This window comes from Anthonomus grandis, chromosome 8 (genome assembly GCF_022605725.1).
Source record: "Anthonomus grandis grandis chromosome 8, icAntGran1.3, whole genome shotgun sequence".
Classification (NCBI taxonomy): Eukaryota; Metazoa; Arthropoda; class Insecta; order Coleoptera; family Curculionidae; genus Anthonomus; species Anthonomus grandis.
In genome coordinates, this window is record NC_065553.1 from 11,662,053 (window position 1) to 11,903,755 (window position 241,703).

The 241,703-nt window shown below is 30.9% G+C and overlaps 6 protein-coding genes and 1 long non-coding RNA gene across 8 annotated transcripts; 4 read left to right on the forward strand and 3 right to left on the reverse strand.

Annotated features, from left to right (window-relative positions):
* Positions 1-43,067: 43,067 nt before the first annotated feature.
* Positions 43,068-180,847, forward strand: LOC126739828 (protein-L-histidine N-pros-methyltransferase). The gene is made up of 6 exons (XM_050445648.1): positions 43,068-43,230; positions 46,248-46,460; positions 80,374-80,564; positions 179,893-180,102; positions 180,151-180,329; positions 180,391-180,847. The coding sequence occupies exons 2-6, from the start codon at positions 46,254-46,256 to the stop codon at positions 180,603-180,605; spliced, it is 1,002 nt and encodes a 333-aa protein (XP_050301605.1). The 5' UTR covers positions 43,068-43,230; positions 46,248-46,253; the 3' UTR covers positions 180,606-180,847.
* Positions 94,809-147,363, forward strand: LOC126739829 (uncharacterized). The gene is made up of 2 exons (XR_007661706.1): positions 94,809-95,156; positions 147,159-147,363. It is a non-coding gene; the product is annotated as an uncharacterized LOC126739829 (long non-coding RNA).
* Positions 180,848-183,619: 2,772 nt separating the features above from the next.
* Positions 183,620-220,310, forward strand: LOC126739296 (uncharacterized). Its single transcript, XM_050444918.1, has 4 exons — positions 183,620-184,578; positions 189,143-189,211; positions 191,034-191,123; positions 220,025-220,310. The coding sequence occupies exons 1-4, from the start codon at positions 183,625-183,627 to the stop codon at positions 220,112-220,114; spliced, it is 1,203 nt and encodes a 400-aa protein (XP_050300875.1). The 5' UTR covers positions 183,620-183,624; the 3' UTR covers positions 220,115-220,310.
* Positions 191,313-217,414, reverse strand: LOC126739295 (membrane-bound transcription factor site-1 protease). 2 transcript variants are annotated; one of them, XM_050444915.1, is made up of 15 exons: positions 216,880-217,414; positions 213,869-214,105; positions 213,594-213,808; positions 213,396-213,536; positions 213,179-213,338; positions 211,800-211,916; positions 211,563-211,747; positions 209,368-209,548; positions 209,113-209,311; positions 206,792-206,977; positions 206,496-206,731; positions 206,244-206,431; positions 201,539-201,748; positions 201,201-201,471; positions 191,313-195,337 (listed from the first exon to the last, which is right to left on the reverse strand). In XM_050444915.1, the coding sequence occupies exons 1-15, from the start codon at positions 217,244-217,246 to the stop codon at positions 195,105-195,107; spliced, it is 3,126 nt and encodes a 1,041-aa protein (XP_050300872.1). In that variant the 5' UTR covers positions 217,247-217,414; the 3' UTR covers positions 191,313-195,104. The 2 variants fall into 2 exon arrangements, with proteins under 2 accessions (XP_050300872.1, XP_050300873.1); XM_050444916.1 differs by having other exon boundaries at positions 195,196-195,352.
* Positions 220,311-221,650: 1,340 nt separating the features above from the next.
* LOC126739783 (piggyBac transposable element-derived protein 4-like) lies at positions 221,651-222,987 on the reverse strand. The gene is made up of 3 exons (XM_050445596.1): positions 222,813-222,987; positions 222,196-222,747; positions 221,651-221,886 (listed from the first exon to the last, which is right to left on the reverse strand). Exons 1-3 carry the CDS (start codon positions 222,985-222,987, stop codon positions 221,651-221,653), a joined length of 963 nt encoding a protein of 320 aa, XP_050301553.1.
* A 566-nt stretch (positions 222,988-223,553) lies between these two features.
* On the forward strand, positions 223,554-236,541 carry LOC126739274 (neurofilament heavy polypeptide-like). Its single transcript, XM_050444877.1, has 4 exons — positions 223,554-223,862; positions 228,537-228,725; positions 228,789-229,236; positions 229,981-236,541. The coding sequence occupies exons 1-4, from the start codon at positions 223,680-223,682 to the stop codon at positions 230,040-230,042; spliced, it is 882 nt and encodes a 293-aa protein (XP_050300834.1). The 5' UTR covers positions 223,554-223,679; the 3' UTR covers positions 230,043-236,541.
* LOC126739784 (piggyBac transposable element-derived protein 2-like) lies at positions 231,899-233,885 on the reverse strand. Its single transcript, XM_050445597.1, has 3 exons — positions 233,859-233,885; positions 233,473-233,665; positions 231,899-232,641 (listed from the first exon to the last, which is right to left on the reverse strand). The coding sequence occupies exons 1-3, from the start codon at positions 233,883-233,885 to the stop codon at positions 231,899-231,901; spliced, it is 963 nt and encodes a 320-aa protein (XP_050301554.1).
* Positions 236,542-241,703: the final 5,162 nt, after the last annotated feature.

The following is a 241,703-nucleotide window of genomic DNA, read 5'->3' on the forward strand; positions in this document are numbered from 1 at the left end:
CGCGTGGTGGCTTTCGCCTTGTCGCAAATATCTTTTTCGCTGCAGTATTTTATTTTCCCGATATTAATAAAACCCGCTAAACCTCCTGCAAGACGCGATAGATCCTGGCTTTCCCGATTTGCTCGCTTTTGCGATTTTCCTGCCTTTTGCCCCATATGTGTATTTTCTATAATCGAGGTCCCAAATATACACATATAAGTTAGGTGAGCCTCACGGGAATGTAGACCTGAGAGTTAATGGATTTAAAAGTTGTCTGGAAGGTACAAAGTTTTATTTGGGTTACTGTGGAAATTTAATACGCTGTTGATGAAAATTAAAGATGGCAATCATGTTTATTGAAAATATTTTACAATCAGCATTCGCCAAATTCTTAACAAGATTTAGTGAAAAAGAGATTTTTTTTTCTTTTTACCCTTTAACGTAGGTAATAGATAATAATATTTGCTATTATATGTCCTTGACGCGTCATATTTCAAAGGATCTATTTGTGCAACCGATCTTGACCCTTAAGCATCTACGAAGATGTAATTAAACTTCACCTAACCAACATGTTCCTTCTTTATCTTCTTTATTCTTTCCTTTTCTTCCAAACCCGATCCCAGATCCCTTGCTGCCCCTCTGGCTATATATAAATTTCCACTTACGTATTTCCAGATAGTAACTTGTAGCTTACCAATCTCCAGGTTCACATTTTAAAAAGAGATTATTCGTTTTAGCATATTAACAAAAAACCTGTGAAGTCACTTGTGAAGGTACATTTTTAAATTCTTTAAATCGCCAAAGTGCACTAAAAGGTTAATTTCTCTGATATAATATCGACCATTTTATTAAATCTAAGGCCTTTTAAACCATTCCTATAAATCAATTGATGGTACATTTTAAAACGAGTAATATTTTTTGCAGTAATCAGTTTGAAATTCTACCTAAAAGATCAACCTTTGATGTTCTGTAAAACTTTATAGTATCTTGTTTTGAAAATAAAAATTTATTATTCTTTTTAGCGATCTTAGTAAAGTCTTCAAATAAAAAGTGCTATTTTTTACAAAACGTTAAATATTTTCCAGATTGATCCAGAATTTTTTTTATTTTAACGTTTTGTATAGGAGACATAACTCTCAATGAAAGCGATGTAGAAAATAGAAAATGCTTTATTGTAGTATTAGAACCTACAATTTATTGGACTTGATGCCTAAGAATAATATTTCAGAAACTTGAAAAATTCATAAATAGATATTGGGTCATAAAGTTAAAATAAGTGCGATTTAGGTTCTTTTAAATAGATAGATAAGATTAACTGAAAAAATAATATAAATCATAAATATTTGTAAGTTAAAATGTTTATATTTAAGCTCTTGATTTTGAGGTTACAATTTGTATATGTGAAGTCTAGTTTAAGTTTTTGTCTATTTTTATATCAAAGTAATTAGTACTTTTAACCATTAACATAATAAAATTTTATTCTTTATCAATCAATTTTTAAATTTGGTCATATATTTATGGTGCTGACAAGGTTCTTTGTATTACCCTTATACTCAAAGACTGATATCTGTCATCTGCATAAGGTGAATCAGTTTAGTAAATGTTTAAAGAAAAAAAAGTAGAAGTTTATGTATAAAATAAAAAGTAAGGGTTCTTGAAGAACACCATTTTGTACTATTGATTGAGAATACTCAAGAAATTTAGTTATCACTATTTGTTTTCTTTTTTGCAAATATTGTTCAAAATAATAAAGTAATTCTTAATGGGGGACAGAGTCAAATGCTCTTTCTAGATCCGTAAATATGGAGACACATTTCCTTCTCCTTTAAATTTATATTTATTGTTTTATATTAGATTAGTTATCTTTTTTGACGAGTTTTTAGCATCATATTTTGTGTCCTATAATTTATTTATATAGTACTTCTTTTTAGCACTAGTTATTATAATCTGCTAGTAATTTCCATCAAAGTTTTAAATGCAAGTGTTTAGTGTCTCATATGCTTATGTCTTAATAATCTTTCCATTACTTGATTACTATTTTTAAGTAAAGTGATCATTCAGTCAGTTATGCATCATATACTAAAAATTGTTTATGGAAATAAAAGTGTTTAAAAATATTTGACAGACTAAAGTTGCCTTAATATTGCATTGGCCATTTAGTTATTTTATATTACTTATTCTGATGTTGTAAGTAATATAAAAGCAGTTTCAAGATGGCTCTTTGCAATTCTGTACAGCACTAAGTTGCTTTTAATATATTTCTAATTATCATTTTCTTCTATCAAGATATTTAAAATGAGTTTAATTTTTTGTGTCCGAAACGTCAATATTTATTAATGTGTGTCTCCTTTAAACGAATTCTATTACAGAATATTTTTTTTTTTTTTAAATTTCTGATATGCTGTTGTACCCTAAGGCAAAAGTGAAGATCAACATTGTTGTTACATATCCTCTATATAACTTTGGTTTTCCACAGAGAGCTTTTGATTGTATTGTTATTAAACGAACCTGATTTTACACATAAAAGCAACATTTTGCATCTTTTTTTTTACAATGTTTTAAAAAAAAATTAATTATCACTAAAAATCAATTACTTGGAAACAATTATTGTGTTATTTCAAAATTTCCATATAAACATTTCACTTTCCATAAATATTAGAAAACTATTGTTTCATTATGTCAGAATTACACATAATGTGTATCAGCTAAATGGAATGGATTCTATAATAAATAAAAAGGGATATTTTCAGAAAAAAGGTCAGACACATCTACTGGTATTTTTACTTCCATATTTCACTATATAAATACAGGATATGCCGTGTAAGAGTGGTCAGTATCAACCTTTTTAATTTAAATACGACACTCTGTGTATTAAAAATTAAAGTACAATGTCCTATACCAATTTTCAACTGCTTCGGAGACATTAAGTGTTTGGCTATTTATTGCGAAAATTATAATTAGAAACAAAGAAAATAATTTTCTTACATAGATTCGTTTCAAAAACTAATAAGTAATATTGTATATTTCCTAACTAAAAAAAGATATTAATTTTAATGTAGATTTTAATGTATATGCTCGCCACAAACGTCCTGGCAACATCCTAATTTTAAATAAAAATTACTTTACTTAGCATCTCAGGCGTGACCGAACTAATCGCAACCGTTATTTTTTTTTTCAAGTCAGCTAAATCAAAGGGTTTAATTTTCTAAATAATATTTTTAACGTATCCCTGTAAAAAAAAATTAATTATGTCACATCAGGGAATCGTGCTGGCCATTCCATCAGTCCTCGTCTTCCTATCCACCTATTTGGAAATATTTGGTTGAGGTACTGCCGGACATTGAGTTGGTAATAAAGTGATACTCTATTTTGCTGAAACCGTATAATATTATCCATATGGAACATGATAAATATCACCATTCAAATTGCCATCGATAAACAAGGGATCTATGATATGATCTTCAAGAGTTCCTGCTCAAATATTGACCTTTTCAGGGTGTTGTTTTCGTTATCCTCTCACCAAGGAAGGATCTTCTTTAGACCAATAGTGGCAATTCTATCGGTTAGCATGACCATAAAATGTGAAGGTGCACTCATCAGAAAATAAAAGATGCTCTGACTGGATCTCATTGTTATCTAAGTTTGTCATCATTTGTTCACAAGAATCCGTTGTTCTATTTTACTAATTATCTCTAGGGATATAGAAAGAAAATTCAAGTTTTTTTCATGGAATAACGAAGCGACTTGCATTTGTGTCCGTATATTATTACCATAACCAAATATCTATAGAACGAATATTTTTTGTATATCTGTTAAATGAACCACTCTTATGGTAAGCAGTTAACGAAATTTAAATGACTATGACACGAATTATTGCTGACAGACAATAATTTTTAAGGTCAGTAGAACACAACAGTCTCCGATGCAAATGACATTAAACAAAGCAAATATAGAATAAGTAGAAGTGTACATAAACCTTGGAACTACCCTCAACACACAACGGGATTAACAGAAATAAGAACACAAATTCAAGCAGCGTGAATTACGTTCAACAATATAAAAAATTGGTTCTCCAGCAAAATCACAATGAAACTAAAGCCACCTTGAAGAAATTAGAATTCTTTGAGCTGTGGATATATCGCCGTATTCTTCGTATATCCTGAACTGACCGTATCACCAACGCGGAAGTGATGAAGAGAAAAGAAAACGGAAGCTTGAATCCGTACAAATCATATACACATATATACGAACATATCATGAGGCATACTAAGTACCGCCTGCTAGAGTTAATAGTTTAAGGAAGAGTCGACAGCAGGAGAGGTCCGTAAAGAAGACGACATTCACGGATACATAACCTACGACAATGTTTCGGACTAATATCGACCGAATTGTTAGCCAACGGAAGAAGAAGATGTTATGTTATATGCAATATTAAATGTTATAGAATACGATGCCAATAAAATAGTAAATTAATACTGGCAGCATTTTCTTTTATCACCTTTCAACAAAAATTAAAAAAATTGGTAACATTAAATTTTACTTTCGTGTATACACATAGCACATGCTCATTATATCACCCGGTATAAAAATCACAGCTTAAACAAGGCCTCATAAGCTTCAATAGCAGACAAATCTGTTTCGGCGATCCGTTTTAAACTCACCAATTAGTACTCATCAAGCCCAACCCCGAATCACTCTTAATTAGGGACATCCTGTTCGGTCTTCTTTTATCGAGTTTACTTTTTTCGTTCCTATATTTATTGTTTGGTTCCGTCTGGCCCTGGGGAGCCGATTCTTAAGTTTTTAACTACCTAATTGTAACCTACACTTAATTATTCTGATCTAATAGGGCGAGATTTGTATGCTTAGGATGAGCGGAGCTATTATTAATCGGAGCCAGCGAAAAGGAAATAAGTGTGCGATGTCTAGATATGATTTTCAAGATATCTTGATGCAAAATAAAAAAAATTGACCAGCTTTATTATGAGAGAAAAAATAAACGAAAATTAAAAGAAAAAAATTAAAATAAATTATAGCTTAAGTGCCAGAGATTTAGATTCTTGTGGTTCTCAATTTTAAATTGTTCAAACAAAATTTAAAGTAAAAACTTAATTTATTAAAAACAAAAAAAGAAACTACTTTTAAAATTAAAATGTTTTAGAAGCAAAGTAGAAATATTGTTTGTTAAATGTTAAAAAAAAATTATTTTATGCTTAAAACATCTTAAAAAATTTTAATTGCCTAAATATTATATTATCTCCCTGGCAAAATCTGTGTGCCAAAAAAAATAAATAAGGATTTCCTTTTTGGTGAAAAATACCCCAAATTTAAAGTATTCTGATATCAAATCAGTATAATACCTCAAAAATGTATTAAATTTCACGTCTAAATTAATTATGGCTAGTACACAAATCCCTAAATCTTCAGTCTTTTTATCTCAAATCGATATCACTATCCCAAAAATATTTTTTTCAATTTTTGAAGCCTTTGTTTTATTGATTTCTGAATTTCTTGTTTTAAATCAAAGATCCAAAATCAATAGTGAAAAACTAAAAAAGCCTAAATTTTGAGCATTACATTATCTGCACATAATTTTCTTTAGTTTCGAGCCTATTAAGATAAAGTAAATACTATTATTAGCCTACATCATCTTAAATGTCGAGTATACAGGGTGTTATAGAATAAGATGCTGATCCTTAAGAGCGCTAATCCTTAGGTGGTTTTAAATCCCTTAACTTTTGACCTACAGGGTGTGAAAATCTTAAGAAGAAAATCGTTTATTCATCATAACTTTAATAACTTCCTAAATATGTTTCTGATATTTAGCAAACTATTTTAGTAGACTTTTTTTTAATGTAGGAATTTTTTTAAAACTTTGGCCAGTGTCGTCCGTACAGGAACGTAGACTAAATATTTTTGAAATATATTATGTACGTCACTACTTTTTCGTAAAATAATTTTTTTTTATAATCCGCATCTATTTCAGGGCAAATTTGATTTCTCTCTGTTTTTTCATCCGACATGCGATTACTGCGAAAAAAAAATTAAATTTATTTATTTTATAAACATATTTTATATACATATATTTTTTTACTAATAAATTAAAAGAACAATACATGGAGAAAAATAAAAATAGTTTAGATTAACTGTTGAAAGTCGCTACCACCATGATGCATGCTTCATCTCTTTTCTTTATTGAGTTTCATACTCGCTGAAAATGTCTGGAGTATTTCTGATAGTGTCAATGAACTAATATGCGGTTGCTCAACTCATCTTCGGTTTGTACAGGAGTGCTATAAACCAGCGTTTTAAGATGACTGTTTGGATCTGGAGATCTAGGTGGCTACTATTGTGATCCTCTATCGATTCGATATTGCTGATTTAAAAAGTACCTGAAGACTGAAGTGAGCAGGTGTAGCATCATGCATAAATTACATACGATGTCGTGTGAAATAGGGACATATATTATCTAGAAAATTTGGTAAATCCTGTTCAAGAAACTGGAGATAATTATTTAATTTTAATCTACTTGGCAAAAAAATTAGGTCCAAATAAATAGTTGGAATTCTCTCCAATAATTCCAGCCTATACATTTACAGAAAATTGTTCTTTGTGGTGGGATTCCGTGATGCCATGCGGGCTTTTATACTGTCATCAGTGTAAAGGTGTACGGCGCAAAAGCGAATCTTTGGTGGCAAATGTCTAAAAGCGAGTTTGATTTTCATTCACATCAAATCATATGTAAATCTGAGCCGAGAAATCAAAGTAATGGAATTAAGCTAACAATATTTAATAGTTAATAAGATCAAATGCCTTACTTAATTCTAACAGTATAAAGCAGGACACAAATATACACTAACATAGTAATAATCCAGTTTCAGAATTTTTCAATGTTTCAGTAACTTTGTAGCCTGTTATTTTAAGTCAAGAAGATGAAGATGATTAACTATTATCTTGGATAAGTGCGGAGAATTTTGATAGAGTTCTTGAAAATTGTCATTGCTCCAGTATCTCAAGTTTTGCTTATTAACATTGCCGGAGAGATGGGAATCTGCCTTGTCACTCATCCAGAGCAAGGTGACAAATTCATTGTTTTTTTCCATCATTTTTAAGAACGGTTCAACAAGTGCCGTTGAACACAAAAATTCTCCTGATTTAGAGCCTGAACTACTTAATTTTTTAGAGGTGAGAGTACAAATCTAACTCTAAGTTCCCTTGGAGAAATTAACTTTAAAAAGTAAAGAAACATTGTCGGCATAAAGTCTTCTAAATTTTAAAGCTAAGTCAGCATTCAATATAAAAATACTTAATTAAGAATACTAACACAAGAATCCGTAGGACTGTTAAATTAAAAGTGCCAATATAAGAAGTCAAAAAATGTGTCTCTTTAACTGGCTAGAAAGACCATCATGTAACGTATGAAAATTCTTCCGTACGATTCTGAGGACCCTTAATATTATCCTAATGCTACTCAACTGACGATTGTAAAATAATATGATGTTTGTATATGAATAACGTTAGAAAACCACATTAATAGACTAGGAATCTGTGTTCTCTTGCAAAATTGAAGTTAGAATTGAATTTCCAACTTCTATGAGAATTCAAACCTTGAGAATACAATCCTAAAAGTAAAGCTGCCCAAGACGATAAGCAATTGAAAAACGAAAGTTATTCAGTACATCACGATTGCCTTTATACAAGCTGTCATTTTCTAGTATAAAAAACAGAATTCAGAATGTTTTAGAGTTTTATTCAGAGGTCCAAAGTTAATTGTAGATATTAGATTTAAATATCAATTAAGATAAGTAATTTATTCATGATCAGAGCTATTCATCAGTCCGTCAAATCCCAGATACTATAATTTCGCAGTATATTCATCAGTTTAGGTGCGAAGTCTATGTATTTTTTCATATTTAATTTAATTCTAGCAATTTAATATCTTTTCATGAATTCATCAGCAGAAATAGGATAAGAAACATTATGTAGAATCTCGAAGACTTAAATTCAAAAGCTTTTTAAGTTTTTTCTTTCCTATTGTAACCATATAATAAGGTATCATCTGCATGGTATTTAGGGTCATTGTGAGTAAGACATTAAGGATCTTATGACGTAATTATTTTCTGCAATTGAGATACTCTTTATTATGAAACAGTTTATTTATTAACATTTTTATTACCAGAATTGAGCTCTATTAGACTTACTCTGAATTTTGCTTTTATTTTGAAATTGGAGCTTTACGTTTAGTTTGTTTTAGCTCCAAAGGCATTTGTAACATTTTTAAGCTCCACACCATATTGCCACACGTTTGTATTTTTTAGATTAGGGTATTAACAAATTTATATTCTCATAGTTCACATAAAAACCGTTTTAAAATATGTAAAGAAAATACTATTTGGTATATCTGACACGTAAGCTTGTCAGAAAAAAGAAAACAAAAGAAAATTAATGAGAACAGTAAATACTAATGTGTTGATAAGCCAACACGCCTTAGAACTATCATGAAAGGAATATTTATTTTTTTAAAGCGAAGAAATAATTAATATTATTAACAATAAAAATTCCTTCGAGCCCGACTGGTCGCTCGAGATCGCATATCTAAAGAGAATTTACTTGTCGAGCTTTAAAACACCATTAATTAAAACTATTAATGCTGTATAGAGTGGTCTTCTCAGTAAGAAGGAGTTCAGTTAATTCATGACTATTTTACATAAATTGCTCCTTATTACTAATATTGAAACATTACTTGAAAAAAATCACTTTTTCACCTAATGATAAAATGCCTACATTTCCAACCGGAGAACATATACAAAACTTTTTGAATAATAGTCACACATCATGCATATAATTTAATTTTAAAGAGTTAAAAAATGTACCTCATCCTGTAACACATTTTAATACATATACAATCCTTATCATTTGTCATTCGAACGTTCGTATAGAACGTGTGGGCCTAATGGCATTCGTAATTAATTAAAGGCAAAAGTATTTAATTATTGAACCGGCCAGGCCCATAAACAAAATAAAAGACATTTGTTGTATTGTGTTTTATTCGAGTTAAGTTTTGGGTTACACCGTTAGGATCCTTTTAATCGATTGAATTATGAAATGGTGCCACAGCATCTAATGACATCAATTCTTCGAAACGCCCACGCCTTTTTTTAATTATTTTCAAATTAATGATGTAAATTGAATTTATATTGGGTGTTTTGTTATTATTCAAAATAACTTGTAGATAAAAGTTGAAAAAATTCAAAATGATTTTAATGATGTAAAACAAATAGGTCCAAACATTTAAATAAAATAAAATTAAATTAAAATAATCAGTGGATGATTCCAGAAGCTCAACAATCTTGTTTTAGGGTTTAAAAGGGAGATGAAAATTGCAGCAAAAAGAGTCCAATCTTCTTTTTTGCTATGATTTATGAAGAAGTATTAGAAAAGCATACCTTTTTAGGTTAAAATATCCTAAAAGTTTATGTACAATAAACTAGATATAATCAAATGCCTTAAGCATATCTTTTTACGCAAATTTAAAGGCGGTCAAAATACGAAAGTTAGGATTAGGTAGCGGAGGGAGGTGGCATCAGTAAACAATGAAACATTCATTTACTATTTCTTTTTTACATTAATGATTTGCCAATGTCAGAACCTACAGAAAAGTCTAAATTGTTTGCTGAAGACAGTATTACCTCACTTATAATTAACAACTGTGAACAAAGCAACGTAGAAGACAAGGGTCTAGTACTGAGACATTTATAGACTACTTCATCCATTAATTTCAGCTAAAGAAAACTTCTACTTCCTTTACTTTTAGACTTTGCACAGTTTAATAACATCCATGTAAATTCTAGTTTTCTAACTTTGAAATTGTTTTCTTGATTCCTTAATTTTCTTTACTAAACCCAAATAATTTAAATTCTACCGAGAATACTCAAGAGAATCTACAAAAAAGGGATGCCAATAATATCAAAATGCGTTGGAGAAAGATGGTTGGCTTGAAAAAGAAAACAATGAAAACGTTGTTAATAATTTCAATAATTGATATCTCCACTAATATAAGTTTGAAAATCATCTCATTCTTTAGATATAAAATCTTAGAGGTGTGTCAGTTGTCAGAATTTGACAAACTCATTACTTATTACTCTATTTATTTATATGTTCTTTGTTTGTTATCTGTTTTAAAGTATAAAAGCTTAAACAAATCATAGACGTTAGTTATTCCACATGTGTTTAACACTCGGGCGTAAAAGGTGTAATTACTAAAATTACGGAGTGAATTATGCGGCGACAGTACTCTTTGGCCATACATATCCCTCGATATATTGTATATTCACTCACCATTCTCTTCTCTTCGGGTTTTTTAATTGGTTTATAATTTTTCAGACCGGTGTATAATTTCGAGTGATTTCAGATTAAATTCGATCGGGCCCGACGCCATTATAACTATTATAAGTATTGTGTTGGGGGCAATTATAGACACTAATTTTATAGCAATTATGGCGATTTCAACAAAACAAAAACGATTTGGAACCCAGTGGTGTCTCCTTTTGAAATAGTTGCACTTATAGACCCTAAGGCACAATAATATATTTTATATGGTAACTGGTAAATTAGAACCTACAATTATTTTAGAAATGAGTCATTTATCAGAAAATAAGAATAATATTTAATATTGCGGAGGGTTGTTGGGTGGGGTCATAAATGAAACAGAAACCTGTTTACCTATATTAAGTCATCCCCAGGACACTGAAATGAATTTAAGTAATCACAGAGATAAAACAAAGTAATTTCAAGTACATAAAAAACACTATTAAAATAAATGTTTTTTACATGTATAAAAATTAAAACAACAAAAAAAAAACAAAAACCACGATACATTAAAAATTACATTCAGCTACAATCTGTTAAAGAAAAATTTTTTAATAAAAAAATATATAAAATTTATATTTGTATACATTACACCTCTTACCTAAGTCTAGGTTTCTTTAGTTATAGTTAAACCAAATTTATAATGGGAATTATTTTTAATATGGGTTAAATTGTAGGTGTTATTGTGGGCAAACTAGAATTAACAATAAGCCAAGAAACAAATGTTTTTATTCTTCCGAGCCTTTATTTATTTAATTTTTATGATTCAATGTTATGTTGATAAGTTAAGGATTAGTAGATAAGGAAGATTTATGTACCTATACGTTCAAAACCAGGAACTTAAATTTTTAATACACTGTGAGATCTGAATTTGGGACATACACTCTTTGACAAAAATAAAATTGTGTTTCAGTTTTATCTTTTTGGTAATAAATTAATTAAATTTTAGTAACTTGCACTCAGATCATTTGTGATTACTTAAATCCATTTCAGTGTCCTGAGGATGACTTTATATAACTCGAAACGTCGACATTTAAGTAAACAGGCTTCTGTTTTATTTCTGACCCCACCCAACAACCCTCCGCAATATTGAAGATATTGGGTCACAAACACGAAACTGAAAATAATATTTAATTTGAACGTTTTCAGAAAAAAAAACACATTAAAAATAACCAAAAAAACTTAAATTTACTTTTAGCTGATTAAATTATTGAAGATGACATGGAGCAATATTAGGAAAACCTATATTTGAGAGGTTGATAATTACTTTGATAAAATGCCATAAATTAATTAGCTAAATAATAACTCTAATATTAAAAAAAGTAAAGTATAAGTAATTTACAAACTTTTATATGAACATACTTTTTTCATACTAATCTATTTCTGCATATACAGTCATATATATTCTTTAAAAGTATTAAACATCTTACAATATATAGTTATTATAGCCATAATATTTTCTATATAATTTGCCACTGTTATCAGATATGAATGAACTACTTTCATAGATTTTATATTCTTTTAAAAAATTTTATTATGAGACCAATGTACCCTTGTTCACAGAAAACTTATCCTTAATAAATCCATATTGTTATTGATGTGATAATTTTTTTTTTGATAAGCATAAAACAGAAACAATGCATATCTCACATAAGCCCGGCGATCTCATACAACCTATTCAGAGCCACACTAACATGCACGAACTCTCCAATTATCCTCTTGTTTCAATAGTGTCTAGCTTTTAGACATGGCCAATAATGCTGATACTGTTCTTCACTGACCTCTTAGAGTTTTCTTATACCACCTCTATTAATAACACTACAATAAAACTTTTAAGTCGATTTAGCTTAGTGAAAATACTCAATCTTAAGATATGGTTTTAAAATCTATTCTTAATGGATTTTCCAACCATCACATATATTTTGGTCTTATATAAATTAATTGGGCCAAGTTATACATTTAGTCACAAAATCTGAAGTTGAAGTGTTAACGTCAGCCACAACAAACGTGGATATGGTAATTAACGTAATAAACATTTTCACAAAAGCCGATAAGGGATCGTTCTTACTTGCCTTAAAAGGGGACGACTACATAAATAAACTAATGGATTTTCTAGACACAGATGACTTTGAAAGGGTCGGCAAAGATCCCACAGGTCTAGTTTTTAATAAATTGAAAAAAGTCTCAGACATGACCTTGGTAACCTTAGAATACTTTAATTTAACAAAACAAAAATTATATCCCATGAACCCTAAAACACCTCTATTATATGGGTTGTCAAAAGTCTATAAAACTAGCATGCCAATTAGACCTGTGGTTTCCTTTCTTGACTCCCCTTTTTATCAGTTATCATCTTGGCTTAATAACGTTCTTAAAAATGTCTTAAACTTCAATGCGCCATATTCTGTAACAAATTCAGTGAATTTTGCCAATAGCATTCAGAATGTTAACGTTCCAGATATAGCCCAGCTTATATCGCTAGACGTGAAAAACTTATTTCCAAGCATTTCACCGGCTGATTGTCTGGTCTTAGTCAAAGAGCTTTTCAGGGGGAAACTTGATTCACTCTTAATCAACTCTTAAAAATAGAAAATCTACTTTTACTTTTTTCTACTGTGTTAGATCAAAATGTTTTCCAATTTACCAACCGTTTCTTTAAACAAAAAGAAGGACTAGCAATGGGCTCTTTTTTACTGCCATTTCTTAGTGAAGTATTTCTTAGTACTTTAGAAACAATAATAATGAGCAGTAATTTCAAAAATAACATCATCTTTTATAAACGGTATGTGGATGATATTTGTATGATTTGGAATGGAAGTGAAGTAGAGCTTACAAATTTATATAATTATGTCAACTCTCTTCACTTTAAAACTGAGTTCACAATCGAACGGGAACAGATCAACACCTTACCATTTTTAGATTTATTACTTAAGAAGGAAAAAATAAGATATCCTTTGAAATATTCTGTAAACAAGCTACAACAGATAATATTATACAATATAATTTAACATCACCGTCCTCACATAAATTTGCTGCTTTCCATTCCTTGTTTGATAGATTTTCTCGTGAAGCTTTTAAAAAAGAATTCCTTACCATTAAATAATTAGTAGTCAGTAACTTTTTCCCTCTTAAACCTTTATATAAAATGTATTTTCAGTATGTAAACAAGTATAAATTATCATTTAATTTAATCTAATAACAAATAAACTATTATAATACTTTTAGGTCGTTTACTTATTTTGGACCAATCTCGTCCCAACTATCCCGCTTTTTTTCTACATTTGGCATAACTCCAGCTTTTAAAACCAATAATACATTAAAAAGACATCTAACTAAAACTAAAGATAAACTACCCCCGCTATCTTGTCCGGGAGTTTATGAGATTAGGTGTAAAGAGTGTCCTGCAGTTTACGTCGGCCAGTCTGGTAGGAAGATTTCTACTAGGATTATTGATTGTTTGTTTAAAGCATTAAAGATTATGAGCATATAATATCAGTTGTTTAAGTTGATTTGAAGTAGGAAATATGATGAATGACCTTTAGTTTACAATAGAATTTGCAAGTGCAGGAGCTCAGATGCAACACTTACTAGCTTGCATACTCATGGTTTTCGCAGCTTCGTAAAGTAGAAGTTGTATTTTAGCGATTTATGATATGATGTACCGCCAAATTTATTTTATCTTCAAGTGTTATCTCCTTATTTAGGTTCAGTTCTATCACAAGAATTTTAGCATTAAAATGTCTCGGGGCGCCACTGAAGAATGAACCTTCAGTAATTAGGCCCCGTGGTTATATATAAATAATTTTACATATGAAATTAAAGAGGCAAATGTATGGAGGGTTATTAGTATTGATTAGTTTTCTTCTATACCTTATTTTGAGTCGGTAAACGATTTTTTGCCTATGTATTAGTTTTTGTGCATGTATATATTAATTTTAAGACAATATTAAGATATTTTATATAAACCTGATTAATGTGTTAATATAATACTCTTATATGACATTCTTAGACTTTTATAATAATTTGAATATACGGAATCTACTTTAGTGCCACCTTTTTTCAGTTAAATAGCTCTCATGAAAAAAAAAACAGTCAAATCATCGTTACTTGAAATCAGTTGATTAACAAACTAGACGTAATAGATTCGTTAACTATTGATAGCGACCCAAAATGTGTTTTTTTTTTAACTTTTGTTCCTTCTTTCCCACAACAATCGGTTAATTGTTTCCTTTTCCGCTTCATTGCCCGTAAAGGTCTCCTATATCCATCTTAAAATTTCTTGGTCAATAAATTTTGACGGCAGTTTGTCATACTCATTATTTTTACAACCGCAGAGTTAAAGTATTAAGTATAAAGTGGAATCTTTAAGATATTTGTTTATCATTAACGCTTTTGAACTAGGTGCACGTGGAGGTAGTTGACCTCCTCCTTACTTTACTTTACCTGTAATGACTTAGGTCTTTTTTTTAACTGTTAGTTACCAAGAGATATCATTGTCTCATAATAAGTAATATTAAGGTCGCTTAAAATATTATCTATATCACCAGAACTTTGGAGCTTTGAGATTCCACTGGCCAGTAAATGCTGTTAGTTTAAAGTATAATATTGTAATTGCTTATTCTAATGCAAAATTAAATTAGCAACATCAAAGTCTTTTGAAGAAGTTCATATAGACAAGTTGGGTAGGACCTATTTAAATGATAAAAAAATGTCAGCATACTTTATATACATACTGCATCTTGTTGGCTTTTATATCTTTGATTTCGTCTAAATGAAGACAGTCTTTTGCATGCCATTAAGCATGATTACTGTATAAAACTAATAATATGTAATACTGAGTCGTCTGCTTTAAATTGCATATAAGAACAATTCTTGTTTTTTTTTTAGGTGAATTTTTATATGTATTTCAGGCATCCTTAACACAATTACAATTCTTACGGGATTGTAAAGAAAATTGGATTGGTTTTAGGTATTTGTTGGAATCTTTTACGCCTTCCAGGGATTGTAATTCACACAACAATTCTTGTACCTTAAAAACGTTTTGAGAAGTTGAAAGTTCCTAGTCTTATAGGAAAAGGAGTTAAAGGCAATTGTATTAAGCAAAGTCCAAAAGCCACCAAATTTAAAATTTTAAAACTGGTTTCAACACCAACATTTTTTCTCCTTATCTTGAATAGAATTTAATTGGACAATTCTTTTTCTTCTTCCTCTCTATCTTTCTCTTCTCTAACTACTGGACCTTTGCCCAGGCCCCATCTACATTTTATTTATCATATATAAAAGGTACATATAATAACTTTTATAAAAGGTAAAAACACAAAATCTACAGCATCACAAATACATTTTATAAAATGACAAGGTTACATGTTTCGCTCGACTATGTGGCCTAACGGTTAGGTGTTTTGTGTATGTTATGGTCTGATGATGCTCTAGTTGAGCGAAACATGTAACTTTTGTCATTTTATTAAATGTATTTGTGATGCTGTAGATTTTGTGTTTTTACCTTTTATAAAAGTGTATGACCACCTTTTTTTTTGATAATGAATGAATTTTTTGAGTTAATTACCTTTAATATATAAGGTTAAAAAATTATGAGCAAGTTTCTACTCCAATAGGTAAAAATAATTTGCTTAGTAGTTCGGTAATAAATAGTAAATTCCTACAACATTGAAAAGCTAGAAGTAGCATACTATGGAACCATTTTGTTTACTTGCAACATCTCTGATAGAACGATGCCAAACGCATAAGCATTTGGCTAGAAATGGAAAAAATTCAAAGCACTCATCATCGACTTTCAATTTTCTAATATCAAATTTTATTTTTGGAAAAACTCTTAATCGGTGTGTTCTATCTGAGAATTTATGTTAAGAACTACGCATAGCCTTTTAAAATTAAAAATAACATTTTTGTCTTTCTTCTTCTTCTATTTAGTAAGATACAGATTCATCAACTTAACAAAATATTCAAATATTTGCCCATTTTTTATTTATTTTTGGGCATTTATTATTCATGATTGTCCTGTTTGATATGAAGTACTGGGAAACTTTTTGTTGAATTTGGTCTTAGGTTGTGCTTTAAAGTTAACAATCTTTAATTTTCTTTGGCACAGATTTTTGTATTTAGATTTTAAGGAAGTTTCCACCAGTTTTCTGTTGTTTTCTACTCTTCTTCTATTTTTATTTCTAATTCTCCTTTTTTTTTTCTTTTTATAGATGACTTATCTGTTTCATTGCTTGAAATATTATTACTATGAATTATAATTTAAAGAAAATTTTAATGATTGGAATGCAACTTTTTTTGATGTTATCTGAGTCTACTTGTTCGTCTTTCTCTTGTCTTAATAATGTTATCTTTTTACTTTTATTATAAATCTTCTATTGTTACTATTACTAGTGTCTTTACCTTAAATCTAGTTGTCTAAATAAAAATAAAGATTTAAGTTAAAAGTTTACATTATATATAGTATTTGTTGTACATTTTAACAGCAAAGAACAAATGAAAATTGCTTTCAGAAATCCTACACCCAATAACCAAGATACTAATAAAGCAACATGATAGGTTTCAAATTATTAATATTTCTTATATATTCGTCACAAAATCATTTTAGTTTATAATTTATTTTTCTTTGTTCACTTTCCTCATATTACTTCTGTCCCATATTTTTCTTTTTTATCAACAAGTTGTTTTTAAAACTATCAAATTAATATGTCATTATCATGATGTTTTTTTCGATTAAAAAATATCGGATAACTTGGTTTTCAGATCTCCCAGTTTTTTCAAAGCTAGTGTTTCAAACAGGAAATATTGTAAGGAATATTTTAATTAAATAGGCAAAGCGAAATAGGAGGATACCAAGGAGATGGCAGGAAAGTGCAAAGTTAATATGCGTCAAAAGCCTAAACTTTCTGAATAGGCGCAATTGCTATGGTTCATTGGATGCTTATTTTTAACTAATTTTATCGGTAAAGAGTACTTTGCAGTTAATTTTTTTATTATAAATCACGTTATGCGTCAAAAAAAAAACCATTAAGATATCTGCATATTCTTTATTTTAATGTGATCTAATATTCTTATCACAAACACACACACACACACACACGTACCGCAGCAAAAAAAGGGGGACCCAAGTGCAAATGACATCATTATAACCTTAAAAAGCTTTCTCTTTCTCGCTCGCGTATCCCATGGAAACGAACGGGAACGTCTCGCCCCGCTAATGGCATACATGACAAGGGACTTGATCGATTTTTTTTAAATTTACGAAGAAAGAATAAACAGCAGCGTCCGGGGTTCCCGATACTCCCCCCTTCGGCCCCCAAGAATCAGCCTCCACCCGATTTTCTTACCCCTCCTTTTTTCATACATTGAATTTTCACTCGATCTAACGAGCTTTCGAACACCTTTTTAAAAGAACGTTAGTCAATTGGTCTGAGGGTTGAGTTTAAGGTTGATTTATTCGATTTAAGAGTCTTTAGAAAGCCAGACATGTATAATTCGCTGGATTTTCGCCATAAGTATTTTGTATTTTATTCTACGTTGATCCATATTCTGACATTTTTTAATTAAAAGATAAAAATTTAAAATAATCCTACAAACCTGAAGTGTAGCTATTTGCGTTTAAACATGCCTTAACAACAGGTACAGCACTGAGGATAATCTTGTTTTTATTATGTCGCCATTTCATTTCTAAACTACTATCTCAGGATCTTCTTGAAACTGTGTCTTTCTAGAATTTTATTTATATTTTGAATCACAAATAATCGAAGAGTAAAGCATTGACTTTAAATAAAGTGTCGGTTTAATTAAACAAAATGTTAGTACTTTTACTTCTTTGCATTCTCTCTAAAGCAGAATTGCCATAAAAAATTATACATTTAGGTTAGTTAATAATATGCTTTAGAAAAAATTTCAAAAAAAATCGGACACTAAATGTTAGTTATCACAGGTAGTTTAAAAATATAATTGTGATATAGAAGAGAAGGAGAAAAAGTTCAATTTTTATTTATATTAATAATAATAATAACAAGTATAGCAGATGACAGGTGTAGGCTGTGTCAAGAAGCTGCTGAAACTATTCAACACATTTCATCTGCTTGTACTTACCTGATTCCAAGAAAAAATTAAGAAAAACTGTTAGAGGTAATACAACCATTTTATAAATACTTACCAGAAAAAAATTTAAAATAATAAAATCTATTGGAAAACAGGTATCCTCATGGACAGGATGGTTAAACAGACCTATTAAAACTAAACAAATAATAGAAGCATGCACATATAATAGACAAACAGTACCATTAAACGAGAATATAATACGAGAATAAACGCTTGAACAGACTAACTAACAAAACACACAAAATTTTCACAAAAGCGGACTTGTAGACAGACAGATCACGCAAACTCACAAACCAAAAGAATTAATTCTTCTGTAAGTAATAAGTTCTACTTATGCTATTGTGGGCTCAGTTTTAGCCATGATTAAGTTTTCATTGATTCAATGAATCCTGGCTTAATTGTAACAATAGACATTTTAAATAAAATAATAATATTGACACATTTATTAGTCATCAATCACAGAGTATAAAAATGAATCATATATCAACTGTTATAGCTAATTAATAATTAATAATTCCAGGTACAACAATTGCAGTTAATATCTAAGAAGATACTTAAAGAAAAGAGGGAATATGCTAATAAGAGAGAAGATAATGGAACTTATATTTATGATAGTGTTTAAAACCCTTTAGAAAGAATAAAAAAATTAGCTATATAGGTCATTGTACTTTTATACATATTTCATATATATTTAAAATGTATGAAAACACAATATTTACTACGCAGAAGCCGTTTAATTTTTATTTTAAAAATGTTTTCTGTTAATATCAAATCGTGTGTGTCAGGGGTTATTTTTTTTGTATATGAATAGTTGTTAAGCCAGAGTTTCCAATTTTAAGTATAGGTGTAACTTGCTTTTCGAGCTTTTACTTATAATTCATAAAGAGTCCAAGATTTGTTAAAACGGTTACCTGATCTTTATCCAAAGCTCAAAACGCATCGTCCGTTACATGAGATAAAGTAGTGACATAGATACAGCCCTTGCGAAACCCAGACTAATATTCTAGAATTAGATGTTGGTAAAGGTAGCCCAATGAAAAGGTCATATCCCTATTTGTGACTCTCCTAGTATATTTTAAGAAAACTGCGTCATTTTTGATTTCTAGAAGGACGTTTTTTTATCTATATTATAATTTGCTATAAAGATGTATGTCAATATAGTAATAAGTGATGAACGTAGTGTCCAATAGTCTCAAGGCAATAATAAAAATTGTGTTCGAATCTATTCCTCACATTTTCAAGCATATCTTAAATAAGTCCAGTTTTCAGGAATAAAAAAAAGTTGAATAATATATCTTTCGTATTCTTCAGCTTAGACTTATTTTTCACGACAATTATTTATTTATAGAATCATATGAATAGAGCGTACACTCATCTAAGAAACAAATATTAAGCGACAGACTTGCAATGTTGATTAAACATTGGAACACTAACTCGCAAACCTTCTGTCCACGAGTGCTTTGAGTATTGTCAAATGCTACTACGTGTCCCAAAACTGCTATTTCTGCGGATTCATTTCTAACTAGTCGATTTTCTCATATTATATTGATTTTAGTCACCTACTTAATAATAATTAATATTTTTGTCTGGATGTAGCACATTAAACAACCGCCTACAGCTCTTGCAAAGAGCTTAATTTGGGTAATATAGTTTTTTCTATCTTTTCTTGAATTAAACAAATTTATGTTCATTATTTATTTTTTCTCATAACTAGGTGGATAACTTAAGATTTTGAAGTCAAAGAGTTTTTCTATGACCCACCATGACACTAACTGATGCTTAATATTCTGCTGGTATCGATGACTATTATATTTTGGATCCATTTTTATCAGTATTAGGTTAGTCGAATTTTATTAACCCAAATAGCTTTACAATGACAATAAACTTTATTATACAAAATTTCAAAAACTTCATGGAGAATTTCTAAGAAATGAGGGTTCGCAATTCTATTTTCCATTTTTTCTAATTTCCAATCTTATGTCGGCGATATTATCAGATATTCAGTCTTATTATTATAAAAAAATGTTTTTTCATTATAAATTGTATGTACAAAGGGTGTTTCTAAAAGAGCACAAGATTTTAGTGTTCATTAAAACATGGTTTCCTGTGGCAAAGTATTGAAATATTTATTGATTTAGAAAAGATATATTTAAGAATTATGTGTGAAACACCAGTATCCTTTTGCCAAAACGTTCAATAACGATATTTTATACATGTAGTAGTATTTCCTTGATACAGTGTTTAATTTAGGCTTTGAATTCTTTGATGGTCGCAGGCTTATTGGCATAAATCTGTGACTTCAGATAACCCCACAGCCAGAAGTCTATAGGCATTAAATCACAAGAAAAAAAACGGTCTTATTATTCCTCCAGACCATAATATACACCATACAGTGTGGCTAATCTGAATCAGCAGGTTGCTTAAGGATCCAATTAGAGAATTCTTTTTGCTGTTCGTGGTCTGTTGGCAGAAGTCGTTGAGTCAGTTTGATTGTATAGGCATGCAGCGGTGAATCTTTAGTAAAAATTTGCTAAAAAGTGCCTGTTAAAATGTTCAATTCTTGTACCCAATGACGAATTCTGTCGTCTCTAGTTTTTCTGTCACACCCCTTGGGAACTAGGAATAATACCATATTTTGTTCTGAACGAAGTCTACGAGCTCCTATCATGTGTTTTGATAATAATTTTTGATAATCAAGACGTGTTGTTCTCCGCGTAATGCTCCATGTTTACCAAATCCCACCTGTCAACTTTCGATCTGTTATGTCATAATCATGTGATATTATGACTGTCAAACATGTCGCTGAATTCAAATTTATCGTTCTTATTGAAACACCCTTTAATAAAGATGTTACTACTACCTAACAGGAGAATAGAATATATCCCCTAGGGATCTTTTTTTTATATAGGTCAATTATTTATGGACAGATTGTTATAGGTTTATCACATAGCACCATTGAAGATATCAAAGGTTTTTCTGTAGACCAATTTTCACAATTAGCTTTGTGTGACGGATGAAGTAAATCGACGTTATTGAGTCAGTTACCATACAATCTTAAGAAAGTTGAATTAGAAATGTTGAAATAAAGATTATTGTGGTAGTGGTCAAATGTCAACATTCATCGGGTAAGTCAACCAAGCAAAATAAGAAAAATCAAGCAAATGTTGCAAAGAAAAAATTGTAGAAAAATAAACAACCGTTGCACTCTATGACTATAGCTATAGCAATAGCATGATGGGCGCTCAGGGCGACGAGCTCGGACCGCGATCGCGTTGTATTTTCATAATTCATAATTTCATTAATTTGTTACTTGGGGCTTTGTCACGATTTTGCGGGATATTATCGGGTTACCGGAGGAAAATTATCTCCTGGTAATTATTGGTGAGCCGAGCGGGAATTTATTAAATGCATAATTAATGGTTAATTATTGGGGGGAATGCTCGGTCGACTTGATTTTTAATGCCCGGTGCATGGGGCTACACTACAGAGCGATTGCGGAATTTACTTTTTTTTTCGAGGATCATTTTTACCCGTCTGGTAATTCTGGGCGAATTATAGCCGTTACTTGTTTTCCTGTGAGAAGCGGTTCGATTTAATTATGGGTGTATATATACTGAAACGCATTTATTTAAGGACAAGAATTATTTTAGTGCGCAGTTTAATTTTGACAGTTTATACTTTACAGCCCCACTCCAACCACATCAATTAATTATGAGGTAATTGTGTGTACCCAAAATTTGAATTGGCACCACATTTAACGCCATCTGGTAACATATATGATTTCAATATTTTGGCAGTTCTGATCTCCAGTTTTACTGGTTTGTAGAGTTCAGCTTGCCAATTCTAAATAAGATATTTTGCATAATAAAAAATTACTAAATTGGACTGATTTTTAACTCTTTTAAACATATAAAAAACTCCCTTAGTTCAACATTCTCTTCATAAAAGTATTGCACTGTTTCTCGCACAATGCCTAAATGTGGGTTCCAGGGTTATTATTTTTAGCTTTTATTAGGACGTTATCGGTAAACCCAGCTTTAGTATCGAAGAATAAATCGATGTCATAATTGACAACTAATTTAACCTATAACCTCAATTTAAAAAAAATACAGTAATACTTAATCTGTGACCATTTCGACATATTAATTTAAAAAAAAAAAATCTATAAATTACAGCGACCCGATAAATCAGTACCTGAAGAAACCAAGCCAAAAAGGGGTACCTAAAATTCTGAGTCTTTCCGACTGGCAGCAGGACCCACCTGATCTGAATGGGGCTCCGTTGTTGGCAGTTATACGTTTGGGCCAAAAAGAAGCAGCAGCAGATCAACCAGTTGGGAGGTCTCCAGAATGTCTAGCAGGTAATAAAGGGCAATAGGTATTAGGTGTAGCCGATTGGAAGGAATGCAGGTTCTGGAGGTGATGATCCAAGCGACTTGATGTGGCGACACGTGGAATAGCAAGTGAGGTGGAAGCAGTAATAATAAAAAGTGCAGCAAAAGCAGAAGCACAGGATAAGCAGAAGGTGATGGCATTTTTGTGGGTAAGTAAGTTACATTTTATAAAATTGCTCTCTGAAAAGTTGGATGCATTGATGTTCTTTTAAATTAAACCGAAAAGCATGCAAATAAGAAATTAATTAAATGAAAAAAATAGGAAAATGACTTAGGAATGTGATATGTGTTAACTTACCGAAGATGGAATATGAGGTTTATTTAACACAAAAAAAACAGGGAGCCCTGTAAACTCTTAGGCCTACTTAGTGAATCAGCAATTAAGCTATCCTAGCACATACTAGTAACTACAAAAAAATTAGGTCAAGATAGGGTCTACCTTTTCACATCCGCATTAAGCGAAACCATCTGTCATACTTTATGACCAGAGAAAGAAGGAATCTATTAAAAATAGGATTGTCAGTTTTCCCCAGATTTTAAGGTATGCACTTATCTGTCAAGTACCTAGGTGTTGACATGCTGGGTTTAACTACTTGGTACTATCTGGTACCAACATTAATTTAAGTGATTTGCAAATATGGAGCAACTTATAACTTGAGGCAATGGTTTAGCAATAATGATTTACAAAAAAAACTGACAGACCATTGACATTAACACATGACATTAACATTGTTATCACTTTTGATTCTTATGACTTGAACAAAATAAGCAAATAATTAATATATGCTTAGTACTCATAAAAAAGGTAAAATCAATGGCAGTTCTTAATGCTATTCAACTAACAAAAATATGAAACAATATCCCATATTATTATTTACTTTCCTCATCCAATAATCGTTTTCCTTCTGTTTCAGATCGGGTATGTTAGGAGGGACCATCTTAACGGTGTATCATATCTGTGTAGTATATATATATATTTATATATGATTTTTAAATAAATTATTTAATGAAACTTTGGTTGAAAATTACTTTATCCTGGCAAAAAAAAAATTATTCAGTTAATTCATTCAAGTTAAATCATTTGCATGACATTAGCATAGTCGGAGTAAACTATTTAAAAAAAAATGTACATATGTCAATAAAACGTAAGAAACACTGAGAATGTCACTTGAGCCAGTGAAATATCTTGGATACTTATAGAATTTGAGTTTAGATTTTCATTATAAATCTTGTAAATTATTTTTCGAATAAAAATAAAGCAGGAGACATTCAATCCTAACCTACCTTGATGCAGGAAAAACCACGTGGTTGTTGACTCCAAAATTGCGAGTTGGGTCTATTAAAAATTCCCTTTCTAACTAGTGAAATGTCCTCGTTACCTTTGTTGTCAACTCGGGATCGAGATTTATCAAACAACATGGTCTTTTTTCGGGATATCTATATGACAAAATAAGTATTTAAAAAAAAAATTCCCAAATATTAATTGACCTGTTCAAATAGAGTTCTAAGGCCTGGCCTGTGTTTTCATTAGATAATATAAAGCAGGTATTCATATCACATTTCTCAAAAGTTTTCAAATTTTTGATTTTGAGACACGAATAACAATAAATATTAGAAATAAAATTTGGAAAATGTAATCAGGAATAATTTTAGAGAAGTTGAAACTTTAAAGATGAAATATCTATGTAAGTGTTGACACAATGATAATCATTTTGTTTTTTTTTGCGTTACCATGGATAGGTACCATGGATATATGGCTATCCACTATTATCAATGGAAATTATTTAAAAAAAAATATTTTGGCACGTTATTTATAAAAATAAATATAGATTATGTTATAATTTTAAAAAGTTCTTGGCAAGCCGAAGTAGATTTTTAAAAAATATATAGTGTCTCATTAAAAAATTGTTATAAAAAAATATATCTCAAAAACTGAAACTTCTAAAGAAAATTTGACTACGCCACTGGATTCTACGGCAAAAAGTCATAATTAACAGTTTTACATTTTTAATACGTCTAACGATAATAGTTACAGGGGATGACTGAAAATGCTATTTTTTTAAAATCACTCTGTAGCACAAGAACTAAGATAGCTATGACAAATTTGATTATTGTATCCAGAATCCATGTTCGAAGAATCCACGTTCCATTAAAAAAGAATCCAATATCGCGAAAACCGCATCTCTTTATTTTTTTTCATAAGAGAGAAATGCCATAAAACATACGAAAATAGGACTCCGTGTACATTAATAACGCCATACGTATGTACTTGCCTATAAGATATATAAACTAATTTAGGCCGTAGTAGAATTTATTAAGCAACCATCTTTAAAATGGGTTAGCAAATTTATGTCTATTAAAAATTTAAATATTTTATATTATGCAAGAAAAAAGGGAAGACTATTCGTAGTCCTATGTATCAAGAATCGTTAGGGCTGTAGAAAAGAATATTAAATTTTTGGGTAAGAGTAATAATGCTCTGACTGTAAAAGGCTGGTACAATAATCCATATTTGGCCATATTTTACGCAAACATTACTCTACTAAACTAGAAGAAGCTCTAAAGGAATCTACAAAGTTATCTCTTCTCTTTATTCTATCTTGTTAAGCCATTATTAAAGAAAATGAAAAGAAGAGGTACCAAAATTTTGCCCTAAGTTGCTCCTACATTGATGTCAAATAAGTCTGAATTATTATATACTCTCCGGTAATTACTAAAAACTTAATTTAGTTTAAAAATTATATGAGAGTTTATTTCTTCAACTGGTATAGTTCTGAATCAACTCCAGATTTAAAGTATCAAAAGCATATGACGAGTCAGAAAAGATCACAGCTACTTTTTTGCCCAAGTCTCTTTTTATCTGCCTGTTATAAGTCCAATGCTGTTGTTATCTAGTCATTTATGCCCATTTAAAAATTCCATAAGCCTTGGGTATAGTATACGGCCATATATTTTAAGACTCATATTGGGCGCTAACTAATAGTTTTCAATAATGAATATTACCTTTAAGTTTAAGGGATATAGTTCAGTGCTCATAAAGATATTAATTAATGTTGTAAAAGATGTCTCAGTTTCTTCAATAAAACCATCTCAGAAAGTTTAGCTATTCCGTCAATCCTAAGCACTGTATTTTGGTTGGAAAATAACTACCTTCAAGTTTTAATTTCTTCTAAATTTTCACCTACTCGACATACAACATACCACTTTTATCTCCCTACTGCAACATGCTTTTAATCATTCCATAAATGACGTGAGTCTCGAACTTATAATTAGACTATAGAGATAAACATATCAAATAAATTCAGAAATCTATCCTTCGGAGCAAGAGTTTATTTCAAGAGCGTTTAAAAGTAGGTTAAGCAATGCTTTTTTTTACTAAAACGAAGTAATTTATACTTCTTAACTCATGCTTTTCTTTTGATTGTTTTGAATTTTAATGGAAGAGAGAAACCAAGAACTCAGATAGCGGTTCCATTTCCTAATATCAATTGATAAGCTAGAAGCTTCATATATGCTGGAGCAATATCAACGACACTTTCTTCCTTGAGAGTTTTACAGGCTAAAAAGTCAATTTTTCAAAGAACTAGAATATTAGGAAAAACTTTAGTGACTAAAAAATTATAAACAACCGTTTTACTACTTTGGTAAAAGAATAATTTTCAATAAAGGTATTTAATTGTTAAATCACTATTCTACTCTAGGTGTTATTCTGATATAATGTCAGAAATTATTTCTATAGCAAGGTAAACCAACCATTATTTCTACTAGAAATAACTTCGAACTACTTCGATAGTAACTACCCTAGATCAACTCTAAGTAACTAGGTAAATTTATGTAAGTAACTATAGTAACTAGGAAAATTCACAGAGTTTCTTGAAAAATTAAAAGTTTTTAGAGTATTTCTGGATTATTTCCTGGTTCAATATAAGTAGAACCTACAGTACTTGCTGCTCATGCATATTAACCGGTAATAGTCCTTTTCTGGCAACCGCCAAAATTTTATAGTCTTTTTGCTGCAGTGGTAGTATTTTTAGTTATTCTTACACACTAAAATAGTTGCTTTCTTCTTTCTTGTCTTATCTATATTGCCGCAGCTCCTTTATACTGTAATTTTCAGAAGAATGTTTGTCATATATAGGAATAGGTTTTATGTAAGTATTGAAAACTAAAATCTCTTTTTACCGTTTTGTTGTTTTCATATTTTTTCCTTCTCTTCTACTTCTTTTTAGTCTTACTCACTTGAAATACTAATTGTTTTCTTAAAAAACCGGATATTTATAATCTGGATAAGATTCATAAAATCCTTCTACGTTACCTCTATATGTAGCTCTCACGATTAAAAAAAACTCAGAGAAAGCCCCCATATAAGATACAACCAAAATGGATTTTAACAAGGAACGCAAACATGGCCCCGGCTCGCCTCGTTCTCCATACATCAAAAACAAAACTCATAACAATATCAATTTTCAGCGAAAATATTTCAATATTAAGACGGCAGCCAACGCAAGAAACTCTCCCCATTTTCCACGATTTTTCGCGTTTTCCAAACCAGTGACTTGTCTGGACCGCTGTGGAGTTTCTAATGGTAATATACTACGGGCTTAGTATAGATACATATGTGTGCTCGGCGGACCAGACGTACCCTGGATATGCGGCATATTAGGGCGGAAAGTCAGGGACGAGCTGGTCGATTGTTGGAGCTGGTGTGAGACGTAATTAGAAATAATGCAGAGCAAGTAAAGGTATAATGTTTGGTAAATGGATTAATGGGCCTTTTTCCATTCTAAAGGGCCTTACTATATATGTATTCATAGAGGCTTTTATCAAATTAGATTATATGGTGGAATATAAATATAGCTAATAGAAAAATGGCTCTAAAAGCAAGATTATTATTTTTTTACAATCTATATATATTATATATACCACAGCAATATATTCTATTGGCTTAACTAAGTTTGTTAGGTTGTTATAAATGAAGTATAATAAAGTAGCTTGTGTTCGTCTATTAGAGCCTTTTATATCACTGAATCTAAACTAAATAAATTCCTTTTTTAGGCTTACTTGAATCAATATGCAACCTTTTTATAAATTCAGAAGATAAAGTGGTTCTTTTTTATGTTAATTTAAAGATTTTGATAAAAGAAAAACTAAAAACTATTCGAAACGATAAATTTAGTCACTGTTAATAATTAATACTCTTATTTTAAAATAAATTGGAAGGGATGATAGATTTATGAACTACTCTTATGCTGTTCATATGCAGTTTCAAGTAGATTTTATTAAAGACTAAAAAGCCTTTAAACTGCTTATCCTGGGAGTTTTGGGTTAATGAAGGGGATAGATTGACAAATTCAAATTCAAATTCAAAATTCAAATATATTACGTAAAGTTATATACAAAAGTGTTATTGTTACATAGGTAAATAGGTACAAATAAAAATAGATAACAACCCTATTACATGAGAGAAGAAAAATAACGTTAAATACCTACACACCTAATGTAAAAATCCAAGAAGAGGAATCGGCCTAAGGCCATCTAATGACGTACCTTGTGTGCAGATTTCCTCTTCCAAAAATGGCACAGATATTAAGAGGTTAAGAACGGCAACAGCCCGGCCGCTATGCAGGCGGAAAACAGGCGAGAGAACAAAAAGGTAGTAAAAATTACGACTAACATGCACTAAAATAACCCAATATCCACAAACTCAGAACAACGTTTCAAAAAATGTTTGATTTTTCAATAAAAATTGTTTGGTTTTGGCTTTGAAAATTTTTGGATAATTATAATATTTTTTCAATTCAGCAGGCAGTGTGTTAAAAAGAACTGGCCCATAATAGGTTAGAAATCTTTGGGTCACATTTGTACGTTTAAATGGAATAAACATATTTATCTCTTTTGTTGCTCTTGTGAGATAGTTGATAGAATCACTATTAATTGGTGATAATGTAGTATGGACATAGTTTAAAGTGGAATGGATATAAATATTTCTGACACTTAGTAAATTTAGATTATTATATAGTTCACCAGTTGAAAATCTATATGGTCTTTTAAATATTATTTTTAGTGCAGAATTCTGAGTGATTAACAACTTCTTTATAGTATTGTTATACGCGCAACCCCATATAATAATACAGTACCTTAAATTGGATTCTATTAGTGCGTTATATAAAGTTTTTAACATTTTTACATTTAGGATTTCACGTACCTGATACAATTTATAGAAAATATTTCTAATTTTTTTATTAACGAATGCAATATGTTCCTCCCATTTAAGATACTGATCCAGTATAACCCCCAGATATTTGATTTTTTCAACTTTTTTTATTTTGATACAATTACATGCATCATTATGCGATAAGCAGTCATTATTATGAATAACAATCTCTGTGGGCGGTGGTTGATCTACTGACGTTGCGGAAAAACTCATATAATAAGTTTTATTAAAGTTTAAACTTAAAAGACTATTGTTGAGCCACTCATACATTTTACTAAGGCCAATTTCGGCTTTTTTAAAGACTCTCTTCCAAGAATTATCAGAAAACAATAATGCAGTATCATCTGCGTACGAAATAACTTCGCAGTCGTCCAATAAGCTTCCTATACTATTAATATACACAAGGAAGAGTACTGGTCCCAGCACTGTCCCTTGTGGAACTCCGGTTTTAATGTATTTAGGAGAGCTCATTGTGTTATTAATCTTAACAAATTGTTTTCTATCTGATAAATAATTTTTTAATAAGTTAAGAGGCCCGTTTCGAATACCAATTTTTTCTAAACGGTTAAAGAGAATTTCATGTGAAACGGTATCGAAGGCTTTCGAAAGATCCATAAAAACTGCTAAACTTTTTTTTCTGTTTTGTAGATTAATGTTAATATTATTAACTAAATCAAATACGGCTTTCTCCGTATTTTTTTTATCTCGAAAACCATATTGCTTTTGATATAAAAGATTATTCTTTTCCAGGAAATTCATTATTCTTGACTTTAAACATTTTTCAAATATCTTAGCAAAGTTATTTATGAGAGAAATGGGTCTATAATTAGTAGTTTCATCACGATTATCTGATTTAAATATAGGAGATACCAGAGAGACTTTCCAATCAGAGGGTAAGTTAAACGTTGAAAATGACAAATTTATTAAGTAAGCTAAAGGTTTTAAAATATGAACATGTATTCTTTTAATTAAATTAGTTGAAATTTTATCTTCCTCTGGTGCTGAGTTATTTTTTAATGTTTTAATGTGCATTATAAGTTCATTTGTATTAACTGGAAAAAGAAACATGGAGTTAGGATTAATTTTAATTTTTTCTTTAAAACTCGATGAATTTTTATTGATATCTTTTTGAATTTTTGAACCTACATTTGTAAAAAACTCATTAAAGGTATTACTAATTGTTACTTCATCTGTTATTATGTCATTATTTACTTTTATTTTAAAATTATTTTGAGGCGCTTTTTTTTGATGGTTGGTAATCTCATTAATAAATTTCCATGTTTTTTTGTGGTCATTTTTGGATTCATCTATTTTTAGCTTATAATAATTATTTTTTGCCAATTTCATTACCTTAGTTAAATTATTCCTAAATTTTTTATATTTTATTTCATCGGCAATATTATGGTTCATGTTTAAAGATTTTTTCATGCTATCTCTCTGTTTTATAGAATTAATAATACCGTGGGTTACCCAAGGCTTACGTTTTCTTGTTTTGCTATTTAGTGTTATAATATACGTGTGTTTCCTTAGAAAATATAAAATTTTATTTTGACAAATATAGACAAATTAAATTATTTGGTTACAAAAAAAATACGACAAGAAATAGTGCAAAACATAAATAAAACTTAATGGTCCAGGAATATTTAAGATGTGATAATTATGAATATTAGGATATAGGCTTAAGGACAAGGTGAAATAGGTCGAGAAAAATCATCAGCCTTAAAGGACTCTCTAAGTAATAAACTAACCTAAAAATCAAAAGTAAATACCTATTCAATATATAGAATAGACGGATTAGGTTTAATAAAGACCCAGAGTAATCCTTTTGAGCCATGGCCTTTAAGCTTAAATATAATAATCAATAAGGGTATATGGATAAATGAGCAATTATTTACATCCAAGTCCTCAATTTTCTGAATTAAGCTCCAAAAGAACGAGACTTGTATAAACACGATGAACAGCCATTGTGAATATACTATGCACAGTACGAAGTTTTTTTTGTTGATGGTATTCGAATCCATCCTTGGAGGACATCTTGGAGACAATCAAGACAAAGTCATATTTGACACCAAACTTAAGGAATGGTATTACTACGTAGAAAATCTTTTTAACGATAACCGATCTGAACACCCAGAAAAATTTTCTGATGGAGATATAGATCTAACAATAGAAGAGGTACATCCCCTGGATACTTTGATTATGCTTTTTAGCCTGATTTATAAAAGCCGTATAATTCAGACCGACTGACTGAAATCAACGTTTATTAGTTTGCCTAAAAAGTACTCATTAAGGAAATGTGACGATTACCAACTAATCAGCTTAATGAGGCATATGCTAAAAATTATTCATAAAAGAATTTACAGAAAATATGAATCATTCATAGTATAGCACAATTTCGATTTCGAGGAGACTTTGGTACGAGAGAAGCCTTATTTAGCATCCAGGGTTTGGTTCTCAGTCTAAAGACGTATCAGTGCCAGTATATGCATGTTTTAATGATTATGAAAAACCTTTTGATCGTATTCATCACGAAAAGCTCATAGATTCTCTTAAAGAAGTTGTTCTAGAAGATGGACCGAGATATAAAGAAAATTGCTAACCTATACTGGAATCAAAGGGCTCAATTGAAGAGATTCGGATAAAAAGAGGTGTTTCCAGGGCTGCATCTTATCTCCGCTATTATTACAGTAATAAAATAATAAAAACTGCGAACCTGCGACGAGAGTCTCACTATTAACGATATACAAATCAACAATGTATATATACTGACAATCTAGATATACTGACGACACTGTAATAATTGCAGACTCGCTGGAAGGTGTTCGAGAGCTAGTAAATCAAGTTACACTAAGAAGTTTGGAATTCGGGCTTAATCTCAATAATAGCAAAATAAAATTTATGATTAAAACCAAAAAGAAAAACATTAGAGGAGTGAAAACAATAAATAGACAATAAGTCGAATGCGTCAATTCATTCAAATATTTGGGCTGCCGGCTCAATGAGAATTGGGACTATATACAACAAGTCCATGCAAGAATCCATTTTCTTCATAATTCTCTCTTCAATCGATCTTTATAATTCTATCCAAATTCGAGTTCTTCATTGCTATGTGTCTAGTATTTGGTATTACGGTATAGAGGCATAGACGCTAACTGACGCTATGTGCAACGAGTTTGAAGCTTTTGAAATGTGCTGCTTTCGGAGAATGCTCGGGATATCTTGGAGAGACAGAATACGCAATACAGACGTTTTACTCAGAATTGAGAAAGAACTTGAAATTTTATTCAATATTATAAAATGTAAACTTGAGTATTTTGGCCACTTTTTGAGAAAAGAAAAATATGAACTTTTAATATTACAATAAATGACGAAATCGAAAGCAAAAGAGATTAAGGTGGTAAACGTACTTCATGGCTCAAAAATCTCAGCCAATGGTTTAATGTTAGTAAAACGTCGCTCTTCAGAAGCGTTATAAGATGCAAATAGCGCTGATGATAGCCAACGTTCGAAAGGAACATGGTACTTGAAACAGAAAATGCTTGTACTGGTTATTTACTTTTTGTTGATTGATCAAATTATAACCTAAATATATTTTTTCACAGTAATAATAAACAAAAGATATTTATTTTATTGAAAATTTGAAATTATTTTTTTTCCAATATTTGAACTACATCGAGATCCGGATAGTGAAATTTAAAATATATTTCAGTCTATATACTCTACTGAGAGGATTAATTGCTTGACAGAACTATTATTTTAAGTCAGGATTTATAGCAGCTGGAAGATTAGCCTTTTAACTTTATAACTCGCGCTTAGTGTAAAGAAAAAAGGAAATTCATATTGCGATGTGGGTAATATTACTTCGGTGTTGGTGTTCTCTGCCACATACAGGCCGGTATCGGAACATAGTGATTAAAATCGTACCACTGAAGCCCAATAATTATCCATCTGCCAATTACTTCAGCTCTTTCTCTTCTCTGTACCTAATTAACCTCTGTGGCAAAAATGGGTAATAATCGAGTCCCTCCTAATATCGCACCCGATGTGTATCGAGAGAGGTGCGGTGCTCCTTCGTCCGATGATCGTCCGATAAGGAATAACCTGACGCGAAATTCTTCTTCTTCTTTTCTTCTTGTCCACTCTTCTTCGTTTTTCCTATGGCCTCGGCCTCGTCTAATTGCTATTAATCAGCGGTTGGGCCCCGTTCATGGCACGACCGATTAAATTATAACTCGCCCGGCCGCGCAAAACAACTATAAGTACGGTAAACAGTGCGTTTACACTTCCATAATTATTTATGGTCATGTGGAAAATAATACAATGAGAGTGGGAGTTAGAAATCATAAACTTTGTTATGCCTTTTAAGTAATTCTTCATGGTGCATCATTTTTTATAATTATGCATACGGATGGAAACTATATACTATATATAAACGTAGATTTGGCCATCAATAGTATCTTTAAAAATTATTTTAAAATAAACTTGTAGGGACAAGTTTATTCAAGAAATGTAAGACAAAGTCAAGCAATACAGCTCATATAAAGATGTCAAATTTAAAGCACGGTCCTGTCGTATCTCAGCGCGTGAAGATACGCACGCCCAATTTGAAAAGGTACAGTCACCATTCGTAACAAACCACATTGAATTATTCTCTGTAAAACGAAACGGCAGGACCGTAGTAGGATTTTTGTGTGTAACATTTTTGTTAACTAAGTCTGTTAAATATTATGGTCTGTTAAGGATGTCAGTATAGGTCAAGCAAAAGATGTTTTTTAATGAGGATTTTAATTATTTAAGACTTGGTAAATGTGTCAAATGATTAAGAAGAACTTGAATGGTAATATATTCATGTGCTTTAATCGAGCATTTCCGGCAACCGAAAATAAATCTCCGACCATGCCGCAAATAAATAACCCAAAACGAAAAGCCATACAACAGATCCGCCCTGGGCCCGAATTATATTTTTAATAGAAACTACACCAGCTCGTCCAGGCCCGGCGAGCTGAGAAATATTAAAATTGACACTGATTGTCGTGATTTATGTGCCGTTGCCGTCGCGTCCGCCATTTTGGGCCCCCGGGGCACGACCGGTACGATCGTTTAAGGTAATTGACTTAATGTATGTGTTGGATTCCAGTATGATCTCTCCACGTAATTGCACCATGGTTTTTATTGATCACTGATTGATCTATGGTCGACTCGATGGTCGTACCGTACGGCATCATTCGCCTCTCTCGCATAGAGCACGCTCGAAGGCATTCGGCGGTGAGATGGTACTAACTAGAGAGGCTGGACGGGCTTTTTCGCAGCTTTTTTTACACCAGTTCCAATTGCATCTGATATAAATTAGTTGGTTGTAATGCCTTACTTCAGGCTTGTTAAAATGAGATAAACCTTTGTATATCGATCCACTATGGAGAATAAATCAATAAGAAGATATAAAATATTCGTTTTACTTTTATTTATGTATTATCCTGATTGCGCAGATATTCCCTGAACGGGAACATTTCGTCGTAATTCTACTAATCAAGTGCAGTACAGAATAAATTTGTTGGGATTGCCACTAGAAGGTCAAATGTTAATTCTGTTAATGTTTCCACCTGTATTGAGCTTATCTCCAGGAATAGGAGATATATCACTCATTTTATGGTAGAATATATTCCAAGTAATTACTGAACACAATATTATGCTCTGGTAATCGGGATAAATGACCTAAAGTTACTAATGACCTAAATATCTGTTCACATTCCATTTCAGGTAATGATACAGAAGCTGTTAATAAAATATCTAGGCAAACTTTAACCATCGAATATTTGGTTAATTTAAAAATGAAATGTTTATATAAACGTAAGTCACTAAATAATTGCAATTAACGTTCTAAAGACGTACCAGATTCCAGGTAAATGGCTAACACACTAAATACCATAAACACCGACCGTCACATAATCAAAACTTCGGTAAAGTACACACACATGCAAACACAAAATGGGTATAGGATGTAAATTCCTCATAAGAGGTAATAGTAGACTCCGAGTCGTTGCCTTCAGATAAATCGGATTCTGAACTTCGAACTACTGCTCTAAGTTCTTCGGCTTATTAAACGAGTATCAGCCCTGATGTCTTGCAAGTTCTCTGACTTGTCTAATTATCTGTTATAAGCAAATGGACTTGTTGGAGTTATTATTTTTTCTCAAATAGGAAAAAATATAGAAGAAGAATAAGGAAAATTAACAGATTCGCTAAATGTTGACTTTTCAGTAATGAAATGCTAAAAAATTTCATTTAACCTTTGAAATAAGCTGAGATAAAAAACCTAGAAAAGTAAAATATGAAGCTCCAAAGGGCTCCATTACATCATATTTACTATTTTACTGCTACATCTTAATGGAAATGCCAAACTTGAGTTTCATGGTATTAAACTCATTCACTGGACTTTCCAAAGTTTGGATGGTAGTAGGATAAATAATATTTTCTGAAACAGATATAGTTGGTAATTATTTTTTTCCCAAAAATAATGACATACTATACTTTGGAATATTAGATCTAATTTATATCCAAAACAATTAACAGTTTTTCCAGTCTGCATTAGCACACAAAATTTAACGTTCAACGAGTGAGGTCTAACTCGACAATTTTCTTTAATATCTGTAATACTTTATCAATTTGCAACTTTGTTATCTTGAGCAATTTTTGACAACACATGATGGCAACTTTCCACGAATTAACGAGACATTATCAGGACGACCTCTACTACATGAAAAGCGTGCTGAAATATGTTTACATCCCACAAAAACTGAAAAGTCACGCCTTTTTTACTTGTTTTCGCTTGGATTCTTTCTTATGCTACTTTCTGTTACCTTTCATACCTTCTACCTTCTGTTGCCCTAATTTACACTTAAGCTTCATCAATTTCCTCCATGACAAACAATCTTAATATTCACACTTTTATTTATTTAAATACATTACAAAAACGTACTAATATATCGACTACTGTTTTAAAAAAATTATCGTGCATAAAACCATCAAACGAACTCTAAAAAACTCTCTCTCGTCACCTGATCAACTTTTCCAGACTCTACGTGGCTGGTAAAAGATGTTTGCTTTTGATCGGGCACTATTTGAATATTTGCTGGTTTTTGCTCAGGACAGCAATATTTAACATATGAAATGGTCCGGACTTATTTGCTTTTCCTCAGGTTACTTTTAAGTTTGTCAATATTGCTCTAAGGCTATCCCATATCAAACTCTTTTTTTTTTGTTAGTTAATCATATGTTTACTTTTGCTTAGGTGCTCTTCTAATGATGAATTTCAACATTGCCAAACTATTGATAAAGCTATTAAGTCACTGGTAGCAGTTTGGTTTGTTTTGTATGAATATTTTAAGTGGCTTAGATGGTTCGAAGACAGTGATCACCCGGGGTTGTCCTAAAAATCAGAAACAGATAAAACATTGACAAAATTAGTAAATTAATACATACTGATTTTCGTCTAATAATCGGTGGGCTTTCAAATGACGCGAATCAACAAAAAAGCGCTTAATACTTTTACAAATTTGTGCGAAAATGATGTCGAAATTAAGACTCAATTCGTGGAAGACCATATTGATCAAGACACATCCCTTGATCCTAATATACCTTATTGTAATATATAATAATAAAAAAAATCTTCATCTAAAAATTGTCTTTATTTAACTAAAAACCAACAAACTTACCACTAAATCATTCGAAAGCTCTCTAATCCATCCTAAAAAAACTATTGATAAAAAATTATACACTGCCAAAGGGAAGGAAATCATAAGTGAGCTTTGGTAACTCCTTTTATCGGCTCAAACTTCAAAGTCTTTAGAAAGTTCTAATGAGCCTAAAAAAACCGTTAAGAAACTTTCTAAAAAAAAAATATTTTCAACACCTAACTTCCTTTAATGTCAAGTGACAATTAAATCTCGTTTTATTTTCCAAGGATTTCATTTCCTTTTTCTCCCCTATTTATTAGCGCCCAGTCGAGGTTTAATTAATTATAATTAAAGTCAAGTGTTTGCCCTCTGTCTGACGGGATTCCTTTTGACAGAAGATTTTTTTTCCGGATACCGTATGCCCTTGTTGACTTAATTTTATCACTTGAATAACAGTAAATAAGTAAAAATAGAAACGAAAAGATATAAATCTGTATAAATCTGAACCCATTCCGCATAGCGGGTGCTTGCACGTCATTAGTGTAAAAAAGATAATTCAAATATGTCAATCACATTGTCTCCGACACCATCGGTAATTGTTTTCGTGCGCCATTTCATTATGTTTTCTTTTCGTTACGGGGTAAATAATGGACAAAATAATAGAATGTATGGAAAAACGCACAACCCTCTATAAAGTGTTATTTGTGGTTGGATTTAATTGACGTTTTATTTATAGACGATAAGTGAATTGTTCAGTGGAACATATTAAGAAAAGGTGTTTTAAATAAGATTTTGGTTTCGTAAAATCATATTTTTACGTAATATTTTTTAATTATAAAGACCCATAAGACTCAATTATTATCGTACGTATTTTGTTTGTATTAAGTTGGCTTCCATCTGCTGTTTTAAATTTTGCTACACCTCGTTTTTTTCGTGACTCTCATATTTAAGAAACTTTCATTAGTCTAAAACTTATTTTGAAGATGGCGTTTGTCTGACAATGTTAATTTTTATTGATAGCAAAAAATTAAAAACTGTCACAGAGGATTTTCTGTTATCTAAAAATGTAACAACTATAAAAAATGATTTTATATAAAAATAGCTTTGACTTTAGTATGAAAATCATTTTTATATTAAGAACTATAAAAATACTAAGCCTGATATTGAATTATTCTAATACGAAACACTAGACGTGTTTCCATAGAAGCTCAAAACAATGATTGATTACTTTTATATGCTTTGCAGCTTAAGATATGCTGAAATCACAAGGAAAACTCGTTTTATTTAATAATCAACTCAGCGTCAAATTTTTGTGCAAAGTCTTTTTATAGAAAACAAGCGACTTAAAATATAATTTACTATGTATGGTTGCAATTAAAGCATAGATCAATAGTAATGTTACGATAGTTTTAAAACTGCGAAGTGGAGCCGGAAAAACTTAATAGGTCTGCAATACATCTGCAACCTGATTATACTTACTAAGGGAAGAAGGCAGCAGGAGTATTAAAGACCTAAAAGATGCATACAATAACAACTGTCAAAAACTATTCATTAAAATGTAAAAACTTACAGTATTGGAATAAACGCTAAAAGAGCAGTAAAGGCCATGGGCGCTTCGTTTCTTACCTCACCAGGGGCACTCTCATGTAAAAACGAAGGGATTTCTTCAGGCAATTTTATATGTAATAGGTTTGTATAAGAAACTATGAAAAAAAATTGAAATATGTGACATATTTTAGTAGATCTAGCTCCACAAGACCATAAAAACAGACATGATGATGTTGAAACATGAAGACATGTTTCCAAAATCAATTCGTTAAAAAAAATACCTAGGAGCTGAGGTTTATAAAAAGAATCTATTGTACCTCAAGTAAAGTATTTAAAAATTATTGAACTTAAATTAAATTAAATATAACAAAAGTTATATTTTATTTTCTTTTTCTTTTTGATTTGTAAGCGGGTGAGATAGTATCTTCTAAATTGATTTTTACTCTTACTTAAGTGACGCAATAGCCAATAAAATAAATAACTCATTATGAATTTGTCGCAATAATGCAGACTTTATTTTAATTATTTTTTATGTCATTTGAAACTCCCAAAAAATAGTTAACGTTTCTAGATGTTGAAAATGTTTCAGCTTTTTTAGAAATTAATGCTAACATTTCCCTGTATTATCAGAGTCACCCCTTTCAAAATTACGCTGGAACGGTAATTCTTGTTTGGTTAAATAACATTTGGCACCTATAAATCTGCTAACGACATATATATTTTTGTACACTCTTATTATACTTAGCAATATTTTCCTTAAAAGCTTGATCAAGACAACTTTCGATTCCTGTTTTGCCAAACTGAATCGAATTGGCTACGCATCACGCATGTAACGGTATCTTATCTCCTCTTTCAACCTCTAAAACTATTTAAATCGTCGACTCCGCTGTTGGTCCACCCATTTTTTTCTGAAGAAAACAGAATACATGGCCAACAATACCGTAATTTTCCTTGTAAAATTCCTTGACTGCCTGGAAATTCTTTGGAAATTTTTTGATAGAAAAAGTAACTTCAATTGCCTGAAAGAAATTTAAAGGAATTAGTTAGCTACCTGGAAAAACTAAATGATGCCTGGTACTGAGTTAGTGAACTGCCTTTGGTGCCTGGAATAAGTTAAAAATAAGTTTTAACTAAATGAAAGATTTAAAAAAATACTGTAAGTCCCTTTGAAGCATGGAAAATACGATTGCAACTGCCTGACAGATTTTTTTTTTAATTCCTTAAATGCCTGGAAATTCCTAATTTTTGTTTAATTACTGTAACTGCTCGGAGAAGTTTATAAATGACTTGAGTCTTTAAAAAATAGCTATATCTGCCTGGAAGTAATAAAAAAAAATCCTTGCGTACCTAAAAGTAAAAAAACTGCTTAAAAAAAAGTAATCAATTGCCACTAGTCCCTGGAAGGCAACAAAAGAAAATCTTTGACTGTCTGGAAGAAATTTAAAAAAATGCTTGAGTGCCTAAAAATTTGTTGAAAAGTTATTTTTTTAATTACTACAAGGGCTTGCTAAAAATTAACGAATTACTACTAGTGCCTGAAAGAAGCCGAAAAATACTGTAACTGCCTCGAAAAGTTAACAAATAACTTAACCTTTTAAAATAATAGCCTCAACTGCCTGAAAGAATTTTTAAAAACTCCTTGAGTGCCTAGAAAGATATGACAGTATATAAATATATTTTTTTTTATTTCTTCTATATATTTAGACCATAGGTAAACAAGGTTTCGTTGCATAACCTAATCTGATCATAACTTAATCTTTTGTAAAATTCAAACAAAAAAATGTAAAACCATTATATAGTTTTAAATTTAGACGTCTTAACCTAATTAATAAAGAACTTTTTCAATGCGACCTTAAAAACATTTCCTAACTTTAAGTTTATTAAGATTGTTTGACAAACATGCCCTTCTCGTCAGTGTCAATGGCAAAACAAAACCATACTCACCATAGATTACAGATAATATTCGTCTCATGATAAAACTTCGCAATAAACCACCCGAGCCACTAAAAACCCCAATCACTGGGTTTACTATAAAGAACTTCATAATTGTACAACATCGGCCATAAGAGCTGAAACAAAAACTTATCTGAATACCGTCTTTAAGCAAGGTACCACTACGTAGAAATGGCAAGAACTTAAAAATAAACATAATAAAAAATAGCCACATTCCAGAACATCTGTCCAACGTTCATGAATTAAATAATTATTTTTCGTCGATGAATACCAATAATCAAAACGTACATAATGAAACGTTAATATTTTATCTAAATAACAAGCCCAATATTATAAAATCATTTTCTTTTATTTCTGTGGCAGATAGCGATATATTAAAAGTTGTTTTTAACCTAAAATCAAATGCAATTGGCCAAGATAAATTTAATTTAAATCTTATTTTATACTGTTGTCCATTTTTAATTCCTCATATTAGACATCTTGTAAACTTTTACTTGATATCACGTACATTTCCTGATTCATGGAAGCAAGCCAAAGTCAGTCCATTGTGCAAATGTGACAACCCTAAGGAATTTAGCGACTTTCGATCAATCCCTATTCTTCCTTGCTTATCCCATATAAATATTTTACCCGTTAAACAATCCGGTTTTAGACAGGGGCATAGTTGTGAGACAACTCTTGCTGAAGTCACTGATTCAATAATTAAATCATTAGATTTGAAAAATGCATCTGTTCTTATTATGCTAGTTTACTCAACATTTGACACTTTAAACCATGAACTGTCCTTGGCAGTACTACAGTATATTGGGGTGTCTCACATGGCATTAAGGCTAATTAAATCATATTTAACAGATAGGTTTCAAAGAGTTTGCATCGGTGACTCTGTTTCAAGTAATGTAGAAATAACAGCTGGTGTTCCTCAAGGAAGCATTCTGGGCCCTCTCTTATATTCTATTTACACTTGTGACATCTACAAATGTCTTCAATACTGTGACCACCATATGTATGCTGATGATACCCAATTAATTTACAGCTTCACTGTTCCTGGTACTGAGGAAGCCAATTTAAAAATAAATAGTGACCTTCAGAATTTATACGAAAAATCGACAAATATGCAACTTAAACTTAATCCAGCCAAATCCGTAGCAATTGTCTTTGCCAGTGACATTCACCGAACGAATATAGTTTATGATCTACACTTAAAAATAGGAAATGAAAAGATAACAATTAAAGATAGTGCAAAAAACTTGGGTCTAAATATAGATTATAAATTGCGATTTAAAGAACACATCACTACAAAACTTAAAATAGCTTATTCAACCCTAAAAATGCTTTATCCACACAGACATTATTTAAATTAAACAACAAAAAAAAAAAACATTATGCAAATCCTTAGTCTTATCTCACTTTAACTTTTGTGACTCAATTTATGGCCCAAGGCCTGATAATGAAACAAAACGTCGAATTCAAGTTGTTCAAAATTCCTGTCTAAGATTTATTTTTGGTGTATATAGATAAGCTTAAAGATGTAACACGTAGAGAGCTACATTCAGTTTCTTTTTATTATAAAATTTAAAAAAATCGCACTACTACCTCTTTAATAAAATCAAACTAAGAACTTCAGAACATTATCTAAACCTAAGAGAAAGATATCTTGTTGATATTCCAAGACATCATAAGGAAATTTTTAAATCATCTTTTTCCTATAATGCTGCCAAGCTGATAAATTAGTATAAAATTAGTGATTTAACATTGTCAGTCCACTGATTTAGAAATTCAATTTGGAAAAAAATGTTTGTTTAATATGTAACCTATTTAATTATACAATATGTGACGTAGCGCTGCATTTATAGTGTCATCTCTTCTTTACGCCTTCTTTTCTTTCGATCTCTCTTACTGTTCTCTCTCTCTTTCTCCCTCTTTATTTTGTAATTATATTCTTATATATATAATTATAAATAAAAAAATAAATAAACAGTTTACTTCGTGGCTTCAACAGCCCCTAAGTAATTGTTAGGATGCTGAAAATTAGGCCATTAATTTAATCCCGCACAATTATATTATTATTACTTCTTTTACAGCAATGTAAATATTGAATTGTTAATTGTATTGGAAATTAATAGACGTTATTATTCTTAATATTATAAAATCCGGAAATAAATATTTGTTTATTCAATTTCAATAATCTTCTTTTTTTCTTTAAAATTATACAAAGAAGTTACTTTTCAAGTAGTTGATCGATTACGCAGCGACATTCATTCTTTAAATGCACACACACTGCAGTGGTTAGCCTAAAATTGCTCAAAAACGTCTACTAAAGAATGAGTAACCAAAACAAAAAATTGTAAACAGAAGTATTAATCTATAGTGAGGCAAGAAAACTTCATCACGTTCGCCCTTGTACTAGCCATACAAATGTTTACTCTACAAATATTAATTGGTGTCCTTATAAAAAAGGAAAAAAAAAATGTGGCAAGAACACTGCCAGATCGTTTCTTATACAAGAATTTATAAAATTTTCTGTAAGAACGTTCAAGACAATATTTGTCAAATTGCGAATGAAATCTCCTCCACTACATTCATTCTATTCAGGCTATGCCGTAACTTTCACTATCGACCGCTTCCCTATTGAAACATCTGATTGCGTGTACTCCACGCTGCCAACTCATTCGCTATATCTGGTTTCCGCTACTCACCTAAAATCCATTGTAAACTTTAAAATATAAAATAAATTAACAATAGAGCTTCCTTTCATATTTGTACATTATAAATCCGGATATTATATTCTCAAGTGCTAAATAACTTTATTGAACTTATTAACTACAACTATCTATGTTGAATTGAATTTAATTACAAGCCGGCCGTACACGTCTGGCAACTACGTCCTTGCTTCAACCGGTGACTGTATCCCGTGTGTTTATTTGTTTTTGTTTACAAATTTCGTGTTTTTACTGTTAAGTTAGTTATTTTATGTGTTCCTGGTAGCATCGGTAAGTTATTTTTACAATTGTGAGCTAACAGATAGGGTGTTTAGACACGTATTTGCCAAAATCGTTGAGGATTTAATGAAAAACTTTTTAACTTTCCACTCTAACCTTCCACGGAATAGTAGGAGTGGATACTGAAAATGAAGCGCGGTTGTGGCTCTGTGTCCGGAGTTTTTGAAATAAAAGATGTGTATTTCACGTTAGTAGATGGTTGCAAATTACTCTTGTAAAGGCGCTATTCTTGATTATTAATTGCTCTTATTTTGATTTTGGTAGTACAGCCGTTAATAGCTTCATACATTTCATTGACTGGTTGTTCTACTAGAACTTAATATACCTTTCAATAGGATTCTGAAATATTTAATATTTCTGGATCATTTCACTCGACCACCGTTGCATGTTTTATGTAACTCTGGATTGGAGATTGATGGATATCGAAATTGTTAAATTGCTGATAGTTATTATCTGAAACAAATATATATTTGACTTCAACTTAAGATGCTTTTTTCTCATATAGACCACGTTTTTTAATTGATATTAATGTGAATATATTTATTCCTAGAGATATGAAAACAAGAAATAAATTCTATTCTGATGTTATCATTCAGGATTTTTAAAAAAATTTTACTATTACTATTACTAAAATTGGAATATATTTAAAAGAGTTTTAGTCAAGGAACGGCATTTCTTCAACATATAAAATTCGAAAGACTTTTGATGGAATTGGTCTTTTTCACTAGTTGTTGTAAGTTATTATTTGCTCTATAACTCGAAACTGAACAAAAATAAATCTCTTAAATTTTTTATTGCAATTCATTCTATTTTTTTATTTATATTTAAAAATTACATTGTAATCAAATTAAAAAAAATATATATATAAAAGAGAATAACGGACTTGCGAGAACCACGGAAATAAATATGCACTAAACCAAACCTTTTTTCTTAAATAAGACCAAGTTTTTAAAATTTTTCCAACAATTTCTTCTAGCTAGTGAATTCTTCAATAAAATGTTCCAGGAATATTTAAATAAATAAGAAAGGATATTTAAATAAATATTTCTGGAAATCTACACAGATATTTACAAGCATTTCTAGAATGAAAAAGTGATTATTACATTTTGTATGACTGTTCTAGGCAAAATTGAATTTTTATTGTATATTAATGATATGGTGAAGTTTTTACCTACAATAGACATCATGGTATGATCTGCGAATAAGATAACTTTACACTTATGAAATACGTTTATTTTATCTAATTATATAGATATTAATAAACATTTACATTTTGTAATGCAATTCATGTTTTTGGATTTTTATGTGATAATTATAACATTCTAATCAACTCTCCAGAGAAAAATTGAAAAAAGATTATTTGAATAACTTACCACGTTAATAGGAAATAATCAATATGATGTATTGATTAAAAATTGCTACAAGTAGAGACAAACCTTAAATATGAACTTAAAAATTTATTTAATTGGCGTTGTGGTAATAAATTAAATTTAAATGCAACTAAATCTAAATTTTGTATATGTGATCAAGAATCAATGATTACTCAAGGCGCAATGTTATATATGGAGAAATTAAATATCTGTATCCATTGTAAAGGCTACCTTAAACTTTATGCACACGCAGAATATATGATTTCATGAAAAGTTGGATTTATGTTGAGTTCTTAAAATTGCTTCTTTTTTAACAAAATGGCACTTTCTTATTTAGAGTATCAACTTTCTTGCTTAATTTGACCTAATACAAGATAAACTAAATTGGATTAATAGAGCTATGACACCGATTCTGAAGTGTCATTGTCATTATATAGTTAGGTGTTATGTATTGTTATACTCTTGTCAGATCTATGTTCTAGGTATAATGTCTGCAAGCCAACGTGTTTTTTCATTGAATATTTAAATTAAAGCGTCATCTGTTACTAAATTATATCTCTGATAGGTCAAGATCATTTGAAGACCGTGCAGACTTTATCACATTAAATAGATGCAACATTAGTTCAATGTTCAATTCGATTGAAGGTTTAATTGGCTTTAAAAGCTTACTGGTGTTAATATAAAACATGTCATGTAGCCATTGAAAAAGTTCGGTTTATTAAAAAACAGGAAGTTGCTTAACTTTACTTTTAATTGTTGTTTTACTTTTTATAAATTTAACCTTTAGTTTGTAAGTTTTATTCATACAGTTGTAACAATACTTTAGGTTTTATTCATTTTGGTCTTTGTATCCATATGCTGTTTTATTTTTTTTCTAAGTTTCTTTTGAATCATATAATTTTTGCAAATTTTCCATTTATTGTCTTTCTGTTTAACTGTAATTTGGGTAGAGCTTTAATTAAGATATTGTACTATAAGTGAAATGTCAAGAACGTATAACTTTTTACTCTATGAAACTAATATGTACATAGTTCACTGTTAAATTTAATTCAAACTTATGCTGTCCATAGAATATCGATACCAATGTGGCCAATTTTAAAAATTTTCATTTTTTAAATTTTAAGAATAATTCTACATAAAATAAATTTATCATTTAGTGTTTAATTAAATTCAGTATTTTTGTAATGAATTTAAATAGAAACTAAAATTTTATAAGGCTGATACATATGTCACGGTAATTTTGATCAATAAACTTCCGTTGCTTATCTGTTTGTCTCTAGATCTAACGTTGCCAAGTTTAATATTTTTCTTCCAATAGTATAAACCTCTAAACTACGATATTAATATTCAATGTGAAATGTATTATTTCGTTGAGGAAATTAAATGAAAAAATACAATTTTTGCTTAATATAGTCCCATGAATTCATCGTAACTATTAGCATGTATAGTTATCATTTACATAGATAACTAAATACATAATATAAATTAACATCGAAGAAAAAAAAAACTTACAGGAAATATACTTATTTTACTAAAATTAAAAAGACCTGAACACAGTAAATATGGATAAAAGGTTTCATTTTAAAACTCAGTTGCCTTCAATCACATAATCGATGCCAATAGGCTCTTAATTCCTAGGTCACAATGTCTTCAAGTGTGTGGCATACCGTAACAGAACCTTCAAATGATCTGCAGCCCTCGTGTTCCACCCCAGATAACCACGCTCCAATAAGTCCAACTTTACCACCATCGAGCACTTGTACTAGATATCGACCTAGAGGTTCTCTAGCTCGTGCCCTACACGAGAAGGTTCTTCAAGATCAATATTTGAATAGACTTGACAAAAATGAGGTAAGTCGTTTTCTTTGCAAAAATTTTAAAAGCAAGTATTAGTTGTACCTAAAATTGATAAGTAAATACACCATAATAAAAATTTTAGGTATATAGATTTATTTAAATAAAGGTGCTGTACCCAAAAACATAATTTTGATGTCTTCTGCAGTCTTAAATGCACCTGGAAAATTTAACATGAATTTTTCAAGGCAATATTTTTTTTCGTCAGTCACCTAAAAATAGGTCTGGAAAACATGATGATACAGATAAAAACTTTAAACTATTATTGACTTACGTATACGACACTATAATTTTTATGTAGTGACCTTAGTTAACTACTATGTATCTAAAAATTAAGTCTTTATTATAGATTAAGCTGACTTATGCACCCTGAGCTTTGAGCGACGCTTTGCAGCAGCAACTTTAAATTGATTTTTATTTAAAACCGCTAGGAGGAAACCTACAACTATATTAACTCACTCATTATTTAACAATCTGTCAATATACGTATAGAAGCTCAGATGCTCATTTATTTCCAGACGTAGTGAAGTTAGTAGATGATAATTATTCTAAGAATATCAAAAGTGGGATGGAAATTATTAGACTACATTTTCTTTAATAAATCAAGCTAGGTGTGAATTTTATCCACATTTTTAACGAAATTTTTAACGTCAGAATCTTTAGGGGCTAAAAATATGAAAAGTTAGAACCACTGGTCTATATACAATCATTGAAGTACTGATGAATGTGGTTAGCGTTGCGTTATAATAATTTCCCAGTTAACTATCATAGTCAGCAAGCTGGATAACTTATGACATCTTCCAGTAATAGTGCTATTTAAAGTTTATTAGAAAAATTTCCACAAAAGGCACTTGTTCTTCTGGATAATACGCGTTCTCATCTCAATGAAGCAGTTTTAGGATCTAATAATGAAAACTTCCTTGTTCTTTTTTTTTCACCCAATGTTACATTAATTGCTCAACCAATGGATACCGAGGATAAATAGAGAGTAAAAGAGATAACTTTCAAAAAAGCCTTTTGCAAAATAATGATTTTAGAGGAAGATGAAAGCGTCATGGAATCTGATAATGAAGAAATTACCAAAGCTGAACTTACTATAGTAGTGCACAACGCTGATGCGTTTAAAGACATTGATGAAATCGAGGTTGAAAGAAAGAGGTGGATACAGGGTGACCAACAAGAGCCAGGTTATCTGCTCCTTAGGAGGATGATTTTGTGGTACAAGTTTTAAGAGTCAAGAAGAAGAAAACAATGTGACGGTATAAACCAGGAAGCCGAGGAAGCTGCTAGACTATTTAGAGTAACGAGAAATTTCGCTCAGAAGTTTTTGAGCACAGGTTAAGGTGACTGACTTTTTTCAAGAGCATAGCTACCTAAAATAAATATGTAATGCAAGGTTTCTGTTTTTCTGTATTTATGCAATAAAAAACTAACTTGTGAGATTAATTTTTTTCATCTTAGAAATTTAAGAAATAAATGTTCGGATTATCCGTGCTTCTCAATGATCCGTTTCATGTTCGGTCCTCTTAAGTACCGGTTTAGTTAAATTGGGTTTCTACTGTACTTTAATTTTTTTTTTTAAATAAAATAGTCCAATAATTTATGACCAAAAATACCCGCCCCAACAGAATAGAACATAGTGGCTAGATATGTTCATCATATCTAGCCACTAGTTTCTTAAGTGAGATACTCTTTGTATTACATATAAAGGGCATTTAAAAGCAATTTTCTACATGTAAAATCTTCCACATCTCCAATTTCATTTAAATGATCATTGATTTTTCCTGATATGTAAAGAGGGTATTACGAGATAATTTGGTTATGCAGATTATTTACCATGATGCCTTGTATAACGCTGTACCCTTTATCTTTTTAATAGTTGGTTTATTCTGCAAATATAATCTATTTTTGTATGTTTAGTGTATGTGTACAACCTTTAACCAAAGCACCTTTTGTTTCTACTTTATTTCGTCGTTGCAATATTCCTTTGCTACCTGTTTTGTTCAATTTGTAAGTCCGACTTTCCGACATCACATCCCACTTATTCATCGTTTTTTTTTACAAAAATAATACCTAAATATTTTATACGGGGTACAGCATAACGAAAAGACCTAATGGTAATTCAGGAATGTAGTTAATATTAGGCTTAACCCCTACACTTATTATATTCATTTGTAACTCAATCATAAGTTGGCACGAACAAGAGGTGGAATTATTGCTCGCCATTTTCACAATTTTGCAGCCTCTTCTTGAGCCTGGAATTGGTTTGCAAAGAGAGGAAATTAACGCTAATATTGGAAATAGTTTTGTTATTGCGTTCACACGGCAGCCATTATGGTCGCAATTTTTTGTCAGTTAATTACAGCTTTATTCATAAACGATTGCGGCTTTAGCAGATCAATGTTTTTTAGCTTTTATTACCTAAGTAGCTTAAAAGTAGCTTAATTAACTTTGATTAGCTTAATAGGTTCGTTATAAGACTTGTAGGTGTTGTCAGGCTAGAGACTGAGTTAGCTATACAAAGTAATTAACTCCAAGAGTCATGTGCATTTCTACAAAGAAATGTCTAGGACAACAACATGCTACAATTTAAGATTGATTTCTAATATCAACTTCTTCATAGCTCCTCAGTCTAGTCAGTAAAATGACTGATTGCAAAATAATAACCTGCATAATTCGTTCAAGACGTAATGAAGTTTCAAGATTAGCGAATTGAGAAAATTATTAGGCCTCAGTTAATATTAAAATTAACAAAGCCAGTTTGAATTATATATAGAAATCTTTCAAGTAGAAATGGGCAGAGATAGAAAAATTTAGAACCTTGGATAAATCCAGTCAATTAATAATCTGGAACAGGCGCTATTCACCTTAAAGTTAGATCATCTGCATGTTAATAGCTCACATATGTCAAACGTCTTCACCAAAAAATCTTCAAATCTCAACTCTAACGAGTACGCATAGAATATATTTCAAAAAATAGTTTCTTCATATTAACAATATTTGTTTTTCTGGGTTTTTTTTAATAGAAAACTGAAATTTACCTTAAAAGGAAATTGAATATAAATAATGCCTATGTAAGTGCAAATTTTTTTTAAAAGAACATGAAGTAAAAATACCGAACTTTTTAAATTCCTTTTAGTCGCAACACACCTCTAATCCAATATAACTTTGTTCGCGAATTGCTCGGTGCTAAAGCGGTGATTTACGAGCCACAAAATGGAATTTGTTATATTGATTCCACTGTAAATTAACTATGGGTCATTGAAGGCAAGATCCATATGGTTATTTATTCATAAGATTCGGACGTAGGCCGAGCTCCATAAGAGGGGGTGACAGTAAATTATGGGCCGGTTTAAAATCCTTCGACTCTTGTTTCGCAATATTTTAATTATTTTTAGGTGTCGCTTATTGGCTAAAACCTATTATGGGTATACGTACTAACGCATTAAGCTTTTAATATCTTTCTTTAATACGAAGTCGTTTATAATCCAGTAACGTAGACAGAATTCGCAATTCAAACCGTAAAAAGCACCGCTTCACTCGTAATTACGCTGCTAAAAAAACCTTCTTTTCGCCGAAAAATCACCTAATTTGCAAGAAATCCCCCGGGATAAGACCCTAAGGCATTAAATTCTGAATATAAGGGCCTTGATAAAAAAGAAAGAAAAACGATCCCTGGCGAACACCAAAAAGTAATCAGCCGTTGCCGAAACCGAGCTGATCTCAACTCGGCAGAGATGAAAACTTGCAAAAAGTCGAAAGTGCCGAATTTTTAGAATTGCCTAAGATTTCCGAAGATGCTAAAAAGAAGTCGCTTTATATTAGATAGTGATAAAAATATATTTAGGTCCTTTAGAAACTTGATAGTTACTATAGTCAGATGGCTTCCCAAATCAATAGTCGTAAATATGCAAAATAAATATCCATATTTCAGATTTATAAAAAAAAGATTATCCACAGTATAAAAATAATTACACAGTATTAAAGACTGTAATTATAATTATCTACCCTCTAGTTGATTCTTATGTAAATAGTAACTTACAAAATATAATACATCGTTATAGTTTCAATTTCAAGTTTTCAGTTATTACCAAATACCATAGTGTAGATTTAGGGGGGGGTTAAGTACAGCTATAGCGCATACAAATCATGTGCTGCTGGATTAGACAAAGACTGCTTTGATTACAAGAGTCAGACTCTTTGCGTAATCATACTTCTGGATCAGAAGATTTGCTACGAGGATAAATTTACCGAAAAACTCGATATTTTACCGATATTTCAATTACTTTAAAAAAATGCCCTGCTATGGATTTTGCGATGAAACTCAACTGGATATCTCTTTTCAAACATGTTTCAGTTGCATCGTTCTCTGATTAAATTAAAAAAGTCGAATTCAGTGCTATTAAAACGGAATAAACATTAACCTCAACATACATAACACTAAAAGACGGGAACTGGATATTTTTAGACGCATCTAGATGCATACAGCTTGGAACGATTGAAGTGAGGCAAGTGCGAAGTTACTATCTCTGTAGTGATGTGCCATTTCACTAAAGATGGAGCATAGAACATCGCATATTTGCATACGATACGTTTATCCGAAATGAAGAATCAGTTATCACTACGCAGCGGCTTTTTCGCATTCACTTTAGTATTGCTTGGATTTGTTCCATCTGGCAATATAATCCTAAGATGCAATACAATCCTAAGAGTGTCATTAAAAAAAGCAACAAGGTCTAAGAAGAACGGTAAGAACTGAAAACGTAGAGTGAGTGAGAGGTCGTCAGAACCCTACACGGTCCGCCCTAATCGGGAATCGGTTAGAAAAATTTTGCATAAGGACCTAATATTACAGATTAACCAGCTTTTAAAGAAAAGAGATTTTGAACATCGTGAGGATTTCGCTATAAGAATACAAGATATTTTGGAGGATAACTTAAGTTAGCAACTTCTAATAAGAGACCATGATCATTTCCACTTATCCATTTAATTGTTATGGCTATTCAGTAAAAATGGCTTGGTTTATCCAAAAAATTCAGTACTTAAGCAGCAGCATGCAGTAATAAAGCCTACATGAACATAATGATGAAATTGAATATATAAATTTAAATTGTGTATTGAAATATGGATTTTTATTGTCACTTGGTTAATAATTGTACCACGTCCAAAATTTAAGTTAAGATAGCCCATAGGTTTTATTTCGGATTATGTTTTATGACTACAAACTTTAAGTCCGCTTAATATGGTCAGGTGCTATTTAAAACGGACAGACAAATGATGAGTACAAGTCCAGCATTGTTGTTGGTTTTAATCGTAATGCAGTTTATGCACGTATATAAATACGACACAGAAATCTTATACTTTTCTTTTGGCAAGGCTTTTATTTTCAACTAATTTTTTCATTCTGCTTTTAAGATAAAAATGTTTTCTTACCTTAAGTTTAGCAAATAAATGTCTGTGTTTACTGTAATTTTTCAGTTTAGTGAAAAAACAATACAAGTCAATGCATTTTTTTTCTTGAATGAAATATACAAATATCCTGCAATCAATCTGTTTATATGAAAACTCTATTTGCGATACTTCTGATCTAAATTTTTTTTGTTGCTTTCTCAAAACCATGTTCTTGGGTTAACATATTCTCACCGATTTAATTATCATCCAAACCAAATACTTTTTTAATAGGCAATGCAAAACAAATGCTACGGACAATTTACAATTCTCAATAGCATCATATATCATCCACCTGGGTCTCATGTGTGTCCTAGGAGGCCCAAATGGGACTCTCACTTGCTACGAGGCAGCTCCGTCCCGGTAAAGCACTTTGCAAGCAAATTATAAAAGTTCATGCATACATCGAGGGTAATGTATGTAGTATGCAGTTTTATTAGACTAAAGGCGAGGGACAAGTCGCCCGATAATTTTTATGGCTGGTATAAAGAAGATTTATGGGGCACGCCGAGGCACGTTTGGTGTCTGAGTTACGGTATTTGAGGTACTTAATGGATTTTCATCTCAATTAATATTGAACGTTATATTTTGCCTATACGCTGATATAGGTTCAGTTGGAAAACCTCGTCTATATCTACTAGCCTATAGTATGTTGATGATTTATTTGTTTAAAAATCGAATTTTCTTTGGCAGACGTTTATTCCTGATAAGCTATTTTCAATACAGTAGTGATATTAATTAGAATACCTAAAATTATTTTAAAAAAATCAGTGTATAGGCTTAAAAAAGTACCGATGGTGCCTGGAAGGGTTGATGTTAAACTGATGACATAAAAACGCCAGTTGGTAAGAATTTATCGTATTTATATCTATTCGTATTTTACTATTTTTTTAGACTTTTCTGAAGGTTTTGGCACAAGAACTATGAGCTTCTGTTAGTAAAGATGAAATATTGTGCATTCTTTGAATAAGTCCATAATACTTAAGGCAGATATCTAAAGATGTTTTGTAATTATAATTTTTCTAACGAAGTGATAATATTATTTATTAGAATTGAAGCCTCTGTTCTTGAATATTTGTTATTTATTATCTACAGTTCTGATGTATCCTAAAATCATTAAAGTAATGTAAATTGAAAGCATTTGCAGATGATACTCAAGCTTATGTACAGTACCACCAGATTATTTAAATGTGTCTTTGCTAATAAATCACGACATAAATTTACTGAAAGAATTCTCTTTGAAACACAACTCTCTTGATTACTATTTTTAAATAATTAATTTTTAGGGGTCTAAAGTGCTTTGTAAATCTCCCATTTATGATCCGTAGTTAGATGTAATGGAGAAAGAGAACCAATTGAAAAAAAATACCTATTCACGCTTATTGTTTTATTTCCGATAATATAACTACATGGCACATACATTTAAAAAAATTAATTGAGTTTTTTTTAACTTATAAAAATAAATGTATACCTAGCGTAAGCATTGATACTAAAGTTCCAATTTCTAGATAATATGACACCTTCTCATCTTCAGACTGGTATATTTTAGAGCTACTTTACATACAATACCATTATGCTCTACAACAGTTTACCAATTTAATTAACAAAATGTAATACGTGCTTATTAAATGTAACTTGATTGAACTTTCCACCTGTAGTATCTTGATCTTTAATTATTTTAAAAAAATGCGCTTTTTTAGTTTATATACGTTTATAAAAAAATTATTAGATCTATTTCGATTTTTGTAACCATATATATTTACATAAGCCAAATTCAATAGAGTAGCTATTACGTAGATATTAATTAAGTATTCTTATATTATTTTCGACATCAACATCTTTTTAAGCGACTCTTTTCTTTCAAGTTACGAATGTGCTTTGGTAATTTATTAAAAAATATAAGTCCATAATAGTCACTCGCTTCTAGATCTATTGACTCTATCAAAAATTGGTATCAGATTGTTGCTACTTCTACGTCATTCAATATTCATTGAAAAGAGACAGTTTCCTCTTGCCATAGATTTTTATAATGAGAAAAGTTTTACCAGAGAGTTTACTTATTTTATTGACTAACGTGATTATCCCACATCATCCCAGGGCCTAAGTACATACCAAAGAATTTCATCCTGTCTATATTCGGGAGGACTGAAACAAAATATCTTATTGAGAAATTTAAGGACTGAGTCTTAGTGTTTTGCGTTAGCATGACTTATTTTAATTTTGCTGTAGGTTAGCAAGCATTGCCTGGAGAAGAAAAGAATTGGCTTCTTCCTGGGGTTGTAACAGTGACCTCATTGGGCCATATCTGCTTTACGGATATGAACTTTTACATATCTGGGAACTCCCAATTTAAAAGGTTTTGCTTTTAGTGCTCATTTTTTGTCAGATTATGCCCCGGTCTAGAAACTTGGCCCTAAGATAGCTAATGAAATTCGCAGCTAGAGTAATAGCTGCCAAGCCAGTGACAAAAACCCAGTAATATTTCTTGGAAATTTCCAGTTTAATGGCTAGATCCTTTATTTGGAGTAGGTCTTGTAGGGTCTTGTTTGAAGATCCTTTTGTAAATCGTAAACGACTGGTGACCTGTGCCTATCTACCTTTGTCTTCTACAGCGTCTTCATTTTTATTTTCACTGTTTGTTTCTGTTTTATTACAAAATATAAATGTAATATTTTATAATCTGCACTTCCGTTAAATAGTTTGCATTTAGAATTTTTCAGGTTATTGTTGAAGTTGACAATCTTGTTGAGATTTGGTGCATTTGAACTAACTAAAGAATTGTTCACATTTGACGTTGGTGATCGTTATCCGATTCATTTTTTGCGATAGATCCATGTTGCCAGAGCTATGGGACAATCCAAATCCAAAAATTCGCTGACTTTATTTCTGCATCGGCGTCGAGGCTGTTTTGTATGACGCTTGCGACGATGCCATGTTTCCTTAGAAAATCTTACTTTAGATTTTACATTTTCGTTTTATTTTTTAGGGAATTTTACCTTTTTTTCAAGAGGTCAATTTTTTTTGTAACATTTTCTTCAGTTAATTCCATTTGCTGTATTTTTGTGCTGCAAATTAAAGACGTAAAGGGTGCATAGTCGGGGTCCGTAATTTTGGAGATTATTGCATTCAGTATCTTCAATATGGGCACGGAAAGTCTTTTTAGTGTTGTGCAGATTGTCGAAAACACTCTGGATGAAACAGACTTATACTTGCACTTTTTTAGCATTTAGAACATATTTTTTAGAGAAGTAAACTCATACTTTTTTGTCTTTTTTTTTATATTAGCATTACCGCTGTTGCCGATTATATATAATATGGTTTGCATCATCGAATCATTGAAAGTAACTGAAAATCAAACAGATCCTTTATAACATCATTTATTTTGACTGTTGATTTTTGCATTCTACTTTTTTATTCCTGTGAAGTGGCACGAAAAATATGAAAAAAAATATCAAAATTTTGTTGATGGCCGAAATATATCTTTTATATCTCCTATAAATTTTTACCTAAAATCCATAAAACAACTCATATTTTGTCTTAATTTTTTTGCATTAAAAGTCCACCTTTCTGTGAATTTTAATATTCCTCATTTTATTTTAATAACACGGATCCAATTTAGCAACAAATATATTCATAAACATTGAACAAACAAAATCTAATTTGATTTCCACCCTTTCAATTTCTTTCTTCCCCAACTGGGTTTGCAGGGGGGCCACAAGTTTGGGACCGTATCTCAATTTCGTCAAAGGAACAATGAAACGGCGAGCGCGAATTCGAGAAACATCGTTTTCACATATCTGAAAATTTATACTTTTTCGAGAAAAAGGAGAATTTAAAGCGTTCTACCTACTATTTTATCCCGCGTAACCAATCAAAATGTGATCGCAAACGCCTGAAGGTATTCGAAAACACATAAATTCTTATGTGGAGTCCGGGAGTAAAAGAGAGGCGTAAGTCCGGGAGGCCCTTAAGTAAAAAGATATGTATTTCGATTGAGTTTCTACGCTTCGCTTTTTTTTGTATTTTTTAAAATCACTTTGAGTTTTTTTCCATATAAAACTGACAACGAAATAGAAAATGCGCAATATATGAGCTTAGTTAATACTAGATTTAGTATTTTTATTCACAAATGTAGAGTTTTATGGGCACTAAAGTATTACTAATTAGACTTCTTTATTTAAGCGAAGTAATATAGATTATGTAAGTATTATTATCACATAAGAAATTAAAAGGTAACATATTGGAACAAATTATACAAAGTTGTATTTTATTTTTAATTATATTATATATGTACTTGCTGTTACGTTGTTAGAGGCCTTAGAGCTCCTAAAATCATTTCAACAAATTGCTTGTTCGCTCTAGACTTTTCTTTCTCATTTCTTTGGTTTTCTGGTAGGTCCTTCCCTGAAGAAGCCCAGATGCACAGAAACACTTGTCGGAAGGTACTGCTTTTTTCGTAGTAAAAATCCCGATAAATCACTATGATCTATTGGTTGGAAATCGATAATAATATTCCGCAGATAACCTCCTATATACGTAACACTTACAAATTAAGGTATGATTCGTGTTTTAGAAATTAATACATTAATGCAGAAAAGAATAAAGGAAAAAATGGTTATTCTTCTGATAATCAGAAAAAAATTGTTTACACTGTTGGCGAATGTTATGTCCCAAAGCTCTTTATCCTTGACCTGAAAACGTCTAGCGTTACTAAATTTTAGAGATGCTAAGTTTTTTAGGTAATATTATATGCTTTAAAGGTTGATTAGTTAATATTGTAAAAATTATAAAAGTAAATGAGGAAAATAGTTATATATAAGGTGTAAAATATTTGTTTTTACAAAAAACACTTTTCTTTTAAGTCTGTCTGGAAAATTGCATAAAAAATATTCCTCAATTAAGTTGCAAATTTTTGTGATATTAATTTATTATTGTACTGTAGTGGTACATTCCCGAAAATCTTCTTGGGTGGTCGGAATATTGAAATATAACCACAAGGATCTACACCTAAATGTTTTCAGACCTTTGAATAAGGATTTGCAATTTAAACTCAATTTTTTCGAAATGGCTGACAGAAAATGGTTGTTGGTGTAGGCGAAGAATGTTGCAACTGTTCACAATATTTTTTGTGTTGTTGCACAAATCTACATATCCTCAATGGTAGAAAAAATTTTCAAAGACTTATTTTTGTCCATTTTAATACGTATTAAAATTTGTATTGTTGTTTGTAACTAGTCTCGTATTTTATATTGTATGTTACAATAGTGTATAATAAGGAAAGTTTATGAACTTAGCTTGTAGTGTTTTTCCAGTGATGGTGTTTTACGCTTGGATATTTTGTGTGACACTCAAATCGAGAGATAATAACATATACATTCAAGAACGTATGCTACTCTGTATTGAAACAACCCTATATTGTACTTGTATTTTCGCATCCCGTAATAATATGAGTAATGTAAAGAATGATATGAGGGCAACATAGTTGAATCAAAACAGAGTTAATTTAATCACTACCAACTGCCTTACTTTTAATTTTAAACACTATTTTAGTAACCTCAGCCTCGGCCACTGGTTCAAAGGTGAGATTACCCGTGATACCTTCCGTAACATGGGTATTGTAGAACTAAATCAAGGTATTGTCTAATGGGCATGTAGAGTTTGATTGATTAATAAAAAATGAATTTATTTTATTGAAATATTTAGATAAAGCCGATTGAATGTTATTATTATTATTAGACTTAAGATTAAGTTTTTGCAGTTCAGCCCACAGTACAGCTCTTATAGCACAAGTAGTGTAATTTCTTAAATCTTTATAATATTATTATGAATAATGCTCTGGCTGTTTAGATTTTCTGTACCGTCTCAGGGCATTATTACGAAAATTCTGCAAAAACTTAATATTATCTGTTATCCATGGCGTATGTTTTTAATTATTATTTATAGGGAACGTTTTTATTGGAGCATGAATGTCAAATAGGTTTAGGACAAGAGAATTTAAAATATTTTAACTTATCGTCGATGTTTGTTATGAAAAAATTTCATCCCAAGGGCATATTAAAAGATCATGATTAAAAGCATTAAAATTTAAATTTTTTAATGGTCTGTATTTAATTATCCTAGGTTCAGATAGCGCATTTGGACTGGTAATTTATAGATAAATAGAAAAATGGTCAGCTATTAGAGTGTTATCAACTTTAGAACATTTTACATTTGTTTCATTGCAGAAAATTATATCAATTAGAGATGTAGAGTAGTCATTTATTCTGGTGGGTTCGTTGATCAACTGTTTTAGTTCAAATACTTTAGCAATATTTTCCAGTTTTTTAGCACTATTGCTATCCTGCAACAAGTTTGTATTAAAATCCCCCAGGCAGATAATATTTTCATACTGCGAGTATACACCAGAAATACTATTTTTAAAAAATTCCAATTACTCCTACTACACACAACACACCACAATAATTCAATTCCACCTACATAAATTCAACAAATGAAAGATCCCCACGATCAAGAATTTTATATTTTATGCCATCTCTAATGTATAGCGCGACACCTCCGCCCCGGCGATTTGATCGATATTGAGAGATAAACGTAAACTTATTGATATTAATGACACCTGCATCAAAATCCGTAAGCCAGATTTCTGATAATCCTACAATGTGAAAATTCTACAATGTGAAAAAAAATTATTTGTAGTGAATATCGAATCCAACTTTTAAAGCTCAAAAAGCTTCTGTATATCAATTTTTAATTTCATCTATATAGACGTAACCCAAAAATATATTGTAAATGTGTAATAGCAATTTTTGTAAAGTAACTCCGAAATTGCAAATAGTTTTTTGCAATTTTGAGGTTAAATTCATGAGTATACAACTTAAAAGTATGAGTATACAACTTTTTAAATATAATATTTAAATATAATAGTTTTATTTACATTTTCATTTTTGGCCGACTTTTTTGCTGTTTTGACTTTTTCACTCGTATATCGCTGCTAAATATTGTATTATAATTAATAATTTATTTTAGAGATGTAAAGCTAATGCTGGATCTAAATTCACCATGGCAAAAAATTATATTTTTAAGATTTATATTGCCAAAAGAGTTAAAATATACTTTTTAAACTAATTTCTGCAAGAGGGCCCACATCTAAGTATCTAACGCTCTTTTTTGCATTCGAAAAATTCTATTGATATTGGAATATGAAATCAGTCCATTTTTTTATTCATGCTACCAATTGAGCAAAATGATGATAAACTATATTCCATCTGGTTCGAGATATCCCTTAAACGATAAATAGCAAAATAAATTAGCGCATAAGTTAGTTTACTGTCTATATGATACTTTCAGTTCAGATTATGGAATTAATTTATTGCAATAACCATAAAAACTGAATTTCTGTCGTTTGAGCAATAGTTTTCTTTTAGTGAAGTTTTTTTTATTTAAACGCAATTGGTGTTTAGGAAACCAATATTCAAATATACGAAGCATGTTGTTTAACCTTAATATTATCTCTTTAAAATTTCTATGATCAAAGTAAGTAATTTACAAAAATTAAATGAAATTACAGAATAAAATACTGAAAAAAGTTACATGATTACCCTTCTTTAACCAATTTAGGAGGATTCCTGTATTTTATATAAATTCTTTGCATTAGACTCGATTTTGGATTTTGTAGAAGATCCTAAATTCTACAATCTTGGTAAATCGTCTGTGGGATAAGAATATTCATCGATCTACCAGTTACGTGGTTGAATTTTTGGAAAATCCAACAAGTTTTAACTGAATTTCCAGAATGAAAAACTCATATTTCACAAGAAAATAATTAAAATATCATCGTCTATATGACTGAGTGAAAAAATTGAATTAGAGCAATTAAAATCATTGGACAAAACTCCAAGTTTTACGAATCCATTTTATAAATCATAATCTACTCCATTTTAAATTGAATGTAAAAACTTGTATGCATAAGTTAAAGCACAAAAGCCCAGAAAAACTTTTTTACGAATTTTTATGGCGTCTCTGACATTAGATCCGAGGCGGCTACGGCCATACCGGGCATTCCATTGGTCCGCCGAAAAACGCCATTCGATTGTTTTGTCTCTCGTGATGTCACTTGCTGATGCTTGTCAATGGTTTTTGCCGGATGCCGGCGAACCGTATATATATTGATGTGGTGTCCTTATGTCTCTCGATGTCTTCTTAAGCCCACAATCTTGTATTATTGGATTTGAATGCATTATATATTAAAAAAAAAAACCACGCAGTCATCAATTTTAATTCCCTTGGACCCTTATAAAATACGATTAATCAATCGATATTGTGAGAGAAGATTAAAACTCCCCAATGCATCGCAGTAATAATTTAGGTAATTCATAGGCGCTGCCCACCTCACCCCTCTCGTTATAGTTGCGAATACACCAGAAGGGCCTAAAAGGGAATGCGCGTCGAAAAAAGGTTAGCACACCTTAGGGACAGGTCGTAAAAAACGTCTTGCACCAGGACAAACTGCCGAAGAGGGCGAGGTCCGACGCGGTTTTGATAATGGACGGATAGTCAGGGTATCATACTCAGAATTAGAATTCGTTTGTGTTCAGTTCGTTATGGATTTTTATCACAGCTGTTATATGGAAATATTCCAGTAATACAGTTAATAGTAAATATAAATGAGGGAGATCCCATAAGGGTTTAAATCCTTACAAAACCCAATATATTCCAAACTAAGTCCCAGATCTGGTCCCAAATCCAGTAATGATTCTTGTATTTATTGAAACCGAAAGATAATTACAGATAAACCAATCCCAAATAAAGGATATTATTTCATCATTTATATACATGGTCTTGAACCTAAAAGCTAAAAAGACAGATTTCTATTATAAATATAGCAGCCCCTTTAAGACAACACATATAAAACGTATGCTGAAAAAAATTTGCCCTTGACTAAAGATATTAAGAGAATATAAAAAGCAGAGCGTTTGTTGTCCCGATATTTGTTGGTGCTACTGGTGAAATGTATATAAAACTAAAGATTAATATTAAACTTCTGGATTTAAGCATCATTCTGTACTTACATATGCAGAAAGCCGTACTTTTAAAAACATGTTCCATCCTATGAAGGGCGATGGAACGGAGTAAACAAAATTACCCCACCAGTGTGAGCTGAGAAAAAAAATTATAATACCTTCATTAAAAATAAACAGTGAGATATTTTTGGCAAATAGTCTCAGTGCTCTTTATAACCCATTAAGCGTATTACTAAATGAAAGCAAATATGGTTTTAACATGAAAACAGGCAATAATCAGTTTGAAATATTCCATCTTCTATATATGAACGATCTAAAAACATATCCTTCTTCCAAAGATCAGCTAAACAAAATATTGGAAATAGTAAAATTTATTCAGCAACGACATAAAGATGGAGTTTGTACTTGAGAAATTCAGAACTATCCACCTAAACAGAGAAAAAGTAACTATCAAACTAACATACAAATACTTGGGTATCGAACAAGCACAAAATGGATCATACAAGAATTAAATGGCACCTTAAAAAAATATATAAATAAATTAAAGACATACATATAATAAAAGCAATTAACACCTATGCAATACCAGTTCTAACATATTCATTTGAAATTATTAAATGGTCCAGTACAGACATTCAGGAGATACAAAAATTGGAACAATAATGACAAAATATGGACACCACTACCCCAAAGAATGAACTGAAAGGTGGACACTACCAAAACGAGAAGGTGGCAGAGTACTGCTGCACATCCAAACATACATACTAACCAAGTTATGAAATTAAGGCAGTACGTTTACGATAAAAATGCGCCACTACACCATGCAGTCATCGCTGCAGCTAAAAACTATACTCCATTTAATCTTAGCAATGAACAATTATCACTTGACATCGACGCAAACGAAAACACAAATGAGAATTGGTCTTGAAAGCCTTTTTATAAGTCATTTTGCTGATTTTTAGCTTGACTATGTTGACATATATGCCTCAAACAAATGGGTGAATCAGGGTGACTTATTCGCTAAATCCGAGGGATTACTAGGAACCTACTAGTCGTTCAAGATAGAGTATTGCCAACAAAAAACTATGAAAAATATACTATTATTCTCCCAAATATCGAAGATGTGGAAAAATCGGTGAAAACAATAGAACATGTTCTGAATAGGTGCCAAAAACTTGACTCCGAACGAATAAACTGAACGAAATAATGACGTCGAAAAAATAATCCGCCAAAAACTGGCACTCAAACTTGGTCTCTTACAGGAATGGTTACAAATACAAGCCTGAATCAGTATTAAAATCTGAAACATACTATGCGATAGAGCAATCATCACAGACAAGACAATCCCACATAACAAGCCGGATATTTTAATCATACACAAAGAGGATAAAACCATCAAAAGAAAAGAAGTCAAGAGAATTTAGTAGTAAAATAAAGTTGTAATAGTTTTAGTAATTCTATTATAAACTGGAATAATATCAAAAAACCTCTATGATTCTATTAAGCAAGAGAGAGCTTAGCCGAGAACCTATAAGGAACAACCAAAAGGTATGGTTACTAAAACTTGTCAGATTGTCAGATCATTTCTAAATTAACACCCAAATGCCAACCCTATAACCTGGAGTCGGTCACAACATAGCTCAATCCCGACAACCGGGATGAGTGAAAGTTTTTTTTTAGCGAGAGTGCAAAATTAATAATAATAATAATAATAATAATAAAACTACGTATAATTGCTAAAAAAATAGAAAATAGAAAGTGGCAGGATGGTTAAAGATGAATAAATAAACATGAACAAGGTCAGGTATCAAATTTAAAGATTATATCATAGTCTAAACATTTAAAGATTTCAAAAATAAACCTGGGCACTGAATATTCCATACTGGCTAAAAAAAGCAGTTTGGTTTTCCGTTTAAAGAAATTTTGGAAAATATATCTTATATAATTCTTCTTTGTGTGATGAAATAGGTGGAAACTTACGTAGACGTTGTATCCGTCTTATGCCAAATATAATTCTCAAACAGGCCAAATTCCGTAAAAGTAGTATTACAATAATTTAAAGGTGATAACACGAAGCTGTCGCATAGCATTTTCTTAATTTTCCATCTTAAAACGTGTCTATTTGAGAAAATTGTTTTTATCGCAGAATATCCACGTTTCAACACAAGTCTAATGTGCGCTTTGTGTTTAAGCTTGTAATCAAATATAAATCCATGAATTTTCTTAACCCTATGGTGTCATTATTTAATTTTAAATCTAGGTTTCTAAAACATTTGGTCTATGGTTATTTCTGCAGAATAAAAACCATATATCGTATTCTAGTCTAGAATACTTTAGTAACTGAAACTGTTCAGTTTCATATACGATCATGATAATTTCATTACTATCCTCCATAATCCTTGTCTGATCTGGCATGAACTTTTCAACTTTTGTTTTAACAGAAACTGAAATTTTGATGAAATAATAAGAACTTATCAATAAACAAATTTAACCTCAAAGGTTTTTATATAATTTTATTCTATATATGAAAAAATATTTCTTTTAAATTACTGTCCTAAGGACTCGCCAACGCTCGGACTAAAAAACTCATGTGCCCTATCCCGTTTTTTTTCCCCGCACTTGTGTCTTGGCCGTACGTGTGGCCTACGGGATAAGCTGACATCGGGTGAATACTAAACAGGAGAGCGTTGTCTGTTTTTCTTGGCCGTGGGGATCTTGTACGACAAGACTTTAAGTGTATTGTAATTTTCTTTACCCTGTTATCCCCTTTTTGTCTGACGGCATACTGACACGAGATTTGCATGACTTTATTTTTAAAAAACCAATACTAAGTTTTTTCAAAAATAGCAAAAACTTCGGAACAACTATTTTTTATATAAATGAATATCTTGTTTATTTCATTACATAATTTCATAAACATACTGCATATAGTTGTTTTTAAGGAGAAGGTTTTTAATCTAACAGTAAATATTACATTTTATCGAAAGCTTGATTGATCAGTTCCATACAAATACAAAGAGGTGACTATTTTTGGTCTAAGGTTTCATATAATTTTTTTATAATAAAATCCTTAATCTATTTTATTTTTATATTTAATATTTTCCTTAGAAAATTACAATTCTTTTCTTTTTAATTACCTTTTTGATTTTTTTTTGAAATGTTGCGAACTAAAGATATAAAGACAGAAAAACGAGAAGATATAGATGTCCATATCACTGGTGAAATTATTTTTAAATAATGATTAACTTCCTTAAACTATAGAATCAAGAACTTCACCTAATATACAACCGAGATTAATTAAACGTGATTGAGTTAAATTTATTACTAATGAAAGTATAGTACTTAAATAAAACAGACTTTTTCTCAGATCTATTAGTATTTTCCTATTCTAATATTGCAAATTCTTCCCAATTTGGGGAAAAACAACAAAAATTATTGCAATATCAATTTTTTGTCACAACCAATAACTTGCTTAAGAATTAGTTAGAAAGTTCGATTACATGCATAATTTGTTGATACAATTCTATGTTGCCTAAATTAGTTTTTGTGCTTGGTCCGTGTTTGCTTCTTCTGGATCTTGTACATTTTTGTAAATGTGTTTTTTGTTTATTTATTACTTCAGTATCTTTTTTGTTGCAAGTTCATTCTTTTTTTATCATATATACATTCTTCGCAGTGAAAATTAAATCGTTCTAACAAATTTTCTCTAGTGTCAACTGGATAAGCATATACTAAGGATCTTAGGAATTCCTATAAGAAAACATGTAAGTGGTATAGGTAAGGTGATCGAAGAGACCAAAGATCGGGCCTTTGCCTTGCTATTTTAAAATGCCTAATAATTTTGAACTGCTAGGCTGAAATGTAGTGAAGCTCCATTACTTATGAACTACATATACAAATATTAGGTATTAAGATATTTCAAATAAAATTCTCCAGTTAGCGATCTCGGTAAGACAAACATGTTAATTGGTTTCAACTGATGTTCGTGATGAGATACATTTTTTGATAATAAATCTATTTAAAATTACAATATTTTTAATGCATAACTTAAATGGATATGATAAGCTCACATAAATATATTATTTTGTATAGTCCATTGAAATGTATATTATTAATTTTCTATTTTCATTTTCATCAACCTTTTATTGGTTTTATATTTTTATATGTAACAAGTTTAAAACATGTGGTTCTAAAATCAAAATACTTAAAGTTTGCTCATAATACGGCACTAGCAGTATATGCTAAAATTCTAGTAAAGAACTTAAATTTCGATAATAAGCTTATGCGAATTTTTATCGTGCGATTAATGTCACATTTTAAAAATTTAACTTTTGGTTGGTAAAAAGAATTAATTCAATGAAGTTTAATTTATATACATTTATTATTTAAGAAGTTCTTTCATCGTCATAAATCTTAAAGGAAGAATATAATGGTAATGATACTGTTGTTCTTTAAGAATTCGATAAATCATAGGTTTTGGGCAATCAAACTCGACTGCACACTTATAAAAGGATTTCCCTCTGCGGGACTTACAATATTTTCTTCTGCACCCTCACTACGATTGATGCGGCATTTATTTCCTAATAAAGAATTAAGATTTCCTAATGAATCATAATTTTTACCTATCTGTTTCATACGATAATGAACTGATTTAAATGTGTCCTTTCAGGAATTCTGTGATTCAAAAATCCATTACATTACATTCCATTCCATACATTTGATATATATCAGCATACTCAGAAAACTAAATTTTATTACCGCAAATAAATTAAATTTAAATTATAATAATGAAAAATTTATAATAGAAAAAATACCGCAAATAACTTATTAAGTCTACAGTGTTACTAAAATACACTGTAGATTTGGATCCAATTGATCCTTTCATTGATCCTGTGTGAATCAATGAAACTTTTTTTTATAAACATCTAATTAGAATGTACAGGGAAGTCAACTAAAATGCATTAATTTTATTATTGCTTATTGAATTTTTTTTAAACTTATACTACAGGTCTACTTGTCATCATTTTAAAAATTTATGTCATTACTGGAAACCTTTTGAGTTACTGTGATACATTTTGACCTATGTTTCACTACCATATTAGTTATCACGTTATTAGGTTTGTTTTCACAATAGTTTTCGACAAATAAATATGTGCAATAGAGTAAAATGTTTTTGCACAGAAACTTCTGATCGGTTTCAAATCAAAAGTTTGATGTTCTTACACAAATCTGATCATCATCTAATAGTTACACTTGTTTTAGGATTTATTTCAAGCAAAGCGTTAGAGAATTCGTATAGCCAGTCAACGCCGATCTTCTGAATAAGAACATAATCTTTAAATTGTTGTTTGTGTTTTATCGTTTTCTATAATCCCTGATATTCGTTTTGAAATTGTTGGAATAGTCTAAAAATACATATTAAGGAAATGAGTGACTTCGCCTCAACTTTTCTAGGCTCTCTTGCTTTAGACTTAGGACCAGGCCCAAAAATCAAAACTGTTCAGATGAAACTGTGTTCCAATCTAATAGAATAGAAGTTCTCGACCATTTTAGAGTAAGCCCTGAAGTAGCAAACAATTACAGAGTTTTAAACTCTTTTAATAATATACACTTATTTTTAAGTTATATTGTTTACGCATGCGCATTAAGAATGGTTTAGAAACAGTTTCGAACATTTTAAAAATTTGCAGTGAAAACAAATCTATTACCTCTTCCCTTATATGGACTTCAAACTTTTTTATAGTTCTTATATTCAATCTTCTGGACCATTCTGGGTTTAAAGAATCCAGGGAAATAGGTTTAAAGAAGAAATTTGACTAGGATCTACAGGTTTCCCTTGTTTTGCCAGTTGTAAGACAACCTTGTCTTTAGATTTGGCGAGGTCAAAACAGAGTTGATTACAGTTAAGAATTCAAGACAGTTCATTCACTGGCCACGTCAAAGGCCATTTCTAAATATTTTTTTACCCATTTCTTAGGGGACGGTAATTATCAGACTTCAAATAAATGCAATAATCAAGTTATACTTACGTTTTTTTAATAACTAAACTTGCGACAATGTTGAAAACAAACAAAGCAGCTGAGCATCTAACCAGTACCAATTTTCGCATTTAACCAATCGATTAGTAACATATTTCCGATCGGCCGCCTGTAATAAGCCTCAAAGGCCGAGTCTGCATTCATTTTCCGATCATTACTGGCTATTTTGAATTCATTAAACATGGTGGCACACATCTCAGCGATCGCCGGAATGCTAAAAACCTTATGACAGTTTATGAGATATAATGAGCGCGCGTTTCGTTGGCATTTCTTTGGCGCTATTTAAAAAGCGTTTTGCTCTAATTATCCGTGGCAAAAAGTCGATAAGAAAGCGTAAGAGGCTGATGGTAATATGCCTTTTCGTACGTGAAGGTATTGCTACGAATTAGCTATAAGATTGTGGGCATCTGTGGTGCTTATTAGTTTTACTTATAAGGGAGAAGAATCCTATATGTGATTTATTCACTTCTAATCACATCTGCGAAAGAAAATTGCGAAATATTTAGATAGTTGGAGTATTTTTGCTATGAGTATTTTAAATAGTTTGAAACCAGAAGTTCTTTTTATATTTTTATCGTTTAAGTCCATGTAGTTATTTTAGAAAGATATCGTAAATTTCTGAAAGGCACTACAATATCAAATCTGACAAAAGAATACTCTAATGTTTACGCAGATTTCCAGCCAGCCTGTCACACCATCTACTCTGTCTTATAAATATTTAAGGCCATTTCCCTTTTTTATCTTTTGGCGCCCTCCCTGATCCCCCTTTGACGGAAATACTCGGTGTGAACCTGGCACTTGGCATATGAGGCGTTAGATCACGTTGACAAGAATTTCTTATAAAAGTGCAAAACTAAGAGGGTAATAAGGATGAAAAAGTTGTAGGCTTGAACATTGAATAACTAGATTTAATATACAGGGTGTTATTTGATAAGTGTTTGATATTTCACAAAGTGATTTTCTAAGTATTTTTAAGGTAAAAACTTCCTATACATGTGTGCCTAAAATGCTGGGTTTTTAAGATTTATTTTTATTTTTGTTTTTTTAACAGATAAAGACGAAATAAAAACAGGGTAAAAAATCATATCAAAATTACAATAAATCTTGGAAATGTCACCACCTCTTATCTGTACCCACCCATCCAATTTTCTCCTTATTGATTAGCGTACTCTTTGGAAAATTCCTGGAGTATTTTGATTCATTCTACAAGAGTCTATCATTCGATACATCAGTTATTTTTTATTTTGAAAAGGTGTTTGGTAAATGAAGGTTTTTAGATGTCCCTAAGGAAAATAATCCAAACTTATATAGTGTGGGACCAAGAAAGTTATGGTTGAGGCTCTCCCCTACCTATTTAACGATTATTGAAATTTTGATTTAAAAACTCGCTTGGGTGCTAAAACGTGTTGGGACATCGTCATCTTCTTGGAAGAAAAAAATTGACCTTTTTAATAATCTTCCAAGAATCTCTGGAGAAAACAGAGATTCCTACTTGGTTTTCAAGATACAAGAAACCCTGTAATCTTGGTAATATAGACTTAGCAAAATAGTCAAATTTTTATTTAATAATGACGATACGATGTGCTATATAAATTTTATTTAAGATGCGAAAGAAAAATCTGATTACATTTTTGGCAGAAATATGGAAATGGTAAAACAGACAAATACTGTGCTAGACTGAGAAATACAATTTGTTTGTACGCAATAATAAAAGTAGAGATAACAAACATGTTTTTTAAATAAATGAAAACTTAATTTTTTCCTACTTTAGAGATTCTTCTTATTTGTCTATATACCTGTCCTCAAGGGAAAAAGATTTTATTCCACTACTCAGTTTTGACAGTAAATGATCATAAAAAATTGTGTGCCTTGGTAAAACTAAATTTTTGGTTGTACATTGACAGAAATGGATAAGAAGATAAGAATATTAAAGTTTAAGAGGCCAAATGTTCAAGAATAAACATAAAGTCCTGTTAGAAGTATCTAATACTGCCACGGTATTAACTGATATGTGAGTAACCAACTAAAAGACATATAATTACTGTAGGATATTGCTTACAGAATAGACTATTTTGTTAGTTAATTAGAAAATTATGATTTAATTTCTAAATGTTTTAGTATAATTTTAATAATGGAAATCTCTCAAAATTTAAAGTATCTAGTAAATATATAAAGCAAACGTAGCCAGGTTTTTGAGGAAATATAATATCCATAGAAAAATCAACCCGAGTCTTATATATTTTGCTTTTAATCTTAAAATATTTAATCATTTTAAAAAATAACGATATTTATTACAAACACTTATAAGTAAATACCAACATAAAGTACAAATAGTCAATAGATAAAAATTTTATTTTATGATAATAAGGAATAATTATTTAAGAACAAAATTTTTATTAAAGCATTATCTGGAGTTGGTTCATGATATTGGTACTTTGGTGATTGCTAATCTGAAACTTAAAATAAGATTTCATTACCTGTGAGGTCTGCAATAATTGGTTCAATAAGATTCAATGCCCATATTTTCATATAATTTTTCTTAGGTAAAATGTAGAGTTTAGACAAACTTTAAACAAATTAAGTTGGTTTTCTTTTCAGGACCTTATTGCTCTTTAAGTTTTAATATGGCTGGTACATACTAAAAGATCATAAAATACTATTTTGTAGATGCTTAAGATTGTCTACACTTTTAAAAAGGTTCCAAGGTTGACAGATAACTTAGATGGCAAAATCTGGACAAAATCATTTTGACAGATTTAGTTTAGGTCGTTTTTCATCTGAAAGACTAGATTGTGTTTCCAGCAGTAAGACCATACTTTAGCATAGGTCATCTTACACATGGCACATTAGTCAGTCAACTTATTTTCATAATTTTGTATACAAGTCAATTGAATTATATTCCGTAGTTTTTAATTTAATCCGAGTTCTTAAATTTTCATCACCCACATTGTGAAATCTTGGTGTATTCCTCCAAACACAGGCTCTGAGCCTTGTCACATACGTATTTTAGTTGTTTGCCACCAAGGACGCGTACAAAGTGAATGAAGATAATAATCATTCTAGGCGCACAACATAAATGACACACATAATTTCTAAAATTGATATTAATTTAAGGTATTTGATGCCATTTTTATTTTAATTTATTTGCAACTATAGTATACGCAATATACAGAGTGTATTCAAGGTAAAAAGTTAATTCATTATATTTTATGTTTATTTTGATATTGGTAAGAAAAAAGTTAAATGATTTCATCACTCGTGCTTTTGGCCAACTATAATAAATTGGCGTACTGTAGATCGGATTATAATTATTTATTATCCTAACTAATTATTTATGTAAATCTTATTGGGTCATTAAATATTTTGGCAGCATGAAATATATCGTGGTTTATATTCTGCTTTAGGTTTTGGGACCCATTCAGGGCCGTGGTAAAGCAAGATTTGTGTTTCATTGCTTAAGGGTAGAGCTTGGTCTATAGTTTTTTTAGTTAAGTTTTCCCACGTCACTCTGGTTGACTATCTGGAAGTGTTTCAAAATCCTTGAGACCCTTGTCTGCCATAAACAACCACTATGTTAATTTGATTTTTATTTTTATCATTATATTTTATCAGCATTTCTTTTTTCTTGGTGAAAAGTGACCAATATTTACATGTAAAGCGTGATGAGCCTAATATTTTAAGTGCAGCTAAGTTATATAACTAAAAGTATTATAATCTGAGAGGTTAACGCATCTGTAAGTGATTCATCAAAATCAGGGGTTAAAATAAAGCCTAAACACAACTCATAACTTTACCAATCTAACCCAAGTAAAATAGATTAATGGAATGTTGAAACGTTCAATATCATCCTAACAAAAAAATTATAGCGCACATATGTATATGCTTTCATAGATTGTATGTAATTTGGTGCATTATATTATTATATTTGACAGAAAATAGAAGAGAAAACATGTGAAGAAATACTGAAATATAATTCTAAATATTTAAGCATAATATTATCAACATACAAAAGGCCTGATGCAGGACAGCGACTATCGCTTCTAAATCTTGTATGGTGTCTTATCTGGAAAAATAGTAGTAACTCTTTGATTTATATTATGGAATAAACCTATGACCAGTTGCATGACCTGTCTGCAATAGCTCTCGTTATCGATCTTTTGAGTACCTGAGTTTTTCCTGTGCATTTCTTTCCTCTAGATCCATGGATGAGAGGGTCGCTTGATAATATTAGCTCTGGAACTACCATTTATCTCCTAAAAGGCTAAAATTAATATAAAGTCTAGAAAGAGATCCATTATGGTAAAATAAGACTATCAAGAGCTCGCTTATAAAAAGGATATAAGAAATAAAAGTGTATTAATTTATTTAAGAAATGCTTTTATATGAGCTCAGATTTTTAATAAGAGTTCCATTGGAATACAAATACTTCTATTGGATAACAAGAATTTCTTTGAATTTGAATTTTATAGCAATCCGTAAGTCAAATCACTCACATCTAGTACATTGTTCCGAAATAAGAAGTAACCGATTTTTTTTACTTCTTTTGTAAACAATTTGAATATATTATATAAGTTATTATATTTTTGAGTGTTGCATTTTTTGTGCAAGTAATTCAATTATAATCATTATATTATTACTATCTTCTAGTTAATTTTTAGCAATTTTTTTAATCATTTTTTGAGGCCTTTTTACTTCTGATTTACTACCAGTAACTTAACTGTTTCTAAATCTATGATTTTAATTATAACAGTTCATTTCATTTAATGTAAATTGGGTGAATTTTTTTTAAAATTATGACTTAATATTACGAAATAGCCTTCATCTTATTAATGTAGAAATATTGGGCACATTAAAATAATCTTTTACACCACTATATAAATCAAGAATTCTATAGCCTGTAACTTTTTTAGAATTGGCACCAGCTAAGTTCGCATAGTGAAATGCAAAATAACTTCCGAGGCATACGGGGATCTCCGATACAGACCGGAGATGGAAAAGTCCTGATAGGCTTTTGATGCATCCATGCAGGAACATCGGGCGTTGTACGACCTTTACTAATGGAAATATCCTGCGAAAAGTTACTGAGGAGATATTTTATTCTTGTACTTTCGAGTTTAAAATGTAAAAAAGAAAGCATGGGTAAAGTGCGAAAAATATCGATGCAGTAGATACAATTCTACGATACTCTTCATTTTAAAACCGGTAGCCGGTGGAATGAACAAACGTTGAAAGAATGCCATCAATTTAGTTAGGAAACGGCCCTATAATTAAACGTTAAACCGAAGGAAGGAGGTTGGTTCTCTTGACGCAATCGATGACTGATCTTGTTTGTGGAGTTTACAGAATGACGGGACTGATATTTTCCTATTGTAGATATATATTTAGCTGCTTTTTATTTAAGGGTTTACTCATTGCTTATAGGACCTAATATATTGAACAAATTATATTTTTATCATTAAAGTGTTTGTGACTGAAGTAACCTGACTACATTCGATATTTTGATTTAAATTGTAGGAAATTTAAGTTGTTTTAAAAATTTAAAAAATTACTTTTGCTTATAGGAGGCTACGATTATTACACGACACATGACTTTGGCATTCTCTATTGTCTGAAGTTAACAATCGGTAAATATTTACCTTTTTGCCTATTATTTTCTTATTCATATCTTTTTACTTGTCGTGTCACTAATTATGTTTTTTAATTGTGATTTTATTTTACAAACAAAGCTCAGTATATTTTTATAGGTTTTTACGTTACTACGTTATTACGTTTAAAAATATAAATTTTTTTATTACCTATGAGCTACAAAATTAGGTGCAACGACTGTTACTTCTTCTATCCTGATGTAATTGACAACACTAATTAAAATTGTATTTCTAAAAACTTCTAAAAGGTCTCTTTGAAGATATAAAGATAAGATAAAATAAGATTTTTCAGATGTTTTTTTATCTATATTTGTATAGTTTTTTTTTCATATAGGAATTTCTTTTTATAATTATTCCACCTCATATTATTAAACTAAATATTTAATCATACGAAAGTTTTTCAATTACGCCTAGCATGGAAATAGAAAAAATTACATATTAATATACAAGAGTTTAGCCCTGTTTTACAAGAATAAGGGTTATTTTGAATAGCCAGAGTTAGTGTTAGTTTCACCTAGGGATTAGAGAATTTATTATTATTAATGATTTAGTTTTAGATCGATTTGTTAAAAAAATCCACTAATATATTCTAAGAAATCTTGTGATATATTAAAAATTATCTGGTAACAACTGGGATGCCCTCTGCATAGGGTTTAGTATTTGTACAAAATAGATAAGGGTTTTTTATGAGTGATTATGTAAGAATCTGGTGAGGTATGAATGTGTCATTCTTTAGTACCGTTTGTCTCCATGAGGTTTAAAAAATAAGTCGCAATATATTATATACAATAACAACTTTTTGTGCAATAACTACATATAAAGCTCCGGCTAAAGAGCTGCAAGTATTTTCCGAAAGCGTCACATTATTGCTCAAATTATGTACCATGTTTACTAGAAGGTCTAACTTAAAAAAGAATGCTAGTACTGAATTAATGTAGATACGAAATAACTTAATTTTTTTATAAAAATAATGAGACAATTTTTTTTTCGCATTAAAGTATGTGAACTATACGATCTTTGCATCCCACTTAGAACCTGGAAACCTTGTAGAGACTGTTTGCTGCAAAGAACAATAGAGGTGTCATCATGTTGACAGAAAAACTCAAATACAGATTTGTTGCTTAGGTTATTCACATATAATCGACTTGTTTGAAAATGGTCTTCATCTATAGATACTGTTAAATTTTTCAGACTGCTTGCCATTATTTAGTTCGGATGTTTTTTGTCATTTTATGTCATTTTCATTGAACAGTTTGTTTATATTTTGTTACCAAAAGAGAAAATTATATAATAAACCTGTAGTGAAAAAGAACCATATTTTAAAATGCTCATGTAATGATCAATTTTTAAAATTGAAAAAGGAACGACAGTTAAAACAAGTGTTAATATCAACTAAAGAAGCAGCTGTGTCATGGCTAGTTTGTCGTAGAATTGCTAGGAAAATCTCATCAAGACCACTGGAATATCTTTTTGGCCTGTAGGACTATTAGCTTTTTATTATTTATAGGTTAAGGTATAAATAATAAATAGCTAAATAAAGAAAAAAGTCTAATAAAGAAATGGCTACCATATACATTTAAGTTATGCATGATCTTATTCAACTTTTAATTTCTGCGGATTTAACAACCATTCTTTTGTTATATTAAAAGAATCAAAATTATGTAGTACTTTCAGGCAGTTGGGCTCAAAAAAATCAATAATTCATTTATTTTCTATTGGCCATAAAGGTCAATTGGTTTATTCGTTTAGGATCTTTAAATGAGATTTAAAAAAATATCATTTAAGTTTGACGCTCAGAGAAGGGTACTTTTAAATTATATAAATTATATTTATTAATTATATAATTATAAATTATATTAAGGGTACTTTTTGATTTAACAACGAATAAAAATTACATCATTTAAATTAGATTTCTATGGTGTTGGTTTTTTTTTGCTGGAACAATACCTATATAACTATATTAATGCAAAATACTAGAACATATATTGTATTAGAAATATTTTTCTCTTATGCGTCAGTTCCTTGGTTACTCCTGCTTGACGAAGTTAATAAACAGAAACACTTATTTTCGAGTATTTATCTTTAATGTGTTTTTTGTGAATTATTCGGAGTAGCTTCATTTTCTGTTTAAATGATAGGTTAAAGTATAAATAATAAATAGTTTAATAAAGAAAAAAGTCTAATAAAGAAATGGCTACCGTATACATTTAAGTTATGCATGATTTTATTCAACTTTTGATTTCTGCGGATTTAACAACCATTCTTTTGTTATATTAAAAGAGTCAAAATTATGTATTACTTTCAGGTAGTTGGGCTTAAAAAAACCAATAATTCACTTATTTTCTATTGGCCATAAAGGTCAATTGGTTTATTCGTTTAGGATCTTTAAATGAGATTTTAAAAAATATCATTTAAGTTTGACGCTCAGAAAAGGGTACTTATTTGATTTAACAACGAATAAACATTACATCATTTAAATTAAATTTCTATGGTGTTGGTTTTTTTTTGCTGGAACAATACCTATATAACTATATTAATGCAAAATACTAGAACATAAATTGTATTAGAAATATTTTTCTCTTATGCGTCAGTTCCTTGGTTACTCCTGCCTGACGAAGTTAATAAACAGAAACACTTATTTTCGAGTATTTATCTTTAATATCTTTATTGTGAACTATTCAGAGTAGCTTCATTTTCTGTTTAAATGATAGGGTAAAGTATAAATAATAAATAGTTTAATCAAAAAAAAGTCTAATAAAAAAAGGGCTACCGTATACATTTAAGTTATGCATGATATTATTCAACTTTTGATTTCTGCGGATTTAACAACCATTCTTTTGTTATTTTAAAAGAGTCAAAATTATGTAGTACTTTCAGGTAGTTGTTAAAAAAACCAATAATTCACTTATTTTCTATTGGCCATAAAGGTCAATTAATTGGTTTATTCGTTTAGGATCTTTAAATGAGATTTAAAAAAATATCATTTAAGTTTGACGCTCAGAGAAGGGTACTTATTTCATTTAACAACGCATAAAAATTACATAATTTATAATAAATTTCTATGGTGTTGGTTTTTTTTCTTGATGAAAAAATATCTATATATCTATATTAATGCAAAATGCTAGAAAATAAATTGTATCAGAAATATTTTTCTTTTATGCGTTAGTTCCTTAGTTACTCCATCCTGACGAAGCTAATAAACAGAAACACTTATTCTCGAGTATTTATCTTTAATGTCTTTTTTATGAACTATTAGGAGTAGCTTCATTTTATGTTTAAATGATCCGTAGAAATCCTTATACTTAAGCAATTTGAACAAATTCGATTACGTAATATTGACTTGTTTGCCAAATACATACTTATAACTGTCGTAGCATGTGCCATAAGTTCCCTCTCGTTATAGCCTTCCTGAGGGTGCTACGACTGCCATACCGCAATAAGTCGGTCTTCATTAATAAACTATTAACCGAAATTATACCAATTATCCCCAATTTTCCTTACGTGTGTCCCCCCATAAAACGTTTATTAACATGGCTCGGTTGAATAATGAATCAATGTTTACTTCTTAAATATTTCATTCTTTCCAGTAGCTCTTTGCCTGGATATTTCTTCATGACATGCGATAATACCTATCCAAGAAACGTTTTTGTTTCTTCTAAATTAAATCTTTATGGGAACGACTCAGAATACAGTTTGGGATAAGCATTCAGTTTAAAATATCGATAGCATAAGTATTCCTTATCGATACGAGTTTTACTCCCTAAGCATTTCGTATCGACGTAAATATCCAGCCGGGCGTCGATGACGTATAATTGAAATTTTTTAATCGAAAAGATTTGGGATCAATGGCGCGTACGCAAATTGATGGGCCATTATCTTCTAAATGATTTTAGGGTGGAAGGAAACGTTTAAGATAACTAAGTGTACGAAAGGTGTAATAAATAAGAAGGTAAAGGAAATAAATATCGTGATTTTCTGAAGCAACTTTATAGTTTTAAGGTTTCAACTTTATATATAGAGATTTTTACGTATGTATTCATTATCCGCTAAATCGTGTGTAAAATCTGTTTTCATTGGTGTCAGTATTTAGGATTATACTAACTCATCCTCAATACAATAAATCGACGTTTTTATAGTGACAGTACAGCTAGTACAGTGAACAGATCAATAAAGAAATAAAGCAGTAGCAACAATAATGTTATACAACAATAATACGATCAAGACCATTAATTTATGTAGAAACGACTATCCCATTTCCCACCGTTATCTGTGACCTATGATTTGATGATGAATATCTGTGATTTATGGATAATCCTTAACTTGGATAATAATTAATTTAGATTTAAATCAACATATGGTAATATCAATAATTGTAACAGATATGTTTATTATATATCATACAAAAAAAGCATAAGTTTAATTAGAAATATATGTAAATAAAAGCCAAGATATAAGACTTTCCAAATCTCCAACCCTAACTTGTCCTAACTAAAATTAAGTAGTAAAAAAAATTTAATAATTAATAAATTTATCCTAATACAGGGTGGCGTATCAAAAACAAAGCTTTTTTAAAAAACGCCAATATCCGTCAATTTTATTTACGAGAGGGACACTTATTAATCACAAAATCACCTTCATATACCTACAACACCCCTAATAGGGGGTCGTATCAACCCTAAATGGGAAGAGAAATCGAGTGATATTTCGTTGGAAAGATCTTTCAACTTTTTACAATGATACTTGGTGTGATATAGTTAAACTTAGTACTTTAATGTGTTTGTTTAGTTTGTTACTTTAATTTGTTAGATTTTCGAAACTTTAAAAGATAATTTAAAATAATTGCGTTATTACAGAATATTAGGGGTTCTTTTTAAAAAAATTGCCTGGAAGTAGCGTAAAAATATCGAGGATTGCTAAAAGTGATATCAGAAATAATATATCCTTAACACACTACATATCATTTTAAATTTCCTTTTTATTTAATTTAATTTTTAAAGTCTATACAATTACTTTAAAAATATCCCAAAAAAATAATTTTAAAAGAATTTGCTGACGTGTTAGGTTAATAAATGCTCGAGTTGGCCACTTCCTTTCTCCATACAATAATACAGATTTTGTAATGTTAAATTTGTCATTTACAATTCTGTTTTGTAAACCTTCTAATGAAGTGATAACAGATTTTGCTTTTTAAGTGGCCCCAAAGGAAAAAGTCTGGAGGTAATAAATTTGGCGATCGAGGAGGCCATTCAATAGAATCAGATGCTGAAACATCGACAAATATGTTCTGTCATTTGATTTCCAATTATATAGCTGCTAATGCCGGATCAATGATCTCTTGTAGTAGCTCTAAGTACATTCATCAGATTCCCAGCTAATAAAAAGAATCGATTCAAATATTGCCAAAGATACTAGTTCAAACAATGAATTTTTATAAATATCAAAAGGGTCTGTATGACGATATGCTCAAAGATTAGTGTCGAACCAGTATCGGCCGTTATTATTTACCATGCCATTAAATAAAAAAGTGCGCTCATTATAGAAAGATGGATTAAATAAAAAATTTGCATCTTTAATAATTCGTTCACTCATATTTTCACATGAAGCTTACTTGTTGAGCAAGATATTGGCACCACTAAGATTAGTTTATAAATCCCTGTTTTCCTGAAATAAATAGATGATCTATTCAATAATAGATGGTTAAGACAAGGATGTAGATCAAGTAATGAGCAGAACTTCAGTAACGAGTCTGGATGATCTGTAAGAGCAAATTAGGAAAAAGAACTTCTGTCCTTAAAGCGCCTTAAGGTAGTCTTTAAAAATTACTATCTAAGCGTTTGTCTTTTCAATAGGCACATATAGAGAAGTGTTACATGGTATATGTAGCAAAAAGTAACACAAAAAACAGTGTTTGAAATTCCCAATGATTAAAGAAATGTTAAGGCCATTACCAAATACTTAGCGATATTATTGCTATTCTTATTGACCCTAATTTAATTGAATTCATTGATAATAATAGCTTATTCTAGTTTCATAAGATTACTACAATTGATATTTCCGGGTCATTTAATCAAATTGAGTATAAATGTAGAGGGTTGGATGACATTACTTGTAATATTGATTTGTTTGTGCCTTTTACTATTATTGTCTTTAAGATGAGATTTAATAAAGCATAATTCTGAAGATCTGTAGATCCCAAACGTTAGATCTCTCACCATGAACAAATGTTCCGGTAGACGAGGCTAGAACTAATTTTTGTGAAATTAAGAATGGGATATCACAAGGAAGTATTGTTGAACTTTTATTTTGAATCTATACTTCGGATACTACGGATTTCCATTCATAAGTGACTGGTTCATCTTATGCCAATGATACTTCTATCATTCATCAGACCTTGGAGTTCCAGTACAAAAGTGGGCTACTCTGCTAGCTCTTTTATAGTGAGTTTTATTTTACAACACACTTTTACACATAAGATTTTCATTTCACAACAGAGAAACTTCAATAATATAGTAGGAGAAAAATATTGTCATTGTAGATCAAAATACAATTACTATTGATTAACGAATTATTTAGTATAAAAAAGGAGATATATTTGAATCAAATCGAATTCTTTGAATTTCAATACGCTTTAAATATATCGCACTAAATCTATATAAAGTTGTACCTATTACAAGTTATTCCTAAAAGTGAAAATTTTGTAATGTTATATCTAGGTAGGCAAGATAAGGAGCCTGAGGACTGCGAGCTGACAGTCGAGGAATGTTAATTAATTTATACAAAATTTTTAGATCTGCTAAAGCTCTTTTTTCTTGTAAATGTCTTAGTTGAAATTTTACAAGCAAATGATCATGTGAGAAGCCGATTTCACGTATTACTTCTTTACATTTAAACCAAATTTACGCCCTATCTTTTTAAAGTTTAATGCTAGAGATATTGTCAAATTAGATCACGGCATAAAGAAGCCTAGAATTTTCTAACATTTTTTCTGATATCATTGATATATAAACTAAATATAAGTGAGCTGTCATAAATAACCCGCAGCCTTTTAAGTGAGTTGATTTAGGTAGGACTGCAACTTTAACTTTGTACTAGTGAGTAATCCATGCATTTTTAACAAATAGGAAATTTAGCTACATCTAAAGGGATTTAAAGGCAAGTTCGTTTTCTTACACCAGTCTTTTAAGTGAAACAGAGTTGGTCAGAATACGAATACAATTGGTCAGAAATATTTGCTATCAGAATGTAATAGGAAAAAGTAAAATCTGTATTGTTGTGACGAATTCATAATGAGTTACTTATTATATTGGGTAAATTAAAAAATCTATTATACCTCAAGTAAATTATTGTATTTAAAACTTATTGAACTTAAATTAAATTAAGTATATCGAACGGTATCGTTACAGATTTAAGTTCATATTTTTTTTAAATAGGTGAATAAGTCTATTTTCTTCTTCTTTTCAATTGTTAAACGTGTGAGATAAAAATTTCTAAATTGATTTTTGCTATAAGTGACGTAATACCCAATATAATAAGTAACTCAGAATGTAATAGGAAAGCCGATCAAAAGCTCTCGAGGAATCTGTAGAGTCTGATTCTCCACTTATTCTTTAAGTTACATGTTTAAAAATAACTTTTATTTAATATAAACTTTAATTATTCTATATACTCTGATCTTAAGTGAAGTAAGATACTAGCGTGTTTTCCCTATTATATCACACATATCTCAATTTAATTACCTACGTCTTAATTTTCATTTTAGTGGTACTATGTGGATCTAACCAAACTTCCCAAGGAATTATCTTCGAAATTTGTGCAACTTAATCCAGATGAAGAGACTTTGAAATTTTTGGACGAAAGCGAGATGAAATCTGATTGGATCATGACCCAACTATGGCATATGCTCGTGAAGGTGTTTTTAGGCTTTTTCATGACTCAAACATCAATCAACGGGTAAGTCAATTTTTGTAGTCCAATATATTGGTTGTATTGCTTTCTAAATTTACACAGGAATCATATTAATCAAACCACAACTTTAACATCACTAATTGTTTTGTGTTTATTATGTTTTAAAAAAAAAAAACACATTGATGGATACTCGTTTTCGATTATAACTCTAACTTGAAAAGTTTTTTTTTCATTAGATTTTAATAAATCAACATCTAACCTACAAATAATAATGAAGAATAATTAAACACGTAGCATAGTAGCCGGCCAAGCACAATAAATAATTTTTAATTTAAAACACCGCGGATAACTTCACGGTTAAATAGTCTTGGGTAATAGCCAAGACACTCTGAAAGGTACTCGGATGTGTTTTACAAAAGGCACTTCGTTGGGGTAAGTTTTAAGCTTGAGATTAAAACCTGAACCTCATTAAACCGAAAGAAATCTAAAGGGTATTGTGTTGGAGATACTACAGAAATTTATTAAAGTAAGATTGGTTTCAAAGAAGCTCTGAAGAGAAAGATTAAGTTGCCTTGAAATTGTATTAAGGAATTTAAAAAAAGTCCAATAATTCTCTTTTTGCAATTTCTTTTAATTAATTAGTTTAGTGGTAGCGCTTATGTCAATATCTAGAAATTTTTAATACAGTTTTAATTTATTTTTTTAAACAAGCCATAATCCCAGCTCGTTTTGGGTTATACATTAAATACATATCTTACATATATGCAAGAAAATCATAATTATAGGGCACAGTTGCACATTATTAATGAAATGTGACAATTCATTTAATAACACTATTAAAATTGTAACTAACTTAAACTGCATTGATGATATTTATTTAAAAAATTATATATTTTTTATTAGAATTTTTCACTGTTCTTTTCTTTTTGTCATTTCGAGTACCCTTCACCGACATACTTGGAAAAAAAATTTTTAGTAAAATTTTTCTTAATATTTAATTTACATCTCAATTCATATCAAGAACTGGTAAACTAGTGCTTTTTTCAGGAATGACATAATGAAAAATAAAATGGCTAAATTAGCTAAGTTGACTAAATTAACTATACATATGTGTGAGCAGAGACTTATGATAAAAATTGGACTTCAATACATGATTATATTTCTCTTTAATTTCTGAGTATATTTTCGAAAATAGAATTTAAAGCCGTCTTTCCTTTATATTTTTTCGGAATAAGTATCTATAAAGCCACCTGAAAATTGTGCTCAAACCATAAAATAAAGGTCACTGGATTTGAAACGGTAAGCCTCTCAAAAATATTTGCCATTTTTACGTAGATAACGTGGCGCCTTCTCACAGTCATGCTTTAAAATGTAAATTAAGGTGCCTGAAACCAAAAAGGTTACAAATATGACCTTAAAAACTAGAACAAAACTAAATTGATAGCTCGAGAAAGAGTATAGTCTATGTATGAAAATCAAAATCTACTTTGAAATTCACTCATGCAGAATTTTGCTTTTTCCACACTTCTTAATATAGGAATATACTCAACTATAAATAATCATAGAAAAGTCTCAAATTTTAAGACTGAAAATATATTAATAATAATATAATAATCTTTATTTTTCCTGATAGTGTAGCAAACAGCTTATTGTATTTCCTGCTTAATTTTTTTGATTTATCAAAACAAATATGATGTTAACACGCCGAAACCCAACGGAACATCTACAAATTACAAGGTTTTTTAGGTGTGCTTTACGTAAAAATCACACAAAAGGAAAAATACAAGCCTTAAGTTTCTAATTTAGTGTCATTGTTAGTATCTAAGATCTCTGATTCTCTTCCTAAACATAGAAAGAGAGCGACAAAATAAACCTACATTGAAAAATGTTGTATTAATTAATAAAGCTAACATTTTTCCTTTATGTAATTTCATCATTATTCAGTATTCTCATTATTAGTTTTTGGTATAGTGCATTATATATATTTCCATTGTATACATATGTTTTCTCTGTGTGCAGGGTCCAGTCTCTGTCACTATTCCAGTTTCTATTAAGGGTGTGTTTCTTTCATAACGTATGCCAAGCATTGGTTGCTATGAATTATTCTTGGTGGTGCTCTATGATGATATTGCAGATAAGCCAGATAGTAGTCTATAGAGCTTTTAATAAAGCTTGGCTATCTACGAATATGTTTTTTAATATAGAGGCCTCTTCTTGGGCTTTTCTTTAGAAATATCTCTAGGGAATGAATTTCTGCTTAGAATACCATGGTGAATTTCTCCAACAAAACAAAATAATTGAACTTTGAATGTTCACCATATTTTTTAGAGCCTGATCAACTGTTTGTCGTTGATATTTTAGTATACCACTCTTTTGTTCTAGATTTGTGACCTTTTCATTTTAGTTTTCCTGTTTAATGATGAAGTCAATGGATGTAAGGCTTAGAATAAAGAAAATATAAAAACAATTTTTGAGACTATAAATACTCTTTTGGTCTGGATTGATCAGTGGTTTGTCTTTAGGTAATAATTAATTAAATTAATGGAAGATGCTTCATTAATCTTAAGGTGATTTAACTATTCTGAGTAAACTGAAACTAAATCACTAACCTTAGGTTGGGTTGGGTTGGTTTACAAAGAATTCCTCTAAATAAATTTAAAAAATACATTTATATTTAAATGTAAAAGTTTCATAACTTTTTAGAGTTCTATTTTCTGAAATAAGCATTGCAGGTTACTATAAATTTCTCCAGTGTGAAGTACCATTATGCCAATCAAAATAATAGACGAAGGATCCTGTTTATTCATATGGAATTTTTTAAAAACCAAAATTCGTTATTGTTTATAAATACGGTGTGATAAGATGTTGTTAGATTGATGTATTGTAATGTTAGGTGTGTGCCGTTTTTTAACCTTTTTATGGACATTTTGTGGTAATATCATGTATGTTTTATTATGTTTTTAATTAATTTATTAGTTTAATAACACCCTTTTATATTCTACTTACATAGTTTTCCCTTGACAATGGTTAAACAACCGAAATGCGTCGGGATTCTTGAAATAAAGATTGTGAAGTAAACAGGATCCTTCGTCTATTATTTTGCTAAGCATTGCAGTTTTAATTTTTTAACTAATTTATATTCGTTACAATATTTTTTTTCTTTAATTCCTGATATTTGAATCTTATACTTATCCTTATTTAATTTTTGAAAACATATTAAAAGGTCATTAATATAGAGAAGGAATAAAATAGGGCCAAGCACGGAAATCTGAGAAACTTCATGATATATGGAGTTCACAGCATAGAAGTCATTAATTTACTTGACCATTTGCTGTTTGCCACATAAGAATGATTCAAACTATTGTAGAGCAACACCTCTGAAACCACAGAAAACATTTCACGCAATCAAATGCTTTGGAGAAATCACAGGACCCTTTTATTAAAATTGTTCGAATCTCTTTGTTAAAAATCATTTAACAAAGTTCTTGATTAAAACCAAGCCATATAATATATCGGGCAGCATATAGGTATTACTTTGATTCTATCCGACAACAATAGAAGCTTTTTTCCTTGATTATTAAATGCATTCATTCTGCTACCGTACTACGCGCCGGCCGCTTGATGATCAACTTCGATTATGTCTCTATTTTGATGACTATGTACGCTTTTCATCGCCGAGGTTTATTTTGTACCAAGACTATTAACCGAGATGACTCTACGAGATTCAGCGCTTGGTTTTTGTTTGGTCTAATTTATAATGAAGATATTGAAAATATAATACGATATTGATGAGTTCAGGTTTTAGTTATCAATGCGCCAGAGTGATTGTTGATTTTTTTTTGAAGTGATTATAGGATGCATTTATCGCGTGGAGAATTGGTTTGTACGCAATTTATTATCATTATTCTATTAAAAAGAAAAACGCATATATTTAGTGGAAAAATTATATTTATGCCAATATATTATGTTTACCAGCCAGGATGCATAACATAATTGGACACGAACATGAAAAAGTAGCTTAGATCATTTTATTATTTATTCAGTAAAAATAGAATGATTGCAATAACTAATTATTTATGCGGTAATGTTTAGGGTTCATCGAGCTGTAATTCCCAAGTAACATGCTTGCCATTTCCACTTAAATGTAGTTTGATTATCTCAACAATGATTTTTAAGATTCATCGACTCGTAACCATTAAAAAGTTTATCGCAATTGTTAATTTTTAGGTTTGTCGATTCATGTATAGTTTAAATAATTATTTATGTAATAGGTGTGTAAAATTATGCAATAAGTGTACCAATACAGCAAAGTGTCAATACATTTTAAACGCCAAAATAAAGTCCTTTAATATACCAATTAACAGCACGCTCCTTCCTAGACATTATCACTTTCTTATGTATTTGTGTATATCTCAAATATAATTCTTGTTGAAAGATATTAGTTTCAAATTCAACCACTAACAAACTAAGTAAGGAACTAAACAAAAAATAAAATTTAAGAATTTTAAGGTCTTATAATTTAAGGCATTACAAGTTTTATTAATGTCTAGCCCATTTTCTGTGAGATTTTTTAAATTTTTTTTACTAAGCCAATTTAATATTTAAAAAAATTGTAATAGACATATTACGCATTTATAAAATATTCAAATTCCTTCTCCCCCCTCCTCCGTAAATGCAAACAACACGAAAGTTGATTAAGAGACATTTTCTTTTTGACCTAGCTAAGATAAAAAAAAGAGTCAAAAGTGTATTGAGCGGATTTGAACCCAGGATCTTTTACATGCAAATCGAAGAAAAATTTTAGAGCAGATGTATTTTTATTGTATTGATGTTTTTTGTTTATCGTATTTTTTAATGCAACGATTCATAAGCAAGTATAAAGTTTATCGTCTAATGATTAGTAAAAAAAGTTGTAAGGAGTTTTTCTCGGCATGACTGAATAGAAAATATTGGATAAGCATGAATAACTAAGTTAAAAAAATAAAACAGACACAAAGCCTTATAAGAAATAATAAAGCCACTAAACCCTGATGATTAATTCAATTAATTAAAAATTAATCCCTTACCCTGACAAAGAAAAATTCTCAGAATAAAAATCCGAGGCATACGTCGATTCTGTCATTAAAAAAAAATAAAAACCAACCTGTGTTCGTTAGTCTCTAATTTTTACCTGACTGTCATTTTGAGCATAACTAATTATATAATTACGACTTTTTTCAACTGATGTCTTCTGTGCTCTGGCCATCATTAAGGTTCCGTTGAAAAAAGTTTATATTAGTAGCCGCGTGAACACCCAGTAGTAATTATTATAAAATTACTCGGGTTTTTTAATCGGAATATTCTGTTATTATCCATCGCGAATGGACTGCTGTGGTTTTGTGAAAGGAAAGAAAAGGAAATTTAATTTGAATTTAATTGTAGACATGACTAATTAATTTTTTGATTCGGGCTCCTTTGTGAGTGGGGACTTTTTATATGTATTCTACCATTGGCGGCATTTAAATTAATACAAGATTAAATAATTTGATAATATTAGGATTAATTTTGAACTCCACTACTAGATAAAGAAATAATTTTATTAATATAATTTTATTATATGTCTCCCAATAATAATGTCTTTGTCTAACAACTTTTGACGGGCTTTTTCTAGTAGACTCGTGGATAGAAGAACGATATTCCATTAGAAATCATTATATACATTCCATTAGAAATGAGTATCTTAGGTGGTTTGCCTAGAGTCAACCACAATTCTCAAATAGGGTTCAAAAGTGCAATTAAATCGTTTAACTATTTCACCATACCGAGGTTGCAGGGGTTTGTGATGATCTTATTGATTTCCAACAACTGGCATACTTGTTAGAATACACTTGTTGTGACTCAATGTTCCTTTCTTGGTCTCAATGTATCACTTTGGGGGAACCAAATCGACATATCCAGTTCTGGAACAGCACTTCATCTGCTGTGGTTGCTTCTTGGTTTGAAATAGGATAAACCTCAGGCTACTTACTACAGTAATCCATACTTTTACCCCGGACTTTCACATCTTGGTATAGAGTACTCGGCATATAATTCTATTATCATATAATACTATAGATTATTATATTAAAATTTTAACTTAAAAATTGATGAAAAAACTCGTTACTTTAAGACATTTGCTATTAGTATACCTTTTCTTCCAAAAGTTAACACAAAGACAAATTAAATAACTCATTTATTTTTTTTTTTGCTTGTTAAAGCCTCGACTGATTTATTCCCTTACGAAATCCTTATAGAATGCAAAATGAAAAGCCATTCAATTCTCTTTTCAGTCAGCTCAGACATTTTGTCCGCAAACCTCAAAATGCACCCGAAAAATGTCGAAAAAACAATAGAAAATTTAATTTGCAAATAAACGGCGACCGTCTCCCGTGGACCCATATTTTATCCCAATTAAACGTGTCCAGGTGGACGATACACGATGTTCGATCTCGCTGGGGATGAGCCCGCTGATGCGAGGGTCCGCTTAAAACCGCCTTATAAGCCGAATGGATCGGTCAGAGAGACGCAACGCCGTCTCCTGTCAATCACTCTCAATCACACACGTCAACGAGTATCTTCGCCGAAGCTGGACAAGGTTGGACGGCCGACCGCAGCCACCAATCCAATCTGCATTATTTACCTGAATAGGGGATCTTTGATAACACTACAGGGTGAATCTTTTAAGTTTGAGATTTTTTATTAAATTAGGAATTAAATATAGCACACACACCGTATGTCAAAAAAGTCCCGGACCTCTTTAATACTTCGCGAACGCGCAATTTTATCAAAAAGTGTCCCAAAAAAAATTATATATTTTCCAGATCTAGATTAGGAAGGCAACTCTGCATAAACAGGAGGCATCCCAATTATAGTAAAGACCAAAGTTATCTTTTTTTTTTAAATGGCATGGTACATTTTCCCATTCTCTATATACAGTGTGGCCCAAATTGGGTGTACATGTATAGATATCTTGGAAACTATAAGATATAGAAAATTGGTTAAATAAGGAAAAATGTAGGGCATTTAGTTACCAATTTAGTCTCGCTTTCAGAACGATTTTATCTTTTTCCGATTTTGAAATATTTGGAAAAAATCAAAAAGTTGCATTTTTAAAAAAGGGCTGTAGCTTTTTTATTTCAACGTATATCTAAAATCTGTAAAAACATTATTAGGACAACTTTTTAAGGACAACGCATACTTGAATTCAGTTTTTGTTTTCGACGTGTCGGTTCTGAGATTTCATCCTCAACTTCTATTTTTCTTATGACAGCCATTTTGTTTTTTTGATAAATTAAAGAGATCTTTTTTTCCCTTTAAAATGATGTATAAGTTAGTTAGTTAGTTACAAAGTTCATTTTTCGTGGAGTTGGCCATGACTACGGAGCCCATTTGTCGTATAAACATCGTCATTTACTGACAATTCTGCAAAATTTTATTTATTTCATTTAACTTTTTATCTTGTTTAGTAGTTCTTATCTCGTTAATTTTTTGTTCTTTTTGTTGTAAGTGTTAAATAGTTTTTTCGTATCTAGTTGTTTTCGTTTGTATTTAGTGAGTTTTGTTTAAATTTCTAATTTCCGAAAATGGCCATGCGATATACCAGTGAAAAAAAATTTGACATATTGGAATGAATGTTTGAAACTGTATCCTGAGAGACAACAGCTGCTTGCAAGACTATTCGCTAGGCTTGTCATGAACCTTAAAACTCAATGTCAAGAAATATCTTATTTCAGCAGGAAAATTATTTGGACCGTTGAGACGTTTTTTAGAAAGTGCGGAGTATTCCACAGGCATAATCGTCATTTTTGGGCTACTGAAAATCCTTATGAAGTGGCTGAACGTAGGCTATAAGTAACATTTGGATTTAATGTATGATGTGGATTGTACGGTAAGTTAGCCACTCGTCAAAAAAAATTTTTCATCATTTTTCATGTCAGTATTTGGATATAAACTTTATTTATATCCAAATACTGATAAGTCAAAGATATTTAAATCTTTTGGAAGAGCAGATATTACATGCCGTGAGAGCTATAATACCTGAAGAACAAATACGGAGTGGTTTCAACAGGACAACAGCGGGTGTCCCGCACATAATACTCGGGACGTTAACGCAAATCTTGTTAACGCAAGCATTTAACAATAAACTTATAGCAAACCGCGAGGCTGTAAATTGGCCAGCTAGGTCTTCAGATATTACACCCTTCGATTTTTATCTTTGGGGATGTGTTAAAAATGATGTTTACGAGTTTGAACCTCCTGCGACTCGCGAACAACTAGAGGACAGGGTTCGAAATGTCTTAAATAATATGAATAGAAACACTCTGCGCAAGTTAGTAACTAGAAGTGTTTTAAAGAAATATGAAAAATGTTTTAACAAAAATGGCCGTCATTTTGAATAGTAAAATTTAATATTATTGTTACAAGTAGTTAACTGTTTTATTTAGAAAATACGTAAAAGTATAAGTTAGCAAGTGAGTAAGTTAATAATAATTGTGTGTACTGTGTACGACAAAATGGCAATAAAAGTCATGGCCAATACAGCGAAAAATAAACTATTTATTTGTTTGACGTAAACAAAATATTTTTATAAAGTGTTATACATCATTTTAAAGGGAAAAAAAGATCTTTTTAATTTAGCCAAAAAAACAAAATGGCCGCCATAAGAAAAAAAAGGTGATGATGGAATCTCAGAAACGAAAGGTCGAAAACAAAAACTGAATTCAGGTATGCGTTGTCCTTAAAAAGTTGTCCTAATAATGTTTTTACAGATTTTAAAAATTCGTTGAAATAAAAAAATACAGCACTTTTTCAAAAATGCCACTTTTTGATTTTTTTCTAAATATTTCAATATCGGAAAAAGATATAATCGTTTTGAAAGTGGCACTAAACTAGCAACTAAATTCCCTACAACTTTCCCCATTTAACCAATTTTTGTTATCTTATAGTTTTCAAGATACCCATACATGTACACCCAATTTGAGCCATACCGTATAACTTCAACCGCTTAAAAGATACAATGGTTTAAAAAATTATGTAAAATTTATTAGACAAGGTGTCAATTTGAAGACTTTTAGTGCAAATATCTCTGAAAGTAAAAAAGTTAGAAAAACGCAATTTGGTACAAATGTTATACAGATAGGAGGAACTACAACTACCATATTTTACTTATAAGATGAGCCGCTCCTTGGCTAAATAAAATAAACTGTTTTACAAATTGCTATTTTATTTAGCAATTTGTAAAACATTTTTCCTCATTTTATTAGATTTTCTAAATGCTTTCCATTTTGGACTAAACAACAATATTAATATTTTTTAAACTCATTCCCAACATTCCGAAAGCCTTCTCTTGGAATAGATGCACATAAGTATTTACAGATAATTTAATGGAATATATATATTAATAAATATATATCAACATCACGACACCAGATCAGTGACTGCGAAGTAGTAAGTTTTTAATTATTTTTTTAAATACTTTTGGTTGAACAGAATAATTCGAAACTTGATATTTATTAATATAATATGTCGACACATTATATGAGAAACCTCTTTTGAACATTTCTTTAGTTTGAAAAGGAATTGTTAGAAGACGTTTTCAACGTATATTTATACTTTTCTGTAAACAAATTTATTAGCCAAGTAGGGTGAACTCTTGTATTTTAAAAGTTTGAAAAAAAAATATAACCAGGGTAGAATTCTTCTGTTCGTCATATTTAGCCAATTTACTTCTTTTAGTTTATAAGAAATCCGCTTTCTACACTGTATTCTAAATATAAGTCGCGAACATAAATTCTGTAATTTTTGAATATTTAAAAAGACCAAACAAGATCCATATATATTATCAGATAAATTCATAGATGAAAACATTAAGCTTTCGTATAATATTTTTTGTATCTTGATTTAGTTTAGACGTTACTTGCTCTTTATACCTCACTTTACTATCAATATCCAAGCCTAAATTTATAGCAGAGTGTTTTGTTAATATTAAATTAGAATTAAGCTTGATGTTAAGGTTTTCAAGAACATTATTTCTTATGCTTTCACCACAGAATACTAATGCAACCGATTTTGCTGGATTTTTAGCATTTACTTAGTAGCTGCCTGAAATAGATTGTCTAAATCAGAGTTAATCTGAGCATTGGCTTTCAGAATTTGAGAGGGCTTAAAAAAATACACATTAATATCGTCTGGGTACATATGTTAATATGTTACAATATTTTAGTATGTAATGTAAAGAACTGAGAGGTGTATAATATATGTATAGAGCAAAGGCCCAAGTATACTTCCCTAAGGTAATTAGATTAAGGCGGCCAAATACCATATCGTCCACAGAAACCTGTTTTATTAGTGAAAAAGAAAGAAATTAATTTATTGGACCACTAAAACTAAAAAAGTGTAAAATAGATGTGAACATTTCATGGTTTATCATATCATACGCCTTAGTCCATCCAACACCAATACTTTATTAAGCTTTTATCCATGATTGTTTTCAGGCAATAACCATTTAAATTTTAATATTCGAAAAGTTTACATCACAACTGGTGAGTTGTAATTTCTTGGGTGCCATTGGCAGTTTAAATATAGTTTTGGTAATTAACCATTGTCTAAAGCAGGACGAACTTATGCAGTTATCTGGTTATGTGGTTGTAGCAAAATATTACAGAACAAAATCTGTACATCGTGGCTGTATAAATAAATTGCTTTTGGAAAGGAACTATTTTTAGGCTGTAACTAGTTTTTACTCTATTTTTATATAAATCGTTTTTGAAATTGTTATATTGAAGCTCCATTTACACCATCTTCAAGTAGTGATTAATATAATAAGATTACATCGTTTACCATGCGCTTGCATAACTTATTAGACTTATTTAGATCACACTATTTAATTGTATAATTAAGACCTTCTTGCTCTCCGTCACTTTGAATTTTAAATCCGAAATACCTAAATCATCCCTTTTAAATGTAGTATGGAAGATATGTTTACTAGTTTTTTTCCAGTGGAGTGTCACCCTGTCAACAAATTTCTTGAAATAATTATGGATTTCATCACTAGCTAATAAGATTTCACCTGATTATTTTGCTATTTACATCTGTTTCCAGGAACTGGCTCAGTTATTGGCAAATCAATTTAAAGTTTATGAATATTGGAGGTTAAATCCCATTTTATTAAATTTTTGAAACTGCAAGTCTCATTTTTAAATATAAGGATAATTTTTGGTCCAAAACTAAATAAACTCTGAATACCCAAGAAGCACTTTGTATTTTTTCTTTGAATTATATAAAATTGTTCAATAGAAGTTCGTTTTATTAATTAATGTAACTTTTTTTAGAGATAGATAGATATAAATTACTTTTAGGCTAAATTACTTTTTTAATTTTAATCTTTTTTGGCGATATTTCTTTTTACCTCAAATTTCTATTTAAAACTTCTTCTCTGTTAAAACTTGTATGCAATTTTATTTATTACATACGCCGACTAACCAAATAAAATGTAAAAATAACTTTATTCTTTCTTAAAACCTTACAAATACTAACTTGTTTCTCCCTGTATAAATAGAGTTAATGCCTGCATTCCTATGGATTTTTTTCCGAACACCGAGAGACACAATATAACCGTTTTTGCTGAAAGATTTTCAACTGAGATATTATGCAAAGGACTGGGCATTGTGCCCACAATTTAACTGATCAATATTCAATGAGCTTTTAGAGGTTGTCAATGGAAGAAATGCTGATTGTGTTTTCGTTTTTTTTTATGTTGAGTGCATTTTTTTTTCATAAAATTTCTGCATATTTTTTTTTTCGTAATGCATCATTTAAGTTTCAAAAGTTTATTACAGTAGTTTTTATTTAGTAGTAGTATTTTCTCCAGGTATAATTTAGTGTTTTCTAATTTTAATATAACACCATGGTAAAGACCAGTCGGTAGATTTGGCAAAACAAATTTAGTAAAATATTCAACAAAACCTTAAAAGCCAGAACCACATGTAAAGAAACGTGTAACGAAATCTATTTTGAAATTGTGTTTTGAAAAAGTAAAATCAATTAACTGACTATTCTCTTATGAGTAATGTATTATGTAGGTACATGTTTAGAATCTTTGCATTAAACTGGCTGTTGCATCTTTTCATTAATATTTTTTATCTTCTTTTCAATTTCATAAGACCTTTTGACTTAAATTTTATCAATAGGCGGCATACATAATAAAAACTTCCTTTGTGTCTTGGTTCCCTTTGTTTTTTCAATTACATTGAAGCGCATCTAAAAATTATTAATTATTTTTCAATTTTCCTTTAGTGCAGTTAGAAATAATGAATAAGTGTAGAATCATATACCAAGTACCATGTACCACATGCTAAGGCTTCATTAGTTTTTAGTAGAGGCTTGTAGGTAGTGTTTTTTTATAATTTCAATCGGTAGAGTATAATAAAATATCGTTTTCTTAAGAATTTATGCTAAATACTTTCGATAACATCAATATGGCTGCTATAACAGGAATAGCAGACACACGTCTATAGTAAACCACTTTATGAGACCCAACATTTATAAGCTTTTGCTTATTAGGAAAATTATTTTAACGTAAATTATTAAATTCAAAAGACAGCTTTTAATTCTAGATCTACCGATTCGAGACTGTTCATTTGACAACAAGCGTTCCAATTCATTACAGCATCTTGTATCTCTATTTTAAATCATCAATAAACATTTTAGCCCAAAATTTGTGTCCTACCGAAAAAAAAAATCCGAATCTAACTCAGCCGATTAACTCAATCAAAGATCTGTGAAAAATTATATATAGCTGATTATCTGACTGCTTAGTGCCATCCACCATCACCCCAAGTAAGAAGTAGGCTAATGTCAGAAGATGAAGTTCTTTAGAATATTGCGCAAAAAATCACTTGCTTTCGAATTATTTGACGGAATCAATTAACTATTCATTGATTTAATCAAGTAATTTATTAGACCCTTAATAGTATACCAGAGAGTTTCGTTGTCGTCATCGCGTGTGTTATCTTTTGTGATCTATTGTGATCTCTAGTGATTCTCCATGATCTATGTCCAATTTATCATTGCAGTTATTTGACCTTATGTGTACCTTTGCTGCACCTTTTTTTTTGTGTCGAGGACATTTAGCCATAAGTTCCAAGTGGAACAACGGTATTTATGTTGTATGATGGCTCTTATTTCATAACCACCTATACACCTCTATCTTAAACAAATTAGAAAAACTCATTAGTTCACTTACTTATCTAAAAACTTATATCTAACTCTCTATAATATATATAGCTGCTTATATCAATTATTTTATTATCTTTATCAAATGTTTATTTATTTTGATATATCTACTACTAAATAGGACATCATATTTAAATAAATCAAACCTTTATTATAGCCTTCTATTTAATCAAACGATAATGTCAAGTAGGAAGACCTTTAGTTACCATTCTGTAGAAGCAGTTGGTATGCCTTCATGTTTTAGTAATGCAATGCCAAAACGCCTTTAAAGTTCAGATTAGTGCAGTTAACTCTTTTGCAGGTACTTAGAACATCTCAGTGAAAAAAAATTATTTGAGTGCTTCACGTTCCTAGCTTAGTGCAAAGAGTTTGGATAGCTCTATTTTGTTAACCGTTATGTATAATAAGATGAAAGATTACGATATGTCATAATTTACAATCTACGTTTAACCTTGTATAATTTTTTTCTAAAGGAAATCGATATTGCATGTATTTTGATGGATGCCAAAATTCCCAGTAATCGAAGCCCTCTGTTCTTATATTCGTTTTGGATACATCAATATAACATTTTATATATTTGTGTTATACTTCAAGGTATTTCATTGGAGTCTCTATTCCCTTCCTGAGTTATCTTTAGATATGCAATAATGCAAAGATAGAAAGATATTTTGGATAGGTCATCTTAGCTCTGTTTCGTTCAACTTTCTATTACCAGACAACCAATCCATAATCCTCAATAATATTATCTATTAATGATATTGAGGATAAGAAAAGTAGCTTAAAAATTCAACCAAGTAAGGATTTCGATTTAAGAAAACCATATTTTGGAACTAAGAAAAGTCGTTTATAGAATTTGGTGAAACATTTTTATTATACATGATGATTTATGCACCTTTGCTCTTAGTGATTATTTTGCAATAAAGATAAAGAAAAGTAACATATAATTACTATGCAACTGTGATAATAACTGTATTTCTGCACGTTAATGCCATTTAAAAACTGTACTTTTCCCGCTTAAATCATATATTGACTTGATATTTATGACCTTAGCATAAAAAAATTAACCCAACAGAAATTAGCAACCACTTAAGACTGTCGTTCACCCTTAAGTCCGGTCGCCTGGCTGTGTTATTCTGAGAAAACTCAATCAAAATAACAATTAAAACCGAGCCTGGTTAATTACCAACCTATAAATAACACGTTTAACTGCGGTTTTAACACCGAAACTAAACGTCACGCCTGCTTTGTGTTATCTTTTTTCTGCGTTTTGCTTTTTTGAACCCGAGTACCAAATTAAACAAAAGAATATAACGCGTACGATCGTAAAAGTCATTGTGAATTATTGTTTTTGATGATCGACAAGTTATGGCCTATCGGTTCGTTTTGGTATGTAAGTTATTTCGCCCTAGAGGAAATTATATGTACCAATAATAGTCTGAAAGGTAGAGCAAAGAGTTAGTGTTAATATTTATGTGTAGAATTACAAATTCTCCACCAATCAGTTCATTTTGCTTATTCCTCCTTATTTTTAATTAAGATGATATTCGCAAAAATATAATGTTGATTGCTGTTTTATAAATGATGACTCCTAATAATGTGAAATATGTTATTTGAATTAAAAATATGTTTAGCCCTATCCCACTTTTACCCTTTTAATTCACTTTCGGTTATCTATGGAAATATGGATAATTCATTTGATATTTACATCAATACGCTAACCATTGATATTTGTCTGATGAGAGTATCAGACAGTTTTTCATATCATCATAAATACGCCATTGATTTTCTCTATTCAAAGGTATTTGATATAAGTGTAAACCATCAACTTTTATTGATCAAAGAAAGAAATTAAGAATTGTAAGATCTTTAGAGGAAATTTGCGGATGATACTACCCTACATCATCTTAGATCTACTGATTACTTAAATTTACTGTATTTATTTACGAGCCTAGCCAAGTATTGTGAAAATTTGTAGTACAATTTAAAGTAAAATAAAATATAAAATTTAAAAATCTAAAGTTCACATCAAAAAAGTCAAGTTTTCTGCATAGGAGTTTGCCATTCGTGACACCCTTGGAATAAATAAAAACCCAATTGGTACTTTTAAAGGGTTGATAAAATATACTTACAGGCATTGTATTTCTTGCGGGATTTGCAAACCGCATTGAAGAAATTAACGTAGAGAAGTCAACTATATTTGTGTAAAACAATTTAAGAGGTGCCTGATTTCTCCTGACTTTGTTAGCTGAAAATACATTTTGCAATACATGCAAATTTTGGAAATCATAGGTATATGCATCGACTGCAGGAATATTGGAATTATAGGCTAAAGGTCTAAGAAATCGTCCTTGCACTTGTTCCAATTTGTGTATATGACAATCATAGTCAGGTCTCCAGACTGATGAACAGTATTCAAGCAATGGTCTTACTAGTACAGTACAGTAATCTAATCTTGAGTGCCCTAAAAATAATTTTGTCAATGAGATTGCAATGATAGTATAAACTCCAGGGTCACTCGCAGATTCTGTACTGATGAAATCCGAAACAAAGATGATCTCTTCAAAGTATTATCATAGTATTATCTTCATAGTATTATCTAAAAAAGCGTTTTATTTTGTTTCGTAGTAAAGCATATTGAGCAGGATCTTGCACTATTTAGATACAGAGCATTCTCCTCACCCCACTGATCTAGTCTCTTTAGGTCTGATTTTTAAACAATTTTTAACAAATAATATTTTTTTTCTGAAGTTTTAAACAATCTTCCATCGAAGAAACAGTGATGTTTTAGGTCATCAGTAAAACATACAAATTTCGACAAATAAAAACAGTTGGATATCCAAATGAAGGAATTTGAGGGACTGCAGAAAGGCTTGGAATATTTTTAGATCTGTAATTATTTATTTTTCCTCACCTGAAATCGGTTTGAGACGTCACTCGCTAGCCATTTCAATATTGTGCCCTGAATCCCAGCTTACTAAGTATAAACCCATGACTTACTCTGTCGAACGCCTAATTAATGCAGCAAATCATGGTTGAATAATGGTTTTTGGGTCTGAATTAAAAACTGCTCTACGAGTGCAGAATTTTTCAATTCTGCATATATTATTGATTCTTTTATACAACTATTAATTTGGCTTTGTTTCATTTTTTTAATTTAAAGTTATTTCATACTTTTAGATAGCGCTGCACGTACTTCTTTCAATACATTTAGAATAATTTTTTTCGCACTGAATACAAGATGAAGATATGCCTTTACCAAAAATTATTTAGGATCAGACAAGAACTGTATCTACTACTACCAGTATCTGGCTCCAATTTTGAAATCTTATCACTGTAGCATAACCTTTGTTATAATGATCATCATTCACAACTTATAACATATGTCTAAACCTCAAAAATATATAAATCAAGCAATTTCTATACATATTTAAAGGAAAAAACAAACAGTTGATTTTGATATCAAACATAATATTCTACTTTGATCTTTTTTTGAATGTCTTTAAAATAATTACATTATAGTTTGGATAGCAACATTGTGATCTAAACATATTGAATTTTAACTTTTGTTTTTTATTTTATAAAAAATGCTCTCAAAAATGGCTTAATAAAACCTTTGATTATTGAGTATATTTTCGAATGTTCCTCATGGCGCTAAGCTTCTGCTATATCACTTCATACTAACAGGGTATTCATACAATCACAGTTCTTCTGCTTTAAACCTAAGTCAATTTATCGTATAATTAATTTCTTTTTTTTTTAAAGCGCAATACAAAACCCATAACTCACTAATAATAAACTACTACTGTCCTTATGAAATATTAAATTATTTATTTCCCATGATGTACTGTGGGTACTGCGTAAGTGAAAGAGGCGTTGATGGGCACCGGCTTAACCTGGTTAGGGGCTATTTGTGCTGCATCCGAACGAACTTAGCAATTAGCGAGCTTACCGAATGATTTATTTTACGCCTACGTGTGAACCGAGCTGCAAATTGGTCCGACTGTTCAAGATTACTTTTGTTTCATATAAGTCGAGATATGCGTATTAGTTAAGAGAACTCGGAAGATGTATGGAACTGGATGAAACAGTTGTCATTGTCTTACAATTAGTAAGAATAAAACAGAAAGATCTTGATTTTCTTATCCTTTTCATATCTTACATGCGTTAGACACCAAACGCATGAATCTTATTGGTAGACAATGATACATCATTAATTTTAACACTAATGACTGTGGGTCACAGACCCGCCACGGTTATTAGACAAAATTACAAAAAATAAATCGTCGATCTCGAAATGACAATTGGCCGACGACAAGAAGAAGCTCGTTCTTCTTATACGGTTTTTACCGACGCCGGCAATCATAATCGCATTAAAGAGATAAATACGCGATACCATGCCCAATAATTACAAAAGTACCATATGCTCGATGGTATAGTTGATGGCCAATGACTACCAGTCACCGCCTCGTGTAACTCATTACTTGATGAACGTTTTTTCTGCAAATTTAGACGAATCGCGTTCGTGTTAGAATTTTAATTTCTTTAGTATTCGCAAGACAATTATAGACAGATGTGATGATAATTCTGAAGGAAAAATAGATAGATATAGCTTAATTAAGTAAAGTTTATAAAAGATATTGGCCTAATTAGACTCAAAATTTAAAAGCCGACAAGAAAAACCATTTTTTTTAAGATAAATATGATAATTTTTCAAAAATTCCGACAAAACCATTATTTGAAATGTGTTCCTACAATAAGCCCTTTCTTTTATGTAACTTCTGTTAAACGATCTACGGGGTTCAGGTCTGGAGATCTGGGAGGCCATAAAATTGTACCGAGTTCGCCAATCCATCTGTTGGGCTACGTACGGCAGCCATAATTCTGCAACCACATTATTCGGCGAATGGACAATCGAATCTTTTAAAAGAAGTGGAAGTTCGTTTTGACAGTGTAAATAAGCCTGCCAGTTCATATTTTCTGGTTATTCGAATTTGAATGTCTGTTCAAGATACCCACCTAAAGGCTTACTTTAACTCGGTACTGGGACGTTCCTTCTTGAGTAAGCAGGGAATTATTCAACTACGCGTTGAACAGTAATTTTGCATTATGTTCATTATGTTCATAAAGCTATCATTTTTAAATGTATTTTCATCCCATCACAGTAGCGTAGACGTGGTTCGTAGTTCCAAGACAACATCACTCTTTGCACATGATATGGGTGATATTGAAATTCCCTAGTCATCTCGTTGACTACTGACTTGGTCATCCCTATTCGTCTTTGGATAGCTCTTGCGAAAATCGTCTCTTCGGAATATGCGCGTTAAACATTGTTAAACACATGTTAATCAGGATATCGTACCAAAATTGTATTGATAAAAGTTAGATACTGCTAAACCATTTCCTAAGAATTCTCCATAAATGAGATGCATGATTGTATATTTCTAGCAAGGTATATGGCGCACTAAAATAGTTAATCATCAACACAAACAGCTCAATCAACTTTAAGACCAGAAGAGACTAAATACCGAAAAAATTGATTGTTTTTTGCTATGGTAATAAAAATTACTGTGTTCATTTTTAATTTTTTTAAGTTAAACAAAAACTTTTTTTTGAAAATGATTTCATTCATTCTATTATTTGTATTAGATCAGATTCACTCTAAGACAATAACAGTAAACCATTTAAAATAGATTTTTTATTAAATGTTTTGGCAGTTTAATTTAATGTTGGTGTTTGATTAATGAAATGGCTAGTCAGTATTGCAAACTAAAATCAAAATCTAAAAAACAATTAATTGTCAATAAACTAGACATTAATTGGCCTATAATTTATTGACCTGTACTTACTAATAGTTGACTTAGAAGGAGATATTGGTTTGTTTACAATATTAGTCTTGTGAACATACCACACATTTGTACAACATATAGTTTGTAAGTAAAGGCGATTTTTTTTCTTATATTGTTAACGTATAATCATTTAGTACAATGCAGTCTATTTTTATTATTAATAACTTTAAGCCTGTCATTTTCTATTATCTATATTATGGCTACTGGCTTTAGATGTGATTGATAAGTACCACCCTAAGCTAGTATAGAATATTAAGAGGTTTTATAAGAGACTTGCTAGAAAAGGTTTGAAGTATTTTTCTAAGAAATAAAATTTGTGATGAAAGATATTTACTGTGGTAAAGTCATTTTATATATTCATCGATTTTAATGATTCTTCTTTAGACTAAGGATCGATAGCAATTTTATTGCAATGTGAGCTATTTGCATGTAATTGAAAATTTGTTTTTCTATATTAGTTGTAAATTTTTGTGTACATAATTTATTTTTCATTAAACTAAGCTCATGTCATCTGCAAGCTTGTTTTTTTTGCGCTATGGATTTTTTTAATATGTTGTTTACTTAGGGCTCTATATAATTTACAATATCGTTTTATGTGGTAAGGGTATTTCTCAAATAACCTTAAAGCAATTCCATGGTCGTTTAATGTTTGTAAAAAAAGTTTATGAGAGACAGCAATATATTTTCTTTCAATTCAAGTCTTAGATTGAGACAAGTATTATCAGTTAACAAATAAAGCCTTGCGTGTTCTAAAAAGGTTTTAATTATATTAATTTCTTTTATGAATAGCTCAAAGGAACATCAATCTTCTTTTTCGAATTTTTATGAATCAGTCAATTTCTTATGTTAAAACAAATGCAAAAAGATATGTAATATTTCCTTTCCTTTAGAATATAGTATGGTTTAGATATGCAGATAATATTTTTACTATTTTTGATAATAGAAAATATAGTTTCAATAGTTTTTTAGATCACCTAAATAGTTCATCTATTAGGTTTATTTTGGAAATAAAAACGAACATAGGGCAAAGTAAAAAATTAATTAATATCAGGTTTAAAGAACATATAACTTTTGAGAAATTTAAGAAAATATTTTGATGAGGTGTAAAAGTGGTTTTGCCTAATTATATTCAATCTTTAAATGCATTATTTACCCCGTTTTCAAATAATTTGCCTCCAAAAATGCCTTTGATACACAGCTCTGGCCAACTAAAGTATTAGATTCGGAAATTGATTTAATAACTTACAATAATAAGTCTCGAATTAAAAAGATGATCATAGCGTGGTTTCACGCAGGGTATTCACTATGCAAAAATACATTTTTGGTATCGGTAAAGCATTGCTGTTCGTTTTTTAATTTTAGGCCTTGTCTGTGACTTACGATGGCATATTTAAGGAGTCTTTTTAAGCAAATAAAAAAATGTGTATTAAAAGTTATTTAAAAAAATATAAGCAAAAAGTCCAAATACATTTTTTATATTTTTAACATCCTATACCTCTTAGTTTATTCCAACGGTAATTAGATCTAATAAATAACAATTTTATTCAATGTCTATTTAGTTCCACAATGAAACGCAGTCTGAAATTCAGCATGATGCTTAATTTTGGACACTTCTGAATACCCTGGGAGCGCAAAAGAGAGCATTCAGCTTTTCACCCAAAAACTACCCTTTCAAAACGTTTAAGTAGAAAAAAAAATTTTTAAAAGCTGCATTGGCTGTATCTTTGTTTAATGATAAATCTTTATTTTTAAAAGCTTTAATTATTAAAGTATGTTACTCAAATATAGATGGCGATCTTGTCACTTGGCGAAAATTACAAAAAAGTTAACTATTCTTCACTAAGTAGTAGTTTTTTCTAAGGTCTTATAGCTTAAAGTTCAAGCTTTAAATGCTATACTTTGTTTACTACGATCAATAAATAAAACTAATAAATCTTTATGTTTAAATAGCTTGTTTTTTGGTTTAAAATGAATGACTTTTTGATGGCGCTACTACAGGTATTCTTTCCAAAACACATAATAATATTAGCCGTACTGAATTCCATTATCAAAAAATACATAGGAATGCATATATTTTGTAATAGTCATGTTAAAACCTATACTACCATTTTTCATATTGACGCACAGTAGAAGCTTTTGATGTTTTTCCCTCTTATTTCCTCTTTCTTTATAGTTGTGAATTAACCAAAACAAATTATTTAAATTTGGAATTATTCCCATCATTATTTAACCCTTGTCGATAAATATTATTTTCATTATATATTTTCTTACATCTCCAGGAAATCCCCTCGGCCTGTCACGTCTCTTAAAGAATAATGACACAAAACACGTTGTATTATTTACGACGTGACACAGAAGGTGCGAAAAACAACATTATTCCCGAGGCCCAGTCATTACGGCTAATGATCGGCCATATAAAATTTACTAATTAAGGGCGAAAATGCAAAGTCACGTTTTGGGAAAAAGGCCCTTGCGACACCCCAATTTGTTTTACTTGTCGGCGGCGCGGCGCAGGAATCGTGAGACGAAGGCGATTAATCAGGGAAGTGGGGGCTCGTAAATTCGGTACCTGGATTTTTTTTCTATAGACTTCACTGACTAAAAAATTTATTTGACTGTCGATAGATAAAAAGAAAGATAAAATTAATTAATTTCACATATAAAACACCAGAAAACTTCATGACTATTGATTAATTTTAGCATTATTTTGGTGTGTTATCTCTTAAATATTTTTACATAAATTTCAACTGAATTCGAACCAAAGCCGCATCCAATATATCAAGCTAATAAAACGTAATCATTAAATTTTATGAAGTAAATAAAAAGAAGAGTGATATTATTAGATATTACAGAATACAAAGTTAACTTGAATAATTAAATAAAATACTATTATAAAATTGTCAGAAACAAAAATTAAAAAGTAAATAAACATCAAGAAAGTAAACACACAAATAAGATACATCTTAAAAGCAGAAGTTACAATAAAATAAAGTTATGATGAATGGATCTTTTTACTAAATGTACTGAAAAATATTTACTTTTAAGTAGCTTTTAATCATGGATATATGACCACAGTTCGCAGAAAAAGTGTAAGAAACTTGATATGGTTACGTAAAAAATAAAAACGCCTAAAGTCAAAAGAAATCGAATCAAACATTTTGCCAAAGATGCTGACTATAAGTTTCCTGCAAAAAAATAAGTTTTGTTCACAAAAATATTTATGGATTCTCTGTTGTCAGGTTTGCACACATTTTTAAACGAGCAAATTTTTATTAAAAATAAAAAGTATAAATAAATATAACTCACTTTAAGTGCAAATATCTATAAATATATATATAATATCCATAATTAAAAAAAAATATATATTATCATTTTTATTCCTAAAACCTCCTTTAAAAAATTCGGAATGGCAACGCAGCAAGCAAAAGTCAAACAGCTTTGGTTTACACTTGGCATTTGTTGAAGTTCTGTTTTGCCTTTCGTTAAAAAATGTCTGATTTAAGTAATTTTGTGAACTGTTAAAATACTTGTGCCGTTTGTGCCACACCATGGAAAAAAGGCGAACTAAGCCGATCTTTTCATAAGTAAATACCGATACTTTCATAACATCGAGCACCGTCATCATAAACGTAGAATAGATCCCCTAGGATCATAGAAATAAACCTAAATAAAAACTTAAATGTGATGTGTATGTGAAATACAAATATGCTGTAAAGAATAAAAAACTTGAGTTTTGTCCATGGTTTTATTAACAGGAATGATTTTGCGTTTTTTTGCCGTCTTGGCAGAAAAATGACATATTACAATAGTAAAAATTTGTATCTTAAAACACGAATTATTAAGAAATCTATAATATTTAATTTACATAACAGTGCTTTTTATTATATAGGTACTTTTACTCTGATAAGGTACGTTGAAGAAAACGCATAGAGTTCATAAGACGTCATATTGTTTATATTTTAATCATATTCTATTATGAATAAATATGTATCATGTAAATATTTTTTGACGACGTCACTGGTAAATATTTCTTGTGTCGGTAGCATTAACAAAGCGATCTAGCGGTGTTGCTTCCTTTTCTCTAATATACGTTATCTACATTCATTTAACTTTGAATATTGACTTCTTTATAGAGCATCTTAACATATTTTATTTTAAAAAATGCTTGTTATTTCATTAAAGGGAGCAGTTTTAGGCCCGTCAACATAAGTGACAGATTTTTATGATATTATAAAAATCTTTTTTTGCCATTTCTACATAAGCATTTGGCATCATTGCTTCAGAGGTATTGCAAGCAAACAAACTGCCCATAGTTCCACGGCAATACTAATTCTAGCTTTTCAATCTTAAGTTTCAACATGAAACTTATACAAATAAAAAATTCATGATACTGTTAATTTTGAGTTTAAATTTTTTAAAGAATCTTAAAGTTCAGATAAGTTGGCTTTAAAATTCGTTATTTGTATCACGTGTTCTTTGGATATTATATTACCTATTATTAAATTTCAATGTAAATCAAAGCAATGTTTCGCGGTTTAAAAGTAGTATGAGCCATTTGCAAAGATTTTTTTTTACACAGAAATTTAATTTGAACTCAAAAATGGTCCATTATGCTAGAACTTTCAAATATTTTATATTATGTACTAGAAAACTAGAACTTTTAACTATATTTGATAGTTTTATACTTGGCATTTAATATTTAATTTAATTGACGTCGCTTCTTGGAAGTATTTTCTTTCTCCTCTTCAGAATATAATTATATAAACAGTCACTAACAATATTTTCTCATATTTATGAGCACTTATATTAATTCTTTGGCATATACCAACAGTTCTCGTTCTTATTCTTATGCAATACAATATTACAATTCTTTTGGATCTTGAGCAGCTTTTTGGCGTTCACAATAGTTGAACGAGCTTGTAATGGTAATTAATTGTAAGGCAGTGAGGCTGTTTTGCACCTAAGTCTACTAATTGGTTAATAGCCTTGGAAAAACCAATAAAGCACTCAATAACTTAATACCACTAGGGAAACTGTAGATGTTACCCGGATATTTGAACCTCTCCAACAAGGTGCTCTGTAGTTTGATCCTCTTTCCAACAGCATCGATATTTGGGGTTGGATTGGGTTGGATTAAATGCCAGTATCCGGTTAAAATCCTTGTCATTAGCCAAATTTCGCTTCTCTTTATGAGCATTACTTATACTTTCCCTATTACCATCTCCATATGATAAACTTATCCAGCAGACTCTTTATTGATGCAACAGCTACATAGGTAGTTTCAAGGTCTGCCATTCTGGTCTGTTTCTTGGTTTTGAGCATAGCCCGGGTGGCCGGGCACCCAGAAATGCTGAACCCTGCAGATCACCTTCATTAATGCATCCAGGACCTTTATTCACTTCAGTGCAACCTTGGAGCTCACCTTTTCGACGATAATAGCTTTGATTCTGATATCTGCGCGATTGTATCAGGAGAGTTTGGAATCTAATATGATTCCCAGAAATCGAACAATAATAATAGGAGCTCTGCTTTCTTGGTCCTTAGGCCCTGGGAGAGGATTACAATGTGAATTTTTATTTCCTTCATTTGAACTTCTTCCCTGGTACCTACAGGTGCTATTTGGATATTTCAGTTTTGGTCATATTTATTTGATTATATAGATTTAATATAGGAGACCATATTCTCGGCATAGCTGTAATGATATTATTTAAAAAAAAATCATGTTTTTGGCGAGTAATACCCCATATCGGCAGCTATTCAGTGGGATACTTTTAAATCAGTATTCCATCATCTTCATTCCTAAATTATTGTTATTATATCTGTTATGAAAAAAAATCCTTTTTACATATTCATATATTATTATTTTTAAATGTTTACATTAATATTCTTTAAATTATCGTTTTTTCCATGTTAATATCATTGTTATTCTTTTTTTAGAAGGATTGCTATTATCAATGCTATTTTTGATTTTAGATATCATCAATATCAATCAATCAACAATTTATCTATATATACTTAGTGTTTCTATAAGCCAGCTATGTAAGTGTTATTTTAATTAAAGGCTTTTTGTAATCTATTTAGCATATTGAAAGGTTCTTTTTTTAGTTTTTGCAGTCCTTGTAAAGTAGCTGGTTAGCAGATACTCTTTACATCCGTATCAGTTCTTTATTCATCCTTTTTGTTCTTTTGTTCTTTTTTTTAACAAATTATTTTTATTCAGGTGTTGATCCTTTCAGACATTATTTTCGTTGTAAGTTTACTACTAGAAGAGTTCTTTATAAATTTTGGGCGGTGTTAGTCGTGAATTGTTTGTTTTGGTAATATTGCTTGGCTCTTTCTGTGTACCTTTTTACTTTTAATACCTTTTAGCTTCTAATTATTGTTTCAATCTCTCCGTTATTTTGTCCTGATCCTTCTTGTTCTTTACCATGAATTTTTATACAACACTCTTGTTTGTCTCCAACATTGATTTGCTAAGTTCAGGTTTCATTGCTTCCTTAAGTTATAATAGGTATGTCCTGAACCACTGATTTATTTCTATACATTCTTTTTGCTTTTTTCAAAGCGGGTCTTTATCATAGTTTATTTTTTTGGGTTTGAGAGTACTTTTCATTGTGATTGATCTTGTTTTAGCTCAGATAAGTTCAGGCTCAGATTTTGACTATAGAGGAAACTTAGTTTTTACGTTTGAAAATTTCCTGTTAAAGTTTCAATCAGTATATTTCCATTAGAGGAAACCTATGAAATAAGATTTGGTTACCGTAAACATATTCTTTTCTTAGTCGATTTAAAATTTTCTTTAAAAAAAGCTTATACAAAATAAAATTCAATCAAAAAGCGTCGTTTATAATAAATTTCTTAAATGGTCATTTATCCTTTGTCCGTCCTGTCCCGCTCTATACCTTCTGTCGTCCCCGAGTTCTTTTTTAATTTTAATCGCTGTAAAATGCAAACAAAAGCCTCCCGAAGCGTCACCGAGTTCGAGCATTAACTCGGTACCACTTTTTCTCGCGTATAAAAAGCGGTACCCGCCTCGCCGTAGCATAGTTCGGCAGTCCCTCTTAATAACAATAAATAATGCGTATTAATTGGTTTGATATATTACCGGCATTGCGACTTTTTGCGAACGTTTTGCCGCGCGGTGGCTTCTTGCGACGAGAATGCGACCTCTTTTTATCCGTACCTTCAGAGGGGACACCTTGGAATTTCGGCCTCAGAGGAACGGTGTTAAAATTTTGACAGCGGATTTTCGTACCTTGTCCATATTGATATCGGCGGGGGTCTTTGCGATCGTTTGATAACGATCCCATGCGATGTCATATTTATTGACTAAACTTTAAAGATTAGTTCATGGTCTAAAAAGAAGAACTCCTATTAAGATTAAATTTATTCACCTACATTGTGGATCAAGTAGTAAATTAGATAAAGCGTAATTGATGACCTGCTCATAAAACTGCTTAGATACGTCGATTTTATTCTTAATCGAAAACTTTTCCAACAAAAAAAAACTTTTTTTAAATTGCAAAATCCTAATCTTAAATAAAAATGTCTTCTAACGTTACTAAAGGCGTAATCAGCCTAACTGCACGCATTAAGGCGAGGTACAGCCTTCTCTACCACTGAAAATCTTGAAAAACAAATTGTTTAGCCAAATACGGTTTATCCAAGCCAAATTTAATATTCTAATTAAATATAAGCTATTTATTGATAAAAATTACATTTCTGTGACGTCATCCCCTCAAAAGCCCTCATTTCAATTTGTTTAAATGGGAATATAGGTCGAGTGACACTTTGAATTAAAGGAAATTTTTCTCTATAATTCCTATTTAATTTCTTTTTATTTAATCAATTCGTTCTTAAGAAATATGAATGTGAAAAAACGTGGCTTCCAAAGTTTAAATCTTGCAATTTTGTTGCCTGCATAATTTTTTTCTTTTTTTATTATTTATCTCTAATTAAGAAAAAAATTTTATTCCGAAAATTGAAGTTATTTTGACAAAAAAACAAAATATACTAACTAGTAAATACCTGCATATTTCAACGCTTTTATTGCTTTAGTAATTTTTATTTTGGTATCGGTGTTTTGTTGAAGTGAATAATAACAACACTAGCACGAAGTATTTGTTTAATCTAAACCTGGTGATATTGGCAACAATGGTTTATACGCTGCAAGAAAGAATTGAGTTGGTGGGTTTTTATTATCAACAAAATAGGTGTTTTAGAGAAGCAGCACATGCTTTTAATGGTGATTTGGAAGTTTCAAGAAACAGGGTCAGTACAAAACAGAAAAATGAAATTCAGCATTCAATGAGAAATGAACTGGTAGAAATGTCAGTGTTGGATTATGTTGAGATGGAACCTAATAGATCTGTTCGAAAAATTGCCCCCGCATCTGGCGTCTCTTGAAAGTATGTTCTTAAAATGTTAAAATTACACAAATGTCATTCCTACAAAATCAAACTAGTACATGAATTAAATGAAGATGATTTTGATCGTCATGTACAATTTGGTGAGTACTTTAGTAAGACGTTAAATGGTGAGAGAAATTGGCTATACGATGTTTGTTTCTCGGACGATCGCTGCCTGTATTTACACATAATGAACTCAATAGACACAACGGTCGATACTGGAGCAACACTAATCCTCAGAAACGACCTTAAAAAATTTAATGTATGGGCTGGTATCCTGGGACATCACATTGTTATACCTTTTTTTATTTATACAAATCTTAATGCTGAAAATTACTTGGAATTTCTGCAGGACGTCATCAATCCCGGAATAACTCAGTTATTTGAATAAAATTATAACCTTCTAGAAGATGAATTGATGTTTCAATAAGATGGAATACTACAGCATTATGCTGTATATCATTTTTTGAACGACGTATTTCTTGGACGATAGAGTGGCCGGAAAGGTACTGTAGAATGGCCTGCTAGATCTCCCGATTTTACCCCTTTGGATTTTCTTATGAGGTCAAAAATCAAAGTCTTTGCCACAAAGCCTGACTCCCTTGAAGATCTTCGTAAAATAATATTCGTTAACAGAATGTCAGTTAATAAGGCCCGAAATATTCGGTAATATGCGCAGTCGTTTTAAACCACAATTTTAATTTTGTATGGAGGTCAACGGATATTTTTTTATCCACGTTTTGTCATATTTCTTGAGAACGAATTGATAAAATGAAAAAATTAAAATAAAGCTATGTAGAGAATAAAATTATCTTTAATTCAAGGTATCGCTCGACCCCTATTTCCATTTAAAAAAAAATTGACATAGGGGTTGTGAGGGTTGTGAGAGTTGTGAGTTTAGAATCTGGCTTACATCCACATATAGTTGGTATTAAAAGGCCGAAATATTAAAGGTCGAAATCCAACGTTCAACTGGACAACATTTTTATCAAATTTTGAACAAAATCAAGTCACAAGATGCGATGACCAATTTAAACAAAAATTTATAAATAAAATGTTTTATAATGAATTAAATACTAATCATTTAATTTAACGTTTAAAGCAAGAGGACAAAATACATTCAATAACATTTTTCAATATTACTTTCAAATATTATTCCCACTACAAACGTGCCGGGTGAAGAGAAATAAATAATGGGTAAATCAGGACATGAAAAAAGATTTCAGCTACATAAAATACTTGGAAATTTTCAAATGAATAAAAAACTGGCAGATGTTTTCAAGTACAAAAATACGTAACATAAATACGTAATAATAACGTAAACACTGAAAAAAATAAGTTTCTTATTTTCTCAATATTGTTTAGAGGTTTTGCAAGTGAAAATATGCGTATGATTGTAAAAGAGAAATACAGAAATAAAGCACTAGCAATAAGTAGAGATCCCTCTTATATGTATGTGCAGTGAACTTTTTTAATTAATAATTTGTGTATTTAAGTTCTAAAATAGCAAATCGTTCTTCTGACTTTAATTCCATTCTTGTTCTGTCGTTAATTACTGTTCCATCTATTACCTATCCTATCCCATTAGAGTTTCACTATCAGTATTATTATTATATTATTATTATTAATAAGCCACACTTGACTTCCAACTGATTTAAAGGAGAATATTGCCAGTTTTTCAGCGTTGTTGAAATAATTAGGAGGATGGTCTTGAACCTTCCCATTTCCTACTGCTTCTAAATTTCTACTAAAACATCTTAACTCTTTGAATTACTTTGCTTGGATTTTAGTATGTCACAATTAATATATCTAATTGTCATTTGCTTGTTGTTCGGTGCAAGTAAAGGCTATCATTTTGATTTTCCAGTACTGGATCTTCAACTGGTGCAAGGCTAAGCTTCTAGTAAATCAACAACTTAGTCATAGTTTTTTTTACTTTTTAAGGGCAAGTGTTTGGCGTGTATGCGATATGATAATTTATTTTAAGTTTTTAAATAGTTTTTCTTGTTTGGCACACATATTTGCATCTATCGCTCTGAACTTAACTAGCATCAGTTAACATATTTCTGGCTGACCTCATTGATATATAGAATTTTTAGCTATTACACTTGTGCAACAAAGAGTAATGGCTCTCAGACCATGATTAATATTTATACTATTTTTAGATATATTTTACATCTAATTATTAAATTTATAAAACATAAATAAAATGTTGCATATCAATGGTGTGATTTAGGAGTGCTTGAAAACGAAATGAGATGGAGATGCACACAACTCCCAATAAATAAGTAGATCTACTTTTAAGTATAATTGCTTTCCTATACTCCAACACTATAAGACTCCAGTATCACAAAGAATTATTAGATTCGGGATAGAAAAATTAAATAAAGCACTGAATGGTTAAAAAAAATATTTTTTTATGAATTATTCACATGATTTACGCACTCGCATAAAATCAAAACTCACATAGAAAAAATATAATGTGGCAAATAAGAAAAAACTTAAATGTTGAAAGTAATGGACACCTAATCCAGAGTTTCATCAAAGTATCATAATAAAATGAAGCTTCTGCAAAGATATCCTAAGTAGCTAGACAGTAGCAAATAATTCAAGTTAATTTATGGCAATGAAAATCTAAAAAAAATCTTTTATTATTAGACATGAAGATTGTTATGGAAAATTATATATTTGTTTTAACACCTGTAAAAGGACCTAAAATCATCTACCTCCACTAATGACTAACACATTTCGGCTTAATTATAACGCCCATCTTCGATCCTCCATATACAACACCACCAGGTATAATTAATACGGGGATTAAAAAAAGGACTAATTAAGAATTTGTAAGACTTTTCGGTGCTGATGCCCGGCCGTTGCTTTTGTATGCCGATGACGCTGACATATTTATTGCTTAAAAAAGCATGTTTTTTTTTTGTTTTTGTTAAGATTTTTCGGGCTGATCATTAAATACTTTCTTTTTTTTTCTTATATGCGTCAGCGTAACTAATTATTCGGTGGGTTGTTGCACTTTAATTAATGTTTAGCGATTTGGGTGATTAGTTATCTTTTCGTACCGTCGGATGATTTTTGGCTTTGTCTACTCAGCACGAACACGTATAGTCAGTTAATAAAAATAAATGTAAGGACCTAATTGCGTAATATATAAAAGACTTAAAACCAGTGGCAGATAATTTGATTTTTATAAATGGCCTTATTTAAGTGAATGCAAATTGTTGTATCTGCGATTTCCTGGAACATCATTCTGAAGGTACTACGTTCGTGTATTATTTTGATTATTGCTTGTGACTAAAAGTTTTATTTCCCACTTATCCGTCAATTTCATTACTTTTAGACAATTAATTTTTGAAGAGGATTGTATGTTCTAAATTTATTGTTTCTTTTTTAGGATCTTTTTTTTCCCATCTGTTTGATATTTTGTATCCTCAAAAATTCAGCAAAGTTCAATAATTCAATAAATCAGCAGTAATTTGGACATGAATAGTAACAGAATCAACAAACGTACCTCTAATTTCAATTATTATTCTAACTAAAAATAGCTTTATTAAAAAACGGGGTTTATTATATAAAAAATCAAATAATTTGTAATTTTTATAGTTTTGAATCATCATTTTTTATTTTTTTATATTTTCTATAAATTGTTACCCATGCATTGAGAAAAAAAAAATATTTTTAAAATCATACTACTATCCTAGAAGTGCATTTGAACCAACGTTGAAAAATAGCGGTAAAAGGTTCAATAAAACATCATTTTCTCAAATTATTTAGTACTCTTTATTTTATGTTTTACTTAAATTTTTTTCACTTTCTTCACTTTTTGAAAATATCTTTTCACCTAAATATCTATAAATTAAATTAATACTTAATATTTCTTTAACCAAATTGTTCAATCAATTAATCAATCTTTGGCAAATTATAGGATTCGAATAATAGGGAAGAAATGGAGATATAGATATTTAAGATCAAAAAAAGACTAAAACTTAAATGATAAAAAATCTAAACATTTTATAAGCAAACTGTAAAAATAATTAATATAAATAGTCATTAAATTTGGTTTCATTAATATTTATGATAATTTTATTACACGTTTGTAAGCTTTTTTGTCAATGTTTTATAAACAATATAATCAGAGGCGTAGGTGCATTATAAATTATATGGATACACATTTTAAATGACTTACAGTGTACAAGTTGTCCATCTCATTTCTCCGTTTTTTATCTGGTATCTAGTATATCTACGAATATTAAAAACATAAAAATAATTAATTAAAAAATATATTCATATTAAGTAAAAATAGAGGTTTTTTTTTAATTTTCAAATAAGGTCCTGGGCACAATCTTTAAAAAAAATATTTGCTTTCCATGTATTTTTTCTTTTACCATGGCGTTCGTCCACCATATATACAGGGTGTCTCACGACGAATAGACGCGATCGATATTTCGAAAACTAATTTTTCAAAAATTTTGAAAATTTGGCAACATGGCACAGTCGATGGGGGCTACACAACTAAAATATTTTGACAGTTGTGACGTTTCCGGTTATACCGGAAGTAGGTGTCAACTTCGTTATTTTAAATGGAACACCCTGTATATTTTTACTTTTTTGGCTTTTACGTGAAATTCTAAGTATATTTTGTGTATAATGTCCTATACCTAAGTGTAACCGTTTTTGACATATTTTTAATTTCATGTGAAAAACTATGTTTATAAGCCCTAACATAATTACCGATTACTCCCTTTTAGTAGCTCTTATTTATTGGTTAGTTTTGGTTTTATTTTAGAGGAAGGACCACTTTAAAAGACTATTTTAAAATTTGGCTAAAAAAAAGATACAGGGTGGTCAAAAACTAGCATTAAAAATTAAAATGAAAAAATCATTAAAAGTCAATTTTTTTAAATGGAAACCCCCTATTTTTATAATTTTTTCATAAAGATAATTAAAAATAAGGTTAACTTTGTATAAGGTTATCTAGTCCAAAAATTGATAGTTTCCGAAATATTGGCAGTTTAAATTTGGCCTAATATTAAAAGCCGTATAATAACACGGCTCAAGGATTGTTGATTAGTTGGGCATGACGGTTGTCATAGTAACCGCTAGAAGCGGCAGTAAGACAATGGATTATATGCATTAAATTTATAAGTTACTTGCTATTTAAGTTTTCTTCGTAAAAGTGTAATTTAATTAAAAAGTGTACATTTCTGTTATAATCCATTATCTTACTGCCGCTTCTAGCGGTTACTATGACAACCGTCATGCCCAACTAATCAACAATCCTTGAGCCGTGTTATTATACGGCTTTTAATATTAGGCCAAATTTAAACTGCCAATATTTCGGAAACAATCAATTTTTGGACTAGATAACCTTATACAAAGTTAACCTTATTTTTAATTATCTTTATGAAAAAATTATAAAAATAGGGGGTTTCCATTTAAAAAAATTGACTTTTAATGATTTTTTCATTTTAATTTTTAATGCTAGTTTTTGACCACCCTGTATCTTTTTTTTAGCCAAATTTTAAAATAGTCTTTTAAAGTGGTCCTTCCTCTAAAATAAAACCAAAACTAACCAATAAATAAAAGCTACTAAAAGGGAGTATTCGGTAATTATGTTAGGGCTTATAAACATAGTTTTTCACATGAAATTAAAAATATGTCAAAAACGGTTACACTTAGGTATAGGACATTATACACAAAATATACTTAGAATTTCACGTAAAAGCCAAAAAAGTAAAAATATACAGGGTGTTCCATTTAAAATAACGAAGTTGACACCTACTTCCGGTATAACCGGAAACGTCACAACTGTCAAAATATTTTAGTTGTGTAGCCCCCCTCGACAGTGCCATGTTGCCAAATTTTCAAAATTTTTGAAAAATTAGTTTCCGAAATATCGATCGCGTCTATTCGTCGTGAGACACCCTGTATTAAGAGTAAAACAGTAATATTTACCAAATTAATCATTAAAAGATAATTTTCTTATACTAGTCCCTAGATTTTTTCTTTTTTTCCCTTTACAGCAATTTATTTTGTTTTAAGTATTTACTAATTTTTATATACTTTTCTTAACACTTAATCAAGTGACAATTTTACTTTTGACTAATTAAACTCTTTTTTATTATTCTTACGTTTATATTTTTGGAGATAAGAATAAATAACATTGTGTGAATTATTTAAATATTAAATAATAAGTATCAAAATCTATCTCTAAGTAAAAAAAGCAAAAAATGTAAGTTTCGATGTATTAGACATTTAAAATTCTGTAACGTAGTGCTTAAACATTAAACCCAGGAAAAAAATCGTTCATAAATAATTAATAAATTAAATCTAAATAAAAAATGGTGTCGCTATAATGTCTCATTAAAAGGCATAAAGTAAAATAATTGTCTGCTTGGGGTCGATTTACATTTTAAATTTAGATCGGAGACAGATATTTAAATAAAGACGATTTATTTGCCAGAATCTAGATCAATAGCGAGTGTTGGTTCTATTGAAACGTATAAGGAAATATATGGAAATATCGTTGATTGTATCACTTTCAGTAAAACCACCGAGCACGTTGCATATTTTTTTTTTGTATAAAGTCGATTATTTAGGCCTCAATAATCAATTTTGCACAGCAGCTGATGTCGTGACAAAATATTAATTAAACTTTTGCAAAGCTCGTAATTTATCGCTTTTGTAATAAATCTAATTTAATTATTACGATTTTTTGCACGGATAAAGCAAGCAGCTACGTAAATCAAGAAACAAACACATTTTTAGACTGAATACTTTATGGTCGATATATAGGCATTCTAATAAAATAGTCTACATATACCTACATCCGAAACCCATGCGCTATCTGAATAAAATGGGCGTTTTCAAGCAAGGATATTCAAACGAATTAAATCGTATACAGACCTTAAAGGGATATAGAAAATGCAAAAGGGGTCCACATGTATACTATAATTATACGGTAGTGGACTAATAAATAATTAACAAATGATTTTCTTCGACCGGTAGTTTTAATTTGACGTTTAAAAGCATCCTTTATGACAGGCCCCAATTATTTTTTTCTGCTTGTAAAGAACAGTGGATGTGGCCTTTATTCTAAGCAGGTGAAGTTATTAATTATACTCCGCGTATATTTAAATTTAAATTAATTTAGACTTTCTGAATATGTTAGTGTTTTAAGGGCGTTCAAAATGTTCAAAGTAGGTTATAAATTGACTTATTATACGAGGTGAGAATAAAATTGCTATATTGGGTTTAAAATTCAGTTGGTTAGTAGCCATATACAGTGTGGCCATTTTGGTGATTCATCTGTTGAGATTTATTGTGATCCAACGCCGAAATTAAAGCTAGATTAAATATATTGTTTTTATGTAAATAATTTGTTTGAGGAATCTAACACAATATATGGCACTTTATTTTATTTGATCAATTTTAAAAACGTTATCAACCTAATTTGTTTTGGCCTAAAATAATAATGTAAGTTCACTTAACACCGTAATATGTCAGTTTTCTTTTGTTTAACTCATTATATCTACTAGACAAAACGATAAATTCAAATTTTATTTATATTAAAAAAACATAAAATGGAAATATGACATGTATACTATAGAGGTCAGTTAAAGGTAACAGAAAAAAATAAAATAAAAATTCAAGACGACAATAAAAAAAAACGTTGATATGGTTTAAAAAAAAAACAAAACGTTGGATTTTGAATTTGTATATGACATCTTGTGAAAAAAATTATTTAATTTTTTAACGTTTTAAGTAACTGTACCTTTTTTAGCGAATTTAGGTATTTTTTTAATACCTCCGAGAATACTCAAAATTATTTCTAAACAGCAACATATACATTTCTGAAATTATAAAAATGTAATTAATGTTTATGCTAAGTATAAGAATGTAAAATTAAGAATGCCATAGAATATAATATTTTTATAAAAAAACGCTATAGAGGCTTAACTCTTGGTAATTTCCGATAAGGAATACAATATAGTATTAAAATAAATTAACTTTTTTCTTATTATGCGAACATATTTGGCGCTATTGGAGGTGTAATTGATTGGAGAAACAACAATACAGATACTTGCAATTTTTTTAAATTGTAAAAAAAGTATAATGCCTTCATACAACTATTAAAAGAATAAAGAATGCATTTTTTTATAGGAGTATTACATATATGTATTCACGTGGCGCCATTTTAAAGTCATACTTTTTTTCTCTATTACGTGCAATTTACACGGTAATATTAATATTAGGGAAGTAGAAGCAATGTTAGAAAATTGTGTAGCATATAACAAAGTATCAACTTTCAACAGATCAAAATTAAATAGAAAAGAGAATTGAAGAGTCAGGAGTGTTATAATTACTAGATATAATTGTGTAGCAAATTTAAAAGGAATATTGAAATATATTATTAATTATGTGAATAAAATTTTGATTCTAGATGTGTTGCTGTAATTATTCGTAATGCTGGTTGATTTATCCATAGTTATGAGTATAAATATGTCAGTTGCAAATAATAATGTGAAATAGAGTTCAGACAACCAATCAAGGCAAATAATTTTATTATAAACCCTTTAATAAAAAGAAAGTTACAAATTGAAACCAAAATTTTACTATAATATATGTAGATAAATGCACAAATCACAAACAAGAAGAAATTATAAATATATAAATTAAATGCTGTAGCTTTGAACGTCAATTGTCACCAAATTAACCATAATTAAGCCTAAATAGTACTAATTTAAATCAGATTATCTAAAATCTTGTTTTGTTAAAGTTGTCGTTTTAATAAGGATCAGTTCATAACGTAAGTTTATAAGTTTCTACCAAATATGATTTCTAATAATTACGTAAACAGTTATGTACAGTACGAGATTGTACAGTTTTCTCAAAACCATAGTTTATTTTTAAATTTATTTTCGTTTAAACTTATGAGTGTAAGTCTACTATATTCTATTGGTAATGCAGTGTAATTGGAATGGTTACGTAAGATTTTAAACCTAATTTTGTATTTTGATTAGGCCATCAACCACGGCATTACATAATAAAATTGATTAAATATAGAAATTCTTAAACGCAAAATATATTTTTTCTACAAAAAATTTGAATACATATATTTAATTTTTACTTTCTTCTTCTATTCTTCTATATAAGATAATTTTTTAATGTAACTCATTTTTTATCTGAAATGAAGGCTAAAAAAATAATATTGAGGATGGATTCTAGCACCCTCAAAATTATTGTTTAATTCGCATAATTCGTCGCTAGATTATGTTTTTTTATTGATTTTTGCTACGTACCTACAGTTATCATCAACTGCTATATTTTTCTTGTAGATTGATTTATTTTAATGAAAATTTACTCTTCAGGCCATTTACCAATATTGTCTATCTATTGGTGTTTTTATTATATATGTTTAATATTTTGTGAAACTTTCATATTTTCATACTCATTTATCGAAGTTTTTTGGTGGGTGTCACAATTAAGCATTCAATATACTATCATAACCAAATTATATTGCCTTATTTTTAGCGATCTTTTCACACATTTTATTTTTCTTTTCACAAATATATTCTAATTTTTTTCTAACAGTAGAACTAAACGAAATGTATTCATTGTTTTTTTGTCTCTTCTCAACCTAGAAAATAGGATATTTAAAATTTACCCTAGGTAAACCTTAAAAAATATAACTATAATCGCCGCATAGTTTTATGTGATTTCCATTAAATTGATGAGAGATTATAATTTCATATTGCTTATAGGTGAAGATAACTTCGCAAAAAAGCAATCAGTGTTACAACTTATAAAGTTATCATATTTTTATTTCGTTGTTAATATACCTACTAGTAGAGCCTATAACCGAAAAAAAATTAATATTCACATCTTGGCCCGTTCTGTCGAAGCCACCTTTTAAACCATAAGAGAAAAAAGCGACAAAAACAAGCGCCGATAAGCTATTAATGCGGAATTTCACGCGAACGTTTTGTTTGTGCCTCCCCTGTTAATTAAAGGTCCATTTAGGTGCATGATATGAGTTTTTAATAAAACAGGTAGCAGCCGAACATAACAGTTTTTTTCTTATATTTCATTAACTAAACAATGGACCGTTGGATATTGGACTCATTTGAGACGAGAATGACCGCCTCTGAGTAATTAAAAACTGATCTTTCGCGTCACGAACTTCTGTGGTCAGAAACGTATTATTATACGTTACGTGCTTTAATAAGGGTTGCCGATTATACCATGAAATTTGCCCATTATTGCCGATTATATTTATTTTTTAATTTTGTACACTCGGATAGACATTAATAAACTTAAGACAATTTATGAGAGAAGAATGTTTAATATGGTGTGTAGAAAGAAAATTCATCATTTTAGATTAGATTTTTATTGCAGTCTTTTTATCCAAATTCAATAATCTATTGCCGCTCCATTTAAACGAGTTCAACAGTTTGCGTGGACAGGCTTCTCATTATGAGGTATATTATATCAGGCAACATGTAGAACATCAAGTTTTAAGTTCACTAGAGTATTAAGACTGTTCGATGAGTCATGTCACAATATTGATATTTGTTTATTGAATAAACACTGCAGTATGAGGCGGGTATTATCTTGTTAGAAATATTATCCAGCTAAATACTAAAATACTAAATGAGTTCTACTACCTGATTTCACACCCTTTTGTTAAATTTGATGTCTGATTCTTCTTCGACTATCATGAGCCGATAGGTTAATTTCTCGATGTTGCTTTTAGACCAACTTCGCCAACAACGTTTGCAACGCCAGTATTATTGGCAACTAGTTGCATTGCACTGGCTGTAACTTTTTGCATCATTTTTGAACTGAACTTGTTTTAAAATAGATTCTCAGTTTAATCTGACTCTAATTGTTGAGACAAAGGTAGGTAAAGATATAATAATAATAATGGAAGTATCTTAAAATCACGTTCTCAGACACATAGAGAAGAAGGTATCACAGAAAGTTACATAAAAAAGGAAGTTTTTCTAGATGCGCCATAACACGGGAAGCAGAAGAATCAGGGGTGATACCTGCCGATACATGTTTCTACTTTTTGAATTCTTCCAGGCAGAAATCTAGAAAAGAACCAGAAAAGGAAATAACGAGGGTTCACGAATAGGAGCGATCAATCAACTGGCGTAATCAACTGCAGTACCTGAGATTTTAGAGGGAAAAAGCAGGATCTAAATTAAAGATTAAAGAGGCATAGACTGTGTGATGTAGCTTTAACCTGAGTTAATATATTTTTACTTAAAGAAAGTTAGCACGGAGAGTTAAATGATACAGGATGAGTTTATCGGGATATGCCTTAAGACGTGAATAAAGTGTAAAGAGTAATTTAACTAGTAATATAATAGTGGAACCAATATAATCCTTAGAGGACGAGTAACTATGTGAAGTTCTTAAGAATTTCACGTCTGTGCAAAAACTTTCTTGATTATTCATCATCACTATCATCTTCATTTATTTATGTCAATATCACATATGCAATTACACACGTCATAAAAAGGAAATATAATGAAACAGAATATCAAAAAGATACCTGATTCAGTACAATTGAAATATTTGCACTAACATATCAAATCGCTGAAAAATTTCTCTCCTTAAACTAATATAATTTAAAAGCACGCAAGATAACAGATAAAAGTTTTTTTTTTTTTTTTTTTTTTTTTTTTTTTTTTTAATGGTAAACACAAGCACAAGAGGAAAGTCCTATGTCACTCTTGGAGTGGTGCTTGCGCGAAGATATTTGTGGGCATTTATCTTGAATCGCTGTAGGTTGTATGCGTCGGGAAATATGTGAGGTGGAAGCCCGTTCCACAAAGAAGATGTTCTCCAGATGAATGAGTCCCGATACAGCGACGTCCTTGGGGTAGGCAGGTGGACTCGATGTTGATGAGCCGCAACTGCTAGACGCGTCCTTCTTGCCGGAACAGCCCTGGGTGGAATCAGGCCTGCCAGCTCAGAGGAGCACTTACCGTGATAATAACGGTAGAATAAACAGAGATCAGCCACCTTTCTCCTGTGCGCCAGACTATCCAGACTCTTTGTCAGTTCTGGTCTGTCGATAAGACGAATAGCTCTCTTCTGTATAGAATCCAGCAGGTTTAAACTATGCTTGGGTGCAGAGCTCCAGACATGCGAGCAATACTCGAGGGAAGGGCGTATTTGAGCCTTATAAAGAGTCAGCAGCTGTTCTGATGTATACAGTTTTTTCGTTTTGAAAAGCACTCCGAGTTTTTTGGAAGCCGCCCTGGCGACCTCGGCAACGTGGTCATCTCAGGACACACTGTTGGTGAGTTAACATTTCTTATATAGAATTTTTTACCTTTATTTTATATTGAAGAAAGTCTTTAATACTATAAGAAGCATTTTTAATTAATATTCTCTTGGATTTTTGTTTACTTACTTGTAGTGGCAAAGAACGAATTTTATGTGGAATTTTGTAAAAAATTTTGAGTACCAGGGACTTTTTTTTTTGGTACTTTTCCAACCAAGAAAAAGGCAGAAGCAAGTTATATTTCTAGTTTTATGCCCATGTAAGTGAGAGTGTGCATTCCAGAATGCATTCCAGAATTTATACTGATGGAAAAGGTAATATTTGTTTATTCTTAAATGCATGTTGATTGCTGTTGACCCGTTGACTCTCCGTAGGATAGGCCGGTCAGTACTCTAATAGCTGTAATCCAAAAATTCTGGCTGTCAGTGGTGTACCATCGAAAATAACACAATCATAAGTCATAATAAAATAGAAAAGACTATAGTAGGAGGTTAGCGTTATACATTTTAACAATAGGATAAAGGCCGTGAAGCATGTTCTCAGCCTAATCGACACCTTATCAATGTATGTATCCCAATTTAGTTTAGGGTCAAATTCTCAGGAATCTCACTTCAGGAGACTTTACAAACTGTGTGTCACGCAGAGAGAACACCACTTTTTGAGTCTTGTATAATTTTGAACAAATTTTAGTAAAAGTAAACCAGTCTTCAGGCTCCAACTGAGCCACTCTTGCCCTCACCATAAGATCTTTCAAAATTTTCCCTGATAATGATAGTGGTGTCATCTGCAAGGAGGGTAGGGTGTACGTAGTTGAAGAAGTCTCGATGGAATCGATGACCTTTGCGAACAGGCTGAGAACTCCCACTGTGATACTCCTTTCCTCCCTAAATCCAAACTGGCTACTTGTGAAAAGATTATGATACTCAAAGTAGTGTAAGATCATCTGATATATACTTCTTCAAGACCTTCAAAAATCAATATAAATATCACCGACAAAAATACAAAGAAGACCTAATTTCTGTAGAAAGATATGAAACTTTGCTGAGTGATTGGTCGAAACGTTACGGTTTTTGATTCATTTTTGTTGGTGTTGTTAAAGCTACCAAGATATATAGTTTGACCTGAGTGATGGGAGAAGGCCAAGCTTATAACAACGGATTGGAATGACTCAAATCCGAAATTAATAAAAATATTTTCAAGGCAAGCCAAATCCCTAGTGTTAACTGTTATTGTGACCTGAAAATCAAAAGCAGCTACTAGGTCGACCAAATCTGTGGCTTCTGTCTTTTCAGTGCCAAAAGACACATAAAAGACTCCCAGTAAATTAGGATTTAACTAAAACAAAATGCAATCCAATACCTTTAGAAAAGGGCCAAAGTCACCAGATGGTGATCGATAAAATACAAATATATACAGGGTGCCGAAATTTTAAAACTTTCCATATTTTGGTAGTTACCCAGATTTTAAATAGCACCACCCCTTTTGTGATACATTTAATTAAAGCAGAGTAGTATTCACCTGCATAAGAATTTTTCCTAAATTTTATAGAGTCAAAGAAAGGTATAAGTTAAATAAAATAAACCCTGTTTTATAAAGTGCTATTTTATTTAATTAGATGCTCAAAGTACTTTCCATTTTGGGCTAAACAAAAGTATAATCTATTTTCAAATTAATTTTTCACATTTTGAAACACTCTTCTCGGAATAGATGCACATTCTCTAATAATCTGTTGCTGCATTCTGTAATAATAACCGTTTTAAAGTGACCCAGAGAAAAAAGTCGAGGGGTGTTAGATCTGGTAATCCCGCCGGTCATTCCATTAAATCTCTTGCACCAAAGCTGCCTCAAGGATCTTGATTTTATTCTGTATACTATATTGTTGGCATAGACAACTTGACATAAATCTGGCCGGTTTTTCAATACTCTATATGCAACCACCTCATTTTGAATTTAAATTGTCTTGAAAAACTATCGAGCCTTGACAAGAAGTACCACAAACACGCATTAAGAAATGAATATCACAAAACACCAACGTACATCGTATCCTTATAAATCTCTCAATACTCTCAAAACTCTATCAATACTAAGAGAATAAGAAGAGAAAAAATATTAAATATGTAGGATTAGAACTAAGAAGGACTCTTTTTAAGAAGTATTTAGGACATACTTAAGACGACTGTCGTAAAATCTATATGAGCGAAAGAGAGACCTATAAGAGCTGTGTTTCAAGTACTAAGTATAAAGTTAACTTAAGATAACTTAATTTTTTCTCTTGAACGGTTTAGCTTCTGACGTATTATGTTGGGTATTAAAAGACGAAATTGAATTAGACCTAAATCAAATTTATTTTAAAATAAAAAACATTTAAGAACTTGTATAATTTTAAGCCTTTTATTATAAAATTCTATTTATAATCTATTGACAGTAATACTAGTTTTACTGTTTTTAAAACCTTTTCTCGTATTTCCTTTTTAACATTGACAGTAATAAATATATGAATTTAAGAAGCTATTAAAAGGTTTTTAATCTTTCTGTGTTGTGTGGGCACCACGGTATATTTACTATATGTAAATGTTATTGGTTTGTTCATTTAAATAAATCGATTACCGGAATCAAATTATAATGTAAATCCATTAAGTAAATTAAAACAAGATTGCTCAAGCTTATATGTCATTCTTTCGCTTGTGGAAGTATCGTCGGTTTGTTAATAATATTAGAAGATGATAGAAAATGAAATATTTTATATGATATTAGAAGTAAATATGAAAATGTTTACTAGGGAATTTAGGAATATTTATACTGTTCGGTAATTATTTATTATATAATAAACATAACCCTAATAGTTTAATTTATTTAATTAAGCTATAAATATTGTAAGTTAACAGTAACTACCTAAGATAACAGATCTTGAAATAACAATATAAAGAGCGTCAAATAGTAAATAATAATCGTGAGTTTACCCTCAGTAAAATCGAAAGGTTTTTTGCTGACGTTCCAAAATTATGGCCATTAAATGGATAAATTAAATCCTAAATTATAAATTTATGCAGAATAGTAATATTTATTTCTCATTTTTATATTTTAAAATTAATAAATTGTCCAGACATCGAGTCATTAATGCTCTAAATTATCCAGTAAATATTTATCTAACTATTTCATAATTTCCTGTTATTATTAAAATATGGTTTTTAAAGGGATAAATAAAATTTAAAAGGATTTTTACAGTTACTAGAAATGAAAATCATACACTTCAATTTTTAGATAAGATTTCTTCAGTATGTGCCTATTTTATAAGATGTTTCTTAGGCAGTTCTTTTTTTAATTTCAAATTCCTACACCAAAAATCATTTATACCAGTGGACTTAAAAATATTAATTTTAAGTAGTTACGACCAATTTTTTCCTATCCATTTTTTTAATATAGCGCAACTAGTACTAGTGAAATAGAGTTAATCATAAAAAATTGTAAATATGGTGGCATTCTCTTTGGATTGAGTCCGCTCTACACAGCATGCAGTCCGAGGTGTACACGTTATTTAAAAAAAAATTTGAATATGAGCTTTCATTTCATTTTTTTGTGTAAAATTAATTTTTTTGTTTACTCACTTTTTGTATAATATATATGTTGATATAAATGCTGAGATTATAGCTCTCCAACATGTTGAACAAAACTGTATAGACGTATTGAAATTTTTTTAAATACTCTAAAATTCCAAGTGTGTTCAAATCATTCATTTATTCCTGGACGAATAATGTACAAGAAACGTCGATTATAAGGCAAAAAAACATTTATCTGTATTTAAAATACTTCAATTAATTTAATTGGAATAGCATTAGTACTAGGACCTCATGACACTACTTAGCAGCGTTATAAAAAAGTAGGGCGGTAGCATGTAAATGATATAAGATGTAAAGTCTTTCAACATGATATTTAAGTTTTTATTAAACCAATCAACATTTTTTCAAGGATATTTACATGCTCACCCCATGAGAATTGAGGTCATTATATGTTCTGGTAAAATTGAAAAGGGAATTATTAACAACAGTGTATTGACATTTCATGAAATAGATCAGATCTTCTTTGACTTTTTTATCATTTTCTTTAATGGCAATAGATTCTTCATCTGCAAATAATCTTGCAGCTCTCTCTAATTTTTTATATTATCAATGAAAAATCAAGGCTTAATGGTTCAACTAATCAATAGAAGATGTTTAATTTAAAGCAATAATTTTATTATAATATGGTCAATGCTATCGGAGAACAGTGAACCTCATTTATACAGTAAATGAAGGAATTAAAATGTAAAAGACACGAATCCTTATCTAAACAAAATCAGATGTCCGACCAATAAAAACATCAATATGCCACACAAATTTCTCTTAACTTGATACAACAGCATAATACCTACTACATCTCCAATTATTAACCACTCCTTGGGCCATTAAAACGAAACCGAATGAAAAAAAAAGTCGGATGATCCAGCTCTTTTACATGTTGGTCTCTCTCTTTTTTCCGCCCCCCGTATCGCGGTTATTGCTTTCTCTCTCTTTTAATTACGTTGAATAAAGTTTATTTAACATAACAAAAAAGGCATAATCGTAAAATTCAAACAAGGTGTGTGTGGCCCACACCTGAAGTGATGCGCTGGCTCTTTTTTATTAATGCCTGTTCGTTTCTGTATCTGTTGAGATATGATGACTTTCTTCATTGGCGGAACAATAAGGATTTTGAAACGAAGTCCTTTTAATTATATTAACTTTCTGGGAGTCTTTTAAGCCAAATAGTCAGAGTCTAATTTATAACATTTATACTCAATATTAAGTATCAATAAATTATAATAAACTTCAGTAACAAACTTCAACGGCTAACTGTCTGTTTGAATAGGCAAGCTTTGCCGTAAGTGTAATTTTTCTACAGCTTAGAATCAAAATAAAATTTAATCAGAATAAAATTTAAATATTATTTTAATAGAATAGTTTGCAGAAAATATTAAGATGATATAATTGGAACTTCCTAGAAATTTTAGGCACATTGGCAATGCAGCAGTACGCTTTGCTAGTCTTAAGTGATAATTTACGCGATTATACTGCCGACGTTGTCAGCATGGCTAGAAATGCGAGTTTCAGTTTTACCTTTAATTTTGTTACGTGAAAATTTATTAATTTATGATATAATTTATAATAATACATTTTTAATAATAGCATTATCTAACAAAAAACCTGAGTGAAAAACAGAGTTTCTACAGCATAATTTATTAATTTTAATAATATCACTAATTTTATTTCAACTGGAGTATAATTAAAATCACTTTGTAACATCAATTATTTTGAGCAAGAAATAATCAAACACGTGATACATAAAAATTTAATCTCAACATTACTGTTACGATTATATTTTCTGTTGTTTGCAAATAAAATAATTCTGTTATTTTGCTACTAATTATCCAAACAACACAGATTTTAATTAGAATTTAAATACAAAAAAAAACATAAACAACCTATTATGTATTACTAAATAAATATAAAAAATATCCGAAAACAGTAGACTTAAAAAGTGTCACGTATGAGCCTATGTCATTTATGTGCTTCACAGCTTGAAATAACGTCTGAAGATTTTATTTATTTTTTTCGTTTATTTTTAAATATTTATGGAAATAATTGTATCAAAAAAAATTATTGTGTTAATATTTTATTTTATTCATAATAATTAATTTGTGTAATTTTTTTTTATAACTTACCCGATAAGATTTATAGGATAACCTCTTTGTAGTTAATGCGTAAAAATACAACTGAGAATCACAACAAGAATATAGAAAGGCAAACAAACTAGAAAAATATATCAAGAAACATTGAATTTAAGGTTATTTAACTATTGTTGATGTGATTAACACAGTTTTTCTACAAATTTTTAAGGAAGTAAAAATTATGTAGTTGTTGTTTATTTTTGTTAACTGTTAGACAAATGCTATCATTTAATCTCTCTGTCTCTATTAGATCTAAGTAAGAAAATTTAAAAAAAATACATTAAAATCTAGAAATCTATAAATGTTACTTATAATAATATGCCAAATATATTTCTTTTGCATATACTGTATGACGACCTTAACTATGCGCCACTGGTATTTAAATTAAATACAATATTGATATGAATTAAGTAGATATCCCACGTATTCATTCATATAGTGATGCCACGTCTACTGTTCAAACTGTAGATTTCGCGTTTTTTTCTTTAATCTTCTATTCTACAATAAACTTGGACTATATAGCGCAGAGGTCATAATTTGATGGAAAAACAATTTAATATACCTTTTACTGCATACTTATCAGTTAATAATAACGAGATCCACCTTTAATAAATACCAGCTACATGTAGGTATGCAAATGTCAAAAAATATTACTTTTCTTTTTTTTTTAATATTTTATTAACATCAGGCTATTTTTATTTTTTTACATAAACATCTAATGTTGACTGGAGCTTTTATTTCTACACCCTTACTACTTTATTCTCATACTTTTGATACAATGGTAATCATTATTATTACTTGGTTGCCATTACTAAGGTTGGAGCGTTTGGTGTGACAGTCAAAGCACAAAATAGTTTTACTACTACTCTATTTTATTCCCAACACGTGTTTTGCTAATGAAGTTAGCATCTTCGGGACAAGATTTAAACTAAACTAAAACTATTTACAATTGGCCTTATATACTAAAGATGTAACTAATAGAGCGAAAAAAACTGTTATTTCTATTACTTGTCGAAATTTAGGAATTTTGTTTTAATAACATTAATTTGGACTGCTATATGACGTTTGATCTTTTTTGATATACAAACTGAGGAACCATTAATATCTGGTAATATTTTAGTAGAAAAATTGAATAAAATCATTTTTATTGGTTATAATATTGGTTTCTTATTAAACAAGTTATTGTTACCAACAATATACCAGTATTTTAATCAAGAGCTTTGGTATTACCTAGTACTAGAAAATTATCCTATCTTGTAAAAGTGAAAAGCCCTAAGCAACTTAGAGCTGAATTAATTTAAGCTGAGCTAAGTTGTGAATTGTGTAGCTGTAGGGTAGTTTGCTTCCAATGTATTTTTTGATTTTCTATTAATTTTTTTACTAATGCAAGCCCATAATCAGAAGTAGGTATCAGTAATTTAACACTTCTCAATTTATTTTGAACTGGTAATATTAAGAATGTTTAGGTTAATAGTAATTTCATCATATTATTTTCAAGATAACTAACCTAAAAAGGAATAAAAATAGTCGTACATTAATTCATTTTTATTTACACGATTACATGTATTTCTTTAACTACACTTATAACTAATAGTGGTCCCTTATAGTAGTGGCTTCAATAATCCCAAATATATCTTGTAGCAATTCTTTGTCCTAATAATTGCCTGTACAAGAATTGAAAAGAAAAAGGAACAAAAAAATATAAATAAAATACACACAAAAATAAATTTATGATTTTTAATGAAACAGCAATAAAATTAGGTTTTATTTAATTGCGCATTTTAACGCAGGGTATCGAGTTATTACTGCTTAGAGTTTATAAAAGGAAAGAATGGTATAATTTTTGAATACCAATTTAATGATATAACAGAAAACATGGAAATCAACAATCTCTAAATGCAACAATACATCCAGATAAGAATTAATTTTCAACAAATGTTTAAACTATTAAAAGGTATATCTATATACCTGCTTTTAAAACATTTCTATGTATCTTATATTATAATCTGTATTATGTTATTAGTTCGTCGTTCCTAAACCTCTCGGAAAAGTGTGGTAGCATCATGTAGTAAGTCCGTCAATCGTTTACCTTCAGGATTCTCGATCTTGGACGTGGTGTATTGCATATTGCATCTTCGTCCATTTACCTTTTCTTGTATAATCAGCCTTTCCATTGCCTCTGATCTCCTGGCAATGTGTCCAAAGTATTTTAAATACTGCTGCTTGACATAACTGGATAGTCTGATCTCAATTGTGTTAAAACGGATTCATTGGTGCGGTCTGCTGTCCATGGAATCCGGAGCATTCGTATATAGCACTACAATTCTAAAGCATCAATTCTGCCATTTTCATTATCCACATCTCTGCTTTATAAGTCGCCATGTGATGGAAGTGTGTGTTCCTTTATATACAAATGAATTACGATGTTAAGTTTCGTACGACGATACGTCTACGGATTTCAGTTTCGCAATTCTCGGTTTTGGGGACCACTGATCCAAGGTATCAAGTGATTGACCACTTGATAATGGGCGACATTTGTCATATTAGAGCTATTGTTATTAGCACGGTGAATAATTACTTTAGTCTTTGAATTATTGACTATTTTAATGTGACATACACATTAAAATAGTCAATAATTCAATTCTCAATCAATATTAATTTCTCTATATTAAGAGCCTATCCTTGAAATCTTTATATGAATAAGTGATAGTTAAAAAACACACTATTTATCTTTCATTATTGTTTAGTTTTTGATAATTCCAGTTTTTTTTTCTAAAAAACGAATGTAATACGAAAAAAAACGTACAATTTTATATATATTATATTATATATATATCTTTATTTTCATACAAGCTACACGTCACATATTTTACAATCGTATACATTTTCGAACGCCCAATGACTCTAAGAATTTAAATTTCCCGCCCCTCGACTCTATTGGTCATAGATGACATATTGCTCTGCGTTTGGAAGTTAAATTTTTTTAAGCCTTAAACTCTATAACTTATTTTCTAATTTTTTTAAGTGTAAGCATTTAAATAAAGTAACTATGACCACATTTTTTCTGTTGCGGAATATTTTGGAAAATATGTAAAATCCGGCAACAATGCATATCATACGATTGATGGCTTAGTACATATGCAGAAGTTTATTTGGTATGGCCTTTAAATGTTCCTTAATGTGAAATAAAAAGTCAGTGTAGCACACTATTTTAACATTTTTACGAGAAACGATTTTTTAAAGGAAGTTTTTGCCTCAAATTCCCCCAGAGAAGGACCCTTTGGCCGCTTACACAAGAAGATTATGAAAATTACTGCTTTCTTTTTTTTTGTTATTTTAGTTTTGTTTATAGGCCTAGATCGGAACTTTGTTTTTAAAAAAAATACTCTTGTAATATTTAAAAAGTCCTAAGCATAATCAATCTAAACAATAGACACTAAACAAAAAAAAAACAAAACCGCGCATCCCATATGCGTCCAATCTAAGCGTGGATCTACATATTACAGAGTGTGCGCCCCAATTAACGTCGTACCGTAGGTGATTTATTCCGGTACTCGGTGGTACCACAAGGTATCGGAGACACAGCGGCTCTGTTGTGCTCCGGGATGCCCTTTTGTGGAAACACGTCGCGAGAGGACTCTCTTTAATGCCCATTTTTACAACACGGGTGCTCGTGGAACGCGACCAGTTTTATGAGATATAGTATGGTACTAATGGTAATGGTACGCTCGTATGGGCGTTGCTGGCGATTAGTTTTTAATGGGAGCGGTTGAATGGTACTAGTAAGTTATCTTTTCAAAATGCGCTCGTTTATCGTCTGTAAATATTTTGCTTGGGAGCAAACTATTCAGCGAGATTCCGCTGGAATAATTTTTGTCGACTAGTTGGGCAGGTGATTTATTACAGAATTATATCAATGTTTTTATTTATAATTTACTGTCATATTTTAAGAAGATGTAGAACTAGAACTCTTTTAACCTTACGGTCATTTATCAATACATTTAAGGATGTTAAACATTGACAGCTGCTTTAAACATGTAGAAGTTACTATATTATTTACATCTATCGAATAATATTTATTAGTTTAATAAGTATTAAAAAAAAATATTTTAAGAAACCATAATTAGCTAGTTACGTATTTTGTCGGATTACGTCACTAGTTAAATAATTATCAGTTTATTTTAGTTTAATATATTTAACTCAATAACAATATTGGTCTGAGGGAAATAAAGACATCACCAAACACTTACAGCCAGAACATGTATCCAAGCAAAATAATAAAGACAATTCGAACAAAAGAGATTTCCAGCAATAGCAGAACATGCTTAGTCCAATGACGACAACATACATTAGATAGAAGCAATGATTTTGTGCAAAGCAGCAATGGAAGGAAAGAAGATTCCTGGAAGCAACTTACGTCACCAAGGAATCTTTAGCCACAGTATTAATAACCAACATCTGGAGATCTTTACTTTCGAGACACTGCAAGATTTAATGCGCTTAACACGTGACCAAACGACTAGATTTTCTACACAGACCTCTAGTATATAAGCCTGTTGGAGATACTTTCGAACCGAAACGTCGCACAGTGGAACGGCTTATTATAATACAGAGACATACAGAATAAAATTATGTTTATTTTTTTACCATTTAACTTGCATTCAAATTCATTGTAATCACTAATTATTATTATCGTATTGAAACTTTGGGGTATTGGTATCGTAATACAGCAAGTTTTTGCTTTAAGTGGAAACTATTACGAATTTAGATATTTTTTAAGGGTACTCTTAATAAATAATAAAATATTTAAAAAAAATTAAAATGAAATTTTATAATCAGTCAATTCGATTGATTACTAAGCTTTTAATATTTACAAACCGCTTTGTTTATCAGAAATATAATATTAACCATAATAAACTATGTGAAAATTCTAAAAAAATACACAGGTCAATAGGTCTTGGCAGCTAGAAAACTTAAGTTCGCCAGGATTCGCTCTACCATTAATTTCAATATTTTTGTTGTAGTGTAGTAATTACAAGAATGTTACATTTATCTACTACAAACCCCTATCAAGGGTGCCATAAATTAAACAAAATCTCAATATACATATATACTAGGTATTCGCGTTGTTAACTAGAGTTTTAATGCTTTCAAAATTTAAGGTTATTTATAATATTACTGTGTAGAGTAAGATTAAGTGTTTTTCGTTGGTAAGCCATTGTTAATAATTATTTTTATATTATACTGAGTGCTATTTTTATTTAGGATACTTAATATGGATAATAAGGTATTCTCGACAAAACTCGTACGCAAGAAAGAGAAGTTTTTAATCTTATTTTAATCCGTTTATTCGTTTTTTTTTTTCTAGTTGAGACAATCAACAAAGAAAATTGTGAAAAAAACTTTTAATAAGATCCAAACGAAAAATATTGAGCCTATTGCCAATAAAATTTTTAAACAATAAAATCCCTATTTTTTTGACAGATCCATATTGTATAAAATATTTAATTGGATTTTTCGCCATAAGAAAATCTATTTAGGACTCGAAATAGTAATCAATTTCTTTACCTTAGACACAATCTTGCAAAGAAGAAAAACGTGCGGTGTGTAAATACTTATTGTTTCTTCTTTATAATAGATTGGGTCTAAACGATAGAAATTAATTATTTATGTAGAGTGCTGAATTTTCTTTTTTACAATATACCCAATTAAATATTTTATACAATAATATATAACTCTTATTGCTTTAAAAAAAACCATTAACATACTTTAGTTGACATCCAGTGTAGGTTGATGGAAAACTCTTACTATTTTTATATAAATGTAGGTAACTTATTTTTGTTTTTCATGGTTAATTAGTTGTTTGGAAAGTTTTGTTTAAACTCATTAGTTTAAGCTTTGAGTTATATAATAAGTTAATAAATTAGAGTTTTCATATCTTTAGTATTAGTAAATTATATTTTTTAGTATTAGTAATACTCTTAATGTTTTTTTTAGTTAGCCAAAAATTACTTTGTATTTTAACTTTGCCAATTTTCTATTATTTAGGCAGTAATTTAAGCAATTGAAATAAGAAAACGAAACCAAATTAGTAAACTTGCTGCAAATTGCAAATAAGAGTTGTAAATATACTAATTTTTCCTTTATTTATTTATGATTAAAATAATAATATTCACATCAAACGAATAAATCTGATGAATACAAAAAGACCATGTATATACAGGTCACTACAACGTGTTTTCTGTAAACTCATGCACTACTTGTAGAAAAATATTGTATATTTTTCATTAGATCAGACCTATGTTTAATTATTTTTAGCAGGCCTTTGTAAAAATGAATATAAAAATTGGTAATTACATTTGTACATATTATAACGATTAATTCACCGCAAAAAAATAAATATTATATTAATAAATAAAAACTTTTTTAGTGAAATCATCATATTAAGTACAAATATTATATAAAATATAAAAACGTCCCGATATCTCCATATAGGCGTTCCACTGTGCGTCGTGCTAAATTTAAAATAAAGACAATGCAATGTCTTAGCATTAACTTAATTTTTTCCGTAGCTACTTAATTTACTTTAAAATATTGGATATTCCCTATAAAACGTTGAATGTGCTTCACTGTAATTTATTTTAAACATCTTATTGCTTTATTGACAGTTTTTTTAATAGTTTGACGTGTTTAAACTGACATTCTGTGGAGAGATGATGATCACCACGATCATAGCTAATGCACCGTGTAACTTTTTTTGTGGTAAAGCATCGCATTATGTTTATATATTTAAATACCGTGTATATGTCATAATCTATGCTGATTGTCGCTTTATCTATGATTACCTTAAATGCTTGTGTATCACACTTAATGATTACCATAAAGCGTCGCTGCACCTTCTTAAATGCAGCCACTTTCAGTGTTTACTTGAGTACTTTTACTTTTACTTTATTTTAGTCATTTTCTTTCCGAAGACGGCCAATCTGCTCAAAATGATCCTCATCATATGGTAATTTATCAGCGATGTTAATTTCTGTTTTTATTTTGTCTTTGTCCTCTGCTGTTTTGCAGTATATTTTTAAGCTGTAATCATTTAAGTCTTCAAGTTTGTTAATCATACTTTTGATTTCTTGTTTATTTAGATTACCTTTAAGTTCTTTTTGGGGCGATTTTTAAATCTTAATTCGACATTTTCGATTCGTTTTTTGTAGTTTTAGAACAATGATATCTTCGTAATTTTCGTATTTTTTATGTTGAAGGTTACTATGGATCTATTTATCTACAACAGCTGATTGTTAACTGTTGTTTGTTGCTACTACCTATTTTAATAGCATCGAGTTTATTTTCCGACTTTCTGACTTTATCTTCTAAAAGAGAGATTATTTCCTCCATAAGCCATTTATTGTCTACCAGCAGATTGTTTTTGTCCTGTGTTTCTAACACCAACATAGAAAAGAAGTCGCATCTTGCTTTCAGAGTCTCTTCTTGGAAAATTAATATGTTATAAGCCTATTACCCTTATTTCCTTTACTCGTGTGATACAAGCCTCATGAAATGCTTCATTACACACTTTAAGCTTTATATTTACAGTAGCAGATCTCCTTCAAACTTTATAATTTTTCGCGATGTTTGTAAGAGCGTTTTTATTGCACGCCATCTTGAATGTTTATTGTACGACTTAATAGAAAGCCAAATCATAGGAATTGTTTTTTGATGGCACTTTGACCGGAAAAAGATATATTGACCTCATAATATCTAAAACGCTGAAATATTATTTGGATAATGTTAACTTGGAGTCAGCAAATCTATTTCCAACAGGATGGAGTACTTCGCCATCAATTAGATGATGGAAGAATATTATTTAATAGACTGCTGTCGATAAATGGATTGCGACACGTGACCCGATTCGTTGGCCACCTAGATCACCAGACCTAACCCCTCTCGACTTTTATTGTTGGGGTTACATGAAGAATGAAGGGTACAAAAAAAACAGAGCGTTGATGAACTTCAAACACATATTAGGCAAATAATTGAATCAATATATCATCATTTTTTAATGAAAGGTTTTCTATTAACATGGTTTTGACGTTACCACGGCATTTTTAATAGACCAGCTGTAGAAGTTGTATAATCACCATCCTTAGTATTCGGAAATAGAATTAATCTCGTTATATTTTTTTTCAAAATGAGATGATGGGGAAAAGAAGATGATTATTTTCCCATTTTTCTCTCTGTAAGGTTCGTACCTGGCCGTTTCTGATAAAGCGAACAAAAGCTGCCTTTCCCATTCATTCCCATCTTTAAAAGTAAAACTAGTTATAACTAAAAAAAAATGTTAAAATTTTCCTCATAAGCACCTTCTGCAATCTCTCCCGTTTTCCCTTTAGCGTCATAATTCCCAATTCCTATTTTCCTCGGGAGCAAAAATAATAATAGTGATAATTCATCTTCTTTATGCCTTTTAAAAAGGCAAAAATGAAAAACATTTTTCTTTGAATTCTAAAGCCCTCTTACAGTTCTTATAATGATTAAGCCCGGGACGGCGGGGAACGCGAAGTCGACTCGCCCGGGAAGAAAGGACGAGAGAAGGAAGGAACGAGCCGGGCGAAAGAACAATATAGAGCCAAGAAAAAAGAGAAAAATAGTTTAATAATAATTGCGCCAGGGCAACTCCGAAGAAAGGAGATAGGGCCAGGGGCGTCACCCAGTTTTTCGATAATCGTACGTCTAAAATAGTTCATTCATCTGTTAGATATACATTCCGTTCTTTCTAGATAATATAGACAGGTTGGCGACGTAAAATTATGTTTTCACCCATATTTAATTGTAGCCCGTGGAATAGCTTTTAAAAGTGTACAGCGATGATATTATTTAGATGCTGCCATACATTACCATACATTATGGAACTAGACATTGATATTTTTAAGGATTTTTTTAGCAATGATTGGTTAAGTAAGATTAGAATCGTGACGTACAGAGTGACAATTTAAAAATTTGAAATAGCCATGTATTAGGATCAAAAAACTGAATAAAAAAAACGCTGAAAACAATTTCTACAAAACGAAAGGGAAACAAAAGCGAGCATATTATTTACTATATTATTTTACTATTATCCATAACCCCGTGGTGGCCATTCAATTGGACTTCTTCTTTCAATCCACTGGTTAGGATAATGATCATCCAACCACTGCCTAACGGAAACTACATAATGAGGAGGTGCTCCATCCTGTTGGAATTGTAGTCAACGTTCTTCTAAAAATAAATTTCCGTATACGTCCCACTGATTTTTTATATTCCACACTATTAGTAGTTCGATAGACCTCTGCAACATTTCAGCATATGTGTCGCATTTAAATTTTCTAGTATAAATATTGGGCTGATAATACCATATACCAGCTCAGACATTAATTTTCTGGAGGTACCGGGTATGGCCTTCTCGAAAAACGTGTGGTTTCTCGTCATTTCAATAAAAACGGTTTTGCTTATTAACATACTGATTTAAATAACAGGACACTTATCACTGAAGAAAATATTTTGAACTAATTGAGGCTTAGAAAATGTTCAGCCTTCATTCTATCTGTCGTTTTGTCTTTCGTCTGAGTATTTGCAATATATCAAACTTCAATTCATTTCTTCAATCTTATTAATTTGCAAGATAATCTAGCTGCTACAGCTGCTTGATAATGCTGAATTCATTGCAAACTGATCCTGAATTTGTGCTGTTTCGTCGACTAGTCTCAGTTGATTTCTCTTTTTATTTGTGACAGAACCAGTTTCTTTTAATTTGCCTACTAGTTAGCGAACATACTTCGAGTTCACATTCTGACCTAGATGCAATTCGTTAAAACGTTGAGCTGTCCTTAGTCCTCTTTAAAATAGGTCAATAACCTTCATTAACTAACTTTAGGAATCTAGAAATATGAATTCTGCTGGTATGAATTGTCCCACATTAGTTTGTCTAAGTTCTTCTTATTAGAATTTCCGGTAATATATTAGACATTTTTATAAGCATTATCACAGGAATTCTTTAGTCTAACCTTGGAAAAAATAAATAAAAAATTGCCCAATGACCTTGATCGTTACTTGACCTAATCATGCTTTAAAATATTAATATTAAGTAGCCGTAAATCAAAAAATAAAGGAGTTATTAAAGATTTTCAAAAAACTCTCAAATTTTTGGGTGAAAAACTGGAAAAAAAAATGTAAAAACAAAATTGACTTAGTAAATGGATAAGTAGCCCAAAAAATATCTAAAAAATCTTCTAAAACTTTTTTGAAAAATGTTCGGAAAAAAAGTTAAACCAATTTCCCCAAAGTTTCATCCTCAAAGAATCCAGAGTACCCTTAGGAAAATGTTCATAATTTTGGATTTTATTTTGTAGATGTAGAAAAAAATTGTTAGAGCAAAAGTTGTTTGCAATGTTAATATAGATCATACGAAACAGAAAAATTATTTTTAAGTCATCATATAACATAATCATAGTCAATCATATAACATAACATTTAGTTGTAAATCTCAAAATAAACGAGTTATAGGGGATTTTTGAAAAACTGAATAAAATTTTCGGGTGAAAAATTATTTAAAAAAAAATATTTTTTTTTGGAAATCGATAAACTACCCCAAAATTTTCGAAAAAGTCTTATAAAACTTTTTTAAAAAATTAACCTGGCAAAAGTTATAACTAATTTTCCCAAAAAGCCTTGCTCAAAAAATCCAAAGGGGTACTCCTGGCAAAATGATCATAATTTTGGTTTTTATTTTTTTTTTCTGGAGAACTATTAGTAAGGGAAAAAAATGTTAAAACAAAAGTTGTTTGGAATTTCAATGTACAACACATGAAACAGAAAAATAATTTCCAAGTCCAACAGTTTTCCTAGAAAATTGTAAAAAAAGCTCTAAACAGTTTAAATTTAACGTCTGTCTAATCTTGGGAAAAATTGCCTAAAGACTTTGGTCATAACTTATGATATAGGCATGGTATCTTTGAGCTAATCATTCTTTAACATATTGAAGTTAAGTATCGACCCTTTATGTGCTTTTATGATTTTTCAATGATACAGGCTAGTCAATGTTAATATTAAATAAAAATCTTAATATTAATATAAATAACTGATCGTGTGGATACTCTCACATGAGTTCGTCCCAAATACGGCTTATTGGAACAAGAGATAATAACCATGCCTCTTTATAAGCCTCACCATAGGGATTCTTTAACGTTTAACTTCTGTTTAACCTTGGAAAACATTGTTCAATGCTTTTGGTCATATCTTCTTAACTTCTTAAATTTTTGCTGAACTTACTTAAACTGCCTAGAAAAAACTTAAAAAATTGAAACTAAATAAACATTTTCACAATACAATGGAATCATTAAGATTTTTCTAAAAACAAGTCTTCCTTCCAGTACCGCTACTTATATGACTGTGACATATGTGATATGTGTGATAATATGGTTCTACTATAGATAACGAGTAATTCTATTTTCATATAATATTTTTAACTGTAATGTCTAGAGACTGGATAGCTATTTTTCCAGTCATGTTGAAATATCTTCTTTCATTCTATAACATGCTGACTATTGGACCTTTATAATGAAAAAAGTACATTAAAACTTTGCATCCGAACCTTCTCTGGTTATGCAAATTTTAATTTTTCTTCTACTTGTTTCAGATCAAAATGATCTGTTAATTTCTATGATGTGCATCTTTCTGGTGGTCTTCTAAGTGGTCGGTTTTCTGTTGGTGTCCCCTCTTGTGGCATCTATTCGTGATAGTTTTTCTTCGGCCATCCTGGTAGGTACACACCTTACGCATTATTACGCAGATCAATTTACACAATTGATCTGCGTAATCCATTAGTTTTTCAAATATTTTACATATGCAGTGGATATCGAGTCATGTGAAATCATGCAATAGATTTCAATGGGTTGTATTTGTCGTGTCTATAAAAAAGTAACTTAGGATAGGGCAATTTAAGATATTGTAAACTTTGATAACACTTCGACAGGCTTATTTTTTATTTTCCTGAACAACAACTAAGCTTTTTGGAAAAAACATCAGGATAACATCTTGTTCTTTCATTGTTGATGGTAAATGTTGAATCATTAAGTTTTTATTTTTTATATATAGTATTTGAGAGATTCTTCGGAAGCGTCAGTTTAAATTAAATTAAGCAGAACGCCACTGTTTAAGATTGAGTGCAGCCGCCCCCCGCCCTGCCGCCTCCAATCATTTTCAATATGAAATTTTTATGTATTGATCGGCAGGGCACGTTTTTTAGACGACATCAGCGTCGATGAACGCTGCCACCGGACCCCGATGGAGACTAATGCCCGTGATGAAACTCGATGGGAAATTGAGAAGAGCCATTTTCATTTTTTATTTTCCTAATGTAACGGGTTAATTAGTTTATGTTTAAAAAATATATAGAACATTAATCTTGCTGCAGATTATTTGAAGTCGTTGTCGCTCCATTATTACTTACTTAGCGGCTTGTAGCAGAAGTAAGAATTTCGGCCTATTCAGAAAAAAGTCTATGCTGGTATTTTTACTTTCATATTTGATAAAGAATCTTTTTTTCCTGAAACTCTTGTTTTAGTACATCTGCATCTTTTTTATCTTCTATCAGACACAACTAATGATTTAAACATTAATATTGGTGATGTACTCTATAGTGTTCTGTAAAGCCTTTGACTGTGTACACCATAGTGTTTTATTAAAAAAAATAAAAATTTATTGTTTTAGAGAAAATTACTTGAATTGGTTTAAATTATATTTTATGCATAGTGTTCAGTGCGAAAAGTAGTGAAGGAATTCCTCAGAATTGGGTGTTGGGTCCTCTTTTATATCTTTCGTGTAACTTATAACTTGACTGATTGACTTACCTTGTATGTTAAAATAAGGTTGACGTGCAGCGACGAAATACAGGAAAAACTGTTTCTCAGGATAGTGGATAGGATAGGATTAAGAAATTCGCATACGGTGCTTAACAAAGCTTGATATGGAATCTTGCATGCTTCACGAATCCGATCCTCCACGTTGTCTCTCATCGTAGCTCGTTGTTGAAAAACAACATTCTTTAAATGACCCCTCGAATAAAAATCTGGAGTAGTTATATCGGGTGAGTTTGCGGGCCAGTGTACCGGACCTCCTCGTTCAATAGACTCAGTGGAATTTTCGTACAAAAATTGTCTAGAAAGCAGTTTTTTTTGTAATTTTACCTTGATTTCCAATTTCCAGCTCTTTTCAAATCCGCTACAAAAATATGGGTTTCCATTTAAAAAATTACTCTGACCATGAATTGTTCTTGTTTGCTAAAAGTGATCGGAAAAAGGAAAAAGCAGAAGAAGAGGCGAATTATTCTTTATCATGACAATGCAAGCTCTAACACATCGTCTCAAACAAAGGAATTTTTGACTTACCAAAAGATCGAATTAATGGTCATTCATCGTATAGTCCTGATTTGACACCTAATGAGTGTTTTTTTTGTTCTCGCATATCAAAAATAAATTACGTTATCAACGATTTTCGACACCCGAAGAAGCGGTTGAGATTCAAAACGCATTTTTTGAAGTTACCTTAATCGAAGTGAAAAGTGTTTCGAAAATTGGTTCAAACGCATGCAAAAGTGTATCATAATAATTATCATGGAGAATATTTTGAAAAACAATAAAACCAATTTTGATTCTAAATATTTGTGTTTTCATTATTAGGCCAGAAACATAAATCGCAGCCCTCGTACAATAATAGTGAATGTAGCCCATGTATATATGCACTTCTGTTGACGCATATCCAACAGCTGACTATTAAGAAATAAACGATCAGTTAGGTATAATTTATTTTTACCATGGAAGATTGTAATTATCTATTTTTGAACCGTGCCTAAATTTCTAAAACGTGAATCACACTTTCCTCCTCATCCGATCAATCCATATGTTAAGTGACTTTCAACAAATGCTTTATAGAGAATTTCTAATTTCTTAACTATCAAAAAATCTTTTAGGTACTTATATTTCATTATAAACCGTCTAGTCTTAGTTGTTACAACAATAACATCCTAATTTAACTGACAATTGATGTGAACACCAAGAAACTCTACTGACTCAGTGTGAATTTTGCTGTCGCCTAATTTTATAATATCCGGTAATGGAAATTTTGACTTGTAAATTAAATATATTTCGTTTCATCCACTTTTAATTTACTTTATTTTAATAAATTTTAGGTTTTCTTCCACTTAAGTGTGTAATGTGTAGTTAAGACCTGGTCTCCTCACCAGTATTTGAGTGGAAAAAGATTGTAGTAGCATTGGCAAAATTTATAATTGTTCCATTTAGTGGATGTTTCGACATGTCATTAATATTAATATATATCATTAATAATATAAATTAAACAAGAGAGACTCAACTACCGACCTTTGTGGAATACCATGTGACTGTGACTGTTCAGTCAAAATTCCATCATTATTTATCTGGCATTTTCTCAGCAAATAATAAATTCGAGCCCGTATTCCGTAACGTGTTATTTTGGACAATAGAGTTTGATAACATACCGTATCAAAAGCTTCTGACAAATCTAAAAATACGCATATTGATGGCTCAGAATTATCAAGGGCGGAGAAAATGTTAGAAATTAATTTCTGAATATCGTCAAAATGTTTGCCTTATTAAGTAGCCTAATTATTCTCTCTTTTATTAGTCGCTCTAATTTTTGAAAAGGTAGATAGAAGCGAAACAGGCCTTAATTTTTGTTCAATTTTTTAGGGAAAAACTCTTTTCAAAACATAAATTTATAATAAATGCTTAGACTTGAGATATTTCTTTGGTGACATGGTCAAAAGTCTCGCTCCTAATATTGTCGCAGCCTATAGACTTTTTGGTTTTTAACTTTTTTATTTGTCTAGAAGTTTTATTAGATAAAAATACGGTACTATTAAATATTATATTGAAATGAGCCATGAACATATCTTACAGGGCATTAAGTTACCCAAATTAGAATAGTAATCGTAAAACTTAGTTGAAATATTTCTTAAGTCTCTTTTAGCTGTTTGATATTCATCTATGATTTTTGCAATTTTATGTTTATTATACTCATTATTGAATAATTTTTGTGCATTTCCACATGTTTTTTTTTATAAATGATCTTATTTTATTTTTATATCTATTATATTAATGCTTTAACTGTTCGCCATTTGGTTGTGTTAAGTAAGTCTTTGGACATCCATTCTTTTCGACGTATTGTTTGTAATTTATGAAATTTCAGAGTTATTGTATTTTTTTCATAATATATTCTTTTTTTATAAAATAAAGCATAATTGTATTAGGATCATTTGGTAAATATCTCAATTTTCATAGTTTATAATTTTTTTTATAAAACAACTGCTCTGGTGTTCTTGACAGGGTTTTATAGGTAGTACATTGATTATAGCTGAAATACACAGAACCAAGCTTAATTTCGAGAAAGACAAATTAATTTGAGAATTTGATTGAATTTAATTTGAAAAAAAAATCATTGAGGAATAAAGAGCAGTTTTTCCAAATCAAGTTCATTATAAAAATTAGTAAAAATATTATAATTACCTTAATAATAAAACAAATAAGAAAAAGTTTATATTCCTATAATAATAATTTTTCTGAAAATGTCAATTTAACAAAAATTATGCTATTTAAATAATTCGACTAATTTAGTATTGCCACTTCTAGCGTCGATGCAAGTATGAATTCAACTAAGCATGCTATCTATTAAGTTGTTTATATCTTCTTGAAGAACATTTGCTTATTCCTCTATAACCCACTATATAAATTGTTCTGTGTTATGACGATTAATGTGACAAGCTCTAATCTTTCTTTTGATCATATCCCAAAACAACTCTATAGGATTAAGATCCGGTGAGCAAGAAGGCCACTCCAAAACTGCAACACCTTCATCTTTTAAAAAACGTTTTGCAACTTTGCTGATATACGGAGGTGCATTATCCCAAGCCTTTTTTCGCCAAAAGAGCAATAATTCTTACCCTCTGGACCGATAACCCTACGTATGGCATTTTTATTTAAATGTGCAAAAATGAAGAAATGTTAAAGTCAATGCGGCTTGCAAGCAAAATACAGACTTGAGTTTAAAGGCAGATGGTAGATGTGTTTACTTCTAACAAGAACAGGTAGATAGTAAACACATGTACTTTTTCACCATTTATAACAAAAAAAAATTAACGAATATTTCATAATAATACTGGGGGCTTCCATATACATAAGTTTCGTTGTGTCTAGATACAAATATGCAATAATGTTTGTTAACAGCTCACATTATCGTATTTCTCTCATTTTTCTATCACCTTCAAACTTCCTTAACTTTATATGTTTTGGCATCGCGAAGATGATTACTTTTCATCTCTGTTATCATCTCTGCAAAAAATCCTCCAACATACGGGCATAATTTAGGCATATACATTCTTTTCCTAGCACATCTATCAAGCATAGGAATTATATACACAGTGTTACTGTTACCGCCATTTAAACCTACGGGCATTATATTCGCTAATTATCTAAACCACAGTAAAGTCATCCTTTAGAGTTGGCCAAAGTCACGTAATTTCCATCTCTCCCATCATTGTCAATAATTTAGCGTTTTTGCCAGTAATTGTTCGTCCGACGAGCGCTCGAAAACGAACAACAAATAAAATGTAAAAATCCCGATAATGGCATTCTTCTGCGTGGTAAACTCCGGAGCCAAAGGCCATAAAAATAGTTCAACGCGTGAAGGCATCTTTATGATGGCCTTCGATGCGCTTGCACTTAATACAGGCCGGAAACGGGGGCCGCCGGAATTTATTTATTTGACACCAGTTGCGTAATATAGAGTAGTTTGCTTGGCATAGACTAACACATTACTTTTAATGATCTATCAATAAATTTACGAATGTTTGGATCCTTTTAGTATGATTATCCTTGATTAACCAGATAGGGATATGCAAGATCTATGGATAATGTTAAAGAATTAATAGCATAAAAAGTATTTATTACAGTAGCATTTAGAGCAAAGGAGATAAGAGCATTGATTTTGGCATTCGCAGAAAGATCGTAGATCTTATTATTTGCTTCTTTTTTAAAGATAAAGAAGCAAATAATAATTAATAGTGCTGTCATATTTAATTTTGTTCTCTTTGATTGGAAGTTAACGCTATTTTTAAATAACTTGATGACTTACTCATAAATTCCTATTGCCAAAAATCCTCATCTAGTCCTAACTCATTTTACAAGGATTGCTCCTCAGTATTTTGGTTTGGTGAAAAGAATTGAGAAATAAAAATATTTCTTTTTATCAATTTCAGTAAATTGGTCCGATTACGCAAAATATCTTTAAAGCATCTTTAAAATCGTCTTCCACAAAAAATGATAATAGAAGATATAAATATATACGGTGTATCCAAAAAATGCTGTCAGAAATCTCGGTTATCTCGAATACTTTGAATTGTATAATTACTAATAACAATATCAATATTGGCAGACTTGGGAAATATAGTTTCTACCTTTTATCTTTTTTTTGATGTTCTGTTTTTTGTTAGCGATTTTAATGTCTATTTTCTTCTAATGTTAAGACAGTTCCTTCTAATGAATTTGATGTATTTGAAAAACATGTTTCTTCTCAACTACAGCTTCTTCCATTAAAAGATGCAATCATACTACAGGGTGATATCCAGAAATTAATAACCACTGCTCGACTACATCATTTCCAAGAACAGAATTTAAATAATACTGCATCTGACAATGAAACATATGTCACCTTTAATAGCGAACAGATCAACACAATACAGAACCGTCAACTTCTTCAAAGGAAAAGATATATTATAGCTTGCAGAACGTTCAGAAACCAGAGCCACGCCTCGTAAATTATTTTTCAAATTGGGCGGGAGATGATAATGATGATTTGGACTGTTAATAATAATATAGATACTTCCTATCCTAGATATCCTAGATCCTAGATATCCTAACTTTTTAATGTTTTGTCAAGACATTCAAAATTATTGTGCCTTAATACCTAGTATTTCATACCATAACATAATCTTTCAATACTTCGTATATGGCGTCAAAGACATCTGGTAGAAACTGGCTTATCGTACACTTTGGCACTCGGTAAATAAACTGCAAAGATCCCAGTGAGTCGCCAGTAGCAAGATATCGACAAGCTATTTGAAGTTTTAGCTTTGCTAGTAGAGGCATTCGCATAACAGTATTATTCTTTTGTATCTTACTGCTAACCTAAAAAAAAACGTTTTTTAAAACTAGAATTTACAATTATTATTAATTATTAACCAGTTCAAAATTTACTTACCTTTTTTGCTAATGTATTAAACATTTTATCATTCATGCGTAAAAAATTAAAAAAGCTTTTGGGATCTTCTGCAGCAAGTTCTTTTAAAAGTGTTGCAGAAGCACCAGTATACTTCTCCTGCCTATCCATTTTCTCACCCATATCTTTTTAGATTTTTTCTTTTTTCTGCGTTTTATTTTAATTATTTTAACAACAACAGCAGTTAACGCAGCAATTAATTTTGTGTCGGCCATCTTGTTATTGGTTACTATTGTGATATTTTTGTGTACGTGTAGACACCTCATCATTTCATGATAGGACTATCGAGACTATCATAAGAGCACTTTCACGAGAGTACTATCGTCGTGAAAATGAGGCTTTATTGTGACGCCATCCCTAGAAATGATTAGTGATGTCAAAGTTAATAAAACCATTTATATTTCTGATAATTTCTTGGTAAAGTGTAGTATTAATGCTTAGAAGTATCAGCAGCCCATTAAATTTAAAACTTATATGAACGACAAAATATTTTAGCTATGATCAGTTTGATTTTCTGTACTCCATGACTAATTTTTAAATCAATTCAATCAGAAAATTAGCTAAATGCTAAATTATTCTTTTAATTATTATACTACTTCAGCAGCAATGAGAACATAATTGAGAATTTCGTTTTTAGCATATTTGGGGTAACGAATGAAAAACACATTGAAAATGTATAAACCAGGATTGTCGAGTGTATTTTTTCCTAAAAGAAAGACACGTAAGGGATAAATATAGTTGTCTGATTGACTACTTAGTAGGTCTCGCAACATTACCTATCCCACTTTGTCTTCTTCCTATCATTATTATCGGCACACTGCGATGTGATTATAGCGAACTCCGAATGCCCTAATCGACTGATGAAAACTAATCAGTTCTGAACAAATTACAAATTATTGTGAGATGTTTCCCGCCATGTTTTTTTTATGTTGATCTTTTTTTTTTGTTAATCTCTATTACGTAGACGTATGGTTCGTTTTCTGTACCTATATTTTCTATAATTTTATGATTAGTTTGTATTTGTTTCAATAAAATGATTTAATAGAGGAAAAAGATTACTCGATTACATGTCTTTCATGGCCATCTTTTAAAAGTAATCTCGTGTTACTCATATTTCCTTAAATAGGTTTATAGAAAAATTTACTCGTGATGTAGTGCGGGCATTGGACTTATATAGAAAAAACAGAATTAATTTTTTTTTAAAATCGACACTATCGAACATTTTTTTGTGAAATAAATTGGAAATTCTTTAGATTTCTGACAAACGCCACCTGTTTTAAATAGGCTTATAGAATGACACCCAAATCTTCTCTTAAAACAGCCCTGAATGTAGCCCAAAACGTAAAGCAAAGTAATAGGAATAAAAATAAATCACTATACAGGTTGGAGAATCGATTGTTACGCATAAAGAGGTGCTTAATGGCGAAATATAGCAATGCGCTTGCATGCATTTTGTATATACTCTGCTACTCGCCTACTATATTTTTGTATTCAGCACGACGTTAGTAAGCATCATTAGTACAATACTTAGCGTAATAATGTAACTTACGCTAAGTACGTGTGTTATTTTACTTTGACTTTCACCATAGACAATACCAGCATACAACTGACAAAGGCTTTTGTATAACGTCAACATACAATTTCCAACATGAAAGTTTGTGTGTGTGGTCTTCGTTTGAAGTATCTAAAATGACTTACTTATGGTACCTGTGGTCCATGCTTTCTTTTCTCCGTGGTTGATAATTAGACACCTGGTGTGCCACAAGAAAGTCTATTGAGTGTCTTCAGTAGTGGTTGCCAGGTCCTATGGGGGACATCAGGATACCCAGCAGCATCTCAAGTGTGTTTGATCGGGCATAGACTATGGGGTTGGAGGAATCCATCACGATTTCACAATATAGGTGGTGACAATTGCACGAAATGAGCAAGTGGATTAGGTAACATTAAAACAAATAGATGAAGAGATTCAAATGGTGGCTACAAATAGTAGTTTAAGGCCTAAAAACAAACGATATATGATATACTTACCTGAGGAATTTTTCTAGTAAGCAAAATAATTTTTTAATAAAATATTGCTTTAAAAAGTTGAATGCATCACACTTTAAATTAAAATCAAAAGAAATGCAAATATTGAATGAATTTTCTTGTACAAATGTTTCAAAAATGAGTTGAACATGTGTCATGTGCAAACTTTCCTAGAAAAGCTGAAATGTGGCTTTCTTTGGGATTGTTGATTTGAAACACAAGAAACCTTTAAAACTTTTTAGTCTTTTTTTTTAAACTATCCTAGGTAACACTATAAGTTACAAAAAAAATCAGAACTAGATAGGGTTTTCTTTCAAGGATAAGCAAAACCATTTGAAGTTCTCAACTCTCAGATGAAAAAAATCCCATTAACCCAAATCTGTCAACATGGTTCCTTCCAGATTTTATTATGTATAAGTCATCTGTCAACCTTGGAGCCTTACCAAAAAACTAGACAATCCTTAGCATATACTGTGAAGTAAGTGCTGTAAGATAGAAATATGTATCAGCCACAATAAAACTTAAAGAATGAGATCTTGAGAAGAAAATTAATATTTAGGTTAGACAGTTAACTTGTTTACAATTTTACCGAAATGAATACTTATTACACGGTATCCACAATAAAAAAATATGAAAAGAAAGAGCATCCAATTTTGCAATGACAACCAAGTATGACAGACGTCACACGTAATGATATCTCACAATAATTTTCAGATCAAGGTAACAACACCATCATCATCTATTATTTACTGTGCTTTAATATTGGAGCGACATCTCTGAAGGCGCGTGAAAGGTAACCGAATCTGCCCGAACCATGGTCTGCCGAGTATATAAGGAGCACACGCGGCCGGGAACTAATTTAATTCGGAATTATGTTAATTAGTTACTGTTATAAAATAAAAGATATTATCTATTGATATTTCCCAATTGTACTAATTTAAGTATATGATTAATATTATGATTACGGCATAGACCATGACTTATGATATTGAAATTGAGTTTAACAGTCCGATCCTTTTGTGCGATTTCCTCTGGGGAGCTTCTACAAATAAAAAAAAGTTCCATGTTTGATGAGTCGTAGTCGGTTTTTCAGTTTACACCGAGTCCATACTACTTATCCAATCTATTTTTAGTTAAAGGCTAATTCGCCTGACTTTTATAATAAATGCTATATTTATAATGTTACGTCCTAGAATTTCAAATAATATATCATCATTCAAGTCAATATTTCCCAAGTGTAAAAAGAAACCTAATTTATTTCTATTAAAACCCCACGCCACCGTTTCCCGTCCGAGATCGGGCGTTTCGAGCAACACAGAAAAAGAGGAAAAAAAACAATCTAATCCAAACAAAAAGAAAAATCTCACGAACCTCACGCTTTCTATAAATCATCGGCCGGCCCGTAATTTTCCGGTCCGTTTCTTGCACAATTAATTTTCTTGGGAAAATCCGGGAAACGCGGAGCCCGGATTGGTCCCCCTATTGAAACAAAGAACCGACGGGGGCGGGGATGGCCGCGCTAATGAACGCTCTTAATTAGGAAGGAGAGGCGGCGACCTGGATTTTCCAGAGAGTCCGGAAAAACGTGCGCCGAATAATAGATAACCAACTACTAAATTGGATTTTTTGGTATACTTTCATATAAAAAAAACTATGTGGATACTTCATGCGGAGTTGCGTTTAGTAGTGATAGCAATTAATATCAAATGGAAATTGAATATGGATTGTTAGAGAAGTGACATTCACATTGACACCTCTTTTCTAGTGACCGGGACAGAAAAAAAGTTCTGAGGAGCGGCAATGAATCCAATTTGCTCTGCAGTTAGTTGACTTTGAAGAGTCCGAAAATCACACTCCTTCAAAGGTCTTTGGAATAGTATTTAAAATGCTAATAGACTTACATTTGGTGAAATGGGAGTTTTCTCCTGTTTTGTCAATGAAGGTTATTGCTAGTCTTCCAGTCGCTTGAACCCTGCATGTAGAGACTGACTAAATGTAAAGAAAAGAAAACGTGCTAATAAAAAACTAATATGGAAGATAACAGACCAGGATTTAAATCCTTGCTTATTTCCAGCCTAGAGACTAGCATGTACAGGGTGAGAATTTAAAAACTTGAAATGGCCCTATATTAGAAACGAGAAACTGAATGAAAAAACGATGAAAACAGTTTCCATAAAATAAAGAGGAAACAAAAACAAGCTGCAACCCCTTGATTTACATTCATCCCTAAAATCCTAAATAGAAAGGAATATTTTAATATTTAATATTTGAAGCTCTTAAAAAATGCTTTCCATATAAAGACAAATTTCAGAAAATCACCTCCTCATTATGTAGTCCGCGTTAAGCACTAGTTGGATGATCATCATCCTCACCTGTGGATTGGTTGGAGAGTAGGTCCTACTGTATGGACACTCAGATCGCCGGACGTAATACCTTTTGACTTTTTTTTGTGAGGGTCGCATACAACCTGTGATTTTAAAACGCAACCTGAGTGACTATAGTGCAACTCCAACATCGAATAGATGAGGAATGCCATGAATATATTTAGAGAAACCACGCTTTATTATTGTCTTCAAAATAAGTAAGTAATGATAACAATTGCAAACGTTGTTTATTGAGATGTAGCAAAAAAGAAACCTAGGACAAATTATGTCGAGACTGAACTATTTTAAATTGTCATTAAAGAATCCCCAAAACAAAAAAACGTAATAATAAAAATAAAGTAACAAAATAATATAATTACTAATAATTTAAATGTTCAATGTCCTCTATTATGCTCAAAGCAACTTTGGTATTCCCTTGGCAGCCTTTCCAAGCATATAGAACTGAGTAACTTCAATCTAAAACAATATTTTGAATACATGTTACTCACCTCTGTCAGAATTCTTTTTCCATATTGTAAAATATTGACAAGAAACTTAAAGGAAAATTACGTTTTACTGAACAAATAATTGGCATGATTTTATTTTATGGTAATCAAATGGGTAAGACAAATAAAATGCATCGACTAGACAAATACGTGGCAAATGATTAACGACTTAAGTGCCACGAAAAGGCACCTTACATTACAACACACAAATTTAATTTAATATTTTTGTTATTAGGACATTAATCAAATACAAGTTTTCAAAAAAAAAACATTAAAACAACAATTTTATATTAATATATTTAAGGAGATATATCTAACTCTTTATTCATAAACTCATTATAGTCTACTGTTAAGATAAACTCTATAGATAATGTGACTTAATTCTGATGTGGATAGCATTGGCAAGTTTAAATATAGTAACATTTTAGTTAGTAGTACGACAAACGTACAATTGATAAGAAAAGTGAAAAAACTTATTGAAGGTCATAAATAACCATACATTAAGTTTTGTTTGGAAATGTCATTTCTTTGTCGTTATTTTTGAGCTCACAAGACAAATCCCTATTTTTGAGGTGCAACGAATACTGTTCTTCTAATTCTACTCTATTTTTAATAGATTGTATAGCTCAAATCTTTTTTTAGTTAGAAAAATTAAAATTTGAATTCTGTATTAAAAATTTGCTAATAAATAATTTTTGTAGCTGGATTCCAAATGTATTTTTTTTCTTTAAAAAACTTCTAATAAAAGGTTCAAATTTTTATAAAAGATGGTAAATATTTTCAATGAGTAGACTTCCTATAGTAATAGCTCTCAACCGCAATTAAGTAATTTATATGACATCTTACCAAGATTTCAATTGATTCATCTGAGTTTTTACATGCTTTGCTTGATCTATCTTCAGTTACTAGATCAGTGCTTCCGATCTTCTAAAATACCGTCTTTACCATCTGTTCGCTTATACTCAATGTGGTTAGAAAAAATGTTGCAAACTGATAAATTCATAGGATTTGTTTGCTTGATTTCTTCTAAGGAGTACATCCCTGAATTTTCTCATAATTTTATATGAGCCTTCTAATTTTGGTACCAACAATTTATTGATATTGCAGTGCTTTTTATAGAATTTTAATGACATCATTATCATCCTCAACTCATTGCCAAACCCAGTAATCAGGCAGTAGGTAGACTGCGTCAACTTTTGCAATATAGTGACGTTATATTGGAGGTGTTAAAGTTTACAAAATTTAAATAATCAACAATTTAAAAAAATTGAAAATTAAAAAAAAATATTTTAAATTAAAAAATTGTTGACATGGAAGTAGAGCAGAAGAGAAGATGAAATCAGCTCAGGGCAAGTAACTTGACGAAAGACCATTCAAGTTGAAGTTTTTAATTTATTGTAAATTTATCGTTTACTTCAACTTTTAAATTTTCCTTGACAACCCTTCTTAAGAAAGTACACTGAGTATAGATAAATGATGAAAACAACTGGATCAAAAACTGTTCGTTTCTTTTACAACAAATTTGACTTTTTCTGCATACTATTGAGTTTGTATATACCTACGTACTCTTTGCATGAACTGATTTATTTAGCTTTCCATCAGAAGGAATACATACATACTTTGAAACATAATTTAATTTTAGATAATCTTAATAATAATCTGTAATAAGCGAGCAATGGCATCATGGCAGTGGATTTTCTGAATGAAGGAAATACACTATTCTATTTTGAAAGGCTTTTTTGAAGGCCTATAGTTTATGACTAAAGTCTAATATTTTTCGAAATATCAGCTTCTATAGGCTATACTGCTAATAGTAGCTATTTATAATATTTATAAAGTCTATGGTACTCTTTTTTCAAAAACAATAAATTTATTAAGTAGATAAATAATTTTATTGTAGTATACTTACTAATGCTCTTCAATATTATGGATGCTATAAGATCAAATCTAGCCAAAAAATTCATTTTCAATGAATTCAAATCTGTAAAATTCTAGTTCACAGGCAGGCGAAAAGCAAAATTTGGTATTAATTTTCTTTTCCTCTATTAAATTAGCCAGTGTTTGTCCCAAATGTACCTCTTATTAAAAATATTTTAAATATCTTCTATGGATATTTCTGTCACCTCTTTTTATTGTTTAGTGTACGTCTTGAGAGTTATTATATTTGTATTTAAAATTTTTCCACTATTTACTGTTATGGATATTTCTTATTTATCCTTTGATTTTTTTTACGATAATATTGCTTTTATTGCTATGCAATTATTATTTGAGATAATTTTTGTCAGTTTTATTAAGGTAATTAAATTATTTCTAGTATTTGTCGATTTTTATGTACTCACTTTTGATTGTATCTGGAATTTTACTTGATCGAATTCACGTAGAATGTAAAGTACAACAAACTGAAAACTCGTCTATGAGCTTTCTAGGATCATTCACTCATATTTTCACAGTTGCCTATTTTATATTAAGATCTGATATACGTTGGCGTTCTATAACGCGTCCATGTCATCTTTATATGAATCTATAATTAAATTTGTTAAATTGCTAATAACTTTAAAATCTGAAGAAAAAAAACTTGGACCACATTTTTTTATTATACTACCGAGAAGAAACTCAAAGTTGCAGATCATTTATCTTTTAGATACCAGCAAGAAGCAGCGAAAGACATATATTGCAAAAAAGTGCCTATTTCTAAAGTGTAATTTTTTCCGTTTGTCTGACACAATATTATCAAAATTGCATCTGTGACAATAAGCTACATCATTTTCATTACCTACTACAAGTAGAGCAGGTAGATAAACCTATAGGTTTTCTACATCTGGACTTCGCCTCTTTTTATAAAAGTACAATTAAGTTAAGGATACAATTATTTGTAAATCCAACTTGTTAAATCGTGAATATAAAGTTTTTTCGTAGTTAAAAAGGAAATGCCTAAAAAAGACAATATTCTTGTGAATGCAGAGTTAGGAGATATTAGAAAACATTATTAATCCTGTAAGCACTAATGGCGACTAGGATCTGAACTTATTCGAGTCAAAAGCAATTTTTTTGTCTTCAAATAACTCAAAATAATACCAACTGCTTTATTACTTTGAAAGATGTACGAATTCCATTTAAATTAAGCACTTAAGTTGAACTCCATCTACCCAAAGTAAAGGGTAATTATTCACTGGTGGTTCTGATTAACCTCCCGCTGATTTCGCGACGGTAAATTATCAGATTTGTGTCATCGGCAAAGGTGTGAATTATGTCGTCAGACGGTCGAGCCCCTACCGGGTGTTACAATGGCCGTTTCGGGTAACGATGACACAACATTGCATTATTAATTACCTTGATATTAATAAGTATTTTTTAGCGAATTATATTTATTGGTTTGGTGCCGTTTTAAAAATTTCTCGGGCACGGTGGTGTGGTCGTAATAAATTTTCGGGTTGGTGCTATAAGAACCCGACACTTTAACAGTCATGATCCGCTACGTCTTTTATCAATTTCTTTTTTTTTAGTTATTTTATGAACATTGAAAAGTATCCTGGACTATAGTAGTTGATCTGACAAACATTCCACTTTTAAATTAAATGTATTTCATTGTTTGGGCACCATCTGGTAAATTATAAGAACGATAAAAAATGTGTATACTTGGAAAAAAATAAGTTAGGAGTCAAAACAATGGAATTATCGTTTGTTATAATGGAATTGTTATATTGGAATAATGGAAGTATCGTTTGTTATTCTTGTATTCTTATCAGTAAATTTACTAAGACAAGCCTCCCAATGGGTAAGAAAAGAAGGAAAATCGAGAGAGAAAAAGCTCTCGACAAACCGCAAATCGTCGTCGTGTTAATTCATTAATTAAGAGGGTCTGGATCCGCCTCAAAGGGTTGCCTGGACCATCCAGGAAAAGGGAAAAGGACCGCGCGCATCCCCCCTTTTAATTAACGGAGCAAGACGCAAAGCGAGAATGAGTGTTTGTTTCGTGGAAGGGCGGCCACGATGACCTCATTGGGGAAATTAATGAGCGAACGCAATTATGGACACACCATGAATTCAATAGGGAGTGTACAGAAAATATTTTTTATTTGTATTAAAGTATTCTTTGTGCAAATATTGGGAATTATTTTTTAGCCTGCATTCATATGTAGGTATACAATCACGGATCAGACAGATACAGACCTTACCAAGTATTAGAAATTTTTTTTAAAAAAATTATGGTTGATTGACATCCTCCAAACTATATAAAAGTTTTGTAGGATGTGAGCATTTTACAGTCAGACACTGGTTTAACAAATGTTACTAATTGGCCTTTATGATTTCGTAAAATCGATCCTTTGGGATATTGTTGATTTAGATAATATTGATGGAAAAATAATTTTTTTAATGATAATATTAATTTGCTTATGGAGATATTTACGTAAAGACCATGAAATTGAAGAAAAAAATATTCCATGGATAACACAGAATGTAAAATTCAGATAAAATTTAGAAATAAGGCAATATTTAAATTAATAAAAATAAGACTTTGGAATCTCACAATGAATATAAAGAACATTAAAGAAATTATATTACTAAGCCTATACGTAGAGAGAAAAAAATCTTTTTAAAGCAACATCTTAATAACGGAAATAGTAAAATATTCTGGAAAACATTAAAGAATTTTAATATTTTTTCAAAGCATAAAAAAGGGTAGCTTATTTGGTACGATATTTAATCCTAATGATATTAATTAGTAATATTTCTGTATTTCATAGAAACTATGAAAGACCAGATATTGATGCAAAATCTGAAAGGCTTAATTAAGCTTCCCATTGTCTCAAAAACTGAAGTGTTTAAATATTTTACCCAAATTAAAAGTAGGGCTATTGGTTCTGATGAAATACATGTAACTACTTTAATATTTTGCTTTTATTTAAAAATATATTTATCATCTAATAAATAGCTAATTCTGTATTTCCTTCTAAATGGAAATGGTCTGATATTGTATCAATATCGAAAACGAATATTGTAAAGAGTTTCAATGACTTAAGGCCCATTTCCCTTCTTTCAATATTATTCTAAGGTTATTGAACGAAGAATCAAATTGTAGACTATGTAGAGTCTGAAAGGTTGATTGTCGCTATGCAATCAAGTTTTCGAAAAGGTCATGGTTGTGCATTGGCTCTTCTTAATGTAACGGATGACATTTTTAAATCTATTGATAAGGGTAATTGTACTGTTCTGGTTCTACACGATTATTCCAAGGTATTCGATTACATAGAAAAATTCATCCATTTTCACAAAGATGCTGGTCTTTCGTTTTATAAAAAGCAACAACACAAAATCTGCAGCATCAGATAAAACATTTAATAAAAAGTCGAACGTTACATATTTCGTCCGACTTGAGCATCATCAGACCTACAATAATTATTACGATGTGACACGAAAAAAGGAAAATTCAACAAGAAACTTACCATAACATTCACAAAACACCTAACATATAAATAAACAAAGCTTAGTATAAAGTGGCACTATCTATGCGTCAAGAAATTAACTAAATATACGTGGAATATCTTTTCATCAGAGTTCAATCAGATTAATTAAGGATTATCTTATGAATCGCCAGCAAAGGGTGGTTTTGAGTAGCATTAAATCATAATATATTAGTTTAATTCAGGGGTCACTTTTAGCACCAATTCTGTTTAATTTATATACTTGAAAATTTCCTAAATTTTGAAAACAATGCAAAATACAGAAGTATGCAGATGACAATCAAATGTATTACTCTTTGTGGGCCTCCCTACTGGCTCATAGTTGTCTCTTTGTAATCGAAAATCTGAACACACTATACAAAATTTATAAAGATCATGCTTTCCATGTGAACCCAACTAAATCCTTTGTGATGTTATTTGGTAGGCCTATAGATGGAAAACATTTGACTAAAAGAGTTGTTATAGTTGGAAGAAGATTGGCGATGAGATTCTCCTTTTGAAAACAGAAGGCAAAGATTTGTGGCTTATTTTATATATGCATTTAAAAAAGTATAGAAAATCTACGGGCCTCAAAAAACTTTAAAAAATTATGCGATTTAATGGATCTCTCGGCTTTTAATCATTGTGATGTTTTTTATGGTTCTTGTTTAACTCTCACGCTTCAACTCATGTTAGAGCTGAGTTGCAGTAACACGTCTTCTACGAAGAACTTGGAGAATCAAAAATCGATTATCTACGGGCTCAGTTGATTTCAGCCAATATGGCACTCGTCGCTTGTTTTATCCTCCTATTTCTTGGTAACTAACAATCGAATAACTTGTATTGATTAACGTAAACTAAATTAGTGACATAACGCTGACTGCGTCTATCTTCCATAAGAGAAATTCACGTTTGTGATTGCACGATAATTTATATTTAAGATTTTTTACAGAAATTATGTTTAAACCGAAAAAGTGTATCCTTAAACAAACTAGTTTACTGCCTGAAAAAAACTCAAAATTATTTATTGTTTTTTTTTTAACACAATAATTTGTCCAGTAATCTTATATGGGAATCTTATTTTGGCCAAAGGGCAGTAATTTAAATATTAAAGACTAAGAAAATGTAAGAAATACTTTTTTAAAAGCAGATTTTATATTTTTGGGTGATAGAGGAGAAGCCAAACTCCTGTAAAGGTAAGTAATATTTCTTCTTCTTGCTAAATTTCTCTCAAATTAGTTTCGTTAATATCTTCAGCTAATGTTAATGTTTTATTTGTTGGTCATGTTTAATTACTTTAACTTTTCTAGCTAGTAGTTGGTTTGTATTCGTAAATATTTTTGACTTATACGTAGACGTATATTCGTGATTAGGTATTTGTATGGATGTTGCCTTATACATATTATATTATAAGCTTATACATTTGGCTAGAAAGTCATTATTTTTACTTTCCAGAACCGTTTTTAAACTGTTGGGCAAGTGTGTTTTATTCTATAACGTTTTATCATTTTCTTGGCTTAAGGATATGAAAATGCAAAGCAAGAGTAGAAAATTGCTACGTTAGAGAATCAATGTTAACTATACTCTATCAAAATATTCGTCAAATATTTACTTCTTAAAGTTTATATTTTGCTATTAGTTATATATTTTCAATATTAGAAAAGAAGAATACTATTAAATAAATAAATACTAAGTAAATAAAAATGAGAATATTTTTGGTAAAACGTCAAATATTGGTCGCTATTTTAAATTTATAAAAATCTAAAATAAATACTAAAAATATATTAGCCACTATGTCTTGTTTTGAACTTCCAATATAAAGAGAGATTTTCTATAAGAGCATTACAAAATTTATTTGCAAAAGCAGATTCAGACATATTGACGTCATAAAGTAGACGTTATGTTCTGTTAGCACGAGAAAACGATTACCTCTATTCATAAACGTCCATTCTACTTAAATATATATTTTATGCGGTCTTTGACCTGTAAATTTGGCTCTTTTCCTAGCGACTTTCACTATGTTCTCTAAGTTTCCTGGGTAAAATAATATATTCTTTTATAATTAACTCATTTTGGAGAGGCAGTATCTCAAACCATATACTTAAAACATATTTGCTTCTGCATATTAGTGCAGACCGTCCTGGTCCCAATTAAGCTACACCAGTTTTAAGAAATCGACCAATAAATAAAGAAGTTATTAGCGCGGGCATCCGCGACCGAACTAAGAAGTACGGAGGAATTTCGAATTATTAATTCGAAATTAGGCGATAAACTTCTTATATTAGAGGACAGTATCGTGACATTTTTCTTGCCCAGCTTATATGAACACCATGGGAGTTCTTCCACTGTTTTACAAGTAGTCGCTTCTACGCATATTAACAGTAGTTTTAACCTTGTTCATTTGAGTTGATGGCCTATTTGATAATTACAAAACAGGTATATGAACTGAATAAGTTGGAAAACGTGTGATAAAAATATTTGAAAGGGACAAAGGAAATTTCACATGGATAAATTTTACGAGCATAGGTACAATAAATTTCTGAAGCACCTTTAGACATGAGTAAAAAAACTAACCTTAGTTTTAGGTGCTAAGAATAATTCTTTTAATCGCTCGCTTCTATTGTTCTCGGTGGACAGGCTACCGCGCGGCTAGCAGATTCACCGGATTTATGTTCACTTCTGTGCTTAACCAAAGCGAAGCCACCGTCAAATTAATTAAGAGAAGAAACTAAAAGGCATGGATTCTTGAACATAGGTGGTGCACTACAGTATGTTTTTAAGTATATGAAGTCAAATTTATTAAGTATTCTTTTCTTTCTTTCTCAGCCTATACTAATCCCATCATGGATATAGGCCTCTGCCAAATTTCTCCACGTCTCTCTGTTCGTAGGAGTCTGGATCCAGTTTTTTCCTGCGATCCTCTGAATGTCGTCTCGCCATCGTCTTTGGGGTCTTTCTACACTTCTCCAAGTCTCTCTTGGTCGCTAAACCAGTATTCTGTTACTCCATCTATCTGGATATGACCAGCTCATCGCCATTTTAGGCGTGCAACTGTTGTTAATACGTATGACACTTTTGATTTTCTCTTGATTTTCTTATTTCGGAATCTACTTCTTAAGCTTATACCGAGCATAGGTCTCTCCATTCTCCTCTGTGTTACTTGGAGCTTATTAGTCAATTTACTGGTTAATGCCATTGTTTCTGAACCAAACGTAAAAGATTGGCAATATGCTTGCACCAAAAACTTTTCTTTTAAGATTTATAGGGAAGTCCTGAGATTTTAGTATAAATCACAATTTACCAAGTGCTGCCCAGCCGAGGCTTACTCTTGTAATTTTCTCGAGGATTTCATCTATTTCCATATGACTCATTTCTTTAGTATCTCTCATTTTAGTGTTGATGATCTGCTGAAACTTATGCTTATTTTTCGTTCAAATATCTGTTGTCGGAAACCGTTCTTTTCTGATTAATTTTATTCTTTTAAATCCGGTATTGCATAGTTGCTCTGACAATTCGATGATCACTATCGGTGTTGATTAAGAACACAATTAAGTTCTAGTACTTTTAGTTTTCTAAATTCTAAATACCCAGTGTGCGGGTCGTTTAATCAAACATAAAAACGAGTTAATAAAAGAGTTTTATATCTTTAAAAGCTGATGTACACCTAGTATATAAAAAAATTTCTCTAATTACATTTTATTTTAGCAAGTATTTCCATCTCGCCATCATTGTCTTTATACTTTATATATTAAAACAACGCGAATTTTTTCCTCCACCCCCTTTTTCCCTGTCTAGGGAAAATAAAACATTCTCGACGTTGTCGTCCGAGCGTGGGGGCAGAACGACGAGACGGGGTAAAGGGAAAAATTGAAATTTTCCCGTGTCGAGACGCAGAATCTTATTAAATGTGTCCGGGCATCATATCAAGACTCCCGTTGCCCGGGTAACGGCCGAGACACTTTAGAAGACTTCTAATGCATGCATCTTTCGAACCTTTTTATATCTTTTTAAAAATAAAACACTAAAATTCAAATTACTGGCACTCGTTTCCTTGTTTAGCGTCATTTATTTTTTTATATAAAAATTAATTTACATATTCAACAAAATCTTCTGCTTGTCATGTTAAAACGATGTATTAAGTTGCACCTTGTATAAAGAAGGGCGCGGTGCATAGAAATTAAATTCGTAATGCATATAAACACTTTAAAGTAGACAGAAGGTAGTAAAACCAATTGAGGCGGACATAGCTGCATCTAAATAAGCACTTAGCGGGATAGAATGGTTCTGCGGATCGTAAAACGACTCCCAGTCGGGCCATGCAGCATGATTACAATTTTAGAGTTAGAGTCGCAACTTGGAATCGTCCTCGTAAAAATTAAAAACGTGCTCCGGACGGATCTAATTAGCTAAAAAGCTTTTTGGCATTACAGTTTTCAGAGACAGCCACTTTGTATTACTGTTAAAGGTACCTAGGACATAATTTTTATTTCAGGTAAGGTTTAGTTAAAGTAAGAAGCCATGGTAGCAAATACTTTTTAAAGCTGCCTTTAAAGTCATCTGGGTCTTTAGTTACGATTTAAAGCTATTTGCAGAGCACATGGAAAAAATATTTAAAGGTAATTTTTTTCCAAATTGGTATTTATACAAATTATTTTTCTTCCCCAGAAACATTTTTTGGCGTTTAAATAAATGGAAATTTTATTGATAGTCGTGGAAAAAGATCTTTTTAAAAAACTCATACTTATGAAAAACGATGAAAGTCTATATGCAAATTGAAAGAAGGATGTGTCGAATTGTTCATTCGTCATTGTCGCTCTACGGCTTATTTTACAACTTTATATTAAGTATCAAACACAAGAACAAAAATAGTAATAATAATAATTATTATTATTTCTGATTTCCACATAGATATTTGATCTATGGTTAATTTAAAGCAGCACCTGGGGTGCTACTTCTTTTTCCTCCACAATACCTTCCGTGCTATGTGGGCTGTGCTTAGCAGAACTGACTTCTGTAAGACCAATAGGTTATGCTTTCCATGTTTTTAGCCAATGGCATTTGCTGGCCTTTTTGATATTAATCCTATTGCGTTGTCATCTTCATATTCCATAGCCTTTGTGTGTCTGTCTGTACATTTTGAGGTATTTATCTGCTTACTTTTGGGTGAAGTTGTAATCAGATGAGATTGCCACGTCTATGAGTTCGATTTTTATCTTTGATAATAATGTTTGGTCTATTTGCTTTGATGGATCTCTCTGTATGAATTTGCACATCCCAAATAATGGTAACTTCTGGTGTTTTAATTACAGGGTCCGGGTTATCCTGGTGCCACTTGTCTTAAACTTGGACGTTGTATTCCTTGCAGATATTTCAGTGCAGATGTTTAGCAACTTGGTTATGCCGATCAGGATAATAACTACATCTTCTTAAGACTACATGATGTATATTTTCCCGGTATGTCCGGCAAAGTCTGCAGTTTGGGTCTTTGCCGGTCTTTAGGATTTTTACTTTCATCTAGTTGGTGACTTGTTCCGGACAAGCTGTTATAAAGGATTCTGTCTCATCAATTGTATCTTTCATTTTCTCTTTTACTATCAGTCCATGTAAAACTTTCTGTGTCCATTTTTTTTTCTTTTTTCCTTTATTTTTTGATTAAGATGTTCTTTCACATTTTTAACACTAATATCTGTTTTCTGTTTAGCCTGATTCTTGTTGGTTTCAGGTTTACATCCTTGTCCATATACCATGTCTAGGTACTTTTCTCCTTGTTTCAATTCCAAGTAAATCTTTAGATCCTCCGTGGCGATGGTTTCTAAGCTGATCATTCCTCGTCCCTCTTCTTTTCTGGAGATGTAAAGGTGTAGGGAGTAGTTTCGTGGTTTCACGGTCTGGTTTTCTGATATCTGCTTATGTCCATTTTATTATGCTGATATTGTATTGCACTATAGGCACTTTTCAGGCTGTAGTGAAATTTGTTCTTTGCGTTCAGCTCAGACTTCAATATTTCCCTAATTCTTCGGTGGTACTCGTTCTTTAATCTTGTTTATAAATTTTTCTATTGGACCCCATCGTGTTCTTCAATGCCTAGATTTTGTGTTGTTCTTGTGCTTTTGTTATAATGTTGTTTTTTAAGTGTATGTTTTCGCTTTTTGTAAGTTTTCCTTTTTTAAACGTTGCTTTCGCTCATTTTTCCAGTCCAAATTCCATTTGAATGTCATCGCCAAATTGCTTAACAAGTCTGATTTGTTCGGTAAGCTCATTCCTTTGGCTGGCTATTAGCTTAACGTCACCAATATACAATTAGTAATTGATTTTTTTCATCTTCTTTTTTACCAGTGCCAAACTTGTTAAGATTGACAACTAGAGCCAAACATCAATAGCAAGAGAGAATCTTTCTGGCATATACCATTCTGGATGTGAACGTCTTTAATTGTTATGCTTGATGTTTTAGTCTTTAGGTTCAAGTCTGTTTTCCATAAGTTTATTGAATTTGCTATGAAATTCATTACAATTAGGGATACTCGGTATATGTTTCGTGTTTGTATAAGCCATCTATAGGGTACTTTATCAAAAGCCTTTTTGTAATCTATCCAGCATATTGAAAGGTTTTTCTTGTAATTTTTCAGTCCTTGTGAAGTAGTTGGCTGGTTAAGAGATGGTATTTATATCCGTACAAGTCTTCAGAGGCATCCTTTTTGTTCTTTTGGAAACAAATTATTTTGAGTCTGGTGTTTATAGAACCTTTTCGACATTATATTTGTTAATGGTTTGTATGTGTTCAAGCAGGTGAGTTCTTTCTTTTGTAAGCCGTGCAGGGATACTCTGGTTTTTATTTATTATGTGATTATATGCTATTGTCAGTTTATGAGGATAGCCAGAAATTCGGGATAGCGTTTATGCCCAGTGCTACCCAATTGGATGATGTATTCAGCGCTTCTTTGACTTTTTTATCTGTGACTACTTCCCACTTCATATATTTGACTCTAGATGTTTGACTCTATGTGTTTTGGCTGTTATTTGTTGTTTCCGTCTCTCTGTTATTTTATCCTGATCTTTCTTGTTCTTTATCTAGAATTTTTTACACAACATATTTTATCTATAACATTGATTTGCTAAGTTCAGGTATCATTGCTTCCTTAAATTGTGATAGGTCTTCCCTGAGTCCACCGATTTGTTTTTGTACTCACTTTTTCCAAGGTGGGTCTTCATCATACTTTATTCTCTTGCTTTCTTTGTACTTGGCATTAATGAATAAGACCTTTTCTTGAATTGTGTTAACAGTAGCATATACTAAATTGTTGTTGTTAGTGAGATCACGATCATGATGATTTGATCAAGACTTAGCGAGTGGGGTTAGTTTAATTAGGGCTTTAGTTTTCTCGTTGACGTTAATTTTCTTTTAAGGACTGCGATTGATCTTGTTAGTTTTTCATTTTCTTCTGCCATTTTATCTCTTATTTTATTTTCTTCAATTTCGACAGATATATTTGCATATTTTCCTATATTATCTTCTTGATTAAATGGTCTTTTATCAGGTGTTTTAGGGGTATTCGAGTTTTTTAAATTTTTTGTTGGCATCGCAATTTTGAAGTTTTGCAAAATGAGCTAGGGATCAAAAAGTAGTATTTGGGTTACTAATAATGTGTGCAAAAATTTATATTTTTATATAAATGCATTCAAAAGACAGGGGGGACAATTAAGGGCCGCACTGTATTTGCTATTTCTGTTTTTTCATAACGTATAGATGATAGTAGATTATTTCTGTAGACTTGTTAGTATTTCATTAAGTTCGTGCTTGTTTTTCTGTTTCTTTTATTTGGTTTGTTTTCTCTGTTACAGATGGGATATGTCGGTTGATTGCATTATTATTATTATTATTATTATTATTATTATTATTATTATTATTATTATACAAAGCAGCATCACAAAGAGAAAAAAAAATACTTGTGTACTATATAAAATTTTTACTGGTATAGTAAAAAGCCCTCATAGATAAAACATGTAAATACTCAAATTACAAAATAACTATTTAAAAACAATGTAAAGAAAAATGAACAAACAATTAAAAAGTTGACACTTTGCAATAATTAATTGTGGGTCTCCTGTTTATCGGGTATTATGAGTATGATACTTCCATGTAAAATCTTAGATAAATGTTTTAGTAAAAAAACTGAAAACCACATTCTAGCACGGTTCTGGGGCAGACAAATAGATAATAGTCCAAAATGATGTCATGATAGGATAATTGATAAGGAAATGTAGCATTTCTGAGGGCATGTTAGAGATATAATTTTTTACTGTTTTATTATTTCATTTTAATAGCTTGCAGTAGCACAGGGTTTTGCTATGCAGTAAAGGGAATAACGAATTGTTGGTGGTTTGCAATGCAGAGCTTGTAATGTTTTCATACTTAAAAATCTCTTCTAGAAATTATGCAGTTGTTTTCTGATAAAGACAATCTTGAAAAATGTATCATTTATCTACAAATCTTGTAAAAGTGCTCAAAGTTAAATTACCAGATTTAGAATAGGTATCGGATTTTTGGATTAGGTGTCTTATTCCAATGTAACTAATTTTATGTTTTTTAATATATTTAAGTAAATTTTAAGTTCTAGAAGACGTCTTTTAGGCTATTACTTGTTTGTGTTCCCAAATAGAAATGAATAAATAAAAATATGATAACTTATGATATGCATTCTAGTGGGCAGCTCTTTGTTCCTCTGTGAATGGTATTCTCAAAAAGTACTTATATGACTCAGTTACTCCTCTTACTACTAAAAACTGTTGTTTGTCTTTTGGATTTTAAAGTGTAACAACATTAATCATCTGAACATATTTTAATCGACTATGATATTGAACTTAATTTTTAACCATGATACTGGCAATTGAACATTTCACTTGATTTGAATTTGGATTTGGGTTCAGCAGATCTAACTTGTCTTGGTGCCTTTTTTGTGTTATGTAATAGTTTGAACGTTGATGTTAAGACATACATGCCTTGATGGCATGAGCTTAGTTCGGTTTTACGTTATAAGCTAAACATAAAGACTTTACCATGTAAATGTGATTTAGAAAATTAGGCTAAAATCCTGCAAGTAAATTTTAAAAATTGCAGTATTTGCCTTCTTCATCAACCACAGAAAACACATTGTTTAAATAAACGTTAGTCTGTATAACATTATGCATACTGCCAGTTTATCCGACTATCAAAGCTACCATAAACATGGGGCATAAATCCTTATCGTTGCTTAGGTTATAAACTCGTATACTGCACGGCTCGATTCATTAAACATATTATTTAACAAAATATTTCCATAACCGCTCGATGCAGTACAGGCCTCTAAATATTATAGTATAGACCGGTGGTTATAAGGCCCGTAACCTCTGAAGAAGAGCCTTGAGGGCCGAAAGGTCGGGTCTTAAAAATTTTAAATTGGCACTCGGTGTATAGTTATAAGAGCGGCGTAGGTGTCTGATATTTCTCACCTCGAGCGCCAAACGAATTTCGCATCAGGAAAAGTCTTACGTCGGCTTCAATACGTATAATTTCTGGTGAAAAGCAAGAGTTTATTCGGAAGGGTACTGTATAACCATTCTTTTTATTTTCCTAAAGAAACCAATAATGGAAACATCTTTCTTTCAAAAATCAATGGCAAACAAGTTTTATTTGTCGATAGACCCTTAAAATTGCCACTGCCGACGAAATAAAATAGCTATTTTGAGACCATCATTAATCATATTATAGATTATTACAATTAAATTACTGGTAAGTGAACCTCAAATATCAATAAGTCAATAAGGAAAACATATTTCAACGCTTATGGTAACTGATAACTCTTTAAAATACCTATCCAGATTATTGGTTCTTACACACGATAAAGAGAAATAGGTTTTTACTGGTTATAAAATTAACAAATCACAATCGAGATAAATACTTAATATGTTCAAACCAATAATGAAAAATAAATCTGTTTAATGGCTACAGGTATGTGGACCTAACAATAACTTCCAAGATAAATAACGTTACATTCAAGCCGATGAACAAAAAATAGAAATTTTATTTATCGATGGACTACTTAAAATGATCAGTGTCAAAGTAAATTGGTATTGCATTCAAACGGACCAAAATAATTTGTTTTTAGGGTTGAATGAGGACGGAAATAAATAGCCACATTTGAAACACATCATTATTCGTCTTATTAAACTTTAAAAGATCACTGATTAACTTTCTTCGCAATTTTGGTATATTTTCTTGAGAATTATTTTTAGAAATGCCTTTAGTACATAATTCAGAAAGCTAACAAGTATGGGTGATCCCTTGGATTTATTTGGGCACTTATTAGGTATTATGCATCTTCGAGCAGGCTCTGTACATATATTTGCCACACCTTACGTATATCCTGGGGGTTCTTTAGGATCTGGTTTTTTTTAGTGATTTTTGAGGTATTTGCCTTCTTAAAAGTGATGGTTATCTCTTTTAGTTTTTTCGTTGAAGTGGAAATTGTCATGCTTTTCGTATAATTTGTCTGCTTTGTTTCATTGTTCAGATAACCAGGCGTTCTTTGCCTCATTAATTCTTGTTTCTGTGGATATCCAGAATCTCATTGGTCATTTAATATTTCTTAACTTGCCTTTTTTGTATCCAAAGACCGTCTCTGTTAAGCTTCTTGTATGTTTACTTTGATATTATTCCACTGTTCCTCTATGTTCTCCTCGACAGGTGTGTTGTCTGATATTCTCTTGTTTAAATTATTCCTTAGTTTGGTACGTTCTTCAGTATTGCTAAGTGCATTAATATTATATTTTTTAGGTTTTTGTTTTACAGGCTACTAGTTTTCCCTTAAACCTAACTGGAATTTGTTATTGATCAAGAGGTAATTAATTTAATTACGAATTATTTGTTTCCCATCATCTTAAGGGGATTTCCATTAGTCATCTGGGTAGTAGATGAAAGAATGTGTTCGTGATGGCAAGCTCTTTTCTTTACAGAGTGGTATGAGCAGTTTTATACAGATTTTGTTTTTTTTTACTGTTCTCATTAATTCTCGCAATTGTTCGTAGAATTGCTCGGGTTCATCGGTGGGTTTATCAGCTGTGGGTTCATAGACTTGTATTATATTTATGTCCATCGGAATCCCCATTTTCTGCAGCAACGGAATATTCTAATCTATCGCAGTAGAATACTTTCCGCATTTCGGTACATTTACTGAATATGTTTCATTAAACAATTTTTTTTGAACTTGTTATGGATCGATAAAGCCTTGAAATCACTGCCAAAATTATGATTATAGGTTAATGGACCCTAAAAATCATAGCCAATTGCATCCAAGCTAAAAGAAAACGGATTTATAATTTCTTTAAAAAAAAACATTTATTACTGGTTATATGTCTATGACTTAAAAGGAGCACTGTCAGGGTAAATAATTATTGCTTTGCTTATTTTACAAATATTAGTTTACTTATAGTAACAGTTATACTAAAACTAACATATAGATTTTAGATTCAGTTAAGTTAAAGTTTTAAAGTCTTTTTCGTGGTTCGCTATCATAACTGGCGCAGTCAGTAGGATTGTTAAGTGGGGTTTCTTACGTAAACAGAAAATTTTCATCGGATTTCATATTTTCACTTGAGATGTAATGGTCGGTTATATGGCAACTGTAATCGAAGGCGCGTGTCTGAGTCGTGGTAATCTAAATTTTTATACGAACTCTGTTTTTGATAAATATGCGGGTTGTAATGTAAAAATCTTGTGAATTTTATGGATTCGAGTAATTTTGATTTTATAGAAAATCATAATACCTACTTGTCTCCGTAATTGTTGTAATCGGTAGTGAGGCTATAATTATTGATTTGTTGAGCACAAAGCTCAGACAACAAGCATAAAATTTAATTAATAGGTGGTGAATTATGGCTGTGTCTAAACTGGTTTAGAAACCACTCGTGAAACAGAAAACTGTCCTTGGCATACGTTTATTTGAGGTACTTCAAGTACTACGACTTCAAATAGATGGGTTTTCGTTGTCATTCGGCCTGGAATTCGAACTCGAAATCTTTGGCCCGAATTTTGGTTTTGGTTCGAATATCTTTGGCACGAAAATAATTGATGATTGTAAATTCTTTTTTGGTTAAATATACCTGCGGCTTGTCAATTAACGAGTTTTAATGTTGATTTCGGCTAAAATTAATAAAAAAAATGTATTCGGCTGCAAAAGCTAGCGATCGTTCTAAATTACTGAGATTCTTAAACCTAACACTTCGATACAAGTGATAATTTAAACCGGGTAAAATGTCTTTAGTGCGAAACCATCATAATGAGCAATTTCTTTTTCATTTTCGCAAACAATTAGTGTACCTAACTTGGCAAAAAAAAGACTTATATCTTTAAATTGTCTTATATAAATATGTTCTTGCATCAGACAGTCAATACTTCTGTACTCCGCGAAATTTAAGTTTTAAAAAAATAGTGTTTATTAAAATGAGGTTAGGTATCTTCACGATTCTAAACATTCTAAAAATGTTTAATAAGATTTTGCAGTAACCTAGTGTTTTCAATAAAGCGCGGGATATGATCCGCTTGGTACTTTAAAAGTTGCATATCAGGCATGTTTCTAGATTCTATATTTGCAGAATTATTTGTATCGATGGCGTTAGAAGTTTCATTGATATTGGAAAACTTTAAGCCGGAAGATACGCTCAGTTGTTCTAGTCTAGCAAAAAGTTGGTCAGTAACTTCAGACATAAAAAAATCATTAGGTGAGAAGCAAAAATATTAAGATTGCACAAAAGTTAATGAGAATAAACTTGCCGACATACTCACACCTAGCTACAAACACACTTACGTAAGAACTTAAATTAACCTAAATAAAATATACCAATTGCCAATCGTAACGAAATGCAAATGGAACAATGGGCAGAGTAAAAAATTATAAAATGCAAGTATAAGGACAAATTTAAGGAAGATGAGTACTTACTTACTAGCAATAATCCAATGCTGATGAGAAGCCGCATGCTCTTATTCTAGGTTGTCTATAGAAGCTGATATGTTTGCTCCCAAGCTGCGTAGTCCATTGTCCGTGGTCATGGTTGGACCTTCGTTAAACGTTTAATTTTCCATAGATTAGGTCGTACTATAAAGCACTGATTTTACTGAACAAATTTATTTAAAAAGAAATATAAGATAAAACAAATGTTTACTATTTATTTGCTGGTATATAAACTTAAAAATAGCTACCGAAATAAATAGCAACCCTAAACTCCCTAAATATGATTAGCATATTAATATTTTAACAGTATATTAAGGCAAACGGACGATTATTATTAGAAATTATATATTTTGGGGTTGTTTTCTAAATATATCTATATGAAATTCCTTTTTTGTACACTGAAAAGAGAAATGTGTAATAACATCAATGAAAAATATTTTATTTATTAAATGTTGTGTACAAAATAATACTTATTATTATAGATAAATATACAGAAGTTTTAGCTTCTGGATAAAACATGTTTTAAAAGCAAAACCAGTTATATGGTAGAGCCCCCTTCGATCCAATCCAATATAAATCACTCATTAGAGCCCTGCTGGGTAATTTTATGATTAAAACCATCCAATTTGGCTCAACGAGACGTTTCGGACCCTAGGCGTGCCTCAGGCGAACGTCGTGAGGATGCTATCAGTGGAATCCGCCAATCATCGAACGCGAACAGCAATTTTAAATGTTTGTAATAATTTTATGCAGGTTTTTTTTTAACTGATGGCGATAGATATAGGGAGATATATGAATAATTTTATTTTTGTTGGAACCGGCAGTGGTCAATGACGTCAAGAATAAGCTCCCGACCCTGCCAGATTTATGTTCGGTTGTCCTTTCGTTTTACGGAATCGGGCGATCGGATTAATTAAAAAGCTTAGGCCTCTTTGTCCCGCGTTGTTTTTGCCGCCTTTGTAGATTCGTGCGATTGTTTTTTGCACGTCTACCGGTTCTGATATTTATTGTAGGTGGACGGGGGCACTTTGACTTTTAAAAGGTATTCGGAAGCGGTATTTAGGAGTTCAGATTTTTGATTTTGGACATTAGCAAAACTATATACATTAATATTAGGCATTATAAAAAGCGATCGAAGTGAGTTTGGATCAGTAGATTGTGGGTGTCAGTTTTTCCAATTCATCCCCTATTATTTTGTAAATTGTATTTTTTCTATTGGCTCTGAAATCGGCATTATCTCTCGCTCTTTGCGGATGACACTTCTGTCGTAAGATGGGAAGTAGGTACAGCCGATCTGAGTAAAAATGCAAGTTTGATGCCGTTAAGAACTTAAAAACTACTATCCTAGAAATGGTCTGGTGCTAAACCAAGAGAAAACTGAGGACATCTCATTTTTCTTAAACGATCTCAATAAGAGTATCTTGATTAGATTCAAGTCATTAAGTGAAATAGATTATGTCATTAAGTGGATCTCCAATCATGCTTTGTATTAAGGCAACTGTGCACTAGGGTTGATATAAATTTTTTACTACTATATTAATACTACTACATCCACGCATGCCAGAGCTAATAAAATAAAATTCTAATTCAGAAGAGCACCTTGTTTTTTAAATCTAGAATGTCATTCTGCAAAAGATTGTCTTCTCAGCTGAACATTTAAGATTAAATGTCACATTCTAGGCCTTAATCGTAGTAACAGTAGTGTAGATACTTGAAAATATCCCAAATTTACATATTGTAAATCATTTAGAAATTATATATATTTATTTATATTGTACAGAAAAATCGTTTTAAATTTAAATGTCCACGTGCGCCCCATAACTTATCTTGATTGGTCAGACGTCAAAAATTAGTTCGAGACGTTCGGCTTCGAGAATAATGTACCACATAGCTTACGTTTTTGTTTGCCTCCTCTTAGTCATTGAGGAGTGAATTACTTATGTTTTTCTTTTGACTTATTTTATTTAGATTGTGTTAATTTATTTTAGATACTGACATGTTGCCAAATTTTTCTTTAAGCCACCGATACCATTTACGGATTGTTTTAATATTAAAATACTTAAATGAATTATTATGTATGAATCAATGAATATGCATTAGACTTCGCAAGTAATAATAAAAAAATTTATAGAACTCTCCGAAAGTCCAAGTGTGGAAGGTGATATTTATGTTCCTAGTTTTTCAAATAGAATAACAATGGCTTACTAATATAAATATTTAAATTTGACGACAATCAATTTGCTATCATCCATATTTAGTATACAATTAGAGATATTTCGCACGGGATTTTTAGTGTATAATCCTCGGGAAGGACGAATTGAAGTAATGTCTAGAGATAAGCGAGGAATTAATAAGGAAACAGCAAAAGTGATTAAATCCGAAAAATGGTAATCTGCAAATATCCAGAAGCATTTAGAAAACTGTGATGCAGTTTTGTATGACCAAATTTGATGTTTTGGCCGAACGATTGAAGATTTAGGAAGTTCACCTGAAATAGTTCCCAAAATATTTATTTTTTATGATCCGACAAACTCATGGCAGACGATTTGAATTAATTTTGGACTACTTATTGGGCGGATCTAAAGGTATTTATTTTTCTAAATGAAAGGTGGAATAATTTAAGATCATATGTAAATTAAGAGAAACTTTAAATAATTGTCAATTAAGGTAAAAAACCTACCTTGTGTTAAATGTACAGAAATGTATTTTTTTAAACCTGAGCACACAAGCGAACTTGGCCTTTATTTAACATGACAATGAAGGAATATGTTAATTAATGAAAGATTGTTTTTTAATTTATTTAAAAAAGAACTTTTAAATTATATTTGATATTAAAAACTCCTAATTCTAGGTTATATAAAAAAATGCACCTTCATGAATCTCAATACAAGTTAACTTTTGATTTTTAATAATTTTTAAAATAAATCATAGTATCACATACGTATGTCATTCTTGTAAAAAGATAATCATTTATTTCTTAAACGCAAATGTATTTATATCCTGATAGGGTCAAATTGATAAGTCTTGTTAATAATTTCAAGATCAAGGTAATTTTCACTAAGGACTTAAATTTTTTACATTGGGATAAAAAATGGGAAATTTAGTAAACTTAAACTTTAGAGTTTTCTGAGAAAAGCCAACTGTTCGTCATCTCAAGTTGAGACTGTTATTTGATTTTGTAGCAATAAATAAAACTATACCTCATTATTTAATTTCTTTAAGTTTCTGTTTAAAACGCTATATCTAAGTTTAGTATAATCTTTTAAAACTATTAGCAGTTCAATCTTAAATAATTTTGAGTACCAGTTTTTAGTAAATACAGTAAATTTCTTACTTAATTAAGTTCTTTATACACCCTAATGATAATTACATTTATCTCAATACCCTTAGGACTTGGGTACGCATTCAACGTCAAAGCGTCATTGTGGCGACTTGAATTTGACCAAAATGCTGAAAATACTAGAACTTTATTTATTAATACAACAATTATTGTAGTAAAAATATTAATCATAAAATCACCAACAAATTTAAATATCCAGATGCTCCCTCCGCAAAAGTTCTTCATATTACATAAACCCAATAATATATCACCTACGTACAGCAAGATTGCTTTCCGCATTTTGATAAAACCCCACTTTTCTTTATGAGCTTTTGTTTCCAAAATCGGAACAAATGAATCTAAAATGGAGTAAATCGAGTCGGCGGCAAGGTGTCACGTAGCACCGTGGGGAAGGGGGGAGACTGAAGATGTCACCCGCGATCGTTTCTGACATGGACACAATCGCACATTTCAAATTGCCTTTCATATTCCAATTTATTTCGTAAATTGCACATAAATCATACCGGCCCAAAGAAATGGGAATAATTTTGCGGGCAAATTGGAATTTATTGGAGATGAATGCCGCGATGCCTCGATTGTGCTTTTTCGAAGTCATATTTTGTATAAATATGGTGAAACGTATAAGGGAATATGATGACATGTCAGGTGAAATGTTACATGTGTAACTGGACTTAAAAGGCAATAAATCGATTTTTTTTTCTTAAAAAATATATCGCGAAATTATCAGGATCCAAACAGATTTTTGAAAGATGCGAGCCCTGAGGAAGAAAGAATTAACTTTTGGTTTAAACTTTTTTTCAAAAATTGGTTCTCAACTTTGGATATTAAACAGAATCTTGTTACATATCTCATGTGGCTTATGATCTTGCTGGCCTCTGATGATATAGTCCAATTTGGAACTGTTAAAAGAGTTTTCATGTAATGTTTCAAACTTTTAATATCAATGAAGTAAAACGGTTTTCGCTATTAAATAAATAATGTTTTTATTATACCAAAATGTACAAAGGCGAAGTCTAGCCTAGGGCTAATCAACTTAATCTCTAATTACATGAACAAAAATATATACCAAGTTACATAGATAGTAGTTATCGAAAGAAGATAAAAAACCTGTGAAATCCATAAAATCTGGATGGTTGGCAATGGACATGCACTTAAGTTAATTCGGAAGTTCATGATACACCAAAAGAGGAGCCGATAATTTACTTATACATCTTAGATTGACGTCGTGCACATCTCTTTGAAAACTGAATTTTTCACGAAGGTAAGCAGGGGAGGATGTACCAAGCAATCGATGCACAAAAACGGCCAGCTCATGAAGATAAAGATTCTCTACACGCAACCATCCAAGAGTACACATTTTTTCTGAAACTCTGTCATATTTTCTTAAGTTAAAAATAAATCGACAGCACTGATTTTGAAGCTTCTGCAAACGATACAGGGTGACTTTATCTAAACAAGGAACATAAACAATGTTACAGTAGTTCATAATAAGAAGTACTGAGGACTCGCATAATTTCTTGCGTACTTTGTAGTTAATGATACTTCAATTAGCGTACAATCATTTGAGCGCAAAATAGGATTTTTTAGTTACGTCAGAAACGTGCATCTTGAATCTCAAGTCGTCCTCGAAAATTACACCAAGATTCTTAATGTTATCAACTATTTTTAACTGCGTTCCCCCCACAAATAGTTGTAGATTATCCAAGACAATTTTTTTCTTATTTTTTGAAGAGAAACACATTACAGAACGCTTGCTAGGATTTAATATTAAATTATTGCTCGACGAGAAAGTTGAAATACATGACAAATCTTCATTATCTTCAATTATGTTTGGGGGATTCTAACTAGATTACCCTTCCCATAAATTTGCACTGAAATATATAGTACTTGCTACAATCTTAAAAAGTCACTCTTGGATACTGTTTATTACTACTCAAAATGATATCAGCTGATTCCTTGACATAAATAGTATCTTTTCTAACCGGCCAAAGTTTTAATAGCTTACGTATATGGAGTCTGCTTTGGAAAAACGAGTTGCACTGCATTCATAGTGTCATCATCAAGAAAATCTTTTTTTATTTAAAACTTCATAACTGTAGGAAGAAATTCTGGTAGAGTTCTTCTTTAAATGATGATAAAAAATGGTTTGTGATCAGTTGCAAATAAATCAGAGAAATATGTACAAAAGGGATTGCTTATTGGCAATTGGTTGCTTATTATTTTTTCGATGATTGCGATAGTGATATATGCCAAAGTTTTTTTTATAATAACTATAGGAAATTTTAATATGTATTTTAAATGCAAGTTTTGCCATATAGTTGGCTAAAAATTACAAGAAAAACATGGAAGAATAAATTTGTGGTCATATGATCCATCTTTTAATCACTTCAAATATTTGACATAAATATTTGTTAGGCTAAATATAAAATGGAAAAAAACGGTAGACCAGAGAAATTCACTACTAGGTGTAAAAACTACAGAAGAGAAATGACCAAACACCCACAAAATACCACTTCCAGTACAAAATCTCTGGTCACAAATTCACAAAAATAATTAATCTTTGTTTTATTTAATTGTTTAATTACTGAGTGGTCACATTTTCTTATCTAGTGTGTTTTATTTATTTTCTTCGATAAGCCAAAGTCACTATTCTGTAAGAGTAAAAACGATAGTAAACACTTCTCAATTTTAATGGATAAACATTTTACAGATCGATTGTGGATAAGAATTTTTAAGTTTAGTATAACTTCTCAGTTCTACGAAAAATAGGCTTAGGGGGTGTTTTTAGCATGAGAATAACCCAAACTAAAAAAAAAGTGATAAATTCTTTTAATATAAAGGTCATCGCTTTTGGAATTAAATTTTGAAGTCTTGCACTTACAGACACTTTTTGGAGCACCCTATATAAATTTCAACTCTGTGGTTCTTTGTTTAGCTTTCAAGTCTCTTGCACTATTCTCATATCTGTCACCATTTTTTATTTGTTTGAAAAAATAGTCATTGATGGAATTTAAGTGTAGGCCAACTAAATTCGAGTAAATTGCTGTTTTTTTTTATGTGTGTTTTATTTTAGATCAAGATCTACCGACACGGTTATTACAAAACAGATAAATATATTAAAAATTAAAAATAATTTAAAACATAACAATTAAAAATGAAACAATAATATTAAAACTTTTGCACAGATTAAGTCTTCACCTCATGGACTAACGGACTCCAAAGATGGCCATATATTTTAGGAGTATATGATGTTGTATGAAGCTATTAATATGTTTCCTAAATCCTCTTCTGCCTGTACTGATACATGATACACTAATATTTTCAGCTATCCTCAGAAACAACATCCAGGATATTCAGGTCTGGCGATTTAGGGGACGGTTGTTAAGCATTTTATTGAAAACGTTTCTCATCTTTGAATTTAGTTTTTACTAGAATTAGTACCTTTTCTTCGACAACCTGTTTCTGAATACAGCATAACACCCAAATTTGGAACTACGTCGACATTATTGAGCGAAACATCATTTTATAGTAATATTTAAGTTATTGCTTAAACAATCAGTTCTTTGTTGTTGTTAGCGTTGCACAACCTTATTAATTATTATATAATTATTTTTTTTTATAGGATATTATAAAACTGCATTAAAACTTTATAAAAAATAATGAAAAGCCAAATATTAAATCCAATTGATAGATATTTTGTAAAAATCACTTTAATTATAATCTAATTTAACTTATTTTAAAAATATACTAATAAACATATAATTTTCTATTTTTATTATTGGAAGGATTTAAATGCCTTAGAGTTGACTCTAGGAACCATAATTTAAAAACTATAAATCACTAAATTTTATATTTTTTAATTAACAGTTAAATTTTTTTTTTAAATGCTTCATATAAAATAAGTAATTCTTTATACATACTTCATTATTAATTATTTTTATATTTATTTACAGAAAAGAAAGCCATTATAGCAATGCATGGTGTTGTGGTGCAGATTGTCCACGTTCCACCGCGATAGGTATTTTGAACTCGAATATTTACTTTTTAATTGTACCTAATTATCACTAAACGTTTTGAAGACAGTAAAAAAATTATCATCGCTACCAATAATAATTATGCGTTTTATTGAAAATGCGGGACAGGCGAAGTAATTAGCTAAAACGGACGGTAAAATCTGCGGTTTTACTGTTTTGGGGTCGGGCAAACCCAGTTTATACTTTACGTAATTAGTATTATTGCCTACCGTTTGCTTAATTTTAATTTTTAGTTTCGTTTGTAATTACTTTTAATTATGGTTATAGATAGTCATTAAAATATCCGTGACAGTATTATAAATAATAATTTTTTTCTCTTCCAGTTGGCTTTAGGTCAAACAACGAAATGAAAAAGTTTGTATTATAGGCCATTCTTAGAGTACATGAAAAATACGATAGAAATATTAATAGTAGGACTAATAATTTTATAAAAAGACATATTGTTTGTTACGCCTTAAGCATTAAAAAAATTGATTCAATGAATAAGTAACAAAAAAAAATATAATAAATAATAATTATCAACAACATATAAATTACATTTGTATTACATGAATTACATGTATGTAGCCCTCAGCAACTGCTACTACAAAACTTTTTCTTCAGTCGAGAAGTCTAACCTAAGAAAAATTATTAGCTCGTTTGTTCTCCTTTGAGTTTTCATTAAATAAATAAAATATTTTATATAGGCCGTGTAATTTATACTACAAAGAAAAGGCATAAACTATTATTTTCTAAATATATACGAGTCAATAAACAAGATGATCAGGATACCACTATGTGACTATATGCGAGCAGGCACAAGCGCGTGAGAACTGATGTAGTTAGTGCGTTACCTCTCTGGTTATTTCTACTTATAGTAATGCCATTTTTGCACTGAATACAATGCAATGAGAGTTACGCACGCCGATTTATTTTGTGCCTTCTTCCATAGGAAGAGAGCAGCGGTTAAACCAGTTAAATAAGTGCATTTTTTTGCTTACGTTATCATTTTTAACCTGCATAGGCTTTTGAGATGACTTATTGAGAATTTTAATATATTTAATATTTTATATAGAGAGAAATTAATTTTAAAATATTGCCTGTATAGAATCTTAGATCGAATTAATTTATTTAAAAAAAAGTAGGTTGTCTTTGTCACATTACCATTTTAATTTTTTTTGAACTTTGCCAAAACTGACCTTCATAAATAGTCACTTCGTATATTATCCTTACCATCATGTTATTTTTTCTATATGATCCTACAGGAGAGTTATCCGGAATTAATTTAGATGCATCAACTGGTATTTTCAGTTGCGCATCTTTTACAATGAACTTTTTTTATACAGAGTTTTTATTTTAAATGAAAGATCTCGTATATTAATCCAATTTTAGATTCTAGATTCATTCCAGAAATTTGATGGACAAGCATACCATACTTTGATTCAATTAGGTATAAAAAAATAAATTGTTTTTCTTAACAAATATTAAAACCGCAAAAGTGCTCATATAATTTGGACTTAATAAATGCATGATTGGGATTATGGGTCGAATGCGAACTCAAAATGATGTTGTCACATTTTTTCCAGCAGGGCATACTCATTTGTTTATTTCAAAAAAAATAATTATTTAAAAAACTACAATTAAAATCAAGTAATTAATGTTCTAATAATTTAGTAACAACTGAAAATGAACACCATTTACCTCTTGACAAAGCACTATTCGAATTTTATTTATAAGCTTCCTAAAACCCGCCATGAAATTACCTGAATTTCTTCCCCAATCATATATTTTACGTCTTCAATATGTCTTGGCTTTGTAGAATACAATTTGCTTTTGAGGTAATCTCAAAGATAAAAATCTAATAGGGTTAGGTCAGGCGAGCTTGCTGGCCACCCAATTATTCCTCTCCGTCCAATCCATTTAATTTCAAAAAATTTGTTAGAAATTGACGTACATTGGCTGCATAGAGGAGCAGGATGCACCTTCCTGCTTGAAATACATCCTTTCATCGAGTTTTCCAGGTTGAATTAAAAATGCTTCTTTATTCTGGTATTGTTTACAAAAATGTCACCAGCTAAATTTTGATAAAAAAACAAATAGGTTAATCATTCGATCGCTATAATTCCCGGTCACACATTATTCTTGGTTGGTGTTGTGAATATTAATCGTAATTCTTTAAGACTTTAAAACAGTGCCTATCCATTTAAGTTAAAAGTGACTTCCTATAAAAGCAAGATCCACTCTGAAAGTATTCGTCCTTTATCCATTGAATTCTTCATCGTCTGTCAATATTTTACTCGTAATTACGATCATCCCTTTGTAGCACCTAGACTAGATTCATTTTAAAAGCTCTTTTAGAATATTCAAAACGTTTTCTGAGAAACTCTCCCGAGCTTTTTGTCCTGCCAGTATTGTTGCTGTGTTCTGGTACATAAGTAGAACATCAAGCTGTATATTTAAATTTATTTAGGCATAATCCCAACATGTCCGTTAGTTCTAAAACGAGTGATTAACCAATTTAGAATAGATAGAACGATGGTTACTATTTTTTTACTAGGTTTAGAACTCTTACTTTAAATCTATTACATTTAACCATGAGAATAAAAAGACTTTTAAACTTTTATAAAAACCGCTTTTTCACAAAAAAAAAGGATTTACGTTGTATATGGACTTTATGTTGTATATGGACGATTTTGCTATGCTCCTATTTAAGACAAATAATAAAAGTGTGCTATGGTATTGTTACGGACACTTTTATATTAATCTAATTTAATTTATTTTATTCCTGTATTAAATTAATAACACAGTACAAAGTACGATAAAAACACTTTTTTTAAGTTGTTTACCATGTTGAATTTTTGAATGTTAACGTTTATAATTAGTAGCCAATTGGCAGCGAACCTATTCAGGAAAATTAAACTAGTAACCACAGCGTTACCAAATTGTTAAGCTATTTTCTAAGTTTTATTGCAAAAATATTATTTTAGTGCATGAAGATCAGAGGATCTATTTGCTTTTAAGTTGTATATCGTTGTCGATTTTTTTATACAAGTCGTATAAGTTGTATATGGAAACCTGTTTTATTATTGCATTTGATTTTGGAGAGAGTAAACTGAACATTAACTAGATGTCTCCAAAGTGCTTGAATATTTAGAAGTACCAAAAACTCTTCAATTGTACCTGAACCTTCAACACCGTAATTCGGCAATTATTTTACAAAACGCAATAAATTATACTAATAATAAATAAAATAGTGAAGAAAAACAAAAAAAAAATCGTAGTAACACACCATCAGGTACCATGGCATTTTTAGAACTTCTCCCATAGATGTCACCTACAGTGCTTGTCAACAACAGAATGTAAATAAATAAAAATAAAAAAAATTAAAATTAAGAACAATAATAACAAATAGAGAGTTTTTGATATGTAATCAAACCCCGGGTAACAACACACCCCGAGGCGTGTGCATGTTACCAATTTTAAACCTTTGTAAGTGTACCTTAATTTTTTAAGTTTTTTCTGTGTCTGTCTTTTGTTGAACTATTTCCTTTTAGTACCCCCTGATGATGGACACCACTGTGTTCGAAACATGTAGGGAATTTTAAGTTAACTGTTTAATAAATAAGTGGAGGGAGACTGAAGGGTTTTCATTTTACCTTAATAAATAAAATGTTGTAAGATTATTATTTACAATAAATTTATACTTGTATCTGAAAATGTATTTTCATGCTTATGCTTATTTCGTGCTTAAAAAATACTAATCCTATAATATAATAATCATAACTAATTGCCCAAAAGGTGTTTGGAATTAGCCTTAGGCAGGCTTTTGTATATGTAAAAAATGCCCAAAAACTAAATCAAAAATATCCAGTTTTGTTATTTAATTGGCACTGTCATTTTTACCATCTTTATATAAAAAAATATTTGCCCTTCAAATAATTTGTAGAAAGATTTTTCTTATTAGAGCAAATAAGTTTATTCTAAATAAATCAAACGTAACAAAAGAAACATTAAAAGACTTTTTAGAATAAATGTTAGTACTTTAATAAAAGAAAATAATTAGTAGCAATGTTGCAAGGAGACTACAGGTACGGAGACGGATCTGGATGCTAAACTTACGTACAAAAGATGAACAATAACTAGTTTTACAAATTAGCCACATCGGCGCAGTTGGTCAGAAGTGTACCTCACTCTGATTGGCTTGACCCACCTTTTGACAGTTGATAGTATTATTAAGCAGTAATATTATTTACAAGGATATAAAATACTTCCACGTGCAGTAGAGCTGGACGATTCGAATCTTTATTCAGATTGGAATTGTATGAATGCTTTTAACTTAATGATTTCTATTTATACTAAATCACTAATGTACCTATGGCCACTAGATGCCTAAAGATAAAATTATTTTTTACGTGCAATTTATAATGTTTGAAAGATTTATATTTTACTAGTACTGTCTTTGGTCAATTATTAGCGAGAAATTGAAACAAGTTCCCATATACAACATACATTTATATACATTTCATTATTTAATATGCGAATGCGACAATCAAATTAAAATTTATCACATGAGTCGTAGGCGAATGGGGCGTAGCAGTAGCGAATAAGTTGAATGTGTTGGAGGCATACCACCCCTTACATTTTTAATTTGTACATATTAAATACCGAGTAAAAAAGCTAGAATCTGTTTCAATATGAATAACAGCAAAATATATATTTATCCTTATACAATTGTGTTATTAAAATCATAAATCTGCCTTATAGTAACCTATAATGCAATTTCCTTTTTTTTTTGCTTTTAGATGGCTAGAAAGGGGTTCGATGTTTGTACTATCGCACGAACAACTCCTAAAACTCCTCAGAGTTGAAGAATCAATCAAATACGAGAGTCTGTTGGATCTTGGTGCAGGAGACGGTAAAGTGACAGCACGTCTGGATCCAATTTTCGAGAAAGTCTATGTAACAGAAATATCTGGCACAATGAGGAAGCTGTTGCAAAAACAAGGATACCAGTAAGCGTTTTAAGTGAATAATACGTGATTTTACCGCTTTGCTTTTAGGGTTTTAGAGATAGACAGCTGGCATCAAGACAGAAAATTCAACGTGATATCTTGTTTAAATTTAATAGACCGTTGTGACAAACCGCTAGACCTTTTGGAACAAATAAAATTATCCTTACAACCTGATGGTCTAGTGCTAATGGCTGTTGTTTTACCATTTTCGGCCTATGTAGAATCAGGTAAATAGGAAGAGGCTAAATATTTTAAACTTTAGTTAGTAATGGTAATTACTGGTTTTAGGGACCGACCACAAACCACAACAAATTTTGCCAATTAAAGGTGCTACTTTTGAGGATCAGGTGCAAAGTTTAATAAACGACGTTCTTACTCCTGCCAACTTTCAAGTGCTTTCTTGGAGTAGAGTTCCATATTTGTGTGAGGGAGATTTGCAACAATCGTACTACTGGTTAGATGATGTTGTTTTGGTGCTTAAAGTATCTAGTGACCCCTCATAAGATTATTTTGTATTTACAAAAGTATTTGTATTATTTATCGTGTGGAATAAATTGTAACGTGTTTCGGGTTAAATCTAACAAAAAGTGCATTCTTTATATTATCGCTATTTCTTATATCATTGGTTTATTTTATTAATTTATAGTATCCAGAATAAGACTGATTATGGACATTTATTTGAAACTAATGTTTTGTTTTTTAAATTTATTGATTATGCTAACAATTTTGTCAAAAATATAATATATCAGTCGGCTCTTAAGAAAGTATTGTAGTTTCTTGAAAGACAACACGTATTTAATTTTGATGGTAATATAATAAATTTTAAAAACTAACAGAAAGTTGATTTAGCAGACTTTTTCAATAAGTCGTCCCAAAGACCAGTATTTCAAATATCTGGAAAAAAATTAAAAACCACAAACGCCCGAAGAATATAAAAAATATTTGAAATATCTTTATGGAAGAACTGAACAAATTCAAATAAAAAATTGAAAATAGCTTCAAATGCCTGGAACGTATGAAAAATTATATTTTCTCGTAATTTCATTCATGGTGCGATAAAACAAACAAACCTAATCGTGAGTACTATGCTTAAAAACCTTGAGCAAGCTGAGAGAAAAAAATCAGAAATGCTCAGATCCAGTGAACTCGCCGGCTACCTTAAATCGCCTCTCAAATAGGCAAAACTGTGAAAGATGTCGCTGTGTACAATCTGTGATGTGTACACAGACAATCAAAGACTAGTAAAGGGAGCTGCGGAATGATGGAGGAGAAAAACCAAGAAGAAATATTTCATCCGTTAGGGCATCCCAGGCGGCAACAGTTAAGTTTGCGAGAGTTAAAAAAATAGTAGGAGAGCCTGTAATAATAAAAAGCAACATCTGACAGCCAGGGAGCCCTGAAGGCACTTGCAAACCCCAGGTTTACATAGCTGCTAATATGAAACTGTCTATTGGAATTAATGAAGCAGGCAAACGTAACAATGTAAAACTTGTATGAATACCGCGGCATACTAGGAATTAAGGAAGCGGATCAACTTGTTAAAAGAGGTACTGCTTGTCATTGCATTGGACCAGAGGGTGCATTGAGGGTCCTAGAAAATATCCACCCATTTTTTTTTATTCACTTGAAACTCGGCTTCCACAAGGTTTTTCATTGGTTGAATCCATTGGCTATTTTAAAAATCTGGATCACTATCCAGATTTTTAATTTATTTTGATGATTGATGAAGACACATTTACTCGAATATTTAATTGGCAAAATACTAACCCATATCGTTTGTTCGTTAAAATTTATTAGGTAGTAAAGTCAAAATTAGACACGCAAATAAAAAAGTACATCCATGGCCTCCGCGTAGTCTTGATCTTAATCCATGGATTTTTACGTTTAAGCGTTTCAATCTTTAGTACACAAAAGGCAACTGAACGCCAGGGAAGAATTAAGAAATAGAATTTAGTGCAGGTTGAATTTTATTACAACCATTATCGAAGTTATATTTTATAAGACCAAGAACATTATTTACAGTTAGATACATTTTTAGCAGCAATAGGTGTTTTTTAATTGGGTTTATTTCAATAGTGGTTTATTTATGAGGAATGAGTCAAAAAATGCTGAAAGAATTGAACAAAGTGTAGATTCATAAGACACACAAAGAACAATTTTTTCGAATGATATTCGAATACTACTCTAAATTGTTTCTAAAAAAAAGGTGTTTAAAATTACTCTTTTTTTTTCACAAAAAGGTCTTCACTGATTAAACATATTTCGTGTGTCTGATTTTCTTGATTTTTTCCAGTTTTCTAGTTCTATCCATTCGTCAGAGAAAAACAAACCTGGAAAATCGCGGTTTCAAAAGTTGTATGTGTGAAAAATTCGTTCCTTAGAACTTCTTGAAGATGGAGGAATGAATGTCGTTTGGATCCAATTCCACATGCTGCCTGTTAGAGTATTTAACTAAGACTAGCAAAAACTGTATTTTCTTGCCAATCAAAGCATTAATTAATTGAAGATACACTCTTCATAGTTTCTCTCTTAAAAAAGAAACTATTGGATATTTTACATCAGTCATCCTTGATTTGTTAGAATGAGGTTAAGAGCTAGAAGTGACCATTGGTGTCATTATGAATGACGATGTCAAGCGCTATATCAGTCTGTGTTCATCATGCCAAATCCTAGGTAATCGAGAAAAAAATGTTTTCATTTCAACTTGGACAAAGAATGAGAGGAGCTTTTTCCAGAATTCATTTTGATTTTTATAACTTAAAAGGGTATAACTTCTTGTTCAATTAAAGAAATACTCCAAGTACAGTAACCTTAAAGTCACTGGCGGAACTCTGATTGCAACAGCTTCCAATAACAAAGCTTAATATGTTTCACTCAAAGCATTTAAAAGGGTTACCTCGTAGTTAAAAGGGAAAATGTAAAAAGACCAGATAATTAATAAAATTTACTTAATTAATTAGTCAGTATAGCTATATTTAACCCACCTTAAGAAAGGACTTTTAATAAAAGCTTTAAAGGTAGTTGGAATTAATTCGTATTTAGTAATGACGATAGAAGGAAGAGTGTGTTATGGTCATGCTGATCATCTGAAACCATCCTCTTTTCAATTTCCAGAAATAGATAAATGCCTAAGTAATCTAAATTATGTTACTAAATTAGTAGTAGATATTTCTAAAAAACCAGATATACCGGTAGATAACAATGAGTGCAAGTATTGGAACGGTCAATTTCTGAAAAACAAAATTTGGAAGATAATAAGTGTTCCCTCGCAGGTAGAAGTAGAACTCTTTCATTAATTGGGGGACATCCTATATATTAAAAAATGGCAAAAGAACTTTTTTATTTATATTACGCTTCATAGGCCTAATTACAATTGCTTGTAAAACATTTATATTTTGAGCTAACTAAACTGATAAACATTAGTTTATCACACGATTACGTGTCGAAGATAACGTGTCACTCATATTTTCCTGATTTATTAACACTTCCATTATTAGTAATCTTTTCCCAATCTGATCCACCATGGCTAAAACAGTCTCCCTAAAGAAAAGCGACCATTATTTCTATTACTACTACAGGGCTTTGGTATGTTTAGGCAAATGTATGTGTATCCTGCCTCTCCAAAATGTCCTGAGTTCTAACCCTTTCGATCTTAAATATAAAAGGTGCAGTTGCATATTTTTCTTTTCTATTTTTGTGCAGTGTTCACTCATCTTCTTTGTAATCTACTGTTATTGGCTTCGAATACAAGTCAGTACTACTGGACAAAAACTGTTGTTTATACTTCTTATTATTATGATGGTAAGGGTTATTCTTTCTTGGTCGCTTTGTTTATTTATGATGGCCAAACGTATGCCTTGCATCATTCAACTACTAGAAACATTTGTAAAACAAAGACGAGATCTTTTGTTAATAGATAAACCGAATCACGAAATCTTTTTTAAAATAGTCCTACCTTGCACATCTTTAATTTTATTCGCGATGGTGTATTCTTACGGAATATACAGTGCTACACAAGACATTTTTCCTAAATATAAACCCAGTGCCCTAGATAAAATTGCCAGCTATACAATAGGATTTGTTGCCAGTGGGCATGTCATTCCAATTTTCTATTTCCTTTACCTAAGTTCTTCCATTTCTCGGTCCTTTCATGAAATAAATAAAACCTTAAAGATTCATAAATTTACTCCTAACTACCAGGACCTGTTTACCCACTGTCCCCAAGCCCAACTATCCAAAGAACTGGCTCAGTGGAGACGTTTGCACAGTATTTTACAAGAGGCCACCGTAGAGTTGTGTAAAGGTTTTGGTGGCATTTTAGCTTTGGAAAAAGTGTTTATAGTTGTGTTTGTTGTTGGAAACTTGAGCTGTTACCTATTCTCACAGTCGCAAAGTATAGCTTTTATCGTTATGTTAGTTGTGAACCTTTTGTTAGCTAGAGCCACAATTGATTTGGGACAAAACCTTATGAAGCGGGTAAGTAATTATTTTATTATGTGCAATGTTTAGAGGTAATTCAGGTTAAAGAGTGTATTTTGAGCTGATTTATATTTAAAAATATATTTTTCTTCGGCATTACCTCTTTAACTTTCTAAAATATGTAATAAAATATATAATGAAATATATTAATTTTATCAGGTTATCACAAATGTTTTTTTCTTATAGTTGGTTGAGTTTAAAGTTCACCGGGTGTGAACATTCAATAAATTAGCTTTTTTTGGATTTTTTTAGACTCAGTAGATGGTGCTAACCCGGGACTTATTTGATAATTCCTACTTTCTGTTACTATAGCTAGATTCAGAACGTTGTCTGCCCCTTTTGATGTGATATTATAATCAGATGACAAAGAAACATCTATAATCAAGCATTGTTTCATTACATTCTTTCAGCACAAGATTTGGTTTTATGATCAGTATGTAGGTTCTAGTTCATATGAGCGTGGTCTTATTGAAATATTCTACACGGTCATACTATGTTCATACCAGTTTTCAGTTACTTTAATGCCGTACTCTTTACTGCGTTATGAATATTAGTGAATAGTATCACATTTTGTCCGGCACAGACCAAAAATATAGACTGTGCCGGTTTTCACGCTTTTTCTCTTGAGATAATTAGTTTTAAAATCTGTCCATGCATTCTCTTTCCTTTTGTTAATTGTTTCTTAATTGTTGGTTAATTGTAACATCGTGATCCACTTCTCTATTAGTGATTCCGCTACCTCCATCACTTTTTAAGACATAGGGGATTTCTCTTAGGTATTCCTGGATAAGTTTCTTTTTCATTTAATTGTTATTATTGTTCTCATTTTCTTCCATTCCAAGGTATTCAGATATTTCGTGTTCTTCGTGACATCTGATGTTTTTTCGATAGTATAACCATTTCAAATGTTATTTTTTAAATCCACATTTTTAGAGGTACATTTTTCAATTCCAAACTCCATACACATGTCATTGTTAAATTCTTTTACTATACCTAGTTCAGGTTGAACCTCTCGCTGTCATCTTTGGCCATCAGCTTCAATTCATCGGCATACAGTAGATGGCCGATTTAAATTTTTTCTCTCTTGCATTGGTATACGGTATCTGTTTTATATAATAAAACGATGAATGAGTACAATGCAAGTACAAACAGTAGACAGCGAGTCTTCTTGATAAATTCCAAGGCTTTCGTTGATTTAAAATACGAGTATACATCTAATCAGATGATTTATTTAATTGGGTTATTATTTATTTACGATCCATTGTCCTAATTTAATAGACATTTCTTGAATATCCTGCTAATGTTTCAATATTTAATACATTGCTGATATATTCGGTAAAGGGTGTTTCACTTAAATATTCTCCGGATATCAAAACTAATGCCGAAATTATTTATATTAAGTATCAATAATTAAGTTTAATAATTAATGTAAAATAGGAATATTTTTAGCATATATTTCTTAGGTTTATAAAAGATAATTGTCTGACGACCTAAATTGTGACTATTAAGCTTTATTTCAATTTGGAACTTCTTATAGAAATCTTAACAGAGATTTTAGAACACTTTTTAGGGTACAGGATTATTTATTAGCTGAATTATTAGCAAATGTATTATGACAGTTTATGAATTATTTTCATTTCATGCCCGGTAAACGACATTAAAAAATACTAAAATACTATATTTTTTTATTAAATATATTGTTGCGTTAAATCTAAGTAATTCTACAGGGGTCTACATACTGACTATATTAAACTCTGCTATATATATGATATTCTTATGTCTTAGAAGCATTTTGAATTATTTTTATATCTTTCATGGATTAAAGTCATTTCTTCTATATTTTGTCTTAAACGGTATTTGAAAAAAATTTTGCTGAAAACTGCTAAGAATCTTTTTTTAAGATCTTTTTTATTGAAATAAATGTTAAGTAAAGATAACTTTCTAGGAAAGATCAACATTAACTATGACAATAGATGCGCTGACCTTGAGGTAAATTTTTCAAGGTTATTAATTTGTTGGTAATTTCAAATCCATCAAACTCGTTCATTTAGCGTTTGAGAATCCTATTTAACAAATATCACTGTAGCTCCTTGGCTATTTTAGATGGAGCGGTAATTTAAAAGGCGTTGGGTAGAAGAAGATTGAAAGCCCATTTAATATATCTATAAACTTTTTTTAAAAACCATTAGATTTTGAGAAATCCTCAAAATTCGAGCCCGACGGTTGCTTCTGAGAATGCTTTCTCTAACAAATTTCACTGTAACTCCTAAATTGTTTTAGCTAGCGAGATGATTTAAATGGCGCTGGGTGGGGGAAGGTTAGAAGCCTATTTAAAATTTCTATAAAATTTTTCGAAAAACCATTAGTTTTTGGGAAATCCTCAAAATTCAAGCCTGACAATTGCGTTTAAGTACGCTTCCTAACAAATATCACTGTGGCTTCTTGGCTGTTTTAGCTAGAAAGATGATTTAAATGGGACTGTGTAGAAGTTTAAAAGCCCATTTAATATATTTATAAACTTTTCTGAAAATCAATTAGTTTTTGGGAAATCCTCAAAATTCAAGCCTGACGATTGCGTTTGATTATGCTTTCTAACAAATATCACCGTGTCTCCTTGGCTGTTTTAGCTAGAACAGTGACATAAATGGTACTAGGTAGGAGGAAATTAAAAAGAAGCTAACAATAAACTAGTAAGTGGATCCCATGGCTCGAGGAAAACAAAATTCTGCAAAAAGTTCGATTTGAGGCAAACTGCTTGTGTAGATGAATGAACCAAACGGTAGAGCCTTGCGGAGGCTTTGCCTTACCTTAAATGTTAAGGGTTCAAAATAATTCATGGAACTTTTAAAGATATCGAGATCTTAAGACCCTTTGGTCCAAGGAAACTGTTTAATGTCCTGCCTAAAACGTGGCATTTCTAGAGAACAAATAATTCAATAAACTGTAAAAACGATTAATATCAAAAGTTGTATATCCTTGAAAGGTCTTTTTAAGGTCATTCAAAAACCAAGGGCAGAGGACATTTTATTAAGGGGCTATTTTTTTGCCGAATTCAGAAGAAGCGGACGTTTTACCCTTAAAAACAAGTTTACTTTTCTCACTTTGAAAGAAAAAGTCAATTCAAAGTTAAACTATTGAACAATTGCCAAGGAGCTGTTTGAAAGATTTTTTTAAGAACTTGTGGAAGAATAAACGTTAGGAAAAAACGGCACATGAATGATTGATTTTAACTGTGATGACGGGATTACTGTTTAAAGACCTTTATATTTTCATTTGTTGGCAAAAGTGTACAGAGAGCTTTTATTTCAGTTTAAAACAATAATCCTCAACATTTCTAAAAAAACTATCATGCAATTAATGTCTGTTTTTGTCCCAAATAATAAACGATTACCATAGCACATAACAAATTATTAATCACATAAGAGATAACCAATTCAAACAAAAATTAGCGTATTGACAAGGCAATTATAAATTCTTGTTGAGTTAATAACACAAAAACCCATTATACCTATCAGATTCATCTGATCGTTTATATGAATCAAAATACTCAATTCATTACAATCAGTATTAAGCTAGATTTTATATAGTGCATCATGAAGTTTTACGCTTCTTTAAAGTGGTTAGCAATATTCGGGAAAATCTGCGGTCATCTACCAGTGAGAAACATTCTATCTTCTGACGTTTCTAAAATACATTTCAAAAAATTTAGTTACTCTATAATCTACTCGGTCATTCTGTATTTGGGTTCCTTTTTAATGCAATTTGGTATATTTGGTATAGAATTCGATTTACAATCGTACTACCAGCAACTATTATTAGCAATTACACTCACTATGTTGTTCAAATCATTTTTCTCTTTTATTTTCTGCATTGTGCACCATGCCAGGTTCTTTCCTAAACTGATAAAACTTTTAGATTCCTTTGAGCGACATTCTAAAAATTTACTTATCGCTGACAAACGATCCAAACATTTACAATTCTTTAGTGGAGTAATTATGCCAATTATGTTTATTATAATATTTTCAACAATTTATTTTACTTACACCATGCAGCTGGTTAAAAAAATATACTGTCCAAGATTCTCTAGCAACGAGAGATTTCAGGCTTCTGTATTTTATGGTATCTGTAGCGTGTGGCACGTCCCTATTTATATCTACTATCTTTACTTTGCCAATACAATAGCCAAAGGATTCCATCAAATAAATAAAACTTTAGTGCTTAAAAGATATTCAGTCAGCTACTTCTCTAAAGATTCGAACTTTGGTTCTGCCATGGAGGAAAATATTTCCAAGATGAGGCTGCTTCACAACTTATTATCCGAGTCCACGCATGTATTATCCAGGGCCTATGGAGGTTTTCTAGCAATGAACAACTTCATTTTAATTGTTGCAATGGTTTCTTATTTGACTGCGTATATTTTTTCGTATGATAGCAGTATGCTGGTTCTAGCGTTTAATGACACCATGCTGTATTTATCTACTACTCGTATTGGATATATAATTCAAAAAAGGGTATTTATAGAAAATCCTGATCTGTTTAAATATTTTCATATGTTTTTTAGGGCAAAAAGGTGGCAAGACTTTTCCAAGGAATCCCGTCAGAATCTCTATCAGAGAAAACCAAAGAAGAGGTAAAAGCATTAGTTTAATACGTAGCGGTAAATAATAATTATAATTTAGCTATAAAGATAAAAGTTTTAAATTATTAAAAACTATATTTTAGTAGGATTTAATATAGAAGTCTTAAAAATGGGACTCTTGACAAAAATCGATAGAAGAATAGACTAGTCAGGATATTTCGCAAGTCAAGGAGCAGAAGAAATTATAGCCAATTCCACTTACGGTATATGCTGACTAACTTATTTATTTGTTATATAATTTTCCGTGAAACTTTCTTTCATTAAATGTTAAGTTATTCACTTTGGATTCAACCAAGGTAACAATAAAACTTTATCTATTAATCATAGATCAACTGGAGAATTCAATGTTTCAGAGCTAGTCTAAACAAGATCTCAGATCCATGTCCAACGATCCAAACCCGGATTCAAGTCATATATCGTTCGTAAAAAACTATCAATTGTTTAATGACCTTTAACTTAAATAAATTAATTATCAAGACTAAAGAACCATCCTCCCTCTTGGAGGTCATCCAACAAAAACAATATTTACGCTTTAATTTCAAATGCATTCGGTTTTTGAAAAATATGTTTGCATCGTAACGTAAGCTCTTCTTTATTAATTTACCTTAATAGAATTTGCAACTTAATAGAAATGAATATATCAGGTCAGGAGTAGGAACAAGTAAAATAGCTGCTATGCCTTAAAGGTACTTGCAGTAAATGTTGACGAGCAAACTGCAAAAATAGGTAGAGGTATAAAATCATCCTCTTAGAGGGCAGCGTGTAGTCTGATTTTAGGGAAAAGATGCGTAAGAAATATATTTGACTTAGACTGAAAAGAAAACTAAATTCTGCAAATTAATAGAGTAAATAGATACTAGAAACAAGGAGAATTTCAATAACGTAAAGTGTCACTTCATTAAAAAAAATCAATTTTAATCTTATAAAATCTATTTAAAAACTGCTATTATATACATCTAAAGAATTCTTGGAACTAGATTCAGAAAAATTCAAGATTAAGAACTTACTGGACATTCCTTTAAAGATGCCTTATCCAAATTCCTCATATTAAGTCAGTCTTTTTGGTATTATATAAATAGTTCAAATACTTCAAGGCGTATTTAGTAAACTGAAAGATGTATTCGGTACAATCCACCTGTGGCGAATCTCCTAACGAATAATAATATAAGACTTCTTAGGTTTTGTTCCAAAAATTAAATTTTTATATTTGAGAGCCTTAAAAATTTTTCCAACATAAACAATTTTCACACTATAATTCTTAAGTCTGCATCAGATCATGATAATCTATTTATTCGCTGATTAACCTGAAACCTCTTTAGGTGGAATAGAATTAGTAGCAGATGTATTTCCAGGTTTCCTTGATTATTTTCAGTTCATCCAAAATTTTAACTTATTTTTATTACGCGGTCTGCCAAAGATTTTCAATTAAGTTAAAATCAGGGTAGGAAGATAGCCATTCTATCATGTTACATTTTTTCCAAGATTTTTTAATGTTGATTTTCCGTAAATTCCTTCGATATTTTTCTTACTCGATAAAATTAATTGATATCCCCAAAGCTTTATATTTCCTTTGCCATATTTTATAAACTTCTCATTTTAAGCTTAGTATCAACTTCTCTACATCTTGCCTAACTGCATCTGCATCTAATAACTAATCTACCAGCCGTTCTCTCATTGCTGATCTAGATAAAAGCTAGTATATATAACAACTTCTTTCAATTGTTTATCCGTTAATTATTAAAGTTTAATCAATTTCTAAGGTTTCAAAAATTAAAAAAGTATTACAAATAGTATAGACCCCTTTGTTTTGTAGATTCAATTGTGGCTACTACAACTCACCTCCAATCCAATACACGTGGACGCAGCGGGTTACTTCCAGCTGGATAAAAGCCAGACCTTCGAGGTAATAAGATGTTTTTTTTTATTATAGAAAGAAGTATATTAATATTATTATTTACAATATTATCCTATTTACTGTTTTGTAATTCGCGACTTTAATATACGCTAAAGGCAGTTCCAGCTAAAAAATTCATAGTTACAACTATTGTTAGCTGCATAGATTTAATATAATTTTTTTGAATAAAAACCTAGATTTGAAAATATTTTAGGAAAAAAAGGTGTAATAGACCATATTTCTTACAATAAATATAAACAACTTACATGACAGCAAATACGTTTAAGCCATAGGAACATTTAACAAAAAATATATTTCGGAGTGCTAATGCAGAACAAAGTTAATTTTATTTGGTTGCAGTATTAAACCGCTATGAAAAAACCGTATGTAGAATTGTTATCAAACACAAAAAACCTTGTTTGGTATAGTACAAGTCATCTCAAAGGGGCATATTTTAGTATCAGCCTGTTTATTTAAAAAATTTAGATTCTTTATTGTTTTTATTGAACAATCGTATCATAATGAATAACAACCATATTAGAGGTTTTTCCATCAAACAATAAGCAAAAAATAACTAAATAAAAAAGGTTTGAATGCATTATTCGTGAAACCAATAAGAAGTTTTAATTAGTAAAAATCGCAGGTGATGCCGATTGAAAATGATGTAATATATGCCGAATGACGCAGATATGTCGAATGTTTTTGTCTTTAAATTATCATCATAGTGTTCCTTAGAGAATTTTCTTGATTTTGTGGTTTAATTTGGTAAATAAGATTTAATAATTTGAGTTATTAAAAACATAGTAAAACAACTTAATATGCATATTTCGTCCTAAGGTAGTCAGATTGTAGAATTAAAATATAAATAATATCTATATAGATTGATGATGGTTAAAAAGTTAAAAATTTACGAGGTAAAATGTTAGACAAGGGTTGTTCCATTATATAGAGTAAGGGCGACAAATATGGAATAGGTCAGTAATATGGAATAGTTGTAAACCAGAAAAAGTAGCAAGCGCCCTCTATTAATTGCACGTTGAAAGTATCGAAGTGCATTCATCTAAGGTTTTTTTTCGATCGTTAATCGTCTCTAGTTTGTTTTGTTGGTTCACCATGGACAGTCGTTTTTTTTTTTGCGGTATCATAACAGTTTGGCAGATCTTGCTGTTTCCGTGTGTTAGCGATAAAATACTTATTTTTTATTCAAACTGTTGTGCATTTGGGACAGACAGTTCAAACATCATAGTTTACAATAGTTTTTAGGGAAGTTTATTTTTTAACATAGAAATATTTTTTTAGGATATTATAAGATTAGGTTATGAGGGTCACTAATATGGAATTTTTTGAGCCACAAATATGGAATAGTATTCCATATTAGTATCCCATTAAGAATACTAAAATAGTGATATTTTGTTGCTATAAAAGCATTTCTAAATTTGCTTTTATACTAAATAATATATCAATAACAATTATTGTAACTAAAAAAGCAAAAAAAAAGTAATAAACAGAAGAAAGGCCTCACGTATAGAAACCTCAATTTTTATATGATGAAATAGAACTATGTGATTTTTTTTTATTTCAGTATGGCGTCAAAAGGTAGTCAAAAAAAAATGTTACGAAAAAAATTATATGATACAAGAAATTTGTGCTGTTAAGTAACAGAAAATGGGGTTCCTGCAGGCAGCCAAAACTTACAATGTTCCCAGAACAACCCTTTTTAGACACTGTCAGAAAAACGAAGATCCAGATATCTCTGCTGAAACAAAACTAGGTCGACCAACAGTGCTTACAAAAGAACTAGAAGATGAACTTATAAGGTACTTACTTCATATGGAAAGTAAGTATTTTGGTTTAACCAGAAACGACATAAGGAATATGGCATATCAGCTTGCTGTTAAAAATAATCTGCCAAATCCTTTTGGCAAAGAAACAGCTGGAAAAGGCTGGCTTAGGCTGTTTATGAGACGGCACTCAGATAAATTGTCATTTAGAAGACCTACAGGCAGATCTTTTGCTAGAGCCAAGGGCTTTTCCAAAGAAAACGTTCAGTCATTTTTTACTATCTTAACGAATGAATATGAAAAACATAACTATTCAGCAGACCGCGTTTTCAACGTTGACGAGAGTGGTCTCTCTATAGTGCCTTCAAAGATACCAGAAGTAATTGCACGTAAAGGTAAACGACAAATTGGTAGCATGACTTCCGCAGAACGAGGCTCTCTAATTACAGTGGTATTTTGTATGAGTGCAGGGGGCAATTTTGTTCCACCCTTAGTTATATTCCCCAGAAAAAACTTAAGCCCGCAGCTTACAAAGGGGGCTCCACCTGGGACAAAGTTCGAATGTCATCCATCAGGGTGGATACAAAATAACATTTTTACAAAATGGTTTGAACACTTTGTAGCGACAGTAAAGCCTACACCTGAATCTCCAGTTATGCTCGTATTAGGCGATCATAACTCGCATACTCGCAATATTGATGTCATTAATATGGCCAGAGAAAATAATGTTACGATTGTGTGCTTACCGCCACATTCAACACATAAACTTCAGCCCCTTGACAAATCTTTTATGGGACCATTCAAAGCTCATTACAGTGAGGAGATAAGAACGTGGGTACGACAAAATGCCAGACCAGTAACTGCATTTGATGTGATGGAAATTTTCGGCAAGGCTTATTTAAGAGTGCAGCGTGGTGAGATTGCTGTTAATGGTTTTAAAGCCACCGAAATTTTTCCCCTTAATCCAAATGTCTTTCGTGAATCTGACTTTTTTGGCTCCGAAACTGTCGAAAAAGATGAAGTTGATGCTGTTGTCCCTCTTCCAGTACCTCAAGATACTGAAAATCCGACGCCACCAACAAATAGATATTGTAACTCCTGAGATGGTCTCGCCTGTCCCAATCATTTGTAAAAAAACAGCAACCGAGGACGAAAAGCAGGGAAAGCTGCCGTAATAACTGCGTCACCTTACAAAACAGAATTGGAATCATCCGCAAAAGCATCTGTTTCTACTACATCAAAACTTCAAGTTAAAAAACAAATTGGGCAGACTAAAGCAAGAGTAAAGCAAGACTAAAGCAAGCTTGACTCATTCCGATACTCCCAGCACGTCTACAACCATCTCATCAAGAAGTCAAGCTAAGCGTAAGACAAAAAATTTGGGATACAGTTCAGAAAAATCAAGTACCTTTTCTGAGGAAGACTTTGTGGCAGATGATGAATCAGATGATTCATTATGTACTGGCGAAAATGGTGAAAAAGTTCCGGATGTTTCTGATAATCCAGAGTGCTTCTTTTGTGGTGGAAAGTTTTTGGAAAGCAAAAAATCCGGGAAACGGTGGATACAGTGCAAATCCTGCAACTTATGGTGTCATTTGCAATGTACTTCATATGTATCTGGCATTTATATTTGCGATTTCGGCCAATAGATTTAGTATTTAGTTTAGTTTTCTAAGTATTCCATATTTGTGACCCTATTTTTAAAAAAGGGAAATATTAATATTTTAGTTTTTTTTATTACGATTTTTGAAACGTTTTTATTTTTTACAAATACAAGTTATAATAGCTTAATATAACATGTTTTTTAATTACTTTTAATATTTTTGTGTAAAAAAAAATAAAAAAATTCTTATAATTTTGCAGTTTTAAAAAAAGTATTCCATATTTGTCGCCCTTACTCTACACACTACTGTCTATGTATTGAAAAAAGTCAAACGAATATATGCGTCTTGGAAAGAAATTTGACATTTTAACTACGTTTTAACTTTCGTAAATTTGTAAATTTTAATACACGTCTTGCAAATCAAATTTCGTGAATTTGTTCGTTTCTGCTTAGCCAAGAAAGCTAAAAAACAATACGCTTTCCCTAACATAAACATTTACCTCTCTAATATTTGAAAATTTAAAGTCCTTTAAATTTTCAAATTTAAAGCATTAATTCGTTAAAAGTTTAAATGAGATCTTAAAGCCTACACCATATCGAACCCTTTCAAACCGGTATCTTTTTACATTGTATAATCGACAACAACTTTCGACATATTTTCCGTTTTTTCGGCTTCCTGCGAAAATACTTGATACAAAAATACCCCAAAATCAAGAAAAATAGTATAAATAATGTGGTCGATAAATCATAATTTTCGCCGATTTTGACGGGCGAATCGACCGGTTTGTTCCGCCAGCTCCACTCGATAAACTCGCCGCCATGCTCCACACCTGACGCATCTGCAACAAATTAATCTGAAATAAATTGTTTTGAATGTTCTTGTTTTGGTTTATATGTCTATTAATATTCGCTCGTCTAAGTTATATTTAATATAGTTTTAAGACACAAGTCAATGTTTTATTAAGGTGAAAACAAACACAAAATACAAATCCTAAGGATAAAAAATATTGTCTAAACGTCGATGTAAATGCAAAAACATACTTTTGAGTTTTGATTTCTACTGATCCCCACCTGAAAAATTTCTTTTATTGTGTCACTTTAATTAGGTAAACTTTCCTCTTCAATTAATTTAATCTCTGAATTGTTGTCCCCTTTTATTGGACTGACCAAGTGTTTAATCATAGATTGCAAATTAATCTTTCTTGATCTTTTTCTCCAATATTGGTACCATGTTTGCATTGGTGGATCACTACCATTCAAGATGAATTCTCTTAAATACACTGCGTGTGTCTCAGATGTGTTTTTATAAGGAATAAAAGAATAATTTTCCTTAAAAAAGTTGCCGATGAAGAATTTTAAAAGACTAATTTGCGTAATGATTATTTAATATTTTTTTAGGTTCAAGAATATTGCAAAATTGTAAGCGATCAGGGTTTTAGGAATTATATTCAATTTACCGAACGTAGAAATTATTTTGGAGACGTTTAAACAATATAAAAAAATTAATGCTAATGAAAAACATGTTTTTAGAGGAAACAACTAGAGAGGAAGAATATGAAATGTTCAATGAATTTTTTCCGCTTTTGGACTTCATCCCATTTTCGAAACACAATTGTTCGCCTAACAAAACTAGTGAATTCATATATACCCATAGATCCAATAATCCTAAAACAGAAAAGATCTCGAAATCACCAGATAAATTAAGATCAACCCTCCCAATTGCCTCAACATTAGCATTAATGAAATAAACCTTAGAAATCCAACTTAACTAAAATTTTTGTCCTATTCTATATTCAGAATATGGCAGGTTGAGTTGTGGTGTTCCACAAGGCTCAATTTTGGGCCCTTTACTCTTTAATATTTATACTAATAACTTCACTAATTGCCTAAAATTGTGCAAGGTACACCAATATGCTGATGATACAAAACTTTATTTTTCTTTGCTTCCATCTGAATATATGAATGCAGAGAAAGTCATAAACGAGGATCTAAATACATTGTTATCATTTTCAAATCGTCATAATCTTCTTATTAACCCATCTAAGACAAAACTTCTGATTTTTAATAGAAACAAGGAGAGTGTTGAATCTTTTATAACTATAAGTATAGGTTGCGCTTTAAATTCCATATTAAAACCTGTCTACAAAAGGCGTGGCATATACCGCGTTAAAGTTACTTTATCCTCACAGGCATTCACTACCGCAATCTTTAAAAATTAAGCTGACTGACACTTTAGTTTTGAGCCTTTTTAACTTTTGTGATGTGGTCTAGATTTCACTGAAATACAAAAGATTCAACAGGTACAAAAACCTTGTTTAAGGTACATCTATGGAAGTAGAAAGTATGAGCCGGTCTCTCATAAACTAAAAAACTGGTTAAATATGGCGAAGAAACGCAAATTACATTCTTTGGTTTTATTTCAAAATATTATAATTAATAAGTGTCCTCCTTACTTGCTAGAGAAGATTAAATGCCGAACAGACGTTCATAACTTAAATTTAAGATTTAAAGGGTTAATTACCCCACCAATCAACAAGACCAGTTTTTTTCAGCGATCTTTCTCTTATAACTTTTATCGACTTTTTAATGGTATTCCTGCAGATCTAAAAGTTTTATCGGGGGGCTCTTTAACACTTTAACTGCCATGTATACCATATATGGACACAAGGAATTTTATTTCTCGGCCATGTGTACACATATGGGACACATGCATTAGAAGGATTTTTCGGCCATGTGTTCGTGGCTGGTACACATCTACTGTATATTTAAATGGGAATATCGATGGGTCTGGCGTAGCATTATACTATCATAAAATGACCTGGACTTTTTTTAGTTTTTAGAGGTATAGCAAATAATACAATAAACTTGAGATAAACATTTATTTTTTCAATTTTTTAAATGAAAATTCACAGTACATAGGCAAAAATAACGTATTTTTTTCATTTAAAAAGTAACTAAAAACGTCTGTTATGAATTTTTTTTTAGTTTTTTTTTTGTGCAAACATGATTGGCAAAGAAACAGTCCAAGGTGTTCTTAACAGCATAATTTCTACCGTGTAGTTCGGAGTTTCTTTTGTAACAAGTCGTGGATCTACCTCGTTTGTTAAGAGCATTTTGAGTAAGCTCATGTTTTTGTTGAACTTGTACGGGAAGGGGTGGTTTATTTGTCTGTAAAAGTTGCAGGCACAGATTCTCTTTGAATTTTGTAACCGAAATTTTATTTTGGTTGATTGAATTAAAAATAATCAAAGAGTTCACCACTGAAGTGCCAGTTATCAACTCAAATGCCACCTTCCTGTACCATTTGACGGACTTTCGTAATGAGTTTGAGTAAGCTGTCATCTGATCTGACGTGTCCACAAATTATTTAGCATTATTATACTTGATAATCGCGACTGGTTTTCGTTTGGGGCCTTGTCTATGCGTTACCTCTACCATATTATCTCTATGTTTTGTCGACAAAAAAAGCACCTCTCTTTTGTCTTGCCATTTCATAACTACTACTTTATTTTTTGTTTGGCGACGATCTCCCCCTTTTCGAGCTTGGCTTCCACGACATCTTTAGGAAGATTTTTTCGATTCTTGCGCAATGTTCCTATAAGATGAGTGGATCTAGTTTGCAAATTTTCAGCTAAGTTAACTGATGTATACCAGTTATTACCGACACAAGTGTTCTTCCTTCATCTAATAAGGGTTCAATCATTTCCATAACTATCTTTTCCGCAACCGGTTGTTCATTAATTTTTTCTTTGCCGCAATATATTTTTACCTTATTTGTATAACCCCCCGGCAAACAAATTTTAAAAAGTTTTATTCCAAACTTGTGACGCTTTCCTTTTATGTATTGTCTAAAGGACAGCTTGCCTCTAAACGGAATCATCGTCTCATCAATGACACACGACTCAAGACTTTGAACCTTGTGAAGTCTGTCATTTTCAGGACACTCGTCATTGTTTGCTAAGTGAAACATTCGTAAAAGTAATTCAAATCGATTTCGGGGCATATAATTGGAAATTTCACTTTTATATAATGGACTTCTGCGCCAGTAATCAGGTAATGATGGCTTTGAGTCGAGTCCCATCCAAATAAGAAACGCTATTAATGTACGAATTTCATTGTAATTAGTGTCTTTCCATGAATTTAGACGTGAATCTTTCGTAATCGGTTCGTTTATTATTCCGCTAAGAATTTACGCATGACTAGACATTAGTAGAAATATCGTAATGCTAGGCCTTGTGTACCATATGGGGACACGGCATTTTTTACACAAAAAATAAAAAAAACACAATTTGTTTCATGATTTTTACTTAAAACAAATAGAAATAAAGTGTTTAAGACAAAAAAAATATTTTGGCCAACGAGACCCGGTACATTTTTTTTATTTTTTTTTCTCAAAATCAGCATGGCAGTTAAAGTGTTAAAAAAAAAGGTAAAATTACTGCTTTAGTAGCACGGTATTTGGTTACGCAAACCTTATAAAAAGAAATACATATATATGTATTTCTTTTTATAAGGTTTGCTTAGTTTTCTGCGGGCAACAGTGTAGTATATAAAAATTTTCAATTGTATATTTGTTTTTGGCTCCCTTTTTTAAATCAATGACAAAATTAATATTATATATATATTTATGTATCGGATTGTTTTATATGATTTACAAAATAAACACATTATTATTATTATTATTATATAATTTACTTTCAATGTATGTTTTGTAATAAAAGAAAGAGATAAAGAAAATTTTCAAAACTTTTATCTTTTCCGCAATAAATTTTAATACGGCCTCCCGGAAATGTACTTTCTTTAGATAGAAAAAACATACTCAATATATTTTTTTAGATTTTCAGTTTTTGATAGTCCCTGAATAAGTCTACCGGTTTTCATGCATTTTAAGATTTGAGAAAATGGTGTGGCCATCAGCCCATGTAATTTTTTTGCGTTTTGTATTAAACAGTGTTTTCTGTTAACTTTTCGACTAGTTAGTAGTTTTATTATTCCTTATATTTGGTCACTCCATATCTTTTTTACATATTGTTACAGAGCGGCTTTGAAGATGGTCTAACAAATCGAAATGCTTAGCTGTTTTTAATAAAAAATATCACACTGACATACAAAACGTTTTCTTATAATGAACGGATTGTTTTTAACATATCATGGAAAAGACGATTCATCTGTAAAAAGAATGTTTTTAAAAAAAGTTCATCATTATGTACTAGCTTTCCCTATAATGATTTCAGAAAATTCCATTCGTCGACAATGATCATTGGGAAATACGAGGGTAGTCCCAGAAGTACCCGGCCTGACCTAGAGATGTCGGTAGTAGTTTGAAAAATATCAGTGTATTAGAAAGTATACAATCTATAAAGCATATGTTTCAAGTTTGAAGACGCCACGTTGTTTAGTATTTGTTTGGCATCCATCAATAGTGAACGTTTTCAGTGAATTTGTGAAAATGGAAAAAATTGGCCATCGTTATGTAAGACAATATTTGAAAGGTCTCAGCCCAACCAATATAAAAGCTGAACTGGATTCTACTCTGGGGAGTCTGCTCCTTCGTTAACAACAGTAAAATATTGGGTAGCAGAGTTTAAACGAGGCCGTACGAGCTGCCAAGACGAGCATCGCAGTGGTCGACCAAATGAGCTGACGACTCCAGAAATTTTAAAGAAAATTCACAAAGTGGTACTGGATGATCGTCGACCGAAAGTGCGCGAGCTAGCGGACATAGTAGGCATTTCAAAAAAAGCGGTCAGCAAAAGAACAATCAAAACAATGGACTCAAAAGAGAGAACCGGCTCCAAAGAAGGCGAAAACCGTTTCATCTGCAAGCAAGGTCATGGCGTCGGTTTTTTGGGATGCGCGAGGGATAATTTTCATTGACTATCTTGAAAAAGGTAAAATTATCAACGGCGAGTATTATACCAACTTATTGCAACGTTTGAGCGAAGAAATTAAGCAAAAACGGCCGCATTTGGTTAAGAAGAAAGTGTTGTTTCATCAAGACAATGCACCAGCTCACAAATCCGTTATTGCAATGGCCAAAATTAACGAATTAAAGTTTGAATTGCTACCTCATGCACCCTACTCGCCAGATTTAGCCCCCTCAGATTATTTTCTGTTTCCAAACTTAAAAAACTGGTTCAGTGGTCAAAGATTTTCCAACGATGAAGAAGTGATGTCTGCACTTAATGGCTATTTCGAGGCGCTAAGACAGTTTTTATTATAAAAAGGGTATCGAACTTATAAAACATCGCTTGGAAAAGTGTATAGAGCTGAAAGGAGATTATGTTGAAAAATAAATAATTTTTTTTCTAAAATTTTCGTGTTTTCTTTCTTGGGTTCTATTTAAAACATTTGGAACAATATGCTAGCTTTTCTCTCCAATGCTTTTGCAGGACTATACTTGATACAATTCTGTAGTGTTGTAGAAACCATTTTATCTCCCCGTTCTTCTTTCTGAACACTTTTGACAACCCATTTTTGTTAAATGTGGCATTTTATTCAGTCATTGAGGCGCAAATGTTTCTCAAAATTTGAAAATAGTTGAAATAGTGACCGAATTGCTACTGCACTACTCAGTAATTAGAACACCTTCGCGAGGAGTATATGTATAAATAGCCATGGCAATTTAAAATAATTATGTCGTCCCGAGGCACTGGATTCACGCAAATAATATATAAATAATAAAACTCAATCCAACCTCACCTTTGATAACATTAGCGTCTGCATGATTTTCTAAAGGCACATCTTCCGATAATGAAAGCAATTTTTGCGACTGATATAAATTGCCAGGGGCAGTCTGATTCAGTGGCACAGGATGAGCCCAAACCAGATGTGGACACTGGGGCAGCACCCTCGTATGACTATCCCCTAATCCGCTTTCCAGCACTTTTGAAAATCGGTAAAGCCGATTTCCTTCCATTCTTATTGGTAGATCCGTTTCTGTTTGATGCTTCCAATTATCGAGCCGATTATCCTATATTTAAAAAATTTGTGACAAAATGCATTAAAGAGACTTGGCAAGTAAATCTCAAGGACTCTACCTTAAAAATAGTTGGTAAATGTGACGTCGAAGTATACTCTAACATGGCTTCAAGTAGCCAATAACAACTAACTTCTAAATGACTAGTGTCTATACAATTTGAATCTCCATACGTTATTACTCTACCACCTCGGCCTGGCGAGGTAGAGGTAGTTTGAAATAATCCCAGAATTGGGACTTTGTATTTGGTCGAATCTGGTTCACCCAATACCTAAAATGTTAAAAAGATTAAATATTTTCTAGGAAATTACCTTATTAAGCTTATATTATACAGAGTTGAACACATGTTGCGGCATTGGTAGTCAAACCAGTTATTCGGCAGTGGCGGGTAAGTTGTTGTTTATACCATCCAACATTGGCTCTCTATTTTTTTAGGCAATTAACGTAACTTTTTACTTAAATCCAAGAATTTAAAAAGTCATTTTCGTTTCAGCCATTTGACGATATTTTTATGTCTACCATTGGAAAAAATTTCTCGCGATTTCAACACTTTTGGAAGTAATTTTTATTGACTTACAGCCATTTCACTTTTTTCTACATTTTTAAGAAAGTGGCAATATTATTTTCCCTTTTCCAGGCATCTGAAATGATTTTATGTTTGTCCTATTGTTTCTAAGCAGTAAGTTCTTTGGATTAAGAGACAAAAAGGTTATCTATACCACAAAGAAATAGATAAATAGGTATATTAGAAAATGGATCTTACGAGCTTTGAAAAATTTTTAGGAAGTTTTCAAAAACTAGTAATATAGTTGCGAATCATCTGCATAGTAGTGAATTTTACATGTCTTTATTACTTTATTAATGTTTAATGTACACTATCGGACAAAAGTAGAGCAACAAAGTTCAATTTTATTCATGTTTGAATAAAAAAAATTATTGGGTTGTGATTTTTCGTTAAGCTTAATGTCACACAATCCTTACACTGAAAGTAATATTTCAGTACATTTTGGTGTACTTTTAAGAACGGTAAATATTAATGATTGATGAAAAAATTGATAAGAGGGAGAAATATTAATGGGGGCGACAAAACTAGAGCAACAAATTGTATTTAACAGTATTTTATTTTACTTTAGTTCAACAAAAAATATTTAACACATTTAACAACAAAAACAATTGAAAGTAATACATTAGTAATTAATAGAATATCCATTATTATTAATTACTTGCTGATAACGGCGCGGCATTGAAGCAATCAACTTCTGAATGACATTTTCGGGAATACTTGTCCAAACTTCACTAATTTTATTTATTAAGGATTGTTTATTTGGAAACATTTGGGTACGAATACGACGTTCTACTTCTTCCCAGAGATTCTCAATGGGGTTAAGATCTGGGGATTGTGCTGGCCACTGTAAAACACGAACATTATTTTCCCAAAACCACTGTTGAACAACCTGTGAGGAATGTTTTGGATCGTTGTACTGTTGAAAAATAAAATGCAATAGCATTTCCCATTCTGCATGATATCCCTATAAACAAATCGGTCTATCGTATCATTAATAAAGTGCATAGGGTCTACCCCATTCCATGAAAAACAACCCCATAAAAATACACTACCTTTATCATGCTTCCATCCAATTCCATCAGAATTGAATATTTTGTAGCGCGTTTCATCACTGAATAGAACTTTTTTCCAGTCATTGACGGTCCAGTTTAAATGCCAACCTTGCTGCTCTATTTCTTATTGAAACTAACGGCTTTTTAGCTGGACGTCTACTAAATAACTTTGCGTCTACTAACCGTCTTTGTACTGTTCGTAGACCAACCGTAATTTCTGCAATTTCGGCAACAATTCGAGGTGCGGACTTCCAAGGATCATTTTGGGAAATCCTTTTGATGCGTCTGTCAGTCATTACTGATGTTTTCCTTGGCCTTCCCGATTTTGGCAACTTCTCTAAATGTCCCCTCTCATTATACGATGATATTATTTTGGACACAGTGTACCGGGGTAACTCAAACTGTCTTGAAATATCGGCTTGTTTGTTACCTTCCATGAATCCATTCACAACTCTTTGCTTCAAGTCTTTTGAAATTGGAATTCCTCTCGGCATGATTAATCTTACACAGAAATGTTCAAAAAAACATAAAAATCACCATACACAATTATTTTATCCCTTTACTTTTGCTAAAACGCTTCTTTTGAACAAATTATTTGAATGTTGCTTTACTTTTGTCGGATAGCGGTATAATAATGGACTTACAACCGACTTCTTTCCGTATAATGTTTAATTAATTAAATAGCATCTCTCTTCATATATAAGATAAAATTGCCAATAATAAATTATAATTGATATAATAAAATATTGATATTAAATTATAAATGATTGATAGTATCTAAGGCTTTGGTGTAATATAAATTGCGCGTCTTCTAATATTTTATTATCTTGAACATGTTTAGTCATTTGGCGGTGAATAATTTTTAATAATTGGTGTTAGATCTTTATATTCTTTTGGGTCACAACACTTGGGCAGGAATGTTATTAATGCACATTACCGTTCAAAACAATTCCTTTTATTAAACAATAATTAAAAAGATGTGTCTATATAAGGTAAAAGAAAAAGACAACACATATAAATTATCCTTACATCCAACTATCAGATCCTATTGCTTTTGACTTAATCTCTGAGATCAGTTTTAGAATTTCTATTTCTGATATTAAGCCAAATTCCAAAAAAGATTGTAAATTTTCCTTAAAATTATTTTTGTAAAAATTCATGACATCTTTATTATTGACTTGGTTTTGTGGAATAACGGACCTTAAAAAATTATTTATTTCATTAGGATTTTTAAAGAGATCGAGTGTTTCAGTGTTATTTTTCTTATTCCATAACAATATTTTCCAGCCAATAATTTTTTGACACAAAACAATACAAATCAATCAAACCAGATGTATTCAGAGCAATTTTTATTTTAAAAGCTTAGCAGAGCGCTTTCGGCGTATGAGCCATCATCAGTGCTAACTGAAATGAGTTGGGTGTTAAATGCGTAAAAGACGCTATAATCAAAGGTGAACGAATGGAATGTACTCACTTGTCAGTTAAGCCCAGAAGTTTACTACAGTGGGAACACATTCGATATTATTAAAATTACACGTAACATTTAGACACACTTAAGACTATACAGAACACTAAACAGGACGAACAGTATTTAAAAAGGAGGAGAACGTTGGTCTCCTTTGTGTTTTGTTTACATTTATTGTGGTTTCTTAGATGGCGGGAAAAAATGTGTGTCAAACTAGGTTAGCCTACAGTTAACTTTACTTTAAAATTAATATTTATATTATGCGAACCTATCAGAGTGGTAGTAGCGACAGATCGGTCTAGATGTCATTATCGTAAATGATGTGCGGTAGTGCGAGTTGGTTATAAATTGGTGGCGCATATTAGACTACAACAGTGAATTTTTGTTCGGATAAGGAAGTTGTTATCCTTTAAGGATGTAAAGCGAACTTTTAGATTAGAAAGTTGCCAATGCTTATAAAAAATTTTAATTGTGGAGTCTTCTATGTAATGGAACGTAAGGTCTGTTAAGGTTCACTTGTATATTTAAATAAGAGGGATTTTTTATGAGCTCGTTGGTGATATAAATGTCTTGAAGAAAATCTATAATAGTTATAGTCTAATCTATAATAGTATAGTCGGTTATAGTTCTTAGAGGTAACCTGTTGGAGAATTTTAGAATTAGATTTTGGACTGAAATTATGGTTATTAGATTTTATATGTTCACCAATAATTTTTCGCTTTTAAAAGTTAATTATTTGGAAATTATTTTTTTCTTGTTTTAGAGTTACAGTTGTCAAATTACGCAACCTTGTGTAGTATTGCCTATTAGCGTCTATTTTATTTTTTTTTTATATTTTTTAAGAGTCTTATCGCGTAGTAAGGTCTTTTACAATATCGAGCCATGGTTGATATTTATAATTATACAAACTTTTATTAAGGGTCTATGTAAATCCATTAGTGCTCAGATACTATTTGTAAAAAGCTTAATTTATTGTTAGTGCCTTGAATATCGTAGATATTTCGCCACGTTATAGACTATTAAATCATAGTGAAATTATTTCCACTTATCATACTTAACATCTTAAAATAAGGAAACGAAAAGAGCTGGTTTTTGTTTAAAAAAAATACAAGTAAGAATTCGTTTTTTATTAGCTAAAAGTCGCGTACAATTAAGAATTGAAGGATTTTTCGAACGAATTGAACAGCAACTTCGATTCGACTCGCAACAGCTTTAATTGCCTTATTCACAATTTGGAATACCGCTGCCTTAGTATATCTGTCATTTTATGTCTTTTTTGTTTTAGAATTTTAAATACAATTCTATATATTCTATATATGATGAAAAAATGTAAACATCTACTTTAATAAGATTCAAATATAATTTGTTGTTAAATATTAATTATTTTCTTTTCAATATTATTCTTTGCTTCATTTTAAAATGGTAAATGGTGCATTACTAAAAAAAATACGTTAATAAAGCTAAAAATTTGGTATAGGTTGTAATTTAAAAGGAACTTAATTTAAAATAAAAGGGTTAATACTAAAAAGCTCTATCAAATAAAATAACTAAACGAAACATCAAATTATTTGTTTTTGGTTATTTTTTAAAACATTCAATGGAGGCAAAATCTTTATTTTTTATAAACAAACAAAGTTGATGTTTTAAAATAATTAAGGTACACCTTAAGCAAAAGAGATCCTACCTCTGCGCCCTGATCTTCCAACTCGGCACCCAGAATAATCCCCTCCTCGGGAAATTGATGAATGCTAGTTCCAGAAGCAAAAAACATATCGTGATCGTTCCATTTAAAATGTCCAGCAAAAGTGCGATCTCCAAATTGAATACCCCACGAAGCCAATAGTTCATTAAGGGCTGGCAAATTTGCGCCTCCTAAAAAATAAATTCAAAAAGTTGAAGGTGTACAAAAGATAAGCAATAACATGATTTTGCTCACCTGTATCCGGCATCCACCACTGTCTAGTATTTTCATCATAAAATTTAACTTTTTTCATAACAGTAACGTTATACCAGTCAGCAAAAATAATTACGGACAGCCCGGCCTCCACGTCCCGTTTTAATTTTACTACCTCTTCAGGAAAGTACTCTTCTTCGGGATCTACGATAAGTAAAGTACCATACTGGGAAGCGTCAAAACAGGTAAACGGAGAACCCAACACTTCAATGTAATACCTTGGTAAAAAACAAAATTTAGTAACTGCTTTAATATCAAATTTTAAAATCCTTTACTACCCTGCGTTTCTTAAGTTCTGGTACATATCCTTAAAGTTTGTATGGATATGGTCACCGTTCCAATCCAGAGGGTCGTTTTTTACCTTTAAATTATCCCTGGGAAAGTAACCAGGAGGATACCGTAAGTTGTGATATTGATCCCAAAGGATTCTTTTGTGTCTTGGTGGAGTTGGGATGATTTTCGCTCTAAAAAGTGTTTAAGGTAATGAGTAAAATTATTAATCGCTTTTTGCACAAGGTTTTTTATTCGAGGTGTTTATTACACGTACGTAAAAACTTTACGTAAAAACTTAAGAGCAATCATCAGCACGTGACTTTGCCCGAAATTGATATAACGCGCTTTATCGGGAAGGTGAGCATTTGGCAACAACGCATCGCTAAAGTGAAGCAGAACGCTGTTCGTATCACAGCAGACGGGTCAATGACACCCGAGATTCGTCGGGAGGAACTATCCTCGTGTTCTTCTGGTAATACAGTTTATTCACTACTTAAATTGACGGATTTAATGTATTCATAAAAAATGCTTTTATATAGGAGCGTATTAGTATCAGTGAAGAAATGAAATAAAATATATAAATTTTTTATAATTTTGTCTCACTTCTAAATATGCCTAACGCAGTTTGTTAGCCATTAAAATATAAAAAATAAATTATAATAGTAATTTACTTCATTTACCAACAATACTACATTAATATTACAAATTAATTTATAATGTACAGCCTAAAAATAATAATTACAAAATAAAGATTATAAATCACAAAAAAATAAAAATAACAAAAATCAACTAGATGAGAAAAAAACACACACAACACAACATTTATCTAAAATTACAATTATTAAAGATTAATTAAATAGTGTGTGTGCCAAGCGTAGAAACGTAATAATAGAAATCTATTAAAAAGGACAAAATGAAGTATATAATTTCTTTTAAAAATTTTAATCATTTTTAAATATACCTAAAAAGTTCTTAGCAATCAGAATACAAAAAATAAATTATAGACACACGCACTTTTTCTTTCCAAAATGAATAAATTATTTTCATTTATATATAAATAGTAAAAGCAGTGTGACATTCTTACTCTATATTTGCAGCCATTATAGGCCTAAACTGATCCTTTTTTTGGCTTTCTACTTTTTCGTTGAGAATAATAAATTTTTGACTTTCCGCCTTTTCTTTTTCCCATTTTTTAAAAAACTCAATAGTACAACAACGTGCACAAAATTGGACCAACTTCGCAATAAAATACTTCTAAGTGAACTCCCGATTAGTTACTCTCAATATAAAAATTCAAAATTTCAATTTTACATAATATTGAATTCCTGTTGACCCGAAGCCGATACCGTCGTTTGCGCAAATCGGGCCGAACAAGCGTCGCGGGTTTCTTGATTTGATTCACGGTAGCCCGGCCGTGCGCTGTTGCCCAATGATACTAAAGTTATCGTCGGTTTAAGAAATTGTTAGAAAAATGCCTGAATTTTGTATTTCCATTCTCAAAGGTTTATTATTAATTTTTTTGAAATGGTTTTTCGATATAATGTTTCTAAAATCGATGTAGCTAGCGATATATGGAAGGATTTTTGTATTTATCTTTCTTGTTTTTAAATAAAATCAAATTTAAATCAAAGGTTTATTATTAATTTTTTTGAAATGGTTTTTCGATATAATGTTTCTAAAATCGATGTAGCTAGCGATATATGGAAGGATTTTTGTATTTATCTTTCTTGTTTTTAAATAAAAAATCAGAATTTTAGAAATTAAAAAAACTAGCACCTAGCAACTCTTGAAAAGAATATGTACATTTTATTAGTGAAAATCGCATTAAAAAATATTGTAAAATAAAAAACTTATTCAGGAAACAGGAATTTATGGGTGAATTAATTTAAGGGTATTACCCTTAAAGGTAATGTCAAAATAAAAATGGCTTCGTTTCCAAAATACTCAAAATACAGGTTGTGTAAGATTTATTACAGCAAAAGTCAGTTTTCCATCCAAAGAATACGCTGGCAAATTTTACTCATTATTGCCAAAATATTACTATTTTGTAATTTAATACTTTATCTTATTTCAGTTCGTTTTCAATAAAAAAATAAAAATGTTCAACACCATAGTCGTTTTTCAAAGATAACTTACACAGAGAAGGATTTCATTTAATAAAAGTAGCGTATTTTTTAATCAGAAAAGTGAATGCCCCATATTTATAGTTTTTTGGGTATAATTGTTGAGCAATTTTAAATTAGGTACAATTTTAAGCCAAATTGCACCTCCATTAAAGTCTTATTCAAGTTACAAAATAATATTTGACTCTCAACAAGAATCTTACCTTATGGGTAACTCCACAGTGCTGGTCCTCGGCTCAACCTCCCCATTTTCAGGGGGAGATTCGACGGTCAAAGTAACATGTCCTTGAGCCAAACCTTCATACGTGGCGCCCTCTAGTGACACAGACAAACTGACAGCCAACCAACCTGACCAAGGCCAAAGAATTTCCGAATAGGACAGTGAAACATCCATGAGTTGACCTACAAAACATTTTTTAAAATAAATACTTATAATATAGAGAAGTAGTAAAACTTACCTTGCTGGGGTAAATAGGGGTGCCAAGTAGGTTTACTAATAATTCTACCAGTAACCCCCATACCATTTAAAATTGTAACATTAACGATAACTGGTATGGACCCATAGTAAATTGGCTGGGTACAGTAAGGCCACATGTAAGGGCATTCACTTAAATCAATATAATTTGGACTTAAACTGGCCTAAAAAGTTATAAAATTTGCTAAAAATCCATTGAAAACTGCATCAAATTTAAGTAACCATTAAAAAAAATGTACCCAAAAAAACAGTGGTTGAGCAATTTAAGACCCCACGATTTTTAGATTTTACACAATAAAGGTCTTATCTTATAAAATTCTTAAATAGAGTGAATAAAATAGGTAGGTCATGTGTTGGGAGCACTGAGGTACACAGGGAAAAAATCTCTTCAAAAATTATCCACTGTCATATGCAACTTTTAAATGAGATGTCCATGGCTGACTCTGTGAAACGCCTTTGAGAAGTCGTTGTGTTAATACTAATACTATTGCTTTCAAAGGCATCAAACAAATACTGCTGATATGTAAGCAAATTACTTACAGTGGAATTACACTCAGAAGAAACGTGTTGCTGATGTTTAATTTTATTCCAACTATGCCATGAGAGCTCTTGGGACAAAAAGGTTGTCAATAATTTTGGGAATTTTAAATTGCAAACCTGTAGTTATAGAATTGTCATTCCTATTTCCACTTTTATATATCGGAGTCAAGCAACTTTCTTATTCCCATGCTCTTAGGATGGGAATAAATGAGATTGATAGATAAATGAGAATTCGATTTTTCCACCTTTTCCTATATCATCGTTTTATTTTCTAAATAGTGTCTGAATTGCCTGGGAATAGTGTTTTTCTCCTGTAATGTATCTAATTGTACCCGAAAAACATCATTTTATTTCCACCTTCTTCTAATTTTCAGATTGAGATAGGGATATATAAATGAGAATTCGATTTTTCCACCTATTTTCTATATCATCGTTTCATTTTCTAAATAGTGTGTGGATCGCCTGGAAGTAGTGTTTTCCAAAAATCTAGAAAACCGCACTCAAAAAGAGACAAAATCTGTTTTGTCTATATGTAGGTGTTTGGTTAGGGAATACACGGAATTTTCTAATAAAACTAATCTTAAGCCATCAGGTCCATGAGAAAGTTTAGGCTGACAATCGCTTTGAAAACATCAGTTCTATTAACATATGTTAATAGAATCAAAATCAAAATTGCAACTGAAATACAACATAAAATGGTCCCGTAAACCGCACTTTTAAATGTTTTTACGAATTTTTCTTCTTCGTTTCAGGTTTGGGTGGCGTCTGTTTGTAAGTCAATTGGCCAAAATCTTTTTTAGCAACATCTGGTGATATACTTAATAAGTATGGGATTTCTGTCTACAGGACCACAGTAAAACGATTGTATTTTATGTAGAATGAAGGATAATCTATGTTGGTATCTGTTTACCCCGTTTTACTATCCCGCAATTCTAACAGCCTTTTCCAAAAAGTTAGATGCTTTATCATTTTCTGTTACCAAATTCGATTCCTTTGCCCCAAAATGTTAGATTGATTCCAAACGTTAGACTCCAGTTCCAGACCCTAAGGTTCTATTCTATGTAGAATGAATGACATCACTCTCACCTTGCATGGAAGAAATTAATTCACGAATTTATCTTGTTTAAAGTTGGAATGTTGACACATTTGATTGTCAAATTTTTGACAGAATTTATCTGGGAAAATCGAACTATAATAGCTATAACTTTGCCAGATTGTAAAGATATTTTTGAGGTACTATTTCGAAGCTGTTATTTTGAAACATGGAGGTCTCAGGACAGAAGTTCTATTTCAAGTTTTATTTCGCTTATGAGCTCAGTGTTTAAACGCAATGGTATAAAGCATCATCATCATTTTAAATTGAAGAACTAAAATTGATAAATGGCCTTGTCTAAATATCTAACCAAATGGCTGGGTTGGTTTGTACCTTAGGCTTTTAAATTTATATGAATAGTTATTGATAAATATAAATTAGTTATTGATTGTTAAAAGACAGTAACTTTTTATCTTAACAGTAATATGAACGTTGAACAGTAGGCAATTCAGTTGTGAGTAATTCCATATGAAACCCTGAAAGAAATCATCATGTCTTAAATTGCTCAATCACCAAAAAAAATAATTGCATTCTATTTTGTTTACCTGTGGTTTATAACTATTAAGTATTTGATGCGCCTTTAATAAATTAAGCTTGCCATGCCCTTGTTCAAACATATTGACACCTGGTAGCCTTCTAGCAGATGCCATGAGTGCCTGTTTAATACTAGCGGGATTTACAAAATCTTCTCCTCTATGCAATACACCACTAGCAAGAAGGGTAATGGCACCTTACAAAAATAGCATAAGTAACTTGATTGAGTTACAAGCAAATTTACATACCAGCAACAACAGGAGAAGCAACACTGGTACCAGACAGAGTTCTGCAACCACCTTTGATATGTGAACCTTTCACGGCTGAGCCGTAAGTCACGATATCAGGTTTTACCCGGCCATAGCCTTAAAAAGGTGAAAACAGATACATAGTAATAACAATAATAATAATAATAAAGACTTTAGATGTATATTCACATTTCAGGTTATCGATTCAAACCAAATTAAAAGAAACAAAAGTGAATACTCAAAGAGACAAGGTTTGTTAGATTGTAGTTTACATAAATTTTACATTTTTAAATGTAATAAATATATTTATCTTATTTTTTATTTTTGTTGGAAAAGAAAAAATATTGGAAATGAACAAGATTATTAGTTAAAGCTACCAGTGCAAAAAGGGACTTAACCCCAAAATAATAGTTTTGAAATAACTTGAAATTAAAAATGTTGCAGAATACTGCTTTATTTTATTTATATTGTAAACATTTGCATAATATCGCAAAATTCTTATAATATTGTCGAAAAGTTATGTGGGTCAAGGCCAATTTGCACTTTATTTGGTAAATTTATTAGGCCAGGGTACATAAAAAAAACTTACTTTTAGAAGTATTGTAAGAATGGATAGCAAATTTCATAAAAATACAAATGTAGAAGACACTAGTTGCAGTTTTTTTGAGATAACATATTTTTTTGCAACATTTAGAAGGCATGAGCAGTGGAAAGTAAGTTTTGCATTGCATATTTACTTGCTTGGACATCTAGTTAGACTAAAGATCTACTTTCTTAGCACATGAAGCACATGTACCTGATTAAATAAATTCCTTGAGACTAAGACTTTCTGTTTTTTTTCTGTTGAATTTTTATTTGGCCTTATCCAAAGAAATGGGTAAGACAATTTAGTTTGTCCAATCTGCCTTTGGCCTTGTCTTTCTATATTTTACTACTCCCTTATCCCCATCTTACTTTATCACTCTAAAAATATGACTAATCCATGGTGCATATTTTTGGTGAATGAAAATCTAATAAGATATAACTATTTTCCCTTATGAAAGCAATCTTTTCAAGAATATCTTTTAAATCCAATTATTTATAAATATTTATTACAAAATTTGAATTTTAAAAAATTAAATGACTACAAGAAGTTCTTTTCTTAATTATATTTTCACTACTTATCCAAATAAGTGTTTCTGAGAGACTGTAGGGATATTTCTGCACCTAGTGAAATTTATAACCTAAAAGAACCCTAATTCACCAAAAAAAATCAAATGTATACTTAGTGTCAGCACTTTTTCTCTATTAAACAAAATTATAAGAAAATCTCCCAAGTAAATAACCTCATCAACTATAGGAATAATATGTAACAATGTATTAAATTTTAAAAAAAGTACCTTGAGGTAATTCCCAGGTAGTCATTCCTCTGGAAGAAAATTTAGCAATCTGATCTTCAAAATTAATTCCTCCAACTCCAATTACGTCCATTTGGTCTGCTGGGTTGTTTAAAGTACCATAGAGGGGACCATCATTTCCAATAGCTGATACCATAATAACCTAAATGTTTCAAAAATAAATTTTGGTGGATATTGAAATTTGCAAAAGTAATGTTACCTTATTTGCAGTCAATTCCCATACTTTATCAACAAAAGGGTGATCTTTAAAATCTGGCCCTCCTATACTAAGATTGAGTACATTTATCTTTTTTAATATTGCATAGTTAAAAGCATCTAGGAACCATGAGGTATAAGAAACCTTTAACAAATAAACAATAGTTTTACTTGGTCTCACTGATAATGATAAATATTTTACCTGATTATTAGTAAATACCCTAAAAATATGTAATTCAGAATCGGGAGCAAATCCCAAACATTCTTTGTAAGAAGCTATTACACCAGCTACAAATGTACCATGCCCAAGACCATCATCATATGTTTTTTCATTAGTCCAATTTGTTCTTTCTTTGATCTTTTTGAAATGTGGATGATTTTTTGACAGGCCAGTATCAAATATTGCTACTTTTATACCTAAAACCATAAAAATGCCCATTCAATTAAAAAAAATAAATCACTTTTGGCAAGTTACACCTTTTCCAGTTATACCCATATTCCACAAGGAATCAGCCTGTAAAACAGAAGTAATTTGCTTTGGTATAGCTCTTAAAAGTTTTCTTGAGTTGTGAACTCTTGAGGCAGCCTGCCATGCTTTTGAACTAGTTTTATTGTGTCTTACATTATCAGGACTTATAAATTTTAAAGTTCTAGAAACTATCCTTTGTGATGTGACCCTTTTAATAGCTGGATGATCATTGAGGGCATTGAGACCTATTAAAAGATTAAAAATTAATGTCATTTTGGTCATAGTTTCAGTATTTTAAGTATAAAATACTTTTATCTCCCAAAATGTAATTGCTAATAAGTAATATTTAATCTTGTTTCCATATTTTTCATGGGGTAGAATAGTTATGTAATTTATCAACAGGAAAATATAGCACATTTAAGCAGCTAATATTACAGACAATGTGTGTCCGTTATTATGAACAAAATTTGGACATTGACATCTTCATTTAATGCTAAAACATTATATGGACAAAATTTATTGTTGAAAAGTATAGAAAAAGAGATTTAAAATCATACTTTAACATTTTCAAACAAATATCTAAATTGTCCTTACCAACCCTTGGAATATCACAAATGATTAAATTATTATTATTTTTTTTTTTTTTTTTTTTTTTTTTTTTATTTATTTATTTATTTATTTCATGTACTTTACAGAAGTTTACTAAGTAAACGGTCCTATTACAAAGTACATACTAATGATAATAATAATAATAAAGATAATAACACTAATATACTAATAATAATAATAATAATAACACACCAATAATAATAATAAAGATAACAAATGTTTTAAAAATAATTCAAAATAATACTTAATACTAACTTAATCTGGCCAGCACTAACTATAAAATTATATCTAACCGACATTTGAGTTCAGCACAACTTGTATTAAAAATATCAATGCTTTCTTGAATTCTGTTATAAGTTTCACACAAATTAAATAATGGTGAACTCAAATGTCTATTATTAAGAGCTACATCCGACATATAAAATGTCTTACATCTTCTAGTAAGATACGCTGGAGCATTCACACTCAACCTTGAAAGAAATGTAGGATCATTTATTTGCCCATTTATTGTTTTATATAGATAAATAACTGCAAATTTTTGCCTCCTCTTATCTAATGATTGGAGGGCATATCTTTCGCGTAATGTCGTGGTTGACACCTCACGGTCATATACCCCCCTTTCTCTAAAATAGATATAGTGGAGCATTTTATTTTGCACCCGCTCCAATGTATATTTGTAACAGTTATAATATGGCGACCACACTATACATGCATAATCCAACAAACTACGTACAAATGAGACATACAACTGCTTGAGACAGGAAACACTCACGAAATCCTTAGTACTTCTGGCAATAAATCCATACATTTTGCATGCCCGGTTTGCCACTTCGTTTACATGTAGATTAAAAGTCAATCTTTTATCAAATAACACACCCAAATCTTTAATCTTTTCTACTCTAGTCAATAGACTATCTTGTATTTTATAAGGAAATAATATATCTCTTTGTTTTCTATTATAAGACATAACTACACACTTATTGACATTAAAATATAATCTATTTTCTATTGACCATTGTACAACATTATTTAAATCGTCTTGTAGCATTCTACAGTCATCTATGTTATTTATTTGATAATATAATTTGAGATCATCAGCAAACAGCGAGCATGTAGCATGAGTTACTACTTGCGTCAGAGAGTTAATAAAAAGAAGAAAAAATAATGGTCCCAAATTGGAGCCTTGTGGTATGCCAGACGTAGGAGTAAATGGTCGCGAACTATGTCTCCCAATCACAACTATATGTCTACGGTTATACAAATAGGACTCAAAATACTGAAATAGGCGTCGCTATTTAATAATTTACCAGTCGAAATTACAGAGATTTGTTATGAGGAGTTTTATGTATATTCATGCATTTCATAAGCATTTTTCAGAAAGGATTCATTTTCTTTGAAGGTCTTATAAGTCATTTATATGTTGTACAAAGAAAATTAAAATATATTAATCAGGTATCATGAAACTTTGTAGGATTCTAAAAAATGTGATATTTTTAGAGTGCATGAGGTTTCAACTCTCCAAACCCAGAACATTTCTGGGCCTAAACTACATTTAAAATAATAATATTCATATTATTATTTAAAGGCCTGAAGAGTACTAATCTTATCAATTAGATAAACCTTAATCAGACCACTTAAAATAATAAATATAAGTTGCAGGGTAATTCTGAAACTTTGGCTTAAAAAAAATAAGAACTGCAAGGAAAACTCCTGATATGAGAGCATTACTTGTTTTTACAAACTCTATGAGTTCATCACAAAAAGATAACAATTTTTATATAGTGATAGTTTAACCATTTCCTACTGTATTTATCTTATAATTGATTTTTAATAATACTAGTAAGACTATACTTTTTTAGTGATGTTTTAAGGTTGGAAATGGTTTTGGATATCATAGAATTAATAGACATGTTTATTTAAACCTTTATGGATGAGTAATTTCACTGGTGATAAAAAAATCTTTTTCTATAAATAGCTATAAATAGCCACACATAATGTACTTACTAAAATATTCTGGTTAAAAGTGAATGGTTAATTTATCGAAAAAATCTAGGGATAAAAAATTATATAAAGTTTGTTTCACTAGTACAAAATTTAAATTTCCATATATAACCTTAATAGGTGTGTATACCTAATACATCTTAAAGTACGAACCCATACTCTATGTGTTCAGGAGCACCTTAAGGGTATATTTGTTGAATTTAGTAGGATGCAGATAGGCAGTACTCTGACCTAGTTCATAGATCTTTTAAAAGCAAATCAGGTCTACCTGAATTGAGTGTGCTAAAGGCATAAATATATTTTTATCTGTATTCTGGTTATTGTAGGTTACATAAGTAGTGATCCAATATTAGAGTAATTTATGAACTGATTATCAGTTTGTTTGAGTTAATAATTTCATGTTTTATACCTTCTAAAGTATCTGTATCCTCCAAAACAATAACATCAAAATCACTTGGATAATCACTAGCCGGATTTTCTCTTTCTATAATATCCCATTTCCTGACATTTGTACCATTTAAAGCATTTTGTAAGTAGTTTTTCCTCGCCTGGTTTTTGAAGTATCCATTAAACATAACAATATATTCATTTTCAACAATTTTTGAACTATAATCTACTTCTATTTGTTCTACTGTTAGATTGCAACATAAGGGCGACTCGATGATCACTTCCGAGGGATCTATTGAATTTACGTTGTCTTGAACGTTTTCCGTTATGGTGAAATGAAATCGAAAACATAGCAATATGTTTAGCAGCAAAACGTAGCTACTTTGCATTTTTAGGCTAATATGTATATTGGATCCGCTTCTTTTTGCGCCTGGTCATCGTTTAAATAATTATTAAAGAGATCATACTTCTGCAAATTCAATTAAAATAATAAAATTATCATAACATAATTAACAGATAAAACATTTCGTTTTAATTGTTTACAAGTTCTTTTTACTGTCAGTTTCCAGCACGTCGATGCGAGTGACATTGACAAGAATCAGCTGTTACGGGACGGGTAAAGCCACTTTTACATTGAACGATTTAAATGATTCAGTTTGCTTTAGTCCCATTGGTATATGACATACGTAGTTACTGGGTTTAATAATGGGAAAAATGTATTTCAATCACTTTTTTAGACTTGACCATTGGAATGTTTAACAGTTTTTGAAGTAAAACTTCTTTACGCACGCCTGAGTTGGGGAGTAAGCTGGAGTAAGTGCTGTGTAAAGTGCTCTATTCAGCCTGTTCTTTGTTTGCATCAGATAGACGAATCGAGAACTTTATATTAGGAGCAGTGAATATTTCCCTAACTCCTCCGCTCAAATATGCTCTAAGTGTTTCTGAAAAGCTGGATTTCCCGGCATTAAAGATTATAACTCTGCTTTTCATATTCTTGGCGATTTCAACTTGACTGCTACTCTTCGGCAGACGAGTTCCAGATGCTCTTTAGCATCAGCCACTATTGCGCGAGCATTAAATGTAGCTTTTGCCCAATTGTCCAATATACATGTAGTTTTCACAATTTATTTCGGAGCTTTCTCTAGTAGGGTTTTCTAGTAGTCCATCCACCTCTTTGCATCAATTTGAGTGTGGCACCAGTTGATACCAACGATGGTCTTGGATCTGCTGAATGCTACAGGCATTTCAGATAAGATCCTTGTGCAAATAATCAGTTTTTGGATCCGTTTAATTGGGACTTATTACTGCTAGGTTTGCCTCTTGAAAATATGTTAAATGTTTTCTAAGAAATTATTTTTGTGTCAATTCATTCATATTTATTCCTTTAAAAACGTTCTCAGTCACAAAATGTTTGGTATAAAAATAAATCTCATAAAAAATGTAAACTGAGCTACTTAGATGAGGACTATCGGGATTTTTCTAGGCTTTGACGTTTGTACACTAGCCTTGCTCAGGCATGTCAAAAGTAATATGTTCATTGCATAGCCTTATTCGTCCCAATATAAAAAAGTATTGGTCTTTTCTTAATAACAAGCAAAAAACTTGTTCCTTCCCCAATAGCTTTTATTATTTAAATAAGACAAGTTCTGCAGGCTAGAAAATCGCTAATATGTTTAACCGTATATCAACATTATTATCTAGGTTCAGGTGCTACTTATCCAATAGACGGCTTATTGTTTAAATTGGCGGTTTTCTTTCTAGGGCAATTTGGGTCTCATCTGAGATTCCCCAGAGCTCGCACCTTGGACTATTCTTTTCAATGTCGTCACAAATTATATTGATGTTTTACTTACTGCAATTACTTTTGAATTACCTGCTTATTGCAGATGATCTGACGCTAAGCAACTTTGTCGAATCATTACAGGATTGTGAAAAATTAAAATATATCACCTATTTGACTGGTGTTTGAGATATGGTATATCACTTAATCCCTCTAATAATGTAAGACTATGAACTTTTTCAGCACTAGACATTGTATCGAATGTCTCTGTTATTAGAGACCTTGGTATTTCCAGTTTATTGTTCATTTGAATCATGTTGTTGCTAAGACCTTTCAGATACTTGGATTTATTAGAATAAGAACACAAAAATATATAGATATAATATATATATATAAGTCCTAAGAAATCCTCTACTATACCCCTGTGTGTCCTCACATAAACTATGGATCTTGTAGCTGGTCTAGCACAAGCTCTTAACACTTATAGCATGTAAGCTAAATATTTTAGATAATTATAAAGATTCCTAAATGCTTGATTTGTTAAAATATGGATAATATTACAGCACATCATCAAATAATAGATCCCTTAACACATTTCCAAATTCTTCATAACAAGCTGTCAGCTCTTTAACTACTTAAAAAAAATTATTTGCATTTTCTAACAAGACCTATAAGAAGCAATATTAGTTTTCTTTTTCTAGTTTTCATATTCATATATTATGATATATTTAAGATATTTTATTGGTCAGTTTCTATTTTTGGTCATTGGTGCTGGCCGTTATTACTTAAATTAAAAAAAAAATCGTAGTCTTGAATTTGTCATTCGTAATACAAATCCAAGTTTCGCGTTCCTTTCTATCATGCTAAGTATGGGCTATATTGGGTATTGATAGTAAATAAAATTAAATTAAACCCAGCAAATCATGCAATTTCAACTACGTTTTCGCAAAATAAAACCTTGACTAATCCAGTACATTATACACCAGTACAGACGAGTTCATGGCTCCCAAAGTACATAATTCAATGTCTCAGGATTTTACAAATTAGAAATATTCTAGAATTAAAGATATTTAAATTAAGGTTTTCATTGCTAACGGATATTCTTAATTATTGTATAGAATTACGAATAGGAATTTTTAAGTGCCTCTGACTCTGTCGATAGAACAAGCATCTTAAACACACCCAAAACTGTTTAGAAGTATGGGGTTGTGTGTTTAGTGTATATTGTTTATTTTAAATTACCTTTTTTAAATAAGGAAAGAATAAACCAAAATGCTTAACGCAGGTCTTTAGAAGAATCCATATGTAATATTCTGTCTAAAACACACACCTATAAATGTGTTTTATCTAGTTTATATGAATTATACAATTGCTTTATTTATTTTAGGTTTTATCATCAATTGCAACGTATCTGATCGTTGCAGTTCAGTTATTAGAAGATGAGAGCTCGAAAACCTCAGTAAATGGTACCAGTTAAGTAGCTTAAATCATCAATCATATTATATATTAAGTTGTCAAATATAACGTATGTCGTTGTAAAATGTTAGTATTACTATACTTAGATAAGGAAAACTGTAATAAATAAGTAAATGTTTTTTTTTATACTTATAAAATAGGTCTCTCAAATTATGCCAAATAGCTTTAGTAAATTATGAATCCATGAAACTTTTCAATCAGAATTAAGTTAATTAAGTAAGTTTAATTAAAAATTTTTGATTTTTAAATTTAGTTTTTAAGATTTTAATATATTTGTGAATAATAAAATTTGCATCTCATTCAGTAAGAATTTACATTTTCGCAAAATCACATTCTCGACTAAATATATCCTATATTGGAAAATTTCCTAGTGATTTTATTTCTCTTTTTTATTACTGAACTCTGCAAAATTTTTCAAGGAATTCCGCATGCTTCATGATCTGCCGCGAGAATGTTTGGAATTAATTCATCGATGACATCACTGTCAGTGCACTTTAAGGCACTGTATTGCTTAAACTATTGACCGCTCGATCAACATTTATTATTGAAAATGCGCGGAATATGAAGGGCTTAAAAAATGTATCTTAGTAAGTAATTAAGATATACAGGGTGTTCATTTGGAAACTTCCCATCACGGATTTATCGAAAACCACCGTTTAAAAAAAAAACGCCGAAATACGTTAAAAGATTTGTCAAGGGGGACAACTTTCTAACCTAAAATTATTTCACCCCCTTTCACCCCCTACCCCCAAAAATATCAGTTTTCATGTTTCAAAAAACAGTAATTTGTTCATTTTTTATAACTTTTTAAAGGTGTATTATTTAAGTAACACAATATACATGGTTTTGTGCGGCTTTTAACACATTGAGCTCCGCGTGCCCGGTGGGCATTTCCAGTTTGCTTTCTGGGACCACACATCGCATCGCTTATTCAGGGACCGCGTGCTCACCCGTGAGCATGGATTACATTAATTCTGCCTATACCAAACGACGGTCTGGTCCCAGGATGAGCCAAGCAATATATTGGGTTGGGCAGTTTGGATAGTTTAGGTATTTAGTTTATAAGAGTAGAAAAAAACAACATTTGAGTTAATATACCATGAAAAACCACCACTAAAGTTTTAAGCCAAATGTTTTTGGAAGCAAGTAATACAAAGAGGAATATTACACACGGTACACAAATTGCATTGACCTTTTTCGCATTTTTTCGGGCGTACGCAGCATTGTGAGCCATTGACATGGTGCTGTAGCATTTAGCGCATCTCTTTCGAGTAACTCGTTTTTGGCCTTCCACTTCCTTCAACATACAGCGTTGGGTTCTTGACGTGGAACGACGAGAAACATTATTAAGTTTTTCGTCGTTTTCAATGAGACCTGAAACTACCTCTTCTTTGAAAGTGGTGATGCTGATTTTTTTCTTGTTTATTTTATTGTAAAGATGTAACGCGTTTACTATTGTTATAGCAGTAATAAGATGAAACATTAGGCGTTTGTACCATTTTGAAGTTCGCCTTAGAAAAGGCGCGTATGCTGACATTTAATCCGACAAGTCGATAAAGGCCTTGCCCTGATTATAGTCAACAATTACTTTCGGCTTAATAACTTTCTTTCCTTTCTTTGCTAAAGTAACGGTAGAATCATCGTGTTTGATGCTTAGCATGATGACGTCTCTCTTATTCTTCCACTTTAGGACTACAGTTTTGTCATTATCTTGCTGAGCTACAATTCCACCTCGATTCAACTTTTCCTTTATTACTTCCTGAGGATTGGAACCTTTGCGGTTTGCTCTAATTGTACCAACTAAATGCCTTTTTTCGGTCTTTTGGCTAATGATACGCTCGTGTACCAGTTGTCAGTGTAAAGTGTGCGGCCACTGTCCAAAAGACCTTCCATCAATTCCAGGACTACCTTTTCAGAAACTGCAAATTCACTTGATTTTTTTCTGCCGGTATATACTTTGAAATCCCAGGTGTATCCTCCAGATACAGTATACACACAACTTGAAAAGCTTTATACCGTAGCGGTGTCGCTTATTGGGTATATATTGTCTGAAATGAATGCGTCCTCGAAGCGGGACGTTACTTTCGTCGATACAAATGTCTTTTTCGGGCATGTAGGAGGACTTAAATTTCTTTTGCAGCATGTCAAGAAATTCGGATATTTTGTAAAGTCGGTCATCAGAGGGTCTGTCCTTCTCATTATCACTTACATGGAACATGCCCAAAATACCTTCAAATCTGTTTCTACTCATAATTGTGGGTATGCGATTTTGGTACAACGATTTGGTTGACCAATAATCCCGTAACTGAGGCATTGGAAGAAGGCCCATCCATAATATAATGCCAAAAAATTTTCGCATTTCCACGGGATTGGTATCCACCCATTTCGGCACCTTGGCCTTCCGGTTTGGATCTGCTATTGCCGCAGCAATTCGCTGTGAAGCAAACCTATTGGTTTCAGTCACAAATAGATTAATCATCTCATCGTCGATAAAATAGTTAAAGAAATTAGTTGGTTCTTTCCCTGCAAAGTCTGCACTAACAGCTGGAACAACACTAACATTCTGAGGGCTTTCACTGAAAGACAGTCGGTCTCCTTGAACGTGATCCCATTTTTGCTTAGTAGTTAAAGTCGCTAGAGGTACGTCATCGTCTAGATCTTCGTCTTCGGATAATAATATGGCAGAATTATCTTATTACCGGATGAATCGTTATCGGATGATAGATCACTTTCAACAGGAATAAAATCTTTATATACGAGCGAATCATCTGAAAATCGGGTAATTTCGTCTTCTATTATATCTCTTGACTCGTCGTCGGACAGATTCTCCAGCTCCTTTGCCAACTCCTGATCGGATAGATATTTCTTAGCCATATTTGCTTAACTCTGAAACAAAAAATTACATTAAAGCTAGTGTCCACGGGTGGGCAGTCGGTCCCAAAATGTAAAATAGCATTCTGGGACCACGTGCCCACCCGTGGGTCACCGCAAAAGAATTACAAAAACAGCCAAAAGTCGACAGAGTATTGATCCACAAACAACATAAACTGGAAAAAAATAACTATTAACAAAAAATATCCAGAATAAAAATTGAGTTAATTCTCTACAAATTTGGTCCAGCTCGTTTTTCGGAAAAAGCCGTATTTTTCTAGTAATTGACAAAAATGATGTATAAACAATTATTTTGCAAAAATATGTATTTCACGATTTTGTCGAAAAGTTGAAAAAAATCATTCTTGGATAACCTTTGAACTATTCCAATTGGTCTTATTCGGTTACTATAATTTTTTTATAATTTTTTCGAAGTGAAAATCTGTACAAGGTGTACTAATTTTACAACTTGACAACGTCGGTTTTTCTGTTGCCGAACTAAGTGAAACTGCGCAAGTCGCTATTTGCGCTATATGTCAAAATTGTCAAACTGCAAACTGCCAAAGTTCGGATTTGTGTTTACGTCACGGCCGCGTCACCTAAAATTTTGTCAAAAATTAACCACTCGACAGCAACTTCGAAGCGAGAAGTCGTGGCAATTTGTTCATTTCCTGACTAAAAAATCGAAGAAAAACATGGAAATCATCACGGACCTGGTGGAAAATCAGCTAATGCTCGCCGTGCCTGTCGGCCTTGCGATTTTAGCGTGTGTTTTATTGTTTACTTATTCGATTCGTCCAGTGAAACAGCCAAATTTCAAATTAAGCAGCTTGGACGACAGGAAAACAGGTGGAAAAAAGAAAAAATTGAAGGAAAAGGTAAGACCCAGTCTTTGTTAGTCATGCTCGATTTATTTCTGGACAATTTTTTTTCAACGCGGTTTTATTGAGCAAAACATGTGATACTAATTTTAATCCATATGCTTATCATTTTTGCATACCATTGTTCTACTTTTCCTAAATAATTATTGATTTTATCATTGAAACATATTTATGAAAATCACATAATATTATAGAGAACTTTTTAAGTGCGTTTTATGAAAATGTAGAGTTCTTACAAAACTGTGATGCTCAATACCTGTTTTCAGACCTTTGCTACTTGCCTAGTTATTATATTTATTTACAATAATTGTAAAGCAACTTTGCCTTTTAATTTGAAATTGTGTGTATTACCTGTAATATTCCTAGTATTGGATTATGTGGAAAATCAAGGTCTTGATTATTGTATATATTTTTTTAATCAATCTTATGCAACTGGCAGAGTTGTCAAAATCAAATTGTAGGGTAAAGGTCTGGTTTAGCTTTTGCTTATAAGTGCACAGTTTAAGTGTTGAAGGCTTTGAAATAATTAAATATCACGAGAACTGATTCTTCATTCGCATCTAAAAATTGAATAATTATGACTGTAAGATCAGGCACTACACTCTTACACCATGCCTCATTGACTTTTAGGTAAAATCTTATTATTTATGAAAGTAATAATTTAAATTGGCATAAATTTATTTAATTAGATAAAAAATGTCTGAGTAATGATATTATTATTCTTGGACCATGCAACTGCAACTTATGAAATTAGTGATATTCTAATTATTCATCAAATACAGGGTAATCCATCAAATTTACTGAACTATATCACCAGTGAATACCATCAAATTTCACTCAATATTTTACCCGATCTTCTGCCCGGGGACACTTTGAACAGCTACTGTAGTATTTTAAGGAAGTAGTGGACATTTTTAGCAATTAATAGGATAAAATATAAATACTAATCAATAAAATTAAATTCAATTCCTTGGTAGCCTGTAGCTTAAATATAAAAATTTATTGTGTGTTTAAAATATGTATCAAAACATGTCCTGTTCACATTTAAAAAAATTAAGGATGAATGCTGCACTATGATGGAATTTATATGTAAATATATCTCTGAAACATAATAATGTAAATATATTGGTCTGAAAGTATAGAAAAATGGAGTATTTGTAATAGGAACAATATTCCAATGGTGGAGTATGTGGATGTTTTTTAAGCAAAAAAATTATTTTAACATTTATACATTTTAATTGTATCTGGAATTATAAACCCAACCCAACTTTTCTGAAAATCACATTTAAAATTAGGGGAAAATAGGGTCTAGTTTTGACACAAAGATGTGTGAGGAAAAGTTCCTGTTATGTTATTTTTATGATTAATAGTAAATTTTTTACAGTAATTTAAATTTTCAAAAATTCATTTTCTGATGCTTTTGGTTGGAATTACACATTTTAAGCCTTTTTCCATAATTTTAGGACTGATTTTCAAAAAAATTGCCAAACTAGACCTTTACCAATTGTAGTTGATCTTTTAGAATGATAGTTTTCTATATTCAAAAAATGCAAGGAAAATAGATTTGTTTATAAATCTATTTTCCTCACTGGTCTTGCTTCTTTCACTAGGTCACTGATTTTGCTTCTTTTCACTGTAATTCAAAGTTTCCTGTGCCCTAAATAATAAAAATATATTTAACCAAAAATGAAATATGGCAAAAATGTGACTTAAACCTGCAATAGGCAATTCAATTACAAATCAGTTTGGTTGTTACCAAATTGCTCACCAAACAATCCATCCTATAAAATGAAATAATAAAATAGGAAGAACCAAGAAAACTGACTGATACAGGATTTATTTTTTTACTTGTAACATATGTTTTGTCCTACAAATACATCATCATTCAGCAATGTGGAAACTGTTCTAACATCTGCCCTAAATAAAAATATGTTTAACTAATACATTTAAAAAAAAATGCATTATGGCAAAAATGTGACTCTTTCAATTCATTATGCAGAAACATCACTGCCTCAAAATTATATTTACACTCAAACAAAATGTGGTTCAAGTCATCAGTTGGCTGGTTGTACACACAATCACATATGAGTCCTTTATTCTTACTTAATGTTTTATATTATCTATGTTTTGTCCTACAAATACATCATCAGACCGATACTATTTTTGTTTTTTTTTTTCTAAAAATTAGTGATTAAGTCACAAAATATTATATTACAGAATTTAATATTTTCAGAAACCCTTTAGCAAAGGACGACAAAATTCAGTACAATTGAAAATTATAAACGCACATAAATTTGCTTGTTTTAACTTTAGGCTTTTTAAGAGATTTTCCTTGGCAAAGAATTTAGTGTTATCAAACAATAAACAACTTAATAATAGTTCTATGGTTGGAACCTTTGGTGTGATACTCAAATTATGGGACAGTTTTACCACTAACCAAAACTCTTTATTTTATTTTTGACATGAGTTTCACTAATTATGCATCTTTAGGAGAAGGTTAAAAACTTACATTTTAAGATTTTTTAATCTTCTCCCAAAGATGCTAATATCATTAGCAAAACATGTGTTGAGAGTAAAATTGAGTTAGTGGTAAAACTGTAATTTGAATAAACAGCTTTTATACACTTTAAAACCCAGCCTAATTTAGTTGTTTGTTGATGACTATGTCTTTGAACTTCATCTAAAATCTACAATTTGCCTAGTCAGTGATGGGTACATAAACAATGTAGACTTAGACAAGCTTATTTTCTATGCATAGACAATGTATCAATATAAACAAAATGCATAGACAATATAAACAATTATGGTTTTATTTTGTTTAAAAGAATACATTTGCAAAATAATTAAACTCTCAAAAGTAACAAAATTAGTCAAAACTCACTCACAAAAATAATTTTGAGTATTCTTCAAAGAATTCTTCTGCCTCAAAAATCTCACTTGGTATTTTTAAAGCATAATACACATGTAGGAGCTTTTTTGATCTGTCAAATCTAAGTATTTAATTTGGCAGTGTGTAAATCACTCTACTTTGAAAACACACTTTCAATTTGTGCAGAAGATGTTGCAATTCTTAGCAATCTTTGTGCAAAATTGGATAGTGATGGAGAATCTACAGTATTGGCCATAATAGTTGGAACTTTTGAAAATTTATTATATTTTGTGTGCCTTTTAATAAGCATTTTATTTTCTTTTATAAAGTTGTTGTACACGAAAAACTAGTGTTAATTAGTTTAAATGTTGACAAAAATTCAGCACCAGTAGCAGTTCGGAATAAAAATTTTAAAAAAGCTGGACAAAATACTTGGAACTAAATGATTTTTATTCTAAAATGACATAAAACATAACTTATTGAAACCATAATATTATAATTAATATTTGGTATGGTAACCCTTAGCAATAATTACTGCCTGCATTCTTCTGGGCATTGATTCAATCAAATTTTCAATTATTTGTGTGTCAATGTGAATCCAGGCTTCAACAAGCTTATGAAATGGTTTATCAGTATTTTTGACTGTTCCAGATCCCCGAATTTTGCGATCCAGATGTTCCCATAAATTTTCAATCGGGTTTAAGTCTGAACTCTGGGCCGGCCACTTTAAAACTGTGATCTTTTCTTGGTCCAACCATTCTTTTACCAATTTTGACGAATGTTTTGGATCGTTATCATGCTGGAATACAACATTTACTGGCATAGACTCAAATGTGTAAGGCTCCATTATATTATCGCAAAATATCCGGATACATAAATCGATCCATTTTCCCCACAATTTTATGTATTGGCCCAGTACCATACCAAGAAAAGCATCCCCATACTATCACATTACCACCTCCATGTTTAACTTAAAAATATAAACTTTTATTATAAACTTTTTCTTGAGTATTTCACCTTTCGGTCATCTTACATGAACTGTTACATCACTGGAAAACAGATTGAACTTAGATTCGTCACTGATTAGCACTTTTTTCCAGTCTTGTACAGTCCAGTTAAGATGATCCATTGCAAATTGTAGGCGTAACTTGACATTTTTCTTCCGCAGCAAAGGTTTTTTAGCAGGTCTGTAGCTGTTAAGTCCACCAAAACACAATCGCCTTCTTACCGAGTTTGCAGAGATATTGGAAGGCTGACCTTCATTTAATTCTTGTAAAATTTTGGAGGATGACAAAAATGGGTCATTCTGGAAAATATTTAAAATTCGCCTATCTACACGGGCAGTCGTGGCTTTAGGTCTTTCAGTGCTTTTACCTGGTACCACATTTCCAATTATACGGTATTTCTTAATTATCTGTGACACGGTGTTCTCAGGAACGTTTAGTCTTTGAGCAATATTACGCTGCCTAACACACTGATTGTAAAAATCTAAAATTCTTTGGCGAATGTCGCTGGAATAGGACTTGCCTTTTCCCAGTGTATTTCTTATTGTCTGAAACAAGATAAGGTTGAAATTCTGGTATGCTTTTTTGTTTACTTATAAATATGTTTATTGATTGGATGTACAAAAATAAAATATAAATTTAAAACATTGGAAAAATTTTAAATTTTTTAAAGTTCCAACTTTTATGGCCGATACTGTATTTCTATATTTTTTATGGAAAAGACATCTGGCACTTGTAATTTTTTTTTTTTTAATGTTAATACATATTTTAAGTATTTACAAAAGTGTTTTTTGAAAGAAATCCTCAGCAAATGGCCACATTTCTTCTGGTGTATCAAAATCTGAGAAGTCTCCTGCAAAGGAGCCAAAGAAGTCTCCAGAAGCAGCCAAAAAAGAAAAGAAAGAAACCAAGGTAAAGGAAGTAAAAAAAGTTGAAGTTGTTAAGAAGCAACCCAGTGAAGAGCCAAAAAAGAAGACTGCTAAAAAGGTAAGCAACACTATTATGAAAACAATATTTAATCTAGTCCTGACATTCTGTTTCTTTTTTTAGAATGTTGTAGAAAAACCTGCCGATTTTGATGACGGTGACTGGGAAACTGTTCCATTAAAAGCTGATAAGAAGAAGAAGGTAGAATCAGAACCTAAACCCAAAAAAGAGAAAAAACCCAAAATTCAGCCTGAAGTAGAAGTTAAGGATGAATCTGATGAAAAGGAAAGCATTGTAGTAGAAGAGATTGAGGCAGAACCAGAACAGGAACCTGAAAAGGAAGCTGTTGCCATAAAACCTGTTGAAGAAATAGCTCCAGTTGTAGAGGAAAAGAAAGACAAGAAGAAGAAGAAAGATAAGAAAAAGGAGCCTAAAGAAGCCCCAAAAGTAGAGGAAGCTGTTAAGGTAGAGGCCCCTAAACCTGCTCCTGTAAAAGAGCAGCCTAAAGAAGAAGAAAAGGTGTCTGTGGCTGAGGCTGCTCCTGCAGGTGCTGCCTTTGATGAATTGGGTGGTAAGTGTGCAAGCATTAAGCATTTTGTTATTAATATATCTATGTCTATTAGATTATACTTGGGTTACCGAACAGATTGAGTGGTCACGTGATCGTTTTGCGCCGGGGATGTGTGCCCTAGAGCCTCGATAGGGTTTATGACTTGGGGTTTTATTTAATTTTATTAGACAAGCGGCTTTTGATTGTTTTGTTGAATTTTTCTGCTATTCGAATACTTGAATCTATAATGGCCGGGTTCATCAGAAAAAAGTGCTCCCTGAGCGCTTGATTGTTGCTCAGGTATGACAATTTTTATTGGTCCTTACTATTATAGGCAAAACTTCCAGCGTTCAAGTAGCGCTCGGTTCTGATGAACCTGGCCAATTACACCCTATATGTTTGACCTGGCACGATTACTTAAAAGGATTACCTATTCCTTTTCGGTAAACCCCAATATATTAACATAACTTTGCACAAAATACTTAATAGGAATTTTATATCATTACCAGGCACAACTTCAAAATTGGTTTGGATCCATTTTGCTCCAAAGCTGTACGGTAAAATAATTTAAAATAAGTAGGCATAATTCTTCTCGTCTAAATCTGCCAAGGTTGCATCGATGGGCGGGCCTACATTTCGCGCACATTATTTACTCCATCTGTTCGGTAATCCGACTATAGTTTTTTGCACACAGTGTATATTTCAAAGTGATTGTTGTCATTAAAATTGATTAAATTAATAGGAAGAATTAATTGCTTCTTTCAGACACTTGGTCAGAAGCCAAAACGGTAAAGAAAAGCAAAAAGAAGGCCCGCAGGGACAACTAATAGCAACGCCCCTAAAGTCGACCATAACAAACTTCAAGAGTTCAAAAAGTTCCCACGCTTGAGCTCTTGGCCATCTTGAAGCAAGATGACCGTTAAATATGTGATTGGGAAAACTAACCTCAACTGTGCAGTTAAAGAGCAAGATCTCAATATATAACCGGCTTCGGAATTTCGAGTTAAACTCTACGCCGATTTTCATAACTGCAAGTCTGATTTTTTTAACCTGTTGTGAAAAATGGGACGTGTGTCGTGTCGATTTTTTTGTTCATTCTTCGTTTCATGTTCTATATTTTCAGTAATTTGTTAATTTTTCACCACAGTGTTGAAACGAAAATGTTTATAATTTTCGAGCGAGATGTGGTGTCCTTCGTACTGTAAGTTTCTAGTTTTTAAAATTTAGATTTTAGGAGTAAATTGTTTTCAAGACCAGTAACGCGTAAGTGATACGATTTCTAATAAATTTATTAGATTGATTGTTGGGATTGGCAAATTGTACTAGTGTCTATCATATATTTTGTATCATAGAAAAGAAGATAAAGTCAGACACTTTTGAAAAAGGAAATAGTTATATGGAAATTTATTATATGATATATTTATAAAATGCTGCTAAATTCTTGCCAAAAGCAAACCACACAAAAATTATGCAGTTTTATATATTCATAGGGCTCTAATTTTTTAACGATTTTAGAACTCCCAGATTTGTTATTTCATTTAAAAGAAAAACAATTATAAAAAATTGGATTTTTTTTTAGCAACAAACAAAATAACACATTACAATCATTTTTATTTAAACTAAAAACCCGGTTTTTGTTACCTTCAAAAAATTGGTCAAAAAGTATTTTGATGATCGAAAATTATTTTGTTAATTTCAATGGATTTACCAAATATCAGGGGCGCTTATAATTGCGTTTTATAATTTGTTCTTTGCATTAATTTCTTTGTAGTTATAACTAGACTCTGGATTTATGTGTGATATAAAATTGCTAAATACATTTTTTATGCTATAAAAAACACTTCGACTTTTTATACTCGAGACTTTTCTCTAATGATTTAACAAAACAGATAATGATCAAAAAGAAAAATATTATTCATAACTATTTGAAGTGTGTCAATTGCTAAAAGAAAAATATTGTTGTTCCTAGCCAATGTTTCGAATTAATTCATATTCAGGGCTCAAAATCGTAGTTCTCTCTCGTCAAATTAAAAAAGTGCATCATAGGGATTATTAGGATGCATCTCCCAGGGATAAAAACGCTAATCAGTTAAAGGGCGGTTCCGTAGAGGAGATATTATATTACAATATAATAAAATTTATCAAGTGGAAAAAAACGGTGGACTAGAGAATTTAGCGTAATTTTTATATGGTATATCGTGGTTATTCTTTATTTCAAATGAATTGGTACTTAATAGCACAAGACTAATAAATATTTATTGAAAGTTTTCACGCAGTTAACGTTCTCGTTGGTTTGGAATTATTAGGCTTTTTTCCTCTCAAAAATATAACAATAATTTTTTATTTATTGATATACAGTATTACAAAATAAAACACTTTTGCAAATTTGCTCTAATTTTGTTTACCAGGAACAGATCTACATTTTTTAGGATTTTGAAACAGTGATTTAATAATAAATGATCCAATTTTTTAATAAAGGCTAAATCATACAAACTGTTATATAACACTAAGTTTTCAAGTATTTTAACCCTTAATCGGGCAAGTTTTTAATTTCAATAAAAAAAATATTTTGGTATATTATTTTCTTTATTTGCATTATAGAGAGTACAAAAAATACAAAAAAAAAAAATTTTTTTCTTACATACAAAGAAAAATTACGTATCCTATGGGATACATTGACCGCTCAGGCATCTTTAACATGGTATATTAAAAAACAATTGCGCGTATTCTGTCCTTGCACAAAACATAATCTTACATTACACTTTTGACAAAAAACCGTGGTTTGTCCATTAGTACACAGCCTACATCTTCCTTTTTGTGTAAATGTGGGAAAATGTCCAATTTGGTCATATCTGATATCATCAGTTGGTCTTGCCATTACTGGAACCCTAATCTTTTTTGCTGGCTGATCGTTTTCAAAGTCAGATTTTCGAAATTTGGTCTTTTCCTCGGTTTTAAGCAACGATAAAGCCAAACTTACTCTGAATTCTTTCAAATGGTCATATTTCCGTCCAAGGACTTCACTGTCTCGTCTGCGCAACAACCATGCGTTATTTACACAAATATCAATAAGTTGTCCGAATATCCCCAAATACCAACGCCGTAACTTATAGGGTGTCTTATAAAGAGCTATTAGCATGTCAGCTAAGTCTACACCACCCATGTGGGTATTGTATTGCTTCATAATTTGTGGACATACCACATCAACTTTCTTTTTTCCCTCTTTGCTGTATCGCTTTACTTGAAAAGTAGGAGTGTGTGATACGTACGAGCTGGCTAGGGTAACGCAGTTTGTGTCAGCCCATTTTACGACTGCAATGCCTGCATTATTATCGACTTTATAATCAAAAGTCCCCCTACCCTTCTTGAGTAAAGATTTATCTTGTTCTAAGGTACCACCTTGCAATCGGTTACTTCGCACAGTACCTAAACTGTTTATGCCATAATCCAATTATCAAAATATACATAAGTCTCAGTGGGGTTTGGAACCGTTTTACAAAGCTGTACAACTACTTTTCCGCCTGATCCAAGTTTAGCTTCGGTTCCAAAAAAAATCATGTCAAAAGTAGTAGATCCAGTATATATAAAAAAATCGTACACTATTCAAGATATCCCAGCTCTTACAAACATCTTGAAGCCCCATTTTTTAGGATTTTTTGGCATATATTGTCTTAGATTTCCAGCTTTGGTCCCTTTATATGCTATCATCATTTCGTCAATCGAATAAAGGTTCTCACCCTTGGTTTTTATACAGTTAGTCCTAATTCTTTCTAACAAAGGTCTTATCTTGAAAAGACGATCTCTATGGGCATCAGCATTATTGTCTTGAAAAGGAATAAGTCGTCTCAATTTTTTAAACCTTTATACCGGCATAGCATCAGCAATAAGGTTATATCGAAGATTTAGAGACCAGTAGTCTTCAAAGGACGGCATGCTTACAACTCCCATAAGAAGTTCCACGCCTAAAAAGGCTTTTATTTTACTAAGAGACGTGTTTATTGACGTACCTGTTGTCAATGTTGAGTAGATATTGGTTTGCTCTACAATGTACCCAATAACAGAATCGTCCCAAAATTTTTGAAAATATTGAAGGGGAGTAAGTATATCATCTGGAGACTCGTGTTCAATCTCAATGGGCAATTAATAATACTCAAAATCTTCCTTTTCCCATTTGAAATTATGCCTTTTTATCTTTTTTTTTGTTTTTGTTTTTTAAATTCTCCATAATAACGGATAATGGTATATCGTCATCAGAACTATCAAAATCATTAGATTGATCTATTGGTACATGTGGTGGATGAATTTCAGGATTATTCGAATCCAAAACATTTGTGTCCACCTCTTCATCATCTGATGAGGACCCAACATCGGAAATGTAGCAGTCTTCGGGTGGTAATAGCGTAAAATAGTCCACTCCTCTATTTCTATGGCTATTGATACTGCTTAGAAACTGAAATGTGCCTCTAATGGACAATGTATCTTATCAGATACAAACAAAAATAACCTCAAATATAGACAAAAAAACTTTAGATATTCCGCAACAAATGTTCAAAGACACTTTTTGGAAGCCCTAACTTTACATTGCAAAACACGCAATAACAAACATTTACAAAAAAGCTGCATAGTTTTACAAAAAAACTTACCTCGTCAATATCTGTTTTGTCCGCCATCGCTCAAAACACTAACAGGGTAAACGTTGCACTTCGATCATCCCCACTACCGAATTGCCTTGCTACATGCTTTTGCATCTTTCAGTATACACTGCCCGTTTTCGCGATATTATTACGAAATCTTGCTGAAAGCGTGTCAATACTAATGTATCCTCGTAGATACATTAGCCGATTAAGGGTTAAGTGTTATAGGTGTTAATTTATACAGGGTGTTAGTCAAGTAGGCGACCAAACTTCCGAAGGGGATTCTTTAAAGAAATTTAAGTGTGGCCAATAGCGTTTTTTTTTTTTTTCAAAATACAAAGTGATATATTTAATTGTAAAAGTGTTAATTGCGGTTTTGCTTCTTATCTTTCTCAAAAATTTTCCAGTTTCACACGCGCTGAATTCATAAATTTCATAAATTTTTTTTTTTATTTATGTTTTTTCATTGTAAAACTTTTAAATCTGTAAAAAATTTTTTGGATCTTTGATTTTGGGAAAAAAGGCATCTTAATACACTTTAATAGACAACAAATTAATTATTAGAATACATTTTTTAATAATTAATGCGGCTTTTTGGCGAACATTAATTTCTATGATCCATATTATTAATAAATAATGAAAATCCACCTGCTAATTAATTTCCAATAACTGAATTAACATAAAAAAGAACAATGCTTCATTAAAATTTTAGTTTTATTGCGGTATACAGTGATTTTTCTTTACTCAAAAACAAAGCAAGGTAGGAAAAAAAATTGAGAGATCTTAAAATTGTATGTTTAGTAAAAAAAAATCATAGATGCCACTAGGCTCAGTAATTTTAAGTTTCTAATTATGCCTCTCACTCAAAGAATCAGCCCTTGATATTCGGCCACGTACTTATACACCCTGCATATGTGTATCTATATTACAGTATATCTTGGAAGTAAATATATTTAAATGAGATCTCTAGTTGTAACATTCGTCAGTTCCAGCAATAATTAAAAAAATTGAACTTAATTTTGTTCTCGAGTATCTAATGGAAAAATTCATTTAATATAAAAATACTGGGGAGTAAATATCCTTTAAATAATTAATGCCGTTTGTCAATCCTGCTAAATTCCAAAACTGGTCTTAAAAATAGTAGTATAAAACACTTGATGTTAAAAGCAATTTTGTAAACAAGTGCTTATTGTGAACGTAATGAAACAATCGAAAATTTGAGTATTAGTATTAGGACCACTTTCTAAATCACTAAAACTATCATGATTTTGAAAATGGCCGACAAATAAACATATTTTTGTATCAATCAAATATATTATTGTATTTTTAAGATGTAAATATATCTGGCAATAAGTTATTGTACATTCCATCGAAGAGGTACCATACGTTGGAGTAAGGACGTTTTATGATTTAAAAAAAATGTTTTTGTGTGCCAAAATAATTAAAAGCTGCTCTTTGTTTTCTTTGGGTACAAGATGGTCTCTTAATTATTTCCGATTTTCGAGTTGGCTTTAACTAAATTTAAAAAAAAAATGTGCATACATTGCCTTAAAACATTCATAATATAGGTGCGCAAAGAACGTCTTCCATAAATATCTAGTTTTTTAGTAAATTAATTTTTGTAAAACGTAAACTCTTTTAAGCTTTAACTCAATACTAATACTCCTTGCTTTTTGACAATGCATTTTTTGTCAGTTCTATTAAAACTCTTATCGATCTAGTTCGCTTTTTGTGTTATGTGTATATTTTGTCTTTTGTTAAGCGTTTTGTTTCGTTCATTTAAGAGTTTATTTAATAAATTTTATTGATTTGTACGTAGTTTGTTCAGTTTTTATCAATTTTTTTCTCTCTATTATTTGTTTATTTTGTTGGTTATAAAAGGCCTACTACGCGAAGTGAGAGTGCAGGATTCTTTGTTATAGGTATAGGGGCGTTTCTGATGAAAGTAGCTATTTTTTTAGACAGCTATTTTATAAGACAGAAATTACTGGGAATAAAAAGTACAGTTGCGTATTTGGTTTTTTGATTTTGTGAACCAAACATTTCAAAATTGTTATTTTTCAGCACAATAATCAGAAATTATCTACCTAAATAAGTATTTTCTAAACCTAATAAACGGAATTTTAGGGCTAACAAAATGAAACATAAATCTGTTTATTTATATGTGGACGTTTCGACATAAATCTCATAAAGTAATCCTCAGGAGGTGCTACAAAGGTAATACTAAAAAAGGAAATTTTTATTTGTATTTGTTTATATGTACATTTGTGACTTATTTTTTAATTTTTTGTAGAAGTTTTAAAAATAAAATTATATTCAAGGAAAAATAAACAACTGACAAGAAAACGGAAAGCTTACTAGTGTTGTGTCCAAAAGCAATTAAGCTTGAGTGTTAATGAAAAAAAAATTTTAGGTATCACTTTCAAATTTGATATATATTTTTAAAAAATCTACATATAAGAAAATAAGTATCAAAAATATTTGTGATAAAATCAAACTGCATTTTGAAGTGTCCTGAGGATGACAGTATAACTAAACACGTCGATGCATAAGTTAAACAGGTTTCCTTTTTGAATTTGCTAGTTTTTTTTTCCATGTTTAACATACAGAATTTTTTTCAACAATAAAAATTTTAAAATGTTTACAGCGTCGATTAATTTTGTTGAAAGCTAAATATATAATTTTAGTTTGAGCAACTGTGCATCATTATCACATTTAATGAACTAAATAATTGACATTATATGAACTAATTACCTTAGGAATGTTCCTTTGTACATTTGTAGTTAAATGTCAAATCTAATGTGTATGTTCTTACTGGTTTTTCAGGAGAGACTTAATCTGAAAAACGGATCACTGACTATGCTGTAAGTGAAATTGCAATTCCGATTTTTTTAAGAGTACAATCAAAGTTTCTCCTATAAGAGGAATTTACATAAGGCCATTTGACTACAAAATTATAAAAACCGCTTTGAGAAATTAAATAATAATTAAAATTTAGCTTCACCAATATTCAGATATTATAGCCCAAATATCTTGGCCTTTATAAACCAACATTTTTCATTTATATTAACATCGTGTACACTGAATTCATAGAAGGGACTTGAAGTTTCTTTTGTAAATCGTAAGCGAAAGGTTAGTGTTCTAAATTAATTTCAATTAGTTTTTTAAGAAACTAGAGTTAGTTTTTTTTTAATATTCAAGCGAAGTTTCACGAAGCTTTGCATAAATTTTAATGCTGTAAATAATTATTAATGTCTGTTAATTTACTACGTAATATAATTTTATTCTTTAATGTTTACTTAATGCGTCGCTTTGTTTCGGTGTTTAAATTTGTACATGATGTGGCATATTTAATAAGTAGATTAGATTTTTCATGCTATAATTAATATAAATATGAACATATTTTTTGGTCAGTGGATTATTTATCTTTTTGGGGACCATTTTGAAATAAAAATATGAAAAATCGTTGTCTTCGGTGTTATTTCTTTCCACCGCTTCCAGCAAAATCGCATATCGATTATTTGATTCTCCAACTATAGGAAAAGGGGAAAACAACCTCAAAAGACTTCTTATAATAAATTGTATTATTATATCACTTGTTTATTACTATATAGGATGTCTCAGAAAGCGTACTGCAAGGGAGCTAAATTAGAGAAATAGTGTCATTTTGATACTTCTTAAACTAATAGAAACTTTGCAAGAGTAAAATCTTGAATAAGTAGAAAAAACAGCTTTTCTCTAATTTTACGGGGAATGTAAAAATATGTTTTTTTTTTAAATAAATTTTAGGGTCCCAACTAGCATTTTTGGCAACAGCTACGTAATCGCGACTATAAAGAATACTTTAAAGTTCTGGTTACTAGTCGCGGGAACCGTTTAGGCACCGTTCTGTTACCACTTTTTTACCAAAATTGGGAATGATTTTGCTGTAGCAAATACGTAATTCTATCGTCCCGGGAACTTCTTTTTAACGTCCCATAGTGGTTTTCGGGATGTCATAAAGTAGTAATTGTGCAGTGTTAGTTATTAAGAAGTTACTGATGCAATATTATGCAAACATTTTGATTCTCTTTCTTTGTCAACACAAATAATTTTATATGTCCGTCTTTATTCTAAGTGATGGCGTTGTATCGGGGTTAATCTACTTCATATTGTATTTAATATAGCTGATATTATCGCTTACCGGAGTGGAAAAATGTAAACGAAGCAAATTTTACTGTTAAACATAGGCAATATAGGACGAAAATAAAGAACGCCTCATTAAAATAATGACTTTTAACAAAAAAATATACCAAGTCTAAATATTTAAATTTAATTTTTTAAAGAAGGTAGATAATTTTTTTCACTCCTCTTTACTCCTATGAATATAAGAAGTCTATAATTTAATAAAAATTGCATAAAATGTAAAAGTATTCCGATTTTAGCAAATTCATAAAATCGTGCAATACCTTTTCACAAAATGGAGTCAAATAATTAAAAAAAATATGGCGAATTGTTGTTAGAGTTACCAAGAAGTTTCATTTGTTACTTCAAAGTAAAAATGACTTAGGAATAAGGAAATTATTTCAAAAAAATGCTACTATAAAGTATATTTTACTGCATAGTAGAAATAATTACTTAAAGGTAATTTGCTTTAATAGCCAAGGTGGTAAATATTACTTTAAAGAAGAAATAAGGGTAACTATTTCGGTCTTGTTACTGATAATATTACTTCAAAGTGTATTACTGCGTGGTAATATTTTGATGTTCCTATGTAGTCGCAAAAACTTGAAATTTAACTTTGTAATCGCGCTTACTTAAAAGTTCCCATTTAATCGTCCCACCGACCAATATTTTCTACTTTATAGTAACGACGTTGTAAAGGTAATTAGGTCAGGTCGCTAAGCGGTATCAGCTACCATCAGAGTTACCGCAAAGTAATAATTACTATATAGTTAAGTATTAAGTTAATATTACGTATTTCTTATTACTATTTTTTACTTGGCAGTTATTTAAACTTATAAGATATTTTTTTGGTACCAGTTACCGATTTATTACTTGAATAAAGTAATATAGTCAAACAATGTTGTAGCCGTAACTAAAATTGCTAGTTGGGGTTGTTTCGAATTTTCAGATTTTGATAGAAACTACATTATGTATATAAAGACGTTTAAAATAAATAAAGATATGTTTGTAAAAAAAAGCTATACGATGATTAAATTCAAAACCGTGAACAAAAAATGTTATGCCTTAGAAGCCCTTAATTTTCCTCTTATTTCATTAATTTTTTAAAATGTTCCTTTTCTTTTTTAAACCAAATTTGTATATTTTATGTAATTTTTATTTTTGATAAAAAATTTCCAAAATAATATCATACGGAGTTATTATCATTTATAATTAAACCAAAATATTCATATTTTGTTAAAAACTTACTTTTTAAGTTTAATTCTTTAAACTCTTACTTTTCTTTTTTTTATCATACATCTTAGTTCTTTCTTACATTTAATTTCTTGTTTGTCTAAACTAAGATAGATACCTATTTTGCAAAAATAAATAGAGGAAACAGCAAAATGCAAGTTATAATCAATAAAATTATTTATTAAATTGAATATTATTTTGCTATTATATTTATACAGGGTCCTGCAACAGTGCGTCGGTCTTCCATAAAGCCTAAAAAAATTAGATTAAAATTTTCTAACCTCTTAAAAAATTTTTGGGACCTGATAGCGCATATCTGGAAAATATTTTGACGTATACAGGGTGCTTCAAAAAAGTAGGGCGATATAAGCAGCATTTTTTTTTAATGGAATGCCATTCTTTTTATTATATTTTTAAGACCGCCTTAGGCTACCTAGTATACGCGCTAAATATGGCTGCTTTGTCATGCGCAGTTTGACTGCAATAATTTTTTTATAAAAAAAATCTAAAAATCCTTACATCATTTAATTTCATCTTGATACTAGAAATGTTAATTCAATGTCAATATTGGACTTAATTGCGATTCTAGAAGAATGGAGAATTACTTTGATTCAAATTGTTTCCCTCTGTCATATACAGGGTGTTCGTAGTTAGCAATCATATTTTACGAATTTCAAAGCTCCATTTCTCGCTTTTTTTAAATGGAACACCCGGTATATTTTTATCCATTTAATGAAGATTTAATACATGAACATTTTTTATTATGTAAACATATTAGCTATCTTTAGTCGTTTTTAAAATATTCACGATAATTATCCGTAGATAATAAAATGTTTAAATAAGAACCCGGAAATCTGCATTCTTAACAAAATAGGTATTTTAATACCTTTTTTGTTGCCAACAAAATATTTCATCTATTTCTCTAAATAAATTTTTGACATTTTGGTGAGAATATCATTTTTGTATGTGTATTATCAGCTTAAGTATTCAGTTATTTGAATTATCGTAACTTTGTTTGTAAAAGAAATTTGGAGTTTTGTTTCAGAAATCTAATCTGAACGAAAATTGCATACTTATAAAATGCATTTTAGCAAAGAACTTGTTGACATGATATTTGTGTTGGGGGAATCTGACAAGAATTGCCTCTTAGCCTCTCGAATGTATGGGGCGCGCTATCCTGATAGAAGATGTCCAGAGGAAAAATCTTTTAGAAGGTTACTAGCAAGATTTGTGGAGACAGGGAGTGTTTGTTACCCCAAGCAAGATAGAATGAGGCCTGTTACTAATCAGGAGCAAGAGTTAGATGTGTTATTAACGGTAACCGAAGATCCTCACCTAAGTCAGTCAAATATCAGAGCAGCAGTTGGAATAAGTGAAAGATCAGTGCAACGAATTTTAAAAAGAAATCATTTTCATCCATACCACATCCATGAACATCAAGCACTTTTTGATAGGGATATACAAAACCGACTTGAATTTTGTACTTGGAGCAGAAATCAATTACAAAACGACCCCACGTTTTTTAATAATATCCTATTTACGGATGAGGCAACATTTCATAAAAACGGATCAGTAAATAGACATAACTTTCACTATTATTCATCCGAAAACCCCCATTTTATGCGGCAGATCGACTACCAGCATAGGTGGTCATTAAATGTGTGGGGTGGAGTTATTGGAAGCACCATTATCGGTCCCTATTTTTTTAATGGTCATCTCAATGGAGAAATGTACCTTCCATTTTTACAAAATGAACTGCCTAGATTACTTGCAAATGTTCCATTAATTACTAGAAACCGAATGTGGTTTCAACAGGACGGAGCTCGTCCACATTTTTCTCGAAATGTCACTGAATATTTAAATGTAACCTTTGAAGAAAAATGGATTGGAAGGAATGGACCTATTAATTGGCCACCCAGATCACCTGACCTAACAAAATTAGACTTTTTTTATGGGGTTTTGTAAAAGAAATTGTTTATAGGTAGTAGAAATCCACCTACAACGGCAGTAGATATGGAGCAGAGAATACGGGATGCGTTTGCTCAAGTAACTCCACAAATGCTACATTAAGTAGAAAGAAGTTTTCAGGAACGTATTAATTTATGTTTTGAACAAAACGGAGGACATATTGAACACTTAATGTAATAATAATAAAATGATATATATTTTTAATATGCTTGTTTAATTATTATCGTGAATATTTTAAAAACGACTAAAGATGGCTAATATGTTTACATAATAAAAAATATTCATGTATTAGTTCATGAGCTTTGAAATTCGTAAAATATGATTGCTAACTACGAACACCCTGTATATGACAGAAGGAAACAATTTAAATCAAAGTAATTCTCCATTCTTCTAGAATCCCAATTAAGTCCAATATTCACATTGAATTAACATTTCTAGTATCAAGATGAAATTAAATGATGTAATGATTTTTAGATTTTTTTTATAAAA

Excerpts from the sequence above, each read along its gene's own strand:
- LOC126739295 (XM_050444915.1), bottom strand. The coding sequence starts at position 217,246 with ATGCAAAGTAGCTACGTTTTGCTGCTAAACATATTGCTATGTTTTCGA. Across the intron at positions 213,339-213,395 it reads GGGAATTGACTGCAAATAAG|GTTATTATGGTATCAGCTAT; the intron begins GTAACATTACTT and ends TGAAACATTTAG. Across the intron at positions 201,749-206,243 it reads TGGAAGATCAGGGCGCAGAG|GTATTGGGTGAACCAGATTC; the intron begins GTAGGATCTCTT and ends TTAACATTTTAG.
- LOC126739784 (XM_050445597.1), bottom strand. The coding sequence starts at position 233,885 with ATGGCGGACAAAACAGATATTGACGAG. Across the intron at positions 233,666-233,858 it reads ACAAAACAGATATTGACGAG|TTTCTAAGCAGTATCAATAG; the intron begins GTAAGTTTTTTT and ends GGCACATTTCAG. Across the intron at positions 232,642-233,472 it reads TCAATCTAATGATTTTGATA|GTACTGTGCGAAGTAACCGA; the intron begins GTTCTGATGACG and ends TAAACAGTTTAG.
- LOC126739274 (XM_050444877.1), top strand. The coding sequence starts at position 223,680 with ATGGAAATCATCACGGACCTGGTGGAAAATCAGCTAATGCTCGCCGTG. Across the intron at positions 223,863-228,536 it reads AGAAAAAATTGAAGGAAAAG|AAATCCTCAGCAAATGGCCA; the intron begins GTAAGACCCAGT and ends GTTTTTTGAAAG. Across the intron at positions 229,237-229,980 it reads TGCCTTTGATGAATTGGGTG|ACACTTGGTCAGAAGCCAAA; the intron begins GTAAGTGTGCAA and ends TGCTTCTTTCAG.
- LOC126739828 (XM_050445648.1), top strand. The coding sequence starts at position 46,254 with ATGTCTTCAAGTGTGTGGCATACCGTAACAGAACCTTCAAATGATCTG. Across the intron at positions 80,565-179,892 it reads ACTCAAACATCAATCAACGG|ATGGCTAGAAAGGGGTTCGA; the intron begins GTAAGTCAATTT and ends TTTTGCTTTTAG. Across the intron at positions 180,330-180,390 it reads TTCGGCCTATGTAGAATCAG|GGACCGACCACAAACCACAA; the intron begins GTAAATAGGAAG and ends TACTGGTTTTAG.
- LOC126739296 (XM_050444918.1), top strand. The coding sequence starts at position 183,625 with ATGGCTAAAACAGTCTCCCTAAAGAAAAGCGACCATTATTTCTATTAC. Across the intron at positions 184,579-189,142 it reads GACAAAACCTTATGAAGCGG|GGCAAAAAGGTGGCAAGACT; the intron begins GTAAGTAATTAT and ends TATGTTTTTTAG. Across the intron at positions 191,124-220,024 it reads ATAAAAGCCAGACCTTCGAG|GTTTTATCATCAATTGCAAC; the intron begins GTAATAAGATGT and ends TATTTATTTTAG.
- LOC126739783 (XM_050445596.1), bottom strand. The coding sequence starts at position 222,987 with ATGGCTAAGAAATATCTATCCGATCAGGAGTTGGCAAAGGAGCTGGAG. Across the intron at positions 222,748-222,812 it reads ATCCGATAACGATTCATCCG|CGACTTTAACTACTAAGCAA; the intron begins GTAATAAGATAA and ends ACGTACCTCTAG. Across the intron at positions 221,887-222,195 it reads AGACATTTGTATCGACGAAA|GTTCCAATCCTCAGGAAGTA; the intron begins GTAACGTCCCGC and ends CAAACCGCAAAG.